This window comes from Symphalangus syndactylus, chromosome 5 (genome assembly GCF_028878055.3).
Source record: "Symphalangus syndactylus isolate Jambi chromosome 5, NHGRI_mSymSyn1-v2.1_pri, whole genome shotgun sequence".
NCBI lineage: Eukaryota > Metazoa > Chordata > Mammalia > Primates > Hylobatidae > Symphalangus > Symphalangus syndactylus.
This window is the reverse complement of record NC_072427.2, coordinates 65894481-66097175: the sequence shown is the minus strand read 5'-3', so window position 1 is coordinate 66097175 and position 202695 is coordinate 65894481. Positions and strand designations below refer to the sequence as shown.

Here is a 202695-nt window from a genome sequence, read left to right as displayed (position 1 = left end):
GATTCACCTTGCCCAATGCCTAGAAAGACCCGATTCAAGACAGGGGAATTGGCCGGGCGCGGTGGCTCAAGCCTGTAATCCCAGCACTTTGGGAGGCCGAGGCGGGCGGATCACGAGGTCAGGAGATCGAGACCATCCTGGCTAACACAGTGAAACCCCATCTCTACTAAAAATACAAAAAATTAGCCGGACGTGTTGGCGGGCGCCTGTAGTCCCAGCTACTCGGGAGGCTGAGGCAGGAGAATGGCATGAACCTGGGAGGCGGAGCTTGCAGTGAGCCGAGATCGCGCCATTGCACTCCCGCCTGGGAGACAGAGCAAGACTCCGTCTCAAAAAAAAAAAAAAAAAAAAAAAAAAAAAAAAAAAAAGACAGGGGAATTGCAATAGAGAAACAGTAATTCACACAGAGCTCGCTGTGTGGAAGACCAGAGTTTTTTTGTTTCTTTTTTTTTGAGAAGGAGTCTTGCTCTGTCACCCAGGCTGGAGTGCAGTGGAGTGATCTCTGCTCACTACAACCTCCATCTCCGGATTCAAGCGATTCTCCTGCCTCAGCCTCCCAAGCCGCTGGGACTACAGGCACACACCACCACACCTGGTTAATTTTTGTATTTTTAGTAGAGACGGGGTTTCACCATATTGGCTAGGCTGGTCTTAAACTCCTGACCTCGTGATCCACCCGCTTTGGCCTCCCAAAGTGCCGGGATTACAAGGCGTGAGCCGCTGCGTCCCACCCGAGTTGTATTATTACTTAAATTATTGTCTCCAAGCATTTGGGGAGCAGAGTTTCTAAGGATAACTTGGTGGGTGGAGGGAAGTCAGTGAGCCAGGAGTGCTGATTGGTCAGAGATAAAATCATAGAGCGTCAGAGCTGTCTTCTTCTTCTGTTCTGAGTCAGTTCCTGGATGGAGGCCATAAGATCAGATGAGCCAGTGTATTGATCTGGGTGGTGCCAGCTGATCCAGCAAGTGCAGGCTCTGCAAAATATCTGAAGCACTGATCTTAGGAGCAGTTTAGGGAGGTCAGAATCTCGTAGCCTCCAGCTGCATGACTCCTAAACCATAATTTCTAATCTTGTGGCTAAGTTAGTCCTACTAAAGCAGTCTAGTCCCCAGGCAAGAAGCAGGCCTGCTTTAAGAAAGGGCCTTTACCATCTTTGTTTAAACTATAAACTAAGTTTCTCCCAAAGTTAGTTCAGTCTACGCCCAGGAATGAACAAGGACAGCTTGGGGGTTGGAAGCAAGATGGAGTCAGTTAAGTTAGATCTCTTTCACTGTCTCAGTCATAATTTTGCAAAGGCACTTTCACAAGCATGAAGCTGGATTTAGCGTAAAGTTGCCTGCATTGCTTCACACTATGTTTACTCTTTTGCCTGGATAGTGCTAGATTACTTATTGGTCATGTGCCTAAAGTGGATTTCTTGATTGCACAGAATGTATAATGATATTGGTGAACTTAAGGATACTGAATTGTGTATCAGGAATAAAATATTCATTATATGGGTTTTTTGGGGCCCTAGGTAACACTGTGGCCTCCAGAGTAAATTGAGCAGGAAAATTTATAGTTGGTTTCCTGTTTGTTTTGCTTCTGGTTTTCATTTGTTTGCTGTTTATTCTCCTCTGGCTTTGCTTGTGTATGCACATATATAAAACCATGTTTTTTTTTTTTTTTTTTTTTGAGATGGAGTCTCGCTCTGTCGCCCAGGCTGGAGTGCAGTGGCGCAATCTCGGCTCACTGCAAGCTCTGCCTCCCGGGTTCACACCATTCTCCTGCCTCAGCCTCTCCGAGTAGCTGGGACTACAGGCGCCCGCCACCATGCCCGGCTAATTTTTTTGTATTTTTAGTAGAGACGGGGTTTCACCGTGGTCTCGATCTCCTGACTTCGTGATCCACCCACCTCGGCCTCCCAAAGTGCTGGGATTACAAGCATGAGCCACCGCACTGGCCCAGGTTTTGTTTTTTGTTCTTTTTTTTACTGCAAATCTCTGTAACAAACATTTCTGACATCATAGATATCCACTCCTTGAAGTTTCCATTAGATCTTTTAACCAAATTCATTTCCTCTTGCCTAGAGTCCATCAAGTTTCAGATGATCATGCAACAAAAGTTCCAGCCAGTTCCAGGTGAAGACACCACCCCTGGCCATAAAGAAGTTACCCTGCTGGACCGGGAGCAGTGGCTCATGCCTGTAATCCCAGCACTTTGGAAGGCTGAGGCGGGTGGATCACGAGGTCAGGAGTTCAAGACCAGCCTGACCAACATAGTGAAACCCCATCTCTACTAACAATAGAAAAATTAGCTGGGCGTGGGGTCGCGTGCCTGTAATCCCAGCTACTCGGGAGGGCTGAGACAGGAGAGTCACTTGAACCCAGGAGGCAGAGGTTGTGGTGAGCAGAGATTGCACCACTGGGCGACAGAGTAAGACTCCGTCTCAAAAAAAAGAAGTTACCCTGCCTTCACTGGAAAGAACAGGGCAAAAGTTCTGTGATCCCAATAGGTAAGGACTATGCCCCAAGCCAGCATGAAGCAGAGGAAAACAAACAAACAAACAAACCATTGATCCCTCTGCCTCCCATAAAGATTTATGGGGATCACATCTCTCAGCGGGGAGATGAGGCAGGAAAATAGGGTCTGGAGGCAGAGATCATAAGGCCAATTCACACTTCAGCTATAACAGGAAATATCCTCTCCATAGGGCCTATGCTGTACATGACTTTGTAGCTTTACTTCATCCTCTCCATTTACACAGGATGTACCTGAAATAACCAAAGGAATCCTCTAGGGGGTATTTAAACTCCCTAAAAATTTTGTAGCAGGGCCTTTGAACCCCTAAGCTCAGGCCCCCTCCCACACTGTAGAATGTACTTTCATTTTCCTTTTTTTTTTTTTTTTTTGAGGAAGAGTCTTCCTTTGTCATCCAGGCTGGAGTGCAGTGACATGATCTCGACTCACTGCAACCTCCACCTCCTGGGTTCAAGCCATTCTCCTGCTTCAGCCTCCCGAGTAGCTGGGATTCAGGCATGCCCACCACGTTTGGCTAATTTTTGTATTTTTAGCAGAGATGGGGTTTCAGCCTGTTGGCCAGACTGGTCTTGAACTCCTGGCCTCAAGTATTCCCCCCGCCTTGGCCTCCTAAAGTGTTGGGATTACAGGCTCAAGCCACCTCGCCTAGCTACTTTCATTTTCAATAAATCCCTTCATTCTTTCCTTGCTTTATTTGTGTGTTTCGTCCAATTCTTTGAGATGCCAAGAACCTGGACACCTTCTACTGGTAACATCCTGACCTCAGGTGATCTCCCCACCTCAGCCTCCCAATGTGCTAGGAATACAGGTGTGAGCCACTATGCCTGGCCTAAATGTTTCTTTCTTTCTTTTTTTTTTTGAGATGGAGTTTTGCTCTTGCTTTATGGGTGGTCTTTTTGGAGTAATGAAATGTTCTAAAATGTGAATCTACTAAAAACCACTAAAAGGTGATTTTGTTATCTGAATTAAATGTCAATAAAACTGATAAAGAGTCAAGATATTTGCATAGGTATTTTTTTTTTTTTTTTTTTTTTGAGACGGAGTCTCGCTCTGTCGCCCAGGCTGGAGTGCAGTGGCGCGATCTCGGCTCACTGTAAGCTCCGCCTCCCGGGTTCATGCCATTCTCCTGCCTCAGCCTCTCGGAGTAGCTGGGACTACAGGTGCCCGCCACCATGCCTGGCTAATTTTTTGTATTTTTAGTAGAGACGGGGTTTCACCGTGGTCTCGATCTCCTGACCTCGTGATTCGCCCGCCTCGGCCTCCCAAAGTGCTGGGATTACAAGCGTGAGCCACCGCGCCCGGCCACATAGGCATATTTATAAAGGCAGGGGAGTTGGAGTAAAGTGTTTAATACACGTAGAGTTGGCTAAATGGGGGACCAGAGCTTTATTCTTAATCAAATCAGTCTCTGAAAATTCAGGGGCTAGGGGTTTTTGTTGTGTTTTGTTTTGTGACAGAATCTTGCTCTGTTGCCCAGGCTGGAGTGCAGTTGCGCAATCCCAGCTCACTGCAACCTCTGCCTCCTGGGTTCAAGCAATCCTCAGCCTCCTGAGTAGATGGGACTACAGCCATGTGCCACCATGGCCTGGCTAATTTTTGTATTTTTAGTAGAGATGGGTTTTCACCATGTTGACCATGGCTTGTCTGGAACTCCAGGCCTCAAGCCATCCACCCACCTCGGCCTCCCAAAGTGCTGGGATTACAGGCATGAGCCACTGTGCCTGGTTGAGGCTAGGGTTTTTAAAGGATAGTTTGGGAGGCAAGGGAATCGGTACTACTGATTGGTTGTGGATGCATTCATAGGGTGTGGAAAACGGTCCTCCTGTGGTGAGTCAGCTTCTGGGTGAGGCCACAGGAGAAGTTAAGTCAAGAGTCACAGAGCCGGGTGGGGCTACGGGTCCTCAGAAATGCAAAAGCCTAAAAGAAATATCTCAAAAGGCCAATCTTAGGTTCTGTAATAGTGATGTTATCTGCAAGAGTAATTGAGGAACTTGTAAATTTTGTGATCTCCAGAATAATAGCTGGTAATCACTTATCTATACACCTTAGTAAAATTCATCTCATCCTCCTAACCTGGTAGGTTTTTTTGCTTTGTTTTTGAGATGGAGTCTCGCTCTGTTGCTCAGGCTGGAATGCAGTGGCACGATCTCGGCTCACTGCAACCTCTGCCTCCCAGGTTCAAGGGATTCTCCTGCGTCAGCCTCCTGAGCAGCTGGGATTACAGGCGCCTGCCACCATGCCCAGCTAATTTTTGTATTTTTAGTAGAGATGGGGTTTCACCATGTTGGTCAGGATGGTCTCCATCTCCTGACTTCATGATCTGTCCAGGGGAGGCACCGCACCTGGCCATAGTTTGGACTTTATTTATTTATTTATTTGTGTTTTTAAGGAGCAGAGAATTTAATAGGCAAGATAGAAGGGGGAAGAAAGAAGGAAGAAACTCCCTTGTACAGGGACAGAGGGAGGGGGCACTCCAAAGCCAAGAGAGAGAACCCCCAGTTTGGACTTTAGAGGCAAGATGGGAGTTGGTTAGTTCATACCTCTTACAGGGTCATTATTTTCTTTCTTCCTTTTTTTTTTTTTTTTTGAGACAGAGTCTGGCTCTGTCACACAGGCTGGCATGGCATGCAGTGGTGTGATTTCGGCTCACTGTAACCTCTGCCTCCCAGGTTCAAGCAATTCTCCTGTCTCAGCCTCCCCAGTAGCTGGGACTACAGACACACACCACCACAGCTGGCTGATTTTTATACTTTTAGTAGAGAAAGGGTTTCACCGTATTTGTCAGGCTGGTCTCGAACTCCTGACCTCAGGTGATCCACCCACCTTGGCCTCCAAAACTGCTGGGATTACCGGTGTGAGCCACCATGCCCAGCCCTGGTCATTTTCTCACTGTTATAATATTTAGAAAGGCAGTTTCAAGATCTGTGTGTCTATCTCTCCACCAATACTATACAGCCTTAATTCATTTAGCTATCTAGTAAGTTTTGAAATTAGATAGACTGATTCCTCTCCCTTTATACTGCATCTTCAAAATTGTTTCAGCTATTCTAGTTCTATTACTGAAACAATTCCCAATCCAGACCCCAAGAGATAGTTCTTGGACCTCTCACAAGAAAGAATTTGGGGTAAGGCAACAGAGAAAAGCAAAAGCAATTTTATTAGTATGAGGCTGGGAGCGGTTTTTCACACCTGTAATCCCAGCATTTTGGGAGGCTGAGGCAAGCAGATCACCTGAGGTCAGGAGTTCGAGAACAACCTGGCCAACTTGGCAAAACCCCATCTCTACTAAAAATACAAAAATTAGCTGAGTGTGGTGGTGTGTGCTTGTAATCCCAGCTATTTGGGAGGCTGAGGCAGAAGAATCGCTTGATCCTAAGAGGTGGAGGTTTCAGTGAGCCAAGATTGTACCACTGCACAAGAGATCCCATCTCAAAAAAAAAAAAAAAAAAAAGGGAAGGGCTGAGGGATAAAAGACTACAAATTGAGTTCGGCATATACTGCTCAGGTGATGAGTGCACCAAAATCTCACAAATCTCCACTAAAGAACTTACTCATGTAACTAACTGTTCCCCCAAAATCTATGGAAATAAAAAAATTTTTTTTAAAAAGGAGAAAAAAACGTTAGGGCAAGAGAATTAAAGCTCATCTTTCTTAGCACAAAATCAACTTGTAAAATCTTTTTTTTTTTTTTTTTAATGGAATTTTGCTCTTGTTGCCCAGGCTGGAGTGCAATGGTGCAAACTTGGCTCACTGCCACTTCTGCCTCCTGGGTTCAAGCAATTCTCCTGCCTCAGCCTCCCTAGTAGCTGGGATTACAGGTGCCTGCCACCAGGCCCCATTTATTTTTATATTTTTAGTAGAAACAGGGTTTCACCATGTGGGCCAAGCTGGTCTCAAACTCGTGACTTTAGGTGATCCACCCACCTTGGCCTCCCTAAGTGTTGGGATTACAGGCATGAGCCACTGTGTCCTTTAATTTCTAATATCTTAAATGTGAAAATAAAAAATCTCATGTACCCTATAAATACATAATACACCTACTATGTGCCAACAAAAGTTAAAAATTAAAATATTACAAAGTGAAAAAAAAAAGAAAGTACAGAAATAAAGAGTGGCTACTCCATAGGTGGAGCAATGTATGGGCTGCTCAACTGAGTATACTTATAGTTATTTCTGGATTATATGCTAAACAAGGTGTGGATTATTCATGAGTTTTTCTGGAAAACAGGTGGAGGAGATTTCCCAGAAATCACAACTGGGGGTTCCTCCCCTTTTTAGACCATATAGGGTAATTTCTGGGTGTTTCCATGGCATTTGTAAACTGTCATGGTGCTGGTGGGGGTGTTCTTTAGTATGCTCTTGTGTTACAATTAGTATTTAATGAGCAGTGAGGACAACCAAAGGTCACTTTTTTTTTTTTTTTGAGATGGAGTTTTGCTCTTGTTTCCCAGGCTGGAGTGCAATGGCGCGATCTCGGTTCACTGCAACCTCCACCTCCCAGGTTCAAGTGTTTCTCCTGCCTCAGCCTCCCAAGTAGCTGGGATTATAGGCGACCGCCACCAAGCCCGGCTAATTTTTGTACTTTACTAAAAGTACAAAATGTTAGTGGAGACGGGGGTTTCACCACTTTGGCCAGTCTGGCCTCGAACTCCTGACCTCAGGTAATCCTGACCTCAGGTAATCCACCCGCCTCGGCCTCCCAAAGTGCTGGGAGTACAGGCATGAGCCACCGTGCCCGGCCCCCAAAGATTACTTTCATAGCCCTCTTGGTTTTGGCAGGTTTTGGCTGGCTTCTTTACCGCATCTTGTTTTAACAGCAGAGTCTTTGTGACCTGTATCTTGTGCCAACCTCCTATCTCGTCCTGTGACTAAGAACACCTAAGCTCCTGGGAATGCAGTCCAGCAGGTCTCAGCCTTATTTATCCAGGCCCTATTCAAGATGGAGTCGCTCTTGTTCAAATGCCTCTGACAATTTCTTTGCTTTTCTTTTATTTATTTATTTATTTCTTTTGAAACAGAGTCTTGTTTTGTCTCCCAGGCTGGAGTGCAGTGGTGCGATCTCAGCTCACTTCAACCTCTGCCTCCTGGGTTCAAGAGATTCTCCTGCCTCAGCCTCCTGAGTAGCTGGGACTACAGGTGCCCACCATCATGCCTGGCTAATTTTTGTACTTTTAGTAGGGACGGGATTTCACCATGTTGGCCAGGCTGGTCTCAAATTCCTAACCTCAAGTGATCTGCTGGCCTCAGCTTCCAAAAGTGCTGGGATTACAGGCATGAGCCACTGCGCCCTGCCTTGCTTTTCTTTTAGAAAAAGTTTTCCTGTATCATCATATAAATCTTGCTGGTTTTTTAATTTTAATTTTAATTTTTATTTTTATTTTATTTTTCTTTTGAGACAGAGTCTTGCCCTGTCACCCAGGCCAGAGTGCAGTGGTACAACTTTGGCTCACCCCAACCTCCACCTCCCAGGTTCAAGCGATTCTCTTGCCTCAGACTCTCAAGTAGCTGGGAGTACAGGTGTGTGCCACCACCCCAGGCTAATTTTTATATTTTTAGTAGAGACAGGATTTTACCATGTTGGCCACCCTGGTCTCAAAATTCTGACCACGCAGGTGGATCACTTAAGGCCAGGAGTTCAAGACCAGCCTGACCAGCATGGAGAAAGCCCGTCTCTACAAAAAATTAGCCAGGCATGGTGGCACATTCCTGTAATCCCAGCTACTCGGGAAGCCGAAGCAGGAGAATCGCTTGAACCTGGAAGGCAGAGGTTGCAGTGAGCTGAGATCTTGCCATTGCACACCAGCCTGGGGAACAAGAGAGAAACTTCATCTCAAAAATAAATAAATACATAAATAATAATAAATAGGCTGGGCGTGGTGGCTCAAGCCTGTAATCTCAGCACTTTGGGAGGCCGAGGTGGGTCGCTCACCTGAGGTCAGGAGTTCGAGACCAAACTGGCCAACATGGTGAAACCCCATCTCTACTAAAAATACAAAAATTAGCCAGGTGTAGTGGCAAGCGCCTCTAGTCCTAGCTACTGAGGAGGCTGAGGCACAAGAATCGCCTGAAACCAGGAGGCAGAGGTTGCAGTGAGCTGAGATTGAGCCACTGCACTCCAGCCTGGGCAGAAGAGTGATACTCAGTCTCAAAAAATAAAAATATTAGAAAAAATAAATGTATATAGCAGTTTGGGGAGAATTAACATCTATACTATGTTGCATCTTCTAGTCCATAATCATGGGATATCTCTGTCTTAGAACTTCTTTGATTTTCTTCACCAATATTTTATGGTTTTAAGCAAATAATTCCTATGTGCTAGATTTATATATAAGTGTTTTTTGAACAACTTAAATGGTATAGGCCAGGCGAGGTTGCTCATGCTTGTAATCCCAGCACTTTGGGAGGCCGAGGTGGGCAGATCACTTGAGGAAAGGAGATCAAGACCTGCCTGGCCAAACCCCATCTCTACTAAAAATACAAAAATTACCTGGGCATGGTGGCACACACCTGTAGTGTCACAAAGTCAATTGATCGGTTAGGGTGGGGCAGGAACAGATCACAATGATGTAATGTCATCAGTTAAGGCAGGAACTGGCTATTTTCACTTCTTTTGTGGATCTTCAGTTGCTTCAGGCCATCTGGATGTATACGTGCAGGTCACAGGAGATATAATGGCTTAGCTTGGGCTCAGAGGCCTCACATTCCTGTCTTCTTATATTAATATAAGATTCTTGGCCGGGCGCGGTGGCTCACGCTTGTAATCCCAGCACTTTGGGAGGCCGAGGCGGGCGGATCACGAGGTCAGGAGATCGAGACCACGGTGAAACCCCGTCTCTACTAAAAATACAAAAAATTAGCCGGGGGTGGTGGCGGGCGCCTGTAGTCCCAGCTACTCGGAGAGGCTGAGGCAGGAGAATGGCGTGAACCCGGGGGGCGGAGCTTGCAGTGAGCCGAGATTGCGCCACTGCACTCCAGCCTGGGTGACAGAGCGAGACTCCGTCTCAAAAAAAAAAAAAAAAAAAAAAAAAAAAAGATTCTTATATTATATAATATTAATATATTAAATATATTTTAAAAATATAATATATTATTAAATATATTTTAAAATATAATATTAAATATATATTAATATAATATTCTCATGTTAATATATTAATATAATATTCTCATATTATATTAACATATTAAAGTGGTGAAGTGTTGGGGTGGTGAAAATTTTTGGGGGTGATATGGAGAGATAATGGGCGATGTTTCTCAGGGCTGCTTCAAGCGATATTAGGGGTGGCGTGGGAACGTACAGTGGGAGAGATTAAACTGAGGAAAGCTTTTGGGGTAGGGGGTGATATTGTGGGGTTGTTAGAAGGAGCATTTGTTGTATAGAATGACTGGTGATGGCCTGGATGCGTTTTTGTATGAATTGAGAAACTAAGCGGAAGACACAAGGTCCAAATAAGAGAACGAGAAAAACAGGTATTAAAGGGCTAAGAATTGGGAGGACCCAGGACATTCAATTAGAGAGTGCCCAAGGGGGTTCAGTGTAATTACCTGTTTGGTTGGCAAGTTTTTGGGCTCTATCCTTGAGTTTTTTTTTTTTTAATGTTGTCATATACCAGGCCAGATTGATTTAGGTAAAACAACACTCTTCATTTAAAAATATAGAGTCCTCCTTTTTCAGCAGTCAGTAAGTCAAGGCCTATTCCTGTATTTTTATGTTAATAAGAAAAATAAAACAAAATAGTGGTGAAGTGTTGGTGTCATGAGGGGAAGAGGAAGCTGTTCGGTCCTATTTGCAAATTGAATTTTGGGAGGAAGGAAAACTAGTGTGCATGTGCCTGTCCAATTAGCAGGTAAACACATGTAGGTGGAGGAGCCACAGAGGAAGAAGAGACCTTTTGTAAGGCAAAATTGGAATTGTAAAGTGAAAAGATGAGAAGGAGAAAAACTGGCCATGAGGGACAGAAGTTGGAAGGCTAGCTACTTCTTTAGTTACCTTATTAGCATAAGCATTGCCTTGAGTGATGGGATCTGATGCCTTTTGATGGCCCTTGCAGTGAATGACCCTAGCTTCCTTGGAAGTTGAGGAGCTTTAATGCCTCCTTTTTATTAAGGAGGCATTAATGATGGAGGACCCTTGTGTAGTGAGGAAATTTCTTTCTGCCCATATAACAGCATGGTGGTGCAGGATATGGAAGGCATATTTAGAGTCAGTATAAATATTGACGCATAGTCCCTTTGCAAGAGTGAGGGACTAAGTTAAGGCAATGAGTTCGGCTTGCTTAGAGGTAGTGGAGAGGGGCAGAGTGGTAGCCTCAAGGATAGATGTGGAAGCTACTATAGCATAGCCTGCCTTTGCTGGTGAGTGGCAATTAGGCCTGGTGGAACTGCTGTCAATAAACCAAGTGCGATTAGGGTGAGGAACAGAAAAGAAGGGTGGGGAAATGGAATGAATGTCAGGTGGATCAGAGAGATACAGTCATGGGAGTCAGGTGTGGTATCAGGAATAATGTGGGAGGCCAGATTGAAGTCCGGGCCAGGAACAATGGTAATTGTGGGAGACTCAACAAAGAGTGAGTACAGCTGAAGGAGCTGGGGGACAGAAAGTATATGTGTCAGGTGTGAGGAAGAAAATAGATTTTAGAAGTTATGAGAACTGTAGAGTGAGTTGAACATAGTTTATGATTTTCAGGGCCTCTAAATATTAAAGCAGTGGCAGCTGCTGCATGCAGACATGAGGGCTAGGCTAAAACAGTAAGGTCAAGTTGTTTGAACACAAAGGCTACAGGGCATGGTCCCGGCTCTTGTGTAAGAATTCTGACTGCACAGCCCTGTACTTTGGCTGTGTGTCATGAAAAGTGTTGGGATGAGTTAGGGAGAGCTAGTGTGGGAGCAGCTTCTAGGGCGGTTTTAAGGAATGGAATCCTAAGCGGTGAAAGGATTTAGGATCTATGGGGTCAGCTAGGTTTGCTTTTGTGAGTATATATAATGGTTTAGTCAGGATGGCAAAACCAGGTATCCAGAGACAAAAGTACTCAATCATGCCTAGGAAGGAAAGGAGTTGTTGCTTCGTAGAAGGGGTTGGAATTTGGGAGATTAGCCGGACATGATCAGCAGGGAAAGCACCTGTGTTTTTTCGTTGTTGTTTTGTTTTGTTTTGACAGAGTCTCGCTCTGTTGCTCAGGCTGGAGTGCAGTGGCATGATCTCAGCTCACTGCAACCTCTGTCTCCGGGTTCAAGGGATTCTCCTACCTCAGCCTCCTGAGTAGCTGGGACTACAGGCACATGCCACCATGACTGGCTAATTTTTTTTTTTTTGTATTTTTCGTAGAGATGGGGTTTCACCATGTTAGCCAGGATGGTCTCGATCTCCTGACCTCATGATCCACCTGCTTCAGCCTCCCAAAGTGCTGGAATTACAGGTGTGAGCCACCATGCCTGGCCCAAGAGCACATGTGTTTTTATGAAGAATTATGCCGAGATAGGTAACGGATGAGGAAGAAATTTGGGCTTTGGAGGGGGATACGTGATATCCCTTTGAGACTAGATGTTGAAGGAGCAGGAGGGTGTCCTGTTGAGAAGATTTGTAAGGGGGGTTATAAAGTAGAAGGTCATCAAAATATTGAATAAGGTGAGAAGCAGATGAACGGAAAGAAAGTAAATCATGAGAAAGGGCTTGACTGAAGTAATGGGGGCTGTCCCTGAAGCCTTGCAGCAGTGCAGCCCAGGTAAGCTGCTGAGACTGATGGGTGTCAGGGTCAGTCCAAGTGAAAGCGAAGAGAGGCTGGGATGAAGGGTGTAAAGGAATAGTAAAGAAAGCATTTTTGAGATCCAGAATAGAATAATGGGTTGTGGAGGGAGGTATTGAGGATAGAAGAGTATATGGGTTTGGCTGGATAGACAAGACAATTTGGTTGATAAGGTGAAGATCTTGGATTAGCCTGTAAGGCTTGTCCAGTTTTTGGACAGGTAGGATAGGAGAGTTGTAAGGAGAGTTTGTAGGCTTTAAGAGGCCATGTTGTAACAGGCGGGTGATAACAGGCTTTAACCTTTTTAAAGCCTGCTGTGGGATGGGATATTGGCGTTGAAGGGGGTAAGGGTGATTAGGTTTTAATGGGATGATAAGGGGTACATGATCGGTCACTAAGGAGGGAGTAGAGGTGTCCCATACTTGTGGATGAAGGTAGGGAGACACAAGGGAAGGATTCAAAGGAGGCTTTGAACTGGGGAAAAGGGCAAGAATGAGGTGTGGCTGTAGTCTAGGAATAGTCAGGGTAGTGGATAATTTTGTTACTATGTCTTGACCTAATAAGGGAATGGGCAGGTGGGGATAACTAAAAAGGAATGCATAAAAGAATATTGTCCAAGTTGGCACCAAAGTTTGGGAGTTTTAAGAGGTTTAGAAGACTGGTCGTCAACACCCACAATAGTTATGGGGGCAAGGGAAACAGGCCCTTGAAAAGAAGATGATGTGGAGTGGGTAGCCCCTGTATTGATTAAAAAGAGGATGGACTTACCATCCACTGTGAGAGTTACCTGAAGCTCGGCGTCTGTGATGGTCCAGGGGGCCTCTGAGGCGATTGGGCAGCATCAGTCTTCAGCCGCTAAGCCAAGCAGGTCTAGGAAGGAGTCAGTCAGAGAGCCTTGGGCCAGAGCTCTGGGGGCTCTGGGAGTGGCTGCCAGGCAAGCTGGACAGTCCAGTTTCCAGTGGGGTCCTGCACAGATGGGACACAGCTTAGGAGGAATCCCGGGCTGTGGGCATTCCTTGGCCCAGTGGCCAGATTTCTGGCACTTGAAGCAAAATCCTGGGGGAGGAGGCCCTGGAGGGATGCCTGGCTGCTGCAGTTTAGGCATTTTGAAGTTCTTGTGTGCTGGAGATGTGGCTGGGGTTTCTCTCACAGTGGAGGCAACTAATTGCAACTCAGAAATATGTTGCCGCTTGGCTGCCTCTTCTCTATTATTGTACACCTTGAAGGTGAGTTTAATTAAGTCCTCTTGTGGGGTTTGAGGGCCGGAGTCTAGCTTTTGGAGTTTCTTTCAAATGTCAGGAGTAGACTAAGTGATAAAATGCATATTGAGAATAAGACAGCCTTCTGGCCCTTCTCGGTCCAAGGCTGTAAAGCGTCTCAGGGTTGCTGCTAAATGAGCCATGAACTGGCTGGGTTTTCAACCTTTCCTTGGGTGGTTTCTTCAAGTTTGTCATAATTAACAGATTTGTATGCTGCCTTTTAAAGCCCTTCAACTAGGCAAGAAATCATGTAATCTCACTGAGCTATACCTGGGGAATCTGCCTGATAGTTCCACTGGGGATCCTCTCAGGGAACTGCTCTAATGCCTTCCTGGAGTACTGGCTCATGAAGCCGACAGTTGGCCATGTGAGATTGGGCTAGAGAAAAAACTCTTCCCCATTCATCTGGGGAGAGGGTAGAAGTTAGGATGACATTTAAGTCTCTCCAGGTTAAATTGTAGGGCATAGTTACATATTGGAATTCCTGTATATATTTAGTGGGGTCTGATGAGAAAGAGCCTACTAAACTCTGGCTGATTTGGGAAAGGTCTGATAGAGAAAAAGGCACAAGTACGCTGACTATGCCTTCAGCTCCAGCCATTGCTCTTAGAGGAAATTGTTGGGCAAGTGGGGGAGAGCTAGTTGCAGAACAAAACTGTCAGCCAGACCGGGTGTGAGGAGGGGAGGTAACGGGAGGGTTATAGGGTTGGGGAGTGGAGGCTGAAGAAGAGTTGGAGCCTGATTCAGCCTGGTGGGGAGTGACCTGAGGAGGAGTAGTCTGGGGAGGAGGGGAGAGGTCAGATGGATCAGTTGAAAAGGAAGATTCAAAGGACTCAGAGACGCTTGGGGTTGGGACTGAAGGGACAGGCGGGACGAAAGAAAGAGGATTTGGGACGAGTCGCATTAAGAACAGAGACTAGGGAGGGAACGATGTGTGAAAAATGCCTGGATGTAAGGCACCTCAGACCATTTGCCCATTTTTTGACAAAAATTATCTAGGTCTTGTAGGATGGAGGAATTGAAAGTGCCATTTTCTGGCCATTTAGAGCCGTTATCAAGTTTGTAGTGGGGCCAATTGTGTTGCAGAAGAAAGTAAGATGCTTAGGTTTTAGGTCAGGCGAGAGTTGAAGAGGTTTTAAGTTCTTGAGAACATAAGCTAAAGGAGAAGAAGGAGGAATGGAGGGTGGAAGGTTGCCCATAGTGAAGGAGGCAAGCCCAGAAGAAAGAGAGGGTAGGGACACCAGAGGCAGGGGGTGGTACTTGCCACACAGGGGAGGTGGGGCTTGCCACCCAGGGGAGGTGGTGCTTGCCACCAAGGTGAAGGATCAAGGCAGGCGTCCCGTGGTGATCAGAAACTTCTGAAATGTGGGTTAATAATCAGGCAGGTGTCCCTGCAGTGATTAAACACCAAAGGAAGACTGTCTTCCTGAGTCTGTGACTGGCACCAGAGTTTTGAGTTCACAGATAAAATGTGTCTCTTCTGTCTCTACCAGAAAGGGAAAGGAACCGAAATTAAGGAAGGGAGAGATTGAAGGGTGGAGGGATAGTGAGAGAGGTTGGAGAAGAGAGTGAAAAGACTGCTTACCCGATTTGAAATTGGTGAGATGTTAAATGTTCCTTGGGCTGGTTGGTCTGAGGACCCAAGGTCATAGGTGGAGCTCCTCATGGAGTGAGGGCGAGGACGGGACCAGTCTCCTGAAGGACTCCCGCTGTCCCGGGTCTTCAGCACCAAATGTCACGTGAGTCCGTGTGAAGAGACGACCAAACAGGCTTTGTGTGAGGAATAAAGCTGTTTAATAAACTGAGTGCAGATGGGCTGAGTCTGAAAAGAGAGTCAGCAAAGGGTGGTGGATTATCATTAGTTCTTATAGGTTTGGGATAGGCGGTGGAGTTCAGAGCAATTTTTTTGTGGGCAGGGGGTGGATCTTACAAAGTACATTCTCAAGGGCAGAGGAGAATATTATGATGTACCTTCTTAAGGGTGGGGAGGATGTATCATACAAAGTACATTCACAAGGGCAGGGGAATATCACAAAGTACATTATCGCAAGGGCAGGGAGGGTGTATTGTCACAAAGTCAGCTGATCAGTTAGGGTGGGGCAGGAACAAATCACAATGTTGGAATATCATCAGTTAAGGCAGGAACTGGCTATTTTCTCTTCTTTTGTGGATCTTCAGTTGCTTCAGGCCATCTGGATGTATACATGCAGGTCACAGGGGATATGATAGCTTAGCTTGGGCTCAGAGGCCGGACAACTGCAACCTCTGTCCGCCAGGTTCAAGCGATTCTCCTGCCTCACCCTCCTGAGTAGCTGTAGTTACAGGTGTGCACCACCATGCCCAGCTAATTTTTGTATTTTTAGTAGAGATTGGGTTTTACCACGTTGGCCAGGCTTGTCTCAAACTCCTGACCTCATGTTATCCACCCACCTCGGCCTGCCAAATTGCTGGGATTTTGTTTTGTTTTGTTTCCTTTTGTGAGGGAGTCTCACTCAGTTGCCCAGGCTGGCATGCAATGGTGTAATCTCGGCTCACTGCAACCTCTGCCTCCTGGGTTCAAGGAATTCTCCCGCCTCAGCCTCCCAAGTAGCTGAGATTACAAGTGCCTGCCACCATGCCCAGCTAATTTTTGTATTTTTAGTAGAGACGGGGTTTCACTATGTTGGCCAGGTTGGTCTTGAACTTCTGACCTCAGGTGATCCACCTGCCTCAGCCTCCCAAAGTGCTGAGATTACTGGCATAAGCCACAGTGCCTGGCCTGTTCTTTCAAGATAGGTTTGATGACTATCAACTCTCTTCATCAGACAGTGTGTTCCTTCATCTGACAATATCTTGATTTTCCATTTACTCTTGAAGGACATTTTCACTGGGTATAAGATTCTGAGTTGTCAGTTCTTCCATCACTAGAAAAATATTTTGCTACTTTTTTCTGACTTCTACGGTTTCTGATAAGAAATTCACTGTCATTTGAATTGTTTTTCTTCTATAAGTAATGTATTATATCTGTCTTCTTGGTGTTGACTTCTACTGATTTCTTTTTTCATTTAGTTTAAGATTTTCCTGGTTCTTGGTGATTCTGCATGGAAACTTGAATATTTTCACATTATATCATAAAATAAGACTCTAGTCTTATTTAAATTTTTTTTTGAGATAGAGTCTCGATCTGTCACCCAGGCTGGAGTGCAGTGGTGTGATTTTGGCTCACTGCAACCTCCGCTCCTGGGTTCCAGAGATTCTCCTTCCTCAGCCTCCCGAGTAGCTGGGACTACAGGCACCCATCACCATGCCAGGCTAATTTTGGTATTTTTTAGTAGAGATGGGGTTTCACCATATTGACCAGGCTGGTCTTGAACTCCTTACCTCGTAATCCACCTGCCTCGGCCTCCCAAAGTGCTGGGATTACAGGTGTGAGCCACCATGCCCGTCTTAAATCTATTTTAGTTGGCTTTCTCTGACACTATTCCAGCCAGGGAAGCGGAGGATACAATCTCACTACTGCCATGTAGAGGGAGAAGTCCAGATTCCTCACTTGCTCTACATTGACATGAGGGTTGGAGTTCCAGATAACCACATGGTCTTCACTGATGCTATGGGGTAGGGGCCCTTGTTATACCCAGATGTTAATGAAAGTCCTGGCTCCCTCGGCCTTTCCCTGCTTAGCAGGGGTGTTAGACACCTTGGTATAGTCTTCAATAGTAGAAGTCTAGGCTCCTCACTCAGCCCTTGATGACAAGAATATTGACTGGGCCACTTTTTACTGTGGTATTTAGAGTAAAGTAGTTACTGTGTAAAAATGTTCTTTCTTACTAGGCTGCACCTTTCCTGGTTGTTTGGCAAGACAGCCGACTTTCATTGGGGCCTTTTTGTTATATGCATTGGTTTCAGTGGGCTAATTTTTGTATTTTTAGTAGAGATGGGGTTTCACAATGTTAGCTAGGCTGGTCTCGAACTCCTGACCTCAGGTGATCTGCCCCCCTCAGCATCCCAAAGTACTGGGATTACAGGTGTGAGCCATGGTGCCTGACCCATAGTTGCTAACTTCTTTAGATCCAACTCTGAGATATGAGACAAAAAGAAAACACAACGAAGGCCAGGCATGGTGACTCACGCCTGTAATCCCAGCACTTTGGGAGGCCGAGGTGGGTGGATCACCTGAGGTCCGGAGATCGAGACCAGCCTGACCAACATGGAGAAAACCTGCCTCTACAAAAAATTCAAAAATTAGCTGGGCACGGTGGTGGGCGTCTATAATCCCAGCTACTCAGGAGGCTGAGGCAGGAGAATAGCTTGAACCCGGGAGGCAGAGGTTGCAGTGAACCAAGATTGCGCCATTGTACTCCAGCCTGGGCAACAAGAGTGAAACTCTGTCTTAAAAAAAAAAAAAAAAAGAAAAAGAAAAAAAAAGGAAACACAAGGAGATCACCACAGTGTTGTTCCTTGAGCCCTGAGGGTCCTTGCTGGTCTCTTTGTTTTCTACTTTTCAGAGTCTTATGTTGAATTTAAATATAATGTCTAGGAGTGTTAGTTGTATTTAGTGGGAGGACTAGGGAAAAAATTTGTCTACTGTGTCTTCCTCCAAACCCTGTTATTTTGCAAGTTAGTGTATCTCAATTTGTTTCTCTGATAATCCCTCAGAATTAGATTTGGTTTAGATTAATTTAGCAGTAATTCCGCAGAAGTGATGCCGAGTTCTTTTCAGTACATCATATCAGAAAGCACATGTTATCAATTAATATCATTATCAGTGATGTTAACTTTGTTAGCTTTGATCACTTGGTAAAGGTGATGTTTGCCAGGCTTCTCCACTATGAAGTTACTATTTTACCTTTTATAGTTAATAAGTATCTTGCAGGCAGATAGTTGAGATTGTGTAAACATCCTCTTGCTCCTTAAACTTTTACTCACTAGTTTTAGCATTGTACAGTGTACAGTGATGCATTGATAACTGAATCAATTATTATGATGGTTATCAAATGGTGATTTTCCAATTCCATTATTCCTTCTTCACTTACTATTTTGCATTATCCTGAAAGAACTTTCTGACCAGGAGCAGTGGCTTATGCCTTTAATCCCAGCACTTTGGGAGGCCGAGTCGGGCCAATCACTTGAGGTCAGGAGTTCAAGACCAGGCTGACCAACAAGGAGAAACCTTGTCTCTACTAAAAATACAAAAAAAATAGCTAGGCGTGGTGGTGCATGCCTGTAATCCCAGCTACATGGGAGGCTGAGGCAGGAGAGTCGCTTGAACCCGGGAGGTGGAGGTTGTAGCAAGCTGAGATCGCTCCACTGCCCTCCAGCCTGGGTGACAGAGCTAGATTCTGTCTCAAAAAAAAAAAAAGGAATTTCTCTTCTCCATCATTCATTCATTCATTATTCATTAATTTTTTTTTTTTTTTTTTGAGATGGAGTTTTGCTCTTGTTGCTTAGGCTGGAGTGCAATGGCAGAATCTCGGCTCACAGCAACCTCTGCCACCTGGGTTCAAGCGATTCTCCTGCCTCAGCCTCCCAAGTAGCTGGGATTACAGGCACGTGCCACCATGCGTGGCTAATTTTGTATTTTTAGTAGAGACTGGGTTTCTTTATGTTGGTCAGGCTGGTCTTGAACTCCTGACCTCAGGTGATCTGCCCGCCTTGGCCTCCGAAAGTGCTGGGATTACAGGCGTGAGCCACCGCGCCCAGCTATTTTTTTTTTTTTTTTTTTTAAGATGGAGTCTTGCTCTGTGGCCAGGCTGGAGTGCGATGGCATGATCTCAGCTCACTGCAACCTCCACCTCCCAGGTTCAAGTCATCCTCCTGCCTCAGCCTCCTGTGTAGCTGGGACTACAGTCGTGTGCCACTACGCCCAGCTAATTTTTTGTATTTTTAGTAGAGATGGGATTTCACCATGTTGGCTGGGATGATCCTCATCTCTTGATCTAGTGATCCACCCACCTCGGCCTCCCAAAGTGCTGGGATTACAGCCGTGAGCCACCGTTGCTGGCCTGTGCCATACAGTTTTAAACAACCAGATCGCATATGAACTCAAAGGGGGAACTCACTTATCACCAAGGGGATGGTGCTATGCCATGTGTGAGGGATCCACCCCCATGATCGAATCACCTCTCATCAGGCCCCACCTCCAACACTGGGACTCACGTTTCTTTTCTTTTTTTTTTTTTTTTGAGATGGAGTCTTGCTCTGTTGCCAGGCTGGAGTGCAGTGGCATGATCTCGGCTCACTGCAACCTCCGACTCCCGGGTTCAAACAATTCTCCTGCCTCAGCTTTCCAAGTAGCTGGGATTACAGGCGCCCGCCACCACACCCAGCTAATTTTTGTATTTTTAGTAGAGATGGGGTTTCGCCATCTTGGCCAAGCTGGTCTCGATCTCCTGACCTCGTTATCCGTCTTCCTTGGCCTCCCAAAGCGCTGGGATTACAGGCATGAGCCACCGTGCCTGGCCCCAGGAGTCACATTTCAACATGAGATTTGGTAGGGAAAAACATCCAAACCAAAGTATTTCATGTCTTTTTTGTTATTATAAATTGTATTTTCAATATTTTAACTTTCAATTGTTTGTTTCTATTATATGAAAATATAATTGATTTTTGTATACAGTTGAGACCAACACGGGTTTGATCTGCACAGATCCACATATCTACGAATTTTCTTCAGGTCTGCCACCCCTGAGACAGTAAGACCCTTCTCTTCCTCCTCCTCCTCCGCCTACTCAGTGTGAAGGCAATGAGGATGAAGACCTTTATGATGCTCCACTTCCACTTAATGAACAGTGTGGTGTTTGAACCAAGATTCATTTCCCTCCTCTCCCCTTCCAGTTCAGTCAAGTGGAGACTCCACTACAGGGTGGTGCAGCCAAGAGCACAAGGCTTCCTCTCTCCCCAGCTTCCAGTTGGAGAGCCATCTTCCTGGTAAAGGCAGGATGTCAGCAGTTCTCATCCAGCTCCCAGCTACCTGTTGCTGACACCAAATTCTGGGCAAATGTGCAGGGATCCTTTCTTCTGCCTAGCCCCTGCTGTGGGACAGAAGCTGTACCTTGGGTGTGGCTGTGCTGAGAACACTGAGCCATTCACTGCGCTAGTAGTGGCTCTGAAGGTGGTGGTTCCACACCGAGGTAAACCAACACCTGTGGCTTCTACACCGCATCCGCTGAGCTCTCAGCTCCCAGGCAGAAAGATCATTTGGAGGGAATTATGTCATTGTCTCTCCCACACTCCAGAGACTTGGCCTAGAGATTTTGCCCGGCAGGAGAAGTGGGTTTTAAAGCAAGTAGCTCCTAGAAGAAATGAAAAAAAAAAAAAAAGCAAGTAGCTCCTAATCTCTTCCCAGAAGAACTGACTTAATTTGCAACAGAGTGTGGGAGAATTTGAGCCTAAGGGTTCTCTCAAAAATAGTGGAGGTTGTGATGAGGCAATTGGGAGGAGTCATTGGATATATAGACTAAAATGTAGGTTAGCTAGTGTGCCCAAGAGAACCGGGAAGGTAGACATTTGTGAGAAACCTGCCTTGGGACTGAACAAATCTCAAATCTTAAAAATTGACCTTGACAACCATCTCCTTAAAGGAGCCTGAATTCGATTGGATTATTTTGTGAAGCAATTTGTGACCAAGGGCATTACTGAAAGGAATAGAGCAATCAGTAGTGAATGGAATTTAATAACTGGGTGTGTTCAGGGAAAAGACACTGTCAAAGAGATCCCTGCCAAAATCTGTCATCCCAGATTGTGGGATGGTCCTGAGCAGTCAACATCAGAGGCTTAGAACTGTTGGGAGTAGGAAGCCAGGTGCAGTGGCTCATGCCTATAATCCCAGCAGTTTGGGAGGCTGAGGTGGGCAGATCACCTGAGGTCAGGAGTTCAAGTCCAGCCTGGCCAACATGGTGAACCCTGTCTCTACTAAAAATACAAAAATTAGCTGGGCATGGTTGTGTGTGCCTGTAATCCCAGTAACTTGGGAGGCTGAGGCAGGAGAATCGCTTGAACCTGGAGGCAGAGGTTGCAGTGAGGCAAGACGGCGGCACTGCACCCCAGCCTGGGCAACAGAGTGAGACTCTGTCTCAAAAAAAAAAAAAAAAGAACTGTTGGGAGTAGGGAATAGGTTGCACTAAAGCATTCCACCTAGTCACTAAACAAACAAGCAAATAACAGGACCAGCCCTTTAATAGAAGATCAGTACCCAGAGTTACTAGATTACTTATTTATTATTTATTTATTTTGACAGGGTCTCACTCTGTGGGCCAGGCTGGAGTGCAAAGGCATGATCATGGCTCACTGTATCCTTGATCTCCTGGGCTCAAGCAATCCTCCCACCTCAGCCTCCCAAGAAGCTGAGACTACAGGCATGCACCACCATGCCCAGCTAATTTTTATATTTTTCGTAGAGATGGGGTTTCACCATGTTGCCCAAACTGGCCTTGAACTCCAGAGCTCAAACAGTTTGCTCGCCTCAGCCTCCCAAAGTTCTGGGATTACAGGTGTGTGCCACTGTACTTGGCCTAATAAATTATTTTAAATATGCCAGTTTCCCATAAACAAATTATGAGACTTATGAAAAAACAGGGAACTATGATCCATACACTGGAAAAAAGCAGGAAACATACACTGCCTGCAATTGCAAACATGTTCCATTTAAAAGGCTTCATAGTACCCATTATAATACTTTCAAAGAACTAAAGGAAAACATGGTTTATGAAGGAAGGTATGATAACAATGCCTTATGAAATACAGATTGTTATCAATGAAGACATAAAAATTCTTTTTTTTTTTTTGAGACAGAGTCTTGCTCTGTTGCCCAGGCTGAAGTGCAGTGGCATGATCTCCGATCACTGCAACCTCCCAGGTTCAAGTGATTCTTCTGCTTCAGCTTCCTGAGCAGCTGGTATTATAGGCATCTGCCACCATGCCCGGCTAATTTTTCTATTTTTGGTGGAGACGGGATTTCGCCACGTTGGCCAGGCTGGTCTCGAACTCCTGACCTCAGGTGATACGCCTGCCTCAGCCTCCCAAAGTGCTGGGATTACAGGCGTGAGCCACCGCACCAGGCTGAAGACACAGAAATTCTAAAAAAAAACTACATAGAAATTCTGATGTTGGCTGAGCTCGGTGGCTCACATCTATATAATCCCAGCACTTGGGAGGCTGAGGCAGGTGGATGTCTCGAGCCCAGGAGTTTGAGACCAGCCTGGACAACATGGTAAAACATAAATACAAAAACTAGCTGGGCATGGTGGTGTATGTCCCTTGTCCCAGCTACTTGGGAGGCTGAGGTGGGAGGATCGCTTGAGTCCAGAAGGTCAAGGATGCAGTGAGCTGTGATTGCACCACTGTACTCCAGCTTGGATGACAGAGTTAGACCCTGTCTCAAAAACAAACAAACAAACAAAAAACAGAAAAAAGGAATTCTAATATTGAAAAATACAGTAACTGAAGTGAAAAAGTCACTAGTAGGACTCAATTTTTGATCTGAATTATCAGAAGAATGAATTAGCGGACATGAAAATAGATTGACAGGTTTTACGCAATCCAGGGAACAGACAGAAAAGTGAATGCAGAAAAATGAACAGAGCCTCAGAGACTCACTGGACACCATTGAGCGTACAAAAAAATACAGAATGGGAGTACTCAAAATACAAAATTAGTCTAGCATGGTGGCGCATGCCTGTAATCCCAATTTCTTGGAAGGGTGAGGCAGAAGAATTGCTTGAACCAAGAGGCAGAGATTGTGGTGAGCCAAGATAGTGCCATTCATTGCAATCCAGCCTGGGCAATAGGGTGAGACTCTGTCTCAAAAAAAAAAAAAAAAAAAGAATTGGTTTAGGCCGGATGCAGTGGTTGATGCCTATAATCCCAGCAATTTGGGAGGGTAATGTGGGCAAATGGCTTCTGTCCAGAAGTTTGAGAGCAGTAAGGGCAACATGGCAACACCCCACCTCTACAAAAAATACAAAAATTAGCCAGGAGTGTAGCACATACCTGTAGTTCCAACTATTCCAGAAGCTGAGGTAGGAGGATTACCTCAAAAGAAGGAAAGGTACTCAAAGGAGGGAATAAAATCATGTGTCTACGTTTGACTGATCTTTTTTTTTTTTTTTTTTTTTGAGACGGAGTCTTACTCTGTCACCCAGGCTGGAGTGCAGTGGCCCAATCTCGGCTCACTGCAAGCTCCACCTCCCGGGTTCACACCATTCTCCTGCCTCAGCCTCCCAAGTAGCTGGGACTACAGGCGTCCGCCACCACACCCGGCTAATTTTTTGTATTTTTAGTAGAGACTGATTTTCACTGCGTTAGCCAGGATGGTCTCTATCTCCTGACTTCATGATCCGCCTGCCTCGGCCTCCCAAAGTGCTGGGATTACAGGCGTGAGCCATCTTGCCCGGCCTGTTTGACTGATTTTTAATAAGGGTGGCAAGACCATTTAATGAGAAAATAAAAATTTATATATATATATATATATATATATTTTTTTTTTTTTTTTTGAGACGGAGTCTCACTCAGTTGCCCAGGCTGGAGTCCAGTGGCACAATCTCGGCTCACTGCAAGCCCTGCCTCCCGGGTTCACACCATTCTCCTGCCTCAGCCTCCCAAGTAGCTGGGATTACAGGCGCCCGCCACCATGCCTGGCTAATTTTTTGTATTTTTAGTAGAGACGGGGTTTCACCATGTTAGCCAGGATGGTCTCGATCTCCTGACTTCGTGATCTGCCTGCCTCAGGCCTCCCAAAGTGCTGGGATTATAGGCGTGAGCCACCGCACCTGGCATATTTTTATTTTTTAGTTGTAAATATCTTCTATAAAAGAACTATTTTTTAAACAAATGGTGCTGGATATTCACATGCAAAAGAATGAAGTTGGAGTCTTACCTCACTCCATATACAGAGATTAACTAAAAATTGGGCATAGACCTAGATATAAGAGCAAAATCCACAAAATTCGTAGAAAAATACAAGTAAATCTTTACGATCATAGATTTGGCAATAACTTTTTTTCTTTGAGATGGGTTTTCACTCAGTCACCCAGTCTGGAGTGCAGGGGTGTGGTCAAGGCTCACTGCAGCCTTGACCTCCCAGGCTCACATTTTTATTTTTATTTTTAGTTGTAAAAAAAAAAATGTATTTTTAGTTCCGGCCTCCCAAGGAGCTGAGACTACAGGTGAGTGACACCACGCCCAACTAATATTTCCTTTTTTTTTTTTTTTTTTTTTTGAGATGGATTCTCGCTCTGTCACCCAGGCTGGAGTGCAGTGTTGTGATCTCGGCTTGCTGCAAGCTCCGCCTCCCGGGCTCACGCCATTCTCCTGCCTCAGCCTCCCGAGTAGCTGGGACTACAGGTGCCCGCCACCACGCCCGGCTAATTTTTTGTATTTTTAGTAGAGATGGGGTTTCACCGTGTTAGCCAGGATGGTCTCGATCTCCTGACCTCGTGATCCACCCGCCTCGGCCTTCCAAAGTGCTGGGATTCCAGGTGTGAGCCACTGCGCCCGGCCCCAACTAATATTTCTATTTTTTTGTAGAGAAGGGATCTCACTATGTTGCCCAGGTTGCTCTCAAATTCCTGGGCTCAAGTGATCCTCTTGCGTAGGCCTCCCAAAGTGGTGGGATTACAGGCATGAGCCACTGCACCTGGACGGCCATTAATCCTTATATATGACATCAAAAGCATCAGTGATCAAAGCTAGAGTAGACAAAGTGAACATCAAAATTAACTTTTCCAGCCAGGCACTGTGGCTCATGCCTGTAATCCCAGCAGCTACTTGGGAGGCTGAGACAGGAGAAGCGCTTGAACCTGGGAGGTGGAGGTTGCAGTGAGCCAAGATTGCGCCATTGCACTCCAGCCTGGGCGCCGAGGACGAAAATCCATCTTAAAAACAACAAAAAAATTACCTTTTCTACTTCAGAGGACCCCATCAAGAAAGTAAAAAAACAACCTATAGATGAGAGAAAATATTTAGAAATCAGAGATCTGAAAAAGAACTTGTATGTTGAACATGTAGAGAACAATTACAACTTAAAAAGAAAAATCTGTTGTAAAAATGGGCAAAAGGGCCGGGCGCCGTGGCTCACGCCTGTAATCCCAGCACTTTGGGAGGCTGAGGCGGGCGGATCACGAGGTCAGGAGATCGAGACCATCCTGGCTAACACAGTGAAACCCCGTCTCTACTAAAAATACAAAAAATTAGCCGGGTGAGGTGGCAGGCACCTGTAGTCCCAGCTACAAGGGAGGCTGAGGCAGGAGAATGGCGTGAATCCCGGGGGGCGGAGCCTGCAGTGAGCCGAGATCGCGCCACTGCACTCCAGCCTGGGTGAAAGAGCGAGACTCCGTCTCAAAAAAAAAAAAAAAAAAAAAAAAAAAGGGCAAAAGATTTGAATAAAACTTTTTTTTTCCTTCCCTTCCCTGCCCCTCCCTCCCTCCTTTTTTTTTTGAGATGGAGTCTCTCGCTCTCTCACCCAGGCTGGAATGCAGTGGTGCAATCTCGACTCACTGCAACCTCTGCTGCCCACGTTCAAGTGATTCTCCTGCCTCAGCTGTCCGAGTAGCCGGGACTACAGGTGTGCACCACTACGCCCGACTAATTTTTGTATTTTTAGTACAGACCAGGTTTCGCCATGTTGGCCAGGCTGGTCTCGAACTCTGGACCTCAGGTGATCTGCCTGCCTCAGCCTCCCAAAGTGCTGGGATTACAGGCAGGAGCCATTGTGCCTGCCCCTTTCTTTCTTTTTTTTTAAATTTTTTGAGGAGGGTCTTGCTCTGTTGCCCAGGCTGGAGTGCAGTGGCACAATGTCAGCTCATTGGAGCCTCCGTCTCCTGGGCTCAAGTAATCCTCCTACCTCAGCTTCCGGAATAGTTGGAACTACAGGTATGTGCTACACTCCTGGCTAATTTTTGTATTTTTTGTAGAGGTAGGGTTTTGCCATGTTGCCCTTACTGCTCTCAAACTTCTGGACAGAAGCCATTTGCCCACATTACCCTCCCAAATTGCTGGGATTATAGGCATGAGCCACTGCATCCGGCCTAAACCAATTCCTTTTTTTTTTTTTTTTTTTTTTTGAGACAGAGTCTCACCCTATTGCCCAGGCTGGATTGCAATGGCACGATCTTGGCTTACCACAATCTCTGCCTCTTGGTTCAAGCAATTCTTCTGCCTCACCCTTCCAAGAAATTGGGATTACAGGCATGCGCCACCATGTTCGACTAATTTTGTATTTTTAGTAGAGACGGGGTTTCTCCATGTTGGTTAGGCTGGTCTTGAACTCTCGACCTCAGGTGATCCACCCACCTTGGCCTCCAAAAGGGCTGGGATTACAGGCGTGAGCCACTGTGCCCGGCCCAAAATGAACCTTTTATTGTAGTAACTGCAAACTGAAATTCTGCAGAAGTTTGAAACAGTATTAGTGGATTGGGTTTAAGTAACTGGTAGTGACAGGGACTCAGGTGAGCAGGAAAGATGTGGGCAGGTATACTGTGCCTAAAGGGTGAAGCTGTGGTTCACTTTCATTTAGCTGTTGCACAAGCGTTGCTAGATTGTCCTAGTTTTCAAGAAAAAAACCTCAAAACAAAATCACACACCTGAAGGCCGGTTATGGACAGAGACCAGTTTCTGTCGCTTGCTTTAATGCTTAAAATGCATGTGCATCCCGTTTATCCCCAGCTGAATGCACTTGTTCTTCACCTGCCTGTTTTCCCTGGAATCTCGGATGACAATGAGGGTGGTGGCAACTATTTCCTCAGTGGACTTGGTGGTTGGGGCACAGCCGTATGGTTATTATTATTCATATTGTTGCCATCTCTGCTACATCTGAGAAACTTTTTTTTTTTTTTTTTTTGAAATAGAGTCTCCCTCTGTCACCCAGGCTGGAGTGCAATGGCGTGGTCTCATCTCATTACAACCTCCACCTCCTGGGTTCCAGAGATTCTCCTGCTTCAGCCTCCCGAGCAGCTGGGATTACAGGTGCCAGCCATCACGCCCAGCTAATTTTTGTATTTTTAGTAGAGACGGGGTTTCACCATCTTGGCCAGGCTGGTCTTGAACTCCTGACCTCAGGTGATCCACCCACCTCGGCCTCCCAAAGTGCTGGGATTACTGACAGGTGTGAGCCACCACGCCTGGCCCTGGCCCTTTTTTTTTTTTTTTTTTTGAGACCCTCATTGTTAATATTCATTGTATGCTTGAAAAATGATTGAAGCCTTTCCTTCTGGCGGCAGCCATCAGGTAAGCCAAGATGGGTGCATACAAGTACATCCAGGAGCTATGGAGAAAGAAGCAGTCTGATGTCATGCGCTTTCTTCTGAGGGTCCGCTGCTGGCAGTACCGCCAGCTCTCTGTTCTCCACAGGGCTCCCCGCCCCACCCGGCCTGATAAAGCGCGCGGACTGGGCTACAAGGCCAAGCAAGGTTACGTTATATATAGGATTCGTGTTCGCCGTGGTGGCCAAAAACGCCCAGTTCCTAAGGGTGCAACTTAGGGCAAGCCTGTCCATCATGGTGTTAACCAGCTAAAGTTTGCTCGAAGCCTTCAGTCCGTTGCAGAGGAGCGAGCTGGACGCCACTGTGGGGCTCTGAGAGTCCTGAATTCTTACTGGGTGGGTGAAGATTCCACATACAAATTTTTTGAGGTTATCCTCATTGATCCATTCCATAAAGCTATCAGAAGAAATCCTGACACCCAGTGGATCACCAAACCAGTTCACAAGCACAGGGAGATGCGTGGGCTGACATCTGCAGGCCGAAAGAGCCGTGGCCTTGGAAAGGGCCGTAAGTTCCACCACACTATTGGTGGTTCTCGCCCGGCAGCTTGGAGAAGGCGCAATACTCTCCAGCTCCACCGTTACTGCTAATATAAGTAAAGTTTGTAAAATTCACACCTAATAAATAATTTAGGACAGTCATGTCTGCTTACAGGTGTTATTTGTCTGTTAAAACTAGCCTGCAGGCCGGGCGTGGTGGCTCACGCTTGTAATCCCAGCACTTTGGGAGGCCGAGGCGGGCGGATCACGAGGTCAGGAGATCGAGACCACGGTGAAACCCCGTCTCTACTAAAAATACTAGCCGGGCGTAGTGGCAGGCGCCTGTAGTCCCAGCTACTCGGAGAGGCTGAGGCAGGAGAATGGCATGAACCCGGGAGGCGGAGCTTGCAGTGAGCCGAGAGCGCGCCACTGCACTCCAGCCTGGGCGACAGAGCGAGACTCCGTCTCAAAAAAAAAAAAAAAAAAACTAGTCTGCAGATGTTTCTTGAATGCTTTGTCAAATTAAGAAAGTTAAAGTGCAATAATGTTTGAAGACAATAAGTGGTGGTGTATCTTGTTTCTAATAAGATAGGCTTTTTTGTCTTTGCTTTATCTTATTAGGGAGTTGTATGTCAGTGTATAAAACATACTGTGTGGTATAATAGGCTTAACAGCCGGGCGCGGTGGCTCACGCTTGTAATTCCAGCACTTTGGGAGGCTGAGGCGGGCGGATCACGAGGTCAGGAGATCGAGACCACGGTGAAACCCCGTCTCTACTAAAAATACAAAAAAATTAGCCGGGCGTGGTGGCGGGCGCCTGTAGTCCCAGCTACTCGGAGAGGCTGAGGCAGGAGAATGGCGTGAACCCGGGAGGCGGAGCTTGCAGTGAGCCGAGATTACGCCACTGCACTCCAGCCTGGGAGACAGAGCAAGACTCTGTCTCAAAAAAAAAAAAAAAAAAAAAAAAATAGGCTTAATAAATTCTTTAAAAGAAGAGAAAAAAAGAAAAATGATTGAAATTCTCAGTTTAATAGTTTAAGCTTTTTCTTTCTTTCTTTTTTTCTTTTTTCTTTTTTTTTTTTTTTGAGACAGAGTCTTGCTTTGTCATCCAGGCTGGAGTGCACTGGTGTGATCTCGGCTCACTGCAACCTCCACCTCCCAGGTTCAAGTGATTCTCCTGCCTCAGACTCCCGAGTAGCTGGGATTACAGACATGTGCCACAACGCCTGGCTCATTTTTTGTATTTTTAGTAGGGACGGGATTTCATCATGTTGGCCAGGCTGGTCTCGAACTCCTGACCTCAGGTGATCCACAGACCATGGCCTCCCAAAGTGCTAGGATTATAAGCATGAGCCACCGCGCCTGGCCACAACAGTACAATTTCTTCCTTTTTTTTTTTTTTTTTGACATGGAGTTTCACTCTTTTTGCCCAGGCTGGAGCGCAATGGCAGGATTTCAGCTCATTGCAACCTCTGCCTCCTGGGTTCAAGCGATTCTCCTGCCTCAGCCTCTCTAGTAGCTGGGATTACAGGCATGCGCCACCATGCCCAGCTAATTTTGTATTTTTAGTAGAGACGGGGTTTCTCCATGTTGGTCAGGCTGGTCTTGAACTCCCAACCTCAGGTGATCTGCCCACCTTGGCCTCCCAAAGTGCTAGGATTATAGGTGTGAGCCACTGCGCCTGGCCCATAGTACAATTTCTAAAACGAAGAAGTCAGCATTGATACAATACTACAAACTACATTAAAAAAGTTATGCAAGTGTCCTAAGTTTTTCCACTGATGTCCAGTTTCTGTTCGTTTCCCTCCTAGGACTCCACATTGCATTTACTTGTTATTTCTCCTTGGTCTGTAGGTCTGTAAGGGTCCTTGGGTCTTTCCTCGTCTTTCATGACCCTGATGGTTTTGAAGAGTATTGATCAATTATTTTGTGATAAGTCCCTGAATTTGAAATAGTGTGGTATTTTTTCATGAATGGAATGCGGTTATGAATTTTTGGTAAGAATTCCACAGAAATTATGTTGGGTCTTTCTCAATGCAAAAATATCAAGGGGTTCAGGATGTAAACATGTCTTATTACTTGTTTACCTTGATTGGTTGGTTAAGGTGGTTTCTGCGGAGTTTCACCACTATAAAGTTACTGTCTTTCCCTTTGTGCTAAAATGTATCTTGGGTGAGACACTTTGAATCTATGCAAATTCTGTTTCACCGCAAATTTTTAACCACTAATTTAGCATCCCCTAGTGGATCTCGTCTGCAGCAGTGATTACTGAAGTGTTTGTCTAATGGTGAGTTTTGTTATCCCTCATTCCTTCCACATTTACTAAAATCCTACTCTAAGAAAGGGCATTCTTTTCTTCTTTCTTCTCTTCTCATTTATTTATATTAGTATTTATATCAGATATTTACTTATATCAGCATGAATATTAAAATTAATATATATGGGTCGTCTATGGTTCAGGATCCAATGCTATTATGATTTACTTTGTTGCCTTGGCCATTAGGAGTTCTTTCAGGTTGCCTTCTGTGGTTTCTGTTTTTTTTTTTTGAAACAGAGTTTGCTCTTGTCACCCAGGCTGGAAACTTTGCCATTGCTGCCTCAATCCTGCTACATAATTCCCATTCCTTCCCTTCTTCCATTCTCCTCATGTAAGAAATCAATCACATTAGTTCTTGGTTAAAACTTTAAAAAAAATTTTTTTTTGAGATGGAGTCTTGTTCTGTCGCCCAGGCTGGAGTGCAGTGGCGTGATCTCGGCTCACTGCAAGCTCCGCCTCCCAGGTTCATGCCATTCTCCTGCCTCAGCCTCCTGAGTAGCTGGGACTACAGGCGCCCGCCACCACGCCTGGCTAAATTTTGTATTTTTTTTAGTAGAGACGGGGTTTCACCGCGATAGACAGGATGCTCTCGATCTCCTGACCTCGTGATCTGCCCCCTTGGCCTCCCAAAGTGCTGGGATTACAGGCGTGTGTGACAAAATGGTGTAGCATTTGCATATCACCTACACATCCTCCCATATACTTTAAATCATCTCTAGATTACTTATAATACCCAATACAATGCAAATGTTATGCAAATAATTATAGTGTATTTTGAAATGTTATTATTTATTTTTTGAATATTTGGTAGAAATGCGGTCTTCTTTTGTTGCCCAAGCCAATCTGTAACTCCTGGCTTCAAGTGATACTTTGGCTCAGCCTCTCAAAGTGCTGGGGATTACAGGTGTATGCCACTGAGCCTAGCCTATTTTTTGAGTATTTTTGATTTGCTGTTGGTTGAATCCATGGATATTGAACCCGCAGATATAAGGGCCAACTATATATCATACTTTTGCCTTTAAGCATTTTTTTTTTAAAGACAGAGTCTTACTCTGTCGCCCAGGCTGGAGTGCAATGGCTAGATCTCGGCTCACTGCAACCTCCGCCTCCAGGGTTGAAGCGATTCCCCTGCCTCAGCCTCCTGAGTAGCTGGGGGATTACAGGCGCGCGCCATCACGCTTAGCTAATTTTTGTATTTTTAGTACAGACAGGGTTTCAAGGTTGGTCAGGCTGGTCTCAAACTCCTGACCTTGTGATCTGCCCGCCTAGGCCTCCCAAAGTGCTGAGATTACAGGCGTGAGCCACCGCGCCTGGCCATGCATTCGAGCAAATTTAACTTTTTTTTTCCTGAGGCAGAGTCTCGCTCTGTCCCAGGCTCCCAGGCTGGAGTACAGTGGCTCAGTCTCGGCTCACTGCAACCCCTGCCTCCCAGGTTCGAGAGATTCTCCTGCCTCAGACTCCCAAGTAGCTGGGATTACAGGTGCCCGCCACCACACCTGGCTAATCTTTTTTTTTTTTTTTTTTTTTTAGTAGAGATGCGGTTTCACCATGTTGGCCAGGCTGGTCTCAAACTCCCGACCTCAAGTGATCCACCCGCCTCAGCTTCCCAAAGTGCTGGGATTACACGCGTGAGCTACCACGCCCAGCTTGCACATGCAACCTTTTTTTTCTTTTTGAGATAGTTTTTTTTTCTTTTTGAGACGGAATTTCACTCTTGTTGCCCAGGCTGGAGTGCAATGGCGCGATCTCGGCTCACTGCAACCCCCGCCTCCCAGGTTCAAGCAATTCTCCTGCCTCAGGCTCCCAAGTAGCTAGGACTACAGGCACCCGCCACCACGCCCGGCTAATTTTTGTATTTTTAGTAGAGATGGGGTTTCACCATATTGGTCAGGCTGGTCTTGAACTCCTGACCTCAGGTGATTCGCCCATCTGACCTCCCAAAGTGCTGGGATTACAGGCGTATGGCACTGTGCCCTGCCACAAATTTAACTTTTTAAAGGTCAGTTAACTCAGCACAAGAAGGCTACTTGATGACCTTAATAAAGTACTTTTTAGTTAAATGCTAAGGGCCAGGTTAAAACGGATTAAAGAATGAAACCCAAAGGAACTGAAATAACAGCATATTTAACTTTTAGTAAGTTCTAATTATTATCTACACCTAGGCCTTACCCTAGGCAATTCTCACCACACATCCTGGTAGTTGGGTCGATTACATTTATTATGTTTTTTTTTTGTAGAGACGGGGTCTCGCTATGTTGACCAGTCTAATGGACTGCTCTAAGACGTTTGGCCTGGGGTGATCCTTCCAGGCAGGAGGATCACTTCAGGCCAGGAGACTGGGACCAGCCCACTAGACTGGGCAACATAGAGAGACCCCAAGTTTAGTAAATGTGGGTGGCAGTGGACTCAAATTGTAGAATTGGCACAGGTAAAAGCAGTTATTCACTTTTCAGAGGCACACTGTGTGGATGTGAGAACAGGCTGGCATTTCCGATAACAGGTCTGCGTGTTCCCAAGTCCTTGTATCCTACAACCTTCACATAGACATCTTATCTAACTATGCTGTCTTACCTAACCTATAGCGCTCTTGCTCCCAGAGTTTAAATGGGAGCCCCCAACTAATTACTGTGTAGTAGTCGAACTACACACCAGGCACTTCCCCGACAACCTACAACCCCATCCAAAGGGGTCAGAAACTGGTAATAAAATATCAGCTGCGAGCCTCTCCTTCTCCTAAAGAGATCTTATCAACTTGGCTGCACCTTCCCACCTCTAGCCTGCGGGAACAAGTATCCCAGGATCCCGGGCGGTTTCGATTGACGTTAGTTCCGGGAAAAGTAACCTTGCATCGCCGGTTGCGGGCCTGGAAAGCTCTCGCGACATTTCCTCCCGCGAGATCTGCTTGCTCACTGTAGCGATGACATCCTCCTCCTCCTCCCCGCCGCCTTTCGGCAATCTTCGCCAGTCCCAGTCCCGACCAATCTGTACTCAGATGGCATGGATCAGGGTCGCCCCCTCGAACCCCGGTTCGCACGGAGCGTCAGGTGGCAGCGGCGGGGTGCGAGCTCCGCGAGGCCGACGGCAGCGGCACTGCGGGTGGCCACGGGCAGGCGACGAGCAGTGAGTGTGGGCGGGGCGGGGGTAAGCCACCCGTGTAGCGGCTCGATTGTTCTGGCCTGGCTATGGCGCCTCTCCTCCCCCCCGCCATGGCTCCCCGTGTCCCTGCTCCGCTCCTCTCAGTGAGTGAAAGTGGCCGCCGCCGCCGCCGGCCCAGCGCCCGCAGCCGCCTCAGCGCCGCCGCCATCTTGGGGTCCCAGGAGCCGCGGAGGGAGCGAGCTAGGAGCGTCCACGCCCAACGCAGTCACCGTCCCACGGCCTCAGAGAGCGAACCGCGGCTCTACCGTCGGCGGGGCGACCCCCCCCTCCGGACCCCGCCCGCACCCCGCCCCCCCTCCGCCGCCGTCGCGGCGGCGGGGCCAGGCGGCCCGAGGTGAGGCGACTAGACGTGGGCGGGCGAACGGAGTGGGGGTTGTGTAGGTCTAGTTGCGCCCCTCTCTGCGGGCGACAACTGGGCCGCGTCTTAAAGGGGCCGTAGCCCCTGGCCCTTGGATTTGTTGGGGTTAGTATGGAGGATGGGTGTGGACACTCCCCGCAGGGTTGGGACCTCAGGGACTAGGGCCTTGTCCTTCCCGTCTCATATCTCTGGAGACCCGGGGTCATGCGGTGACCTCAGCTACCTGAGGAAGCCCGTGGGGCGCCCACACGTGGGGAGTGTGTTAGACCAGGTGCACGTGGGACCCGGTGGGGCGGTGTCGGGCTAACACGTGTGTAGGTTTGGGGGTGGGCAGGGGCAGGGCGGAGGCTGGAAGGCCTTGAGTGGGAACCCCGTGAGGGTTGTATATGTCATTTTAAACAAATGAGATCTAAGGGCTTGTTAGTGTGTCAATCTGTAAGGGGCAAGTTGAGATACGGTTGAATGGTGCACGCTGCTGGCTGGTGTTGGGTGGGGGCAGGCTGACACCTGCATAGACTCAGGAGTGTCTAGATGACATCCCTTCTGTTGTTTTAGGTTTTTACAGAGCGACTAGGAAAGTGTCATCCTATTTTGACATTCCTTCTTGAGCTTGCTAATGAAAAGTACTACTTCCGTAATCTCCGAGGCTAGAAGCCCCCTACAGTTTAGGAGTGACAGAGCCTAGGAAGCCACTTACTATTCTAGTTAACAGCCAACTGTGCCTGGAATTCTTTGATTCACGCACTGTCTCTAGTTTGATGTACTTGTTAGAAATGGAGGAAGGAATTTGGAGGTTGACCTGGCTAACGTCACAGGTTGGTTTTCCAGTCAGTGACTTTCATTATTTCCTTCACAACAAAATTATTGTGGCTTTTCAGTGGCAACTTAAATTAAATAATAGCTTTATTGAAATATGATTCAAACACCAAAAAATTCAGCTTTCTAAAGCGTATAATTAAGTGATTTTCTAAAACTATATTTATTAAGTTCTGTAGCCATTAACCACTATTTAATTCATCACCCTAAAAAAGAATCTCTAGAAGCCATTTAGCAGTCACTCTCCATTCCCTCTCCCTCCAGCCTCAGGTAACTATTAATATATTTTCTGCCTAAATTTGCCTAAAAAAAGAAACATATAATATGTATCTTTCTTTGCCTGGTTTGTTTCACTTAACATGGTGTTTTCAAGGTTCATCCATGTTGTAGCATGTATCAGGACTTAATTCCTTTTTTTTTTTGAGACTGAGTCTCGCTCTGTTGCCCAGGCTGGAGTGCAGTGGCAGGGTCCCGACTCACTGCAACCTCTTCCTCCCAGGTTCAAGCACTTCTCGTGCCTCAGCCTCCCCAGTAGCTGGGATTACAGGCGGCCGCCACCACACCCGGCTAATTTTTGTATTTTTAGTAGAAACGAGGTTTCACTATGTTGGCCAGGCCGGTCTTGAACTCTTGACCTCAAGTGATCCACCTGCCTTGGCCTCCCAGAGTGCTGGGATTACAGGCATGAGCCACCGCCCATGGCCTCATTTGCTTTTAATGCCAAATAATATTCTGTTCTAGTTGCATTTTATGTTTGAAATTTCCAAGCTCCTCCTCCTGTAAAACAATTTGAGATCATTATGTGTGGTAAAATTTGCATACGTTCTAGACTTTAAAATGAATTTTTTTTTTTTTTTTTTTTTTTTTTTTTGAGATGGAGTCTTGCTCTGTCGCCCAGGAGTGCGGTGGCACTATCTCGGCTCACTGCAACCTCTGCCTCCCGGGTTCAAGCAATTCTCCTGCCTCAGCCTCCCAAGTAGCTGGGATTACAGGCATCCGCCACCATGGCCAGCTAATTTTTGTATTTTTAGTAGAGACGGGGTTTCACCATGTTGGTCAGGCTGGTCTCGAGCCCCTGACCTCGTGATCCACCCACCTTGGCCTCCCAAAGTGCTGAGATTACAGGTGTGAGCCACCGCGCCCGGCTGAATTTTGTTTTTAAGGGATTAAATTCCATCATTTTAGTTTACTGTGTTCTTTTTCTCTACGTTTTATTTCAGTAGAAACCAAATCAATTTTTGAAAGTCTATAAATTGTGATGGGAAATAATTGTAGTGAGCACAAATGTGATTAGAAAAGTTTATGACTAATAAAAACATTTTGAGTACATCAAGGTGGAAACGTGATTAAGCCAAAGCAACAAATCAAGAGCTGTGATGCTGGGCATGGTGTCTCAAGCCTGTAGTCCCAGTTACTCAGGAGGCAAGAGGATCACTTGAGTCCCTAGTGAGCTATGATTGTGCCAGTGCACTCAAGCCTGGGCGGAGGGCGAGACTCTGTCTCTAAAAACAAAACAAAACAAAACAAATTATAAGCTGTGGTGTTAGAAGTTCACTTAATGAAAGTTTGTTGGCTGGGTGCGGTGGCTCACGCCTGTAATCCCTGCACTTTGGGAGACTGAGGTGGGTGGATCACCTGAGGTCAGGAGTTCGAAACCACCCTGGCCAACATGATGAAACTCTGTCTCTACCAAAAATACAAAAAATTAGCTGGGCGTGGTGGTGCGCATCTGTAATCCCAGCTACTCAGGAGGCTGAGGCAGGAGAATCGCTTGAACCCGGGAGGTGGAGGTTGCAGTGAGCCGAGATTGCGCCACTGCACTCCAGTGGAGTGCAACGAGAGCAAAACTCTTGTCTCAAAAAAACAAAACAAAACAAAACTGGCTAGGGGATTTAATATGTCAGCATACAAATTCACATTAAATAGGGTAGGCTTGGTGGCTCACACCTGTAATCCCAGCGCTTTGGGAGGCCGAGGCAGGCGGATCGCTTGAGCTCAGGAGTTTGAAATCAGCATGGCCAACATGGCAAAACCCTGTCTCTACAGAAAATACAAAAATTAGCTAAGCATGGTGATATGCGCCTGTAGTCCCAGCTACTTGGGAGGCTGAGGTGGGAGGATGACTTGAGCCCAGGAGGCAGAGATTGCAGTAAGCGGAGATTGAGCCACTGCACTCCAGCCTGGGCGACAGCCCGAGCTGGCTCCACAACAACAACGACAACAAAATACACATGAAATCTAAATGCTAGGATGCAGTGGATTTTAGAGTGGACAGAGTGGGTTGGGGTTAATAGGAGACTAAGTTTTTTTTTTGAGACGGAATCTCGCTCTGTCGCCCAGGCTGGAGTGCAGTGGCGCAATCTCGGCTCACTGCAAGCTCCGCCTCCCGGGTTCACGCCATTCTCCTGCCTCAGCCTCTGTGAGTAGCTGGGACTACAGGCGCCCGCCACAACGCCCGGCTAATTTTTTGTCTTTTTTAGTAGAGACGGGGTTTCACCGTGGTCTCGATCTCCTGACCTCGTGATCCGCCCGCCTTGGCCTCCCAAAGTGCTGGGATTACAAGCGTGAGCCACCGCGCCCGGCCTGGGAGACTAAGTTTTTGTAGGAAAACAATTGAAAAGTTTTTTTGTTTTTTTTTTTTTGAGATGGAGTCTCGCCCTGTCGCCAGGCCGGAGTGAGTGGCACGATCTAGGCTCACTGCACCCTCTGCCTCCCGGGTTCAAGAAATTCCCCTGCTTCATTCTCCCAAGTAGCTGGGACTACAGGTGCATGCCATCACGCCTGGCTAATTTTTGTATTTTTAGTAGAGATGGGGTTTCACCATCTTTGGCCAGGATGGTCTTGATCTCTTGACCTTGTGATCCGCCTGCCTTGGCCTCCCAAATTGCTGGGATTACAGGCGTGAGCCACTGTGCCAGGCTAACAGTTGAAAAGTTTTAAAGTTGGATCTAAAGTATCAAAATGTTGATATGATTGGCTATAGCATATAGAGAATGAGAAGGGCATAGACACTAATATCAGACAACTCTTGTGAGTCAGTCAGTATGGTAGATACCTTACATATTATCATTTTAATTCTCATGAAACTTCCTGGTAGTAATTCTCATTTTACAAATAAGAAAATTGAAACCAAGTTAAATCACATAGCCAGTAAATGACAGAATCAGTATTCTATTTTTGTTATAGTCCTTCTGCTTTCCCCAAAAATATTTTGAAGAGTATTTTCAGCCAGGCCTAGTGGTTTCCACCTGTAATCCCAGCACTTTGGGAGGCAGAGGAGGGAGGATTACGTGAGCTTGAGGAGCTTGAGACCAGCCTGGTCAATATAGTGAGACCTCATCTCTATAGAAAATAAAATTTTCGGACTAGGGTGGCGTGTGCCTGTAGTTCAGCTACTTGGAAAGCTGAGATGGGAGGTTTGGTTGAGCCTGGGAGGTTGAGGCTACAGTGAACCCTGATTGTGCCACTACACTCCAGCCTGGGCAACAGAGCTGTTCCCTCCAGAGCAGGGTTCTTAACATTTTTTAATGTATCTTGGACAGCTTTGTAGTCTGAAGACACCTATTCTGTTGGGCAAGAGGTTTTTTTTTTTCCTCCTCCCTGCAAAAAGGTTTTTTTTTTGAGACAAGAGTTTTGCTCTTGTAGCCCAGGCTGGAGTACGGTGGCACGATCTCAGCTCATTGCAACCTCCACCTCCCGGGTTCAAGTGATTCTCCTGCCTCAGCCTCGAGAGTAGCTAGGATTACAGGTGCACGCCACCACGCCCGGCTAATTTTTGTATTTTTGGTAGAGACCGGATTTCACCATGTTAGCTAGGCTGGTCTCAAACTCCTGACCTCGTGATCTGCCCACCTTAACCTCCCAAAGTGCTGGGATTACAGGTGTGAGCCACTGTGCCTGGCCTGTTTTTGAAACTTCTTAGTGAATAAGATGGTTAAGTCTTAAGAACAGACCAGACGATTAAAAAAAAATTCTTTTTTTTTGAGACAGAGTCTCACACTCTCGCCAGGCTGGAGTGCAGTGGCGCCATCTCGGCTCACTGCAACCTCCGCCTCCCGGGTTCAAGCAATTCTCCTGCTTCAGCCTCCTGAGTAACCGGGACTACAGGCACGTGCCACCACGCCCAGCTAATTTTTGTATCTTTAGTAGAGATGGGGTTTCACCATGTTGACCAGGCTGATCTGGAACTTCTGACCTCAGGTGATTTGCCTGCCTCTACCTCCCAAAGTGCTAGGATTATAGGTGTGAACCACCACGGCTGGCCTATTTTATTTTTTAAGCGTTAACGATTCTTTATTTGATATTACACATAAACCACACCCTAAAGTGCTTTTCAGTAAGTAAAAGGAACCATTTTAGTTACAAGGAATTCTAATTAGCTTGGCATAGTTAAGGCCAAAAATGTAGACATTGCTGCCTTTTCTTCAGCCCTTGCCTTTAAGAGGCAAATAAACACAAAACACAGGTGAATTGTGCTTGGTTCTGAGACAATGAAGGAATTTTGCCAGTATTTAAATATGCTCACATAACCAGTTATATAAATCTAAATACAAAATCAATCTCCAATAGATTTTAAGATGGCATTCACCATCTTGATGAAAAGTTGAACATTACTAATGAAGTTCAATCATGTCTTTAGAAGGGGAAAACAATGATATCATTTACTTAATTGGAATTACTATTAAAAAAAACAACAAAAACCAAGACCTTCATGGTAACTCACACCTGTAATCTCAGCACTTTGAGAGACCAAGGCAGGCAAATCACTTAAGTCTAGGAGTTTGAGACCAGCCTGGGCAATATGCCAAAACCCCATCCCTACAAAAAATTAGCCGGGCGTGGTGGTGCATGCCCGTAGTCCCAGCTACTCTGGAGGCCGAAATAGAAGGATCACCTGAGCTCAGCAGGTCAAGGCTATAGTGAGATGTGATCCTGCCACTGCACTGCAGCCTGGGTTACAAGCAAGACCCTGTCTAGAAAGTAAAAGAGGCCGGGTGCCGTGGCTTATATCTGTAATCCCAGCACTTTGGGAGGATGAGGCGGGTGGATCATGAGGTCAAGAGATCGAGACCATCCTGACCAACATGGTGAAACCCCGTCTCTACTAAAAACACAAAAATTAGGTGAGTGTGCTGGTGCGTGCCTGTAGTCCCAGCTACTTGGGAGGCTGAGGCAGTAGAATTGCTTGAACCCTGGAGGTGGAGGTTGCAGTGAGCCGAGATCATGCCACTGCACTCCAGCCTGGTGACAGAAGGGAACTCCGTCTCAAAATAAAAGTAAAATCCAAAAAACCAAGTATATTCATTTAACCACAGCCAGTTTTCTTTTTTTTTTTTTTTTTTGAGGCGGAGTTTTGCTTGTTGCCTAGGTTGGTGTGCAATAGCATGATCTCAGCTCACTGCAGCCTCTGCCAACCGGGCTCACGCAATTCTCCTGCCTCAGCCTCCCCAGCAGCTGGGATTACAGCCACCCACCACCACGCCTCGCCAGTTTTTTTGTTTGTTTGTTTGTTTTTGAGATGGAGTCTCGCTCTTGTCGTCCAGGCTGGAGTGCAGTGGTACTATCTCAGTTCACTGCAACCTCCACTTCCCAGATTCAAGTGATTCTCCTGCCTCAGCCTCCCGAGTAGCTAGGACTACAGGTGTGTGCCACCATGGCTGGCTAATTTTCATATCTTTAGTAGAGGTAGGGTTTCACCATGTTGACCAGGCTGGTCTCAAACGCCTGACGTCAGGTGATCCATCTGCTTCGGCCTCCCAAAGTGCTGGGATTACAGATGTGAGCCACCGCACCTGGAATAATTTTTGTATTTTTAGTAGCGACAGGGTTTCACCATGTTGGCCAGGCTGATCTCGAACTCCTGACCTCAGGTGATCCACCCGCCTCAGCCTCCCAACCTCCCAAAGTGCTGGGGTTACAGCCATGAGCCACTGTGCCCGGCCAGACATTTCTATTTTGTAATAAATACGGCAGTGGCCAATTACTCATTAGTACTTTTTTTTGAAGTGTCTTACTCTGTCACCCAGGCTGTAGTGCAGTGGGGCAATCTCGGCTCACTGTAACCTCTGCCTCCCGGGTTCAGGCAGTTCTGTCTCAGCCTCCCTAGTAGCTGGAATTACAGGTGCCCGCCACCATGCCTGGCTAATTTTTGTATTTTTAGTAGAGATGGGGTTTCACCATGTTGGCTAGGCTGGTCTTGAGCTCTTGACCTCAAGTAATCCGCCTGCCTCGGCCTCTCAAAGTGCTGGGATTACAGGCGTGAGCCACTGTGCCCAGCCATTAGTAGCTTTTTTGAGGTAAGCTATCAAATCTGCCCTTTCTATCTTATTAATGCTGGCAAAGATCATTTTTGTTCCAGGAATAGACTTCTTGGGATTCTCCAAATACTGTATCAGTGTATCCTTTCCCCAGGCAATGCTTTTTTTTCTTATTGGCATCTGTGTAAGTGAATCCAACAGCCTGACCTGTCTTCTTTCCAAAGAGACCGTGGAGATTTGGCCCAGTCTTTTGCTGGCCTCCCTTTTCCATGGTGTGGCACTCACTGGACATGCTTCTGAGCACACATATTCTTGTTTTTCAACATCACCCTTATTTAATTCTCTGTTTTGTACAAAGGTTCCGGTTCTGAGGGTGGACGTCCTGCTCTCTCAGTGTCTACTTTATAGTGTTGTTAGACATGAATGAGGCAATCCATGTGACATGCTTAGTACCATTCCTGATACATAATGTTTAATAAATGCTATATATGATTAGTCGAATTGAACCCCTATTTTACAGTGGAACTAGTGAGACCCAGAGTGGTTAGCTGCCTGTCCTAGTCTATTTGTGGCTTTTCTTTTTTTTTTTTTTTTTTTTGAGACGGAGTCTCGCTCTGCTCCCCAGACTGGAGTGCAGTGGCGAGATCTTGGGTCACTGCAACTTCCACCTCCCGAGTTCACGCCATTCTCCTGCCTCAGCCTCCCAACTAGCTGGGACTACAGGCACCTGCCACCACACCCGGCTAATTTTTTGTATTTTTTAGTAGAGACGGGGGGGTTTCACTGTGTTAGTCAGAATGGTCTCGATCTCCTGACCTTGTGATCCGCCTGCCTCAGCCTCCCAAAGTGCTGGGATTACAGGCGTGAGCCACCGTGCCTGGCTTATTTGTGGCTTTTCAATGGATTCAGCTCACAGCTCTTGACTTCATCTTCTTTCTTTCTTACCATGCTGTTTCCACTGAAAGTTGTTGTATCATTTAATTCAGTTGAAGTTACTGCTTGATAAAAATATTGTTTGATACTGTAATGGTGGACACATGACATGTCAAAACCCATAGAACTTTACAGCACAAAGAGTAAAGTTTGTTTATTTATTTTTTGAGACACAGTCTTGCTGTGTTGCCAAGGCTGGAGTGCAGTGGTGCAATCTCGGCTCACCACAACTTCTGCCTCCCGAGTTCAAGCGAGTCTCCTGCCTCAGCCTCCCTAGTAACTGAGATTACAGGCATGCACCACCATGCCCAGCTAATTTTTGTATTTTTAGTAGAGATGGGGTTTCACTGTGTTGGTCAGGTTGGTCTCAAACTTCTGACCGCGTGATCCACCCTCTTTGGCCTCCCAAAGTGCTGGGATTACAGGCGTGAGCCACCATGCCCTGCCTATTTATTTATTTATTGAGACATAGTCTGGCTCTGTTGCCCAGGCTGGAGTGCAGTGGCATGATCTCAGCTCACTGCCACCTCTGTTTCCCAGGCTCAAGCGATTCTCCTGTCTTAGCCTCCTGAGTAGCTGGGATTACAGGTGCCCACCAAGGACACCCAGCTAATTTTTGTATTTTTAGTAGAGACAGGGTTTCACCATGTTGGCCAGGCTGGCCTCGAACTCCTGACTTCAAATGATCCACCCTCCTTGGCCTCCCAAAGTGCTGGGATTATAAGCATGAGCCACTACACCCAGCCTAGTTAGTTATTTTTTAACGATAGAGTCTTGTTCTGTCACCCGGGCTGGAGTGCAGTGGCACCATCGTGGCTCGCTGCAACCTTCACCTCCTGGGTTCAAGCAATTCTCCTGCCTCAGCCTCCGAAGTAGCGGGGATTACAGGTGTGTGCCACAATGCCTGGCTAATTTTTGTATTTTTAGTAGAGATGGGGTTTCGCCTTGTTGGCCAGGCTGGTCTCGAACTCCTGGTCTTGAACTCCTGGCTTCAAGTGATTGCCTGCCTTGGCCTGCTGAAGTGCTGGGTGTGATCTACTGTTCTGGGCCTAAGAGTAAACTTTAATGTATGCAAATTAAAAAAATTTTTTTTAGAGGTTAAGGCCTCTCAGGCATGCAAACCTTGACAGGAGAAACTAACTATCACAAATGTGTGAAACAACCTTGCTAAACGGGAAGAAGGTGCTGATTTAAGTAACTTTGGAAATGAGTGGAATCTGTAAGACAAAAGAGACTGTAAATAAGCCTTATACTTTAATTGATAAAGTTACATCCCAAAGGGGTAGAGGTTAACAATTCTGATCTGGTTTAAAGGAAAATGCATTACTGATTACATATGTAACTACAATTGAACAATTAAGTAAATGGATGGCAGGAGGCAGGCTTTTCACTGTTGGAGTGGAATTTACAGATAAGCAAGGCAGGAGGCTAGAATAATCTTTGTGGTAATGGATTCAGGTTGGAGATACCAGTACAAAATACTTGAGTTAATATACACAAATATATTTCCATTCTTTGTCAGCTGAGAGTTGAAAGAAACAACACCTAGGAGTGCACCTAGTGCCCAGATCTTGGTTTCTTTTTTTTCTTGAGACAGGGGTCTTGCCCTGTCACCTAGGCTGGAGTGCGGTGGCATGCTTACTGTAGCCATGACCTTCCGGACTCAAGCTTTCCTTCCACCTCAGCCTCCCAAATAGCTGGGGCTGGGACTACAGGTGTATGCCACTATGCCCAGCTAATCTAATTTTTTCTTTCTTTTTATTTTTTTTGAGACAGGGTCTGGCCCTGTCACCCAGGCTGGAGTGTAGTGGCGCGATCTCAGCCCACAGCAACCTGTGTCTCTCGGGCTTAAGCCACCCTTGCACTCCAGCCTCCCAGGTAGCTGGGACTATAGGTGCTCGCCACCACGTGTGGCTAATTTTTGTATTTTTCATGGAGACAGGATTTCGCTATGTTGCCCAGGCTGGTCTCAAACTCCAGAGCTCAAGTGATCAGCCTCCCAAAGTGCTGGCATTACAGGCATGAGTCACAGCGATTGGCCAAAGTTTTCTATTTTTATAGAGAGGTGGGTTTCCCTGTATTACCCAGGCTGGTCTTGAACTCCTGGGCTCAAGCAGTCCTCCTGCCTCAGCCTCCCAAAGTGTTGGGATTACAGATGTGAGCCAACACACCTGGCCCTGGATCTTAGTTTCTAATATTATTCTCCAATAAAAGAAGCTAGTGCTCCTTGGAGAAATAGTTGATTCTGTGATTGGGGCGGGAAATATATATAAGATGAACCTTGAGTATCTTGTTGTGCCAAAAAATAAGGAAGTGCTCTAAAAACAACAACATTTCACATTAATGGGGTTATGTCAAGGGAGCAAAGGAACCAACTGAAAGTTTCCAGTGGCCAAAGCTGGAACAATTTGAGTAGCAAAATTAAAGCAGAATTGGATTATGACCCATAGTATAAAATAAAGTTTTATATTGATGTAAACAAAGGATTGAATGAATTAAAATTCTCCTTGAAATACTCTAGTGGCATAGTTTTATGTCGTAGGAGCCTCTAATTTGCTGGAAGTACTTCAGACTTGGAGTACTTAATCTTGTGGGGCTTTGAAGTCACACTTCTTGGATTCCAATCTTGGCGCACTTCTGTTTGTATGATCTTGGGCGAGTTAGTTAAGCTCAGTTTCTTTGTATGTAAAATGGTGGTTGTAATAGTGCCTACATCATATAAGGTTTAAATGAAAATGCAAACAGATATGAAACATTTGGCACATAAATCTCAGAATGGGTGAGTATGTAGCCTCCTATTTGAGAAAATAGAGAAATTTGGATCCCCACTTGGAATTCTTTATAATGGAGGTGCCCCCCAACCTCCAAGCTTCTTGTGTAAAGGATAATGTTTAACATTTAAAGAAGTGTTTATCAACCACCTGGTTTGATGTAAACATGTCTCCTTGTTGATTATTAGACCACATAGTTAATAAAGTGAAAGTAACTACATTTGCTCTTTATATAATCATCACAGATATGACTGACTGAAATATCTACAGTTTGAAAAGCAGGATCCAGTTAGTGTACAGTTCAACTCATGCTTATTTGCAAATGGTTTGTCTTTGGGATGAATTACCTGAACTTTGATTTTCAGTCTTCTTTGAGGAACACAGTTCTACATAACTTGTCTGTTACTACCCACACTGGTTAAGTGTGTCCACTCTCATAATGAAAACTGACTTTTAGTATAGTAAAATTAAATATAAAAGTGAATTTTGTACAGAATACATAATTCTGTACAATATAAATACTGACAAGTTGGCCAGGTGTGGTGGCTCACACCTGTAATTCCAGCACTTTAGGAGGCCGAGGCAGACAAATCACTTGAGGTCAGGAGTTTGAGACCAGCCTGGCCAACATGGTGAAACCTCGGCTCTACTAAAATACAAAAAAAATTAGCCAGGCGTGGTGGCTCATGCCTGTAATCCCAGCTACTCGGAAGCCTGAGGCAGGAGAAACCCTTCAATCTGGCAGGCGGAGGTTGCAGTGAGCCAAGATTGGACCACTGCACTCCAGCCTGGGAGAAAGAGCAAGACTGCCCCTTTAAAAAAAGAAAAGAAAAGAAATAAGGGCCTAGCAGTAACTAGAGAGTACAAAGCAATCAGTCCAGGATTACTCATGAACATAGCTCAGAAAGTCTGATATATGTGAGTATGATTCTGAAGCATACAGTTTACCATTAACATGAAGCTGTTGGCAGGGCAGCTGAAGTATGATCAGAGTTCCGATTCAGGATAATGAGCCAGAGTTCAGGGTGTGGAACAGGCTATTCAATGATGAATTGTTTCAAAAACATATTCAATAGTTCTTTCATCCTTAGCAATACAGTATTGAGCCTGTGGTCAGATGAATTTTATTTTATTTTATTACTTTTTTTTTTTTTTTGAGATGGAGTTTTGCTCTTATTGCCCAGGCTGGAGTGCAGTGACCGCAACCTCTGCCTCCTGAGTTCAAGCGATTCTGCTGCCTCAGCCTCCCAAGTAGCTGGGATTACAGGCATGCGCCACCACACCTGACTAATTTTGTTGTATTTTTAGTAGAGACGGGGTTTCTCCATGTTGGTCAGGCTGGTCTCGAACTCCTGACCTCAGGTGATCAGCCTGCCTTGGCCTCCCAAGGTGCTGGGATTACAGGCGTGAGCCACCGCGCCTGGCGGTCAGATGAATTTTAAAGAGCCTCTTTGCGCGAAGTGAGACAGGTCTGATAGGAAATTAAGAGACATTTTAAAGGAACTCTTAATTTGTCTGGAATGTGGGGAAGTAGTAAAAGATTAAATTGTAAAAAGTAACTCAAAACCAGATGATAAAGGTCTTTAAATTTCAGGCTGAAGAATTTAGATTTTATTGAGTTTTGGAAAACTATTGAGGAACTAATGACATAATCAGAATGATGAATTTGGGCTGGGCACAGTGGCTCACACCTGTAATCCCAGCGCTTTGGGAGGCCGAGGCAGGTGGATCACTTGAGGTCAGGAGTTTAACACTAGCCTGGCCAACATGATAAAATCCTGTCTCTACTGAAAATAGGAAAAATTAGCCGGGCATTGTCGTGGGCGCCTCTAATCCCAGCTACCTGGGAGGCTGAGGCAGAAAAATTGCTTGAGCCAGGGAGGCGGAGGTTGCAGTGAGCTGAGAGCGTGCCACTGGACTCCAGCCTGGGTGACAAAGCGAGACTCTGTCTCAAAAAAATATAAAACAAGAAAGATGATTTGGGAATACTGATCTGGAAGTATCTGCGAGGATGAATTAGAGTGAGAAGAACCTGGAGGTGGGAAACTCAATTAGGAAGCAGTAGTCTAGGTGTGAGGCTAAGAAGAAGCTAAATGAAAACACTGATAATAGGAAGAAACTGACATATTCCAGACATTATTCCCAAAGAAGAATTAACTACACATTGGGACTCACTGCATGTCAGGAGAGAATTAGAAGTGGGTGTAAAAAATGATTCATAGATTTTGAGTCTGAATAATTGTTATATAAATAGGAAAGACAGATGAACTAGCTGCTGTGGAGGCATATGAGAAGTTTGGGTTTGTAGGGGCTAGAAAGCATCTAGAAAGCATTTCTAGAAGCATCTAGAAATGTGGATTATATGCTGTGCAAGTTGAGAGCCAGAGGGTCAGTCATACAGCAGTGTTTATTGAATTCCTGGTAGAAGATGAGATTTTCTAAGGGGTAGGAATAGATGACAGAACTTTGGTATACTCCACATTTAGAATAAAGTTTCAGTCAAGGAGTTAAAGAATGAATAGTCCCAAGTTTTCAAAGATAAATAGAGTATCCAAAAGCAAGAGTCACTCAGCAATATCGACTTCATTCATTCTGATAAACGGGTGATCAGAGAGCATGGTTCTCAACCGTATCAGACCCAACTCTCCTTTTTTATTACAAATATTTTATAATACGCCCTTTTTTTTTTCCTTTGAGACAGAGTCTTGCTCTGTTGCCCAGGCTGGAGTGCAGTGGCACTATCTTGGCTCACTGTAACTCCGCCTCCCAGGTTCAAGAGATTCTTCTGCCTCAGGCTCCCAAGTTGCTGGGACTACAGGCACCCGCCACCACACCTGGCTAATTTTTGTATTTTTAGTAGAGATGGGGTTTCACCATATTGGTCAGGCTGGTGTCGAACTCCTGATCTCAGGTGATCTCCTGCCTTGGCCTCCCAAATTGCTAGGATTACAGGCGTGAGCCACTGCGCCTGGCCTAATATGCCCTTTTTAAAATTCTGAAATGAAATCTATAGATAATATAATATGTAATTTTAAAAAGCAGTATGATACCCTAATTGTAATATATTGGGGAAACATAAAGTAACTTACAGTTACACAGTATGTATTTTAAAATGCAAATGCATGGGCATGAACCCATAATAGGTGACATAAGAAATAGTCATATCTTCTTTTTTTGAGATGGAGTCTTGCTCTGTCGCCCAGGCTGGAGTTCAGTGGCACAGTCTTGGCTCACTGCAACCTCCACCTCCCAGGTTCAAGCGATTCTCCTGCCTCAGCCTCCTGAGTAGCTAGGACTACAGGTGCATGCCACCAAGCCCAGCTACTTTTTTTGTATTTTTAGTAAAGGCGGGATTTCACTGTGTTAGCCCGGTTGGTCTCGAGCTCCTGACCTTGTGATCTGCCCGTCTCAGCCTCCCAAAGTGCTGGGATTACAGGCATGACCCACCATGCATGGCAAGAAATAGTCACATCTTTTGTACTAGTATGGAGAATCACCTTGACTAAGAGTTACAAATAAAGTCTATTTGTGTTGGTGACTCAAATATCACAAGTAAGAGGAAACTATTGAGCTAAGGTGAAATAAAAGAGGATGGAATGATTTGGTCTTCAGGCTCTTCCAAGATGAGCGGGGAATGACTTCAGAATTTTGAGGAAGAGGGAAAAAAGATTCGAAGTAATCGTGGTAGAGAATGAGAAACAATTGATAGAAGGGGGGTAAAAGGGTTATTGAGAATTATCAAGTGTTTTGCTGAAGTTGGACAATAACAGATGGGTCAGGTTGATGGCCATGCAGTTTTCTTGTAGGGAATGAGAGACAAATAGAGGAGATGAAAGTGGTTATTACAGCAGCAGCTTTTAACATGCTAATCAAGACTAGGCTGAATTGAGAGGCCAGCAATCTTAAAAGATGATTAAAAAATAATTGTCAGCCCGGTGGGTGGCTCATGCCTATAATCCCACTACTTTGGGAGACTGAGGTGGGTGGATCACTTGAGGCCAGGCGTTTGAGACCAGCCTGGCCAACATGGTAAAACTCCATCTCTACTAATAGAAAAATTACAAAAATTAGCCAGGCGTGGTGGGGTGCGCCTGTAGTCTCAGCTACTTTGGGAGGCTGGAGGTGAGAGAATCACTTGAACCCAGGAGGCAGAGATTGTAGTGAGCGGAGATCACCCCATTGTGCTCCAGCCTGGGCGACAGAGGGAGCCTCTGTCTCAAAAAAAAAAAAAGAAAGAAAAAATTGTGAATGGTAGTAATGGTTGCACAACAATGTGAATGTATGTAATACCACTGAAGTATACACTTAAAAATGGTTAAAATGGTAAGTTTTATGTTGTGTATATTTTGCCACCATAAAGAAAAAAATTGAACACTTAAAAAATATAACTTGGTTCTCCAAATGTCATCATAAGACTTCTTGTGGAGATACGTGGAGAATTTTGTGCTTGCAGCACCTTTTTTTGGTGGTATTGTGGACATAAGGGAATGCATTGTAGCTGTCATTTCAGCCATCAGTGGTGATATGCTGCAAAGATGATTTCTGGGATGAATCAATTGACAGGACTGATGTATACTGGGTGTCAAAAGGGAGTATATATTGAGCATTGTAAGACTAGAAGCAACTGTGATCTTTCTTCAACAAATTGTTTTTGATTTCATACTCACATAGGTACTGAGGAATAAGTTTTGAAAATATTCCATTCATTGGCCGGGTGCAGTGGCTCACACCTGTAATCCCAGCACTTTGGGAGGCCGAGGCAGGTGGATCACGAGGTCAGGAGATCAAGACCATCCTGGCTAACGCGGTGAAACCCCGTATCTACTAAAAATACAAAAAGTTAGCTGGGCGTGGTGGCAGGCGCCTGTAGTCCCAGCTACTCGGGAGGCTGAGGCAGGAGAATGGCGTGAACCTGGGAGGCAGAGCTTGCAATGAGCCGAGATTGGGCCACAGCACTCCAGCCTGGGCTACGAGCGAGACTCCGTCTCAAAAAAAAAAAAGAAAATATTCCATTCATTTTGAATCACTCCGTATTACTTGGTAGTCATACCTCCTTAATTAGTGTTATTTTCGTTATCAGGTAAAATAACTAGAGCATGAATTAATTGTCCTATAATAAAAGCTTGGGATGGAGCCAAGCAGAGTACTTTTACATTTATACATGTATCAAGATGAATTATTTGCTGTTCTCTTAAAGGAGTTTTGTTGTATTTTAAAAACCAATTTCTTTGAAATCTTTTGGAGTGGGTGGGTACATGTTAGGTCTCACTTTGAAAAAGTGAAATTTAAAGTTTTTTGTTTTTTTTTTTTACAGTCTCACTCTGTTATGCAGGCTGGAGTACAGTGGTGCATTCATGACTCACTGAGGTCTCAACCTCCTGGGCTCAAACCATCCTCCCTCCTCAGCCTCCCAAGTAGCTAGGTTTACGGGTGCATGCCACTACACTCAGCTAATTTTTAAATTTTTTTGTAGAGACAAGGTCTCACTATGTTAGTCAGGCTGGTCTTGAACTCTTGGGCTCAAGCTGTCCTCCTGCCTCACCTCCCAAAGTGCTGGGATTACAAGCTTCAGCCACTGCTCCTGGCCAAAAGTATTTTTTAGCATTCTTTTTTCTTTATATTACCAAGACTGACAATTTACAAACTATGAAATTCACATAATTTAAATAAAATATACAGTTCAGTATATTTTGGATATATTTTTGGTAGATTTATAGAATTGTGCAACTGTCGCCACAATGGGAATTTGGAACATTTTTCTTTTTTTTTTTTTTTTTTCCTTTTTCTTTCCCTCTCTCTCACTCTCTTGTTCTGTGTGTGTGTGTGTGTGTGTGTGTGTGTGTGTGTGTGTGTGTGTGGTTTTTTTTTTTTTTTTTTGAGACAGGGTCTTACTCCAGGCTGGAGTGCAGTGGCAAAATGATAGCTCACTGCAGCCTTGACTTCCTGGTCTCAAGCAATCCTCTCGCCTCAGCCTCTTGAGTAACTGGCACTACAGGCACGCATCACCATACTTGGCTAATTTTTTAATTTTTTGTAGAGACATGGTCCTGCTATGTTGCCCAGGCTGGTCTCAAACTCCTGGGCTCAAGGGATCCACCCACTTCAGCCTCCTGAATGTTGGGATTATAGGTGAGAGCCACTGTGTCTAGCCTATCTTTTTTATTATTCTAGTGGGTATGAAGTAGTATGTTGCTTTAATTTTAATTTATTGATATTTAGCATTTTTTCATGTGTCTATTAGCTAGTCATACATCTTTGTTGGTAAAATGTCTGTTCAAAATCTTTTGCCCATTTTTAAATTGGGTTATTTATCTTATAGAGTTGTAAGTTTTATGTGTACACACTGACAACTGTGTAAAAAAAAAGAGTTGTTTATGTGGATACAAGACCTTTATCAGATAGATGATTTGCAAGTATCTTCTAGTCTGTGGCTTGTCTTCATTTTCTTTTTCTTTTTTTTGTCACCCAGGCTGGAGTGCAGTTGCAAGATCGTGGCTCACTGTAGCCTCAAACTCCTGGGCTGTAAGTGATCCTCCCACTTCAGCCTCCCAAATAGTTTGTCCAGAGGCCTGTGCCACCATGCCCAGCTAATTTTAAATTCTTTTGAAGAGATGAGATCTCACTGTGTTGCCCAGGTTGATCTTGTCTTCCTGGGCTCAAGTGATCCTCCCACCACTTCGGTCTCCCAGAGTGTTGGGATTACCGGCATGAGCCACTGTGCCTAGTTTGTCTTCATTTTCTTAATGATATATTTTAAAGTGTAAACATTTTTAATTTGCATGGTCTAATTTTTGATCTTTTGTGCTTTTGATTGCATATCTAGAATTTTTTATGGTCAGTCATGAAGATTTTCTCCTGGTTTTTCTAGAAGTTACACTGTTTTAGATAGAAAGGTTATATTAGAAAACTGTAAAAAAAAAAAAAAAAAAAGAGAAGACAACTCAGATGTATGATTGCCTTTAAAGCTTATCACTTAGTTGGCCAGGCGTGGTGGCTCACGCCTATAATCCCTGCACTTTGGGAGGCCGAGGCAGGCGGATCACAAGGTCAGGAGATCAAGACCATTCTGGCTAACATGGTGAAACCCCTTCCTACTAAAAATACAAAAAACAAAAAAACTTATCATTTAGTTTTTTGTTGTTGTTGTTTTTTGAGATGGGGTTTTCCTCTCGTTGCCCAGGCTGGAGTGCAGTGGCACAGTCTTGGCTCACTGCAACTTCTGCCTCCCAGGTTCAAGCGATTCTCCTGCCTCAGTCTGCTGAGTAGGTGGAATTACAGATGCCTGCCACCACGCCCAGCTAATGTTTGTATTTTTAGTATTTTTGTATTTTAGGCTGGGCACAGTGGCTCACGCCTGTAATCGTAGCACTTTGGGAGGTTGGTACTGGTAGATCACCTGAGGTCAAGAGTTCCAGACCAGCCTGGCCAACATGGTGAAACCCCGTCTCTACTAAAAATAAAACAAATTAGCCAGGCGTGGTGGTGGACGCCTGTAATCCCAGCTACTTGGGAGCCTGAGGCAGGAGAATCACTTGAACCTGTGAGGCAGAGGTTGCAGTGAGCTAAGATCACCCCACTGCAAGAGCGAAACTCCGTCTGAAAAAAATAACAATAATTTATGGTTTATTGAGTATTTACGTCATTTGGTGGGCTTATTAGTGTAAATTATGTCATTATTTAATCCTCGTGTAACCTTTTAAGTATTTAGAGATAACCAGGTATAAGGCAGATGTTACTGTTTGAAAGTGGTGGGAGAAGGCTGGGCATGGTGGCTCAAGCCTGTAATCCCAGCACTTTGGGAGGCCGAGGCGGGTGGATTGCTTGAGGTCAGGAGTTGAAGACCAGCCTGACCAACATGGTGAAACCCCGTCTCCACTAAAAATACAAAAATCAGCTGGGCGTGGTGGTGGGCGCCTGTAATCCTAGCTACTCAGGAGGCTGAGGCAGGAGAATTGCTTGAATTGCCTGGGTGACAGAGCGAGACTCCGTCTCAAAAAACAAAAACAAACAAGAAAGTGGTGGGAGAAGCGTTGTTATACTGATTGTGTGATTGTGTCTCTAGTGAAGATGTTCTGAACCTAATGTTGTCTTTAACAATGTAAGGTAGCAAAGAGAATGCTTAGGCTATACCCGCGTTTCTCACCCTCACTTTTATTCTTTTTGCTCCAATTTTCTAAATTTAAATTTTACTCATTATGGCATTTTTACAAAGGATAGTAAAATACTCTGCCAGTACGTCTATTCCCTTATAAATAAGATACCTTACATATATGTATGAATATGAATTCAAAATGAAGAGGGCAGCACCTATTTTGAAGGTGATGCTGAGAACGAGTGCTCCTCTAGTACTTTCCTTTCTGAGGTGCACAACAGTGAGCTTGGGGTGTAGATTTGGATAGTTGTTTATTCATAGTTTTGGGTAATTTTTTGTTGAAAGGGATAAAGGAAGTGGGTATGTTTTAAGATACTGTTTTGAAAAAGTATAGTATGAATTTTCATTGTGAAATGTAACTGTGTTGCTATCCTTTTATATTCTTTATATCCTTTTAACTTCTGCCTTTGCTTTAGGAGGCAGTGTCTGACAAGAGCTTTATCATGATCTTTCTGCAGACTCCTGTCTTCTCAGTGTCTTGTGTTCTGGAAGGTCTGATTTCTCTTCATATTGGGAACAAGCAGGCAAGAGAAAGGGAGAATGGATAGTAATTTCATCTTTCACTTCTTATCTCTGTTCTGCAGCCGTGCAGTCGGAGGTCCTTGTGCATGAAGACAAATTTGTTCTATGGCCTCGGAGTTGGGTGCCAGGGATGATGGAGGCTGCACTGAGCTGGCAAAGCCCCTCTATCTTCAGTACTTGGAGAGGGCCCTCCGGTTGGACCATTTTCTGCGACAAACGTCAGCCATCTTCAATAGGAATATTTCTAGGTATGTTATTGTATCTTTGCAGTATGTTTTTCCAAATTCCTGATTTCCATTATCCTTACAGATTTTATAGGATTAAAGTATCTTATGATTTTTGTTTGATATTTTCTTTTGCCTCTTTCAAATAAAAACAGTCAATTTATATTCTGTAAAGTGTCCAGTTCTAACTTTAAATTATATTTTATTGGGTCAGCTGTAATTGTGGACTCATTCTTCAATTTATAGTGATGACAGTGAAGATGGACTGGATGACAGTAATCCCTTATTGCCCCAGTCTGGGGATCCCTTAATACAAGTTAAGGAAGAACCTCCAAATTCATTGCTTGGTGAAACTTCTGGAGCAGGCAGTTCTGGAATGTTAAACACATATTCTCTGAATGGAGTTCTACAGTCAGGTCAGTGTGGTGTGACATCCATCCCCCTTTGGACTATCGTTATCTTGGGGCAGTCATCCTTTAATTTTTTTATTCTTTGTTTCTTTATACAGAATCAAAATGTGATAAGGGGAATTTATATAATTTCTCTAAGCTGAAGAAAAGCAGAAAGTGGCTAAAGGTAAGAGATAAAGCAGGATGTTTACAATGCAGATAGTCTGCTAAAGTTACTAATAGATGGGAAAGTTATCAACTCATTTTGGCAGATTGACAGAGTTTTTCAAATATGATTCTTTTATACTGGATGTGGTTTTTTGAAGAGATTATTGAGAAAATCTGGAAGATTCAGTGAAGTCATTTAGCAAACATGAATTGAGTACAGGTTGAGTATTGCCAATCTGAAATGCTTGAGACCAGATGTGTTTCAGATTTTGTTTTTGAGACGACGTTTCACTCTTGTTGCCCAAGCTGGAGTGCAATGGCATGATCTCAGCTCACTGCAACCTCCGCCTCCTGGGTTCAAGCGATTCTCCTGCCTCAGCCTCCTGAGTAGCTGGGATTACAGGCACGCGCCACCACGCCCAGCTAATTTTTTTGTATTTTTAGTAGAAATGAGGTTTCACCATGTTAGCTAGGTTGGTCTCAAACTCCTGACCTCAGGTGATCCGCCTGTCTCAGCCTCCCAAAGTGCTGGGATTATAGGCGTGAGCTCCCAGCCTCAGATTTTTTTTTTTTTGAATATTTGCAGTACAAAATGAGATATCTTGGAGATGGGACCCAAGTTAATAAACACCAAATTCATTTATGTTTTATATACACCTTAACATAGCCTGAAGGTAATTATATTTTTGCCTCGGGGATGCTGAATAAACTGTTTTATATACCTGTGTTTTGACTGTGACCTGTCACATGAGGTCAAGTGTGGAATTTTCCACTTGTGGCATCTTATTGGTGCTCAAAACCTTTGAGATTTCGGAGTATTTTGGGTTTTTGGAATAGGATGCTCAACCTGTTATAACGTACTGAGGGGAAAGAGGAAGTACAAAAATTTATCAGATGAAGTCTTTGCACTCATTGGGTCACATAATCAGGAATATTAATTCCATAAGTTCCATAATTTATATTAATTCCATAACTTCCATAAGTTCCTGAGTAGTTTATTCATTTAACAGATGTTGATTTAGTGCATCCATGTGCATGTGCCAGGTACTATTATGGTTGGGCAAGTTTCCTGCCCAATGGTGCTTACATTCTAAAGGAGGCAGGCAGTTAGTAAGCCTGTAAACAAGTAAATAAACATGGCTTCTTTAAAGACATAACATTTCAACTGATTCTGAGTGATCACAGAGAACCATGTTATATCTAGGGTAATGGCATTTCGGTCAGAAGGAACAACTACAAAAGTCCTGAGAAAAGAAACAACTTAGTATGTTTGGCGAAAAAAAGAAGTCTAGTATGGCTAGAGCACAGTGAATGAGGAGGATGGTGGAAGATGAAGTTACAAGACTGTGATCACACAGGCTTTGTCTATGTTAAGGAATTTGTGTTTTACTGTCGTTGTAGTCATAAGCCATTGGAGTGTTTACAAGCAGAGAGGTTGTTAATCTCATTTACACTCTTAGAAGATTACTGTCAGTGGCCAAACTGAATTAAGGATAGTATTTCTTTTATTGAAACTAATTATTTCTCTTTTATACTTTTCCTATGAAGTACTCAAAAGCAATTAAAACCCTTCATTATTATCACTAGGTCCTTCAAAAGGCTCATGTGTAAAAGGTCCGATTTGGTCAATATCAGTTGCGCTTTAGGCTGTTGGAAATGCAGAAATTGTTATGTTTAGCTGTCATATTTTGAAAAATTGAGTTATAATTCATTGTCATAAAATTCACCTTTTCATTTTATTTTATTTTTATTTATTTATTTTCGAGACAGGGTCTCACTTTTTCACCCTGGCTGGAGTGCGGTGGCACAATCTCAGCTTAGTGCAGCTTCGACCTCCTGGGTTCTAGTGATCCTCCAGCCTCACCCCTGTGAAGTAGGACTACAGGCCCGCACCACCACGTTCAACTAATTTTTGGGGGTTTCGCCATGTTGCCCAGGCTGGTGTCGAACTCCTGAGCTCAAGCAATCTGCCTGCCTCAGCCTCTCAAAGTGCTGGGATTACAGGTGTGAGCCACCGTGCCTAGCCAAATTCACCCTTTTACAGGTTAAAACTTAGTTGTTTTTCATGTATTTACAAAGTTGTATACCCATGATTACAATGTAATCTCAGAAAATTTTTAACATTCTGAAATGAACCCTGTACCCGTTAGCAGTCACTCTCCATTTTCTTTTTTTCTTTTTTGTTTTTTGAGACGGAGCCTTGCTCTGTCGCCCAGGCTGTAGTGTAGTGGCGAGATCTCAGCTCACTGCAACGTCTGCCTCCTGGGTTTAAGCGATTCTCTTGCCTCAGCCTCCTGAGTAGCTGGAACTACAGGCGCTTGCCACCACGCCTGGCTAATTTTTGTATTTTTAGTAGAGACAGGGTTTCACCGTGTTGGCCAGGCTATTCTCAAACTCCTGACCTTGTGATCCCCCCGCCTCGGCCTCCCGAAGTGCTGGGATTACAGACGTGAGCCACTGAGCCCGGCCAGCAGTACTCTCCATTTTCTATTTCCTCTGTCCTTTGGCAGCCACTAATCTGCTTTTTGTCTGTGTTGATGTGCCTCTTCTGGAATTTTTGTTTTTGTTTTCTTTTTAAGAGACAGGCTCTTGCACTGTTTCCTAGGTTGGAGTGCAGTGGTGCAGCCATAGCTCACTGCACCCTCGAATTCCTGGGGTCAAGCAGTCCTTCCTCCTCTGTCTCCCAAGTAGCTGGGACTATAGGCACATGCCTTTTTCTGTAGAGAAGAGATCTTACTAGGTTGCCCAAGCTGGTCTCAAACTCCTGGCTTCAAGCAGTCCTCCTGCCTGGGCCTGCCAAAGTGTTGGGATTACAGGTGTGAGCCACCACTCCCAGCCTAGACATTTCATATAAATTGAATCCTAGGATAACGTGACCTTTTATGACTGACTTCTTTAATTTAGCATAATATTTTCAAGGTTCTTCATATTGTAGCCCCTACTAACGTGTTATTCCTTTTCATGGCTGAATTACATCTCATTATCTGGATATTCCACATTTTATTTATCCATTTATCAATAAATAGATATTTGGGATATTTCTCCTTTTGGGCCATTACAGCTTGCTTTCTATATTTTTTTATACCCTATAGGTAGTTGTTTTTTTTGCCTTCCTTTTTGGCATGCATGTATAGTTTATATGTATATGATATTTATGTATTGCTTATACTTTTGTAAGTATTCAGAGGAATTTTTAGCCTTGTTGCTGATAACATGTCCCATGTTTTATTGCATTTTAATTTGTATTCCCTAAGTTTAATTAGTATTCTTAATGTTTTTCAGTTGAATTTATAAAGCATATCATAAGGGGAACTGGAGTGACTATCTTCCTGCTGTTTTTGTCATTGTTTTGGATCTGGGAAAAAATGCTTGGATTATAAATGGGATTGCTTCACAGCAAAAGATACATTTCTATTTTCACCCTTTTCAGAGCATTCTGCTAAGTGATGAATCCAGCGAGGCTGATTCTCAGAGTGAAGATGGTGATGAAGAAGAACTCAATCTTAGCAGAGAAGAACTTCACAACATGCTTCGACTACACAAATATAAGAAACTTCATCAAAATAAGTATAGTAAAGACAAGGAGGTAAGAGTTTCAGGAGAAACACTTCAAACTGAGTATTCACCCTCTGCTTTATAGTCATTAAAGTTACATCATTTTGGCTGAGCGTGGTGGCTCACACCTATAATCCCAGCACTTTGGGAGGTCGAGGTGGGTGGATCATGAGGTCAAGAAATTGAAACCATCCCGGCCAACATGGTGAAACCCCCTGTCTACTAAAAATACAAAAATTAGCTGGGTATGGTGGCGTGCGCCTGTAGTCCCAGCTACTCAGGAGGCTGAGGTAGGAGAATCGCTTGAACCCAGAGGCAGAAGTTGCAGTGAGTCGAGATCAAGCCACTGCACTCCAGCCTGGGGACAGAGCGAGACTCCGTCTCAAAAAAAAAAAAAAAGATACATCATTTTATGGAGCTGGAAATCATTATCCTCAGCAGGGAGTGTAAGTGGGAGCTGAACAATGAGAACACATGGACACAGGGAGGGGAACAAGACACACTGGGGCCTGGGCAGGTGGGTGCAGGAGGAGGGAGAGCATCAGGAAAAATAACTAATGCTTGCTGGGCTTAATACTTAGGTGATGGGTTGATAGGTGCAGCAAACCACATGGCACATGTTTACCCGTGTAGCAAACCTGCACATCTTGCACATGTACCCTGGAACTTAAAATTCCTGACTGGGTGCGGTGGCTCACGCCTGTAATCCCAGCACTTTGGGAGGCTGAAGTGGGCAGATCACTTGAGGTCAGGAGTTGGAGCCCAGCCCAGCCAACTTGGTGAAACTCCATCTCTACTAAAAATACAAAAAGTTGGCCGGGCGCAGTGACTCACGCCTGTAATCCCAGCACTTTGGGAGGCCCAGGCAGGTGAATCATCTGAGGTCAGGAGTTCGAGACCAGCCTGACAAACATGGGGAAACCCTGTCTCTACTAAAAATACAAAATTAGCTGGGCGTGGTGGTGCATGCCTGTAATCCCAGCTACTCAGGAGGCTGAGGCAGGAGAATCGCTTGAACCCAGGAGGTGGAGGTTGCGGTGAGCCGAGATTGCGCCACTGCACTCTTGGCTGGGTGACAGAGCGAGACTTCATCTCAAAAAAAAAAAAAAAATAAATTTTCCAAAATTCTCTGGAATCAATAAAATTGAACTACTAATACTTCAGATGTACTGGACTAAAAGATATGTTCTTCAAAAAAAAAGATACATCATTTTAACTTTAGGTAGCAGTGGAACAGCTTTATTGAGATGTAATTCACATAACAAAACTTCAGCCTTATATAGTGTGCATTTCAGTGTGTTTTTAATATATTCATAGTTGGGTTACTATCATTACTGCCTAATTCCTGAACATTTACATCACCTCATAAAGAAACTGCATGCCTCTGAGCTGTTGCCCCTCATTCTATCTGTCCCTCAGTCTAGGCAGCCACCAGTCCACTCTGTTCCTTTTTTCTTTTTTTTGGACAGAGTCTCGCTCTGTTGCCCAGGCTGGAGTGCAGTGGCGCAATCTTGGCTCACTGCATCCTCTGCCTCCCAGAGTCAAGCGATTCTCCTGCTCAGCCTGCCGAGTAGCTGAGATTACAGGCGTGCGCCACCACACCCGGCTTTTTTTTTTTGCATTTTTAGTAAAGACGGGTTTTCACCATGTTGGCCAGGTCGGTCTCGAACTCCTGACCTCAGGTTATCCTCCTGCCTTAGCCTACCAAAGTGCTGGGATTACAGGCGTGAGCCACCATCCCCAGCCCAATCCGCTCTGTTTCTATAAATGTGCCCATTCTAGACATTTCATACAAATGGAATCATGCAACATGTTGCTGTGTCCAGCTTCTCTCACTTAATGTCATATTTTCAAGATTGATTAATGTAGCATGTATCAGCATTTCGTTTCTTTTTTTGCAAATATTCGTTGTATTTGTACCTTATTTTATATATGCATTATCCAGTTCATGAACTATGATTAGCATATTTCTACTTTTTGGCTATTTTGAATAATGATGATATGAAGATTTGTGTGGATGTGTTTTTATTTCTCTTCATTATATACTTAACAGAAATTGCTGGGTCATATGGAAACTCCTTGTTTAGCCTTTTGAGGAATTGCCAGAATGCTTACATTCTAGTGTTGCTTATTCATGCAGTTGCTCTTTGGGAGTAGTGTTTCTGTCTTAGAAAGCTCTTCATACACTAACAATAAAATGATGATAGTTTTGAGTGACAACTATTTGAACGCCGTTACCAAAGCCTTCTGACTATTTCTTTCTTTTTTATTTTTTGAGATTGAGTTTCACTCTTGTTGCCCAGGCTCGAGTGCAATGGTGCAATCTCGGCTCACTGCCACCTCCGCATTCTGAGTTCAAGCAATGCTCCTGCCTCAGTCTCCCAAGTAGCTGGGATTATAGGCATGCGCCACCACGCCCGGCTAGTTTTGTATTTTTAGTAGAGATAGAGTTTTTCAATGTTCGTCAGGCTGGTCTCAGACTCAGGTGATCCACCCGCCTCGGCCTCCCAAAGTGCTGGGATTACAGGGGTGAGCCACCCTGCCCAGCCGCCTTCTGACTATTTCTACAAGTGTGGAACGTTGTACATAATGAGCAGTAGTATATTTGAAGACGTAAGAATTTTCTAGCAATTAGTTAAGGTCCAAAGTTAGTTCAGAGAGATTGGAATAATATTCTGAACCTTATAAACCTGTAGAAGTGGTAAACACAGTATCTGACCATTTTGATGTAAAAAGTTCCTTCCTTCTTTTTTCTTTTTTTTTTTTTTTTTGAGACGGAGTCTCGCTCTTTCACCCAGGCTGGAGTGCAGTGGCGCGATCTCAGCTCACTGCAGGCTTCGCCCCCCAGGGTTCACGCCATTCTCCTACCTCAGCCTCCCTTGTAGCTGGGACTACAGGTGCCTGCCACCTCGCCCGGCTAATTTTTTGTATTTTTCGTAGAGACGGGGTTTCACCGTGTTAGCCAGGATGGTCTCGATCTCCTGACCTCGTGATCCGCCTGCCTCGGCCTCCCAAAGTGCTGGGATTACAGGCGTGAGCCACTGCGCCTGACCAAGTTCCTTCCTTCTGAAACTCCAGCACTAAGGGACTTGGCGCTCCAAGTATTTGCTTGTTTTTTATGTTTATTTTTTATTTATTTTTATTTTATTTTTTGAGATGGAAGCTCTGTCACCCAGACTGAAATGCAGTGGCATGATCTTGGCTCACCGCAACCTCTTCCTCCTGGGTTCAGGCAATTCTCCTGTCTTAGTCTCCCAAGTAGCTGAGACTACAGAAGCCCACCACCATGCCTGGCTAATTTTTTTTTTATTTTTAGTAGAGATGTGGTTCCATCATGTTGGCCAGGCTGGTCTTGACTTCCTGACCTCAAATAATTTGCCCACCTTGGCCTTCCGAAGTGCTGGTGTTACAGGCATGAGCCATGGCGCCCAGCTGAGCCACCATGCCTGGCCTGCTTATTTTTTAAATTCAAGTAAAACATACATATAGGAAAGTTCTCAGACTTTAAGTGTACAGCTCAGTGCATGCTAATTTAATTTTGATTTTTAACAGAGGACATTGTAATAGTTCCCCATGTTAATCTTCCAGTCTTATTTCAGTCCTCGGACAATTTATTTGGCTATAATCCAGGAAAAAGATTTAACAGTGGGCTACATAATTTTAATTTATATTTATGCATTAGTAATATGTGAGACAATATGAGATTTGGGGATTAAGTGAAATATTTGAAAGCATTTACTTATCACTTCCTGGATGGAAAGAGTTACATTATTCATATGTTAGAATTCTGGCAATGTAGGCACTATCTATAATAATAGCAGTCTTTCTTAGTGGGAGATGAAGAGAGGAAAGACTTGAAAGATTGAAGAATTGGGATGACTGGTGACTATTTGAAGCAGGCATATGACTAACAGAAAAGCAAGCATGAAGGGCCAGTTGCAGTGGCTCACACTTGTAATCCCAGCACTTTGGGAGGCTGAGGTGGGCTGACACCGAGGTGGGCTGACACCGAGATGGGCTGACCACAAGGTCAGGAGATCAAGACCATCCTGGCCAACGTGGTGAAACCCTGTCTCTACTAAAAATACAAAAATCAGCTGGGTGTGGTGGCGTGCGCTTATAATCCCAGCTACTTGGGAGGCTGAGGCACGAGAATCGCTTGAACCAAGGGGCGGAGGTTGCAGTGAGCCGAGATCACACTGCTGCACTCCAGCCTGGCGACAGAGCAAGACTGTGTCTCAACAAAAAAAAAAAAAAGCAAGCATGAGGAACTGTTGGTAATAGAAATATGGTTTATTTCTTGGTGGTGAATTTCCAAGGGGAGACATTTCTGCAAGGAATTAATTTCATGTCTTAGTATATGTCAGGTTTAAGTAAGTATTCTGTAGAAATTCAGAAGCATGAAGAGTTTTGCTTTCTTAAATTATTTTCAGTGACCTGTTACGTGTATAGGAGTTGAACTCATTTTGTTTGAAGTTAAGGAAGTGATTCCCTTTGATATACTAGATGTTACTGATCTCTTTGTGGGAAGAATACTGTATTTAGGAGCCATGATTTCCTCTGGCTTAGTTTTCTGTAGTAGAGATAATTTGAAAGCTGTACTATAGAAAACCGGCCCATCATGGTTTTTGCCTGCTTCAGTTGCAGCAATATCAGTACTACAGTGCAGGCCTGCTCTCCACATATGACCCTTTCTATGAGCAACAACGGCATCTACTTGGACCCAAGAAAAAGAAATTTAAGGAGGAAAAGAAACTTAAAGGTGAGCATGTTGAACTGCCTTCCACGTATATTCATTCTTAGTTTCAGAATTGCATGTGGCCTACTGGTGCATTTGGACTTTATATATAGTCCATATGTAGAAATTTGCTTTATCTGAAAAACTCTCCTTTCTAATTAGTAGCAAGTACAATTTTCCCTTTGGTATCCATGGGTGATTGGATTCTGGACCCCTGGCAGATACCAAAATCCACAGATGCTCAAGTTCTTTATATAAAATGGTATAGTATTTGCATATGAGCTGTGCACATCCTCTCGTATACTTTAAGTCATCTCTGGATTATTTATAATACCTAATACAATGTAAATGCTATGTAAATACTTGTTACCCTATATTGTTTAGAGAATAATGACCAAAAACAGTTTGTACATATTCAGTACAGCTGCTACAACCATTCTTTTTTTTTGTTTTCCTGAATATTTTTGATCCTCAGTTGTTTGAATCTATGATGTGGAACCCACAGATAGGAAGGATAGACTATATTATTAACCTTAATTCATATTTGGCTTATAGTCTTTAGTTCTAGAATTGGAAAGACAGATTCCTAGCTAAAGGTTTAGGCAAAATTATTATTCCATTTTTCTTATACACACTCTACAAATATTGCAAATGTTCTGGGATAGGAAGTCGGTTATGCACAGAGAAGTAAGAAAAGTAACCCAAAGTGTTTGGAATAAGTTATCATTGTTGCTGTCTGAGGTGATTTAAAATAGATCACCTCCTGATGATCTTCTGTAGTGTTTGTTTGCATGTTTGCCAGGAAATGTCCTTTCCTCTCTTACTGAGCTCTCAGCAGCTGGATATCAGGAAGGAAACTGAAAGAGAAAGTTTTAAACTATCTTTGTGAGGCAAATTTTATTCCCCTGAAAGTATTAATTTCTTTTTTTTTTTTTTTTTTTTTTGAGATGGAGTCTCGCTCTGTCACCCAGGCTGGAGTGCAGTGGCACAATCTCAGCTCACTGCAACCTCCACCTCCTGAGTCCAAGCAATTCTCATGCCTCAGCCTCCCGAGTAGCTGGGATTACAGGTGCAGGCCACTATACCTGGCTAATTTTTGTATTTTTAGTAGAGATGGGGTTTCATCATGTTGGCCAGGCTGGTCTTGAACTCCTGACCTCAGGTGATCGATCGCCTGCCTTGGCCTCTCAAAGTGCTGGGGTTACTGGCGTGAGCCCTCGCACCTGGCTTGAAGGCATGAATTGTACTCAAAAAGGCTCCTTTTAGTCTTCCCTTCTTTCTCTATTATCTTTATTAGTGTTTTCTCACCCTCCACACCCTTCCTCCAACCTGAATTAAGGTTTTGTTTCATGTATTTTTGTCTTGCAAGTCTTAGTGACATATCAATGTCTTTTTCTTCTCTTTTATTTTTCTTCATCCACCTTATAGGTATACTTTTTTCTTATTTTCCCCACACTGCATAGACGTATAGCCACTTTATATTGCCACCAAGTAGAAATAAGTTTCCTTCCTTTGACTATTACTTGAGTCTGTGATACCTCAGACACTTCCTTACCTATTAGGTTCAAAAGAAATTTGGTTCTTGCCACACGCCTGTAGTCCCAGCTACTCGGGAGGCTGAGGCGGGAGAATTGCTTGAACCTGGGAGGTGGAGGTTGCAGTGAGCCGAGATTGCACCATTGCACTCCAACCTGGGCGACAGGGTGAGACTCCGTCTCGGAAAAAAAAGAAATTTGGTTCTCGGGTTTTATTCTGTATTTCACTTTCTTATAAACAGAGTGAGTATCCAGTGTTCTTTTCCAGGTTAGTGAGATATCAATCAGTATGTTTCTTCTTCTCTTTTATTTTTCTTCCTCAAGGAATATTCATGGGTCTGAGTAGATAAAAGGATATGTGTTGTCAGTGTCAGGTGGAATAAGGAAAGAACCTTGCATGTTTTAAGTCGTGAGGTTGCTTTGTGACTATCTCCTGTGGAAGTGCAACCCTGTTGCATCTGTTTCTTTTGCAGCTAAGTTGAAAAAAGTGAAGAAAAAAAGACGAAGAGATGAAGAACTTTCCTCTGAAGAATCCCCTCGTCGCCATCACCACCAGACCAAAGTCTTTGCCAAGTTTTCTCACGATGCACCTCCCCCTGGCACTAAGAAAAAGCACTTATCCATTGAGCAGCTGAATGCTCGTCGCAGGAAAGTATGGCTCAGCATTGTGAAAAAGGAACTACCAAAGGTAAGTGAATGCCTCCAGGAGATGGAGATTGGGAGAGTGTTTTCTCTCCCCACCCACTAAAGAGGAACTCTGAGAGCTAGATACTTTCAGAGATAGGAATTCCGCAAAGAAACTAATCTGTTGGAATCAAGAAAATGCTGAGTAGTACTCTTTCAGTTAACAGTTTCTTCTAGAATGTGGTCAGAATTCACAAGACAATTAGTTATTGTGTGATGCTCTTTGGTCAAAAAATTGGAGGACAACTTCTTCAAGGAAAGAATGCAGTTTTCCTAAATATAGCAATAGATACTTGATAGCCAATTTATAGGTGATATTAGAAAAAATTAAAAAGAGGGCAGGCATGGTAGGTCACACCTGTAATCCCAGCACTTTGGGAGGCTGAGGTGGGTGGATCGCTTGAGCCCAGGAGTTTGAGACCAGTCTGGACAACATGGTGAAACCCCATCTCTACAAAAACTACAAAAATGAACTGGGCATAGTGGCACATGTTTGTAGCCCTACCTATGCAAGTGACTGAGGCAGGAGGATAGATTGAGCCCAGGAGGTTGAGGCTGCAGCGAGCTGAGATCGCACCACTGCACTCTAGTTTGTGTAACAGAATGTTTAACATAATAAATATTTATTTATTTTGTCTCAAAAATTAAATAAAAAGGAGTTGATATGTTTCTTAGAGAATTTACAAATGTTTGAATGTTGCTGAATAATCACAGGCACTAGAATAAAATGTGAACGAGTTAAAAGAGACATGTATAAGCATTTTTCCTCTTAATTCATTTGGTTTTGATAACATTTTATTTTCTTCTTCTTATTTTTGAGATGGAGTCTTGCTCTGTCGCCTGGGCTGGATTGCAGTGTCATCATCTCGACTCACTGCAACCTCCGCTTCCCAGGTTCAAACAATTCTCCTTTCTTAGCCTTCCAAGTAGCTGGGGCTACAGGCAGATGCCACCATGCCCAGCTAATTTTTGTATTTTGGTAGAGATGGGGTTTCACCATGTTGGCCAGGCTGGTCTCGAACTCTTGACCCCAGGTGATCTGCCTGACTCCGCCTCATAAAGTGCTGGGATTACAGATGTGCGCCACTGCGCCCAGCCAATAACATGTTATTTTGATATAATTTCAAAATTAATAGTTGCAAGCCAGATGCCATACGCAGCGTTTTTTTTTGTTTTTTTTTTTTTTTTAAAGAAGTTGCAATTAATAGTCCAAGGAATGTCTGTTTACCCTTAAGTGAGATTCACCAGTTGTTTACATATTATTCTTAAGGATGAATTGAGTGCAATCCTGATAGGAACAGGATATTTCATTATAAATTGGATTTTTTTTAGAAACTGGATATTTTATGAATTGAGAAAAGTTGATAATAAAGTCTATGTGATGAAGTCAGAATGTAGGAGTAGCTGGGGAAGAATTGGAAAATCCCTGCTAAACATTAGAACACACTACAAAACCTCTACAGTTAAAAAAGTGTGGTACTGGCACATGAATAGGCAAATAGATGAGTGGAATAAGCCGGTGGACTTATAAATTAGTAGTGCTGAGACAACTGGGTAGCAATTTTGTAAAAGATAAAACTAGATCTGCATCTTACACATATACTTCATATAGGTTAGTATGACAGTTTTTAAACTATAGAGGTTATAGTGTGTTTTAATTTTTTTTTTTTTTGAGATGGAGTCTCGCTCTCTTGCCCTGGCTGGAGTACAGTGGTGCAATCTTGGCTCACTGCAACCTCCGCCTCCTGGGTTCAAGCGATTCTCCCACTTCTGCCTCCCAAGTAGCTGAGTAGCTGGGACTACAGGTGCGCGCCATCACGCCCAGCTAATTTTTGTATTTTTAGTAGAGATGAGGTTTCGCCATGTTGGCCAGGCTGGTCTTGAACTCCTGACCTCAAGTGAGCTGCTCACCTCGGCTTTCCAAAGTGCTGGAATTATAGGTGTGAGCCACCATGCCCAGCCTGTTTTAATGTTTTGAGGATATTACCTTTGATCCCTTGGTATGGTGGTGTTTTGCTACTGTAAAATTAAAGTTTTTTTTTCCATAGCAGTTAATAAGTATTTCTGGAGACATACTTTATGCTTGAGCATTCTTTTTTTTTTGAGACGGAGTCTCACTGTCGCCCAGGCTGGGGTGCGATCTCGGCTCACTGCAAGCTCCGCCTCCCAGGTTCACGCCATTCTCCTCCTTCAGCTTCCGGAGTAGCTGGGACTACAGGCACCCGCCACGACACCCAGCTAATTTTTTTTGTATTTTTAGTAGAGACAGGGTTTCACCATATTAGCACGCCATTCTCCTCCTTCAGCCTCCGGAGTAGCTGGGACTACAGGCACCTGCCACGACACCTGGCTAATTTTTTTTTGTATTTTTAGTAGAGACAGGGTTTCACCGTATTAGCACGCCATTCTCCTCCTTCAGCCTCCGGAGTAGCTGGGACTACAGTCACCCGCCACAACACCCAGCTAATTTTTTTTGTATTTTTAGTAGAGACAGGGTTTCACCGTATTAGCCAGGCTGGTCTCGATCTGACCTCATTATCTGTGTGCCTCGGCCTACCAAAGTGCTGGGATTGCAGACGTGAGCCACTGCACCCAGCCTGTGCTTGGGCATTCTTGATGGGAAAGTTATGGGAAAACCTGCTTAGTACCTGATGAAGAGGCCTCAGATGGTGTCCTTTCAATGAAAGAAATGAGTTTTCATTTCTTTTTGAGATGGGATCTTGTTCTGTTGCCCAGGCTGGAGTGCAGTGGACTGGTGTTAGTTCACTTCAGCATTGATCTCCCAGGCTCAAGCAGTCCTCGCACCTCAGCCTCCTGAGTACTTGGGGCTACAGATGTGTGCCACCACACTGAGCTAATTCTGTTTATTTAATTTTTTTTTTTTTTTTTTTGAGATGGAGTTTCGGCTCTTGTCACCCAGGTTGGAGTACAATGGCACGATCTCGACTCACTGCAACCTCCACTTCCTGAGTTCAAGCAATTCTCCTGCCTCAGCCTCCCGGGTAGCTGGGATTACAGGCACCTGCCACCACACTCAGCTAATTTTTGTGTTTTTAGTAGAGACGGGGTTTCACCATGTTGACCAGGCTGGTCTTGAAGTCCTGACCTCAGGTGATCCAACCACCTCGGCCTCCCAAAGTGCTGGGATTACAGGTGTGAGCCACCATGCCCGGCCAAATTCTGTTTATTTTTTATAGAGACGAGGTCTCACTGTGTTGCCCAGGCTTGTCTCGAACTCCTGGACTCAAGTGATCCTCCTGCCTCAACCTCCCAAGTGCCAGGATTGCAGGTGTAAGCCACTGTGCCTGGCCAAGAAATGACTTTTTTTTTTTTTTTTTTTGAGACGGAGTTTTGCTCTTGTCGCCCAGGCTGGAGTGCAGTGGTGCGATCTCACTCAGCTCACTGCAGCCTTCGCCTCCTAAGTTCAAGTGATTCTCCTGCTTCAGCCTCCCAAGTAGCTAGGATTACAGGCATATGCCACCATGCCTGGCTAAGTTTTCTATTTTTAGTAGAAATGGGGTTTCACCACATTGGCCAGTCTGGTCTCAAACTCATGACCTCAAGTGATCCACCCGCCTCGGCCTCCCAAATTGCTGGGATTGCAGGCATGAACCACCACGCCTGGCCAAGAAATGACGTTTTAGTGGGAATATTTGAGGTTCCTGGCTTCAGAGTGACAATAGCTCTTTAATTAGTAAGAGTTTTTTTTATAAAAGGCTGATATATTCCGTTAAATTTGCTGTCGTACGTGCAAACATTAGAGAAGTGGCTTTCAGACCTTCTTTGTCACTTTGAACCCATTGTTTCTTTAGCATCAAGGAGAATGCTGTTCAGTACTGAAAGAGCCACCCAGCTCTGCCTCTTCGGCATCTTCTTCCATGTCAAATAAACATCATGGGGAGTCAGGTTTCTGTACTGACTTTTGTTTTTCCCCTTAGCTAGAGTGGAAAACACAAATAGCTGGATACTGGGTTGTGGGCTGCTGGGTTATTTTGTGTTAGGTCTTCCTTGGAGTTTAGTTTTAGAGAAGATTAGGCTTATGTGGTGGCAGAAACTGAGTGATAGTGACATCAGGTTTGCCTAGGCTGGAGGTGGGGCTAGAATCACAACTTAGGAGACTAGTTTATCTTTTCTCCTAATGATTCCTGTATCTGGGTGCCCTGTTCTCCCAGCCTTGCAGATTGGCCCTGGTAAGCAACATGTGTTTAATCAGGATGGTGCTAAGTTTTAGGTATTTTAATATTTTTCTAGTCCACTTCAAGCCTTACGTGTAACTTAACATCTTCCCAAAAGTATACAGAAGACTATTTAAGGCATCCACAACGCTGACTTATTCTTCTTGAATGCCTGTTTGATAGTTTTATGTATGGTATTGAGACGATGCCTTATAGAAGTAATGTATCTTGCTTGGCTTGACATTTTCTAACCCTCTAGGAATTGAATAAAAGACTGTGCATTCTACATAGTCTTAGTTCAAAAATGAATCCTAAATGAAATATTGTTTTTTAAATATTTTAGGCAAATAAGCAGAAAGCTTCAGCTCGTAACCTGTTTCTCACCAATAGCCGAAAGGTAAAATTGTAGTTTTGTGTTTTCCATTTCATGTTTTGCTGGAATATATTCTCCTTCTTTGGGGTCCATCTTGCTGCTCTTGTCTGTTGTAACCTGTTGATCATGAATCCAATAGTTCGTAAGAGAGTTTCTGAATGTTCTCAAGCTGTTTATTTTTTATTTATTTATTTATTTTTTGAGATGGAGTCTCAGCCGCCCAGGCTGGAGTGCAGTGGCAGTGATCTCGGCTCACTGCAACCACCGTCTCCCAGGTTCAAGCGATTCTCCCATCTCAGCCTCCCGAGTGGCTGGGATTACAGGCATCTGCCATCATGCCCTGTAATTTTTGTATTTTAGTAGAGACAGGGTTTCACCATGTTGGCCAGGCTGGTCTTGAACTCCTGACCTCAGGTGATCTGCCTGCCTTGGCCTCCCAAAGTGCTAGGATTACAGGCATGAGCCACTGCGCCCAGCCTCAATCTGTTTATTAAATAAAATTGTTCTTCCTCACATTTCTGGTATTTGAACCTTTTTGGATAAGACCATAGCCCACCCTGATTTCTTGAGCAGATCATGGAATCTCCGTCTTCAGTCTCGTCTAAGAAATAATGATATGAATACCTTCCCTTAGAGGAAACTAAAACAACTTCCTTTAAGAATTGTGAGGATCAGATTAGGCCATGTTATTAGTTGTGTTTCTCTGGGGTAGTCATTCAACTTCTGTGTTTCCTCATTTATAAATGAGGGTGACGGTAATGCCAATTTCATAGGATTTTTGTGAAGAGTAAATTAGTTTAATATATTTTTCAGTGGTGCTAAAGATATAATAAGCAATGATAGCTGTTGTTAATGTGTACAATAACATTTTGTAACTTCCAAGCACATCCCAGGTCCTTCTTCGTCATTATAATTTTTCATCTTCTAAGGTGATAGAAATCGGATAGATTTCTTATCCCTGATATTACCACAGGGTCTGGGCCTATGTCACAGTACTGTACAAGGACATTAATCAAGTTGCAGGAGAAAGAGATGTGGTCAAGGATGACAGTTTGTACTGAACAGATTGAAGAATGATGTGGTTTAGAGTCCGGGAAGAACCAGCCTCTGGTATGGGGTCCTTTCCGCTGTAATGCTGTTGTTGTTTTCAGCTTGCTCACCAGTGCATGAAGGAGGTGCGTCGAGCTGCCTTGCAGGCCCAGAAGAACTGTAAGGAAACCTTGCCTCGTGCCCGCCGCCTCACCAAGGAGATGCTTCTGTACTGGAAGAAATATGAGAAAGTGGAGAAGGAGCACCGCAAGAGAGCAGAGAAGGAAGCTTTGGAGCAGCGGAAGTTGGATGAGGAAATGCGGGAGGTAGGGCAAAAGCGTAACATTTTGAAAACTAATTACTACAGCCATTTGAAGAGATTGGTTTGCATTTTGAAAATTGTACATCTAACCAATGACACTGTCAATTTTTTTTTTTTTTTTTTTTTTGGTAGAGCTGCGGTTTCGCCATGTTGCCCAGGCTGGTCTCAAACTCCTGAGCTTCGAGTGATCCGCCTGCCATGGTCTCCTACCGTCAGAAATTTTTTTAAAGACTTAATTTTGAGGATGGTGATTTTAGACTAGTAAACCAATTCTGCGTTTAGTCTTTTGGTAAGGCCCTCCTCAGGTCTTTTTCTCTTTTCTTCTAAGCTGTCCTCTATTCTGGGCACTTATTCCTCAAGAAAAAGGAATGAACAAAAGAGAAAGAAAGTAGCTTTTAATTCATCTTGGTTGGTTTGTAGGTGCTGACTACAGTTTTGCTTTTTTTTGACAATAAGAAATAGTTGCCAAATTCAGGGCCAGATAGGGACAGTGGACAGTGAGCCCAGTTTTCTAAGACTTACCCTTCACCTACTGTACTGTTTTATTTATTTATTTTTTTTGAGATGAAGTTTCACTCTTGTCGCCCAGGCTGGAGTGCAGTGGCGTAATCTCGGCTCATTGCTACCTCTGCCGCCCAGATTCAAGCAACTCTGCCTCAGCCTCCCGAGTAGCTGGGACTGTAGGCACCCACCACCATGCCCAGCTGGTGAACCATAGGGTTTCACTATGTTGGCCAGGCTGGTTTCGAATTCCTGAGCTCAGATGATACGCCTGCCTCAGCCTCCCAAAATGTTGAGATTACAGGCATGAGCCACCACGCCCAGCCTACTTTACTGTTTTAACTTGCAGCCAGTACTGTTGCTAAACCTGATGCCAGCTGATGTAGGCTATGTATATTGCTGAGGGAAGCAAGAGGAGAGAATAAGAAGGCAAAGTCATTGTATTGCCATTGATAAACCAGCTGAGATGAATGGAAGGAGAGTTGAGATTTGAAGAAAGAAGGGAATTAGTGGATTGGATGATGTTTTCTTTCAGGTATATGTAGTAACTCGTGTCTAAGTGGAGCTTTGGAGCCTCTTCTGAGCTCTTGATCTTCCCTTATTTTATCATGACATCGAGAATGAAGATGGATTTTGCTCAGTTCTCTTAAGTCTCCTGGTTAATTTGTATATTTGCATGCAAGGTAATCATATTATCAAGTTAGTAAGCATTTGATGCTTTTGGGAACTCTTAACTCATAGAATTTAAAGTCATTTGAGAGTTAGCCACAGATCTTGAAGTTTTGCAGGCACCTTGGCCTATATTCTAGATTTGTGAGACCTAGATTCTTAGTTATGTTGATAGCTGATGGTTATGCTGACTTATGCATCTTTTTCGTTGAACTTTTGAAATAAAATTTTAACATATCCTTTCTGTTTTCTTAATCTACTTCGTTCATTTAATCATATGGTAGTTAACTTTTTTAAGGTTAAAGATGTTATTCTTGGCCGGGCGCGGTGGCTCACGTCTGTAATCTCAGCACTTTGGGAGGCCGAGGTGGGTGGATCACAAGGTCAGGAGTTCGACCAGCTTGGCCAACATGGTGAAACCCCCGTCTCTACTAAAAATACAAAAATTATCTGGGCATGGTGGCGGGCGCCTGTAGTCTCAGCTACTCAGGAGGCTGAGGCAGAGAATTGCTTGAACCCAGGAGGTGGAGGTTGCAGTGAGCCGAGATCGTGCCACTACACTCCAGCCTGGGCGACAGAGGAAGAATCCATCTCAAAAAAAAAAAAAAAAAGATGTTATTCTTTTTCTTAATTGTTTTACTTTAGAAAGTTTTCTTTAGGCTGAGTGTATTGGCTCATGCCCATAATCCTAGCAGAAAGGCAGAGGCAGGAGGATCGCTGGAATCCAGGAGTTCAAAACCAGTGTGGGCAACATAGTGATACTTCGTATCTATAAACAGTAGAAAAATTAGACAGATGCAGTGGCACGTGCCTATAGTCCCAGTTATTTTGGAGGCTGAGGTGAGAATATTGCTTGAGCCTGGAATGTTGAGGCTGCAGTGAGCTGTGTTCTTGCTACTCCCTCCAGCCTGGGTGACAGAGTAAGATACCATCTCTTCAGAAAAAAACAAAGATTTTCTTGATAGCACTTTAGGTTTGAAACATGAACATTCATTAAGACAAAAACTTAATTTTCTCTCACTCTCTTTCTCAAATTTTCTTCTATTTTGGATCTGACTCAAATGCTATAAAGCTTTAAAGAGACAGGATGATTTTACGTAGATTACTGCTTTATAAAATATACTTTCAGCCTTTTGGGTTTTTTTTTTTTTGCTGTATTCCCTATTTTATTGTTTTTCTTTTGGGAGAGTGGATCAAGGATAAATCAAGTATATTTTATGAATTTTGTTATGAAATAATTTAAAATAATGACTCTTGGACCAATAATGCTCTTTTTTGGAAAAAAAAAAAAAAAAGCAAACAAGGCTGGGTGTGGTGGCTCACGCTTGTAATCCCAGCACTTTGGGAGGCCAAGGTGGGCGGATCAAGAGGTCGGGAGATCGAGACCATCCTGGCTAACACAGTGAAACCCCGTCTCTACTGAAAATACAAAAAATTAGCTGGGTGTGGTGGCATACACCTGTAGTCCTAGCTACTCGGGAGGCTGAGACAGCAGAATCGCTTGAACCCGGGAGGTGGAGGTTGCAGTGAGCCGAGATTGCACCACTGCACTCCAGCCAGAGCGAGAGGGTGAGACTCCATCTCAAAAAAAGAAGAAAAAAGAAAAAAAACAAAATAATGAGTCTTTAATATGCTGCTTACACTGTGTTCTGTGTTCCATATGATTTGGTATTTTGGATTATGTTTTCATTTTATTGTTTATCTTAGGAATGATTTTATTTATTGACACAATGATTATTTTTCTTACCTGGTTATTTTAGAGTAGAGGCACTTAAAAAAGAAAAAAAGTGATATCTTACTCTGTCACCCAGGCTGGAGTGCAGTGGCATGATCTTGGCTCAGTGCATCAATCTCTTGGGCTCAAGCAGTCCTCCCGCCTCAGCCTCCAGTGTAGCTGGGACTGCAGGTACATGCCACCATGCCTGGCAAATTTTTGTATTTTTTGTAGAAACAAGGCTTTGCCATGTTGCCCAGTCTGGTCTCAAACTCCTGAGATCAAGCAGTCCACCTGAAAGGAACTTTTAATTTAGCCTTCTCACATTAAAAAAAAAAAAAAAAGTTTGCACGTGTATGTGTATTCAGTCTATATTCGTTTTTTGTAGCCATTATCACAGGTGAAATATAGGTGGTTGGGTTTTGTTTTGTTTTGAGACAGAGTCTTGCTCTGTCACCCAGTCTGAAGTGCAGTGGCGTGACCTTGGCTCACTGCAACCTTTCCTCCTGGGTTCAAGCGATTCTCCTGCCTCAGCCTCCTAAGTAGCTGGGATTACAGGCGCCTGCCACCACGCCCGGCTAATATTTGTATTTTTATCAGAGACGGGGTTTCTCCATGTTGACCAGGCTGATCTCGAACTCCTGACCTCAGGTGATCTGCCAGCCTTGGTCTCCCAAAGTGCTGGGATTAGAGGCATGAGCCACCATGCCTGGCCAAAAGATACAGATTGTGTTGGGGAGTATTTTGTTCCTTCCTATAGATTGTTTTGGGGAGTATTTTCTTCCTTCCATTAACCTGTTAATTTCATATACCTATTGTATTGGCTTTCAGAATAATTTATAGCTCTTTGTCAGTTATTTTGACTTCTGGTGGTAAGAGTTTTAGGGCCGGTGTAGTGGCTGGCCGGGTGCAGTGGCTCACACCTATAATCCCAACACGTTGTGAGGCTGAATGTGGGCGGATCACCTGAGGTCAGGAGTTGGAGACCAGCCTGGTCAATATGGTGAAACCCGTCTCTACTAAAAAAATACAACAGTACGGGCCGGGCGTGGTGGCTCACGCCTTTAATCCCAGCACTTTGGGAGGCTGAGGCGGGCGGATCATGAGGTCAGGAGATTGAGACCATCCTGGCTAACACAGTGAAACCCCATCTCTACTAAAAATACAAAAAATTAGCTGGGCATGTTGGCAGGCGCCTGTAGTCCCAGCTACTCAGGAGGCTGAGACAGGAGAATAGCATGAACCCAGGAGGCAGTGCTTGCAGTTAGCCAAGATCACGCCACTGCACTCCAGTCTGGGCGACAGAAGGAGACTCTGTCCCGCCCCCACCCCCGCCCTCAGGGGGGCTGAGGCAGGAGAATCACTTGAACCTGGCAGGCAGAGGTTACGGTGAGGCTGAGATCGTGCCATTGCACTCCAGCCTGGCCAACATAGTTAGACTTGTCTCAAAAAAAAAAAAAAAAAAAAGAAAAGTTTCTGACGTGTACATTTTCAAAAATAATAAAGCTATATAGACATGTATCCACCATCCAGGTTATAAAATGGAATATACTGTTTGAATTTAGTTGTTGTCTCAGTGCCACCATAGAAAAGTAATGTAAGAAAGAAATATTTTAGTCAGAAGCCTAATAGAGAAAAGATTCACAGCGTAAAGGAGAGCAAAACACTCGTTACTAGTAGATTATGAATGAAAGTTATTCATTGCGCCAGGTGTGGTGGCTCACGCCTGTAATCCCAGCACTTCGGGATGCCGAGGCCAGTGGATCACCTGAATTCGAGACCAGCCTGGCCAACATGGTGAAACCCTGTCTTTACTAGTAATACAAAAATTAGCCGAGTTTAGTGGTGCTCACCTGTAATCCCAGCTACTCTGGAGGCTGAGGTACGAGACTAGCTTGAACCCGGGAGGCGGAGGTTGCAGTTAGCCGAGATCGTGCCACTATACTCCAGCCCATGCGACCATGGGACTCTGTCTGAAAAAGAAAAAGAAATGTATTCATTGCTTTTAGTGCCACTGACTTGGCTAAATTAAAATTGTTTATCAGTGATGTTTACATTTTTAAAAGTAAACAATTGGTAAAGGAATTGTATGCAAATATAAGTGGTGAATTCTGGACTACTTCTTGGATATCATTGATAATTTGGCTCTGTTTTCACTTTTTTCCCTCTTTAGGCCAAGAGGCAACAGCGAAAACTCAACTTCTTAATTACCCAGACAGAGTTGTATGCCCATTTCATGAGTCGCAAACGAGATATGGGTCATGATGGTATCCAGGAAGAAATCCTAAGGAAACTAGAAGACAGTTCTACCCAGAGACAAATCGATATAGGTGGAGGAGTGGTAGTTAACATCACACAGGAAGATTATGGTGAGTCCTCAGTCAGGACTTAGAGGAAGGCTACCTCTTATTTTTTATATCTAAAGGTTATATACATTAATTCTTGCAAAATTTTTATTGATTCATAGGTAATTTACCAGAAAAGAGAGATTTATTGTACTGGAGTAGGGAAAGTGTGTTTCTATAACAGAAGTATAAGACCATTTATTAAAGAATTTGAATAGGAAGGGTTGTGGTTATATGATCTTGCAAGTTTGGGAATATTTTTGTTGTGATTTGTTAGTAGAAAAAACAGGTATTGTAATCAGAGTTCAGTAGAACTGAACTGTGTTTCAGCAGAGGAAAACATCTCTCACATAATAAGATTCTTGTTTATCTAAGCACGAGAAAGCAACTGTTCAGTTGTCTTTATGTGATCACAAGGAGAGGGAGGAATTGGGATGAAGTTTGAGAGGAATTTCACGGAGAATGCTGATTAAGATTGTGTTGAGCTAGAAATAGTAGAGATTGTAACTGCTTTATAGTATCTTGGAGTTTACATATGTCTGTATTTCTCCTGTTAAAATAGTTTCACCTATCATAAATATATTAAAATTTTGAATCCTGATTGTCTTGATTGTTGTAGCTTGGTATTATTTGGTAGAAGAAACCCCAATACTGAGAGGGAGTGCCGTGATGTTTTTTGTGAGCTTGCTTTGGCTACTGGAGACCGTGGCAGCCTTCCACCTCCATTGCATTTCCAGCTTCTTTCCTCTGAGAATTTAGCCTTTCTCTTCCCCCACCCTCTGTGAACCCAGGGATAAGTAGAATGAGGGAATCAGGGATCCACATATATTGGTGTTAATTGTATCTTAGAACAAGATCAGTTGATAAAGTGTGATAATCCATAAATTTTCCTTTTCAGATAGTAACCATTTTAAAGCCCAGGCCCTGAAGAATGCTGAAAATGCTTACCATATTCACCAAGCTCGGGTGAGTCTTCAGATAGAAAGATTTACTGTAATTGGCCCTGGAAATACCCCACAAGCCTTTACTTAGGTGGTCTTCCTTTAGTCTTAATCACATTTGCAATTAAAAGCATAGACTAGCTTGTGTATATGTGTGTGAGTAACTGTGTGTAGGGTGTGGAGCTGGGTCTCTTTCACTTTAGAATAGTAGGGATACTAGAAGAAAGGCAGAAAAATGAATATTCAGTTTTCTAGCTTCAGCAATGTGTTAATTTCAAGTTAGAACAGGTTGTATTTTTTTTTCTTTCTCTTGAGTAATCGTGGGCAATATAGTATGAAATGCGTCATAGATGTTTAATGAAAAAGACCATACTCACCTGGCGCGGTGGCTTACTCCTGTAATCCCAGCACTTTGGGAGGCTGAGGCGGGCGGATCACGAGGTCAGGAGATCGAGACCATCCTGGCTAATGATGTGAAACCCCATCTCTACTAAAATAGAAAAAATTAGCCAGGCGTGGTGGCGGGTGCCTGTAGTCCCAGCTACTCGGGAGGCTGAGGCAGGAGAATGGCCTGAACCCGGGAGGTGGAGGTTGCAGTGAGCCGAGATTGCGCCACTGCACTCCAGCCTGTGCGACAGAGCGAGACTCCATCTCAAAAAAAAAAAAAAAAAGAAAAAGACCACGCTCTTGGCTTGTTGAGAGAGCCACATCATGGTTTCAAAAAACTGCTACGTTATTTAATGCCTTCTTTCACTTAAGTAATAACTTGCTCTTTGTTATTTATTTATTCTTCTTTTTTTTTTTTGAGACAGGAGTCTTGCTTTGTCACCCTCCTGAGTAGCTGGGACTACAGGTGTGCACCACCATACCCAGCTAATTTTTTTTATTTTAGTAGAGCCGGGGTTTCACCATGTTGGCCAGGATGGTCTCGATCTCCTGACCTCATGATCCTTCCGCCTTGGCCTCCCAAAGTGCTGGGATTACAGGCATGAGCCACTGCGCCCGGCCCAAGCTCTTTGTTATGTATGATATAGTGATGTTTAACAAAATCAGAAAGAAACTACAATCAGGTTGAATTAAGTAAAAAATTTGCTGTTTTTAATATATTGCATAGGAGCCCCTATTGACATTGACATTGACAGAGCGTAAGTCAAGGATAGACGAATGTGACCTTCCCCAATTTATAATATAATTGTTACATTAAATAATATTAGTAATATGTTTTATAGAAATGATGTCATATGATACTACATTATATTATCAGATTATGAGAAATTTTGTTCCAATTATTTTTCTTAGCACAGGGTAGATATATTGTTATCTTGAGTTGTATTTGATGTAATATTTTTCCTCTTTTTTTTTCTAATTTTGTTTTTTTTACTTTCCAGACAAGGTCATTTGATGAAGATGCAAAAGAAAGTCGAGCAGCTGCCCTACGGGCAGCAAACAAGTCTGGCACTGGGTTTGGGGAGAGTTATAGCCTGGCTAACCCATCTATCCGGGCTGGTGAGGATATTCCACAGCCCACAATTTTTAATGGCAAATTGAAAGGTTATCAACTGAAGGGCATGAATTGGTTGGCCAATCTCTATGAACAGGTGAATTTTAGAACCATGTCATTCTCTTCTATTATCTCTTTTCCTAAAGTCATTTGTTCAGTGTGATTGTGAAATGAGTACAAGATCTGGCTGGGCGTGGTGGCTCATGCCTGTAATTCCAGCACTTTGGGAGGCCAAGGCGGGCTGATCACCTGAGGTTGGGAGTTTGAGACCAGCCTGACCAACATGGTGAAACCCCTTCTCTACTAAAAAAAAACAAAAAACAAAATTAGCCTGGTGTGGTGGCACATGCCTGTGATCCCAGCTACTTGAGAGGCTGAGGCAGGAGAATCATTTGAACCCGGGAGGTGGAGATTGCGGTGAGCCAAGATGGCACCATTGCACTCTAGCCTGGGCAACAAGAGCAAAACTCCCATCTCAAAAAAAAAAAAACAAAAAAAAACAAAAAAAAACAAAAAAAAAAAGAGTACAAGATCATGTTTTAGATTTCACCCTTTTAAAAAGCTATATCCTGGGGAGGGATAGCATTGGGAGAAATACCTAATGTAAATGACGAGTTAATGGGTGCAGCACACCAATGTGGCACATGTATGCATATGTAACCTGCATGTTGTGCACATGTACCCTAGAACTTGAAGTATAATAAAAAAATTAATGTAGATTTATTAAAAAATACAAAGCTATATCCTTTGACGAGAGGCAGAAGGATGTCTCTGTTTCTCTTTTTTGAGATAGGATCTTACTCTGTCACCCAGGCTGAAGTGCAGTGGTGCGTTTATGGCTCACTGTAGCCTTAAACTCCTGGGCTCAAGTGATCCTCCTGCCTCAGCCCCAAGAATAGCTGGAACTACGGACACATGCCACCATGCCTGGCTAATTTTTGTATTTTTTGTAGAAACAGGGTGTCTCCATGTTGCCCAGACTGGTCTCAAACTCCTGGGCTCGTGCGATATGCCTGCGTCGGCCTCCCAAAGTGCCGGGACAGGCATGAGCCACTGCGCCCAGCTAATGTCTTTCTTTTTTCTAACCTGGAGATCCTACTGCAGAATATTTGTGTATTTCTTGTGGTTGTCTTATATGGACTTGGTAAATCTAATTGTTTTTGTGTCTGGGTTGTATTAGCTAACAAACTGGCCTTGCCCTGTCTCATGTATCATGGTTCATAGTTGTAGCTGTAGCACTGGCAAAAGCAATTACTATAGCAGTGGGTAAAAGTGCTGAGGCTGAGTATCTCTAGTCACTTCTCTTTAAACAAGTCAGTTATCTTGGTTGTTCTTTTTGGTATTAGGTTGAACTTAATTTGATGAAATGCATGAGGTGTTGACCACGTATTTTTTTTTCCCAGGGTATTAATGGCATTCTTGCTGATGAAATGGGCCTTGGTAAAACAGTACAGAGCATTGCCCTTCTGGCCCATCTGGCTGAGGTGGGTAGATGCTATCTTTCTATCTTCATTTCTCTAGAATTTAGGGTAATTTCCGTTGAAAATCAGCCACTTAAAAGCACTTTGCTAAGCTGTGTAGCATTCGAAGATGGTGGGACTGGATTCTTGCCTCAGAGCTTTATAAGGGGACAGTATTTTATAACTTTTTGGTTTTTAAGAGGGCTAGGACAATTTTTGAGCATGTGATTTTGAGACACTCCTTTCCACTCTGCATTGATTACCACCAGTGTAGTGGCAAGGGCAATATAGTTAGATCAGAACACCTTGCCTAACATTTCAGCTCTACTCTTATTACCAGTGTAAACTTGGGCAATTTAGCCTCTTTTTCAACTTAACTCTCTGAGGCTTAGTTTCCTTTTCCTCTTCTATGGAGACATTATCTACTTTATAGGAATTTTATAAGAATTAAATTTAAAAAATGTGTAAAACTGAAAAAAGCAAAAGCTCTATACCTATTAAATAACTACAAGATTGTCATGATAACTAGTATAGTAGAAAACAGTACATACAAGTCAGTGTGTCATAAATGCTTTGTGGATAAGACCTATAAGAGGTCAGAAGAGGGAATAGTTGCTTGCCATTTTTTTCTCAAGGTGTGTCTTTATGTTATTAACATAGGATATTACTATTGAATGTGCAGATTTGGGATTTACTCACTGTTTCTCTTGTTATTTGTTTCCTATTCTTAGATTGTTCTTGTCATTAATTATAATTTTGAATTAAATACCTTCCCTTTTCCTGTAGTTGGCTGACTGGGTTTTTCTGTTGCAGAGAGAGAACATTTGGGGACCTTTCTTAATAATTTCACCTGCGTCTACACTTAACAATTGGCACCAGGAGTTTACTAGATTTGTTCCTAAATTTAAGGTAAATATCAGTCCAACCAAAACATCTATTGCTCTTTAAAATAAACGTTTTGACTCTCCTTTTCTTGCCCTACTAATTTAATTATTCATAATAGTTTTAAATTTTGGCCGGACTTGGGGGCTCACACTTGTAATCTCAGCACTTTGGGAGGTTGAGGTCGGTGGATCACAAGGTCAGGAAGTCGAGATCATCCTGGCTAACATGGTGAAACCCCGTCTCTACTAAAAAAAAAATTATCCAGGCGCGGTGCCATACGTCTGTAGTCCCAGCTACTCAGGAGGCTGAGGCAGGAGAATCGATTGAACGGGGCAGGGTGGCAGGGGGTGAGGGGGTGAGGGGGCGAGGGGAGGTCGCAGTGAGGGGAGGTTGCAGCGAGCTGAGAATGTGCTGTTGCACTCCATCCAGGGCGACAGAGCAAGACTCCTTCCGTCACAAAAACAAAAATGTCTCATACATTGTTCCAAAATAACTTGCATATAATCACTATAAAACTTACTGCTGGGAACAATGAGTGCATATTGCATTTAGCCTGATGAATTGATATTCCTGGTCAAACTGCCATAATAGAAAACATCTACCTTGTTTGTTTTAACATAGATTTTGACAAATCATACCGTCAGTACACATCCTATCATTTATGGCATTGCTCTTTTCATTCAAATCTATTTTAAGTAATTTGTTTCTTTTTTTTAATACGTCTTGTTTTTGTTTTTGTTTTGAGATGGAGTCTTGCTCTGTTGCCAAGGCTAGAGTGCAGTGGTGCAATCTTGGCTCACTGCAACCTCCATCTCCCAGGTTCAAGCAATTCTCCTGCCTCAGCCTCCTGAGTAACTGGGATTACAGGTGTCTGCCACCATGCCCAGCTAATTGTTTTGTATTTTTAATAGAGACAGAGTTTCACCATGTTGCCCAGGCTGGTCTCAAACTCTTGACCTCAGGTGATCCACACGCCTCGGCCTCCGAAAACGCAAGGATTACAGGCATGAGCCACCGCACACAGCCGTTTTTGTTTTTGTTTTTATCAGTTTCGCTCTTGTTGCCCAGGCTAGAGTGTAATGGTGCGACCTCTGCTCACCGCAACCTTTCCTCCAGGGTTGAAGCGATTCTTCTGCCTCAGCCTCCCGAGTAGCTGGGATTACAGGCATGTGCCACCATGCTCGGCTAATTTTGTATTTTTAGTAGAGACGGGGTTTCTCTACTGACCATGTTGGTCAGGCTGGTCTCGAACCCCTGACCTCAGGTGATCCACCCGTGTCAGCCTCCTGAAGTGCTGGGATTACAGGCGTGAGCCACTGCATCCAGCCCGTTTTGCTTTTTTAGTAGAGGCAGGTCGCACTTTGTTGCCCAGGCTGGTCTTGAACTCCTGGCCTCTAGTCAACCTTCCTCCTCAGCCTCCCAAAGTCCTGGGATTACAGGCATGAGCCACTAAACCCAGCCAGTTCATTTTCTTAATATTCTAAAGTCTGATCTCTAGTCTTAGTCCAACTTATAATGTCTAAGGTAGATAATGTGAACATCGACTTAATTAATTCAGAGGAAAAGAATTCAGGTTGAGGTAGGGGGTGATCAGCAGGGAAGTATTTGGCATCCATTGGGCAAGACATTGATTAGATTTAAACAGCTGCTTAGTTATGAAAAGTTGGAGGAATTTAAGAAGGAATGAATAGGATTTATTGTTTGCAATTTAAAAGAATTGAAAATGAGTTTAATATGTGTTCTATCCCTAAAGGAATATGATAATGAAGTTGCACAGTTAGGATAGTATTTTGGAGATTATATATCAAAATATGTTGACATGATCTCTGTGATTTTGGGTCTCTGTAATAGTGATGGGTTTCATGTAGTTTGAGGAGCATGGGATAGGGTAGAAATGTGAGGCAGGTATTTTTCTGGCTTACGCTTTGTATGGAATAGGAAATTGTCTGGAATTTCCCACTTTGAGGCAGGTTTATGGCTGTGGTCCCATTTTGTGGCTAAATTGTAGATGTGGAAACTGTATAAGGAGTGTTAGGATATATAGCTTTTAACTTGACTGACTCATTTGCATCTTGCTGAGATGATGATGAGATCATTCTAACGCAATTTGTTGGGTATTTTCTCTTGAATTGTTTGTCTTGTGGAATGGTGATCACCATCTTTTTCTGCTTTTTTTTCATATAATGTTCAGTATATATTGAACAATGCAGATATTGAAAAATAAAAGGTCTTGGCCGGGCACAGTGGCTCACGCCTGTAATCTCAGCACTTTGGGAGGCCGAGGCGGGTGGATCACAAGGTCAGGAGTTCAAGACCAGCCTGGCCGAGATGGTGAAACCCCGTCTGTACTAAAAATACAAAAAGTAGCCGGGCGTTATGGCGGGTGCCTGTAATCCCGGCTACTTGGGAGGCTGAGGCAGGAGAATCGCTTGAACCCAGGAGGCAGAGTTTGCAGTGAGCAGAGATCGTGCCACTGCACTCCAGCCTGGGCGACAGAGTAAGAATCTGTCTCAAAAAGAAAAAAGAAAAATCAAAGGTCTTAAAATTTTTTCACCAAACCACTTAAGTTTTCAGTAGCTCTTCCACTGGCTGATAGATGGCAATGTGATATTACTAATGTCATTGATACCTTTCCTTTGACTTTATAAGTATTCCTGAAACAGAGCTATCATTTGCATGTTGACCTTTCTTTTGATATTCTAATTTAGGGTTATATACCGTGTGGGTGTTGCCACCTCTTTGAGTTTTTTTCTTTGCTTTTTTTTTTTTTTCTTAGAGACATTTTCTCCTTCTGTCTCCCAAGGTGGAGTGCCGAGACGTGATCATAGCTCACCGCAGCCCTGAACTCCACCTCAAGCCATTCTCCCACATCAGCCTCCCAAGTAGCTAGGACTACAGGCATGCAGCGCCACACCCAGCTAATTTTTTTTTTTTAATTTTGTGGAGACACGTCTTGCTATGTTTCCAAGGCTGGTCTCTAACTCCTGGCCTCACACGATCATCCCACCTTGGCCTCTTAAAGTGCTGGGATTATAGGCATGAGTCACTGCAGTTGGCCTGATTTTTTTTTTTCCTAGTGCCCCAATATATTTTTTATTGTGACAAAATACATAGAACATAGTATTTACCATTTTAACTATTTAAAAATGGGCTGGGCCTGGTGGGTCATGCCTGTAATCCCAGTACTTTGGAAGCCCAAGGTGGGAAGATCACTTGAGTCCAGGAGTTCAAGAACAGCCTTGCTAACATAGACCTTGTCTCTACAAAAAATTTAAAAGTTAGTTGGACATGGTAGTGCATGCCTGCAGACCAAGCTTATAAAAAGTGGGCCGGGTGCGGTGGCTCACGCCTGTAATCCCAGCACTTCGGGAGGCTGAGGCAGGGGGGTCACCTGAGGTCAGGAGTTCTAAACCAGCCTAACCAATGTGGAGAAACCCCATCTCTACTAAAAATACCAAATTATCTGGGCATGGTGGCACATGCCCGTAATCCCAGCTACTACTCAGGAGGCTGAGGCAGGAGAATTGCTTGAACCCAGGAGGCAGAGGTTGTGGTGAGCCGAAATTGTGCCATTGCACTCCAGCCTGGGCAACAAGAGTGCAACTCTGTCTCAAAAAAAAAAAGTACAATGTAGTAGCATTAGGTACATTCACAATCTTGTGTAACCATCACTGCTGTCTAGTTTCATAACTTTTTCATCAGCCCAAACAGAAGGCCTTTACCCACTAAGCAATCACGTTGTATTCACCTTGTGCTTAGCAAACTCTGGCAACCACAAACTCAACTCCTGTGGCTGGATTTGCTTATTCTGAACACTTTGTGAATGCCGTTTCTGTCTGGCTTCTTTTACTGAGTATAAAGTTTTCAAGCTTTGTCCATATAATAGCATGTATCAGTGCTTTATTCCTTTATATGGCTGAGTAATATTCCATTGTGTATATATATCACATGTTGTTCATCCATTCATCTGTTGATGAATATTTGGGTTGTTTCCACCTTTTGGCTGTTGTGAATGGTACTGCTATGAACATTCCTGTGCAAGTTTTTGAACACTTCTACTGTTTTCACTTCTTTTGGATATGTACCTATGAGTAGAATTGCTAGGTCATATGGTAATTTTACTTATTAAGGAATCTGCCACCTGTTTTTTTTTTTTTTTCGTTTTTTGTTTTATGTCACAGAGTCTTGTTCTGTCACCCAGGCTGGAGTGCAGTGGCGCGATCTTGGCTCACTGCAACCTCTGCCTCCCAGGTTCAAGCAATTCTGCCTCAGCCTCCTGAGTAGCTGGGACTACAGTGGTGTACCACCACACCAGCTAATTTTTGTATTTTTGGTAGAGACGGAGTTTCACCATGTTAGCCAGGCTGGTCTTGAACTCCTGACCTCAGGTGATCTGCCCGCCTCTGCCTCCCAAAGTGCTAGGATTGTAGGCGTGAGTCACCACGCCCAGCCTGCTAGCTGTTTTTGAATGGCTGTAAACTAAGAATAGTTTTTACATTTTAAAATTATTGATAAAAAAATAAACTTTCATAGAATGTGACATACAAAGTTGAAAGTCGTACATATTGGAACACAGCCCCACACTGCACTCTTTTTCTACCTTTTTTTTTGAGACAGTGTCTCCCTCTGTTTCCCACGCTGGAGTGCAGTGACATGATCTTGCCTCACTGCAACCTCTGCCTCCTCCGGGTTCAAGCAGTTCTTCTGCCTCAAGCTCCCGTGTAACTGGGACTACAGGAGCCTGCCACCATGCCCGGTGAATTTCTATATTTTTAGTAGAGGCTGAGTTTCCCCACATTGGCCAGACTGGTCTTGAATTCCTGAGCTCAAGCGATCCTCCTACCTTGGCCTCTCAAACTGCTGGGATTACAGACGTTAGCCACCATGCCCAGCCAGCTTTTTTCTTTATCTGATGTCTTGAGATGGAGCTTAGAGTATTCATTTTCAGCTTCTAATAGATGTACTTTTAAGGATATTCATTGCTTTCTGAGCATGACTTTAGCCATCCAAAGGTTTGATGTGTCATATATACATTATCTTTCACTTCCTCATAATCTCTAACTTACATTGCAAGTTCATTTTTGATCCATGGGTTATTTAAAAGTGTATTTCTAGGTGGGATGATCACTTGAGCCCTGGGGTTCAAGGCTACAGTGAGCTATGATCACACCACTGTACTCCAGCCTAGGCAACAGGGCGAGACATCTCTTTTAAAAAATAAAAAGTGTAGCCGGGTGCTCACGCTTGTAATCCCAGCACTTTGGGAGGCCGAGGCGGGCGGATCACGAGGTCAGGAGATCGAGACCATGGTGAAACCCCGTCTCTACTAAAAATACAAAAAATTAGCCGGGCGTGGTGGCGGGCGCCTGTAGTCCCAGCTACTCGGAGAGGCTGAGGCAGGAGAATGGCGTGAACCCAGGAGGCGGAGCTTGCAGTGAGCCGAGATTGCGCCACTGCACTCCAGCCTGGGTGACAGAGCGAGACTCCGTCTCAAAAAAAAAAATAAAAAAAAAAAAAAAAATAAAAAGTGTAATTCTTAATTTTCAAACAGTGGAGGATTGTCTAGATGTCTTGTTTGTTATTAATTGATACCTTAAATTCACATTGGTAAAAGAAACTTTTTATGACTTTAATGTTTTGAAATTTGTTGAACCCTCGTTTTTATGTCTCAGCATATTGTCAGTTTTTATATGTCCTCTGTGTATTGGAAAATTATAGGTATTCTGCCCTTATTCATTGCAGTGTTGCATATATGTTGATTTAGGTCAAAGTTTGTTAAGTTGTTCAGCTCTTTCATGTCTTTACTGATTCGTCTGCCTATTCTGTCACTGACTGAGAGTGGTATATTAAAATATATCATGATTATGGATTTGTCCATTTCTCTTTTGTCCATTTTTACTTTATATATTTGAGGCTGTAAGATGTATACAAATTTATAATCATTTTATCTTCCTGGTGAACTGAACCTTTTATTATTATGAAATTTTCCTTTTAAAGACTTTTTGACTAAAAGTCTATATTTTCTGATGTATATTGTTTTTCTTTAGTTAATTTTTTTCTGAATACATGTTGTGAGAGCATCTTTGCTAATTTTTACATGGCTCTTTTTCTTCCTTTTATTTTTAGTCATTTTACATCATTTATGGTGCAATTCTCTTTTTGAGACGGAGTCTTTATCTGTCGCCAGGCTAGAGTGCAGTGGCGCAATCTCAGCTCACTGCAACCTCCGTCTCCAGGGTTCAAGCAATTCTCCTGTCTCAGCCTCCCTAGTAGCTGGGATTACAGGGGCATGCCACCACGCCCGGCTAATTTTTGTATTTTTAGTAGAGACGGGGTTTCAGCGTGTTAGCCAGGCTGGTCTCTAACTCCTGACCTCAAGTGATCTGCCTGCCTCAGCTTCCCAAAGTGCCGAGATTATAGGTGTGAGCCACTGTGGCCAACCTTAAGGTGTATTTCTTGCCTCTTATTGGGAATATTTGTGCTTTTAATGTAAATGCTGATATATTGAGTTTAAGTCTGCCTTACTAATTGTTTTTCTACTTGTGGCACCTGTTTAATTTTTCTCTTTTCCTTATTTTTAAATTTAAATTTTTTTTTTGAGACGGAGTCTGGCTCTGTCACCCAGGCTGGAGTGCAGTGGTGTGATCTCAGCTTACCGTAACCTCTGCCTCCCAGGTTCAAGCAATTCTCCTGCCTCAGCATCCTGAGTAGCTAGAATAACAGGCACCTACCACCACGCCCAACTAATTTTGTTATTTTTAGTAGAGACGGGGTTTCACCATGTTGGCCAGGCTGGTCTTGGACTCCTGACTTCAGGTGATCTGCCCACCTTAGCTTCCCAAAGTGCTGGGATTACAGGTGTGAGCCACTGTGCCCACCCTATTTTAAAAACATTTTTTGGCCCATGACACAGCGCTCAGGAGATCCTGAGAAATGTGTCCCAGTTTTTCGGTTCTCTCCTTTCTTATGTCCTTTTGGACTGATTAAATGTTATTGCTCTCCCTCCCTCTCTTAGCTTATTATTTGTCTTAATTGTTTTGCGCTGCTATAACAAAACACAGAAAACTGAGTAATTTATAAAGAAAAGAGATTTGTTATAGTTTCAGAGGGCCTGAGAAGTCAAAAAGTGAGGGATCCTCATCTCACAAGGGCCTTCTTGTTGCATCACCCCAGATTGGAAGGCAGAGGAGCAGAAGAGCCCAGGGTGAGGGGGACTCCTGTGATAATGGCATTAATTCATTCATGAGGGCAAAGCCCCCATGACCTTCCCACCCCTGAAAGGTCCCACCTCTCAGTACTGTTGCATTGGAAATTAAGTTTCCAACACATAAACCTCCAGAGAGATGTTCAAACCATAGCACTAGTCATGTATTTATTTTATTCTTTTTGTTTTTTTTTTTTTTTTTGAGACAGAGTCTCGCTCTGTCACCCACGCTTCAGTGCAGTGGTGTGATCTCCACTCACTGCAACCTCTGCGCCCAGCTAATTTTTGTATTTTTAGTAGAGATAGGGTTTTGCCATATTGGCCAGGCTGGTCTTGAACTCCTGGCCTCAGGTGACCCATCTGCCTCAGCCTCCCAAAATGCTGAGATTACAGGCATAAGCCACCATACTTGGCCTATTTTATTCTCTAATAGATAATCTGGGGGAAAAACTTGCCTTCTTGACTTAAAAAAAAAACAATATAAATTAAGAGTTACTACTTTCTGGATAATTTAAAGACTTCAGTGTACTTGAACTACATCCCTTTTGTCTAGACTTATATGCTGTAGGTTTTGTATACTTTTTATATTTTAAACCCCATGAGACATTTTATTATTGCTTATATATTTTATGTTTAGATTTTTTAAATATTATATATTCAATTTTTATTAATCTTCATTTCTTCCTGCATATTTCTGCTTCCATTTGGCTGAAATTTTTCAAAACAACAAAAGATAGCAGTCTGCAGATTCAAGAAGCCCTGTGAGGTGCAGGGATAAGGAGAAAGAAAACCACATCTAGAAACATCACAGAAAAAGTGCTGAATCTTGCATTCTTTTGTTTCTTTGTGCTTTAATCTGGATGTTTTCTTCTGACTTGCCATCTAGTTCACTAATTTTCTTTTTAGCTGCATCTAATCTGTCATTAGATCCATCCATTAATTTCTTGATTTTAGTTACTATATTTTTCAGTTCTAAAAATTCCCTTTGATTCTTTTATAATTTATAGCATACCACTGAAATCCTCTATCTTGTTTTTCATTAACAAATTAGCATTTTTAAAGTATTTTTTATTTTTATTTTTAAATTATTTTATTTATTTTTTTGAGACACAGTCTCACTCTGTCGCCCAGGCTGGAGTGCAGTGGCACGATCTCGGCTCACTGCAACTTCCGCTTCCCGGGTTCAAGCGATTTTCCTGCCTCAGCCTCCTGAGTAGTTGGGACTGCGGGTTTGTGCCACCACTCCTGGCTATTTTTTTTTTTTTTTGTATTTTTGGTAGAGACGGTGTTTCACCATGTTGGCCAGGATGGTGTCTATCTCCTGAGCTTGTGATCCACCTGCCTCGGCCTTCCAAAGTGCTAGGATTACAGGTGTGAGCCACTGCGCCCAGCCTAAACTTTTATTTATTTATTTTTTTGAGACAAAGTCTTGCTCTGTTGCCCAGGCTGGACTGCAGTGGCACAATCTTGGCTCACTGCAACCTCTCCCAGGCTCAAGCAATTCTGCCTTAGACTCGTGAGTTCCTGGGACTGCAGGCACGTGTCACCACACCTAGCTAACTTTTGTATTTTTTGTAGAGACAGGATTTCACCATGTTGCCCAGGCTGGTCTGAAACTCCCACGCTCAGGTGATCTGCCAGCCTCAGTCTCCCAAAATGCTGAGATTACAGGCATGAGCCACTACACCCGGCCAAAAGTCTGTTTTTAATATTTTTATTATTTTAATCTCCTTTGTGTATGTTATCTTTCTTTCATGTAGGCTTTCAGTCATGTGATATGGTCTTTCTATATGTCTGGTTATTTTTTAATGCTATGCCAGACATTGTATAGGAAAAACTATAGAGAGAAGTGTGGGCTCTCACTACTGTTTTTTCCTAGAGAGGATTTATGTGTTTTTTTGCCACTAGTAACTATTTGGGGGTTGGCAGGGATGCAAATTATTCAAAGCCTTTTTATTTTATTTTTTTTTTTATTTTTTATTTTTTTTGAGACGGAGTCTCGCTCTGTCACCCAGGCTGGAGTGCAGTGGCGCAATCTCGGCTCACTGCAAGCTCCACCTCCCGGGTTCATGCCATTCTCCTGCCTCAGCCTCTCCGAGTAGCTGGGACTACAGGCGCCCGCCACCACGCCTGGCTAATTTTTTGTATTTTTAGTAGAGACGGGGTTTCACCATGGTCTCGATCTCCTGACCTCGTGATCTGCCTGCCTCGGCCTCCCAAAGTGCTGGGATTACAAGCATGAGCCACCGCGCCCAGCCTATTCAAAGCCTTTTTATTCTGGAATTCAGATGTTTTGAGGCGGGGAGTCGGTACCTATTCAGGCAAGTCTATGTATGATTTACTGTTACTACTACCTTGTAGCCTTTGAGTTCCAACTTAAAGCCAGGGATGTGGCTAGTTACAAGTCTTTTTCCTTGAACTACAATTTTTGTTCTGTATGTCTTACATCTTTTTTTTTTTTTTTTTTCTGAGACAAAGTCTTGCTCTTGTCCCCCAGGCTGGAGTGCAGTGGCGCCATCTCTGCTCACTGCAACCTCTGCCTCCCTGGTAGCTGGGATTACAGGCGCGTGCCACCACACACGGGTAATTTTTGTATTTTTAGTAGAGATGTTTCACCGTGTTGGCCAGGCTGGTCTCCAACTCCTGACCTCAGGTGTTCCGCCTGCCTCGACCTCCCAAAGTGCTGGGATTACAGGCGTGAGCCACCACACCTAGCCTATTTTACATCTCTTAAGAAAAAGTGTCCTCAGTTTCTTACCCTCTCAACTAGAACTTTTGTAATGCCATGGTACCATCAGTGATAAAGTATACCACATTACTAGGCTAACCTCTCTGGGCTTCCGTTCTTTTCTGATTTGAGCCTCTGTAATTGCCCACTGTCTCAGTAGCTGTTTTATGCCTTCAGACAAATGAACTGTGTGTGTGTGTTTCTATTTGGACAACAGGGTTGGTTAAACCACTTATTCCACCTTTGGCAGGAGAGGAATTCCTATGCTCATTTTATTAGTTTCTTTTTAAATTGTTCCGAATTATATATTTGTTATAATAGTTTTAAGATCATCAATAGAAAGTAATGTATATATTGGCCCTTTTTCTAGGTGCTACCATATTGGGGAAATCCTCATGATAGAAAAGTCATCAGAAGGTTCTGGAGTCAGGTAACATTCTACTTAAACTGCATACATACATACCGTACATGCAGTCATTATTTCTCTAATTGATGTGGATAATTTCTTTTAGACAAAAATCTTCTTATCTATTATATATTTCTGGACACTGATCAAGTTTCCATTTTTCTGATACAGTACTTTTCCTGTTGTAGGCAATCAGCTGGACTTGATTTCCAGGATTAATTAAGAATCTTTTTTTTGAGACAAGGTCTTGCTCTGTTGCCTAGGCTGGAGTTCAGTGGCATGATCACAGTTCACTGTAGCCTTGACCTCCTGGCTCAAGCAATCCTCCCACCTCAGCCACCCGAACTACAAGCAGGAGACAGCACACCCAGCTAATTTTTGGGACTATAGGCTCACTACCCCATGCCCGGCTAATTTTTGTATTTTTTGTAGAGATGTGGTTTCAGCCTGTTGCCCAGGGTGGTCTCAAACTCCTGGGCTTAAGCGATCCTCCTGCCTCGGCCTCCCAAAGTACTGGGATTACAGGTGTGAGCCACCACACCTGGCCAGAACTTTTTTCTTTAATAAGCTGAAGACTAGTTTTCAGCCTAGTTTGTGGTAAACGTGACTGCTTTAAAAACAGTTATAGTAGCTGGGCATGGTGGCTCATGCCTATAATCCCAGCATTTTGGGAGGCTGAGGCAGGAGGATCACTTGAGTCCAGGAGTTTGAGACCAGCCTGAGTAACATAGTGAGACCCCATCTCTACATAAAATAAAATAAAAAAAATTAGCAGGGCATGGTGTTATATGCCTGTAGTCCCAGCTGTTTGGGAGACTAAGGCAGGAGGATCACTTAAGCCCAGGAGGTTGTGTTTGCAGTGAGCCATGTTCACACTGCTGGACTCTAGTCTGGGTAACGGAGTGAGACCCTCTCAACAACAGCAAAACAACAAAGAAAACCCCACAGTATGGTTCACTTCACTGCACATCTCCCTACCATATGGGAGAAGCACACCTTCAGGGCTGTCTTAAACATTTTGGCCCTAGAAAAACAGTCCATACATCAGTTCCTTATTATGAATTATTAGGTTTCTCTTTTCACCCTTCCCCTTTTATATTTACAGAAGACCCTCTACACTCAGGATGCCCCCTTCCATGTGGTTATTACCAGCTATCAGCTGGTGGTGCAGGATGTAAAGTATTTCCAGCGGGTCAAGTGGCAATACATGGTACTGGATGAGGCTCAGGCGCTCAAGAGTAGTTCCAGGTAACATGAGTAGTAGAAACCAAACTCAATGCATTGGGTTAAGTACACGCACGTACACGCACACACACACACGCACACACACACACAGACTTGTATATATGAATGAAATGAAGATATGAGAAGTTTTATTTTATTTTTTTAATAGAGACAAGGTCTCGCTTTGCTGCCCAGGCTAGTCTCGAACTCCTGGCTTCAAGCGATCCTCTCGCATCGGCCTCCCCAAGTGTTGGGATTACAGGGATGAGCCACCCGTCCAATATATGAGAGGTTTTAAATATGACGTGACATGATCTCTGCATCAGTCATGTACCTGATCAGAAGGCAAAAATTCCCTTTTTTTTATTTTTTCATGGAACACAAATGTTAATGCCAAGAATACCAAGACTTTTCTCAACTTTTATCTCCCTATTCAAGAAGGTGACATTTTTACAGGTCATCTCTTCAGGGAAAATTTCTATAGAGGAAGTAGTCTCTGCCCTTGCTTTAAGGTATTATTTTAGACAGGAATTCTAAGTAGGAAGTAGAATGTTAGGTTATGTGGATTGGATGCTCTGTTTGTTTTATGTTGATTATCTGAGTCCCTGGATGGTTTTCAGATCTCCAAGAATCCTTTTATTCCAAGTTATGTGTTTAAAATATTCCAGTACCTTTGAGGTCCCGAAGTAAATAAAAAGTGTTATTTGGTGATATTAAACCTCAGGTTTGATATATTTTTTATTAACTCGTGGTGAGTCCTTAGAACTTTATTAGAGGTCCATGTTAACTGGCTAGATGATATTTTCTGCAGAACTTTCTTTCTTCTATTCTTTTCTTTCTTTTTTTTTTTGAGACATAGTTTCACTCGTTTCCCAGGCTGGAGTGCAGTAGCGCAGTCTCAGCTCGCTGCAGTCTCCACCTCCCAGATTCAAGCAATTCTCCTGCCTCAGCCTCCCCGAGTAGCTGGGATTACAAGTGCTCGCCACCATGCCTGGCTAATTTTTGTATTTTTAGTAGAGATGGGGTTTTGCCATGTTGGCCAGGCTTGTCTTGAACTCCTGACCTCAGGTTATCCACCTGCCTCTGCCTCCCAGAGTGCTGGGATTACAGGCGTGAGCCCTTCTGTGGAAGTTTCTATCCTCAGAAAGGTATAACTTCCTACAGCAATCTTTTTTTTTTTTTTTTTTTTTTTTTTTGAGACAGGGCCTTGCCCTGTTGCCCAGGATGGAGTGTTGCAGTGGTGCAGTTGGGGCTCACTGCAGCCTCGACCTCCCTGTCTCAAATGATCCTCCCATCTCAGTCTCAGAGCTGGGACTATAGGCGTGTGCCACTATGCTGGGTTAATTTTTTGTATTTATAGTAGAGACGAGGTTTCTCCATGCTGCACAGGTTGGTCTTGAACTCCTGGACTGAAGCCTCCCAAAGTGCTGGGAGTACAGACATGAGCCACCACGCTTGGCATACTGCAGTTGTTCGAAGGAGAATATGCCTTTGGCCAGGAGCAACGAAGACTCATTTTACATTTTCTTCTCACACAACACCCCTCATAACTGCTCCCTCCAAACTCATACTGGAAGTGCACAGATTAATAATTTTAACACTTTGTACTACAGATATGTACTTTCTAATTAAATGACTTATGTCAGCAAAACTGGCTAAAGATAATAGAAGAGTTTATAAAGCCAGAAATGATACAGCTCTGCCTATTTGAGGCTATTTTTTCTAAATCCAGATACCATGTTTTCAGTAGAGAGGAGTCATTTCCCTTGGAAGTGTCCTGTTTTCAGCTTTGTTGAATAATGTTTTTCAGTTGAATACATAATGGAGTACTTGATTCTGAATGTTAGTTTTTTGGAAGGCAGTTTTGTCAATATGGGGTCTCAGTAGGATAATTAAAGAACGATTTGTTGCTAACATGAATTTGTAACTTATTTTATCAAACAGTGTTCGTTGGAAGATCCTCTTACAGTTCCAGTGTCGGAATCGTCTTTTGCTAACCGGGACCCCAATTCAGAACACCATGGCAGAGGTAGGCACTAGTCCAGGTCCCAGGTTTATATCTTCATAAAACAGAAGGATTCCAGCAGAGCATAGAATTCTTTACCCATTCCCCTGCAGTGCTACTGCTTTGTATAAATTATAGTCCCCACATAAAAGACTTGCCCCAGGTCGTCTTTTAGGCATAGGCATCATTCCTGTTTTCTTATTCTCTGGCATAAGGCAAATGAATTACTGTGTTCTTTTGTATTTATGTAAGGAATACTGACCACATTAGAAAATGTAAACGTTTAATGCAGAGACGTGTTTTTGCTAGAGTTGAAATGTAATATTTGTTAACACAGAGGGGAGCTAAAATGTTTGGGGAGAGTTAATTGATCATCTAGAATAAGGGTCAGAAATCCTTATAGAGGCTGAGTGCAGCTGCTCATGCCTGTAGTCCCAACAACTTGGGAGGTCGAAGTGGGAGGATGCCTTGAACCCAGCAGTTCAAGACCAGCCTGGGCAACATGGCGAAACCCAGACGCTACAAAAAAAATCAAAAAATTAGCCAGGCATAGTGGTGCATGCCTGTAGTCTCAGCTACTTAGGAGGCTGAGTTGGGATGATTGCTTGAATCCTGAGGTCGAAGTTCCAATGAGCCGAGATCGTGCCACTGTACTCCAGCCTGGGCAACAGAGTAAGACTCCATCTCAAAAAAAAAAAACCAAAAGAAGAAAACTTTATAGAAACTGACAGATAGTATATATTTTGTAGAGTGTGGAGGCCATACTATCATGGTTGCAGCTACTCAACTTTGCTTGTCTAATAAAGTAGCCGTAGACAATACATAAGTGAATGGCCATGGCTATGTTTCAATAAAACTTGATTTAAAATAGTGGTAGACCAGACTTGGCCCAATAGGCCATATTTTTCTAACCCCTAATCTAGGATTATTAGTAGCAAGTTATCATACCTTAGGTTGTGTTCAATTATGGAATAGATTTTTATAAGAAGATCGTTAAAACTATCCCATTGCAAAATCTGAGCATGACTTGCGCTTTGAAACTTTTAGTTTGAAATTAGTTGAAAAATAATCACATTTTGCTACAGCACCTAATAAAATTAGGGTTGATGAGGCAAGCATGTAGTTGAATTCATTCATTTTCTGTCTTTCACTCACACATACACATGCATCTAGGCACTTACACACTAATACACCTGCAATTTTCTCTCTCTACTCTTAATACATCCTTACATGCTGTCATTTTGTTGCTCTATAGCTATTTCATTTTTGTCTTTGTTTACAGCTTTGGGCTCTGCTGCATTTCATTATGCCAACATTATTTGATTCACATGAGGAATTTAATGAATGGTTTTCCAAGGACATTGAGAGCCATGCCGAAAACAAATCCACTATTGATGAGAGTGAGTACTATTATGAGCTGGCTTTCTATCTACCTATCAGTGTAGGCAACCACATAATTGCATATTTTCTTTTATTTGAAGAATTTTTCTTCCAGTATACATAGAAAAATCGGGGGAAAAACCCACATTTTTTTGCTTATAAAGTAATTGTGTTTTTTGTACATATTTAACAGTCAAAAAGAACTAATTTAGATGATTACTACTATAGTCTTGTCTAATCAAGGCAGATCAGGCTTGATTCATAAAGTATTATATTTTAGCTTGCAGAATTCACATTTCCCATTTAGATCTTGAAAAATTCATATTGGCCAGGCATAGTGGCTCACATCTGTAATCCCAGCACTTTGGGAGGCTAAGGTGGGTGGATCACGTTAGGTCAGGAGTTCAAGACCAGTCTGGCCAACGTGGTGAAACCCTGTCTTTATGAAAATACAAAAATTAGCCGGGCATGATGGCGGGTACCTGTAATCCCAGCTACACGGGAGGCTGAGGCGGGTGAATCGCTTGAACCCAGGAGGTGGAGGTTGCAGTGAGCTGAGATTGCATCATTGCACTCCAGCTTGGGTGATAGAGCGAGACTCTATCTCAAAAGAAAATTCATATTCAATTCTTTGTGGGTCAAATGGGTCAAATGCTGTGGGTCTAATGGGTCAAAGCTTTTTTCCTGTGAAAAAAACAGCAAATGTTAGAAGGGCCATTTTTGTTATTTTTCTCTATGTATTAGAATTTGTGTCCATTGTGAGCATTTTTAACCTTATCAATACTTTTGATCTTGTTGAATAATATCTCTCTGATTTTAAGAGCATTCTGAAGTGTTTATTACACAGACATGAGCTTGCTCACTATTAGAAAAGTCCTCATGTGATTTTACACTATGAGTTGTTAATTTGCTGACATCCTTTGGAAGGTAATTTTTGGGCAACACTGAGAGTCCCAGATAATTTTTATTATATACAACCCTATTAGTGATAAAATGTCCCTAAAAGCTAAAAATGAATTCTAATGAAAATAGAGCCTAGTACATTTATCCTATTGACTATAGCAAGATGGTATTAAAAAATTAAAATTCCTTGCTTTCCTACTTGGGAAAAAGTTTCAGTCTACTTTTAGAGAATCATTGAGCCAAAGGATTTTTGAAGAGTTTGGTGAGAGGTAAATGTGGTATTTGTTTCTGTTGTTTTTGTGAAATCAGTATAATGTATTATTTGGGGGCCTCCCGGCATTTCAGATCAACTTTCTCGCTTACACATGATTTTGAAGCCATTTATGCTGAGGAGAATCAAGAAAGATGTGGAAAATGAATTATCTGACAAGGTAAGTAAAGAAGACCTCATGTGTTTAAGCCTCAATAGGCACCAACTTAAGATTCCAGGGGGAGAAATTTATTGATATATGTTTAGTTGAAGTTTGCTTGAAGGAAGATGTTTAAACTTGCATGGATCAAAGAGGACTTAAAATGAGGCAAATAATTGAAGAAAATAACATCTTTTTTTCTTTTTTTGAAATACTTTTTACTGGAGAATTTGAAACATTAGAAAAGTAGAAAGATAGTATAATGAATCCCCTTGATCCATTGTTCCGTGACAATAATCATTAACTCTATCTCTCTCTTATTCAAAAGCAAATGCCGGATGTTTTATAAATGAATATTTGTTTATAAAGTATTTTCATGTGTATTTCTAAAAGATTTGGTTTTTTGAAACACTGCCTAACCGCATGCCATTATCACACCTATTTAAAAAGACCAGTTCCATGATAGCATCACGTATCTAGTCAGTGTTCAGATATCTCCAGTTGTCTTTGTGTGTGTGTCTCTCTTCTTCAAAGAATTAATTTGTAGCCGGGTGCGGTGGCTCACGCCTATAATCCCAGCACTTTGGGAGGCTGAGGCAGGCGGATCACGAGGTCAGGAAATTGAGACCATCCTGGCTAACACAGTGAAACCCCGTCTCTACTAAAAATACAAAAAATTAGCCAGGCATGGCGGCAGGCGCCTGTAGTCCCATCTACTCGGGAGTCTGAGGCAGGAGAATGGCATGAATCCGGGAGGCAGAGCTTGCAGTGAGCCAAAATTGTGCCACTGCACTCCAGCCTGGGCGACAAAGCAAGTGTCTGTCTCAAAAAAAATAAAATAAAATAAAATAAACAGAATTTGTCAGAATAAGGATACAAGCAAGGTCCACACATAGCATTTGGATGGTCTGTCTCTCAGTATCTGGTTTGTTGTTTCTTTTGAGGCAGGTTCTTACTCCTTCACCCACACTGGAGTGCAGTGGCACGATCTTGGCTTACTGTTGCTTTGACCACCTGGGCTCCAGTGATCCTCCCCCGTCAGCCTCCCAAGTAGCTGGGAGTACAGGTGTGTGCCACAATACCTGGCTAATTTTTGTATTTTTTTTTTTTTTTACCTCTTAGTATCTTTTAATCCCTCTCTCCTTTTTTTCCCCTTGTAATTTTTTTTTTTTTTGTAAGAGAAGGGCTCGCTCTGTCACCCATGGTGGAGTGCAGTGGTGCAATCACGGCTCACTTCAGCTTTGACCTCCTTGGCTCAAGCAGCCTCCCTAGTAGCTGGGTCTACAGGTGTACACCACCACACCTGGCTAATTTTTCTTTTTTTTCTGGAGACAAGATCTTGCTATGTTGCCCAGACTAATCTTGAACTCCAGCAATCCTCCCACCTCAACCTCCCAGAGTGCTAGGACTATAAGCATGAGCCACCTTGCTGGACTTAAAAAATCAGGGATTGTATGTATATCCTCTTTAAAGAGAGGAGTAGAACTGTACCTTTATTTAGTCTTTTTTCTCAAAATCTTGATGGGCAGTTTTTTGAAATTGGCTGATTTTAGCTAATAAATAGCAGTGTCACATAGATACAACTGAGAGAAGGAAAACATTTTATTTAAAAAATGAATCCCTAATGCATTTATATTTAAAGGGTCGTGTAAACAATAGCAGTTCATTGTTTAAAAAAATTTTTTTTTTTTCTGAGACTGGATTTTTTACTCTGTCACCCAGGCTGGAATGCAGTAGCACAGTCATGACTCACGGCAGCCTCAAACTCTAGGGTTCATGGGATCCCCCCACCTCAGCCTCCCTAGTAGATGGTACTATAGGTGCACACCACCATGCCTGGCTAATTTTTCATTTTTTATTTATTTTTTATTTTTTTTGAGACTGGGTCTTGCTCTGTCGACCAGGCTGGAGTGCAGTGGCATGATCTCAGCTCACTGCTACCTCCGCCTGCCGGGTTCAAGCGACTCTCCTGCCTCAGCCTCCCGAGTAGCTGGGACTACAGGCGTGTGCCACTATACCCAGCTAATTTTTGTATTTTTAGTAGAGATGAGGTTTCAACATGTTGGTTGGCCAGGATTGTCTTGATTTCTTGACCTCGTGATCCACCCACCTTGGCCTCCCAAAGTTCTGGGATTATAGGCGTGAGCCACCACACCCAGCCCTAATTTTTTATTTTTTAATTTCTATAGAGTCAGGGTCTCACTACGTTGCCCAGGCTGGTCTCAGAACTCCTGGGCTCAAGCAATTCTCGTGCCTTGGCCTCCCAAAGTGCTGGGATTTCAGGTGTGAGTCACTGCACCCAGCTGGTTCATAATTGTTGTTTAGTGCTACATAGGGAGGTGATCTGAAGATCTAGTATGGTTCCTAACCACTGTATAGTGTGTGTTTCTTAAACATCATTTAGTGTTTCCTATCTTACTATAGTTTTGCTAGGGAAAGTTAGAGAAGGCATTAAAGCAAAGATGACATGTGAGCTAGGTTTCAAATGATGAGTTGGCATTTACTAGGAAAATACGGTGGGAATGGGGGACTAGGCAACAAGGGCAGCATGAGCAAAGATAGAGTAACATTGAAATATGCAGCCTGTTTTGGCTAACTTTCAGATCATTGTGGCTAAGTGGTATGTGAGGAGGTTATGATGATGAGAAACTCAGTAAAGTAGGTTTGATTATGGGAGAACTTTCTTTTTCTTTTTTTTTTTTCTTTGAGATGGAGTCTCATTTTGTCACCCAGGCTGGAGTGCAGTGGTGCAATCTCGGCTCACTGCAACCTCTGCCTCCCGGATTCAAGTGATTCTCCTGCCTCAGCCTCCTGAGTAGCTGGGATTACAGGCACGCGCTACCACACCCTGCTAATTTTTGTATTTAGTAGAGACGGGGTTTCACTCTGTTGGCCAGGCTGGTCTTGAACTCCTGACCTGTGATCTGCCTGCCTCGGCCTCCCAAAGTGCTGGGATTACAGGCGTGAGCCATTGCGTCCGGCCTGATTATTGGAGGCTTTCTTTGCCGAGATGAGAAGTTTCAACGTTTTACTATAGGCAAAAATGCACATTGAAGATTTTTCAGCAGTTGAATTCCTTTATAAGCTATATGTGGAAAGTATATCACAACCAGAAGAAACTGGAGGCAGGAAGACTACAAAATATTATCAGTCTATGCTATATCAGATGAGGGCCAGCAGTAGGGCAATGGGTATGGTTAGAAAGGGTGGTAGATTCCAAGCTGAATTGAAGGATTTAGGAAATACTAGAACATGAGGTGTCAGAGAGCATTCAGAGGTAAGTTAAGTTTGTCTTTCCCAACTGAAGGAATGGTAATGCTATTAAGCAATTTAGTAAATTGTGGAAAAGAGAACTGTTTTTCTGACACATCACATATGCAATTGCTGCAGACTGAGTGATACTCTTAGAGTTAGTAGTTGCAGATACTGGCCTGAATTATGTTTGGGAATATATTTTTGTATGTTACTGTGATGACTGTTAGTTGGCACAGTTAGAAATGGAAGAAATTGCCCAGGGAAAGCAAATGGAATGAGTGATGAAGAGAAGAGGGCCAAGGAATATAAATTTTTTTCTGAATGATTGTCCACATTCACAGGTTTATAGAGATACTGAGTTCACATATGTTTATTCTCAATCATAATATGGTTTGTGTGTGTTTTCAACTTTAAGCCGATGCTGAATTTTCTTAAAAACTACTTTTCCAAATATAAATGTTCTTACTGATTTTTAGATTGAGATTCTAATGTATTGCCAACTGACCAGCCGACAGAAGCTGTTATATCAGGCACTAAAGAACAAAATTTCCATTGAGGATTTATTGCAGTCTTCTATGGGCTCTACCCAACAAGCACAGAACACCACCAGCAGCCTCATGAATCTGGTTATGCAGTTTAGGAAGGTAAGAGCTTAGGTCAGTTGCCTTGAAGTTTTGGTTTTTGTTTTTTGAGATAGAATTGTCTTGTTCTATCGCCCAGGCTGGAGTGCAATGGCACAATCTCGGCTCACTGCAACCTCTGGTTCCCAGGTTCAGGCAATTCTCCTGCTTCAACCTCCCAAGGAGCTGAGACTACAGGAGCCTGCCACCACACCTGGCTAATTTTTGTATTTTTAGTAGAGATGAGGCTTCCCCATATTGGTCAGGCTGGTCTCAAACTCTTGGCCTCAAGTGATCCACCCGCCTCGGCCTCCCAAAGTGCTGGGTGAGCCACTGTGCCTGGCCTTGAGATTGTCTTTATTAACCTATTTCAAGAAAAACAGTCTATCCTTGATGTTAGATAAACAAAGGCTGTTAATGAGATGAAAATGGGAAAGTATCCATTCCCAAAGGTAAACATTTGGGATTTGGGATCCCCTGTCATTACGTATAATGATGTCTGCATGTGGTAATATTGTCTTACCATTTCCCTTCCTTTTAGGTGTGTAATCACCCAGAGTTATTTGAACGACAAGAAACTTGGTCTCCATTTCATATTTCCCTAAAGCCATACCACATTTCAAAGTTTATCTACCGTCATGGACAGATCAGGGTCTTCAATCATTCACGAGACAGGTAGGGAAGTATTACTATCTATTCACTGTTAGTGTTTTATAATTTACAGTTTTACAGCTTAGTAGATAAATTTAGTGGAGAGAATATGAGTTCCCCAGCAATGAGGCATTTAAGCAAAGGGTGGACAACTATTTGTTGAGGGATCTTATGGAAGGAATTTGAGCACTGTGTTTTGGTTTTTGTTTTTTTTTTTTTGTTTTTTGTTTTTTTAAGACGGAGTCTCACTCTGTCGCCCAGGCTGGAGTGCAGTGGCGTGACCTCGGCTCACTGCAAGCTCCGCCTCCTGGGTTCACGCCATTCTCCTGCCTCAGTCTCCCGAGTAGCTGGGACTACAGGCGCCTGCCACCGCTCCCGGCCAATTTTTTGTATTTTTAGTAGAGACGGGGTTTCACCGTGTTAGCCAGGATGGTCTCGATCTCCTGACCTCGTGATCCGCCCGTCTCGGCCTCCCAAAGTGCTGGGATTACAGGCGTGAGCCACCGCGCCTGGCCGGAATTTGAGCACTGTTAAAACTTCAGCTAGGTGGCCTTAAAGGCCCTAGTCACTTCTGGTTCTTCTTTGAATCAGGAATGTGCACTGATTTGTAAATATGTACTTGGCAGCAAGTATGCATATCTATGCCCCATTGCTGAAATTGGTTTGTGGTGGCTTACTTTACATTTGGAATTGCACTTATGGGTGAACTGATTGTATTGTAAGTTAATCAAATTTACCTTTTTCTCAGAGTCAGCAATGATAAATTTAGTAAAGTTTGAAGTGGTTGTTAAGGTAATACACTAGAGACGACTTCCATTCAGAAAATAGATGTGTGGTCCATTCCACACCTGTGAGTTAGTATGGCTCTGGCTTCTGAATTTTTAAACAAGTTCCCAGAGGTTTTTTCTGCATATCAACATTTGAGAACCATGGATTTAGAAAGCTCTTTTGTAGAGAAACTCATCACCAATATTTAGTTTAATGAAACTGAAATTGAAACGCATTTCTTAGATTTTACTTCATGAGTTATTTGTAGCTCCAGGTTAATATTTAACTTGAGCTGGGGGGAGCAGGCCAGAGCTGTACTGCTTTTTGTTTTATATAGTATACGATACCTTAGGGCACTAGAATTGTGATTCTCTGAAATAAAATGAGACTACTTTTAATTTGTATTATCTTCTTACACTTTCACTAAATACTTTGTATTTTTTTTAAATGTATGCTATGATTTTTGCCTGGTAACATGGCAAGAAACTTCTTAAAAGTGAAACAATTTCAAAACTAAAAGGTTTTACTTGGTATGGAACCTCTAGTCTAGTTAACTTTCCATTATTTATGTTTGGGTTTGGCTTTATTTTATTTACTTACTTTGCAGGTGGTTAAGGGTTCTTTCTCCATTTGCACCAGACTATATCCAACAGTCTCTCTTTCACAGAAAAGGTAGGTGTTTTGATCTTTGGGAAAGGAGATTTGTCAGGGTTTTACCAGGATGCTCTTTGTTTTGCTGAGAGACTGATTTAGAACAAGTATTAGTTTTGCCTATATGGTAGGCCTTTATTTATAAAATCTTGATAAGATTTAATTAAGGAAATTAGTTGTCTTTATAGGCTCTGTGAGTTGTAGTTATGAGAGGAAAAAGTAGAAAATAGTATTATTGACTTTCCATCTTTATTTTATACCTGCCTTTCAAGAATTTCTTGCCCTTGAAACTTGACAAAGTCGGTGCTGGACTCTCTCATTAATGAGACTTCCTTCCGTCTTAGCCTAAGGAAAAGAAGCTACTCAACTTTGCTCATTGTCCAAAATATTAAGGCCAAGGTTCATAACCTTTCACCTCTGTCCTGTCCTTTTCTTTTTCCTAGCATTGGACAAAGAGAAGGCATTTAGGCAAGCATCCAAAAATCCCAAAGGTAATGTAGGAGCCATCTCTAGTCTAGTCCATATATATATGCCGTGTCTCATAGGCCTGCCTCTCTTATGTGTAATTGTAGTATAAAGGTGTGGCACCCTAACTTGCACCAAAGTGGCTAGATCAGAACCTTTAGAATAGTGTTTTGTTCTTAAGTCAAAACTCAGCAGTTGAGCAGGCTTTAACTGAGCATCGTCTCTTGGTTTGCTATTGGGTTTCAAATTGTCTTTTATATTTCAGGTATTAATGAAGAAAGCTGTTTCTCTTTCCTTCGCTTTATTGATATATCTCCAGCAGAAATGGCAAACCTTATGCTTCAGGGACTTTTGGCCAGGTGAGAGGTTTGCTTATTGCTTGATAAGAGGCCAGTTAGGAATAAATGGGATAGATATTGAATACTGTGGAATTAAATATTTAATATTATATCATCTTAGAGAACTTGTCGTTAATTTTCTTTCGTTAAGAATAAAGTTTGTAGGCCGGGCACGGTGGCTCATGCCTGTAATCCCAGCACTTTGGGAGGCCGAGGCAGGTGGATCACCCGAGGTCGGCAGTTCAAGACCAGCGTGACCAACACGGAGAAACCCCATCTCTTAAAAAATACAAAATTAGTTGGACATGGTGGTGCATGCCTGTAATTCCAGCTACTCGGGAGGCTGAGAAAGGAGAATTGCTTGAACCTGGGAAGTGGAGGTTGCCGCGAGCTGAGATCACGCCATTGCACTCCCGCCTGGATCAGTTGAGGCCAGCCTGGATCAATTGAGGCAACAAGTGCAAAACTCCATCTCAAGAAAAAAAAAAATAATAATAATAAAGTTTGTTGGCCAGGCCCAGGCACGGTGGCTCACACTTGTAATCCCAGCACTTTGGGAGGCCAATGGGTGGATCACTTAAGGTCAGGAGTTCAAGACCAGCCTGGCTAACATGGTGAAACCCCATTTCTACCAAAAATACAAAAATTAGCTGGGTGTGGTGGTACACCCCTGTAGTCCCAGCTACTCGGGAGGCCAAGGCAGGAGAATTGCTAACCCAGGAGGCGGAGGTTGCAGTGAGTCAAGATCGCTCCACTGTGCTCCAGCCTGGACAACAGAGCAAGACTCAGTCTCAAAACAGAACAAAACAAACAAAAAGACTTTAATTTGTTATTCATAAGTGAATTGTACCTTTCTTTTGCTCATTTAGTAATCGTATGATGCTTCATAATATATCTTAAATAGGCCAGGCGCGGTGGCTCATGCCTGTAATCCAGCACTTTGGGAGGCCAAGGCAGGTGGGTCACCTGAGGTCAGGAGTTTGAGAGCAGCCTGGCCAACATGGTGAAACCCCGTCTGTAATAAAAACACAAAAATTAGCCGGACATGGTGCCATGCGCCTGTTTCAGCTACTCAGGAGGCTGAGGTGGGAGAATGCTTGAACCCAGGAGGCGGAGGTTGCAGTGAGCCTAGATCATGCCACTGTACCCCAGCCTGGGCAACAGAACAAGAATGTATATATATATATATGTATACACACACACACACACACACACACACACACACACACACACCTTAAATATAAACTGTTTAGGCTTTTCTCCCATAATTTCTACTAAGTCTTGTTTTACTTGTTTCTACAGGGCAAGTGGAGGCTGGTGATTCGCTTAGTTAGTGATTGCAGCATAGCCTGCCTCAAGTGTTCTGGGAAGTTTAATTCTTTGTTCTTTGGTATAATGGTTCTCACTGATTTTATTACTTTTGATTTATGTAATTAGAAGTGGTTATCTCCTTAATGCGAAGGAATTTTTTTTTTCCCCCGAGGTGAAGTCTCACTCGGTCACCTAGGTTGGAGTGCAGTGGCTTGATTTTGGCTCACTGCAACCTCTGCTTCCTGGGTTCAAGTTATTCTCCTGCCTCAGCCTCCCAAGTAGCTGGGATTACAGGCGTGCACAACCACGCCTGGCTAACTTTTTGTATTTTTTTTTTTGTAGAGGTGAGGTTTCACCATTTTGGCCAGGCTGTTCCCAAACTCCTGGCCTCAATTGATCTGCCTGTCTCATTCTCCCAAAGTGCTGGGATTAAAGGTGTGAGCCACAGTGCCCAGCCAAGGTGAATTTTTTTTTTTTTTTTTTTTGAGACAGAGTCTCGCTCTGTCTCCCAGGCTGGAGTACAATGGCACAATCTCGGCTCACTGCAATCTCCACCTCCTGGGTTCAAGCGATTCCCACCCCTCAGCCTCCCAAGTAGCTGGGATTACAGGTGCCCGCTACCATGCCCTTTTGTAGTTTTAGTAGAGACTGTGTTTTGCCATCTTGGTCAGCCTGGTCTCAAACTCCTGACCTAAGATATTCTACCTGCCTCGGCCTCCCAAAGTGTTGGAATTACAGGCGTGAGCCACTGCGCCTGGCAAATTTTTTTAAATACTGATAGGAGCTTTGCGGAGGATTTTAGTTTTCATAGTAGCAAACCATGTAATGCGAAATAATTTATCTGAAAGTAGGAAAGAACTGTTTCTAAAATGATAAAGATTTACAAAAGAGTTATGTTAATGAGAGACAATCCTTGGATCATTCCTTGCTGCTATGAACGACCCTCAAACCTCCATGGAGCACTGAATAAGCATGTCTGCTGTGGTTTGTTTCAGATGGTTAGCTCTTTTCCTGTCTCTGAAAGCCTCCTACAGGCTCCATCAGCTACGCTCCTGGGGAGCACCAGAAGGGGAGAGCCACCAGAGATATCTGAGAAACAAGGATTTCCTTCTTGGGGTTAATTTTCCACTCTCCTTTCCAAACCTTTGCAGCTGCCCTTTGTTAAAGGTAAGCAATTATTTGAGCATAAATTACCACTTAGTATCTTCTTTCCTTTTCCTTGAATCAGTAAAAATACTAGTAAAGTAAATGAAGGCCTGACAGAACCAAAAAGTTCCCAGAGGAGTGGGTGGTGCAGCGTATTGAGTTCCAACTTAATTTACACTTTGCATATATATTTTTGAGTGTATTTATATTTTCAAAATGTTTATTTTTTACAATACTGTGAAGTACACAGATCTTAAGTGTACAGCTCTGTGAATTTATATATGTGTATACACTTGTGTAACAACCACCTAGATCAATATATAGAACACTTCCAGCTCCCTCATGCTCCTTTCCATTTAGTAGCTCTAGTTTAGAAAAAGACAAACCAACAATTAAAGGTAATTGCCATATTCTACTTGTGTCACCATAGATTATTTTTGCCTGTTTGTGAACTTTATATAAATGGAATTATCTTGTATGTACGCTTTTGTAACTGGGATTTTTCACTCAGTATTATTTATGAGATTTGTCCATGTCGTATATAGCATTCTTTTTTTATGGCTATGAAGTATTACATTGTCTGAATGGACCACAATTTATTAATCTGTTCTACTGTGGTAGATATTTTGGTTGTTTCCAGTTCTAGGCTATTATGAATAAAACCCCTATGCACATTTGTCTACATGTTATTTGATGAATGCAAACACTCCTTTCTTTGGTGTTTATGTCCAGGCATGGAATTGCTACACTGTCAAGTATAACCCTGTTTAGATTTAGTAGCTTTTGCCAAACGTTTTTCCAAAATAGTTTTATAAATTTACATTTGCACCTACAGTACGTGAGATTTGCTATTTTTCAGCATCCTCCACTACACCTGGGAATGGCAGTCTGTTTTGTTTTGTTTTGTTGTGTGACTCCTTGTGAATAATCATTCCTTATAGTTGTAATTATTTTTATGAATGTGTAGTGGCATCTCATTGTGATCTTAAATTGTATTTCCATGAAAAGTAATGATATTATGTACAGTTTCATACAATTCTTGGCCCTTACAGAATAGTAGGTGACAAAGAAGGTGAAAAAAGGTGAGAGGAACTGAAGTTACAGATGTAGGTCCAGGTCATATGGCACCTCATAAGAATTGCTGAGGGTTTGGAATTTATTCTGAGTGAAATGAGTAATACTAGAGAGTTTTGAGAAGAGGAGTGACAGTTCGTTTGTTATAGTCCTTCAGCTAGATTGAAGTTTAGAAACTAGGTCATTTTCCTTGTATCCTATAGAAAACGTTAGTGGGGTAGTTTGACAGTTACTGTTGTAGGATGAAGGACATTCTTTGGCTAGGTCATTTGCATTTGCCCCCTGTACACTGAAAAGCTCACATGATTTCCTTCTCTTCTATTTTCCCAGTTGGTTTCTTAAGCATTGCTCCATGTAATTTTTGGACTTTGGAGAGGGAATCAGTAATGCAAATTAATGTAATTGGATTCCAGCCTGTTTGGAATAATGCTGTCAGTGGTGGCAGGGTGATTTCCTGCTGGTGAAATATTCCTAGTACGTCTACTGGGAACACTGGTATGTCTGAAGAGTTGCTTAACCTTCTGTAAAAGATTAATTCCTTCTCTCAACCCCTAAATTTGGTAATATATGTCACTACTGTAATACATTTTTATCAATTCTGCTTTTTATACAAAAAGCACCATTCTTCCAAGAGATTGTTGTTCCCTATTATATGGACACCTGCATTTTTCTTAACGCTAGAGATATGCATCACTCATTTGTATTCTTCTCTGTTTTCTGAAAATATTGTAGTGTGTTCCAGAGTGTCTGCTTAGTGAGGTCCTTGTATCAGTTAGAATTGCCTGAGAAATGCCGGTGTGGTTAGTATGCTTTATGGGAAACTGGTCATAAAATATGTTTACCCAGTTGAAAGATTCACTATATTTACTCATTTTAATTTTATCCCATGTTGTGGATAGACATTTGCTCTTGTAGTGGTTTAGAGTATACACTGAATTAATGAGCTGTTGGGCCACAGGGAGCTGAAAGCTTATATATGTGTGGAGACACTGTTCTGCTTTCAATCTCATCATCCTTATCTCCAACATATGTATGTATATTGAAATACCAACCAAGTAGTATATTTTGCTAGAGCTTATTGTTCTTATAATTAATGATAAGACTGTCAGCTGGGCGTGGTGGCTCACACCTGTAATCCCAGCACTTTTTGAGTCCAAGGCAGGCAGATCCCTTGAGGTCAGGAATTCAAGACCAGCCTAGCCAACGTAGTGAAACCCCGCATCTACTAAAAATACAAAAATTAGCTGGGTGTGGTGGCACACGCCTGTAATCCCAGCTACTCGGGAGGCTGAGGCATGAGAATCGCTTGAACCCGGGAGGCTGAGGTTACAGTAAGTGGAGATGGCACCACTGCACTCCAGCCTGGGTGACAGAGCGAGACTCCGCCTCAGAAAAAAGACTGTCAGTTTTAAAAGATCTCCGCTTTCAGGGCCAGGAGTGTTGGCTTGGGCCTGTAATCCTAGCACTTCGGAAGGCCAAGGTGAGAGTATCGTTTGAGCCCAGGAGTTCAAGACCAGCCTAGGCAATATAGTGAGACCCCATATCTACTAAAAAATTTTAAAAATTAGGTGGGGCGTGGTGGCTCACCCTTGTAATCCCAGCACTTGGGGAGGACGAGGTGGGCGGATCCCTTGAGGTCAGGAATTCAAGACCACCTTGGCCAATGGTGAAACCCTGTCTCTATTAAAAATACAAAAACAGTTAGCCGGGTGTGGTGGCACATGCCTGTAATCTCAGCCTACTCAGGAGCCTGAGGCAGGAGAATCTCTTGAACCCGGAGGCAGAAGTTGCAGTGAGCCGAGATCATGCAACTGCACTCCAGCCTGGGCGACAGAGCAAGATTCTGTCTCAAAAATAAAATTAAAAATTAGCCAAGCATGGTGGTGGGTGCCTGTAGTCCCAGCTACTCAGTAGTCTGAGGCAGGAGAATCCCTTGAACCCAGGATGTCAAGGCTGCAGTGAACCCTAATTGCATCACTGTACTCCAGCTTCAGTGACAAAGCAAGACCCTGTCTCAAAAAAAAAAAAAAAGGAAGTCTTTCCTTTCAGCCACGCAAAATGATCTTTAGATATTATCCACTCTTAAACGTTAGCCTAGGTTCTGAATAAAGAACTAGAAGCCGGCTGGGTGTGGTGGCTCATGCCTGTTATTCCCAGTACTTTAGGAGGCCGAGGCGGGTGGATCACCTGAGGTCAGGAGTTCAAGACCAGCCTGGCCAACGTAGTGAAACCCCGTCTCTACTAAAAAAATACAAAAATTACCTGGGCGTGGTGGTGGACGCCTGTAATCCCAACTACTAGGGAGGCTGAGGGAGAGAATTGCTTGAACTCGGGAGGTGGAGGTTGCAATGAGCCAAGATCGCGCCATTGCACTCCAGCCTGGGGAACAGGAGCAAAACTCCGTCTCAAAAAAAGGAAAAAAAAAAAAGAACTAGAAGCTCCAGATGTAACAATTAACAATAATGTAGAGGCTAGGCATGGTGGCTCATGCCTATAATTCCAACACTTTGGGAGGCTGAGGCGGGATGATCGCTTGAGCCCAGGAGTTAGAGACCAGCCTGGCCAACATGACAAAACCCCGTCTCTACCAAAAAAATACAAAAATTAGCCAAGCATGATGCCGTATACCTGTAGTTCCAGCTACTTGGGAGGCTGAGGTGGGAGGATTGGGAGGCTGAGGTGGGAGGATTGGGAGGCTGAGGTGGAAGGATCACCTGAGCCCAGGAGGTTGAGGCTACAATAAACGGTGATCCCACCACTGCACTCTGAGCCTCAGAGAGTGACAGAGTGAGACCCTCTACGTCTTTGCAAGAATGTGGCATTGTCTGTCTCTTCATTTAAACTTTGTTGGGTAGTGGTGTCTTATTATGTCTTTAGTTAAATTTCTCTTGTGAAAATGATATTGAATACCTTTTCTGGTGTTTATTGGCCATTTGGATAATTGCCTTTATGAAATGTTTGTTCAGAACTCTTGTTTATTTTTCTGTTGGGCTGACTGTATTTTTCTTATGATTTGTGGTTCTTTGTATATTACAAATATCTTCTACTCTATAACTTTCTCATTTTCAGTGGTACCCTCCCCTGCCCACCCTTTTTTTTGAAACAGGATCTGGATTGTTCTGTTGCCCAGGCTGGAATGCACTGATGCAGTCGTAGCTCAGAATTAGGATTAGGTTAGGGTTAGGTTTGCGGTGCTGTTCAGGCTGGCCTTGAACTCTGGCCTCAAACAATCCTCCGGCCTCAGCCTCCCAAAGTGCTGGGACTTAGGCATGACCCACTGCACCCAGCCTCAGTGTTGGCTTCTGATGAATAGTTAATAATTTTTGTATCCTGTTGAAGAATTCTTTGCCTCCAACAAATTCACGAAGATTATTCTATTTCTCTCCATATCCCATTTATTGAAAAGACCATTCTTACTGGACTGTAGCATCACTTGTCAAGCAGGTGTCTATGTATGTGTTGGACAGTTTCTGAACTCTGTTCTCTTCCATGAACCCATTTGACTATCCTTGAACCAGTGCTACTCTATCTTAATAAGTACAGCTTCACAGTAAGTCTTGATAACTGGTGCACAGATCCTCTGACTTTGCATTTCTTCTGTATTGTTTTGGCTGTTCTTAGCCCTTCGTGTATTCATGTAAATTTTAGAATTGGCATATAAATCTTATTTTATCATATTTTCTTTCCCTTTTTTTGGTAGCAGCAGGGTCTCACTATGTTGTGTCCAGGCTGGTCTTGAACTCCTAGGCTTAAGCAGTTCTCCCACTGGTCTCCCAAAGTGCTGGGATTACAGTTGTGAGCCCATGTGCTCGGCTAAATCTTATTTTAATCTCACCTCTTTTTAGCAGTCTAGGTAGTATAGGTCAGTAGTCCCCAAATGTTTTGGTTATGTACCCCTGTAATAACAACATTCTTACTCTATTTCTCCAATGTCTGTATGCTATTTTGTTTTAAATTATATACATGTACTAACATATTAATATTTACATTGTGAAGTTTATGTGTGCCTACCTTGGAAACCACTGATATGAACAGTTTATTTGAATAGGGAATGGTGGTAGAGGGGAGACTCAATGTTTACTATAGAAGATATTCCTGTGTTTTACATACTGTACATTGTTTTTCAAACTTTTAAATTATTTAACCTCAAAGGTCTATGGGGGGCATGGATTTGTATATCGTAAATGCTTATTGATTGAATGAATCTCCAGTGTAGACTATGATCTTTGGGAATTGTCTGGTGCTTCTTTTTTCGTTGCTCTAGGCTACCTTCACAACAGCCTCTTCCCAATGTTAGTCCAGTCCAGCAAGGAGAAACATATGTAATTAATGTTGTTTACAAACATACTACTGCATACCACAGTAGGCAGAGTGTTAACAATCATTATCCCTGTGCTGTATTTGGAAGGGTCACTCATGCACATATTGAAAATATGCACTCATGCTTAAAAACACACACTCACTTAATGTGGTTCAAGATAAGACTTTTAAATACTACACAATTAACTGAGTAATGGTAGATAATTAATGGTAGAGTTCAGAATGGGAGAAGATCACTTTATAGAAATAGTATTGTTAAGTTGGATCTAGGCCAGGTGTGGTGTTGGCTCATGCCTTTAATCCCAGTACTTTAGGAGCCTGAGGTGGGAGGATTGCTTGGAGCCAGGAGGCAAGACCAGCCTGGGCAACATAGTGAGACTGTGTCTCTAATTTTGAAAAAGTTGGATTTTGAGTGGTAGAGATTTGGATAGGAGGAACATAATTCCAAGTTAAGGATTTGAGCCAAAATAAAGGACAGTAATGACAGAAGAGTCTAGAAGGGTAAGTTTGGAAAGTCTTTGAATGCCACCCTATGCTGGTTTAGATAATAAGCTTGTTATCCCAGCCCTATTTGTCTTACTTTCTTCAACAGATGCTAAAAGTTGTATTCCTCCGGGTCAAATGTTGGTAGCCACTGTGAAGCCATGAGAAGGAGTATTCTGGTAGCGGGTTCAGTAAGGCTGCTAAATCACTGGAGTCATTATATCAAACCAGTTGGGATCTTTGTTATTTGTATTTTATGAAGATTAACCTCAGAGTGTGATATCAGGAAGAATGGAGGCAGCAATCCACGTTAAAGAAGATGTTAAGCAAAAGTTTCAAGTGTCAGGTACTAAAGACCCGATAGCAATGGTCGTTAACAGAAAGATCATAGAAAAGGAATCAAGGGACTTTGATCAGTTTGGATATGGATGGGCATTGGAGATGGAAAAATTACTTCAAAAAGCCAGAGTTCAGGAGAGGATCCAGAGGGAATCTTAAGTTCCATATCAAGTTTAAAGCAAAAACTTAAGAGTGAGATTAAGAACTCTTTGATTGTGAGTACAGATAGAAAAGAGAAGGCAGAAGCCCAGTGGTAAGGATTTTTAGGGAGAAAGATCCTGGTTAGGAGGTGTAGAGAATGAGTATTGAAGTGTGACAGTTAAAAAGAAAAAGTAAGATATTTCAGAAGGGGAGTTTGGTTTAAGTGAAAGTTGACTTTTTTAAGAGAAAAGAGTTACAGATTTCACAATGAAAAGGGAAGAAGATGTCGGGTGCAGTAGCTCACGCCTGTAATCCCAGCACGTTGGGAGGCCGAGGTGGGCGGATCACCTGAGGTCAGGAGACCAGCCTGGCAAACATGGCAAAACCCTGTCTCTACTAAAAATAAAAAAAACTAGCCAGGCATGGTGGCTTGTGGCTGTAATCCCAGCTGCTAGGGAGGCTGAGGCAGGAGAATCACTTGAAAACGGGAGACGAAGGTTGCAGTGAGCTGAGATCATGGCACTGCACTCCAGCCTGGGCGACAAAGCAAGACTCTATCTCAAAAAAAAAAAAAAGAAAGAAAAAAAGGAAGAGGAAGACAGTTAAGAGGGTAATAGAACATGCAAGAGAGGCATTTGGTGGGAGTGCACAAGTTGGTTAATTATACTTTTTTTTTGAGACAGAGTCTTACTCTGTCGCCCAGGCTAGAGTGCAGTGGCACAATCTTGGCTCACTGCAACCTCTGCCTTCCGGGTTCAAGTGATTCTCCTGCCTCAGCCTCTTGAGTAGCTAGGACTACAGGCGTGTGCCACCACTCCAGGCTAATTTTTGTAGTTTTAGTAGAGGTGGGGTTTCACCATGTGGGCCAGGCTGGTCTCGAACTCCTGGTCTCAAGTGATCCTCTCACCTCGGCCTTGCAAAGTGCTGGGATTACAGGCATGAGCCACCGCACCCAGCCCAACTATACTTTTTAATAGGATGGAAAACTCTTGTGAATACTGGCAGGCTGTATAATTAACAGAAAGATATTTCTCTGCCACAAAGAATGTTTTACAATGTCCAGAACAACTAACACTAAGCTTAACATTATTTTATTTAATTAATTAATTTTTTTTTGAGATGGTATCTTGCTCTATTGCCCAGGCTGGAGTGCAGTGGCACGATATTGGCTCACTGCAACCTCTGCCTCCTGGGTTCAAGCTATTCTCCTGCCTCAGCCTCCCAAGTAGTTGGGACTGCAGACATGTGCCAGCACGCCCAGCTAATTTTGTATTTTTAGTAGAGATGGAGTTTCACCATGTTAGCCAGGCTGGTTTTGAACTCCTGACCTCAGGCAGTTTGCCCACCTCAGCTTCTCAGAGTGCTGGGATTATAGGCTTGAGCCATCGTGCCCGGCCTTAAGCTTAACATTTAAAAAAAAAAAGGTTCTGTTAGGTGGTTCTCTTTCTCTCTCTTTTTTGTCCTTTTTTCTTCAAGTGAGAAATCAATCTATTTTTAGTTTTTGGTTTGTTTTGTTTTGTTTTTTTGAGACAGAGTCTTGCTCTGTCGCCCAGGCTGGAGTGCAGTGGAGTGACCTCGGCTCACTGCAACCTCCACCTCCCGGGTTTGAGCAATTCTCTTGCCTCAGCCTCCCGAGTAGCTGGGATTACAGGCACCTGCCACCACACCTGGCTAATTTTTGTATTTTTAGTAGAGAGGTGGGGTATTGCCATGTTGGCTAGACTGATCTCAAACTCCTGATCTCAAGTAACTGGCCTGCCTCAGCCTCCCAGAGTTCTGGGATAACAGTCATGAGCCACTGTGCCTGGCTAAAACCAATTTAAATGTTTGAACATTTTATATAATTCATCTTCTCTTTGTGGTCTGGTTATTTTGGCACTTTTAAGGTTAAATAAGTGTTTGCTGAATGACCTAGTGAATAATGGCACATTGTATTAATGCACCAATATTAATATTAATACTAATATTGGTGCATTGGTACTAATCTTTGGAACATGGTATGTATTAATCCGAGGGAATGTCTTCTAGCCTAAAATTAAAAGTACAGTTTTACTCTTAATATTTTAAATAGAATTTTGTGAAGAGCACTAACTTCTAGGGGTTTAGGGAAAGTGGGCAGGATAGGTAATCTGTTTGATCATTCATTGATCTTATTGCGCTTAGTTATTTTTGCCCTGCATTTGATCTGAGAACTAGAGGTGACACGTTCCTTGGGTAGTAAGGAACACCAGAGAGAAGTGAATCTATAGAAACTTGCAATAGAGGTTGCTAGTGAGCTCAACTATGGATTTTAGCCCCTGTAGTAGTAGTAATATAACATATTATCTTAAAACCTAGAGATTAAAACAATCAACACTTGATATCTCACACTGTTTCTGTTGGCTGGGAACTTGGGAGCAGATTAGCTAAGTGGTTCCTTTTTTTTTTTTTTTTTGAGAGATTGTTGCACTCTGTTGCCCAGGCTGGAGTGCAGTGGTGTGATCTCGGCTCACTGCAACTTCCGCCTCCTGGGTTCCAGTGATCAGTGATTCTCCTGCCTCAGCCTCCTTGAGTAGCTGGGATTACAGGTGTGGGCCATCATGCCCAGCTAATTTTAGGGTTTTTTGTTTTGTTTTGTTTTTGTTTTTGTTTTTTTAGTAGAGATGGGGTTTCACCATGTTGGCCAGACTGGTCTCAAACTCCTGGCCTCAAGTGATCTGCCCACCTTGGCCTCCCAGAGTGCTCAGATTACAGGTGTAAGCTAAGGTGCCAGACTTTTTTTTTTTTTTTTTTTTTTGAGACAGAGTCTCACTCTGTCCCCTAGATTGGAGTGCAGTGGTGCGATCTTGGCTCACTGCAACCTCCACCTCCCAGTTTCACACCATTCTCCTGCGTCAACCTCCCGAGTAGCTGGGACTACAGGCGCCCGCCATCACGCCCGGCTAATTTTTTGTGTTTTTAATAGAGACGGGGTTTCACCGTGTTAGCCAGGATGGTCTTGATCTCCCTACCTCGTGATCCATCTGCCTCGGCCTCTCAAAGTGCTGGGATTACAGGCGTGAGCCACCGCACCCGGCTTTTTTTTTTTTTTTTTTTCTTTTTTTAAGAGATGTAGTCTTGCTTTGTCACCCAGGCAAAAGCGTAGTGGTATAGTCATGGCTGACTTCAGCCTCCACCTTCAGGGCTCAAGCAGTCCTCCCACCTCAGCCTCTCAAGTAGCTGGGACTACAGGCAGATGCCACTACACCTAGCTAATTTTTGGATTTTGGTCTCAAGGGATTCCCCTGCCTCAGCCTCCCAGAGTGCTGGGATTAGGTGTGAGCCATCATACCTGGCCAAGGAATTTGTGGCCATATAAAACTACCATAGCCCCTTATTTCCATGCTAATCCCATTATATCAGATATTTCATTATGAAATTTGTTTTGGATTTCCTGTTCTGAGATTCTGGCTTAGACTGTAGATGGGTTCTGACTGTAGTACTAGTTCTTAACCAGTTTTTCAACTAGAAAGTATTTTGGACTCTATCCTTGTGCTCTGTTACCTGTGTTTCTTCACAGCAAATGTTAGCTGGGAAAGATAGTAACTATAGTATAATAACGAGGTTTCATTTTCAGCAGGGATTCTTTACTCATAAACTCTTAACTCCTTGTGAGCATTTTTTTTTCTTTTCATTGCAAGCTCTGTATTTTCATTTAATTTGCCACATTAGTTCTGATTATGTAACTTTAGTTATTTGGAAACATAATGCAGAAGAGAAGCAGTTCTCCAGTGAAGACAAATTATGTTTCAAGGTTTTAATGGAAGAATATGCAAGTTGAACCCAGATTCCATGTTCCAGATCAGTTTTAAGAAGTTTGGGGTTATTCTTCGGCCAACAAACCTGAGAAGAGACATGGGGAAATGTAAAAGTTGGAAGGGGTCTCATTATTCTTTCTCTTATGAAATTCAAATAATATTTTAGACTAAAGTTCCTTTGGAGCTAACAAGTTAGTTTTGAGTTAATTTTCCCATATTCAGCTTTGTCCTCTTAAGGCAGAAAATTTTTCATTCTGTTTCCTTCTATGCCTTCATTTGTTTTATAAAGAGAGATATTGTTCCTGTAGCCTGTCTCCTAAATACAACTTCTTATCATCAGATAAAGGTAAAGACTTTGTTTTTCTTCCTCTATGGAGACAGATCAGTGTTCACTTAGCTACATGTTGTCATATTGGTCTTGGTAAGTTGTGTGAGGTCACATACTACCTGAGCCATATTCAGCAGTCTAACCCAGTCCTCCCCTTCTTCTTTTAACTCCCCAGGGAAAGGAATGAATCCAAACAGTGAGAAGCTCTCTTCTCCTTACCTCCCCCAACCCCATAATGTGCCTATAAAACCCTCGCACTCACCCACCCTACAGTGAAGATAAAATGTGAATGTTTTTGTTACAGAATCCAAGGAAGTGCCATTCTTGTATTATTAGCTTCAGGATGATACATAAACATCAAGAAGCTAAGAACTAGGCTAAGGACATAGATCAGTTGATACTTAGGGGTGTTTTGGATAAAGTTTTGGTTTTTTTTTTTTTTTTTTTGAGACAGTCTCGCTCTGTCGCCCAGACTGGAGTGCAATGGCGCCATCTCAGCTCACTGCAAGCTCTGCCTCACAGGTTCATGCCATTCTCCTACCTCAGCCTCCCGAGAAGCTGGTACTACAGGCGCCCACCACCACGCCCGGCTAATTTTTTTGTATTTTTTTTTTTAGTAGAGATAGGGTTTCACCGTGTTAGCCAGGATGGTCTCGATCTCCTGACCTCGTGATCTGCCCGCCTCGGCCTCCCAGAGTACTGGGATTACAGGCGTGAGCCACTGCGCCCGGCCTAAGTTTGGGGTTTTTAAAAAATCTCTTAATTGATGTGAATACTTTTCAGAGATTTCCTTCTCTTATGTTTGTAGAACAAAAACTAGCATGGCTCCCTGTATTCTACTTAATTTTCTTGTGTTCTACCCTGCATTGCTGTTAAGAATTTCAGGAAGGAATAGATTTGGGTCAGAACTTTCACACACGTTCCCTGTGCACTGTGGTACCTCTGGCCAGAGTTATTTTCTTACACTGTTTTGCAGTGGATAAAGAGTGTGATTTTGTTTGTTTGTTTATTTGTTTTGAGACAGGGTCTCACTCTGTCTCTCTACTCAAAGAGGCGGAGGTGGGAGAATCACTTGAGTCCAGGAATTTGAGATTACAGTGAGCTATGATCACACTACTGCACCCCAGCCTGGGTAACGAGATCGTGTCTCCAAAAAAAAAAAAAAAAAAATCTGATTCAGGCAGCAGAGATAGAAAAAGAAAATCTTATTTTGCTTAGAAGAATAAAGACAAAAAAGAGAGCCTGTCGTAAATATACCATTTAGTTATCTTTCTTGGGGCAGAACAGATTTGAGTCTATTCCAATTAAATGTCATGTTAAAAATTTAAAATGATGGTTGGCAGACAAAGAGTATACAGTACCAGTATTGATTCTGTCTCCTATCTGTCTCATTGAAACTGTTGTCATGGTAATGGTCTACTTATGCATAGTATGTGTTGAAAGTTTTTTTTTTTTTTTTTTTTTGAGACAGAGTCTCTCTCTTTCACCCAGGCTGGAGTGCAATGGTGTGGTCTTGGCTCACTGCAACCTCCACCTCCCGGGTTCAAGCGATTCTCCTGCCTCAGCCTCCTGAGTAGCTGGGACTATAGGCGCATGCCACCACACCTGGCTAATTTTTGTGTTTGTAGTAGAGAGAGGGTTTCATTATGTTGGCCAGGCTGGTCTCGAACTCCTAACCTTGTGATCTGCCCTCCTCAGCCACCCAGAGTGCTGGGATTACAGGAATGAGCCACCACGCCCGGCCTGAACATTTTATGTACTCTACAGTTCTAGTGAGTCAAGCGACTCATAAAAATTGGGGGCATTTCAGATTTTGCAATTTAAAATACACAAAGGTTCTAAACATAGAGTTGTTTTGAAAAGAGTGGCATGTGTTGAAGTTTTAAACACTATTCTGTATTAAATCCTTAGAGTTTTTTGACAGGCTATTGATTGAAGATTCACCCCCCAAACAGGAAGTTTTCAAAAACTCTTCCAGTAAATGTTAGTTTTCAGCTACAGTACCTGTATCTATATCATCATTTCCTGAGATCGTGAGTGCTGCAAATGCCCCTTATGGAAAGCTCTGGGAAACTATTGTGTTTCTCTGCATTAATTTTCCCCCTTTTTGTTTGGATGCTTAAAATATCCATGAAAATAGAATCCATGTAATCTAAGAGCTGATTTATCAACACTGTGCTGTTTGATTTAAAGTGAAACTTTTTCCTCTGTATCTAAATTTGACATGCTCTTTAAGAAAAGATGTAGAAAGCTAATTATGAGTAATGGAGACCTAAATTTTTAACATAAGCATTTTTAATTTTAAATAAAACATGTAGTGCAAAGCATGACCTCTTATTAAATGAGTAAGTCTAGGTCTGAGGGAAAAATATCTGTGTGTTTTCTGTGCTGTGCTGTGCCTTGCTGTGCTGTGCTGTGGCAAGGAGTATGCAGCTGTGGAGCCTGTCATCCTGGCCTACTTATTTTCACTTGAGACTTCTGTATGGTGCGAAAAGAGTCTTCGGAAAAGCCTAACTTCACTACTGTGTGCATATTATAGTCCTGGCGGCAAGACGCACACAGCTGCCAGTGCTTCCAGGGTAATGAGACATTCAAGAGCATAAGAAAAGGACAAAAGAATAGCAAAAGCTGTAACCATGTGAAAACCAAGTCAAATTCCCCATAGTATGGCATTCTCCGTCGCTTCCTCCCTCCCTCCCTTCCTCCCTTCTCCTTCCTTCCTCCCTTCTCCTTCCTCTCTTCCCCTTCCTTCCTTCTCCTTCCTCCCCCCCTTCTCTCCCTCCTTCCCTCTCTTTTCCTTCCCCTCCTTTCCTTCCCCTCCTTTCCTTTCTTTCTCCCTCTTCCCTTCTCTATCTCTTTTCTTCTTTCTTTTATGACCAAGTTAGACTAAAGAAGTAATGAACAAACTTTCTTTTCTGTCCACAATATTGCTTAAGGTATTCTTTGTATTCTTCCATGTCAGGCATACATTTTTCTATATCTAGCAATGTCTAGCAGTTCATGTTGCTACGTAAAGGGAAATTGGGTAGTGTGGTGGTACCAAGGTCCACATATACTAAACCAGATTTGATGGAACTAATGTTAAGAGAAAAGAATCTAGAAAAGTATATATTGGGTAAAACATTCTAGGGGTAGTCAGGGTTTCTCGAAAGCTGAGGCTATATGTTGAGCATTTTGAACATAGTTATTATTTTTTAAAACCTGGAATCAGAAAGCTGTACATCATCTTGACTTAGCAACTTCAATGAGAATACTATTTTAACCCAGCTCACAAAAAATAAGTGAATGAGCTGGGCGCAGTGGCTCACGCCTGTAATCCCAGCACTTTGGGACGCCAAGGTGGACGGATCATGAGGTCAGGAGTTTGAGATCAGCCGGGCCAATATGGTGAAACTCCGTCTCTACTGAAAATACAAAAATTAGCCAGGCGTGGTGGCCTACACCTGTAATCCCAGCTACTCGGGAGGCTGAGGCAGGAGAATTGCTTGAACCCTGGAGGCGGAGGCTGCAGTGAGATAAGATCACACCACTGCGCTCCAGCCTGGGCTACAGAGCGAGACTCTGTCTCCAAAAAAATAAAATAAAATAAAATAAGTGAATGTTGGCCAGGTGTGGTGGCTCATGCCTATAATCTCAGCACTTTGGGAGGCCGAGGAGAGGGGATCACTTGTGGCCAGGAGTTCGAGACCAGCCTGGCCAACATGGCGAAACCCCATCACTACTAAAAATACAAAAATTAAAGGCCTGGTGGTGCGCTCCTGTAGGCCCACCTACTCAGGAGGCTGAGGTGGGACAATCGCTTGAACCTGGGGAGGCTGAGGTGGGACAATCGCTTGAACCTGGGAAGGCAGAGGTTGCAGTGAGCCGAGATCGTGCCACTGCACTCCAGCCTGGGTGACAGAGAGAGACTCTGTCCCAAAAATAAAAATAAATGAATGTGTTCTAATTTGGGAATGACCACCCCTGGGAATAGAATTATTGCTAGTCAGACTTTTTCCAGAAAGGTAATAACAAATAATGTGCTTTGTTAAAAGAACTCCCTATGGTGAGTTGTATTCTTTTCTTAGTAATAACTACAGTGCTGAAGAGAAGATAATTGGAGGAAATGTTCATTCTTTTATTTTCTACCTTTATATTATTGGAACAAAGTAAGAAACAGATTTCTGTTGAATTTTGAATTTTAGAATACTCAAAATGAAAATGAATTAATGTGATCCCTGACAGAGACATTATTTAGTTACTGGTCTGTAGAAGTTAGAATTCAGAAGTGTTTAGGTCAGCTACTGCTGCTGCCTCAGCCATCTGCCCAGGAATGGTCTGATTGACAGTGGATGTCCCAGCTGGCAGCCCTGAACTACTACTTAGCTGGCCGTGATGAGCAGAAGTTGCTAGACTTGTCATCTCTCCACCCCAGTGAGGGAGCAAGATGAGCTACTGCTGATGTCAGAAATGCACTTTCAGGAAACAAACAAAAAACATGGCTACATCTTTTTACCTTTTTCCTCCTAATTATTCAGTATTGGAAGAACAGTCTGACACCTAGCCTACTAATCTTTGTAACGATCCTCATGTTAGACATTCAAGTGATAATGGGCATAAAAATGTAGAGAGATAATGAACTTCAACAGAGATGCTTACCCAAAATCAAGATGGGAACACAGATGTTATTGAAAAGATGTCAGAACGTTAAAATTCTTCTTTGGGAAGTATATCAAATGTTGTAAACACTTGTGTAGTCTGTAGTTAGAAACCACCTAAAGACAGCCCATCTATCCTGGAAAATAGCTGTAGTCTTCAAATTGTTGATGACAGTTATTGAGAAGATGCTGATTGGTTCAAGGAAACAGATAACAATGCATATGTCGTATTAGACAACTTGAGATCACTGCTTTCAAACTATGAGCCTTAAGAACCCATTTCCTTACAGAGATTTAAGCCCTGTGGAAAATAAAGCTGTATAAGTGGAAGAGCAGGATATGAGCTGAACAAATTATCCTCAGAGTGATTTGATACTGGTATTCTAACTATTATTCTCTTACAGAGGATCCAGGTTGCTGTTCTGATCTTGCAGTTTGTATTCTTGACCTTATAACAATGTATAAATTAGACTGCCTTGTATGTTATCTTCATCTATATGGTTATTTTGGTCATCAACCTGCCTTATTGAGATATCAGTAAAACAAATAAGAATGCAGATCCAAAGATAAAACGAATAACATACTGAAGTAGGAACTTATGCATTTCTGATATAGAACACGATGTCCCACTGAGGAATGATTTGTATGTGAACATTTCATACTTAAAATCTTTCATATGACTGGCTGTGACCTGAAGCTTTAACATGAGTTATGAAGTCTATTAAAATACAATTTTTTTTTTGTGAGACAGAATTTCACTCTTTCACCCAGCTGGAGTGCAATGGCACGATCTCAGCTCACTGCAACCTCCGCCTCCTGGGTTCAAATGATTCCCCTGCCTCAGCCTCCTGAGTAGCTGAGATTACAGGCACCCGCCACCATGCTGGCTAATTTCTGTATTTTTAGTAGAGACAGGGTTTCGCCATGTTGGCCAGGCTAGTCTCAAACCCCTGACCTCAGGTGATCACCTAAAGGTGATCCCAGCCTAAAATACATTTTTGATACAACAACATAAGTGAACAATAAATATATTTTAAATGGTTTTCAGAGGCACTAAAGAGATACAATTTCCTGTTACTGACCCCTTGTATTGATTACTCTGAATAAATTAATAAGAAAACTAATGATGCTAAACTGCCTTAAAGAAAAATTTAGAAGGAAATTGCCAGGTGCAGTGGCTCACGCATGTAATCCCAGCACTTTGGGAGGCCGAGGTGGGCGGATCACCTGAGGTCAGGAGTTCGAGACTAGCCTGGCCAACATGGTGAAACCCTGTCTCAACCAAAAATGCAAAAATTTGCCAAGTGTGGTGGTGCACGCCTGTAGTCGCAACTACTCAGGAGGCTGAGGCATGAGAATAGCTTGAACCTGGGAGGTGGAGGTTGCAGTGAGCTGAGATCATGCCGCTGTACTCCAGCCTAGGTGACAGAGCAAGACTGTGTCTCAAAAAAAAAAAAAAAATTTAGAAGGAAATTGTGTTGGTCATCATTGTTTTCAACACAAGACATGAGTTTGCATCCACAGTGCAACAGATGAACCAAACTTCCCCTGACATTCCCTTACAAGTGATTTGTCTAATGAAGTTTTGCTGTGCCTGTTTTTGATTTAACAATATATCTTCCAGAAAAAGGTAGAATTATAAATGACAGTTGTTTAAGGTATATTAATAAAACCACATTTTGAAATTAACATGGGCTTCAACTGTATTATATACTTGGTTCTAATTAGTGGCCGTTTATTAGAATTAATAGTATTTACAGGGAAGAAAGCTCTGAAAGTTGGATGTTTAATATGTGGCTTTTTTTTTTCATTTTGCTTACATTAAACATAATTATAATTGGCACTCATTTGCATTTTTATTTTGCAGTCTCTTGTTTTCAGCAGCCACTGTAAAGCAGTGAGTGGCTACTCAGACCAGGTCGTCCATCAGCGGAGATCAGCTACCTCCTCGCTGCGTCGCTGCCTGCTCACTGAGCTGCCATCTTTTTTGTGTGTGGCCAGTCCACGAGTAAGTGCTCCAGGAGGGAAGAGATGAAATAGGTGGTAATAGGAGAAATAAACCAATTTTTAAGGGATTTATTTCTTAAATAGGATTGTTTTAAACTATTTGGACTTTAAGAAACATATAAATTCTAGTATTTTAAAATATGGGCATTTGTGATTCTAGCTTGCCCCAGACAACACTTATATTCACCTTCATTTGTTGATTTAAGAATAGTTGTGTGGTAGATAGCTTCTTTTTATTTAGTCAGGGGCTCTAAACTATGGTGGGAATAAACCATCTGTCAGGTAGAATATATATCACCCAATAGCAGGGTCGGGGCGAGAGAGCCATTTGTCACCTGTGTTGAGGTTTTTGAGGGTTTTCATGAGAGGGCGTCAGATTGGTAAGGATTGGGGGAGATTTGATCCAGTCATATCACCTCAGTACAGTCTCCAAATAACAAAAGGAAACGTAACACTCCAGCATCAAGAACCTTCTCAGTGTTGTGTTTTCTTGCTTTCCAAAGCAGCCTCACATGGACTGTCATTCATGTGTCTGTTCCATCTGAAAAGTGACTGTTGTATCTTCTTTGCTATTCACCATTTGTCCACTGTTGTTTGCAGATTGGGCTTACTTTCTATTGTGGTTTCAACTTTAGCAGTTGTCTGCATCCTTCCTAATACCCTGTTTATCAAAATAGAGCACTCTTGCCATTGCTGACAAGCATTGCTGGAAAGGCTTTAATTGGCACACTGGGGTTGTTTACTTTGCCTACATCTTCCATCCTCTTTTTTATCCATGTTGATCAGAGCCAGAGAAAAGATCTATGAAGAAGGGAAATAATTGAACTGTGGCCAGGTTCTGTGGTTAGAGCCAAGAATGAATTTCTGTATTCTCAGTTTTTTTTTTTGCTCCAAGAGGCAACTTTCAGTTAGCCAGGAAGTTCTAAGAGGTTGACATTTCTTACCCTTCTATGTTTTTCTCTTGTTTCTCCACTCATCTTAGCAAGTGTGCTGTTTTTACAGGTTTGTTGTTCTTTTTTGTTTGTTTGTTTGTTTGTTTTAATGTTTTTGAGACAGGGTCTCACTCTGTCACCCAGCCTGGAGTGCCGTGGGATGACAGCTCACTGCAACCTCAACCTTCTGGGCTCAAGTGATCCTCCCACCTCAGCCTCCCAAGTAGCTGGGACTACAGGTGCGCACCACCGCTCCTGGCTACTTTTTAAATTTTTTGTAAAGACGAGGTTTTGTCATGTCACCCAGGCTATTCTCCAACTCCTGAGTTCAAGCTATCTGCCTGTCTTGGCCTCCCGAAGTGCTGGGATCACAGGTGTGAGCCACCATGCCCGGCCTGTTTTCACAGTTCTATTCAAAGAAGGAGGAGCCTTTTCTGTCTAACTTGTTAATATTTTTCTACCATTATTTTTTTATTAGCTTGCGTTCTTTATTCAGTTTATCAAAAGAATCTGACAGGGGACCCCTAGAAAGATGATGAGTCCTGTTGACTCCTGCCTGCCTAGATTTCTGTCTGCTGCTCCTGTGCTATATGAGTTTAATTCCCTTGTCACTATCAACTTTGTTTGGTTTATACTAGCTATCCAGAAAGTATTTGGATTTTGTACATACCCTGTTCTTCCAAAGTATTCTTGGTCTCAGAAGCTTAAGTTAATGCAGGGAAATGCACTTTTTCTAGGAAGCATTTAAAGCCAAGAGCTTCCATGGAAGGCAGTCTTCAGTCTTTCACGGTTGTGTGGTTGGTTTTGTTCTCTTAGTATGATAGGTGTATACCAAGAGACCTAATAAGAGGAAGTTTAGATTTCCAAGAGAGGCACATCAAGTCTTTTTAACTTCACCTGTTCCCAGTGTTTTGTTTTTTGCTTTTTGGTTGTTGGGTTTTAAAGATGAGCTGTCTTGGCCTGTAATTGTATTTGTTTGTTGACCTGAAAGTTCTTCATTTGTTACCACTTGGAGCTCCCCAAATATCTAACAGTCCCACTCGCTCACACATACATGCCCCATCTATACTACTTCAGTATTGTTTATAGAGGAGCCAGAAATCCCAGCTACCATGCCTGCTGCTGCTGTTTCTCTCAAGAAAAGTAAATGTAGCTTGAGGAAAACTCTAATTGCTGTGAACATGTGTTGGCAAGCAGGGAGCAGGAGAAAGCTTTTATCGTTTGGCTGAAAGGGTGCTCCTTTCCCACTTGGCCCCTCCCATGTTTGTAGAGTTTCTTTACATATTATGTGCTAAACCTGAAAATGGGAGTAATTACACCATGATTAGGAGGACAGGAAGAAGAGTTTAGGTATCTCTATTTCATACACAGATCTACAACTTTTACCTTTCAGATCAGTCCTAGGGATTCAGATCAGTGAATAAGGCAAAATTTCATGAGATACCCTGATTATCTTACATTGACTTCTAACCCATCCGTATTGGGGAGAGAGAAACTGATGTCCTTTGAAGCCAACCCTGGCCGTGAATTAGGCAAATTAATTTCTCTAGCACATGCTATGAAAACTTGAGGGTCAGTTCAGGAAGAACTGTGCCACTATGGAAGGAATTATAGGAGCTGTTTTATCATTAGCCGAGGAAATAATTCTGCAGGGTTAATAAATTAAGGCCCTAGGAATTCTTCTTACCAAAATACTGCAGCACTTGGAGCGGTTACGCTTCCTTCAGCTAGAGCAGAAACATACATGTCCTCAGGAAGGACGCGCTGAACGCTTAAGGAGGCAGCCCTTGAAGGTACTGTAGTTTCAGAGGTTAATGAAGCAAGAAAGGGGTTAGCCCCTGTAGGACGAGAGGGAGTATGCATTTTTTGTGGGGAGGGAAGAACGATACGTCATGCTTCATCTCCCCTGCTTCTGATCAAATCAGGAGGTCACTTGGGGTTAGCAGAATAGGGGGAGGCTGTCTGGGATACAGCTGACTTAGAAAGCAGGATTTATTCTAAGTAGATTGGACATTTTTGCCCTCTTTTGGCTCCATAAGTACATTGCTTACATACTTAACAGCATGACATTGTATGTTCTGAATATATTAATATCTTGATCCCGGGCTCCTGGCCAAAAAAGCCTCTCAAAACATTGAAAAATATTTCACTAAGAACAGTGTCTTGCAAACCTCTAAGCATTCAGTCCTGGACCTGAAAGGGTATCATCAAAATGAAAACTGAAAAATAGATGAAAGTTTATGACTGGAAAAAGTTGTTTTGTTTTTAAACTATAACAGTGCCTAGAAATGAATCCTAGGCAGAAAAACCATTCTTCCTGTTTCTCTGTTCTTTCATGCTGAGATTCTAGCTTTTGGCTTTTCATCTCGAGAATATGAGCCCAGAGTCTTTATGTATAATTCCAATAGAAGTTCTGCTTTATCAAAACGGTTATCTGTGAGTATAAAAATTGGTCTGTATGAGTTTTTTGTTTTTGTTTTTTGTTTTGTTTCTTTTTTTTTTGTTTTTTTTTGTTGTTTTTTTGAGACAGAGTCTCACTCTGTCACCCAGGCTGGAGTGCAGTGGCACAATCTCAGCTCACTGTAACCTCCACTTCTTGGATTCAAGTGATTCTCCCACCTCAGCCTCCCGAGTAGCAGAGATTACAGGCAGGCACCACCATGCCCAGCTAATTTTTGTATTTTTAGTAGAGACGGGGTTTCACCATGTTGGCCAGGCCAGTCTCGAACTCCTGACCTCAGGTGATTCACTCACCTTGGCCTCCCAAAGTGCTGGGATTACAGGTGTGAGCCACCATGCTTTAGTCTTACTAGAGAAGACTAAATATGCTTTACTCATCTAAGAGTATGCATGCTGTTCAAGACATATAGAGCTGGTCATATTTCTATAGTCTAGACTATTACTTTTTAAACTTTTTATAGAAGTATAGCTGCTATTAATTTTGCAGGTCTGCAACACACATCCTATATGGGAGATATTTGCTCTCACCCACGATCTGCTGGGATACTGCCATGTCAAGTCATAGAAGGGAGAGAGACCCAATTTTTATCCACCTGCTTTGTATTCCTGTATTTATTTGCTTTCTTTTGGTCCATATTTATTTGCCCATGCTCATGTATTAGTGGGAAAAATGAATAAGTTGGAAGCAAGAAAACAAGTTCCTTCTTTTTTTAACTTTTTTTTTTTTTTTTTTTTTGAGACAGTCTGTCACCCTGTTGCCCAGGCTGGAGTGCAGTGGCACAGTCTTGGCTCATTGCAACATCTGCCTCCTAAGTTCAAGCCATTCTTGTGCCTCAGCCTCCCAACTGTCTGGGATTACAGGTGAACGCCACCATGCCAGGCTAATTTTTGTATTTTTCGTAGAGATGGGGTTTTGCCATCTTGGCCAGGCTAGTCTCGAACTCCTGACCTTAAGCGATCTGCCACCTCGGCCTTCCAAAGTGCTGGGATTACAGATGTGAGCCACCACACTCAGCCGAAAACAAGTTCCTTCTGGAGAGGATAAAGGTGATACGAGATTCTAGTACTGTTTGGATAAACTATTTTTGTTGTGAACTGGTTTTGGAACTCCAGGCCCAGTTTGCTGTGACCCTCTGTAGTTTTGCATCTGGACCATAGATGGCACTGCTCCCTAGCAAACTCAGTTCAGCTTCATCTGCAAGCCAGAGTATTCTCTGGTTATTGGTAAATGATGCTTTTTCTGTCATGTTGGTACCCTCCAGAGGCACCTACAGCCCGTGGTCAGCTGTTTATATGCCTCAAGGCAGTATTTCTCAAGGTTCAGCTTGGGATGCTGGGGTGCTTGTCAAAAACATAGATCTGTTGGCCCCTCCCTCAGTTCTTCTGATTCAAAATGTACACTTTTGATCCGCTTCAAAGGAGGTCCTTATGCATACCAAAACTTGACCGCCATTTCCCTAAAGCTTGATCAACACAAAAAGAGAAAAGTTAATAGCAAGATCAAGTTCCCTCGGTGCCTAACTTCCACGAAATGATAGAACTACCTAACTAGATACAGCCTGTGTTTTATGTTCTGATCTCCCCTATGCTGTGGCCCGTGCTTCTCATACCCTGTTTCTCCCCATGTCTTAGTCTAGCTCTAGGGTTCTTTTGAGCAAATTCTGCGTATGCAGATTGACTATCTCTCATCCAAAAATCCCAAACCCAAAATGCTCCGATGAGCATTTCCTTAGTGCATCATGTAGGCACTCAAAGTTTTAGATTTTGGAGCATTTTGGATTTTAGATTTTCAGATTAGGGATATTCAACCTGAAATGGGCTTTCAGCATTTTTGTCAGCATGGGCTTGACAGATAATCACAGCCTCCACATTTTAACAAAAGCTAGCCTTGTCATCTTCAACAAGTTCCTTACCAGTTGACTTCACAGGTATCTGAATACTGCCTATTAGAGTAGGAATAAACCCAGATAGCCAAAGAAGGATAAAATCTGTGTTTCTGAATTGGCAGGAGCCCTCTACTGCATTGAGTGAGCAGCAGCTGAGTGTTGTTTGGTTATACCTTGTATTGAGAGAAGAATTTGTGTATAGCCTTTGGCCAAGCCAGGAAACGAATCTGCTACTCTCTGGCAATTGCTTCCCTACCTTCCCCTGCCTCACCACTCCCCCTTCCCCAGTTTATGGCCTGCAAGAAAGTTTCTCTTTCATTAGGTTTGTCAGTCAGCAACCTGGTTAGGGAAGAGGAGAAAGCTGTTGATAAATTTGGGAGCTTTGCCACAAAAGCATTAAAGATGACTTCAAATATGTCAGGCCAATATTCTTTAGTTTTTAAATGAAGTCTGACTAGCTGCAGCTCCCTTTCTGGCATCACCATCATGCATATGGTTAAGAGAACTTTGCCAAGAACAATATCTAGCAGTGAAGGGAGGTGGCAAAATGATCAGATATATATGCATATAATAGAGTTATTGCTGACCTGGTATCCTCGTTTATCTGCAAACTCTAGCTCTCTTTGGATCTTTAGTTTGTTTGCAGGGTTCATGTTATAAGAGGTTGGCTTTTTATCTGGAAAAGCTCACTAAGTCATTCATTAGGGACAGCTTAGTGTGCCAGAACAGATATTTAAAACCACTAGTCCAAGAACTATCCACATGAGTCTGATTTCAAAGTTGAAGTTCCCAAAAGGCATAGTGTGTATGGACAATGTGAAAGAGCCATCTCATGTGAATCTTTAACTGCAGGTTACCGCAGTGCCATTGGATTCTTACTGCAATGACCGAAGTGCAGAATATGAAAGGCGAGTTCTGAAGGAAGGAGGGAGTCTGGCAGCCAAGCAGTGTTTGTTGAATGGGGCCCCTGAACTGGCTGCAGACTGGCTAAATAGACGATCACAGTTCTTCCCAGAGCCAGCTGGAGGTCTGTGGAGCATCAGGCCTCAGAATGGCTGGTCTTTCATCAGGATTCCAGGTGAGTTCTCAATCCTCTTGGAATATGTTCCTCACTTTGGCAAGGGGAGAACCAGGGTTCTCTCCTTGTGGTCCTTTCAGATATTTGGAATTTACTGTTCTTGAGGTTTCTACTTCCTTTTTTTGGCCTTAGTAATTTATAGGTAAGAATATTAGTAATTTATGATGAGGGGAGAGAAATGTTTTTAGATTTGTGCTTAAATACACTCCTTTGACATGCTTACAGCTGAGAAAGAAATGCCACTCTTAAAAAAAAAGGTAGAAATAATCTTAGTAGGAAAGGCTCTAGGTTGAATGAGTATGGTTGTCTTGTGCCATTGCCAGTGGAATGAATGAGAATGTTGTCACTCACAGAAAGCCTCGTTTAAATAGCATAAACAGTGTCCTACATGAAGCACTAGAGATCTGAATGATAACAAGAGGAAAAACAGTGCATTCTATGCCAAAATACTAGCGGATTCCCAGATCCCCTAGGGTCAAAGTCGGGGGCTGAAAGGAAACTAGGTTTTCATCTTTGCCTTAGTGAGACTACTTTTAAGGAAACTGAACACAGATAATTCATAGGCTCACGTTCTTTGCTTACACCTGCAGGCAAACTGGAATGGTAGCTTGGAGCTATAGTGTTAGTTTTGGTTGTCCAAAATCTCTGACATTTTGACTATATTCCTTTTTTTTTTTTTGAGATGGAGTCCCGCTCTATCGCCCAGGCTGGAGTGCAGTGGTGCGATCTCAGCTCACTGCAAGCCGCGCCTCCTGGGTTCAAGCCATTCTCCTGCCTCAGCCTCCCAAGTAGCTGGGACTACAGGCATCCACCACCACGCCCGGCTAATTTTTTGTGTTTTTAGTAGACATGGGGTTTCACCATGTTAGCCAGGATGGTCTCGATCTCCTGACCTCGTGATCTGCCTGCCTCAGCCTCCCAAAGTGCTGGGATTACAGGCTTGAGCCACCGCGCCCAGCCGACTATATCCCTTTTACTGGCATGTAATGGAAATAAACTAGAGCTAAGCATTCAACAGAGGTCTTCTTCTGTCTCTTAAGAGATAACTGGATTCCAGTGTGTAAGGCCTGGTTTTTCCACTTTATTTTAACTTTGTCAAGTGTCACGGGGTTTGCCCCAGCCTGTTAGTGCTTTGAGAACTCCAAGATGTCTTTCTGGGTATCTGAAAGCAGTATTACACATGGCCTTGTAGCTGACTTAAAGCACATGAAAGCAGTGAGTGGAAATATATTGTTTGAAAATCAGGGAGGGGGACCTAAGTGTAAAGCAAGCCTGTAAGGAAACTACAGAATCCAAGGCAAGAGATGAGCACTGTTATTGAAAGAAGCAAGATAGCACCTTACTTCTTTTTTCTCCCTTCTTCGTTCTGGATCTTAAGTTCCCATTACAGGAGTAGATGGCTTATTGCTGGCGTTGTGGGAATCTCTTGTGGCTTTTCCTGTTCTTTGAAAGAAAAATGGACCTTGTTTAAATAGCAGGAAGTGTCTGAGTTCTTTTTGCATCGATAAAAAGCACCAGCCTCACTGGCTGTTTACTGTGAGAACCAACCAGCTCCTCACCCCATTGTGCTCTGTAGACTAGCTGGGACAGGGCGGGGGTTGGGGGTGTCTCACTGGAACCCTTATTTCATCTCTCTTTCCTTTATACTTTTACATTTTCTCTTTCCCTGAGAAGGGTTGCTTCCATATTCCTTGAGAGACTGACCAAAATCTTCTGGGTTTCACACCTTTTCTTCTCCATGTTTCACCAGAAAGATGTACAATCACTTCAAAAGTCCCCTTTCCTTGGAAAAAGGAGATATTATTTAATCTTTTGCCCTAATTTTACTGCCATAGGCTACATTCTTTTTATCTCTGAACAGGATCTTACACCGTGGATGGTAAAAACCTTTATCTAATGAAAGTACTATAGGATTGTAGGAAAGTTTGTAAGAGAGTAGGATAGGTTTGTTCATTTAAACATTTTTTAAGCTCCTGTTTTATTTTATTTATTTTTAACACCCAATGATCCAGAAAGCTCCTGTTTTAAAGAAGGGGCTGGGCACAGGTTTGACTTAGCAGAATCAGCTGGATTTCCAGAGAAGTGTGTTCCTTGTGTCTCTGTGTCCTGCTTAGCGACAGGTGGAGCTCTTGTCCAGTGCAACTTAAGTGACTGCTAAAAACTTGGCTAACAAATACCAGCCCCAGAAGTCACTCTAGTGTGTTCAGAGAAAGAAACCTGTTTTTCCTGCATATCTTACTAAGGACAAATAATAGAGACTGATTTTCTCCATTTAGCATGCTCAACAGCAAATCAGAGATAGTGTTCATTTTGCTTAAGTGTTTTAAGGCTGTTGCTGAAGTGTTTCTTCTTAGTCATTTTCCTTCAGGGCAGTACAAAGAAGTCCAGTCCATCCACTTCACCCTTCCCCACCTACACGATAACAAGATAACAAGCTGACAGACCGGGCGCGGTGGCTCACGCCTGTAATCCTAGCACCTCAGGTGGATCACCTGAGGTCAGGAGTTCGAGACCAGCCTGACCAACATGGAGAAACTCCATCTCTACTAAAATTACAAAAAAAAATGAGCCAGGCATGGAGGCGCATGCCTGTAATCCCAGTTACTCGGGAGGCTGAAGCAAGAGAATCGCTTGAACCCAGGAGGCGGAGGTTGCGGTGAGCCGAGATTGCGCCATTGCACTCCAGCCTGGGCAACAAGAGCAAAAACTCCGTCTCAAAAAAAAAAAAAAAAAACAAAACAAACAAAAAAAAAAAAAACAAGCTGACAGCAGGTACCACTTCTTGCCTCCTTTAGTCATATTAGAGTTCTGTCTTTTTAAGTATATGCACATCTTTATTTCTGAGCTTTTCTAATCCTAGGAACAGTTCATTCTGATTAGCAAAGTAAAGTAGATGTGGGAGGCAGGACTGTTTGAAAACCATTGAATCATGATTTTGAAATAATTGAAGTTTCTCAAAATTCAGACATAAAACAAATTTGTATATGCATTAACATTTGTGCTGACAGAGTATATCTAAATGGAGAAAGAAGATAAGCAGGCTACAGAAATCTTACGAACTTAGCTTGCCCACTCTCACTCAAGGGCTGAAAAATATATGGTCTTTTTTTTTTCACCTTGTGCTTTTAATGAGAACAGAAAGAAGTATGTCTAAAGCTGATTGATAGCTCTGTGGTGAATGTTTAGGAGCTATCAAAATTGAGAGACCTTAGGGAATTCAATTACTGGAGAATGGTAATTGTAAGAATAAAACCTTAAAAGTTGTTATGAAAGCTTTGCTGCCTGCTCAGACTTGGAATTTATACAGTACTCCTTATCTGGTGCCAGGGAGAGGGCTTAGCAGTCAATTCTGTCCCAGCTGCAGTTATTTGATTGTGTTGGTAAGGAGACCAACAAAAAGAAGAGCATTTCAATAATCTAAACAGGACCAAACAAAGAGACTGAACAAAGGTGTGTGCCACAGCTTCAGGGAGCGGGTGGTGGAAGGAGACATGGCCTGGCAGCATTCCGAAGGTGGGAAATGGCAGGCTGCAGTGCAGAGGGAGTAAACAGCCAGGACCTGTGGCTTTGTAGCACAAACAGAGTGGCCGATGATTTGTTATGGTGCTGTCAGCACATCCGTTCTTGTTCTTTGTATACAATAATTGTGCATTTGGCAAATTGTGGCAAGAACAGAGAATGACTGTTGAGAACTTTTGGATTGCTGTCAACAGTCAGACTGTGGTTCTGAAGAAAAGCCATAGGTTCAAACCCAGAAACTGAGGAGGAACATTGTGTTTTTCTTAACAGTTTTTCTCTTTTAGTTGTTAGTTGTCTATATAATATCTCTATTCTTTCTCTCTCCCTTTTTGTGTCCTGTGGCCACTTCCACATATACTCTTACCCAACCCCTTAAGCCTAAACTCTTCCCCTCTTAATGACAGCAATTGTTCAGGGCATGTTTATGGACCAGTCTGCAAACAGGAAACTCTACTTCCTGAATATGATGGGAGTTAAATGATACTAACTGGATAAGATGAAAATTTGTTAGTTAAGTGTTCTCTAAAGATCTGTTGCTGAAATGCTTTTCTTGTGAGAAGAGGAAGGAGAAAGCACAAATTAGTGAGTGAGAGGAGCTTCACTGCAGAGAAACTCAGTCAGTCTTTCTGAAAAGCCCTGCTGTCTTTATTGAATTAACATACAACTGGGGTTAACGACATTTACCAGTCAACCTATTTGCAGTCCTCCAAGAGAGCTAGTTTTGGGTTTAAAAAAAAAAAAAAGGGTAGGGGGGCTGGGTACCATGGCTCAGCACTTTAGGAGGCTGAGCTAGGAGGATCCCTTGAGCCCAGGAGTTCAAGACCAGCCTAGGCAATATGGCAATACCCTGTTTGTACAAAAAAACAGAAACAAAATTAACTGGGTGTGATAGCTCACCTGTAGTCCAAGCTGCTCAAGAGGCTGAGATGGGAGGCTCACTTGAGCCCAGGAGGTCGAGGCTGCCGTGAGCTGTCATCGCGCTGCTGCATTCCAGCCTGGGTGACAGAGTGGGACCCTGTCTTGAAAAAGGGAAAAAAAAGAGAGAGGTTATAAATCTCTTTGTTTACTTTTCTCCAAAGGCAGGTAGGATACGTTCTCAGTGCTTTCAGAACTAGCAGAAACAGATATCTAGAGACAGGATGAACAAAGAAAAAACAAAATTTTCAGGTCACTTAACAGCAGATTAACATAGATGTCACCCATAGATGTCCATGTATACCTGGTGTCCTCTGAGTAAAGGATGTGGAGCAGGGATGCTTTTAAGTGCCTTAAGAGCACATGTCTGATTGGGAGTGATCAGGGAATCTGCACTTCCCCCTTTGGGGATATTTTTTCCCAGGGCACTCCTGGAGTTGTGATATTTTCAGGGTGTTGCATTCTCCCTTTAGAGCACTTTTCTGATCTCATGATGACAAGCATCTTGGTTATAGTAATTGTGGTTGCATACAGCTTTGCATTGAGTGATTTTGTCACTTCAATTAAATACAGTTCCCCCTCACCCCCTTTTCTTCTCCCCAGGCAAGGAGAGCCTCATCACTGACAGTGGAAAGCTGTATGCCCTTGATGTCCTGCTGACTCGGCTCAAGTCTCAAGGGCATAGGGTCCTTATCTACTCCCAGATGACCAGGATGATAGACCTGCTGGAGGTAGGAGAAGGAATCTTGGGGACCTAGGATACCTTTCCATGTAATTTGTAGGAATCAGATGTCCATGACTAATGTTAGTCCTGCTTAATGGGAACCCCGAAACTCCCTTTTTTCTTTTTCCTTTTTTTTTTTTTTTTTTGAGACAGAGTCTCACTCTATCACCCAGGCTGGAGTGCAGTGATGCGATCTCGGCTCTGCAACCTCTGCCTTCCGGGTTCAAGGAATTCTTCTGCTCCAGTCTCCCAAGTAGCTGGGATTACAGGCGTGCACCACCCTCAGCTCTTTTTTTTTTTTTTTTTTTTTTTTTTTTTTAGTAAAGATGGAGTTTTGCCATGTTAGCTGGGCTGGTCTTGAACTCCTGGCCTCAAGTGATCCACCCACCTCAGCCTCTCAAAGAGTTGGGATTACAGGCGTGAACCACCACACCCAGCCCCCAAAACTCCTTTTTTTTATTTTACAATCTATAAAGGGAGCAGAGTTAGCTCCTGGCATGGGGAGTATGTAAAGGACTTCTGCCCCCTGCCCTATGCCAGTGAAATAGAACACCCCTTACATCCTTCTTTTACTAGGGAAGACATTTCTTAATTTTAAAGTAGGTCACAGCATAGGAATCTAAAATTATCTGTGGAAAACAAGATTTAGGATTAGTTCTCTGTGTAAAAAAGCAGAGAACAGCTATTCAACCAGAGTTAATGTAGTGATCTCAACTTGACTACATATTACAATCACCTGAGAAGCTTTAAAAAAATATGGATTTCTAGTCCTATTCCCAGAGATTCTTATTTATTACATTTGAAATGAGGCCTGGGCATCAAGATATTTAAAAGTTCCTGGGGTGATTCTAATATGCAACCAGGCTTGACAGCTACTAAGTTAGTGGAAAAGATATAACTGTGCAAGGCAGCTTTTGTTTCTTTAATTGCTTCATTGTTGAGGTTTTTCTCTTTCTTGTCTGAGTGGTGATTTATTTTTTAAGGGACAGGAGGTCACAGACCTAGAAACAAGAGAGTGAAAATGAGAACAGATAATCGCAAACTATTAGAATAAGTCTTTATATAAATAAAGTTTGAGAGGCAGAAGCACCTGGTTGTCAGAAGTACATGAATATTCGCATGTTTTTACATGTGTAAGCCTTCATACCCTCGCCCTGCTACACCAGGGAATAGTAATAAGTAAGTGGAAATTGTACTGTTATTATCCTTATCTAGGAATAAAGCAATAGGGACCATATCAGTACACAAGGAAAGAAGGCTAGCATTAAGGAGGGTTTTCAGGCTTTTTGGAAGCCAGGATTGGCTTGTTGAATTTTGCAATGAATTTATCTGAAATCATTGGGAGGTTTCTTTTAATAATCTGGCAACTTCTTTTAGCAAGAGATATAAATGATTTTTGGGGTCAGTTTCAGCACTAAGTCTTATGTTTCATAGCCCCTTGAATGCTGTTGACAGGCTAAACTCTCTGGTTTGTATTATGAGTAGGCCACTTATTCCTAAATGATGGAAGTGCTTATGAGTGAATGTAAGTCACCATAAGAGAGGTGATTAAGCTGTTGTGTTTGATGTATATATTAACTATATTAAATGTCCTAACAGTAGTAATCCAAAATAAAAGGACTGCCTGCATGTCTAGTGTTCTGTTCAAACAAATGATCCCAACAGCAAAACAACATGAGTAACTTTTCCTGCAGTGGGGCTCTTTTTAGGTGAAGTGCACTTTCCTTGTCCTCAAGAGGCAGGGAGGCCAGGCGCAGTGGCTCAAGCCTGTAATCCCAGCACTTTGGGAGGCCGAGGCGGGCGGATCACGAGGTCAGGAGATCGAGACCATCCTGGCTAACACAGTGAAACCCCGTCTCTACTAAAAATACAAAAAATTAGCTGGCGTGTTGGCGGGCGCCTGTAGTCCCAGCTACTCGGGAGGCTGAGGCAGGAGAATGGTGTGAACCCAGGAGGTAGAGGTTGCGGTGAGCCGAGATCGCTCCACTGCACTCCAGCCTGGGGGACAGAGAAAGACTCTGTCTCAAAAAAAAAAAAAAAAAAAAAAAAAAGAGGCAGGGAAAGTATAGCTAAAATAGTGATCTTCAGCTGCTAACAATTAAAGAAAAAGCAGTATGCTAAGGATACTAGTAAGGGACATAATGGTGTTTCTTTTCCAAGACTATAGTCTTACACGTTGATTCATATGAAAGGGAAGTTCCAAGGGAATGTGAATGAGCAATCCAAAAATAAACTAGCTTCGGTAGGTGAAGGTGAGTGTAGGTGGTTTAAGTTTGATACAGCCTTTATTATAGTCCTTCCCTCGGTGTATCGCACACTTCTAGGTTCTCATTAAATATTACTAAAATAAGTAATTCAGAGTATGATAAGCTTTGTTCAGGATAAGTGCTGTAAACTCTACCCACCAGGATCACTTCCTTTCTATCTATAATCCAACAGTTATTTTTGGGTTATGGACCTAGTGGGTAGGTTTTGCAAACAAGCAGCTTGAGAACCTCTCTAAACATAGATGTATTTCTAAGGGGAATTCCAAATTAGGGAAATGCAAATTCAAAGCCTGAATTTCACAACTGCTGACATTCCTTAGCCATATGTATAACATGCATCTTGGATGCTGAAACCAGAAAATGTTGCAACTATTTGTATGTTTTAAAAACTAAAATGAAACTCTTCTCTGGTTTCCTTAATACTACACTAATGGTTCTTCATTTAGTTTCTTAAAGTTTATTCATTTTTAATTTGTTTTAATATTACCCACTCAAATGAACCACATTCTGTATTCCAGGAGATTAGTACTGAAATAGAATTTAGTTTATGAGCATGAAATTACAGTGCCAACAGTGTTTACCATATATCTAATCATTGATTGAAATATAAACATACTGTACATCTTGAGATGGTGCAGCACTAGGTCTGCTTTTTTTTTATCCTTGAAAGAGTGTTTTTCAGTCACTTTCGTAGTAGAAACTCTGAGTATTAACATTCATTAAAGCCATGTTTCAGCATTAAAGCATGACCTGGTACATGATCTTGCACTGGGACCTGCTGAATAGATCCTCTCCATTGAGTATACTTGACCTTAAGAAAAAACACAAACTTAAGTCTCAAAATGTTGGTTGTTTTGTTTTTATTTCAGGATTTTCCTTTTTCTCTTGAAATCGTATACCCTCTTCAAAGAGAGAAAGAAATGCTTCCAATAGAGTAAGAGTTAGAAACTCACATTGCGGGTATCAAAGCTCTGTGTTGCTGTGGAGTATGTCAGCAGCTCTCTTTCATCCAACAGCCTTTTTGGGGTTTGTTGTTGTTGTTGTTGTTGTTGTTGTTATGTGCCTTAGCCATGGCTGGCTGTCTGTTTCTGGGGCTTGGCAGAACTAGAAGACATTAAGAATTCACATACTTCTCTATGGCCAGGTTTCCATTCTGTGAGAAATACTAGTTTTGGACATTACTATTTGCACAGTATTTTTTAAAGTCATTGATCGCTTCCTTTTTCCCTTGGGTAAAAATCTGACTTTAAATTTCTTGTGTATATATCAGATCTTCTTCCAAATAAAATATATTCAGAAATGTTGTATTCTTTCACATGGCATCCAAATAGTAGTATTTTTAGACAGGGGATTTTTAAAAGGAGAGTGCTTTTTCTGTAACAAATGGGCACTAAGAAAAACAAAAATAGTGAAGAGGAGACTGCTTAATTTCCAAGCCGGGAGTTTTTAGTTTGCCATGGGCAGAAGTCAAGGACATAAATAGGTGAGGAAATCATAGATCAATAAATGTTGTTATGAGTTTATTTTATATTTACCGAACCACCTATAGGATCTTTTTTTTTTTTTTTTAAAGACAGAGTCTCGCTCTGTCACCCAGTCTGGAGTGCAGTGGCAGGATCTCGGCTCACTGTAACCTCCACCTGCCAGGTTCAAGCAATTCTTCCTCAGCCTCCGGAGCAGCTGGGATTACAGGCGCGCATCACCACGCCTGGCTAATTTTTGTAGGGATGGGGTTTCACCATGTTGGCCAGGCTGGTCTTGAACTCCTGACCTCAAGTAATCCTCCCATCTTGGCCTCCCAAAGTGTTGGGATTACAGGCATGAGCCACCACGCCTGGCCACCTATAGGATCTTGGCTGTTGGGCATACTAGGGGAACACATAATCCTTGTGCATTTGGGATGGTGGTATCCAGCTGGATGTCAGGCAGAACTTTTCCTACTACCACCAGTTTTACCATGGTTAGGGACTCTTCTCCGTATTCTAGTAGGAAAGAGCTTTTAACTTATTATAGATGACTTATTTCTGAGTCTTCTCTTTTGAGTTTCATTCCTGTTGCATCAAGCAACTGAGTTTGTAGTTTAAGGAAATAAGCCACTTGATACTTTCCTATGCAATAAAGAGTACTTGGAAAGATTTAATCAACTTATGCTATATGTGGTGTAATTGTTTAATACTGAAATCTAGACAAATCTTGAACTGTACCGATATATGATAATAGTGCAATATAGAATTAAATCCAGGTAATCCATACATAATGACATTTGAGACCCTGGGTTGTGTAACTTGCTCAGTCAGCTATCCAAGTGCAGTGCCTCACTGGGGGAAGATTTATCCTGAGCAGACATTCTGTCGTTTATGAGTTGGCCTCTCTTAGAAATGCAGGTTACCTTTGGAAGCTGTGATTCTGAAGATACTGGGAAGCTGGGTATTCTGAAAATGCCCCATGGAATGAAAAGCAAATTGGGTTGGCACACTTGATGTCTTAAGTTGCCTGCTTGGCCTTCTTCCAAGTGTACTTTACTTCCTTTCAAAAAAGAAAAGAAAGAAAGAAAATTGGGGCCACTGTTAACTAGAGTTCTTATTAGGTGTTAGGAATTATAGAAGGAAATTTGTCAGCTTACAACCGTGCTGTATATAATCTTTTTTAAATTCTTTTTTCCTCCATGCTACCTTTGAGCCTTGCTAGGCAGATGCAAATATTAGTTAGACATGATGTTTGACATTAAGGAATGTATCTAGTGGAGGAGACATATACATACACAAATACCTTTCAGTGTACCCTGATACTAATGTCAAAATGAAGCATGAACAGAGCTGAGGTTAGCAAGAAGGATATGTTTATTTCTAACTGAGTCACTCTTGAGGAAAGCATCACAAAGACAGTGGCATCTGAACTTAAGAACAAATAGAATTTCAACCATCAGGGAGAAAGGAATTTGAGACTAAGGAAGCCAGATGTAAAAAGAGAGATAGAAAGGTACAAGGGTAGTCCATTGTGACTGGAACATGTGGCATAGAAGAAAGGGAAATAACAGGAGGAGGTTGAAGTCAGATTATTTTGGGACCATGATTACCTTTTGCTAGTCTTGCTCCAAAGGGCTCTGTATTAGATAAGGGAATTATGGCTGCCATATTTAACTCTCTTGGTTCAATTTGCTTGGACTGCAGAAAAATTGTAATAGTAGCCTTTTGCTAACGATATACCCCAAAAGATGGAAAACAGCATGTCCAAGAAAATAAAATTACGTCAGATCTGCAGGTTTGTGGACCATATTGAGTCCTTCCCCTAAATTGTTTTATCAAAATGAAATCTGGTTAAAATGAAAGTCAGAGCCAGCTTTGGAATAGAAGTTTCAGAATGAAAGATTGGTAATAGGATATATAAACATTTGCCTTTATTTTTTCAAGTGTCCAATTATCCTTTATGATGATGATGGATCAGGTTATGGACAGGATAAGAACCTTAGGGTTAATGGGGCTCCCTTTTTATTTTCATCTTAGTACTGATCATCCCTTCCATCTGGGAAACAGTAGGAGGGTTAAGCCAAGGACTCTGGAACCGATCTGCTTGAGTTTCAATCCTAGGTCTGCCACCTACTGTCTGTGTCACTTTAGGGACCTTAACATCTGTAAGATAGGAGGGACAATAATAACATCTACTCTTACCCATGAAAATTAAAAATCTAAAAAAAAAAATTTAAAAGAAAGTGATTGGAAGCTGTTGCAGAGCAGATCATGAAGATTTTGATTGTGATCTCTGATCCTGGGGGAAAAAATTAAAAGAGAAATTAAAAAAAATATTTAATAGCACCTGCCTTAAAGGTTGCCATGATTGGATAAACATAACCAGGTAAAATAGAACAGTGACTGGCAGTTAGTGAATGCTCAGTAAAACTATCTTGAGTTACGCTGGCAGCTCTGTTTGCATGCCACTGATGTGGTGTGTGGATGTGATCTGTAAGTCCTACTTTTCAATCAGTGGCGTGCAAGCAGAGCATTGTCTTCTCAACTTGTATAGTAAAACAGTGGTTTTCAAACTGATAGCATGTGTTAGGGGACCAGTAAATATTAAGCAGAAATGGCCACTCTTTATCAGTCAGGATAGCAATGCTTTTATCTATTTTATATATTAGAGGGGTTCTGTATAAGAGTTTGCTTGAAGAAAGTGTTCCAATGCTTTAAAAACAGATATGTTTGGCCGGGCACAGTGGCTTACACCTGTAACCCTAGCACTTTGAAAGGCCAAGGGAGGAGAATCACTTGAGCCCAGGAGTTCAATACCAGCCTGGACAACATAGCAAGACCCTCATCTCTATAAAAATTTAAATTTAGATTTAAAAATTAGCTGGGCATAGTAGTGCATGCCTATAGTTCCAGCTACTTGGGAGGCTGAGGTGAGAGGATCACTTGAGCCCAGGAGGTCGAGGCTGCAGTGATCCAAGAAAACTATACTTCATCCTATGCAATAGAGCAAGACCCTGCCTCAAAAACAAAACAGAACCCAAAAAACCGCATATATTCTACAGTAGTGTTTCTCAAAATTAATGCTTTCAAATCAAATGTTATTAAAATGCACGTTACACCAGGCGTGGTGGCTGACGCCTGCAATCCCAGCACTTTGGGAAGCCAAGGCGGATGTATCACCTGAGGTCAGGAGTTTGAGATCAGCCGGACCAACATAGTGAAACCCCATCTCCACCAAAAATACAAACTTAGCCAGGCATGGTGGCGCATGCCTGTAATCCAGCTGCTTGGGAGGCTGAGGCAGGAGAATCGCTTGAACCCCGGAAGTGGAAGTTGCAGTGAGCCAAGATGGCGCCATTGCACTCCAGCCTGGGCAACAGAGCGAGACTCCATCTCAAAAAAATAAAAATAAAATGCAGATTACGATTTACTAGGTAAGGGATGTGTCCCTCAATTCTGCATTTCTAACAGACCTCAGGTGGTACAAGTGCTGCCCATCTGAGGGCCATGCTGAATGGCAAGGTTCAAAGGGAAACTGCCCTGCCTTCCCTTTCTAGTGGTTGTTCTCAGCTGCTGATATAGGCTATCAGAATAATCTTTGAAGCTTTTTCCAGCTACAGCTTTATTGATGTATGCTTGATAAATAAAAATTGTATATATATATTTAAGGTCGACCATGTGATACTGTCTCTCTTAGAAGATTTCACATATATGATACAATATTATTAGCACTAGTCACCATGATGTGTACATTAGATCTCCAGGATTTTTTCATTTTGCATAACTGAACCTTTGTACCCTTTGACCAACATCTCCCCATTTCCCCTACCCCCTGGCAACCACCCTTCTACTCTCTACTTTTATGAATTTTAACTTTTTAAGCTTGCATATATAAGTTGAACCATGCAGTATTTGTCTTTCCATGTCTGGCATATTTCACTTAACATAATCAGGTTTATTCATGTTGATTTCCTTCTTTTTAAGGCTGAATAATATTCGTGTGTGTGTGTGTGTGTGTGTGTATCACATTTTCTTTATCCATTCACCTGTTTTGTTTGTTTGTTTTGGGACAGTCACCCTGTTGCCCAGGCTGCAGTGCTGTGGCATCATCTTGGCTCACTGCAGCCTCAAACTCCCTGGGCTCAGATGATCTTCCCACCTTGCCCTCCTGAGTAGCTGGGACTACAGGCACATACCAGCACACCCAGCTAATTTTTGTATTTTCAGTAGAGATGGGGTTTCACCCTGTTGGCCAGGCCGGTCTTGAACTCTTGACCTCAAGTGATCCACCCACCTTGACCTTCCAAAGTGCTGGGATTACAGGTGTGAGCCACTTCGCCCAGCCAACCACCACACCTGGCCCCAACCTTTGTCTTTTAGGTGTTTTCCTATAGCGTGAGGATGTAGATGTTGCTCTATTCAGCCTTTTAACAGATCTTTCCATGTCCATTTGTCCATTTTCTTGTTTGTTTTTTTTTTTTTTTGAAGCTATTTACTGAAATAGACTCTAAATTTACTAAAGCCTGAAATCTCACTGCTCATCTTAGTTCAAGAGCTAAGACTTGAAGCAGTGGAAGGGAATAATTCACTTCTGTTGCCTCAGTAACAGGCTCTCTATAATCAGTGTTGGTTTGATTATGGTCTAGGATTAATATCCCTGGGGTTGTGCTGGCCTTGATATATAAATATATAAACAGCAAAATTTACTAGAAGATTCATTCATCAGTGCTTTTATGTGGCTAGAAGTTCAGTTTAAAAGGCAAATCAGGCTGGGCGCAGTGGCTTATGCCTGTAATCCCAACACTTTGGGAGGCTGAGGCGGGCAGATTACCTGAGGTCAGGAGTTCAAGACCAGCCTGGCCAACATGGTGAAACCCTGTCTCTACTAAAAATAGAAAAATTAGCTGGGTGTGGTGGCGGTTGCCTGTAATCCCAGCTGCTAGGGAGGCTGAGGCAGGAGAATCGCTTGAACCTGGGAGGAGGAGGTTGCAGTGAACCATGATTGCGCCACTGCACTCCAGGTTGGGTGACGAGCAAGACGGTGTCTCAAAAAAAAAAAAAAAAAAAGGAAGAAGAGTGCCTGTGCAGGAAGCCTACCTTTTTGCCAAAACTATAATCTGTGTTATGGGTGACTCTCTGTAAACTATCTTGGTATTGTCTAGTTACTTTGTTGTTCTGATTGCAACGTTCTGTAATTGGATTAGCTGCAAAAGGTATAGCAAGCCTCTAAGGACCATCATCTTGCAATCATTTTATACCTTCTTTCCTGAAGTCCTTTTTATCCAAAACACCCCCTACCCTTCTGCCATTAGTTCAGTCCTACGATATAGCAATACCACTAAGTGTGAACTTGAAGCTCACTTTATTTTATGCTCCTCTTTGATTATCACAGCTCTTAAAGAACCACTTTGAGACAGAAAGAAATAGTAAAAAACTAAAATTAAACCAAATATAAAACACAGTGAAGATGCATATGTCAATGAGCTTGTCTACTTTGTTGACCAGCTTCGCTTCACATGTACCCTAGCCAGAGACCTCTGCCAAGTTCTTGGCACTCACTCCATCTAAGAATAGGCTGTCACATACGCTGCACCAGATATTCCAAACTACAGCAACCTTATGTGCTAAAATGCCCCACCAAGTATAAGAGTTACATATGAAAATATTGCAATATAAGAACATTTGACCACAGAAAACTAATTAACACAAACATTTCCCAAATGTAGAAATGATTAGTCTTTTTCAGTAGAGGAGTTATTTTAGAACCGAAGTAATTTTATGCTGTTTCTTATAAATAGGCAGCTGTGTTGAGTTTTTGATACTAGTTCTTCTACAAGTGGACTTTTTGTAGCGTAATCAGAGATAACAAAAGAGGAAATAAATGTTCATTTGGATATAACTATAAGAAGAATTGCAACTTCTAAGCATGGAGAGGCAGTCTCTCCATTGTATCTTTTGATGTCTCTTCATTCTTAAAAGTTGTAATTCCTCTTGATGATGTCAAGAACATTCTCTGCCATAGAAAATTACCTTGTCTTTTGTTTTACTCTGATGCTTAGTCCTCCCATAACAGTGATGCATGCTCTGATGGGAGAAGGAAGCTTAGGCTGTAAATTTAAGCATTTTAATCAGTAAAGATTTGCTCTGGGGAAACATATTCATTTCAGTGAGTGTTATTCACTGAAAAAAAAAGTAGATATTTTCGTAACTGTGAAAGATATCTGGTTGATGGCTGAAAAACTATTTTGGTTTGTGGAATTTTTTTTTTTTAATGGAAACCTATAGGAATTTACAGGAATAAGATTAGGTTCCAAACTGAAATTGAGAGTGATTATAATCTTCATATTGCCCTGGATTTTCACACGTTGGCAGTAAACTCATTTACAAATTAACTTCTTGTACTCTTGGGGTTGCTCTCTCCCCATTCTGGTTATAATGGCTTGCCTCCAATGTGGACAAGACAGAAGATGGGTAGATGCTTGTGGAAATCAGAATACAGTAATTTGCATCAGACTTATACTGTGTCCATTTATCCTGGTTGGCAGGAATACATGGTTTACAGAAAGCATACCTACATGAGGCTTGATGGCTCATCCAAGATTTCGGAGAGGCGAGACATGGTTGCTGATTTTCAGAACAGGTAATGTTTATGGGAATTACAAAAATTATCTTTTTAATTTCCCTCTAGTGCTTGAAATGGTAAGTTTTTTTTTTTTTAAATGCCAGGACATCTGAGATTGTTAAGGAATCAAGATGTAATTCCTGCCATTTTAAGAAGTTACTAAATCTGCTTATCATAATTCAGATCTATGTGTCTGGGAGAGAAAAAGAGAATATACCTGATAGTTTGTATGTTTGAAGTATGCTTTCTTATGACACCAGTGCCTATTTCTTTGGATAATAAAAGAAATCATTTCTAAGTATGAACCAAGATCCTCCTCAATGGATAATAGGTATGTAGAAAAAAATCCACCAGCCTATATTCCTCATTGCTTATAGTAGCCATTTCTTTTTTTTGTGTGTGAGACAGTCTCTCCCTGTCAACCAGGCTGGAGTGCAGTGGCACGATCTTGGCTTACTACAGCCTCCGCCTCCCCGGTTCAACAATTCTTGTGCCTCAGCCTCCCAAGTACTGGGATTACAGACATGCGCCACCACATCCAGCTAATTTTTGTATTTTTAATAAGGACGGGATTTCACCATGTTGGCCAGACTGGTCTTGAAATCCTGGCCTCAAGTGATCCACCCGCTTCCACCTCCCAAAGTGCTAGGATTATAGGCATGAACCAATGATCCTGGCCACTAACAGTAGCAATTTCTGAGTGTTGACTTAAAGTTATTAGTTTGTTTCTGTGTTTCATTTTGTTTAAGAAAAAGTACCTTTTATTTTCCTGCTTTCCTTTTAACATAGTAGCAGTACAGCGCAGTATGACAAATTGCAATACTGTACAATCTATTCAGCTGGCAGCTCTCAGCCACAGTACCTCTCCCACCTGCTAATGAGCCCGTGAAATTTCAATTACCGCCTGCTGAATGCTGATGGTTTACAGAGCCATAATTATCCTGAGTGCAGCTTCTCATTGTAATAGGTAGAGTCTGGTTACTGCTCTCTCCAAGGAGAAAGCCAGGCTCCACTAGTGACGGGTCTGTTGAACTTCATCTTCAGTTTTCCTCCTTAGACCTGGAGAGCCAAGGAATAAAGCAGATCTTAATGTCAGTAAATCAGAACAGCTTTGACTTTGGCTTTTAATTGCATGGCCTCTTAATATTTCACTTCTGAATTCTTGTGAAGAAAATTAAGTACATAGCCATTTTATTTAGATTACAATTTTTAATTCCATTCAGTTCTAAAGCATGGTTTAATTCAGACATAAAATAATTTGGCGTAAAACACATCCATAATTCAACATAGAATGTCCTCTGTTTAAAGGGTTTTTCCTAAGTTAAAACTACACACCAGAATTCCAGGTGCCTGTTTGACCAACAATAAGGAGAAGATCTGCTTCATACCCGTTTCCATTTGTTACCCTGGTGCAGCTGTGTGGATAGCCTAACCTAGCTTCTCACCTAGTAGAAGCTACCAGTAGATTCTAAAACCAATTATTTTAAAACATGAGTAAGCATTGTGCCTCCTTAGCCCACCACATTGTTTTGGCAAAAAGAGGAAAAAAAATTACTGGGTGATCTTCATCTCTTCTTAATTCTGAAATCAGTGATACATATTTTATCATGTCATGTCCTTACCTACTCCAGCCTCAGAGCTGCAACTTGACAAGAATCTTATGTGCAAGCTATAGACTGTATGTTTCCTCAGAGTGCCTGTATTTTCTCCAGTCATGCCAGTATATCTGTGGTATGGGGTAGCATGCTTTGTGAGTTATGAGAAAAGCCATTAAGTAATAGGTATTTCACCTGATACTGTTTTTATTTTCCACTAGTGTATTTGATATTGTACATTTAAGGATCTTTTTAACAGTAATGTTTTGTTTTTCTTCAGTAACAGTTGGGGCCTTTATATATTATAATGAAATGCCTATTGAGAAAAATTTGAAAAATATTTAAAGATGAAAATAAAGGCCAGGTGCAGTGGCTCACGCCTGTAATCCCAGCACTTTGGGAGGCCGAGGTGGGCGGGTCATCTGAGGTCAGGAGTTCGAGACCAGCCCAGCCAACATGGTGAAACCCCGTCTGTACTAAAAATACAAAAATTAGCCGGGCATGGTGGTGGGCGCCTGTAATCCCAGCTACTCAAGAGGCTGAGGCAGGAGAATCACTTGAATTCAGGAGTTGGAGGTTAGAGTGAGCAGAGATCCACCACTCCACTCCAGCCCGGGTGACAGAGCAAGACTCCGTCTCAAAAAAAAAAAAAAAGAAAAAGAAAAATCACCCACAATCCCACTACTGTTAACATTTCGGTATATCCTCTAGTCTTTAACGTATGTATAGGGTTACATTTATACTGTTATCATATTATAGGTGGGATTTTGTATCCTGATTTCTTCTACTTAATATTCTATCATAACCATTTTTGTATATCATTAAAAAGCCTTTGCCAACAACTTTTTTTTTTTTTTTTTTTTTTTTTTTGAGATGGAGTCTTGCTCTGTCACCCAGGCAGGAGTGCAGTGGCGTGATCTTGGCTCACTGCAACCTCCACCTCCCGGGTTCAAGCGATTCTCCTGCCTCAGCCTCCCGAGTAGCTGGGACTACAGGCGCCCGCCACCACGCCTGGCTAATTTTTTCTGTTTTTAGTAGAGACAGGGTTTCACCATGTTAGCCAGGATGGTCTCAATCTCCTGACCTCATGATCCATCCGCCTCAGCCTCCCAAAATGCTGGGATTACAGGCATAAGCCACTGCGTCCAGGCTTGCTGACAACATTTTTGATGATCACTATTCTGTTACACTGGGTATATATACCACTTTTCTACTATTGAATAGAAATATCTACTAGAAATGTTGAGTGAATATTTTTGTGTATAAAGCTTTGTCACTATTTTAGAGTACTGTCTTAGCATAGATTCAAACATGGGAAATTACTGAGTGAAAGGATAAGAACATTTAAGACTATGTATATTTCTTTGCAGAAAATTCTACTAATACAGACCCCAGCCAGAGCTGTAGTATGTTGACTTCTAGTGATTTGGGCTTCTGAGTTGTAGAGCCGCAGTCATTCTCCTGGCTTACCCAATTATTAGAAAACTGGGCTGTGAGACCCAGGGCTCAGTAGATTTTGCAGTACCTTTGAGGTGGAAAAAAATCAGGAGGTGTATAATTTATTACCTCTGAAATATCTTACTTAACTTGGGAAGCAGAATTACTTGGGCAGTCCCAGTAGTAGTGCACAATGATTTTGAAAAATTTAGCTCTAAAAGAATGGCATTTTCACCATTAAATTTTACTTGGCTCTACTTAGTAAAAATGTAATTTTTCACAGCTTTTATTAGGAAATCTTGCATGAGCCTTCAGACTCAAGCAATCACCTGATACAGACTGCAATCACCTGATACAGAGAAAAAGACAGGTGTTTTTGGACACCAGCACTCCTTGCCAAATATTTTAATTATTGTTAATGAAGGACATCAAAAGAAAAAATTGCAGTTTCAACTGGAAAGCCCTGTGGCTCAAAGGTCAGCCAGAGTAAACAACAACGCCTATAAAAAGCCATTTACATTCCGTTCATACACGATTTATTTATGAGGGATCCTTCCAGGAAAAAGTCTGACTGAGACTAAAGACTGTTTGGCCAGGATGTCCTGATGGGGCAACATTCAGAGCATGTGACCAGTGCGTGATCCTAGAAGCCATTCACAAGGTCTTTGCTCTGTGGTGCCTTGGCCTTTGCTTCCCTTCCTCCTAACCCACGACCTTTACCAAATGGATCCTCGCCCCATTATGTGACCACTCAGTGTGAGTCTTTGGAAAACATGAGGAAAAAGTGACTGTAGCATGGATTTTTTCTTTGTGGGTGTTGTAGAGATTCACAGTTGTCTTTCATTGTGGTTCTTTTTCAGTCATTCAACAAGCCTTTACTGCAGTCAGCTATGTGCCTAGCACTATTTGGGTATGTTGGTGCAAAGTCACCTCAGTGGGTTATTAAGAGTGAGAGCGAGACCTACACATGTCTTTTGCTGTGTGGTTTTATAGGCCCCTTTACAGACCAGCCAGATGCCTGGTCTTTAAGGTCTGTTACAAGAGACCCTGAGTTGAGATGCATTTTCAGCCTCCTGGAGAGGGCACCCAGACCACCATGTTGCCTTCTGGGATTTTGTTTTCTCCTGTTTTGTCAGAGCCCTTAAAATGTTAATTCACATTATTATAGCGTTATTCAGTAGAAAGGAACTTCTTAGTAGTTTGATTTGGATACTTTTGTTTTTTACAGCGGTATAGTCCACGGTAGGAACTAATTTCTTTGATTATAAGAACCCAAGGTTTCTGCAATTCTTATTTTTTATTAAAATATGATAAAATTACGTTGAATTCATCTACCTCATCATCACAAGGCATCTTTTCAATACATAATTGATATCCAAAAGAAACCATTGTATTTCTAAGTTTTTCTACTAATTTATTTTTACCTACATTTCTTTCACTAGTGTTCTTCTGTATATTAGCCCCTATTTGTAAGTGATTACACATCTAAACAAAACTCTGGCTGTACAGACTATGGAAATTACTCATCTTTTTCTTTTTCTTTTGTTTTCTTTCTTTCTTTTTTTTTTTTTTTTTTTTGAGACGGGGTGTCACTCTGTCACCCAGGCTCTGGAGTGCAGTAGAGCAATTACAACTCACTGCATCCTTGACCTCCCAGGCTCTAGTGACTCTCCTACCTCAGCCTCCCAAGTAGCTGAGACTACAGGCTCGTACCACCACACCCAGCTAATTTTTGGATTTTTGTAGAGACAGGGTTTTGCCCTGTTGCCAGGCTGGTCTTGAACTCCTGACCTCAAGTGATCCACCCGCCTCGGCCTCTCAAAGTGGGATTACAGGCATGAGCCACCGCACCTGGCCAGAAATTTCTTATCTTTTTGCTTCTAATACTTTATTTTGTTGTACTTCTCAAATGCCTTGTCTTTTCCCACCAGTCCCCCATACTCCCACCCTGTACCCATTCCGTGACGCCTACCCCATGCTCATATTTTGGGTCTCCTCAAGAATTATCAAAAAAAGTCCTAGCTATTGGATGACTCCATCAACTCTCACACAGGTATCAGAGAGGAGCCTTTGATTCCTTGCCTCTGTACCCACCAAAGCAGGAGAGGAGGATGTATGGTGCAAGAGCAATCTTCTCAGTGCAGAAGTGGGAAAGATTGCTTGTCCTTTTTAAGAGATGGGATCTCACTTTGTTGCTTAGGCTGGAGTGCATTGGTGTGATATATAGCTCACTGCATCCTTGAACTCCTGGGCTCACATTATCCTCCTGCTTCAGCCTCCCAGGTAGCTGGGTCTACAGGTGTGTGCCACCATGCCTGGCTAATTTAAAAAAAAAAATCTTTGTGTAGATGCAGGGTCTTTCTGTATTGCCCAAGCTGATCTCGAACTCCTAGGCTCAAGTGATCCTCACACCTCAGCCTTCCAGAGATTAGTACGGCCCTAAAAAGCTCAATCAGTTTTTATTTGAAGCCTTATTTTGGTTAAATACTCTTCTTTGGGCCTGTGAGATACCCTGCCTCCTTCCATTTACATCATCCCACATCTGTGGGAAAATGTGTTTATAAACTGGCAGATGCCCTTCAACTTTTTGGTTTACATTACACAATTTAATCATAAAGATGGCGTTTTATGAATTAAATAAATAAAATTACGAAATATTAACCTTTGTGATAAAATTCAAGGATAAGCTAGTAGAACTTTCATGGGAGCACGAAGCATTTGGAATCACTAACTGAGAGATCACCACCCATGGTCTGTTATCCATGCCTCTGTAGGAAAGTTGTGTTTAATTCAATGCAAATAATGGGCAGATTTGTATAGGACATACCTACCTTAGTGAGAAACCAGGATGTTTATTTCAAAATAGTTCTTTCACCGATACTTATGTTTGACATTGATACGTCATCAGTTAGTCACTTCAGCAGTATTCATAGCATCTTCATTTTATAGTCCAGGAAACAGACTGTCAGCAGTCAAGTGACTTTACCAAGGAAGAATAGCCTGAAGGGATGAGAGCATCCTGATGTCAGTATGTTTGTTTCTGGTGTTTTGTTTTGTTTTTTGTTGTTTCTTTTTTTTTTTTTTTTTTTTTTTGGTTTTGTGAGTTTTTTTTTTCTTACTGGAATCCACAAAATAAAATTCATTTTACACTGTGATTTTAGTACCTTTATTCTATATTTGAAACTTCACAAAACATTACTTACCCTTATGACTTGTAATGCATTAGAATATTTTCTAATCTCTTTTTTCTTTCTTTAATTAATTTCTTTCTTTAATGCCATCTGAAGTACCAAACTGATGTCATGACCAATGATAGGTGTGACCTGCAGTTTGAATAACACTAATCTAAATGAATTTCCAGTTGGATTCCCCACTACAAACATGAAAAAAAAAGGGGGATTAACAGCTTAACTTAAAAGGACTGTCCCGTTTGCTCACCAGTGTAATGCAATCTATTTTCCTTAGAGATATTCTGGAAAATAGCCTGAGGTGTCAGGAATATGAAGATGCAAGATAATCTTAAGATATATTTATGTGATCTATATGAACTGGGCTAAAACTGAGCCCTTATTTGTGTGTGTGTGTGTGTGTGTGTGTATGTGTGTGTATGTAGATAAATCTTAGAGTCAAAAGCCTGTTCTGCCGGGCACAGTGGCTCACACCTGTAATCCCAGCACTTTGAGAGGCTGAGGCACGTGCGTCAGCTGAGGTAGGAGACCAGCCTGGTCAACATGGTGAAATCCCATCTCTACTAAAAATACAAAAATTAGCCAGGCATGGTGGCGGGCGCCTATAATCCTGTAATCCCAGGTACTTGGGAGGCTGAGGCAGGAGAATTGCTTGAACCAAGGAGGTGGAGGTCACAGTGAGCCGAGATCATGCCACTGCACTCCAGCCTGAGTGACAGAGATAGACTCCATCTCCAAAAAAAAAAAAAAAAAAGCCTCTCCTTTGTGATCTGGTGGTATGGGCTTGTTCCCAGAAGACATGCAGTAAGTATTTGTTGCTCGAGTGAGTGACAGTGGTACCTGCTAGTTTATTTGTAATTCAGTGTTTCTTTGAAAGAATATAGGAAGTAGAAGGAAACTGAGAAAACCATATTTAATCATTTGTATGTAAGGGGTGTGTTGGCATTCATCCAAAAGTACTTAATTCCAGCCTGTCTTCATGGACTGATCCTAAATTCAAGTTAGCACGTAAAAGTCATGGCCTGGGTCTTAGTTCTTTGAGTCATTTTTCTGGGACTCAACTTTCTTCATCTTAAAGTGAGTGCTTTGGGGCCCCACACGGTGGCTCACGTCTATAATCCCAGCACTTTGGGAGGCTGAGGTGGCCGGATCACGAGGTCAGGAGTTTGAGACCAGCCTGGCCAATATGGTGAAACCCCGTCTCTACTAAAAATATAAAAAAGTAGGCAGGTGTGGTGGCGAGCGCCTGTAGTACCAGCTACTTGGGAGGCTGAGGCAGGAGAATTTCTTGAACCCAGGAGGCAGAGGTTGCAGTGAGCTGCGATCACGTCACTACACTCCAGCCTGGGCTGGGCGGACAGAACGAGACTACATCTAAAAAAAAAGAAAAAAATGAGTGCTTTGGAATAATAACATTAGTCCCCAAACTATTATAAGTTATGATTCTTAGAGAAAACCAGGAAGTACTAATTTACTTGGCCTCTCTATATGAACTAGGAATGGTTTGATTTAAAGTTATGACAGTGAGAGAGATCTGTACATCTATGGTAACATTTTTCTGTTATATTTGCTACATGTTTATGCTTGTGTTGCCTATCAGTCATCTATTAGTGGGCAGCAAAAGTTTATCTGCAAATTGGAAGATGACCTCCATGTTTGATTTAACAACAGAGCAACGTTGTATAATGCTTTACAGAAATATCAATCAGGCCTAGGTAACCACCAAAACTCTTTTTAGTCCTAGACTTTATGTTCTGTATTCAGAGATCTCTCTCTTTTGATACATGCCATTTTTTCTTTTGAGTTTTTCCTTTAACATATCTCTCCCTTTTCTGCAGGAATGACATCTTTGTGTTCCTGTTAAGCACACGAGCTGGAGGACTGGGTATCAATCTCACTGCTGCAGACACAGTAAGTAATGAGAGCACAATCAACTAGATATGCAGGTTTTCTACTATGAAACCTATTATGCAGGTTTTTCTACTATGGCATTCAGTTTGTTTTACCCTTTGCTTTTGTGTCACAAACTTGCAAACTTTTTATTTCTTTGCCTCTTGTGTTAAAAGACTCTAGTTGCTCTTTGACTGGAACTAGAGTATTTTAGCTTTCTTTACGGAGTTTACTATTCATTTTCTTTTAATAAGTTTTTTTGTTTTTTGTTTTTTAAGACAGGGCCTCACTCTGTCTCCCAGGCTGGAGTGCAGTGGCATGATCATGGGTCACTGTAGCTTCAACCTTCCCAGCCTCAAGTGATCCTCCCACCTCACCCTCCCAAGTAGCTGGGACTATAGGCATGCGCCACCATGCCCAGCTAATTTTTGTATTTTTTGTAGAGATGGGGTTTCACCATGTTGCCCAGGCTGGTCTTGAACTCCGAGGCCCAGGTGATCCACCTGCCTCAGCCTCCCAAAGTGCTGGGATTACAGGCGTGAGCCACTGCGCCTTGCCTGAATAAGTTTCTTACACATTCATTTGACACATATTTCACAAATGCCTACTATGTGTCTGATACTGTTCGAGACATTTAGGGTGCATCAGGGAAAACAGACTGGAAAAAAAAATCAGTCCATCCGGATTTGTTTTAGGAGCTATAATTGAACACATCAGAAAGGATTGTTTTGTTACTCTTATGCATTATTCCATTAATGGAAACACCCATGTTTTGTATCCTGAACTTCAAAAGGTGATTGGAGAGCAATGAAAAGGGTAATTTCAAAAATAAAATGGAAAAGATATTCCAACAAATTATCCACTCTTTCCTACCCAGTCTCCTTGAAGGAATGCTTCAGTGTTTGAAAGGGCGAAGAAAAGAGGATTCCTGGCTGGGCGTGGTGGCCCACGCCTGTAATCCCAGCACTTTGGGAGGCCAAGGCTGGTGGATCACCAGGTCAGGAGATCAAGACCATCCTGGCCAACATGGTGAAACCATGTCTCTACCAAAAAAAAAATAGCCGGGCATGGGCGTGGTGACACGTGCCTGTAGTCCCAGCTACTCGGGAGGTGAGGCAGGAGAGTCGCTCTAACCCTGGAGGCAGAGGCTGTAGTGAGCCAAGATCACGCCACTGCACTCCAGCCTGGGCAACAGAGTGAGACTGTCTCAAAAAGAAAAAAGAAGAGGATTCTTTTTGAATCTCAAAATCATTCCTAAGATTCAAATATATTTAATAAGAATTTTAGTAACTTTGAGATTTAAGAATACATAAATGGGAAATTGTTTTATAAAAGGCATGACTCTAAAAATGGCACTTAATGTAACTATCGTGGTGCCTCTCTGACATATAGAACATCAAAATCCCCACAACTGTGAGGAGATGGCAAACTCATGAGGGTAGTGGAGAAATGAGGTACAGGAGTGTAGAGGCTTGAATAGGTTCACAGCAGCAGGGGGAATATATATATCTCTCTCTCACTAATCTGATACTACACATTCTTTTTTTTTTTTTTTTTTTTTTTTTGAGACGGAGTCTCGCTCTGTCACCCAGGCTGGAGTGCAGTGGCGCGATCTCGGCTCACTGCAAGCTCCGCCTCCCGGGTTCACGCCATTCTCCTGCCTCAGCCTCTCCGAGTAGCTGGGACTACAGGCGCCCGCCACCACGCCCGGCTAATTTTTTGTATTTTTAGTAGAGACGGGGTTTCACCATGGTCTCCATCTCCTGACCTCGTGATCCGCCCGCCTCAGCCTCCCAAAGTGCTGGGATTACAAGCGTGAGCCACCGCGCCCGGCTAATCTGATACTACACATTCTGTAATAGCAACTATAGGATGCACCTTCCTTGGCATCTAAACTTTCAGTTAACCAGGTACAGCAGGACATCAGCGCCTAAGGGACACTGGAGGCATTGCTGGGTAGCTGTACATCATCAGCATCTGTCATACTATGGAGGGCTGTCAGTGTGGTATGTGTTGTTCCTGTGGGTTCTCTGATGTGGTGGCTCACTTGAGCCATATCACGTAGTTTCTACCATATCAGTTAGTAGAAACTTGCCTTTCTCCTTGTTATCTCTTGGTTCCCTGCTCTCTGTATCTTTTAAGAATTTCAGCATAGTCATACTCTCAATGTGAGTACAAGATTCATCACTTTGTCCCAGCTGGTCTTTTGGACTCCACTCTCAGTTCTTGGCTTCATACCTGCTGATCCAAATCCATTCTTTGCTATGCTGGTACTATGTTAGTTTCTCTATGCCCTTTATTAATCTTGCCACTCCTTTGATTAAAACTCTTCAGGAATTCTCCATCAATTATAAAATAAAGTATAAGGCTCTTCATTTGTGTCCTTTATCTACCTTTACAGCCTAATTATCAGACCACTTTCCCTTCCAAATTTTATATTCCAGAAGTAATGATTGACTTGTAGTTCCCTGAACACACCATGCCATATCACACTGTTGGATAAACTGTTCCCTCAGCCTAAGTCATCCTCCCATGAGTCTCCTCTTCCACCTGGTGAACTTCTGTTTGTTCTTTAAAACCCCATTCAGGTGTCAGTATTCCTTCCCCAGCCCCTCCCTTTATTCAAGTTAATCAAAATACACTGTAAGTAGTTATTTTACATACTAGACTTTGGCCTCAACAATGGAAGGAAGTCAAAAGTCTGCATTTCTAGGCTGAACGCGGTGGCTCACGCTTGTAATCCCAGCACTTTGGGAGGCTGAGGTGGGCAGATGGCTTGAGGTCAGGAGTTCAAGACCAGCCTGGCCTGCATGGTGAAACCCTATCTCTACTAAATATACAAAAATTAGCTGTATGTGCTGGCACACGCCTGTAGTCCCAGCTACTCGGGAGGCTGAGGCAGGAGAATCACTTGAACCCAGGAGGCGGAGGTTGCAGTGAGCCAAGATCGCACCACTGCACTCCAGCCTGGGCAATAGAGCGAGACCCCATATCAAAAAAAAAAAAAAAAAGTCTGTATTTCTAGTACCTGGAACAGTTTGTTCATTTGTTCATTCATTCATTCATTCATTCATTCATTCAACAAATGTTTAATGAGTATCCACCAAGGGCCCAGCATTGTTTTAGGCACTAGGAATTCAGCATGCAACAAAACAGAGTTCCATTTCTATCTTCATAGTTACTATAAATTACATTTCCAGTGGTGGGAGAGGAGACAAAGCATAAAGAAATGGAAAAAATACTGATAATATGGGGCCAGGCTCAGTGGCTCACGCCTGTAATCCCAACACTTTGGGAGGCAGAGGCGGGCGGATCACAAGGTCAGGAGTTGGCCACCAGCCTGGCCAATATGGTGAAACCCTGTCTCTAATAAAAATACAAAAAAAATTAGCTGAGCGTGGTGGTGGGCACCTGTAGTCCCAGCTACTCGGGAGGCTGAGGCAGGAGAATTGCTTGAACCTGGGAGGCAGAGGTTGCAGTGCGCCAAGGTCGTGCCACTGTACTCCAGCCTGGGTGACAGAGTGAGACTCTATCTCAAAAACAAGCAAAAAACTGATAATATGAATGCTATGAAGAAAAATTCATCAGGTAAGGAGTGGTAGCATGAGAATGATCAGGGATGGCTGTTTTATATGGATTGGTAAGGCATCTCTGATAAGGTGACATTTGAGCCAAGATCTGAAGAAAGTAAGGAGGCAACCTAAGTATATACCTGGCAGAAAGAAGAGCATTCCAGGCGGAGGAGATAAGTGCAAAGCCCTAAGGTGAGAACATGCTTGGCATAATCAAGCAAAAGGAAGCAGCCCAGAGCGGGTAGAACAAAATCAACTATGGGGAGAGTAGTATGAGATGGCTATTGCAGAAGCAGATCATATAGGGTTTAGTAGCCATAGTAAGGACTTTGAGATGGGGAGCAATTGCAAGAATTTGAACAGAGGAGTAACATGATCTGGTTTGAGTTTTAAATGCATCCTTCTAGCTTCTGTTCAGAGTGGGAGAAAAAAATGAAACGCTACAAGGAGACATAAACAGGAAGATCAGTTAGGAGTATCAGACGTTAAGTGGCAATGTCACCCAGGCAGCAGAGTCTGAAGTTCAGGAGAAAGATTAGGGATAAAGTTGTATTTTCTTTTCTTTTCTTTTCTTTCTTTCTTTTTTTTTTTTTTTTTTGAGACAGAGTCTTACTCTGTCATTCAGGCTGGAGTGCAGTGGCTTGATCTCGGCTCACTTCAACCTCCACCTTTCAGGTTCAAGTGATTCTCCCACCTCAGCCTCCCGAGTAGCTGGGACTACAGGCGGGCACCACCATTCCCAGCTAATTTTTATATTTTTAGTAGAGACGGGGTTTTACCACGTTGGCCAGGCTGGTCTCAAACTCCTGACCTCAGGTGATCTGCCTGCCTCCGCCTCCCAAAGTGCTGGGATTACAGACGTGAGCCACCACTCCTGGCCTTAAAGCTGTATTTTCAAATCATCAGGTTGTAGATGGTATTTAAGACCATGAGGCTATATGAGGTCACCTGGGGAGGTCTAGCATAATTTCATTTTATTGAAGTATGTTCCTCTTCTTCTCAGCTTGCCTATCTCAGGTTTAGTCTGTGGTTTCTTAAGGAATAGTTTCTCTGGTTGTTCATTTAAATGGTTTAAAAAAAAAAAAAAAAAAAAACTTAGCAGATTTAAAGAGAGATCTGCACCTTGCTTCCAAGGTTCACATAGTTTGCCCTGTAGGAGTAAAGAGCATCCTGCCAGCCACAGAGAAGCAAAGTAGGCCTAGGCCTCTGATCCATAAGTAGAGGAATAAGAGTAGGAATTCTTTTTTCATCCTGAAGGCCAGAAAGGGGCTCTAGGCTGGGCATGGTGGCTCATGCCTGTAATCCCTGCAGTTTGGGAGGCTGATGTGAGTGGATTGCTTGATGGCAGATGTTTGGAACCAGCCTGGGCAACATAGGAAGACCCCCTCTGTACAAACAAGTTTTTTAAATTAGTCAGGCATGGTGGCACATGCCTGTGATCCCAGATACTCGGGAGGCTGAGGTGGGAGGTGTGCTTGGGCCCAGAAGGTCAAGACTGCAGTGAGCTGTGATTGTGCCGCTGCACTCCAACATGGGCAACACAGAGAGCCCCTGTCTCAAGAAAAAAAGAAAGGTTCTGAATACTCTGATTTCTGAATTCTGAAATAATTTACATTTTAATTTTGGGGGAAGGGCTTGGGGATTCACTTGTAAATCAGAAGCTCCTGGAATAGTTCTTAGAAAAATGAGACAGCAAGATTGAAATTAATTCTGAGGATATACTGTGTTTGTGTGTTGCTAGAGAAACAGTAGGTTTAGCTGCTTGTCTGGCATTTTTCCTTTGCCCTGAGATTTATTTAGCTTTGGGATTTCCCCAGAACCATTTATGGACAAGGAAGAGATTAATCGACCTAAAAATGTCCGGAAAAACCTAATGTCTTATGATTGAGAATGCATATGTAAAAATGTATTTATAAATAGTGGGACTCTATCTGGCCTACTTTGTTAGTAAAAACATGGTTTTGGCAAATGATGTATGGCAGCTGCCTTTTACTGTGTCATTGTATATGCTTCCTGAAGTAGGGTTATCTTTGCATTTGACTCTGTTTAGTAAGGGGTTGTTATAAACTGCACTGTTTGTGTTTCTGTGTCAGACCTGTTTTAAATGCTTATGTGTAGTGAGAATGAAGAGCTTTTCTCCCTTTGCAGAGATTCAAGAAGTCCTGTCTCACAGGACAGCTTTTTTTTTTTTTTTTTTTTTGAGACGGAGTCTCGCTCTGTCGCCCAGGCTGGAGTGCAGTGGCACGATCTCGGCTCACTGCAAGCTCTGCCTCCTGGGTTCACGCCATTCTCCTGCCTCAGCCTCTCTGAGTAGCTGGGACTACAGGCGCCCGCCACCACGCCCGGCTAATGTTTTGTATTTTTAGTAGTCTCAATTTCCGTGGTCTCAATTTCCTGACCTTGTGATCCGCCCGCCTCAGCCTTCCAAAGTGCTGGGATTACAAGCGTGAGCCACCGTGCCCGGCCACAGGACAGCTTTTAGCCCTCTGCAGAGGCCGAACCTCCGCTCATTCTCTTGGGAGAAAAAGCTCCACCCTCCAAGTGTTGGTCCAACTTTTCCCAGTTGTTCCTCTAGAAATTTTCCTGTTTAAGCAGGGTGTGGTGGCTCACGCCTGTAATCCCAGCACTTTGGGAGGCCAAGGCTGGCGGATCACAAGGTCAGGAGATCGAGACCATCCTGGCTAACACAGTGAAACCCCATCTCTACTAAAAATGCAAAAAATGAGCCGGGCGTGGTGGCGGGCGCCTGTAGTCCCAGCTGCTGGGGAGGCTGAGGCAGGAGAATGGCGTGAACCCGGGAGGCAGAGCTTGCAGTGAGCCAACATCTCGCCACTGCACTCCAGCCTGGGCGACAGAGCAAGACTCCGTCTCAAAAAAAAAAAAAGAAATTTTCCTGTTTTAAATCTCACTCTCTCATCCCCTGAAACTCCTTCTCATTGACCTATACAGCTAGGCCCCTCTACTGCATGGTAACTCTCACCTCGCTTCCCCTGTGCCTGCCCTGCTTGGTGTTTACAACATCATGAAGGCATTGACTATTATTTCTCCTTAGTCATTGCTGGGCCACGCTTTGTGGATTGACTTGCCTTAATCTTTCCTAGTTAAATCAGTTGTTCTAATCCTTTAATTGTTACTTGTTTTTTTCTGGAATGTCTCACTGAGCTCCATAAACCCGACTGCCAAATATAGGCATCATCCCTGTCCCGCTGTGGTGCATTGTCTCCCTCACCACTCCCTCCAGTTCACATCATGGTTAATTCAGTGTTAGATTAGATGGTAACCATACATCTGTCTTGGTTTTTAGTTCTGTCACTCTTTTTCTTAACCTGTTAGTTGGTACGTATTTCATATTTTCCGCTGCATAAGTATTTTTCTAAACAATCCTATCTTTTTCTCTTTTCCTCCCAAATTCCCCACCTCTTGGAATCCATTTAAAGGATAAATATCTTCTATATTTGGAGATTTTTGAAGTTAAGATTGTAAACCCATCTCCTTAGACTTTAATCTTATTGTTCATGAGCTCAAAAGAACACAAGTTGAATCAGGTTTGGTTGCCACTGGGTCTTCTAGGAAAAAATGTGAATGTTAAGACAGTACCTATGAAACAATTCATAATATGGCTCTCCCTCCACCCACCTCCACCACCCACATCCCCACATTATGAATTCGTGCTGAACCATAGCCTCAAGCTTAGACAGCTCAAGATACTGTCTTTTGGGTGTGACATCAGCCCTCAAATTCCACATGTGTGGTCATTTTAAATACGTGGGGCATCATGGGACAACATGAGCCAGAAAAAAGATGAAAAAAAGTACACTGGGCAAGTAATGTTGTCCTCTAGTCCAACTGAAGGTCTTCATTTTTGTTAGCTCTGTTCTCCCTGAAAGTTCAAACGTGGTCTTCTGGAAGTTTGTATGTCCTCTTTGAAACTCCAAAATGTCCTGTGGTCAGGTTTGTTAAGTTCCTGTAGAGGCAACAAGCATTGTGCACTTCTAAATCTTAGGTTTGCAGGACACTAGATTAACAATAAGCTTTCACAGTGACTTTCTTTGGCCGGCAGTTTGCATTGTTCTTCCCAAGGATTCTAACCTGTGCTAAAAATGGAGGGAAACCAGGCCGGGCGCGGTGGCTCACGCTTGTAATCCCAGCACTTTGGGAGGCCGAGGCGGGTGGATCACGAGGTCAGGAGATCGAGACCACAGTGAAACCCCGTCTCTACCAAAAATACAAAAAATTAGCCGGGCGTGGTGGCGGGCGCCTGTAGTCCCAGCTACTCAGAGAGGCTGAGGCAGGAGAATGGCGTGAACCCGGGAGGTGGAGCTTGCAGTGAGCCGAGATTGCGCCACTGCACTCCAGCCTGGGCGACAGAGCAAGACTCCGTCTCAAAAAAAAAAAAAAAAAAAATGGAGGGAAACCATTTTGGCCAGGTGCAGTGGCTCATACCTGTAATTCCAACACTTTGGGAAGCTGAGATGGTAGGATTGCTTGAGCCCAGGAGTTTGGGGCTGCAGTGAGCCAAGATCATGCCACTGTACTTCAGCCTGGATGACAGAGCAAGACCCTGTCTCAGAAAAGAAAAAGAGAGAGACAGAAACAGTTTCAAGAAAGAAGACTCACTCTTTCAAATAGTACACATGAAATAATTGACACCATAGAAGTTAGTGATTAAGTGGGGACTTGGACCAAGGTAGGTAGGCAATGCCAAGTATTGTTACTACTGTAGGTTGTGGAGGGAGACTGTTAGGTCACTCCCCACCCCAGCCCATTGCTGTGATCTCAGACCAGTCTCTTCCTTGCTTGTGAGATGGAGGATAGACATAGGATTTTTTTTTTTTTTTGAGAATTCAGTGAGATATATATGCATACTAGTCTCAGGCTCATAAGTACCCAACAAATTTTAGCCATTATTATTTCTAATAGGAATCCAGGGGGAAGAGGGATAAGAAAAGAAAAGGAGACATTATTACAGGCAAGAGAAAACAGGGAGAGCTTCCTGGAAACTTGAACTAAACCTGAAAGGACCAATAAAGAAGAGTTTTGGGATTCTAGTTCAGAGAAACAGCTTGAGCAAAAAGAGGTAAACACAAATGTATTATAAGCCAGGACCACTGAAGAGACCCATCTGACTAAAGGGAAAGGGCATATTTGTGCTAGGAAAGAATAGGAAATAAAGTTGGCTCCCTATAGCAGGGCCTGATTATTTAGGAGAGTTTGGACATGGTGGCAGGCACCTGTGATCCCAGCTACTCAGGAGGCTGAGGCAGATGTGTAACTGGCAGAGAGCTGGAGTGGCCCACAGTGGTAGGCAAGGTAGACTGAAGAGGAAAGAGACTGAGATCTAAGAGTCCTGCTGATGTAACAGAGTGCTAATCCAGATGTAGGTTGTGAAGGCCTGGTCTAGAATGGTAACAGTGGGACTGTAGAAAGGACAGGTTCATTTTTGAAGCAGTGGCTGGATTTGGTGACTTGTGATTGGATATAACGGACAACACATGAGATATGAGGGCCATTTTGAACTGGTCCGCCATGTTGGATGGTAGCCTCAAGTGCTGAGGACCGAGGAGTTTGTTTTAGGATCACTTAGTGGTGATACATTTTGTTGTTAATTTGTTTGTTGCTCAGCAAACTAGAAGTCACTTCCAGAGAACCCTTTAAACATTCCATCCCGGGAATTCATGGGCTAGTAAATGACTGTTGATGAGAGCCTGAGAATTCTAGGGAAAGCCATGCCTGTTTCCAAGATAGCCCCAGTATTTTGTTTTGTTTCGTTTTGTTTTATGACAGAGTTTCTCTCTTGTCGCCCAGACTGGAGTGCAATGGCGTGATCTCAGCTCACTGCACTCTCCGCCTCCTGTGTTCAAGCAGTTCTCCTGCCTCGGCCTCCTGAGTAGCTGGGATCACAGGTGCCTGCCACCACACCTAGCTAAATTTTTTTTTTTTTTTTTTTTTTGGAGACAGAGGCTCACTCTGTCGCCCAGGCTGGAGTGCAGTGGTGCGGTGTCGGCTCACTGCAACCTCCGCCTCCCAGGTTCAAGCAATTCCCCTACCTTAGCCTCCCAGGTAGCTGGGATTGCAGGCACGCACTGCCACACTCAGCTAATTTTTGTATTTTTAGTAGAGATGGGGTTTCACCATGTTAGCCAGGCTGGTCTCCAACTCCTGACCTCAAGTAATCCACCCGCCTTGGCCTCCCAAAGTGATGGGATTACAGGTGTGAGCCACCAAGCCTGGTTAGTTTTTGTATTTTTAGTAGAGATGGGGTTTCACCATGTTGGCCAGGCTGGTCTCAAACTCCTGACCTCAGGTGATCCACCTACCTCGGCTTCCCAAAGTGCTGGGATTACAGGTGTGAGCCACTGCACCTAACCTGTTTTGTTTTGTTTTTGAGACAGGGTTTCGCTCTGTCACCCAGGCTGGAGTGCAGTGGTGCAATCTCGGCTCACCGCAACCTCTGCCTCCCAGGCTCAAGCAATCCTCCCACCTCAGCGTTGTGAAGAGTTGGGAGCAGTGGTGCTTAGTTAGCCAATGTGATCTTGGATAAATTGTCTAGCTCATTTGTGCCTCATTCTCCTAAACTACAAAATATGTGAGTCTTAACAGTATTTAATAATGATGATTATGGGATTTTTTTTTCTCAGCACAAATAACAGTGATAATTCTGGGATTTAAATGAGTTAATGCACTTAGAACAATGCACTATAAGTGTTAACCGTTAATGTCATTAATGTACTAAACACTACATTTTAACTATTAATATTATTGCCACTGTCTTTTTAAGTGAAAACTGAAAAAAATAAAACAGGAGAATGTATCTTTTGCTCAGGGCATGTGAAGGAACAGCTTTGTATCTTCTAAGAAGATGTATCTTAGCTCAATATCATAGAAAGGAATCAGACCCTACTGACACCAAACTATTGCAAACAGACAATTGGCTGGGTCACTCTCAGAATTTCTGGTCCTTCCCTAAGAGTGCTTCAGTTTTTGCTATATTCTATACAGGTGATTTTCTATGATAGCGACTGGAACCCCACTGTGGACCAGCAGGCCATGGACAGGGCCCACCGCTTAGGGCAGACAAAGCAGGTTACCGTGTATCGGCTCATCTGTAAAGGCACCATTGAAGAACGCATTCTGCAAAGAGCCAAGGAGAAGAGTGAGGTAAGCACAAGGGAAAGAAATTCCTACACTGGTGGAGCAAACAGAAAGTCCAACCACATTGAATGCATTGAGACTATTTAAAACTCTCTTGCCTTTCATTGGTCCTGACGAAACTACAATTTCTTCTGAATAGAAAATAAAATCAGATCCCATGCAATAGCAGTCTTGACTGCCCTGGCCATGCCTCATTCCCGTTCCCCTAGAATGGTTTCCATAGCCTGGATCCAGCTGTTGTTCTTGTGGAGACTGACACCAGTAATGGCCTCTTGCATTCAGAGGAAGAAGGATTGACATTTTTGAGTTCCTATCCTAGTACTCTCAGCTTATCTGCCTCTGAATTGTATGCCAAATTTGTTAGTTATTTTTTGTTTTTTTCCATCCTGATTCAGTAGCCTTAGATTTTCTAGTTAGCAGTTAGCAGTTCCAAGCAAAGAACTTACTGTTTTCCTTCTGTCGGACAAATAATCTGGATGAGCCAGTCAGATGAACTGAAATGAAAAGGGAGAAAAGAAGAAATAGGAAACCAGAGGCCTCCCCTGAGGAGTGGGTTGAGAACGATGTGTATCTTTTTCTGGATATTTGCCATAAGGGAATGGATGCCTGGAGGTGACATTTTGATCTGCTTTGGTGTAGATTCAGCGGATGGTGATTTCAGGTGGGAACTTCAAACCAGATACCTTGAAACCCAAAGAGGTGGTTAGTCTTCTTCTAGATGACGAAGAGTTGGAGAAGAAACGTATGTACTCTAAACCTCTCTACACTCCCCTCGTGTATCTGAGAATGGAAGAGGTACTTGGCTGTGTGCCAAGGGTAGGCAAAGCCAAAGGCTGTATTTAGGGAAAGTATTTTTGTGCTCATATTTTATATAAAAACTCAAACAAGAATGTGTTGTAGGCCAGGCATGGTGGCTCACGCCTCTAATTCCAGCACTTTGGGAGGCCAAGGTGGGCACATCACCTGAGGTCAGGAGTTTGAAACCAGCCTGGCCAATGTTGTGAAACTCCACCTCTACTAAAAATACAAAAAAACTAGTTCGGCATGGTAGCAGGCACCTGTAATTCCAGCACTTTGGGAGGCCAAGGCAGGAGAATTGCTTGAACCCAGGAGGTGGAGATTGCAGTGAGCCGAGATCGTGCCATTGCACTCCAGCCTGGGCAACAAGAGTGAAACTCCGTCTTTAAAAAAAAAAAAAAAAAACAACCACAAGATGGCTCACACCTGTAATCCCAGCACTTTGGGAGGCCGAGGCAGGTGGATCACGAGGTCAGGAGTTCCAAGACTAGCCTGGCAAACCTGGTGAAACCCCGTCTCTACTAAAAATACAAACATTAGTCGGGCGTGGTGGTGGGCACGTGTAATCCCAGCTACTCGGGAGGCTGAGGCAGGAGAATCCCTTGAAGCTGGGAGGCAGAGGTTGCAGTGAGCCAAGATCGTGCCATTGCACTCCAGCCTGGACAAGAGCAAGACTGCATCTCAAAAAAAAAAAAAAAAAAAAGCGTTGTGGAGTAGAAGGCAAAATTTATGTGTATTTTAAAGGTAAATGTGGCTTCAAATACTGTAGCTTGCACAAGGAAGGCACCTGACTCCTTAGCAGTAATGAATTTGCTCTTCTGCCCAGAAAAATGTTTTTATGTAAAAGTTGGAGAAGCACGCAGCTGTAACCATACAAACCCTCCTCCCATGTGTTTTCTGGCTTTTGAGAGCATTGGGTTTCAGATTCATCCTGTGAACCTCTGAAGCCTTCCACAGCATTACAGCAGAAAATAAGTTCATATTTGCCAGCACCTTCTAAAACCTTTCAGAACTCTACAGCCATGCTCAATGTGTGCAAAGCAGAGATATTAAAAGGCTGAAATGAAAAAGGGAAAAAGAATAACATGAGGAAAGGCCTATAATAATTTTTTTTTGAGACAGAGTTTCGCTGTGTTGCCCAGGCTGGAGTGCAGTGGCACCATCTTGGCTCACCACAACCTCCATTTCCTGGGCTCAGGCAGTCCTCCTGACTCAGCCTCTGGGGTAGCTGGGACCCAGGCGCATACCACTGTGCCTGGCTAATTTTTGTATTTTTGTAGAGATGGGGTTTCACCATGTTGGCCCGGCTGGTCTCAAGCTCCTGGGCTTAAACCATCAGCCTGCCCCAGCCTCCCAAAGTGCTAGGATTACAGACGTGAGTCACCACACCGAGCCAGCCCATAATACTTAAATAGAGTGTGGTTTAAACCCAAAGTTGAGAATCCAAGTTAGAAAACCACTGGTTATCTGCCTTAAACAGATAGAAGTGATACCTTGGAAAAGAAACATCAGGGGATATGGCCACCTTAATTAAGAGAGTGAGGATCATGATTACCACAGGTGCTTCATCAGGTCTTAATTTATTTTCTTGATAGTGAGGCTGCGGCAGGAAGAGAAACGGCAACAGGAGGAAACCAACCGAGTGAAAGAGCGCAAGCGGAAGCGGGAAAAGTATGCGGAGAAGGTATCTCCAGCCTGGAATGGTGGATAGGGGCTAATGGGGCCTGGGGTGCTTACCAAAAAGGCTTTGGGGTACATGGCTTCTCATCTTGGTTACTGGTTGCTATCAAGCTCCAGCTGTGTATGATCAGCTACATTTCTGGGCTGACTCATGCTTTGCTCCGGAGAAATGTGGCCTTGGTAGATCTGTACTCCCCACACAAACTCACCCTTACAGTGGTCACAGTTTAATTATGGAAACCATTTGTCAGGGCTGTTACAAAGCATGTAAGGCTAAAATGTGACTAAGATCAGCATTACTTACTTATATTATTAGGCTCCGTAGAATCTTAGAAAGGGCCAAAGAGGTCATGAGATCCAAAACCTACCATAATTCTGCTAGTGTACCTCTCAGTGTCATCTGTCACTAGAAAAATAAACCCCCGTCTTATTTCTAAATGTCTGTCCCTCTCTTTTTCTCCAGTTCACACCAAGGATTTGAACTGTCTTAAAAACAAAAACAGATATGTAGAAAATATATTGAAAGCATTGGCCCTCTCTTTTGTGGGACTGCATTCAGTCAGCCTCAATAAGTGCTGGATGTGCCAGCAGCTGGTGAGGCTCTTCGCCCCATGAGGATCAGGGTTGGTGTGGCTCTGGTTCAATGTGACTGCCCCAACTTTAAACTCTATTATTGTGGCAGATATTCATAAGCTTTTTTTTTTTTTTTTCTTTTGAGCCGGGGTCCAATTTCTGGGCTCAAGCAATCCTCCCACCTCAGCCTCCTAAGTAGTTGGAATTATAGGCATGTGCCACAGTACTCGACTGAAATACACATAAACTCCTATTTAGCTATCCCTTCTTCCTTATGCAGTTTTTCTTCCTTAAAAATATGCTAATTGAGAAGTTTATAAACTAAAGAATAAAAGTTCTGTTATCCGTTTCTTCCCAAATCCCGCTTTTCTTTTGGGGTACATCCTCACGTTTTCCATATTTATCCGTGTGTTCCCAGAAGAAAAAGGAAGATGAATTGGATGGGAAAAGGAGAAAAGAGGGTGTGAACCTGGTGATCCCATTTGTTCCCTCGGCTGATAACTCCAACCTCTCTGCTGACGGAGATGACTCCTTCATTAGCGTGGACTCAGCCATGCCAAGCCCCTTCAGTGAGGTGAGGCTCCTTTTAGATGCCTGCATCACAGCAGTAAGGAGTGTCCTGACCGTATAGCAGGGACACACTGCTGGGCAGTCTCTGCTTCTCCTGGAGCTCTCCAGCCTTGTTAAAGTAGATTGCACATGAGGTCTGTAAGGAGAAAAACAAATGAGGACAGGTTGGTTTCTCAGAAGCCAAAGCAGCCTCAACTGTGAATCATGTTCCTAGCTGGGTGCAAGGCCATGGGCGGTGAGCACAGGGAGTAGTAATGATCTTAACCCTTCCTCCTCTAGATCTCCATCAGCAGTGAGCTGCACACTGGCTCCATTCCCCTGGACGAGAGCAGCAGTGACATGCTGGTCATTGTGGATGACCCAGCCTCCTCAGCCCCTCAGTCTCGAGCTACCAACTCTCCCGCATCCATAACAGGCTCCGTCTCAGATACCATGAATGGTAATTCTGCTGTCTTGTACAGCTTGGGCCTGGTCCATTGCCCAGCACTGGTTTGGTTGTGGGTAAGGTCCTGATTCCTTCTAGGATAATGGTATTTTTATTCTTTCAATAGCTTTGTCAAATGAAATGAAGAAACGAGGTTTAGGGAAAGCAAAATAAGAACTTTATAAAGATTTAAAACTTGTTGTTTTCCAGTCATCCCCAACTTTCAGATTCACCATTATTTTTGCTAATTTTTAATTAATGTTAGCTTTTCTGGGCCTTTCCTCACTTTGCTGTGTGGGGCCTAGTGTTGCTGCCATTTCTTCGGGAGCTCTGGGTTCAAAACTCAAGGGTAAAATTTGACTCTCCAAGGCAAGAGCACATTAGGGTGTGCAGATGAGTCCCAGGTAGCAAGTCACTTCCCTTTGTAATGGACAAATTTAAAGAGGAAACTCAGGAGTAATGTAACTAGTCTTCAGAATGAAAAGCAGCTTGAGGAGTTAGGATGTTTTCATTGTTTAGAATTCTTAGTATTCTCTGTGACTCAGTGGTCTAGCCATTATTAAGTGGAGACATAGACCTCCTCATGGGTCCTAAAACAAACACCCTAAGAGCCCGCTTTCCCTGTCAGGAGAAGATGATGTTAACATCTTGGAGAGATTCACTTTTTTCTTTTTTTTTTTTTTACCCCTTTTGGCCCATTTGTTCCCACAGGAATTTCCATTCAGGAAATGCCAGCTGCAGGACGTGGTCACTCAGCCCGAAGCCGAGGCCGCCCCAAAGGTTCAGGAAGCACAGCCAAAGGAGCAGGGAAGGGCCGGAGCCGAAAGTCCACGGCAGGCAGTGCTGCTGCAATGGCAGGAGCCAAAGCCGGGGCTGCAGCGGCCTCTGCAGCTGCCTATGCTGCATACGGGTACAACGTGTCTAAAGGTACAGAAGCCCAGGGTGGCTGCAGACTTTGTTCTGGTCAGAGACAGTCTAGAAATACTGTCAGGTAGAACATGTAGGAAACTCTCAAGCCGGGAGCTTTCTTCCTAGAGCCCCAATTGGGGTTCTTCTTCTTTGTAATAAGCACTGTTGACTCACCCCTTGCCCTCCTGATGGCACAGGGCTGTCTATGGATTGGAAGTAGCTGTAAAAAGAGAGAACTGAATTGTGAACTGTACTACTTTAAACATTCTGAATTTTTCTTGCTTTGGGGATTTGTTTTCTTCCTAGGCTTTTATTTCTGAGATCCACATTTTAGTAATCTAAATTAGCATAGTTAACATTCATTCAGCTGTGTGATTTATCACCTAGGTATGAGGCACCTGCTGTGTGCATAGCCGTATACCACATGGGCCAGGCACAGTGGCTCACACCTGTAATCCCAACACTTTGGGAGACTAAGGCAGGCAAATCACTTGAGGCCAGGAGTTCGAGACCAGCCTGGCCAACATGATGAAACCCTGTCTTTACCAAAAAACACAAAAAATTAGCTGGGCATGGTGGCGTGCACCTGTAGTCCCAGCTACTTGGGAGGCTGAGGCACAAGAATTGACTGAACCCTGGAGGTGGAGGTTTCAGTGCAGTGAGATCACGTCACTGCACTCCAGCCTGGGTGACAGAGCAAGACTCTCTCAAAAAATAAAAAATATAAAAAGGAGTATTCCACATGGACCTTGCTCCTGAGTGTATAATAGCAATGAGAAGGGGAAGCCACGCATGCAGTACGCTTAACAGCAATCCACGGCAAAATACAGGGGAATGAAAAGAAAGCAGCCACGGTGGTTGTAGATCAGGAGGAGAGGGAACCATGGGCCTGCTGGTAAGTTGCCTGTCTGTATTCAAAAGGGAGGAGAAGAATGAGGAAGGATTTGGACTGGTGACAGAGTTGGCAGTGGCCAAGGCATATTGGGAGTCACTGAGCAGGTTAGGTTCCACTGAAGAGGAGCAGTAGGAGTCAAGGTTGGAAACACATGGCGAAGCCTGCTGGGCAGGAGCTTAGCAGATGTGTGACAAGGGGCTGCAGACAGTTTGAGAAAAAAAGTGGCTGTTGTGCCCGTGATATGTGAAGGATGATTGTAGCTATAAAGTATAGGACATTTGAGTGTGGTGAGAAAGAGAGAGCCACTTACAGACCTTTTTTCCCATTCAGTACATGGGCTTAGAATACTAAGCTCATAGTTGTAGCAAGTAAAGGCATACTTGTATAGAAAGTGCTTGGAGTGTAGTAATTGCTCAGTAATTGTTAGTTTACTTGCCTTTTCTCCTACTGCAGGAATCTCAGCTTTCATTTATTGGTTCTTCCAGGAAATATGAAGTATGATAGAGGAAATATGAAGTATAATAGCCTCGCCCAGTGTTTCTTAGCCCTTTGCCAACTTATCACATCCTTGGAAAACAACAGTCATGCCAGTAGTCAAGGCTGCCGCGGCAGAGTCTCACCAATGGCTGCGGCATTGCATATACTCATCAGGGTTTCTCCTCAGAACCTGCACTGAGCAGAGGGCGGGAAGGGTGAGGGAGATAGAGGGGGTAGGGCAGCACAAGAAAAACCAGCAGTGCTTGGCAACTAGAAATGGAAATCAAGGGAAAGGAGTGGTTCAGAGAGTACCTGCGGTTCCACTGTGGGTGAGGAGAGAGACATGTCTGCCCATCAAGCACTTAGAATTCTTTTTTGGAAAGTAAAACCAGTACATATGAAACAATTGAAGAATCATATTAGACAATGTGTTATCACATGTAAGTGGATTTGGCTCATGTAGGAAAAAGGGAAGTTCACTGTTGCCCCAGGAGTCATCACTGAAGATGGGGGATTTGAGCTATGCCCTTGAAGTGACACAGGCCGTGGAGAGCAGGGGTGGCCATTGCCAGCGCAAGGAGAACTATGAATATAGACACAGGATAGAGAGTGGGCAGCCTTGTACCCTCTGGCCTGACTTACTGGAGAGTAGCAGGAGCATGAAATTGAAAAGGAAACATCTTATCACATGCGATGTCGCAAGAAAGAAGAAAAGAAAAACCTGTTTGTGCCTAGTAAGTTACAGCTCTCATCCTGTAACCTTGGTGTCTCAGATTGTAAAATGTGTGCTCTATCTAGAGTGTCAAGATGGACATTTTACCATCTGTGGATGAAGTAGTATGGAGAGGGTTGGGTAGGTATCGTTTTCTCTTAAAAATCTGTCCCTCTTACTGAAAAGACAGTTGACAGGAAGAGCAAGCAAACATACCAAGAAGAAGTTAGCAAGGAGTGGCAGGGAGGAATTGCCCACCACTTCTCCAGCTCAGACTCTGGTAACCAAGGCCACAGGCTCCAAGGAAGCTCACACGGGACTGGTGCTTACGTTCTTGTCTCTCTCCGTCCCCACAGGAATCTCCGCCAGCAGTCCTCTGCAGACATCCCTTGTTCGGCCTGCTGGCCTTGCTGACTTTGGACCTTCAAGCGCCTCTTCTCCTTTGAGTTCCCCCTTGAGCAAGGGAAATAATGTTCCTGGGACTCCCAAGAACCTCCACATGACCAGCAGCCTAGCCCCAGACTCTCTGGTCCGGAAGCAGGGCAAAGGCACCAACCCCTCTGGAGGACGGTAACCATCTGGGCTCTCCGACTTCCTTCAACCAAACCAGGGCTAGAGTCCTGACCTGCCAGTGGTCTTTGGATGGCTTGCCCCATGCAGCATCTTCCATCCTGAGTCAGAAGTGGAAATGTCCAGCAAGGGAAGGACAGGCAGGTGGATGGTGTGAGCACTTTTATCATCTGTGTCTCATCAGGAGCATCTGGGGTGCCTATAGGAGGAAGGCACAGGGCAGGGATCAGCTGCACTGCATCTCAAGTGAACTGCATAGCCAAGTCTTAAACCTCTCACGGGGCAAGCCTGACATAGACCCCCTTTAGATGCTCAGGCACACTGTTTCCATCCCCATTCCACTCTTTGGCTCTGACACATCCCTTGCAAAGTCTCCGCAGGTGCTGTGAAGAGCCTTCCATGGTAGAGATTTCTCTTACGATTGTGATTTCTCATAGGGCTAGTAAGGGAGGAGATTGTATACCTGTTGTCCACAGTCTTCAGGCAGCAACCCAGGTCTCTGAACCCCATTTGCCAGAGTGTCATCATTGAAGAGAGCAGTGACTGCGAGAGATGGTGGAGGCTGCTAAGCATGACAGAGGCTAGAGGAAGTGTATCCACAGGCAGTTGTGTTCCCAGCAATTCCTCCCCTGTCCTGCATGGTTCACACCAAGAGAACCTTCAGATCCTACCAGCAACAGTAGCACCTTCCACCCAGGGGACTCCCAGAAGCCAGTAAAGAGACCAGGAGCCACTTCAATCAGCAGGACAGCCTCACCGCCCCTCTTGCAGACTCCCCTTTGCCCATTCTGAATGCACAGTCTCCCTGCTCATGTCCTTCAGCCCCCTGCTTGGCTGTATGCACTGTCTGTATTGCACTGAGAGAGGAAGGGACAGCAGGAGTGAGGTGGAGAGGGCGGAGGGAGGGGGCAGGCTCGGCACCGGCCCTCCCAGCCCGGCCAGCGGGAGCTTGCTGCCCTCCAGCAGAGACAGAGGGGCAGTGTTTGCATGGGAGGTGTTTCTGCCTGCCCCTGCCTGATGCCCCTGGTGGAGTAGGTACCTCTGGGCGGGCAAGCCTCTAATTTGCACACCTGAAAATCACGGAATTGAGTTTAGATAGATGATTTTTAAAACTTTTTTTTGGAGTAGGGGGCATAGGGGAATCATTTAATTTAAATCATTAAGATTCCCCTGCTCAAACCCAGACTCCTGTGTACAGATGCTATTTAGAGGGAATCAGAAAAATGCCAAGCCTTTTTTCTCTTTGAATGTGCTGTCTATTTTTATAACTGAACTTGTACATATGTATAAAGAGAGACACATCTTCCTTTTACTAACTGGATAAAAAAAATCTTAAATAAAATGGAGTGAGATAATTTTATGTAAATTGAGGTGTCTGTGGTCTTTGCAGCTGCCTCTCCTTGGAGGCAAACTAGAGCCCTTGGGGATGTGGGAGGATACAGGGAAAGCAGAGCCCTCGCCTGTGATCAGAGAGGACGGGTTGGTGGGACAAGGAGTGGACTGTGGGTGTTTCCTCAGTAGCAGAATTGATTGGGCTTATGAATTTGCCTCTGGCCATCAGAAAGGAGGCTTGACCGAGTGTCTGACATGCAGCGGTCAAGGCCCTTGTCTCCATGGTGGGCTCTTTATGACTCAGGACTTAGACCCCAGGACTGAGGTGTGGGCGGCTTGGCCTGGGCGCCACTAAGCAGAGCTACGTAGTGGTCATCTTAATAGTGACAGTGTTCTCAAAGTTAGCTGCACTCTTAAGAATCATGAAAGAAAATGGTGAAATACATTCCTAAGGATGCCAGAGACATCCAGGCTGTGAAAACTTAGCTCGGTGATAGTTGGGAAAAGAGCACTAGTTCCCAGCCTGGCCTGGCAGCCAGCGTTTCTCTGACTGGGTGAAACACTGATTGATAAGCTCTTGTATCACTTTTGGGCAGGGCTCTTGCGGTTCCCGAGTATGCTGGCTGTGTGGCCTCCCTAGCCTTGCTCACCCTGCACACTGTTGGTCAGGGTGGGCTGGCTCCTGGGCAGCTGATGCCCACCACAGTCACAGGGATCAGCCTTTCTTCATTGATATCAAGTAGCATTATTAGATACTCTGGATCTTGTTTATCTTGCTGGTGAACTTGACCAAGGCCTCACACAGAATAAACCAACATCAGAACCAAGCAGCTCTGCCTTTACATGCTATGTAAAGATTTTTCATAAGAAACAATAGTAATTTGAAACCGGAATCGTCCCTTAAGGCAACGCTTCTCCAGTGTTACTGTGCATACAAATCACCTTGAGATCATAACATGCAAGTTCTGGTTCTGAAGGTCTAGGTTGAGGCTTGAGACTGAGTTTCTTGACAAGATCCCAGGTGATGGCCATGCTGCTAGTCCTTGGACTACCCCTGGAATAACAAGCCCTGCCAATCAGAAAAGTCTCTGCTCTTTGCTTATATGCCCGCATCCCAGCCAGGAAGTCCTGTGCAGGAAATACTACTTTATTTTTCCTCTTACCCAGCTTAATACAGCTGATGACAGGAAATGAAATCTTAGCATTTCTAGGGAAAATCAATCCCTTATATGTCTTCTCCATTTTTGTTGTTGTTTTGTTTTTTTCATTTTAAAACTGTTCATAATTTTCTCCATCACCTCCTGGGTAACACCTCTGTTGGGCATGCTAGGTATGAAAGAAGGCCTCGGATTTGCTACTGTCCCTCTCCTGTGTGGCCTCCACCAAGATGCAATATGTCATGAAGAGTCTGTGACCCCTGGACTCAGTGTTTCCTGTGCCCGTGTCCTTTTATTGTGACCACCAGACTCCTGGATTAGTCATCTTTCTCAGCTAATTCCTAAGCCCCTCTCAGGGGCATGGAGACCGTTTGGCTGCTCTCCCACGCTTCTCTGAGACTGCCAGAGAGTCGCGAAACCCCGCAACTGGGGAGGCAGCGTGTTGACCGTGGGTGCCCAGTTCAGCATGGTGCACATTCAGACCACTTAGATGGTGGGGTAGGGAGGAGACGGCAGGTTGTGTTCTAGAGAAAGCAGAGACCTCCGGTTGTCACGAAATTGTGTGTCCAAGTACTAAGAAGGCCCACTGCCTCATCAAAGGGACCCTGAGGAAGCTGGGTGCCTCCCTTATCTGGCCTCTGGCCTCTTCCTGCGCCCTAATTTCTTGCTTCAGGTCTTGGGACTTAGCTGGCTTCCCTTTCCTCTTCAAAACTGCCACCACCCACTCTCTCGCCCCAGTTTCTCCCCCAACCCCCACCCCCACCCCTGTGGCAAGCTGCTGGGGGATGGACTCCTGGTTCTCTCCTAGCTGCTGCCAGAAATGAGCATCTTGCTTTTCTTTTTTTTAAACTAAGGATTTTCTTGCTCATCAAAACAAGGACACCAGGCAAAAACAATACTGTATACGGAGAATTACAAAGCTTAAGAAATACTTAACAGTCCTCACAGAGTCCCTGCCTACAGTTCCTGGCACCTTTGGTGAGAAACAAGGATTCCTGAGGGAGAGGCTCCCTGACTTACTTACCTCCTTCCTAGAGAGCTGAGTTCTTTCTTCCAGAAAGGCATATGGAATGTGCATCTGTGAGTGCCTCTGCCTCTGCTCTCCTGCCACTTGGGATTTCATTGTTCTGGCACACAAATCTCAAAGATAAATATGTGGCCCAAGGATTGGGGAGGCCCCTCTGGGTCTGACTTGGCAACAGCCTCAGGGGAAGAAGGAAGGGGGCACAAAGATTCAGAGTTGCTGGAGGTGGGGAGTTTTCTAAGCTTGCCCAGCTGATACCCCCCTGAAGCAGCTCTGGGAGAGAATGCCTGGCCTCAGCTCAGAGTGTTCCACCCTCCTACCACCACCAGCACCACAAACCCCACCCTGAACTAGAGGCCCACCCCCCAAGCTGTTCCTGGCTGCCAGAGAAGAAGAAAAGAGCTCCCCTCCCATTTCCCAGGTGAGAGGTCCCAGAAGACCTATGCCGCTCCATGCCTCGCACCCTTGAAGAGGTGGTGCCAGTTACCTGGGGATGTCTGAGCAGAGTGGTGGGGAGGGTTCAGGTCCAATGGATTGTCAGTGCAGTTCAGCTTCAGCAGTCTTAGTTTGCCTTCAGCCCGGTGGAATTGGGAAGAGCAGCATAAACTCTTACCTAGAATTTTTCTGAATAGCTAAGTCTTTCAGAGGGCTAACATTTTAAGCCGGTATTTTAAGCACCAGAATTTGGCTGGGTTAGAACTCTCTTTTAAGGATACTGTGTCACTGCATGGCTAAACAGAATACACCGAACATACCTTAACCTTTCCTAAGGGTTTGGGGTCGTGGGCATCTGGTGCTCTCAGGCCCACTGGGACGTACTACTGTTTCCCCTGGATTAAATCATGCCGACAGCTACACTGCCACAAATTGTGTGTGTGTGTGTGTGTGTGTGTGTGTGTCAGGATTTTGCTTTGTTACCTAGGCTGGAGTGCGGTGGTGCAATGACAGCTCACTGCCGCCTCGACCTCCCAGGTTCAAGCAATCCTCTCTGATCAGCCTCTACCATAGTGCTGGGGTTCCAGCCACAGTTCTTAAGTTCTGAATAGTACCTGTGCCAGCTGCCTCAGTGTTTTTGTATTTATATGATGAGGTAGCTTCTCCTCTTAAAAAAATTAAAAAATCTGGGCCGGGCGCAGTGGCTCACACCTGTAATCCCAGCACTTTGGGAGGCCGAGGCGGGTGGATCACAAGGTCAGGATTGAGACCATCCTGGCTAACACAGTGAAACCCTATCTCTACTAAAAATACAAAAAATTAGCCGGGCGTGGTGGTGGACGCCTGTAGTCCCAGCTACTTGGGAGGCTGAGGCAGGAGAATGGCATGAACCTGGGAGGCGGAGTTTGCAGTGAGCTGAGATTGCGCCACTGCACTCCAGCCTGGGTGACAGAGCAAGACTCTGTCTCAAAAAAATAAGAAACAAAATAAAAGTAAAAATAAAAAAATCTTTTTTTCTTTTTTTTCCCCCAAACACTGCAGATCTTAACACCCCTTCTTCTAAGGTACCTTTTCTAAATTGTTGGGGGCTTGGAAATCATTTAACTAACTCAGAACTTCTGAGCTAACAAAAAGAACTTCAAAGGAGGATCGTAGGATTTCCTAGGAATTAAGTAACTGAGCTTCAGTGTGTGCTTTCCATGGATGCCTGTGGCCCTCTGCTGGGCCACAGTACGGCAGTTCTGGTTAAGTAAAGTAACATGTTCTAGATAAGGGTGTTCTGGTTTGAACCAGTTCAATAAAGTTTGTTGATTTTATTTTACTCCTTTTTTTCATTCTTTTTAAAAAAAAAAGTATAGATCACCTTGCACATCTAGGAAAAGTTCTGCCAAGGAGTCTAGGCAGTAGACTGGTGCATGCTCCCTCTCGGACTCCATCTGCAGGCAGTGTAAGTCAGTATAGTCCATCACCGGATTTTAGTAGGAGCAGTGAAAATGAAATGGGCAAGCTCAAAAGCCAGTGTCATTGCACTTCATCTCCACTACCCATGCCTCATCTTTATTGGACTAGGCTGGTCATCCCTAGGGAGTAATTGCAGTGTCTGTCCACTGGTTGGGCCATAAGCCCTCTGACCAGTTAATATCATTGTTCATATCGGTTAGGGTAACACACGATGCTCTAACAGACCCCAAAATGCAATGGCTTAAATAAGATATAATTTTTTTTTTTTTTTTTTTTTTTTTTTTTTGAGACAGAGTCTCGCTCTGTCGCCCAGGCTGGAGTGCAGTGGCGCAATCTCGGCTCACTGCAAGCTCCACTTCCCAGGTTCACGCCATTCTCCTGCCTCAGCCTCTCCGAGTAGCTGGGACTACAGGCGCCCGCCACCACGCCCGGCTAATTTTTTGTATTTTTAGTAGAGATGGGGTTTCACCGTGGTCTCGATCTCCTGACCTCGTGATCCGCCCGCCTCGGCCTCCCAAAGTGCTGGGATTACAAGCGTGAGCCACCGTGCCCGGCCAATAAGATATAAATTCTTATCTCTCGCACGTAAGAGTTTGAATTTGGATCTGCTCTACACAATCATTGAAGGTCCCAGATTCTTTCCATCTTGTTTCTCTGCTATTTCGATGCTTTTGTCCTCATCGGCATGGTCATTGCTGGTTTATAGAAATGTCCTATGGGGCCGGGCGCGGTGGCTCACGTCTGTAATCCCAGCACTTTGGGAGGCCGAGGCGGGTGGATCACGAGGTCAGGAGATCGAGACCATCCTGGCTAACACGGTGAAACCCTGTCTCTACTAAAAATACAAAAAATTAACCGGGCGTATTGGCGGGCACCTGTAGTCCCAGCTACTCGGGAGGCTGAGGCAGGAGAATGGTGTGAACCCGGGAGGTGGAGCTTGCAGTGAGCAAAGATTGCGGCACTGCACTCCAGCCTGAAAGACAGTGAGACTCCGTCTCAAAAAAAAAAAAAAAAAAAAAAAAAGAAATGTCCTATGGGACAAAGTGGCTCACACCTGTAATCCCAGCAGTTTGGGAGGCTGAGGCGGATGGATCACTTGAGGTCAGGAGTTCGAGACCAGCCTCGCCAACATGGTGAAACCCCGTCTCTACTAAAAATACAAAAATTAGCTGGGCATGGTGGCAGGCACCTGTAATCCCACCTACTCAGGAGGCTGAGGCAGGAGAATCACTTGAATGCAGAAGGCGAAGGTTGCAGTGAGCCGAGATTGTGCCACTGTACTCCAGCCTGGGCAACAGAGCGAGACTCCATCTCAAAAAAAAAGAAAAAGAAATATTCTATGAGAGGGGAAGACTGGGGAGGGGATCCACCTCCTGTACTGTCTTAAGACTTAGACCCTTTAGTGGCTCACACACTATCAGAAAACTTTAGACCTAAGGATCTATCTAACTCCAAAGGAGGCTGCCGTGTAATTATGGGAGAACAGATTTGAATGGACCGCTAATAGTCCGGACACAACGCTCCAATGGAAAGTAGGCTAAAACACTAAAGATTTATTTTTTAAAGCACTTTCTTTGTGCCAAGCACTGTACATAAATAGAAAATATACACACATGCAAATGAGTAATAGCCATGGGAAATGTTCAGCCATATTAGGGCTCTACAGAGAGACAACCAATAGGATATAGATATATGAGGGGATATAATGGAATAGGCTCACACGATTATAGAGACTGGAAAGTCCCACGATAGGTGGTCTGCAAGGTGGAGAACCAGGGAAGCTGGCAGCATGGTTCATCCAAGTCTGAAAGCCTTAGAACCAGGGAAGCCAGTGCTGTAACTCTCAGTGTGAACCTGAAGACCTGAAAACCTAGGGAGCCTCTGGGGCAAGTCCCAGAGTCCAAATCCCAGAGAACCTGGAGCCCTGATGTCCAGGGGCAGGAGAAGAAGGGTGTCCCCGCTTTAGAAGAGAGGGAATTTTCCTTTCCTCTGCCTTTTTCTTCTACGTGGGCCCCATACCATAATCCAGTCAAGTTGACACCTAAAATTAACCATCACATCAACCTCATTAATAAATGCAAAATAAAACAAGGAGATTCCTAGCATTTCCTGTCATACTGGGTGAAATTTGTTTTCACATAACAATTGCTGGAGTTGGCTAAGCTATAATAAATGAAACATTGTAGTTTAAGCTTCAAGACTCTGTGTGTGTGTGTGTGTGTGTGTGTGTGTGTGCTCTCTGCATATGTGGCATGAAGCATGGCTCTAGCCTGGGGGACCCCCTCTGCCTTGGAAGAGGTGGTCCTCAGGCTGTCCCTTTACCTCCAGTGACACCTGCCCCGGTGGGCCTCATCCAACATCCAGGCCTCAAAGTTGACCTCAAGGAGAATGATCTGGACATAATGCTGTTCCGCCACAACCCCAGCTTCATTGCCAATGAACCCCTCAAGGATTGGCACGGTGGGGGCTGAGGGCCAGGAGCAATGAGGACTTGGCTGGCTGCACCACACCTGCAGAGATCAATGAGTGAGGCCCAGCCTGGACAAGCATCTGCAAGCAAGTTACAGAGGTGGCTATGGAAAACGTTCCAAAACTATCAATAAACATTTTATATCCATGTACTAAAACACAGGACTACATTTTCTTCCTATTATTTTTATAGAAAGTGATATTGCAATATCATTATCACTCAAAAAGGCAATGTGTGGCTCTTCACAAAAAGACAATAACAAGTGATGAGGATATAGAGAAATTGGAGTCATTCATTGCTGGCGGGGACATAAAATAGTGCAGGTACTTTGGAAACAGTTTGGCAATTCCTCAAAAAGTTAAACATGTAGTTACTAAGATTTTGTCTACTTGGCTGAGCCACACAATGTGCAGATATTTGGTCAAATATTCTGGGTGTGTCTGTGAGCATGTTCTTGGATGAGATTAATATTTACATCTGTGGGCCGAGTAAAGTGGATTGCCCTCCCTAATGTGGGCAGGCCTCATCCAATCAGCTGAAGGCCTGAATAGAACAAAAAAGCTGCCCTTCCCCTAGTGAGAGAGAACTCCTCCTACCTGACTGAGATGATGGCTTCTTCCTGCCTTCGGACTTGCACTGAAACATTGACTCTTTCTGTATTTCAAGCCTGCTGGCGTCTGGACTAGAACTGCACCATCAGCTCTCCTGGATCTCCAGCTTGCTCATTATAAGAAATCTCTGCTTCATATCTACATCCTATTGGTTTTGTTTCTCTGGAGAACTTTTATTAAGATAGTTTGTCATGTGGGTACATACCCAGGAGAAATAGAAATGAAAAAACACCCACACATAAACCTGCACACAGTCCGGGCACGGTGGCTCATGCCTATAATCCCAGCACTTTGAGAGGCTGAGGCGGGCGGATCATCTGAGGTCAGGAGTTTGAGACCAGCCTGGTCAACATGGTGAAACCCCATCTGTAGTAAAAATGCAAAAATTAGCCAGGCGTGGTGGATACCTATAATCCCAACTACTAGGGAGGCTGAGGCAAGAGAATCGCTTGAACCCAGGAGGCGGAGGGTGCACTGAGCTGAGATCGCACCACTGCACGCCAGCCTGGGCGACAGAGCAAGACTCTGTCTCAAAAAAAAAAAAGAAAAAGAAAAAGAAACCTGTACACAAATGTTCAGAGCAGGATTATTCACAATAGTTAAAAAATAGAAACAACTGAATATCCATTAACCGATGAATGGATGAAATGTGATATGTCCATACAATGCAATATTATTTAGCAATCGAAAGGAATGAACTTGATATATGCTACGATGTGAATGAAGCTTGAAAACAATTTCTGCCAGATCTCAGAAAAAAATAATAAATGAAAGAATTCAGACATAAACAACCACAATTGTATGATTATGAAATGTCCAGAACAGGAAAATCTATAGAAACAGGAAAATCTATAGAAACAGAAAATATATTCATGGTTACCTAGGGATGAGGGGACTGAGTGGTATCAGCTAAGGGGAATAGGGTTTCTTTTTGGTCTGATGAAAGAAAATGTCCTAAAAATGATAGTGATGAAAGCTGCATAGTTCTGTGAATATATAGTAAAAGCCATTGAATTGTACACTTTAATGGGTAAATTGTATGGTAGGGTAATTTCATTTCAATAAAGTTGCTAAGAAAAAGAAAATGCAGCCAGAAATGTAGTGAAAAAGTAGGTTGAACAACATGGAATTGCTCTCTCACCATATGACTATTTTTACTTACAAATATGGCAGTTTCAAATGTTTCAACCTATTGATAATTAAAACCAATGATGTTATTTTATGATTTTTTAGGCATCTTTTTTTTTTTTTTTTTTTGAGACAGGGTCTTGCTCTGTCACCCAGGCTGTAGTGCAGTGGTGTGATCAGGGCTCACTGGAGCCTTGACTTTCAGGGTTCAAGTGATCCTCCTACCTCAGCCCCTCAAGCAGCTGGGACTACAGGTGTGCACCACTATGCCCAGCTAATTTTTTTTTAACTTTGGTAGAGACAGGGTCTCACTATGTTGCCCAGGCTGGTCTCAACTCCTGAGCTCAAGCAATCATCCCACCTCACCCTCCCAAAGTGCTGAGATTACAGGCGTGAGCCACCATGCCTGGACAAGGTATCTTTAAATTTTCTATTATTCTAAATATCCACTTTTGTACTTAATTGTTTATTCTTTTTCTTAAAGAGGGCTTCCACAAATTGCATGAGTTTTAGGCCTCAAACACCCAGATCCCAGAGTGGGAATGTGAAGAGATAGAACCTTTTATAGGACAATTTGACAATGTGTATTAAGAATTTTTAGGTCGGCTGGGCGCAGTGGCTCACGCTGGTAATCCCAGCACTTTGGGAGGCCGAGGCGGGTGGATCACAAGGTCAGGAGATAGAGACCATCCTGGCTAACACGGTGAAACTCCGTCTCTACTAAAAATACAAAAAATTAGCCAGGCGTGGCAGCGTGTGCCTGTAGTCTCAGCTACTGGGGAAGCTGAGGCAGGAGAATTGCTTGAACCAGGAAGCGGAGGTTGCAGTGAGCCGATATTGGGCCACTGCACTACAGCCTGGGCATCACAGCGAGACTCCGTCTCAAAAAAAAAAAAAAAAAATTTATGCCGGGCGTGGTGGCTCAGGCCTATAATCCCAGCACTTTGGGAGGCCGAGGCAGGTGGATCATCTGAGGTCGAGAGTTAAGACCAGCCTGACCAACATGGAGAAACCCCATCTCTACTAAAAATACAAAATTAGCCAGGTGTGGTGACGCACGCCTGTAATCCCAGCTACTCAAGAGGCTGAGGCAGGAGAATCGCTTGAACCCAGGAGGCGGAGGTTGCAGTGAGCCGAGATCACGCCATTGCACTCCAGCCTGGGCCACAAGAGAGAAACTCCATCTCAAAAAAAAAAAAAAGAATTTTTAAAACATCCGTGCTGTTGTTCCAGCCATTATATTTTCAGGGATCCCTATACAAGGGTGCCGCACAGAGGGCAAGGCCTCTCAACTTTAGTGTGAGAACTGTCTCCTGGGACTCTTACTAAAAATGCAGACTGATCTGCTAGGTCTGGGAGTCCTGTCCAGTAGGTTCCCAGGTGATGTGGAGGCTGCTGGTCTACAGGCCCTCTCTGAGTAGCCAGAGGATGTTCTCTGGTTATCTCCTCAAAATTTCCCCCCACCCCCGACATCATGCAACAGCCACCCTCACATGTCTTGCCACAGTTGCCCTCTCAAGGACAGACAGGGAACCCAGACCCAAGGCAGTCAGGGCTAGCTTCCCTCCTTCATCCCTAGCCTTTCATCAGGTGGCCCAGTCAGAGCAAAACAGGCCACTCCCATGGTCATGAACAGAAAAGTTTATCACCCAAGGGCTGCAGAGGAGCCAGCCTGAGGGCACCACTGCCAACAGAGAAGGGCAAACTCCAGGGAAATGGAGCAGGATCCCTGACTGAGCCTTGCCCAAACTCCCTTCCTCTTAATTGTTGAGTTTCACCACTGACTCCTGTTTGTTTCATGCTTGTTTGAACTCGGTTTTTGGTTACATGCAACTTGGACGAAAAGTCCATGACGGCATAATCGAACCTAGCAAAAAATTGAGACAACCCAAATGCCTCACAACATAGGACTGGTAAAATAAATGTTTGCATATCTATATGATAGAATGATTAGGTGGCCATTAAAAATCATATTCTCAAGAATATTTGATATCATGGGAAAATGCTCAGAATATACTCTTAGGAGAAAAGTAGGGTACAAAGAGGGAGCACTAGAAGGAAGTCAGCTTTCCTGGATGGTGGAATTATGAATGATTTCTAAGTTCTTTTTTTTATGTCATTTTATCTCTGCATTTCTAGCATATCCTACTTCTCATATTCCTATTTCCAGTACATATGAACAGCCTATTCCAGGATACCCTTTATCTCATTTTTAAATTTCTCCAAGCATAATGGATACCTCTTATTGTGATACAATCTACAGCTCAAGTGTTGTCTTTTATTTTGAGACGGGGGTGTCACTCTGTCACCCAGGCTGAAGTGCAGTGACATGATCACGACTCACTGTAACCTTGACCTCACGGGCTCAAGAGATCCTCCTACCTTAGCCTCTTGAGTAGCTGGAACTACAAGGGTGCACCATCATACCTGGCTAAATTAAAAATAAAAAATTTGTAGAGATGGGATCTCACTGTGTTGCCCAGGCTGATCTTGAACTTGTGGGCTCAAGCCATCCTCCTGCCTCAGCCTCCCAAAGTGCTGGAACTACAGGTGTGAGCCACTGTGTCTGGCCCAGCTCAAGTGTTCTTTTAAAACCCTGTCACTGAGCCAGGCACAGTGGCTCTTCCCTGTAATCCCAGATACTTGGGGGGCTGAGGTGGGAGCATCACTTGAGGCCAGGAGTTCAGGACCAGCCTGGACAACAATAGCGAGACCCGGCATGTAAACAAACAAAAAACACTTCTGTCACTGTTCTGCTTCCAAGTCCTTGGTGGTTTCCTGCTGGGCTCAACAAAGGCTGCAGAACTAATGGGATCCTCAGGCCTTGCAACTTTAGCCTGCAACACTGCTATCTAACTCACATCATTTTTTTTTCTTTTTTCTCTTGGAATGTGCCAGGCTCTCTGCTCCCTCAGGGATGTGATGTACATGGTTCAATTTTTAAATTCTATGTTTTTTTTTGAGACAGGGTTTCACTCTGTCACCTAGGCTGGAGTACAGTGGCGCCACCTTGGCTCACTGCAGCCTCAATCTCCCAGGCTCAAGTGATCCTCCCACCTCAGACTCCTGAGTAACTGGGACTATAGGTGCATTCCACCATGCCCAGCTGATTTTAAATTTTTTTAGAGACAGGGTTTTGCCATGTTGCCCAGGCTGGTCTTGAACTCCTCGACTCAAGTGATCCTCCTACCTCGCCTCCCAAAATACGTGAATTATAGGCATGAGCCACCATGCCTGATTTTTAAATTCTTTATAACATTCTGTATTTTCCAAATTTGCTACTTGATCATTTGCTATTTTATAATCAGTGCTATTAGGAGAGAGTTTATATTTTTATGGGAAATTAAGAATAAACTCAAAAACAAGAAATGACTTCAATCAAAACTTTCCTTTTAAAAAAGAATTTTTTTTGTAGAGCTAAGGTCTCACTATATTGCTCAAAGTGGTCTCAAACTCACAGGCTCAAGTGATCCTCCTACCTTGGCTGCCCAAAGTGCTGGGATTACAGGAGTGAGACACCAATTACAACTTTCTTACAGTATGTCTCCCTATTTCAATTCAGTTCATGTGCTAAAATAACATGGCCAGGCACAGTGGCTCACACCTGTAACCCCAGCACTTTGGGAGGCTGAGGTGGGCTGGTCACTTGAGGTGAGGAGTTCCAGACCAGCCTGCCCAATATGGCAAAATCCCGTCTCTACTAAAAATACAAAAAAGCAGCCAGACGGCAGGCACCTGTAATCCCAGGTACTCAGGAGGCTGAGGCAGGAGAATAGCTTGAACCTGGGAGGCAGAGGTTGCAGTGAGCTGAGATCGCACCACTGCACTCCAGCCTGGGCCAGAGAGCAAGACTCCATCTCAAAAAATAATATAAAACTAAACATAAAAATAACATGGTAACCCCCGCTGCCCCTGAATGTTTGCAAGGAGACTTTGGAGAAGCTGTACTTCAGACTAAGGAATGACTCCAAAGGCTGCAATTTCAGGCACCATGGGGAAATATTTTAAGGCAGGTATGTCTTTGTTATGCCTCAGATGCTGAGCTTTGATAATCACTTGCACCGGTTTGTAAGGCTGATGTTTTGGTTTATCTGGGCATAGGACCAGCTTTTCTCTCGGTAGAGAAGGGAGCCCCTCTTCACCACCCATCACCCAAATGAGTATTCTTTACCTCTGAGTGTTATTTCTGGACCCTCTGTTTTTGTGCATAAAAGCTTTTTCTTTGTCAGATCTGTGTTTTATTTTTTACTTATCTACTTATGAATACATAATAAACTTGCACAGTTCAAAATTAAAAACATACAAAAGGGCATAAAAAGAAAAAGTCTCTCCCATTCCATCCCCTGGAGCCCGGTTCCCCTCCTGGGAGGCAAATTATGTTGACAGTTTCTTGCGATTCCTTCCAGACGCATTTACATGCTTTTTAAAAAACAGGATTACACTCACGTTATATATCTAATTTTGTATGCTTTTTGTCCCACTTAACACTACAGTAATAACATTAATAGAGAGTTATGTAAAGAGACTAAAATGTTTCTTAACATTAGCAAAAGCTCTTCATAAACATTCATAATGACTGCAAATATGCCGTCCAAGGGAGATGAGCCGTTTTACTGTTTACTGCTGGACAAATAGAGTTTTCCCCCCTTAAATACTCCAATTCTGTCCAAGATGAAACTATCTACATGAGTTCAACTAGAGACTGCAGTTTAGTTTAGACCCAGATCAGCCATTTGCTCCCTGGGGACACAGGGCTCTGGGGTCAGAAGGAGGCCCAGTGCCAAGCCAGAAGGATAAGCGGGTGGTCCCTGGTCTACGTGGCCTGCACGGGCTGGCTGTGTGTTCCAGGCCAATAGAGGAGATATATTTAACTGGGTCAGATGCTGCTGACTGTGTCATGACCCAGGAGGATTGTGCTGTTGGTAAACAAACCAGAATGGCCTGGCTGCAGCCAGCCCTCCTTCCTCCGCCCTCTCCTCAGCTTGCTGACCTGGCAGGGGGTGTGAGAAGTGGAGGAGAGCATGACCAGGGAGAGGGCTCAGACCCAGGGGCCCCTGCAAGGCACCTCGCCCAGGAAGGATTGGGAAGTGGCCTTGTCTCACTGCCCTTAGTTGTTTTTTCCCTATTTCCCTCCTGCCTCTCCCAACGCAGCACAGCCTGGGCAGCCCAGGAGGCATTTCTGCTCCCTGCCTCCTCCCATGCTTCCGTCTCTCCCTCCACCCCAGTCAACCTTATTTGCCCTGCTAAGTAAGTGGAGTTCATTCATTCATGTATTCATTCATTCCATTCAACTCATTTAGCCATTTATTTATTGAGCAAAATTCTTTCAAGGGCCTAAGATAAGCCAGGCTTTGAGCTGGCCACCAGGAATACAACACTAGGCCAGGTGCAATGGTTCACGCCTGTAATCCCAGTACTTTGAGAGGCTGAGGCAGGCGGATCACCTGAGGCCAGGAGTTTGAGATCAGCCTGGCCAACATGGTGAAACCCCATCTGTACTAAAAATACAAAAAGTAGCTGGGCATGGTGGTGTGCACCTGTAATCCCAGCTACTTGGGAGGCTGAGGCAGAATCGCTTGAACCTGGGAGGCGGAGGTTGCAGTGAGCTGAGATTGTGTCACTGCACTGCAGCCTGCCTGGGCAACAGAGAGAGACTCCATCTCAAAAAACAAAAAACAAAAAACAGGAACATGCCAGCTCCTGCCTTACTGGAGCTTAACTCTAGTGAGATGAGAGATCATCCAATAACTAATTGGGTATTGGTGAAAAATAATGCTATCAAGAGCAGTAATAACCAGGCTGGGTGGGTGGTTCCTGCCTATAAATCCAGTATTTTGGAAGGCCAAGATGGGAGGATCATTTGAGCCTGGGGTTTTGAGACCAGCCTACGCAACACAGGGAGACCCTGTCGCTAAGTAAGTAAATAAATAAATAAATGAAAAGAAAAAATAACAACAATAATAACCAACATTCACATAGTCTACTTACTTAGTACCTATAACCAACATTCACATAGTGTACACTTAGTGTATGGAGTGTTTCACCCGAAAGCATATCTAAATCCCAAGAATCTGAGAGGTAGCTAATGGTTGTCAGTCCTGCTCTACAGATGAGAAAATTGCAGCTTTGGGAGATTAAGTAAACTGGCCAAGGACTTACATCTGGTAAGTGGAGCCCCAGCTCTTGAATCCAGTTCCTCTGACTCCAAGCCCATGTCCTTCATGCAAGAGAGGAGCTATTGGAACTGGACGAGAACAAGTTTCCGGTCTAACTCTTCATTTTGCATTTGAGGAGACAGAGGTCCACAGAGAGTAAAAATGCCTTGACTAAAACACACCGCTGAAAACAGAGACTGGAACCTCCAGACTCCCAGCCCAGGACTCTTTCTTTGCATCTAAACAGCAGTCCAACGCCCTGACCCGGGGGACGAGCCCTGGTGCATGTGGAGGTGTGGGGTGGTCATGGTAGGTCAGCCACCTCCATCGGCTGCATCCCCAGCTAGGCTGCCCCGCTCTGCATAGTTCCTCTTCTGAGGTAACAGTCCAGAGCACCCCTCTGAGGTCCCCTCATCACTGCCTGCCTCCTGCTGGGTGAGAGGGCTTTCAGTCAACCAACATGACGTAGGTACCTACTGTGTGCAGGCTCCGCTGGGATACATTAGGACCTTGGTCCCTGCCCTCTTGGGCTCACAGTCAGAATGAGGAGGAATCGATGAGGACATGGTGCGATAGAAGCTGCAAGAGAAACAGCATGGGTGGCAAAGATGCATGGCAGGGCCCCAAAGCCAGACCTAGGTGGTCAGGGATAGGGAAGGTTCAGGGAAGGCTTCCCAGAGGAGGTGACATCTCAGCTGAGCCCTGAAGCCTGAGTGATAAATTAGCTAGGCTAGAGCTGGTAGGGATGAGATTTTAGGATGAGGGAATGGAGGAGGGTTCGAGCCCCAAGGTGAGAAGGTCCCTGCCTGTGGCAGAGGTGTCCCAGGTTTCTGCCCCACCAGCTCCTGTCAGTGTATATCACGTTGCTTGGGCTGCAGGTGGCCTGTGAGCAGGAACTGGGTCTCCTCTGGAAACCTCCATAGGCGAGGGCCTGCTCCTATGGAAGGCATCCCACATGGGCAGCTTGTCATCAGCTTTCACCACCCATGGACTCCCCGTCCCTCCTGCCAGAGCCCTCCCCGTCTCCTGCCACCCTCTTTGCCTGGCATAGGACATGACTGGGCCCCATGAGGGGCTGTGCCTGGCTGGACATGACTGGCTGGGGGGAAGCTGCAGGTGGGTACATTACTTACCTGAGTCCCCTTCCTATCCCAATCACCAACACCATTAGGCCGTGCCCAGGAAAGCCAAGCTCCTTTCCTGTGGGGACAGGGAGAGAGATGGTGGACGTAGGGACGCCACTCCATGAAAGACACACAAACGCCCCTCTAGCTTAGCACCGCAGGTGGGGGAACTAGCAAGAGGCAGCCCCTTCCCCTGGTGTGCATTTGGGGCCCTGGCCTCTCACAGACAGATCAAGGGAGAAAGAAACGAACCCATCCAAGATAGAGGTGGGGGCCAGCAGCGTGGTCTGCGCTGCCGCAATCAGGCACCCGCCAGGGACGCCATGCCTGGCTGGTCTGCCCTTGCCCATGTGGCTTCCAGCCCCACATTCCTGCGCTTTGCACATAAACCTTCAGATTGAATAATAGCCTGGGGAGGCAAGCTGGCACTTACCCTTGAATATGATTAAGGTTTTTATGGGGTCTTTCCCTCCAAGGTGACATGTGACGTTGCATTCAGGGAGTCATTGCCCATGGGAACCACATTTCCCACAGGTCCTCTGAGCTCCTCCTGGGGCCCCGGAACTGTGCTCCATGCCGGGGTAAACCGTTCCTGCCCTTGGGGGTGTTCGAGTTAGTGAGGACAGACCTGTAAGTAGATCAAGCCAATAACATGTGCTGGGCACGGAACAGATCTGGGCAGAGGTGGCAGGGGTGGCAGAGAGGGTACCAGGCGGCCGCGTGAAGCCAGGGCGGGTGCTGAGGGGTGTGAGAGGGTGGGCACGCTGGTTGGAGGGGCATCTCGGTCGGGACAGCAGTAGGAGAAAAGGCTGAATGGTCACAGGTAGCATGAGGCAGAAGGGGTCGCAGGTGGCTGGGGTCTGTGGAGAGCAGGGCCCAGGTTGTCCATGTGGAGGGGGCCTGGCCAGACCTGCATTTTAAATTATGTGGAAAATGAATATACAGGGCACAGAACGGGATGGTAGATGCGTTTGGACGTCATGACGCTAGCCCGGGGAAAGAGTGCGGTGAGGGTGGTGGAAGTAGGGCAGGCACCGCAAATCCTCAGGGCAGGTGAGATGGGCAGAAATTTTGAAGGTTGAGGAGGGAGCTTGGCCCCAGGTTCCTGGCTCAGCTGGGAGGTGAGTGTCAGGGTTGGGGTGGGCTTGTGGGCATGGGCACCCCAGGGCTGAAGCTTCCTGGGAAGTGGATGGTCCTGGCAAGGGGCAGGACCCAGGATGGAGCCAAAATGGGGACGGCAGTGCCAGGCGGAGGAACAGAGGCACAGGGGGTTAGAGCCAGGAGTGCACAGCACAGAGTCCCAGGTGAAGGAGGAGAGGCAGGAAGGATCAGCTAGGGCGGTGGGGCGGGGCAGGGGCGCGGAAAATACCCCGGGAGTTCCCTGGGGTAAAGATGGTGCCACCAGGAAGGGCTGAGGACCTGGCTGAGCCTTCAGGGCATGTCCAGCTCTCCTCACGCCCAAGGAAATGCCTGGGGCAAGGGTGAGGTCAGGGCAGGCTGAGGAGGAAGGACAGGCCTGCAGGGAACTCTCCACAGGCAGCAAGAGGAAAGATAGAGGACAGTGGCCCTCCCTGACTGCCACCCCGGGCTTTGTGACCTAAGCCGGTCCCCAGCCGCTGGGCTGGTGGTGAAGGGTAGAGGACAGGCTCCTGCAGGCTTTGGCCAAGCCCGTCTGACAGCCACCAGCTCCACTAATAAAGTGACCCTGCTGTGTCCCAGTTCTCTACAGCCACCATGTAATTTAGTGTCCAAACTGAGACACTTTCCAAAGTCAAAGTCATAATTACTCCAGAACAACAGAGTAAACTAGGGCTGACCTGGCCATGCTGGGGTCCACAGTCGCCCTACCCTCAGAGAGCGGCAGGGCCCTCTGCTCACACTCGGGCTATCTGGGACACGCCCTGTGATCACTGCCTCCCCTCCCCTGGCCTCGGCCCTGGAGCATCCGATCCCTCTTCAGATCCAGGCCTGGGGAACGGGGGAGTCTCCCCCATTTGTGGTCCTTCTTCCCACACCTTCTGCTTCTCCAACTGACATTTCCCTCTTCAAGGGCATGACAGGCCCCAGAGGAATGCAGTCCTTCCTGTAGCCCAGTGGGGGACAACCTGGAGAGACCCCCACCAGCCCTAGAAAGGTACACGAAGGCTACATCCTCCTGCACGGTCCCTGGCCCCTGTTGATGAGAGACCCCACCCTCTTGGCAAAATCCCGGGATCCCCAGTCTCCTCCCTCCTTCTTGCCTCGATTTCCAGTGGGCTGCCAGGAGGCAGATCCACCGCCGTCCCAGCTCCTGCCTTTCCTCCAGGCCTCACCAACACCTGCCCGGAACATCTCAGCAGACTCCCACCACGTCTTGCACCGGCAACCCATCTTTCTCTGGCTACAAGCACAAGCCTCCGGGCCTGAACAAGACACTAGTCTACCTTAAAACAGACAAAACAAAGAAAAAGAACAAAACAAACAAGAGACCCTGCGGTGGGAAGGAAAACGTGAAAAAAACACAAGCATCACTACAGAAGTCAACTTCTCTAAAAGAGAACGTCTAACACTTCCTCCACCATCGGACCCCAGAGCAGCTTCCTGCCTCCTCCCCAGCACCCCAGAGCGTCAGCCACTCAGCGTGGCCCTTTCTCCTTTGCGGGAATGCCCCTTCTACCCCCTGGATTTCTACCGCTTCTCTAAGGCCCCCAGAGCCAGCCAGCCTTGCCCACCCCTGAGCTCCCGTTACCCTTCCCAGGCCAGGTGCGGGGGTGGTTGTTTGTCTGCTGCCCACGGCAGTGGGAGGCCAAGGGGCCTGGGCTGTTGTAGATTCAATAAAAAGCAATGGATTGGCTGATCCTTCCCACCAACTCCTGGCTCTCCAGGAGCATGCCCTAGAGGCACAGATGGGATGATTCTGCAGCCCCTGCTAACTCTGAAATTCCCTAATGCTGCGGCCTAAGGCAGGGCACCTAAACATCACCCTGCTCAAGTCTTTCCCAACTAAAGAGGAAAAGAAACAATCAGAAAACTTTTTGTTTGTTTGTTTGTTTTTTAAGATGGAATCTTGCTCTGTCGCCTAGGCTGGAGTGCAGTGGCGCGATCTTGGCTCACTGCAACCTCCACCTCCTGGGTTCAAGTGATTCTCCTGCCTCAGCCTCCCAAGTAGCTGGTACTACAGGTGCCCACCACCACGCCTGGCTAATTTTTGAATTTTTTAGTAGAGACCGGGTTTCACCATGTTGTCCAGGCTGATCTTGAACTCCTGACCTCAAGTGATCTGCCCGCCTTTGGCCTCCCAAAGTGCTGGGATTACAGGCGTGAGCCACCACACTACTACAGTAAATGTTAATAACTATATCCGACATAAACAAAAGCTCTTGGGGTCCTCTACAATTTTTCATTTGTGAAGGGGTCCTGAGACCCGCCTGTGCCCTCAGTTATCCCTGTTTCTCTCTCTTCTTAGCAACCATGTTTCCTGAAAGCAGCTTCCCCTCCCACTGGCTCCTCAGCCCTGCCTTGTGGCTTCCCATACTGTTCCTGAAATTGCTCTCACTGAAGCCACAAGGGACCTCCCTGGCATTTCATCCAGTGGACACTCTTCCGTCCTCGTTTCTCTTGACATCTTGGCCATCTTGGCAACATGACCATGTTGTGCACCTCCTGGAGACACCTTCCACCCTGGCTCTCCTCACCCTGCCCTCTCCTCGTTCTCCGCCTACCTCTCCAGCGCTTGTTCCCGACACCTCTTCTTGCTTTGCTCAGACCACCGCGGATGGGGTCCTCAGGGCCTGGCCCGGCCCTGTTCTCCTCTCCTCCCCTACCAGGGCTTTAAGCCCTGTCTCCACATGTATGGTTCCCAAGTCTCTAACTCCAGCCCAGCTTTCTCTCCTGACTCCCACACCAACATATCCAGCTGCCCTGAACACCCCCGTGGAAGTCACTCCTCCCCGCACAGGCACCCCTAACTTAAATGCAAGGCTATCTCCCCCTGACTCTTTCCAGATCTGCCACTGTCCCAGGAGCCCCAGCCCTACTGTCTCTACCCTCCTTTCACTCTGCTCACCAAACCAGCCACCAAATGCTATCAACCTCACCACTAAACGATTCTGCAATCCCTCCACTCTCCATTCCCACTGGCACACCTCGGCTTGGGAACCCTTCAGCTCTCTCTGGCCTCTCTCCTCCAATCTGACTTCAGCCAATGTTCTCTCTTAAGCACATCTCTGCCCTGCTCAGAATCCACCAGAGGCCCCCATTGACCCAGGAGGAATGCCACCCCGCAGCACGGCACAGCACAATTCACCAGGCCAGCAGTTCTGCCACCTGTCTGGCTCGTGTCTCCTGTCCGGGCTGCTCTGTTCCAGCTGGTCTGAGTTTGCCTCCTCTCAGGCATGTGCTGTTCCCTTACTCTCTGTCCCTCAGAGGCCCCTTCTCAGGTTCCCTCTCCGAGAAAGCCAAGAAGGCCCTCCCTGACTGCCCTGCTCAAGTCAGAAGCCCTTTCTGGGTTCTCAAGGCCCCCTTCTCCTCCCATTCCACGCTGAATGGTCACCATCAGTTTCTAGACTCCAAGTTCCTTGAGGAGGAGGAGTTCTTTACCGCTGTATCCCCAGTGCCTGCAATGGTGCGTGGCACACAGTGGGAGCTTAAGGAAATACTTGCTGATTGAATGGCTTGATGGATGCGAGCCCCCTACGTGCAGCTGGCAAGCAGCCCTCCCCACCATCAGCTCCCAGGATGGAGCAGGGCTCTGCTCTGGCTGTCTGGCAAGAGGCCCAGGAAACGTAGGAGGCAGCTGCCCAGGGCTCCCTGCCACCTGCTGCCTCCTCCTTTTGTGTTGCCCTCACCAGGCTCCCAGAAGAACCTGGCTGGACTCCACACTCTTCCCATCAATGGCCAAGACACAAGGCCGCCAAGACATGAGCACACGGCCCAGGCATGGCACCCTCCCCAGCCACAACGGCTGCCCAACTCGATCGGAGTTGACCCTGCCGGAGACACCCAGACCAATCCAGGACACCAGCCACAAGAACAGCAGCAAAACATACCAACCAGCCTGCCCCATACATCATCCCACGGCATCGTTCCCTCACAGTGAACTCGTGCCCAGAGGGCTGAAAGCTTTTTCCGAAGTGACTGGGCAATGAGGAGGAGGCTGGGTTGGACTCTCAAGGCACTTTTTTTTTTTAATTTCCTTTGTATTTTTTATAGAGATGGGGTCTCACTGTGTTGTCCAGGCTGGTCTCCAATTCCTGGGCTCGAGTGATTCTCCCACCTTGGCCTCCCAAAGAAGTACTGGGATTACAGGCATGAGCCACCACACCCAGCCCTTGGCGTCCCAAATTACTGGAACTACAGGCATGAGCCACCACACCCAGCCCTTGGCCTCAAGCTCTTCTGCTGCTAAAGCCTGTCATTTTGGCTCTGCCCCATTCTGCAAGTCCAGGGGTTGAGTAGCACTAAGAGGCCACTCCTGAAGAGGAGCTCAGGCCCAGGCTGAGATCCTGGAGCTGTGATTTGTCCCCAAGGGCTAGACAAGAAGAACATATGGGGACAGGCAGGGGGTAAACTTGGGGCCCGCATTCCAGTGTGGGTGAACCGGGGCAGATGATGGTAATGGGGAAGGCACAGGCAACACCACACCCCCGGAGGCAACAGTGAGCACTCAGACTCTGAAAGTAAAAGGGACACCAGGTCCTCCAGGCTACAGGTCCCTGCCATCAGCCTTGCCTTAAAAGTTGTCATCACCCTACCCTAACCTACATGCTCCTTTAGCAGGACACCAGGGTTCTGGCCTAGCTGTTAGGAAGAGGCAACCGCTGGCCCTGCAGCTGGAGGAAGAGCTGGTCTGAGCTCCAAGCCTGCCAGCCTTCTTGGGGCAGCTGGGCAGGATGAGACAGAGTCCAGGTTGGTGGCAAGGACACTGCTCACAGGGCTGCCAAGTAGAGCATGAGCTGAATTCTGCACAACTCAGGGGGCACTATTTGCATGCGTAAGGCATGAACTGTACCCATGAGAGTGATGTCACCTGCTAATTCTGCCTGCCCAGCTGCCCGTCCCTGGGAGAGAGGGAAGGAGAGGAAGAGGGAGCATTTTCCCCTCTTAGGAGCCTTCCAGGGCATCACCACCTCGCTTGCCCCAAACCCCCATCTGAGAAAGAACCACATTCCAGCACAGCACAGATAAAGAGATAGTTTTATGGATAACAGTATGGGACAGACTGGGAAGGTTGCCAGGGCCCGTAGTGATGAGCTTCCCAGGAATAGACCAACACACAGGCAGGAGTGGCCCAGACAGACAAGTAGATAGACAGACAGAGGGACAAGGAAACAACCAAGTGGGTAAGAGGCCCAGGCCAGGCTCAGCAGCTGTGTCCAGGCATCAGCTCCAGCTCTGCTCTGGGGAACTGGTGGAGGAGAAGGGCTGGCCGGGGCCTCAGTCCTTACAGGGCTCCTTCTCCTCATGCCCTACTATCCCTCATCCAGCCTGCTGGGATCCTTGGCAGGTGGAATTCCCAGGGCTATGGATGGCTGGGCTGCGTAAGCAGAGGATCGAGGCTCTTGGAGACTCCCTGGGGAGGTGGAGGCCTGGGTGGTGTGGGGTTAGCAGCAGCACTGGGGGGAATCTGATCAAGTTCCAGGATGGGGCCACTGCTCAGCAGGGCCCCCGTGTCCAGGGCAGGCCCTCCGCCTGCCCACCACACCAACATGGTGCAATAAATAAAGTTTCAAGTAGTAAGTCAGTGTCAAGCAGGAGAGCTGAAGGCTGGCAGACAGGCAGGGGCTGAGAAAGAGAAGCCTCCAGCCACCCACCATGTCTGCTCAGTGGGCTCAAGCAGTCGCAAGTCTGTCTTGTGCACTGGAGTGGGTGTCTGGCACTGATGTCCACATGAGCACTCCCTGCAGGGGCTCAGCCCCTCACACCAGCGCCAGAGCCTGCTCGGTGGGGCAGAAGCAGGGCAACATGGTGCCCACAGCGTCCACGATGGCTGCCAGGTGCTCGTCCTGCGCCTGAGGCCCACAGAGCTGCATGAAGTCTGCCAGACGCAGCAAGTATTCAAGGTTGTGGCCGGAGAAGCCCCGGCAGGCCAGGATCTGCGTGGCAATGGCCTCTTCAGGTGCAGGGCCCAGGTAACCAGGGTTCTGTGGGGTGGCCACATAGGCCAATGCCTTCAGTGGTTGGTCAGGAGCATCTTGGGGATAGAAGGTGACCTGCTTGGTATCGTAGCCTCCAAGCACTGCCTCTCGCACATTCAGGTACTTCAGGGCCTCGCTTACCTGCTCCCCTTGCACTTGGTATGCCACGCCCCAAGTGCAGCCCTGGGAAGAAATAGGGACACCCGGGGTCAGTCATGACAGCTCCTTGCTGCTGCCTCTCCTATCCTAATATGCCACCCCCACCCAGGACTGTGCTCTATAAGGGAGGCTGTGGTCGGCTGATGAGCCACCTGGTGGCAGTACCGCAAGCCCTTGTTCTCTCTTTGTTAACAACAGTTGAAAGGCCAGGTGTGGTGGCTCATGCTTGTAATCCCAACACTTTGGGAGGCCAAGGCAGGTGGATCACTTCAGGTCAGGTGTTTGAGACCAGCCTGGCCAACAAGGTGAAACCCTGCCTCTACTAAAAATACAAAAATTAGCCAGGCATGGTGGCATATGCCTGTAATCCCAGCTACTCGGGAGGGTGAGGCAGTAGAATCGTTTGAACCCAGGAGGTGGAGGTTGCAGTGACTTTAGCCTGGGTGACAAGGGCAAGACTCCTTCTTAAAAAAAAAAAAAAAAAAAAGAATAGTTGAGGCCAGGTGCAGTAGCTCACGCCTGTAATCCTAGCACTTTGGGAGGCTGAGGGCGGGCAGATCACTTGAGGTCAGGAGTTCCAGAACAGCCTGGCCAATATGGTGAAACTCTGTCTCTACTAAAAATACAAAAATTACACTTTGGGAGGCCGAGGCGGGCGGATCACGAGGTCAGGAGATCGAGACCACGGTGAAACCCCGTCTCTACTAAAAATACAAAAAATTAGCCAGGCGTGGTGGCGGGCGCCTGTAGTCCCAGCTACTTGGAGAGGCTGAGGCAGGAGAATGGCGGAACCCAGGAGGCGGAGCTTGCAGTGAGCCGAGATCGCGCCACTGCACTCCAGCCTGGGTGACAGTGCGAGACTCCGTCTCAAAAAATAAAATAAAAAAAATAATAAAAAAAAATACAAAAATTAGCTGAGTGTGGTGGCGCATGCCTGTAATCCCAGCTACTCGGGAGGCTGAGGTGGGAGAATCGCTTGAACCTGGAAGGCAGAGGTTGCAGTGAGCCAAGATTGCATCACTGCACTCCAGCCCGGGCAACAGAGCGAGACTCTGTCTCAAAAACAAACAAACAAAACAAAACAAAACAAAGCAACAACGACAAAACAGTTGAAAAAGTGGTCTAGTACCAGGGAGAACAGGATTCCTCCCCAAAGTGTGGTCCAGGATGTGGTGGCATCACCTGTAAGCTTGTTAGGAATGCTGTGTCTCAGGACCCACTGTCATGCTACTGAACTAAGATCTGCATTTTAACAAGATCCTCATGTGATTTGGTGAGAAGCACTGAGCTAGAACACGTTTCTACTCTGCCAGAGAAGCATCAGACAGAGCTAGCCTGCAGCCAAGAGCCTATGAGCTCTATCTGCCGGTCCCCCTTCACACTGGGCCAGGGTCCCCTTCCTGATTCAGGCACTTACCTCATGATCTTCAAGGAGCGTCACCACACGGCCAGGCTAGGGAGAGAAGAAAGATTTTGAAATAGACAAGTTAGAAATCAGCTCTGCCATCAGCAAGGAAACCTTTATCAATCCCGCTGACCCGGGCCTCCAAGTGCCCTGCTCTGCATGCTGAGTCCTATTCATGCAGGGGAAGGTGGGGGAGCGATGCACAGATGTAGGAGAAACATCCAGAAACACTGACAGATGTCAGTGGTCCCAGCTGGTGATCAACCCAGGGATCCACAGGTTCACAGACTCCAGCCATCACAGTGATGCACTGGGCACATACATTTAAATATGCCACAAACCCCAGACACAGGTTTACACATTTCTTTCTATTGGCCCAGAGAGCCCCTGACATTCCAGGGCACTGGCGCCCAGTATCCCGCCCCCAACCCCCTCACTCCCCTGGGCACGGTTGGATGCTCACCATCTTGTCGCTGCCCCGATGGAAGGTATCTCCCTGCCAGAAACGGCGGCTGTAGCCGCGCACGAAGCCCACACGGCTGTCGCTGTAGGCGAAGTCGGGCCTCCACACCAGGGAGCCGTACCCGAAAATCCACAGTGCTTGAGGGTCGCCGTCGTTTCGGGGGAACTGAGCGGACGGCGTAGGGGACTGCGAGGCGGGCGGGGTGTTCGGGGCTGCAGACTCCTGCTTCATGGTGCCGGGCACAGGGATAGGCCCAGGCGGCCTCCGGGGCTGGTCTCCGGCGTGGGCACGGAAAGACCGACGGACGCACACACCTGGCCTGGCACCGCTCGGTCGCTCCAGCTGAGCGCCCCCCATGGAGGCGCCCTTTAAACCCTCTTGCCGGGAGACCACGCCCACCGCGGCCAGCTGCCGCGGTGATTGGGGTGGGGCAAATCCCCTTTTGGCCAATCAACTTCGGATTCTGCTTCTCACTTAACCGCGCCCCGGGCCCAGCGCGCCCGCTGATTGGTTCAGCTCCACCTCTGTGGCAAACCTGGCAGGAGTGATGCAACGGCAGGGGAGGTTTCTCCAGCGCCGGCATGCAGCAAGGGCGCCTCGGATTGCGTCAGGCGGCGGGCAGGGGGCACCCGCCGGGCACAGGGCGGGCACCAGGCGTCTCCCCAGCCGCCCCCTCATGGCCTGGACCCCTTGGAGGTACGGCGAGCGAGTCCCAGGCGGTGTCTGCCCAGCCTTGCCGCTCGTGCACCTGGCCGAGTCCCTGCCAGCCTAGGCGGCACAGACTCAGTCCCAAGTCGAGTCCAGGGCACGTCCAGAAGGAGCGCTCTGGGTGTCGTAAACTTCCGTCTCTGGGGCCCCTCCTGAGATCATGCACTGCGGGAAAGCTGTCGGAGGCGCCGTTCGCATTCCGCTCAAGTGCCTCATGCCGTTGGCCAGTGTGAGCAAATGGAGAAACTGGGCCATGGGGGCTGCAGGGGGATCTGCAGAGACTGCGGGGCTGAGTTAGGTAGGCCAGGCGCCCGGAGCTTGCAGGCCTCACATGAGGGCTACGCCCCGGACCAGGTGTGGGACCCCTCGAGCCCAGGTAGGCTCGGGGAAGAGCCTGTTAGAGCGCTTGGACCGACCGGCAGTCACTTTGGCGGTGGTGGCTGCACCTGCGGAGAAAGGCTATAAAGATGCAAAACCCAGGCTAGTCTTGCCCCCAAGGCGATGGGTTTAGTTCTTCCTGGACGTAAGATTTTGCAGCAATGATTAATCCATAGGCACAAGGTTCCTGGAGCAGCGGGCAAGGAGGGCCCAGTGAGGCCCCCACAAAACCATGGCCAGCTAACTGGTCTCCCTCGGCTTCTGGCCTCCCAGCTGAGTCCACAGGCCGCCTGGGGTTGGACTCCCTACGCAGCAAGTGACTGCCCTCAGGGGATGTCGCTGACTGTAAAAGGGAAACAGAGGCAGCTGAAGGCCTTCTCTCCAAACTGGCCAGGAGATGGCTGGCAGGGGAAATGTGCAACATGGCTTCTCATTCGATGCTAATTCAATATTTAAAGTAAACGTGATCTGCACACTTCACATATTCATTCCGAACGTGTCGCAGATATAAGTGGGAAAGTTGCACAACAGTGTGTATAGTGCAAAGCTATTTCTTTAAAAATAAAAAGTATTCGTGTAAGAAATAATCTGGAAGAATATACCTAAACGGTTAGCAGAAGCTGGCACCAGAGGAGGACTTTCAGTATCAAACTTAAACAATAGTGAAAAAGTCTGGATTTTTACAAGGAGCATGAATTCCTTTTCCAATCAGGAAAAAAAAAAAAAAAAAATACTGGCAAATGGTCCTTTCTGGTTATTCCTTTCTTTTTCGCTTTCTCTCCATTTCCCACATTCACTCTCCCTCTTCTCTTCTATCCTGTCCCCTTTAGTTCATGTGAGCACCTCCTTTGCTCGTAGCTTCTTAGAAGAATGTCCTCTTCTCCGCTCACCAGCTGTGGGTTGTAGTCCGGGAAGTGGGAAACTGGTATCCACACATTGCTGAAGTATCTGAATTGGCACAAACAACCCATTGAGAAAGCAGCTTGGTGATACAAATCAAGAATCATAAAATATCCCTGCCCTTTGACCCAATACTCCTTCAGGAAATTATTAAAAATACGAGAAAAGCCATATGCCTGAAGATTTTCAATGCATTGTTACTTTTTTTTTTTTTTTTTTTTTGAGGCGGAGTCTCTCTCTGTTGCCCAGGCTGGAGTGCAGTGGTACAATCTCGGCTCACTGCAACCTCTGCATCCCAGGTTCAAGCGATTCTCCTGCCTCAGCCTCCCAAGTAGCTGAGACTGCAGGCACCTGCCACCACGCCCGGATAATTTTTGTATTCTTAGTAGACACGGGGTTTCGCCATATTGGCCAGGCTGATCTCAAACTCCTGACTTTGTGATCCACCCACCTCAGCCTCCCAAAGTGCTGAGATTACAGGCGTGAGCCACCACGCCCGACCATTACATATTATAGCAAAAACAAAAGAGGAAAAAACTACTTAAATATCCAAAATTAGCTAAATGTTTAAGGAAGTTATGTCAATTTACCATTCACATGATAGAAAAATGCACACACACACACACAAACACAAAGAAAACAACCTAAATACCCAGGAATAGATAATTAGTTACACAAATATGATATAGTTCATTAAATTTGTGCAGACATTAGAAACAATTACGTCTGTTGGGCCGGGTGCAGTGGCTCACGCCTGTAATCTTAGCACTATGGGAGGCCAAGGTGGGCAGACTGCCTGAGCTCAGGAGTTCGAGACCAGCCCGGGCAACATGGTGAAACCCCGTCCCTACTAAAAATACAAAAAAAATTAGCCGGGCGTGGTGGCGGGTGCCTGAAATCCCAGTTACTCGGGAGGCTGAGGCAGATGAATTGCTTCAACCCAGGAGGCAGAGGTTGCAGTGAGCCAAGATCGCACCACTGCAGTCCAGCCTGGGCAACAGAGCAAGACTTCGTCTCGGGAAACAAACAAACAAACAAAAAAAAGTAGTAAAAATGTGTATGATTGCATATTAAGGCAAAAATGCAAAATATAAATTTTCACATGTACTATGATTAAAACTTAAAAACAGTAACAATAAAGATAGGGAGGCAGCAAATACTAGTGTGTTGGGATTGTGAGCAATTCTTTCCTCTATTTTCCAAGTTTTATGATAAGTAATTTTTAAATAATAATAAGTTAACTTTTGCTGGGCGTGGTGGTTCACACCTGTAATCTCAGCACTTTGGGATGCCAAGCAGGAGGATCACTTGAGCTCAGGAGTTTGAGACCAGCCTGGGAAACATAATGAAACCTCATCTCTACAAAAAAATTTTTAAAAATTAGCCGGGCTTAGCAACATGCACCTGTAGTCCCAGCTACTCAGGAGACTGAGGCAGGAGGGTTGCTTGAGCCCAGGAGGTCGAGGCTGCAGTGAGCCATGATTGTGCCACTGCTCTCTAACCTGGGCAACAGAGCAAGATCCTCTCTAAAAAAAAGTTACTTTTAAAGAGTCATTGGTGGTTTTCTGGTGGGAGAGGGATGGATAGCATACCTGAAACATTTAGGGAACACTTTCATGATGCCCGTTCTCAGACCTCCTCCCACCCTGACCAAAGTTCCAGTGTTTCATAACTCTTTTGGCAATGTCCTCAATAACCTGATCTTGCTCCTGGCAGAGTCAGACACTCCCTCCTCTGTGCTCCCACAACACTTTACGCCACTGCAGTTTACTTATCTGTCCCTTCCAACTCGTGCTTACAACAGAAACGCTCATTTATTACGTGCATACCATGTGCCAGGCAATTTGCTAAATGCCTTTACATCATCCATTCTAATTACACATTTCTTCACTACTTTGTGAGGCAAATATCATTTCACAGATGAGCATGCAGGAAGGCTAGGTAAATCCTGTTGGTGAAGTAGCAGAAAGTAGTGGAGCCTGGGTCTGAAGGAGCTGGGCCAGCTCCAGAGCCTCCTTGCTGGGAATCATTTGCGTCCTGCCTCTCACTCACCTGAGCGCTTCCCCAGAGCGTGGTTCATTGTTGAAGGCCCGAAAGAACCAACACAAGCCAGGTATGTGGAAGATCCTCCACAAATATAGGTAGAATAAGTGAGACTGTTGCTTGGAAAAGGCCAGGGCTATATCCCATGTCCCGCATAACACAAGCTCAACCTCGACCCTCAAAATAGGAATCTCCACAGAAGCTGACCCAGGGAATCTGCAACGCCTTCCTGGGAACACGTCTTGCCTGTTCCCATTCCTTGCTTATTCTTGCCAACATCTGTCCCTTTTCCTCCCAGCAGGACACTCCCAGGCAGCAAACCACTCACTTAGCTGGTTCCTCTCTGTAACTTCAACTGCAAACCCTTCCTGTCTTTCCTTCTAACGCCCTGCAGGAGGGGGCCGCCAATGTCATGCCCACAGAGGTGCCAGTTCGTGGGAGGCGATGGGCCCAGGCATCACCTCCACCTTGCAGAATCGCACATGATGTACACGTGGTGGTTTCCTTTTTTAGATCTTTCCCAAATTAACGTTTCCTTATTGTTCCCTTCCGGGTGGCTACCTCTCATCTCCTGAGGATCTGTTCCTTCTCTCTTCTCTTACCAGAGTTTGGCATCACCTCCTGGTCAGCATGTTTATCTGAAACAGGGGAAATCTGTTTTAGGAGCTAGGGAATGATGCTAATTCATATGCTAAAGGATGAAGTTGCCTTATAAAGCTGCTGATTTCTGAAGGATGAAAAACCTTCCCAGAGGCCTAAGTGCACCGTGTGCCGGAGCTTGTGGCATCAATGGGCCTGCTGTGTCCAAAGAAAGAGGGTGAGGCGGCCGAGCTCCAGCCTGAAGCACCTGGGCACCCAGACAACAAAGAGGTCGGCTTCCTTAGTCCGGAGGACTGTCCGGACTGTGAGCAAGAGGGAGCTGCAGCCCACGAGGGCCACCCACAGCCTGACACCTTCAGCAGTAAACAAGATAAAATAACTTCTTCAAGATAAGCCTGAGCATTAGGTGTAAGAGTTGGTG

At 44.2% G+C, this 202695-nt stretch overlaps 2 protein-coding genes and 2 pseudogenes across 7 annotated transcripts; 3 read left to right on the top strand and 1 right to left on the bottom strand.

The window, feature by feature from the left end:
* Positions 1-27701: 27701 nt before the first annotated feature.
* Positions 27702-28386, top strand: LOC129482667 (large ribosomal subunit protein eL15-like; annotated as a pseudogene).
* A 5468-nt stretch (positions 28387-33854) lies between these two features.
* INO80 (INO80 complex ATPase subunit) lies at positions 33855-172972 on the top strand. 5 transcript variants are annotated; one of them, XM_063639096.1, is made up of 37 exons: positions 33906-34042; positions 53580-53765; positions 53988-54157; positions 54250-54317; positions 57729-57884; positions 62495-62615; positions 64600-64814; positions 69329-69382; positions 70510-70713; positions 75767-75962; positions 76837-76904; positions 78268-78477; positions 79784-79864; positions 80654-80749; positions 91028-91087; positions 92169-92311; positions 94232-94316; positions 95575-95692; positions 96921-97006; positions 100717-100884; positions 101402-101535; positions 102887-102951; positions 103661-103754; positions 106040-106211; positions 123156-123296; positions 129426-129651; positions 134689-134816; positions 145088-145182; positions 153223-153295; positions 163846-164004; positions 164638-164740; positions 166392-166480; positions 167468-167623; positions 167899-168058; positions 168755-168970; positions 171123-171177; positions 171393-171526. In XM_063639096.1, the coding sequence occupies exons 2-36, from the start codon at positions 53623-53625 to the stop codon at positions 171155-171157; spliced, it is 4488 nt and encodes a 1495-aa protein (XP_063495166.1). In that variant the 5' UTR covers positions 33906-34042; positions 53580-53622; the 3' UTR covers positions 171158-171177; positions 171393-171526. The 5 variants fall into 5 exon arrangements, with proteins under 5 accessions (XP_055134729.1, XP_063495166.1, XP_055134731.1 ...); XM_055278754.2 differs by lacking the exon at positions 171123-171177 and having other exon boundaries at positions 33855-34042; positions 171393-172972; XM_055278756.2 differs by lacking the exon at positions 171123-171177 and having other exon boundaries at positions 167471-167623; positions 171393-172972.
* A 21693-nt stretch (positions 172973-194665) lies between these two features.
* On the bottom strand, positions 194666-198464 carry CHAC1 (ChaC glutathione specific gamma-glutamylcyclotransferase 1). 2 transcript variants are annotated; one of them, XM_055278789.2, is made up of 4 exons: positions 197646-198326; positions 197195-197230; positions 195760-195801; positions 194666-195624 (listed from the first exon to the last, which is right to left on the bottom strand). In XM_055278789.2, exons 1-4 carry the CDS (start codon positions 198000-198002, stop codon positions 195400-195402), a joined length of 660 nt encoding a protein of 219 aa, XP_055134764.1. In that variant the 5' UTR covers positions 198003-198326; the 3' UTR covers positions 194666-195399. The 2 variants fall into 2 exon arrangements, with proteins under 2 accessions (XP_055134764.1, XP_055134763.1); XM_055278788.2 differs by having other exon boundaries at positions 194666-195801; positions 197646-198464.
* The window catches only part of LOC129481588 (uncharacterized), a 4785-nt pseudogene continuing 316 nt past the window's right edge, over positions 198227-202695 (top strand).

Coding starts and splice junctions, on each gene's coding strand:
- CHAC1 (XM_055278788.2), bottom strand. CDS start 198,002: ATGGGGGGCGCTCAGCTGGAGCGACCGAGCGGTGCCAGGCCAGGTGTG. Junction 197,231..197,645: donor ATCGGGGCAGCGACAAGATG/GTGAGCATCCAA, acceptor TTCTCTCCCTAG/CCTGGCCGTGTGGTGACGCT. Junction 195,802..197,194: donor CGCTCCTTGAAGATCATGAG/GTAAGTGCCTGA, acceptor ATTTCTTCCCAG/GGCTGCACTTGGGGCGTGGC.
- INO80 (XM_055278754.2), top strand. CDS start 53,623: ATGGCCTCGGAGTTGGGTGCCAGGGATGATGGAGGCTGCACTGAGCTG. Junction 101,536..102,886: donor TTCAATCATTCACGAGACAG/GTAGGGAAGTAT, acceptor CTTACTTTGCAG/GTGGTTAAGGGTTCTTTCTC. Junction 164,005..164,637: donor GAGCCAAGGAGAAGAGTGAG/GTAAGCACAAGG, acceptor GCTTTGGTGTAG/ATTCAGCGGATGGTGATTTC.